The sequence below is a fragment of the Apostichopus japonicus genome, chromosome 13 (assembly GCF_037975245.1).
Source record: "Apostichopus japonicus isolate 1M-3 chromosome 13, ASM3797524v1, whole genome shotgun sequence".
NCBI lineage: Eukaryota > Metazoa > Echinodermata > Holothuroidea > Aspidochirotida > Stichopodidae > Apostichopus > Apostichopus japonicus.
In genome coordinates, this window is record NC_092573.1 from 25,711,734 (window position 1) to 25,948,883 (window position 237,150).

The following is a 237,150-nucleotide window of genomic DNA, read 5'->3' on the forward strand; positions in this document are numbered from 1 at the left end:
CAGAGCCCTATTGTCTTAGAACGAAGGAGTCTTTCGTTTTTAATGGCATTTTCAATAAAAATTTGTTGGCTCCCAGACACATGATTAATTTGACCACATTACGTTATTATCTACAAAATAAGAAACTCTTGAGGGGAATGATATGCATTGGGAATACATAATGTTGACCCTGTGTGAAGTATAGATATCCACATTACCTGTCTGTCCACCATTTAATTATAGGCCTAGGAATATGCATTGGCGTATTCAAAGCTACATTTAAATCATTATGTTACGTATACATTGTCATCGTATGTAAGTAATGCATCTTCTAATTATAGTTTATAATCTTGTAAAATCAGAGCATCATCGCATAGTACAACGTCGTATTGAGTACAATACAATTACAGGAGACTTTATCCGTCGTAGTACATCATCGTACTGTGTGACGCGTTTGGCGCTCCATAACTCAGTATACTCATCATATAGCCTTCGTGATGTGAACCACAGAAAGTGTGATGTGAACACCCAAAATAGTTGACTGAATGATTAACGAAGATTTTGCAGTTAAGCAGCTTAGTCAATTACATAACTCAGAAAAAGCCGTTTCAATGTAACTTCGTAACGTTAGTTCTTTTTTTTTCTTGTTCTTTTTGCGCTCTAGGCCCTAGCGCCAAAAGTAAAGTGTTGTTTTGATAGTAACTGTAAGTTAGGCCCATAGAAATTGAACTAGCCTAGGCCTACTTCAAGTTCTATTGATGAAAGTTGATACTTAGGTTAGGACCAAGGCTAGGCCTGTGATAGACATATGTTACTATACTTGTTTGTCCTAGCATTAATACATTTGGGAAGGATAACACGCTTGCCAGTCCAACTCCTCTGCAAAAGTTGTATGAGGTTTTCTACCAGGGATTGATTGTGCTGTCCAAAGAGCTAGATGCACCGCTAAGCTTAGGCCTTGTTAAACTTTCAGCTGCTGTATTGTTATTCATAATTCACTGGACCCTGGATATAGTTAGCCTAAGCCCCCAGACGGGCTATGGCTGTCATTTCAGATGCGATATGAGTAAAGCCTAACGACAGAAACTATTACCACCTCATTTTACTTAAAACTGTATCACTAATGATACATCCACATGCCAGAATAACATGGGATGACAGTTACATGTCCTGGGCTTATCATTAACAATTCAATACTAAGAAAATAGGCTAAGCCTAACTTAGGACTACGTATGTAGCCTTGCCCTTGGGCAAACTTACGTTAGCCTAGGTCATAACTTAAGCCTAGAATATTTCAGTCTATTAACATATCTAGAATTGTACAAATATTCAAACACATCCTCCAATGTTGCAACATATTCCCAACATTGTAAATGTGGCAAAAGGGCATTTAAGCAATATTGGCCTAGACAGTAGTCAGAGTTTTGAGGTAGGCCAAAGCCTTCTCAGCCTATCCATGTATGTTCTGGACAGTAGCTTTATAGGCTACAGTATTTTCCTAAATTTACTCAACTATGAATTAAAGGCTTAATGATATTCACTAACCATGTTCGGACAAAGCTTTGTAGGCAAAACGACACACTCTAGTCAGTACTCATGCTAGCATGTCTTCCTTTGATGACTGTGACTGAATGTAAACATGCACAAGCTTTATCACTCTCACTTCATAAGGTGAGATCTTTTACCCACTTTGCAACATTAACATTCTAACTGAGAACTGCATGCACAGACTAATATGGAAATATTACACAAAAGTAGGTGTGTGTGGGAAGGGGGTTGCTTGCTTTTTCATGTCATTGTTCAGGGACAATTATTACACTATCTGAGTGGAGCATATAAATAACTTTAGGCTCTATCTGGAGATATACTAACTAAGGGAATGTGTTAGCATGTCCACAAGAAATGCACATAGGTAAAAGATAGTTAAGGACAGCCTCAAACCTTGGAAATTAATAGCGAAAGTCAAATAATCTTTGGGTACAGTATTTCCAACAGGATTTCAAAGACACCTGGTCATGGAGGCCTTGAAATATTCCTATTAAGTAAAAAAAAATTGTGAAAGACCTGCAGTTGTTCCAATAATTCAATGTACAGTATGTAGTATGTTAATTTTGCACCGTATTTACCAAAAAAGAAAAAGATGATGAAAAATGATGAAACAGTAAACATTTCTGTTTATGTTGGTAAAGAAGCAAAGTCTATCACCTAATCCTCACCTGAGCAGTAATAGTCTGTAAAAATTGTTTAGCTTGGAAGCCAACCTTATCAGTGATCATGTGTTATATCAGTATCTGAACCTTCACTCAGGCTCAATTTTGACCATTTATCATGTTTAATTGCTTTCCTTATAACTATGGTTGCTTGTGCTAGTATGTTACATGAAGAAGGAAATAATTAATAGGGTTGTCTGCCATCAACAATACAGCAACATTTTACCAGGAGGCTATTATTTTATAAAACCAGAGCTGAAACAGTGTATCTGTGATTTAGACTAACTTTGCATTTGTCGTTCATAACAGTGTTATACATGTGTACAGTACGTAGCTGCAATGATAGACACAGTAGAAGTGTTCTTTGAGCAGTGAACATACAGTAGATGTCTAACTAGTGATCTTTTTAAAATTGTAATAAATCATTGTGTGGGGTCGAAAACCATTACAAGTTACATTCTTCTGGAAAGAAGGTTGAAAATTCATAAAATTGTCATAATTCACAAAGTACTGACATGAGCAAACATTTGTGAAATACTTATCAATCCAGCTAATCTTGTGATTTTATCACTCAATACCACTGGCTCTACTCCTAAACAGTGCATTGTGGTCAAGTGGTTAAGACAGTGGACTTGTGATCTACAGTAGGTTTGCAGGTTTGAGTCCTGACTAGCTAATTACATTGTGTCCCTGTGCAGGGCAGCTTATCTCCATTGCCTCTCTTCACCCAGGTGTATTAATGGGGACTTGCGAGGTAACTTGTAAATATAGTTGTACCCGCCGGTTCGTGGCTGCACCCTACGGGATGTCCCCCAGGGCACACGTAGATGGGTTGCACTGTGTTGCACTGTGAATTGTGTGGGTACGACAAGTTACCAATGACCAGGGGTTAAGTTGTAAAGTCCTGTGAGGACGCCTTGGCCTCAAACAAGACTGTTAATGCTCAACTTTAAACAGAAAGTAAAGAATATTAAAAGAATTCTCAGTGGATTATTGCATTTGATATAAAAGTAATTTAAACAATTTGTTTGGTTGAGATATTGGCCTCTTATTACAGTTTGACAACTACTAATTTTAGGCCAGGTTAGTGGACTTCCTATTCAAGCTCGCTTGCCCACATTCCAATTTTCTGAGTATTAAACAGTACAAAGTTACCATCCATGAATATGCTATTATGGTGGGGGAAAGCTGGTTCACAGGGAGGAGGTATTCCCTTCCCTTTTAGGAAATTTTTGATGCTTACTTGCAAAATGTTGTTATAGTTTGCAACCTCCTAAGTTATGGTCAACAGTTATTTTTCTTTCACAAATGTCGTCAATTGCTTCTTTTCCCGAATATTTTGGCGACCCTGCACACTTTTTGGTGACCCATGAAAGGGTCACAACCCCTCACTTTGAATACTTGGGACGTACAGTACAGTACAGCCATAGGTAGTGTACGTATAAGTCCAAGCAAAATGTTACAAATTCTGTTGAGAATTCCACAACATCTGTTTGGACTGATTTTGTTTGAAAGTGGTTTACTGCCTTGGCTGCTTCAGTTGCCATGCCATCGCAAACTGAAGATTTGATTTTTTTTGACAAAAATTTCAACGTACATTTAAAACTGCAGTATATTTAATACTGTATACATGTGAAAGTGAATATTGTGTGTGCTATGATTGCTCATTGCCCTAGTACCGACTGTACTATAGTTCAAAGGTATGCATAAAGGACATTCACCATGAAATATTTAAAAGTAATTATTTTCATCACGAAGGATTCAGGGGTATGAACTGCTTTCCAAGTAAAATCAACAATCTCTATTTTCCGTTTCAGTTGTCAAATGAGCAAATTAGGTTGATGGGCATGATTAGTCATGGAAGCTTGAAAGTACTGCAATGAATGTAAATCAGTAGACACAGTACACAGGTGGAAATCAACTGCTGAGCAACTTCGAGGTTATAGATACTGTAGGCTATAGATTTCACCCAAAAATTCGTAATGCAGATTATTGCTGATCTAGTTATTGGAAACATAATTAGCATACATGATGTATATCTTCTGATTGAACTGTCCGTAGTTAGATAAAATCTTCATAATTGTTATATCTGTAATGGACAGTAAATTTCATGATTACACGAGTATTACTCATATTTTTAGATATATTTGTAATTTTCTCCATGTTTTATTCTCCCTCTCATTTTCTTTATTTTTTTCTGTAGTGCTAACAAAGGGATAAGATAAGTCTGCACAAAAGAAATTACTTTTAAAGAGTCATTGTCCAGACGTCAGAAGGATGTGACCTGAAAATGCTCGACATCGGTAGCTATAGTATGCAATCCGTCGTAATGGAACCGTCCCGTAAGCCAGCCACCCATGATAAAGGTAAGATTACTGTATATTCAGTGATTTACTCATGAATATGTATTTATAAAGTTTGTACAATTGTGAGAAAGCGCAATCAAAGTTTATTTTGAAAGAAGACCCTTCAAGTGACAAACAAGTTATAATAGCTATAATATGCAATCCTGTGTAATGGAACAGTCCTATAAGCCAGCCACCCATGATTAAGGTAAGATAACTGTATATTCAGTGATTTACTCATGAATATGTATTCATATAGTTTGTACCATTTTGAGAAAGTGCAGTTATATATAGTTTATTTTTAAAGAAGACCCTTCAAGTGACAAACAATTTATAATAGCTATAGTATGCTAACTTCCGTAATGGAACCATCCCGTATGCCAGCCACCCATGATAAAGGTACGATTATATTCAGTGACTTACTCATGAATATGTATTTATATACAGTAGTTTGTACGGTCATTGTGAGAAAGCGCCGTCACAGTTTATTTTGAAAGAAGACCCTTCAAGTGACAAACAAGACTAATAAATTACGTTTAAGAAGGTCATCTATACATTGAAATGGATAATTTTTGTACTCATCAATACACACTTTCACTGTGTGATCTCATTTGTTTAAAACCTGGCTTTTAATATCTGCAGTTTCCTCTATGTTCAGGAGGTAAAACTATGAACAGGAATTTGCAGTACAGAATCTTGGTACAGAAACATATGTACATTGTCAGTTTTAATTTTAAGTTTATAGTATTGTTGTAGTTTGGGGTCCTTTCTTCATTGAGGCAGAGATATCTGTTCATTGCAAAAGACATTGCTCTGTGTTTGCATAAATACAGTAGAACCTAGCAGATGGTCTTCAATAGGACCCACGGTGTCTCCGCATGTTAGGCTGCAGTTTTGAGTTGTTGTCACTTTCCATCCCTCTGACCAAACCCTGTGAGATGGGGCTCTTTCCAAATGCTGTATCTAAATGGATGAAACTCTTAATATGACCTACTGCAGTGATGGAATTGGTTTCAATATTAACATTCTACCTTGAAAATATTTTTTTAAAAATAAAAGAGAAAGTCAAAGGTTTCAGCTTGTTGTGGCTTTGTAATATAACATCACATATTTAGCAAATGACTGCCCCCAGACAAGGCTATTAAGGAGGATATCTCCTGACCGAAGCAAAAATCTCTCTTGGCTGTTTTGGAGGATTGTTGATCACACCAATCTCTATCATATCAGCAGATCAAAACGTTGAGTTTGCGTCTCCTTTAAGCATGTCACTTTTGAAACCCAAGTATTTTTGGCGGTGATAGTTATTGGAATGTATCTCTCAAGGAAGCTGGAAGGGAAAGTGGGGCATATCAAAGGTAAAAAGCTTGTGCTATAATTAAAAAGCAGTTTCCATCATTCGGTTTGTGCGAGTTTGTTAAAAAATTGTACCAAACCATCCAAGCTTCACTCAAACGGAAATTTGAAGTAGGTCAAAGTGCGACACTCCTCTAGATTAGTTAGATAAAATTTTAAGTATCTAGTAATATATGGATCTGTTTCAGTCTAAAAACATTTCTTCTCTCTTTATTTGTAAATTTTCTGCAACTATTTGAAACAATTTTCTTTTTTGGTCCTCTTGTTTTCACAGATGGTCATGACCTGGAGTTGCATACAAAAGTAAAGAGAGGTATAAAAATTTCATAGCAATTTTAAAATTTGTTGTACTACTTTGGTGATGTTTTTAAAGGCACCACCTTAGGAACAACCTGCAAAGAGTGATATTGTAGCAAAATTGTATCAAAAGTTAATATTAATTAATTGCAACTTGGAAGTGAAAATGCGTGTGTCATCATCAGGGAATGGATTAAAACCATTTGGAAGTGGACTCTTGAGGTAATATTTCTTGGATGCTAAGAAACAGCAATGGCCCTGAGACAGATCTATGTGGACATCAGTGGAGACAATACATATTGGGGATGGGTGCTCCTGGGCTGAGGTGCAACCACCTTTACAGTATGGGGGGGGGGCTAAGATGTTAAGTCATTCAGTGGAAGGGTATCCTCTCCCCTTTGTTAAATTTTAGTAAAGTGGCTAAAGCCCCCCCCTCCCCCCTGAAGTACAAGTTGCTTTGCCCCTGGTCTCGGGATTAGCAAAACATCTCAATCTCTGTTTGTGGTATTCACACTGCTTTCTGTTTTAACGCAGACAAACATTACACTTAGCATTTATGTCATCGGGACAAAGGGTTTGTGATGTGACCCTGGCAGTAAAACTTATCAGTGTATGTACAAGAAGGCTTACTCTGGTAACCAAATGTTTAGCCATATGAGTGCTACAATAACTGTACCTTGTATCAAATATAAACACTAACTGAATATGCATATATTGAGGTCAACAGAATGTCATGTTGTTTTAGCATCAGCATTTTACTCCATGAAGAAACTATAAAGTAATCTAGTACTTCCCAACCTTTCAGAACAGAAATGATCTACTTTAAATACTTACATGTAACAAACTTGTCATGTTTAGTAATATTGTTTACCACATGCAGGGTTTGTTTGTTGCAGTGATAGCATTAATACCAGTGTATATTGAGGGGTGCATTAGGTAGCACTAATATATACTTGCTAATGAACGAATCACAGCATGCATTCCATGACAACTGCTGCAATGGGGATTTTCACATTATTCATTTTGGAGATTTAATATGCAGAATTTAATTTCGGGATAACTTTCTTCCATCTACCTACAGTGACAGATAAATTCTCGGAGTGTATTCACATCGTAGCCAACGAACCATCGTTGGGGCTCTTCAGAATTCAAGAGCATGTCCGCAAGACCCTTCCCCAGCTTGCTCACACAAAAGTAAGGTTTTTATCATGTATACACCCCAATGCTGTACATATAAAGTCTTCTGAACCATTGCTCAGTTTCATACATCTGATGCAGTGATTCTCACATGATCGAAGACACCCAATCATGTGATCATAATCAGTCACAAAGCCAATCAAGAGGACGGATAAATTAGGATAGGAAACGGTTGCTCTAGCTTCTAATCATTCCTTCACCTGTCAGCATACTTGCATTATCAGTCAGAGAAAGGGGGGGGGGGAAGACATTAAAGTTTACAATTACAACTGAAGGTTTTCAGAAAGCCTCCTTTGATTACCAGCACATAAGTTTTCACATCAATGTTGAGGCACAGAGTGAATTATTGATTAGGACGGTTGACAAGTTTCTGTTCGTTAAGAAATGCTCCGAGATGGAGGTGAATGCGGATGAACCTACGGTGGAGGAGGATCCTTCAAGCCTCGACTTTATAATAGTGTCCGACTCAAGTCAGCTAAAAGATGATAGGCATCCGCAGACAATTGAGAGAATGGAAGATCTCTTCCTTATGAGTGATAATTAAGGTCTGTTTTATTGATCGGAAGCTGCCAGAGACATGTAATTAATACTGCTTGATCTCCCAGCTTCATTGAGGGTTCTCGTTACAAATAATAAGTTAATTTGTCTCCGGCTGTACCGATAAAAGCAGCCCGAGGCCATGATCCAGGTGTCATGACATCGCAGACTACTCAGAAATTGTTTGTGTAAGATACATTCCCGCATTGTGTAGTGCTCCAAGGTACATGACCGATCAGCTGTGTTCAAGGGGTTAACCTGTCTATCTGGGTGTTGCAGATTAGAGAGTAGCAAATAATGAATTTGTTCCAGTTATGAAGAAGATTTTTCGATTAAAATGATTTCCTAATCTTTTGAGATGGCAAGAACATTTAAGGTAATATATTGATTACTTGGTGTATTATGAGGCTTTACCATCTTGAAAGAACCGACGGTGATGTATCAGAAATGGCTTTTTAAGTGGCACCTCAGACAGAAATACAAGTAACAAGCTTTGCTGAGGGGGTGGGGGGTAGGGGGAGGAACTATTACAAATGGGTAATTTAGGTTTGTTTCTGGATGAATAATGCAACCTTAAATTATAAACATGGACAGGATTGGACCTTGTAATCACCAAGTTTCTAGATTTCAGTATTTCTGTAGTCAGTAGCATAGCACTGGATCACACCTAATCTGAATAACGATTTGTTCGTGGAGAGGGTGACAAAAAACCACCTGATTCCATCAACAACAAAAATAATACAAAAGTAAAGTACATAAAAGAAAATATCTCAAAGGTATACTGTTAAATGACAAAAGAATGATAATAATGGAAAAAAAAGTGGAAAGAAGTAAATGGAACATAAATTGATTTAAGGTGCTTGAAGTTATAACCCTTGATTTAATATTTAATAGGTATCACTTTTGGACCATCTTGTTTATCTCTCTTTAGGTGGAGCTAGCCCAACTACAGCAGAAGGTTCAAGGGTCATGTTATGACGTAGACTATGCCATAAAGTAAGTATCTCACATAAAGTGCTTCACTCCAGTGGAATATTAAATTTGAACATGTTCAACGGAGATAAATTTGATAAAAATCTAACACAGATGTGCTAGACTATATTTTGTCCTTTAAAATCATAAAAATGTGTTTAATTTTTTACTCGTACTTGTCTTTTGATATCTCCTTGAAGATAGATACAGTTGGAATATTTGTAGATTGGCATTCAATGTATCATGAAGTCGAGTTCTCACAAAAATACTGTTTGTAATAAAGTTTCTCTGCATCAAAACATTTCTAGTCCATTTGCAACAAAACAAAAAAAGGGAGTTCTGCCATCATCTCAAATTTTGTTTTATATTTTGCTCTATTTGAAAAAGCAATTCTTTGACTTTTTGTGGTTTAAATGGACCTACATAGTGATGTGCGAAACTGACCACAAGGTTTCAAAAACTTAATTCCAATATTTAACCATCTTCTGTTTTTATACTTTACTCATCATATTTTAGCAACAATCTCATTTGCAAGTTTATGTAGTGGTACATACTGAGCCTGGCACAGCTCAATGAATCTACTTTACTGTCGAAAAATGAACTCTTAAAGGCATTGAAGATTCACTCCGAACCACGTGTTGCCCTCTGAAAAAGTTAACTTTCCGTTGCTTGCAAGTGAAGTTTTCTTCTTGTCGCTACAAAATGCAGACAGTAATGAAATGTGATACCTTGTTATCTTTATCTGGACCTGAGCTGTCCATCGCTGCTATGTACACCGTGTTGTGGGTATTCACTGTAGCTGTATGTATTGACGGTACACTAGTGTCTAATTACCGACGGTAGCAAGCTGTGTTTGTATTTTCTGGGATCGATGGTGGTGTCTGACACTTCTGTTACACCTCATTCGAAACTAGGTCAGATTAACGGCATGAGACCTTTCTTTGTGCGCGAGTCTTTACACCCTTTAAACTGATTTATTTGCAGTGCAATGGAATCTCTAAAAGAGAGTAAACGCCCTCTGTCAAACATGGAGACAATGTTGAAGAGCGCCATCATTACAAAGAAACATCTGAATGATAAGGTGACTGACAGGTGAGAATATTCGATGGATATCCAGAAATTAGTCGGTGATATGTGGAGCCAGATAAAAGTATGACAAGGTAACAAGTTGTTGTGAAAAAGTAAATAATAAATGGGGTTTTAAAGCTGCATTTGGCATTGTGTTCATGTAAATTTGGGTTCTGCTGGACCAAAGTGATGTGATGATATTCACACATACTAGAGTTACCCCCTCAGTTTAACTCTAAAGATATCTATCTGTGTGGCTAAAACTAGGTAGCTGTTCCTAATTGGTGAAATATTATTTGGTTCAGCCCAATCAATAAAAAAAATCAGCGTCACAAGTTTTACTATAAAGTCTTATTTTCTTATTTTCAAACCTTTGTGTTGTAAGCCTAAATTCATCATTCTTCATAACAGATTGTGTTTACAAGTAAATGCACTGCCCTCTAATGGTCAAATGTGCAAGTAAGTGCAATGCCCTTTAAAGGTCAAGCATGGTATGCTTTGGTGCTACCAAATTTGAAGCAAATACAATGCAAGATGTAACTTTAATTCTGTATCGTACCTTATGAAATACTGCCCGGTCCCGTTTGGAAACTCTTGTTCCATGATTTTCTTCCAACATTAATAGTAATAATAGGATGGGTTGAAAGCTTGGTCCAAGACAAAAATAGACATTATGAGCATTTACTTCTCTGAATATTTCTTGCTGGATTTGATCAGAAATTGCAGGGGAGTGACCCGAGGTGGAATTCAAACTTTTAGACTGAGATCATCCTCTGGGGGCAAAACTTCCCATCTGTCCCCCTCCCCCACACACTCTCAACCCCAAATATTCATTCCCTTTATCTGTAACAGTAGTTTACTTTTCCTATGAATTTCTTTTGTTCTTTCTATGATCATGATTTAGTGGTAAGTTTACCATCTTTCTTATCTTAGTATTGCTTCATCACATCTACCATACTCAATACTGCATACTTACATATTGAGCTTCCTTAGACCTCCTGGGCAAATTCTAGTGACATTTTATGACATGGTAATGTTAGATGGAACCATTTGCAAGTGTTACTTACCTCCCACAGTGTGAAAGCAGAAACAAGTTCTTTAGTAATTTTGTGCACTCTTGCACAAAATTGGTGTAGTGCATGCACTTTAAAGTAACATTCCCCTCAAATATTGTGAAATCATAAGCTTCTTCACTGATTTCTAGGAAGTGGATGAGAAGTACCCTTTAAACCAAGTTGTGGAATTACTGGAAGTCTCTGTCAAATCATACATTTGTCATCCATATTATTTGGGGGGGGTAGGGTTGAGGGGGAGGGTTGAGGGGGAGGGTTGAGGGGGAGGGTTGAGGGGGGAGGGGGAGGGGGTTTCCATTGGCCACCAATTTTAATGAGATAGAGTATTGATATTCTGCATCATTGCTGCTCCAGTCCTTGCATTGTCTCATATGCCAGCTGTTATTGATAGTATGAAAGGTAATACTCATGATTGAGAAGAAACAAAAAACAAACATCAAAAACTGAACATCAAAAACCTGTCAAATCAAAACATTTGGAAATTGGAAAGGTTTATCCAGTCCTAAAAAATGTTGATCAATAAGCCTAAAATTCTTAGTGAATTTGTTGTATATCCATCTCACTAACACATACCCTGCTAAAAGTAAGTCACTTACAAAGCAAATGAGTGCATGTTTTAACCCTTCTAAAATAATATGCTGATTTATTCTTAAGCTTTATACTCATGAAGAAAGTTTAGTTTCACAATTAGCAATATAATCTTAGAAAAGTGCCAGTATTATGTTATTGATGTATTGATAATGTATGAAGAAATATATAAAATATATTAAAAATATTTATAACAAAAATGTTTGGATCACAAAAAAAAGGAAAAATCCAAGAAGACTTATACCTGCATCCACTATCTCTCATTCTTATAAGAATAAATTCTGTTACATACTTCAGTGAAGATTTGAGACCTGGAAATGTTCGAGGATAGTGAATTTAATCCAACATTCTTGACACCACCCCCCACCCAAACCCACCCCAAGAATGGAGCTGTCAACTGCATCTGAACAGCATTACAATTTTTTATAGAGAGTGGCAACGTATTATAATTTGTAATGGCATTATTATTAAGTGCAGCGCAATTTGCAGTCTACCATTAAATTGGTCACACTGTATGGCGATGGTGTGCGGTTCCCATGGAACCAATGTTTATCACATGTAATATGTAAAATGTTTATCACACTTAAATTTGTTTATTGGAAAAATTGTCTCTGTGTGTTTTTTAATGATCAGGGAAGTATTTCTAGGAACTTCCAATTTCTTAGGAAGTATAACTCTATAATCCGTCACTTCAAATTCTGCTAGTTTTAGAGGTATCAGCTTTCATCGAATAAGACAAAGTGCTTGTTCAGCAAATTGTTTGAATACTGTTCATTATGATTGGATAGTAAGATATTTTGAAACTCAGTCAAGGAGACCATCAGTCAAGGAGACCATGCCCCTCTACTACTATTCAGCCGGGGGAGAATTAAATCAGTGCTACTTGTGTACATCCCCACCCCCCACCCCCCCTCATCCTACCATTTTTTTCAACCTCACACAAAGTACTTATTAACACAATGTGGCATATAGAGTAACTTATATAGAGTTGATTTATAGTCTAGATGTGCCTTAGAATGTACCATTGAACAGCTAAACTGTTTAGTCTGGTTGAGAATTCCCAGAGCCCTGTACACATATGGGAGTCATCTTCAACCATCCTCTCCTTTCTATAATCCTTACTGATTAGCTGACCCCTTCCAAAATGGTTCATGAACCTCCCTAAGTAGTAGTAGTAAGTTGAGTCTCGTCTATCCGACATGCTCAGTGATTAACCTCCGCCACGTATCACGATCTTGTGCAAGGTTTATTGCTTCCTCGAAATTGTTAATGTTAACTTCCTTAAATTGCGACTTTATTTTTCCAAGCAAGGTAGTCACGGGCCTTCCTACTGGTTTAGCAGTATGTCTCAATGCTTCTCTTAAAGCAACCTCCCTAAAGCAGTCTGAAAAATTTAAATTTCATTCTCCCCCCACTACAGAAATCAGTCAATCTGCCGCCAAGACTTCTTTAAGCAATGATCTATCAAAACATTCTGAAAATAGTAATAAGTTTGTAAAGTAAGTAAGGTTACAGGAAGTCCATGATTACCTGGGCCAATTCCCTGATTCTATGTACTGTCCCTGGATTAAGGGTACGCCCAGGAATGTGCTACAATTTTTATACTGTCCAGGGAATATCCTTGAATATTTATAGTAATAAAAGACCTAATTTATAATTAGCCTCAGAATGCTTTATTTTAGTCCCATGAATATGTACATGGCAGTCAGCATTAACAACCCCAGGGTTACACTCCCTCCTTTATAAATCCTTCATTCGCCTCTGTCTTTTCCATATATATGTTCAGTCCCGACCAACTTAAATCATTCGGAAACTTTTAGAATCCCCCCCCCCCGGAATCGTTTGACATTCTGTGCATGTCACTGCTTGCTTGTTACAACTATTCACCTCGTCCTGTCGACTTCAGCCTGTTTAAAGTTTGCAGTGATATATTAGTCTAAGCCTTTCATAATCAACCTCTGTACAGTACCAGTGAAACCTCCAATTACAGAGAGAGATTTTGTTTATAACAAAAAAGCCTTGAGATGACACAGGATGATGTGCTTGTTTGTTTCTCTTTGATATCTTCTCTAAATAATTCACAAGTTCTCTTTGAAAACTTCAAAAACCAGCAATAGGGGTCGGTGGCTGTGGTATACTGTGGGATCGGAGGTAACAAGTAGTTTTAGTAGCACCCTTGTCCTGTCTGTCATACTGACTCTCTCTTCCTTCCTCCTCATCTGTAGGTGGGTCATACTTGATCCTGCTCCTAACCTAGGGGTACTGGTGAGTGGATCTGAGCAAAGACTGCCCCCTCCCAGCAAGGATTCCGTCAAATAAGGTACCACTGTTTGTGCCCATGCAGCAAAGCCAACAATCTTAATACTATCAATACCCTTTTATAGTGTATATGAAACCTGCATGCAACATCCCGCCTTTGTTGTCTGTCTATCCTTGTAGAGTTATTCCTCTGTCGTCGAGAGTGGGTTTCTTTTCATCCTTCCTTTCTTTACTAACTTTCCTTTTATTTACCAAGTCTCAGTTTTGTTAAAAATTAACAAGACAAAGCTTTTAAACGCTGGACCATGCCCAGATACTGTACAAGACAATTTATGATTCATATTTTAAATTGAGACCTGCTTTTTTTTTCTTCTCTCTTTCCTCTTTCATTAATTCAACCTGCTACACACCTTTACATTTCAATGACAGGTATACTCACTGGAACATGGGAATTGTTTAGTCTGCAAAGTTTGTCTTGAAGGCTCTGTTTATTATCTGGTTTATTTGTGACGATGGTTTCTGTCTACAAAAGTTGCTATGTACATCTTTTCCGGCATTTTCCTTTCCTTTTATCATATTTCACAGATTTTTTTCCACAACAATATTACAAATAAACATATCACAAATAACGGATCACAAAGTAATACAACATAGTTATGGAGGGGAGTGTATTAGGAAGAACTCTCCCATAGAAAGAAAGATAGAATAGAAATAACGAGAAGAACTAAAAGACAAACTAACTGAGTATACCTTTGAATAACACACATAACAGACACAACACAAATAAAACAATGCACTTGTGTGTAAAGGAAGTTGCTCAATTTGGAGAGCATTTTTGGTATGCAATAAGGGATCAATTTTGTCCCTGATACTAATGTACATTTTAATAAATGATTGACACCCTTAAATAAAATAACCCATGTACTATATCAAACCATACAGTAAACATATATTATATACAATAAACTATATTATACAGGAAACAAATATTAATTTTTATCATAAGTGCATTGTAAGCCTCACCTGACAGTGCTGAAAACTTATTCCAAACGAGGGCAGTGTTCATACATTGGTGCTGAGCTGACCTCCTGATGTGGCTATATGCACTTTGTTAATTAAGCCGTGAGGATGTTCTCAATTGTGGATGGCTAAACTACAGTAACGTCAAACAGGGAGCGCTCCATAAAATAAGGAGATTGGGCGGTTTGGGCAGCAGATTGCTTTGAGCTGTAGTTGACAAAATTATCCTTATCCTGTCAGAAATGATCATGCTGAGTCATGATGTTATCCTCTGGTGTAGTTCACCTGTTGTACATCTACATATTAACACTGCAGTACTGTACATAAAGAGATTAGTATACAGTATATCTATGTATTAACACTGCTGTATTGGTCATTGTATAACACTGCTGTTTTGTACATACAAATATTAATATACAGTACATCTATGTATATACACTGCTGTATTGTAGATACAAAGATCAGTTTGCAGTACATCTAGATGTTTTAACACTGCTGAAAAAAAAGTTTGGATAAAAAAGAGAACATTGTCTACGTTTGTGGAAAAAAGTGGAAAAATCTTGAGCATAGAATACTTCAAAAGTTGAAAAAATATATATATATCGCAGTTATGCAACGTTAGTCATGATAAAATTTTCTCAGATGTGAACGGGGATACCTCCCTCCCCATGTGCCCCTTTCCCAGTCAACACACCACTGAAGGGTCACCAAGAGGATCAAGGTCAAAACTGAGGTTACCACTTAGCAACAAAAGTTTGAATACCAGGTGGTGTCTACTTGATGTAGAAAATTAATGTTGTGCCTGCAGACATCCGTTTGTTGTCGTATATACCTTTAATAATGTCAACATCTGGTACCTTTAATACTATATGTCAACATCTGGTACCTTTAATACTGTATGTAAACATCAACTAATTGTCCTTGTCTTTGTTGTGAGCATGCAGGCACCCTTATTGTGCAAACTCTAGTATCCATAGCTATTATATCTCTGTTCAGTACATGTCAGTGTCTGTCTTTGGGTAGGACATGAATGTGTCGTTAATGTTAAGGCCTGGGTAGGATAATCAATGGTAAACAGATTGCCAGAAGCCTGACAACAGTTTATATGTCACAGACTAGTGTACCCTCATACTGTATGGTGCAATGGTACAAGTGTACACATTGCTATATAAGAAGTACATATAAGCTGTGAATGGGCTGATAATAATTTGGTTGTAGACTACTAAAAATTAGAGAGGATAATTGAAATGTAATCAATTTTTATGTTGTCAACCTTGGCAATTTGGTAATGTATTTAGTTGTCTGGGTAAATAAATGGAGTCTGCTTTGAAAGGAAGAAATGGTTTATACTGAAGAAGAACATGAGTTTGTTGATGTAACCACCATGTTACATCTCTGTGTCTTGAACAGTCAATGAAGCCATTCTAGTCAATAGACTTTAATGCATAAAGGGGAAGGAAAGAGGTGTAAATATATAAATCTTCCTTAGTAAAGAACTTTCAAACAGTTTTCTACCTTTTCATACAGTGCATGTACAGTTGGTTGTTACAGCAGTAATGTCCTAAGAAAAGGCATTTCCCACCATCGGTTCATTCATTACGAGTTCAACCTGGTTAGCCCCCACTTGGTTTATACCCGGGAAAAACGGTGATTATTCAAGGTATGGTGTGATCTACGTAATAACCAGTGCTGTGTTCTTTATGTTAGCTAATGAAGCAGCTGCAGCAGGAATAAACTTCTACAAAAGAGCTTGCAGAGTTAGATAAGTAAGATAACTTTGGTTACTTCGTAGATCACGCGGTACCCAAGGAATCACTGGTATAAACCAAGCAAGGGCTAACCAGGTAGAACTCGTAATGTTCATGTTTGGTTTATGGTTCAAGTTTGCTACTAACGTTTGGTTATAAATGTCAAAACCTCACTTGTAGGGTTGGCAAGTAAAAACAGTACTTCACCATATATAAATGTGCTGTATATCAGACAAGACCCCCGCCCCCACCACCCCACCCCAGTGTTCTTTCATGTTGCTTGCTAATTTATTTTAACTTCTCAAAGGTTCAAGGGTCCTCTAAGGGTCATCAACATGGTAGTATGGTACACTGTTATACCAAATAATTTTACTTGTGAATATAAATCAGTGTATGTATGTATGTGTCTTGAGATGGAGGGATGAGTACTAGTTTACAAATGCAGTTTACAGTCATATAAGTCTGCCTGTGTTAAACTATTAAGGCATTTGATGAATTTCAAACTATAAATCTGGTTTTATATAACAGCTGTGTGACTTTTTGTTCTCCTCCCTTTACAACAGATCAGTTTCTTTGTCAACAAGCGAGTCTTCTCTGCCTCCCAGAGCTCCTAGAGGGGAGACCAGGCCTCTCAGAGCTCCTAGAGTGGAGACCAAGCCTCTGACAGGGATCATGAGATGAGGTGGGATGCAATGAATGATGCTACTGCCTTATAGAGGGTGTCTTGTCTCAAATTGAAGGAGTATTCTCTGCCTCTCAGAGCTCCTAGACGGGAGACCAGGCCTCTGACAGGGATCATGAGATGAGGTGGGATGCAACGAATGATGCTACTGCCTTATAGAGGGTGTCTTGTCTCAAATTGAAGGAGAGCTCATTGGATTCCCTGAGGATGTGAACTTGGCATCTTAGAGAGGCAAAGGTGGATTCTCCAAAGATGGAAGTGTGGCAATTCACAAGGAAAAAGTGTAAATCCCTATTGGATATCCACTCTGTATCAAAAGTAGTGATGTGGTTTTTCCAAGTTTGTCTGTATCGCTTTGAACAGATTCTCTTAGGATGTCTAATGCATGTTGAATGGGGAGAATCATTTACTCACTGAAGATGTCTGCTTGTTGAAGCTTGGATTCTCTGGAGGTAAAGGATTCTCATTGAAGAGATAGCATTGGCTCTCTGAGGACGCCTATTATACATAGAATTGATCAGTATATTGGCTCTCAGAGAGAAGTCTATTTCACATGGAAACTGGAACAGCATTCACTCTCAAATGGTATGTATTTTGCATCGCAGAGAGCAGAATTGTCTCTCTGAAAATGTGTGTATCACATCGGCAGGAACAGCGATGTCAGAGGTCACCAGAGTTACAAGTGTACAGGTCTTGTAAGAACTTACAAAGGAGAGTATGTATGGATTTGATTCTTTTTGTAGAATGACGTGAATTGTGAATTATTTTCATGTAATTGCCACTGATTAATTGGTGCTGTGAATAGATTCCAAAAGGAGTTAAATGTTGAATTGGAAGCTACCCAACATGAAGTTGTGATGAATAAGCCCTTGTAGGCTTCTCCCACATTCGTGGTCGCTTGAGCCTCATAAACATAACTGCCTCATTATCATCATCAGTTTCATATTGTCTCAGAAAAGTCCCCAAAATCCTCATAACTGATCCATTGACAGATCATCCTCGTCCACAATAGATTACAATGTTTGATTTCAATTAGATGTCAAAATTGAGGAAGAAATGTTATCAATCCACATGATTTGTCAAAGAACATTTCAATGTATGTCACAATTTGTTTCATTACAGTAAGACATTGGATAGCAGTGATGTAATTTGTTTGTCAGTTTGACATCTGAAGAGTAATGAATTTGTTACACCCACACAGCACAATTATTTTTTATTTTTTCGTTTCCCAATGCCACAGTGTCTTGGCTGTCTGAAGCAGTTGTTAATTGAACAGATCTATGGAGTACAGTATGACATATATAAAATGTAACTGCACAGGTATGTTCATTCATTGAACACTGCACAGGTGTGTGTGGGGATAGGAAGAAGGGACTTGTAGGTTATAAGCTAGGAGACCCCTTGAAAGGTCATGACATCTAGTTATGTGGCACCAGAAGAATGCCCTTTGAGCACATTATAGACATTATAGACAGGACAATGGTGTTATCGTTATTATCGTTCCATAGTGGAGTAACAAAGAGTATTGAGTCTGCCTTAGCTACCTAATGAAAAGTGAATACCAAGAACGAGATAGGAAACAGATAAATATTATGACCAGTTTAACTCCATAAAGTGGAATGTGCTGTAATGTGATATTAATGTGAAATATGTATAGACTGGGAACATTACAATTATTCACGATATATAAATGAATTTCGTAGGTTTTCGATGCATGAAATCATTTATTAGGTTTGTCTCTGTGTGTTTCTATGCGTTTCTATGTGTTTGTAGATATACCAGTTCACTACATTGTAAGGGTTGCCCAGTAGGATTTACTGTAGTGTACCAGCATTTATCTGATGCCGTATGTAGTGAGCATCCTTTTACCTTTTCGAGGTGATCAACATATTCGTGTTTGTTCTTACTGGTAGGATCAGACTAGTAGAACGTGTTTGTGCTTCAAGCGTGAAATTTAGACTATTGTATTTCAGAAAGTAAGGTCTTCGGACAAATTACTGTGTACAATAATATTTACGACTGAAGTCGGTTGGGGAAGGATTTCCCCTCTTTATCTGGGTTGTCTGGGTAATGATTGGATAAATTGTATCGTCGAATATCTCAAAGCTTTATTTATGTGTACTTAAGTTGCAGTTGATGTATGATAAATAAGTACATTTGGTTTTGTTGAAGAAGTGTGACAAAATGACAAAATTTAGTAGTGTGTAGTGTGACAAAATGACAAAATTGTGACAATGACAGAATTGTCAAAATGACAAAAAGTGACAAAATGGCAAAATTTATGTATGAGTCTGTGATGGCATGTAACTATGACAACGATACTCTCGTAACAAAGTTGTAACATTTTTAATTTTCCAATCTAACTTCCATGTGCAATATGTTTTAAGTTATTATCAACAAAAGAGAAGTTGTAAACATCGGAAACAGGAAACAGAAATGAACACAGGTTTTGCAAAGAGCATCGAAATTTAAATAGTAGAAATTTTGGATTCAAAACAAAGGATGATCTGAGAAAATGCAAGTTACCGCGTGCTCCACGGACTGACCTATCCAGTTCTAACTTGGTGGTTATCTCTCTTACTTTGCATACCGTGGTACAGGGATCACACAGCACTTTGATTTGATTTATCACCACAGTAGGCACTGAGGGAAGGAAATTCTCTGAAAATCACTTCCCCGTGGCATTCTGGGATATATCAAATAAAAATGGGTTGTGATCGCCAGATTTTATATTATCTGATTGAAGTAAAAGATAATGAGCTGTAAAGTTTCAAACCTGAATTAAAAAATATTGATGACAAATGTAATTATTCTCCTTTCATCATTTTTTCTTGTTTGGCTGTTTATTTGTTTATATTTGTTGTTATGTACTTGTTTATTTATTTGTTTGTCTTCTTCGATTTAATTTTTCGATTATGATCATTACAGTACCTACAATATTAATAATCAATTTTAAAATCCACTATTCCCAGGGGAGTAGTTTTCTTAACCCATCAACGGATTATTAGTTTATTGCAGAGAGGAAATGATCTGTTAATGTCATCTGTCATTTGCCAAGATAAAACATCGAGGGATTTTCCTTTTTCTCGACCACCGATGTTAGTATTGTGATTCGCATAAGGTATGTAAATGTACGTAGTCAGTTTTATGTGGACTGAATTGTCTTGCTATATAAGAAGGCATAATGGGAAGAAATGGTCTCTTAAAGTCAAAGAACAATTTCATCTTATTGTTCTTTCTTATTTATTCCTGAATTGCTGTGTATGAAGTAGATGGATTGAGTAACATTACTTGCTTCTTAGTAGAGTTTTTAGGACATCCCTCCATGTAAAGGTCAAGTGAAGTCATGACCAGTAATTGCTGTCTCAAACCGAATCATTAACTCGAGTTACTTAAAGTAGGAATGAGGATTCGACTCATTACTCCAAAGAGGAATTAACACAATGAAAATCAAACAGGAACATGTGCTTTAACATACAACAATGCCAGAATCAAACAGGAACATGTGCGGCTTTACCCACAACAATGACAGAGTCAATCAGGAACATGTGCTGTATTCAAAGATAAAAAAAAAATGACAAAACTTATTATGTTCAAAGTTGAACGTTCACGTTGTAGCCTACATCGCGGTACCTCGCTATACTGCTAATATTTGTCAGATCACTAAGAATTCAAAAAACGGGGGTTATATCCTACTTTTTATCCAAAAATGGTCTGAAGTCAAAATAAAGCTGCACCCTTCTTGTAAGTCTTAACACATCTTAGAATAGGCAAATTGCTGTAAAACTGTCATGTCACTTTGTGAAGCCAATTGCCAATTCTTTTTTTTTTTATAACTCCAGTAGACCCGAGTCAACAACAGATCCCAAGGGGGGGGGCGCTGGGCGTGCGTGCTCTGCACGGGGAAGGGGTGGACGCTGGGCGTGCGTGCTCTGCAATTATGTTATATTGAAGAATAATGCATACGGTCTTACCCCCACCCAAGACAGTAGGCTCCCTACGCCTTTGTGTTTAGATAGTTTCAATTATCAGTCAGTGAAGCTAAACAGCTACCAGTTTCCTTGTCTGAGCTGTACTTGAGGAGTTCCAACTGCCCTGCCACTCGTTCCTCAAGCTGGCCTCCCTCTCCTCTCCCAGCCCTCTCCCATTGTTCAATATCGACTCTCGAAGTGGGGCCTACGTGTTCGTGCATATTACAGGCAGTACCAATGCTCCAGGAAAACGCTAAGTGTTTTTTTCACTCTCAAGAAGTGGTTACCGTTACCACTTTAAATTTTGACGCAACTTAGGTGCTTTCATGCTGTCATGGAAAGTACTATAGTATGGACATTTTTCATGGATTAGCCAAGATTCCCGGAGGAAAGCGTCAGTAATTTAGGGCCTTGTTTTAACGACGCCAATCAACCCACATGGCATGTCACCGAGCTGCAGACCGTGAAAGTTGTCCTATATATTCAGATAGATCGATCTCGCTACTATCTGCATCCGTAAAATATCAAACTTACGGCAGCTTAAAAGTGCCATATAAATATGTAAGTTGATCAATTCATGCAACATAGTAAACTGCTAACTTCATTCGGCAATTTTCTGGAAAATGTTGAAGCGACAACTTATTACGATTAATCTCGTTATTCCAACAATTTATTTAACAAATATTAAATTTGTCGAGTTCTTTCCAAGCTTGTAGTTTACCAATTTTATTGAAAACATGGAAACGTAAAACCATTTCGTAATTTCAAGAACTTTATGAAAAGTGTCAACTAGCTTATTAGGGTTAGATGTTGTTATCTTGATGGCAATTTTATCATGCCGTAAAAACTTTTTCATCTAACTTTGATTATCTTTATAAATTAATTATCTTTCGTTGGACTTGAATACGCAAGGGGGGGGGGGGGGGATTCCTACAGTTAAATGTGATACGAAAATCCGACTTCGCTGCACATCTGTTTCCGTGTTTTGTAAGCATTCCGTAAGATACCCTTCCCTAAAACGCCTAAGTATCTATTGTTCTATACATAGACTGTAGTAAATGCATTCAATTTAAGTCTTATGAAACCGCTGATAATGTAGACATTGATCACGTGACAAACACCTGTCACAGTTTTGTAAGTGCTGAAACGCAAGGAAATTCCTATGCGGAAGTAGCTGACTTTTAATTTCCGTCAATGAAATTGCTTGAATAGTTTCGCTTAGATAAGAAAGCATAGCAGGGTAGCCTATACTAAGTGTATATGAATGGTGCTCTAAAGTTGAATCTCTCTCAAGGTATAGGTTTTATTCCTTTTTGAGAAGAAGCACAACTACCTGCTCGAAAAGATGCTAGATTTAGGACCTATCAATGATCACTTCGAATGAAAAGTAGAAACGTTGATGAGACTATAGGTCTTATCAGATATGGAGGAAGGCTATTAATCAGATATTTGGATTTGCGTATATAATATACTGCTCCTCGACCGTTTATCGACTACAATACGTCTGCCGAACCGTTCTACGCAAATGAAAACACAATTACACTCAAAGTATGATTTTTTATATGTTTTTTCTATCTTCTTCCTCAATGATATAATCATATTTAGGATGATCTCATCTATGATTCTCTTCTTTTCTTTAGCATTCTTTCCCTTTTGCCTCTTCTCCCCCACCAAACCTCTTCTTTCCTCCACCCCTCATGCATAATTGTCAGTAAGCCTTCTACTAGGTTGTTTGCGTTATTGCCGACATTCATTTTTATTTTCATATTCCTCATTATCCAGGCTCAGAAATTCGACTTTTATGTTCATTTTTTGTTAAAACGTCGAATTTCTACCAAGATTAAATAAAATCCGGCTTGGGCACAGACCCGGCGATCATGAATTTACCCGGCAGTACACATTTAGTATAATATCCCTCTCTATGCACTATCAGATTGGGATTAATCACTGACATTCTATCGATAAACAAAAAAATCAAATGTTGCAAACAAAGAACTTAAATGTGATCAATATAAATTGTACCGAATGTATACTAAAGACATATACGGCTAAACATATTACCCTGTACAAAATGAACCTTTTGGTGGCCCAGTACTTATTTTAATCATTTGGTTTGTTTATCGGCTCGCCTCCAGGTCTTGCCATAAAGTTATGAAACCTGCTTGCTACCGTAGGCTTCCTTATCGAATCGTTATGATAAAATGGTTCGTTCTGCGGTATGTCGTTAGAACTATCACCGTCGTCTTCACGACCTTCTCCACCGTCACCGACCTCCGATTCCCAGCTGTCGCTATATTGTGTCTGAATGTCCTCGTAATTTAGAGATCCGTTCTCCGACAGAGGAACTTCGTAAGATTGTGTTTGATTGACGACAGGGTGCGAACTAAGCCCTTCGTACTTTGACGAGGAGATACTTTGCGGTCGTAAAGGCAGGTAGCACTCCGGAGACGGGTTGTAAGTTGACGACGTGTTGACTACAGTATCATCTGTCGTATTGCCTTCATTCGATGACGACGAACCGGAAGTGATGTTATCGTTACGCAATAGAGATAGATCGTCAAATATGCTATTAATTTGCAGACATCTAGTGTCGAAAGTCCAGGCGCGGGAAATTGGCCTCGTGCGAAGTGAGTGTCGCTTGAATGAAAATTGTGGTCCAAGCGTCTGTGATTGGTCAGACTTAATGGAACTTTGTGTCACTATTATACTGTCGCCATGTTTTTGTGAACTAGTCTTCTTTTTAGCATTAATTGAAAGGGGTTTATCTCGTCTTCGACTACAGCAAGTAAAACAGAATAACACTATAGCAGCTCCCAATGATATACCAATGACAACCGCCACCGACGCAGCGATAATAACGGAGACGATGGAAGAAGTAACATCTTCCTGCTCTGTTTTAGTTTTGTCTTCCATTTCCGTGTAGTCAAAGTACTCACTAAATTCACTTTCAATGTAGACGTGAGAGTCTCCGCTGGTATTTTTGGTATAACTGCGTATTTTGGTACAGTTTGTAACAGATTCCTCAAGCAATGTCACTCTACAACAAATCAGAGAAACTCGGTCTGACGTCTCCGAGTTGATGACGTCAACAGTATCGGACATTCGTTTAGTGACTGTCTCACCAACTTTCATCCCATTCAAAAACCAATCAAATTTGACGACTTCAGATGTTTTACCATTTATCTGGCATTTTAATCTACTGTTACCGCTTTCTTTATCTGTGTCTTTGGTTACTTTTAACCAAAATGTGGTTTGTCTGGGTGTGACGGAGCATTCTCTAATGTCGGTCAAAGCATCATTCTCCTCTCGACATGTATACGATGTGTTGTAATCTTTAGCTGTAAATACCCTCGGTACTGTCAGAATGTTCTCCCCTACCTCTGAAATAGGTTCGTTTCCCAGATACCACTTCAGTCTCGATGCTGGTATACCGCCTTTAGAGGTACACTTAAGAGTAAACAAATTCCCCACCGAAAGCGGTGAGGATGTAATCGAGAGTATCCGACATTTCGGATACCCGTCATTTGGAGGCACCATCACCTGCAGGTTTACAGCAGATAAAACCGAAATATCGAGGTTTGGAAGTCTCAGAATGTAACACTGGTATATTCCACTGTCGTTAACCGAAACATTATTGATTATCAACATGAATCTGCCTACGTGTTTGTGATCGTTTACAATGGTCACCCTCTCTCCGATTTTAGCGGGAATTTGATCCGTGTTATTGCCATTGAATCTTAACTGCATTGTACCAAGCTTCCTCCATAGGGCCATATGCGCATTCATATTAGCCGTACTCGAATAATCGATATGGCAGGAGAGGGTTACTCGCTCTCCAACTAATGCTGAAATTGGTTGGACCTCGACCAGATCTGGCGTCGGAGCAGACGACACTGCTTCAACAAGTCCAAATATCAAAAGAACCGAAAGCAAGGTTGCCATGACAATACTACATATCATGTAACCTGAAATAATGGAAAATAATCAGTGACTAGCTACCAACATGTCCACTTGGCTGGAATCCGTTGTAGATAATAGTTTAAGAAAATGTTGCAGACGATTGGACACTTTTCATCCCTGATCAACCGTCTATAAGCAAAACTAAGGACATAATTGTGATCTTTGTGCTGGGATAATGTTCCCCGTTAGTAAATATCCACTACAAACACATCCACAGGGATCCACCGATGACGTCAGCAGAAAGTTAACACGTTATCACGGTTGTTTACTTGTACATATCTATGTCTGTACCACACAAGTCAATGTCACAAAATGGCGTCTTTTATTAGGTTTGCCAAATTCTTAAAAGAACACAGAAGATAGCGTCGAAAGTGAAACGAATTCACACTCGTTGTATCAAAGTTCTCCTTCTAGAGATAAAATTTGCCTGTACATAGATCCGTAATCCAAGGTAGCACTCCAAAATAATATAATTTCTAATAATTAAGCACGTTACAAGTCTTCTCGATGAAATGTCGCTAAGTAATCAGTACTGACCTCCATACACGGCATGTAGTGTCTTAAGCTTTATTCTAATCAGCTATAGATATACGCTTAATTGTTTCATGAAGTACAAGAACAATTTAAAAATAGCTTAATTAAATACTTTGATGACACATCCGTTTGACGCCGTCCTACGTGCGGTATCCAAATAACCTCCCACAGTTACTAAGCATTGATGTCGAAAGTTATTACAATAGTCTCTGTCGTCTGCTTCTGGGTGTATTCATTTGTTCCTCAAGAACACAGGCAGTTGTAACGTTAGGCTATTCAGCCTATACACGATATGAGAAACAGGGAAATCAAGGTTCTCTAGGAGTTGACCTAATAATCAAGTTTGACATAACAGCTTTGTGTCATCAGTTGAATGATTTCCTTGAAATAACCTAGGACTAAAAATGCTGAAATGTTAAGATTGAAGTTGAAGCGATGAGTGTAGGAAGCGTCATTAATCTACATCCTGAGCTAACCTTTTATGAGGCTATGACGGGGTTGGATGCTATCCATTTATAGCTTATTCTTGTAATCAATAAAAACACGTGTTTCCTATCATGGGAATACATTTTCTTAGATATGTGTATGGCGTGTCGCATGTACTGGAGAGAATATTGTAAATGTGTGTCATTATATTCATTATAATGATATATATATATATATATATATATACATATATATATATATATATATATATAAATGAAAATCGTAATGAGTTGGAAAATCAAGAACAGTGAAAAACTTTCAGCCTCCACCGGGATTCGAACCACGGGCCTCCCGCTCTGTACGCGGACACCCTAACCACTAGGCTATGGACGCTGATTGTAGGCCTATGTCCAGAGGTTCGAAACCGGTAAGGAAGATCGTAATTCCACTGTAGGCGTTTGTCACCTATATCGAACAATACTAGTTCTGTTTTTGGTGACATATTTTGCCTTACTCTAGAGATCAAACATGATGCTATCCAACTCGAAAATCATTTGTGATTCCTAAAGCCGGATCTCGAAAGAGACACTTTGAACAGACTATATATATATATATATATATACTTTATATATATATTACTTTGAAAAGTTTTGTTAAAATGGAGGGAACTTAGATGCAAGACGGTGCTACATTTGGCAAATATCGAAACATTATATTTTCAATGGTATAGGTTGTACTTGTTACCTATTTAGGCATAGGCCTATGTATTTTACACCATTCTATTTTTGTAATATTCTGTATGTGTGGTGGCGCCCCTGTCTGCCGTGATGACGTCATAATATCATTGTATATCAATCCCTTGTGGCAGAAATTATCCACATTGAAACCACCCACAATGTTACAGTTATCAGTTTGATCTATACTCATAGCTGATGTACGTAAAACACGTGGAGTAGACGTATACACTGAATTGTTATTGTGATACACTCACGTGATATGGAGTGTTTTACTTCAAGCAAAGCTAAAAAACACTCCTGATTTACCAACGTCTTATCCGGTAGCAAATCTCGACCAATTAGAATCATTGTAACATTTTCTGAAAGATAGCTTCTCCATCTCTCCAAGTCGGTTTCACGGGAATCGATAGTAACTCTGAAGTGGGTGACCGTAAGCATATATTATTGTGAACATTGAATAGGGAAGTCCAGTTATATGGATAAGATGAGTCTTTCTCGTTAACCCCATACCCCACCCCCACCCACCCCCAATTCTGGTCGTAAACAGTCTTTGAATGTGAGAAAAGTAAAATAATTGGAACGATAAACTCTTTAACAAATCATTTTCCGTTTCAAGCTAAGAAAAAAAAGGAAGTCCCAATCCAACCCGTGCAGCACACCTACGAACAACCACCGCTCCCCTACCCGTGGCCTTACCTTTGATCGAATCTCCGTGCCAATGAAATTATAACGGGAATTAAAGGTGCCAGTATATATGGAGTTATTAAATGTTATGTACATCCCCTCCTACACACATACAGAAACAGGCACTCATACACGCACATACACCTCACTTCGCACACGCCTCCATATTTTGCATAATTTTAATCAGCCGCCATGCATGCACTTAATACACTTTAAGAAAATTGTGTGAATTAATACACTGAATATTTTATATGCCGGGACAGATGTCTGCATTTTACTTGGCCAACCGCTGAGAAGGTCACGTGCCCTCTCTCTAGGACTACGCGCAAAGCCATATGTCTGCTTTCTACAAAGTGCACGGGTTAAAAGGATCGCAACCCTCGTTGTGACACCTGCGTTATGTAGTTGTATTGTTATTTGATTTCTGATCTCATGCAGATAATCTTATTTATTATACGGTGGCTTTCACATTTAATCTGTGACTCCTCCATTCACTGTGGACTCCTTGAAGATATATATATGCACTGCAGTATGTACGGCATTAGTAAATTAAAGCGTGTCATATACGTACACAATTGAATGACCGACTCCACATGTATAGAGCCTACGTTCACACTTCTACATATGCATTGGAAAGATCTAACCTCGTTATCAAGTTAACTTAATAATATGAGTTCCGTTAATTTAATTTTTATCTCTTAATTTTCTTTAGGGCAGGCTTCCATGGGGTTCATGTTTCACGGATCGTAAATTCTCCAGTTTTAAGTTCCTTTGTTTAAAGAGTTTTGTGTTGCTCAGTAGGCCCAGGCTATATATACATTTTCACAGTTGCAGACGACCGACGTTGCATTCCCCCCCCCCCTTTTTTTGTCCTCGTACGCATAGTATTTTATGTTGACTCGGTGTGAGTTCGACGTTTCAAATTTGGTTAACAAGCAATTAACGAGTTTCAATTAGTTTGCAGGGAACATATGAATTTGCACGAGCTAGTTAGAGATTGATTTCCTTACAGTAAATGCTCGGAATAGCGGCACAGGAAATGCTCAATATAGGCGCATTCAGCTGTTGTGTCGTCAAACGTGTTTAGTCAATTCATTTTGAGTAAGAATAAACTGAATATCCTCAACCAGATCACGTGATGTAAGCGTGCGTTGCAAAAGAGGGAAATGAGTGAGAAACGACTAGGAGCAAACAGGCAAAAGCCATATACACATTTCATGCAGACTGTATAGTCCTGTTAATACTCCACACTATGCTCATGCCCACTCCTCCACACCCTCCCCCACCCCTCCCATCCACACCCCTCCCCTCCCCTCTCCCATCCCATCACCACCTCCGCTTTCTGTTTACTACAACATATGCACTGATTGTTTTCGAAATAGAGTTCGGGTTGTGAAGGATATATACTATTAAAGAGACGTTTTGTCTTTCCATCAATGTATTGCGACCAATAAGTAGTATCATGAGAAAGCAATAATTGTTTAACAATAAGGGCTTAATCAACGGTCTAGCGTGCGTTACTCACAGGATTACTGCACGATCGGGGGATAATGCAAGCGATGCACGAGGGCGGAGCCCGAGTGCATCCAGCGATAGCATTAACACCCGGAGTGCATTAATCATGTGAGTAACGCACGCTAGACCGTTGATTAACCCCGTTCATTCATACACTACCATTTGTGTGGGGGAAAAATCATAAAACAAAACATTTTTGGTTACATATAACCAAAGATTTATTAAAGTGATGCCCCGTAATTTTACCGTGCGTTACTCACAGGATTAACCACGGTCAGCTGACCTGAATGGACCAATAGGATTTAGGAATCTTTACTAAGTATGAATGAATATAAACTTATCACCGTTTTTCAGTTCTGTTTACGCCTGTGCGTCAGTTCGTTTTATCAAAAAGAGAAACACACGTAGTAATCATTCTGGTTTTGTTCAGATATATATATATTTTTACAAAGTTCAAACCATCTTTCAATATCGTTATATGTACATGTGTTAAGAAAGTTGTCATATTAAAACACGTGCATTAATTTATGCAAGAATACATGTGATTACCCTTAAATTAATTAAGCTGTATCTATTGTTGAAAATAGTAAGTGGGAGTATACATTATACATTTGCTAATCTTTTGCATGAAAAAATATGTTTGGTGTAAAAACATTTATTGAGAACTTTCTTATTCAAAGCTTTTGCCATGCTTGCTTATAGCAAGAGGAACTTGGATTAATATGAAACAACCCCCCCCCCCACCCCAACTTCCCCACCCTACATTCCTCATACCCACACTAAAGTATATGCAATTTGAGAACCTGGTGTAATGCTCTTTGGTCCATGAAATCGATTAAACAAATAACGGGCAAAACAACAATCCACATTTAACATTTTTCTTTACCCATCCCTTTGTAAATACGTTTTACACAACTAATTATACCAGAAATTGAAGTACTTTGAAAGGAAACATTTTGAGGCAAATATTCTCCCAGTCAAAGGATTTTGGTGTGAATTTTGAAATTCTCTTTCTCTTGGTTAACATTTGGAAGCTTCAACAATGAATACGATCAAACTTACAATAAATTCGCGGTTAATTTAGCAAAGTTTTACAAAAGCAAAGAAAAAAGATTCGATCGTAAGGTATGCTGCACATTACTCTTTAAGACTTAATACACCCTAGTTTGGATGTGTGCAAACTATATGGTGCATTGGCGGATTTAGGGATTACTACGGTGGTCATGAAGGAACATGCGAGTTGTAGACTTGCTGTGTTGGTATAAAATGTCAAAATACGATATTGTCCAGTTTACGTGCAACGCAGCAACTCGACAATTTTCGTAAAGATGCGACGTCATATATTAGCGTATCTTGTCCACTCAACAAATATCATATTTTCTTGACGTGTCGGCACGTTGGTATTTCTCGTCGAGATGTATATAACGTTAACGTTAACGTCAACTCGACAAAGCAAAATGTACAAATGTGTCGACATAACGCGTTATACTAACACGATATAGTCTATAACTCGCATGTCTCTTCAGCAATACCGTATATTACGCATACACTAATACACACCGATTAATTTTGAATATACCTGCAAGATGGAAAGGAAATATTTTATAATATCATCTTAGACACAGGAATGCAAAAACATGAACTCATATCTACACAGAACAACGCTATGTGAGTTGAGCGAACAATTTTTAGAAAATCGTATGAGAATCTATATACCACGTATATGGTACGGTATAGTAAACGAAATAATACTTCTATGGATCACACTTAACACTGCCAGATCTTTACTACATGTACGTTTACTATGTGTTAAGGAATTAAAGATTCCGAAGCTATTGTTGACCGACACATTGATATTGCAGTGTTAAACTGTTAATCATATATAATGATTTAACTAGACAGACAGTTTAAATTTGAAGTTTTACTAACTCAATTCTTGTTTAAAATAAAAACATGGCAACTAGTACGTTAATAAATTAATTTCTTATGTGAGTTTAATATCGAAGATATTATCGACAAGTTTTGTCCATATTCAAGACACAAATCTGTCGTAATATATCAAAATAACTCAATACCAAGCAAACTCGATGAAATATATATATATGACAAAAACGGGAATCGTATATCATACTTTCCAGCAGTAACATTTCACTCAGATGTAAAAACTGCACTTTTTTCGTTTTATAAAGACATCTGATATACAGATATGCCTAGCTTGTCGGGATTACTGTTCCAGTGTACAGACAATTGCATGCTAAACGGATACCGTCACCTTTTGTCGCTGTCACGAAGGGAATCCCTTCTTAGAATTATCCAGCTGTACATTGCACAAAAATAATAATAAAAATGACATAAAACTGTTTTATTTTTGAAACACATGTTTCATCATATGTCTCTTGCAGGCTATATCTATGCATTTTTTCTTTGTAAACCTTGTGTGATATTGTACGCGGTATATATAGTATAGAGATATAGGCTTCTATATTTGCTAAAATCATCTGCTGTATATTGTATCGTTTGATGGAACCGGGGAATGTACGCCTACAATACAGTAAATCAATTATACTGAACGTTGATATTTGTAGGAACAAAGGAAACAAGGCCCAAGGTCGCCTGTATAATTTATTTCGAAATAAAGACAAAAAGATAATGAATTATGTTACAAATACCATTACTATGGTAAATTTGATAATTTGCTAATATTCTTTGTTTTTTGTTTCTTTGTTTGTCTCTTTCTTTATTCTAGTTGATCTGTCCCTTCTCGGTCTAACAATTGACAACGGGCAAATGTTTAAAGGTACTTTAAAAGGTAAACCCAAAACAAATTTACCGATACTTATCTTCAGTGTGTACCACCACTATAAAACTTGCTATATAGCCCACCACCTACATGAATATGGATCTGTGACTTTCATGGCAACCTTAATTTTAAAGAAAGTCTCTCCTGTCAAGAGCATACAACCCCTCTCCCCCCCATCCCCCGCCCTCATTTATTTATCGTTGGTATGTGCGTACATTCTCGTGTATGTGTTGTTTGTTCGTTCGTTGATTATAAGTATAAAGTGGTTTAAGCTATCTGCATGGCATGACATGGATATTCAATTTGTTATATACAGTAGAAATATCCTGTGGGGAACCCAGAGTCGCCTTTATTCAATAATTGGCTATTATTACTTATTGTCGGGTTCTATGAACGCATCCGTCTGTAGAGGGGTTTATGTAAATTAACAGGCCATGACCATCAGACTGTTGCGATGCCTGGATTGTTTATGTTATGGTTTCTGTCCTACACGAAGATATTCATTGAAAACTCCATTCAAACCATGTCAAGAGAAATATGAAACAATATTCTTGTAACAATCGAAGTATTAACCACGTAGGAAGAATCTGTCACTCCTATATACTAGCAATATTAACTGGTGGTATACACTGAGCTAAGCTAAGCTCAATCCAAGTATTTACCACGTATAGGAAGAATATGTCACTCCTATCCTATAGCAATAATAACTGGTTTATTTCCACTGAGCTAAGCTAAGCTCAGCTCGCAGTATTTTATTAACTCCCGGAAGTAGTTAGCCGGAATACCGATATTATTGAACGTTCCAGTTTCCAATTTTCGAGTTTTCGGTTAAGAGCATTCTCTACTCTCAAGAAAACGTTACCCCCTCCTCCCACCTTTACTCCCCGCCGATCCTAACACACACAAGCATAACCACACATATGGAATTAACAGGTAGTTGTTATGCATAACAACTCCCTAATATTAACACATATATAATGTAGTACAGTCTGTACGAGTAACAATGATTGCGTTACTTAATTGATTCCTTCCTCTGCCGAGACAGAATTTCCGATCCTAACTCTAATCCTTTGTTTTTCGTCCATAAAATGTCATTACTGCCGAAAATGACTGCTTCCCCCCCCCTCCCCCACCCCCACTCAAATAGGATGTCACTTTGGTTTTTAACACATTTTGGCAGGCGAAGGATTTATGTATAGTTACTGAACGTTATGTCAGTAGGATGCGACCTGTCACAAAGAATAATTCATAATCACGTGACGACAATGACAGAAACATAAGACTTGGCTTGAGATATGGATGTCTCGGAAACTTTATTTCCCTTTCAAGTCATTTTACCAAAGAATTTATGTGTCAGTATTCATTAATTTATTTATTATTTATGATAATATGAAACATTTGGAAGCAACTGGTTGTTTGAATTACTTAACAATGTACTATGTTTACACATCCCACTTTAACCAAACGTTTTGTCACTCCAACAATTGGTTCATGGTTTCCATATGAACCAGATGAGGTCAGTATTCATTGAATCGGAAAGAGACTTTTTATATGACAACGAGAAAGCATTCTGGTATATGATGCTTTATTTCTCCGCCCTTTTTGCTTTCATTTCTTTTGTATTATTCCATTGTGTATTCTGTTCTATCATTTTCTTTTATCTTCTGATTTCTTTTCCTTTGTTCTTTTTCTTTTCTTTCTTTTGTTCTTTTCTATTGTTCTTTCGTTTCTTTTCTTTTACAATAAAGAATTTTCTTCCGGTACATAACATCTAGCGTGGCATTATACGAACGCAGTAAACTATACGTTAGGATATATTTAATGTTTACTAATGTGTTAATATGAGAGTTTACCGGTGATTTGAGAACAGAGCATATAGAGCAGTTACGAGTTATATCCAACGAAGAGCACATTTGCTTAGGGAGGGAAGATTTTCAGCTTTGACAAATGTTGAATGATGGTCATCGACATCACTTATAAATTGTACACAACTTTCTGAAATGGAGGCATATATTTATTAAGGAGAAACTCTGAGATGCATTAGTCATTTTCCCTTCTTGGTAATTGGTTATTAATAAGGTCAATTAACTAATCCTCGTTCATTAGTCTGAGCTTGCAGGGTGAACCTATATGAGAAAGCAACTAAAATTACAAAGGATCTCGTGATCAGAGATAATTAGGTTCAACCTAACCCACCCTGGTTTCCCTCGGATACATCAAGATAAAAAAAAAATATACCTCCTAATCGGTTCATCAGCTACAACCCCTTACGATTATTCCACATATTTTGTTCTCATTTGGATCAGATTTGAATAATACTTCCATTAATTTGTACCATCCTGGCGTTCCATGTACTGTATACACGGCCACACTGACGCATCATACCGTTAGTCCGTCTTGGCATTTCTTGACACAAATTAGATATTGCCGTCTTTTGGTTTAGTCTTTTAAAATATTTCTGTTTCCCCAGCACTAGAGACGGAGTCCCTACTACTACTATCTTTATAGCTATCTTTATCTTGTTCAATCAATGGTTGGGCAGAGTATGGGATGACGGGTCTCTTTAAGCTAGTTGTTGGTGTAATTTGGGCGACTGGTTTTTCGTCACCTCTCAAACTTCCAAATCGAGGAGTGTAACCGCCTCTTCTGTCAATACTAGCATACAGTGAAGATAGGTAACCAGTAGAATTTTCATCGTGTAATGAATTTCTAAAGCTATCCCCTCCTCCCCTCCTAGGGAGAGTATCACAGTCGGGGAGGGTATTATAAACTATCTGCCCGGGGTAGGTCAAAGGTTCCAAACCCAATTCGTTACTTGATGGATTCACTTGATCTACCTGCAACCTCGTGTTGGGTCGACGTGGTTTCTTAGCTCGAGAGAATCCCCAACAAATTAAGATCGAAAACACAAAAATCAAAACCCCGACACAAGATCCAGCAACCATGATAACGATCACATGAAGCTGGGAATTCCAAGGAAAATTGTCAGCGTTTTGGAGGCGATCACCCGGGGATGCTGTGGCCGGGCGATTGGTTGCAATGATCGGTTTGCGTGTCACCAACATCTTCATAGTGTCACGTGACTGAAGTCCTGTAGAGATGCTGACGACACAGTCGATCGATGTTTGATCTTCATCAGCTCGTATGTCTATGATAGTGATAAATTGTTTATCTTCGCTGACGATAACTCTTTCCGATTCATTGAAACCAACCTCTCTCCCTGCGAAAGACCAACTAATTAATGATATTTTAGGTATTGCAGACGCTTCACAGTGATACGTGGCGTTGGACCCTTCTATTACCTCTCTAGTCATCAGCCGTATCTGAACTGAGGGTAAAAGCTTGAGGGGTACAACCTCACATTTCTTCGGTACTTTTAACGCTGGGCTAGAAGCCTCGCAGGTGAAGGCTACACCATTATCCGATGGGGTTAGAACCCTCTCATGAATACTTTCAGATGTCTTCGTGCTCGAAATCGTGGCATTTTTCCGTTTCCATACCAACGTTGCTGCTGGTTCACCTCCGACCGACACGCAACGAAGTCTCGCAGTCTGGCCCGGCCAGAAGGTATCCACTTGGCCAGTGGTTCGTAACGTTTGCGCCAATATGAAACACAGTGGGAACTCTTTACGTGGTGGAATCAACACCGTTAGGGAGGCAGCGCGAGAAGTTTGGCCTCCGCTGAGACCTATGTAGGAGCAAACGTAGCTTCCTACATCGGTTCTTCTGATATTTTCTATCTGTAGATTATATTCTCCGAGAGATTGATTTCCAACCACTGATAGTCTGGACTTCACGCCTCGGTCTAGACTTTCCACAAGTCTCTCGTTAACACTCAGATGATGTTTATCCTTGGACCAATACAAGAGAGTCGAATCTAGAGCCGTTCTATTCACGGAACACTTGAAGATCACAACCTCGCCAACTACAGATGTAGAATCCTCTGGCTGTATTAAAAAGTTCCCAAGACATGAAGTAAACAGTTGTGTTACCGTCACAGAGAGTAGAATCAAACACACCTCAGACATATTGTTAGACATATCCTCATATAAGCAATAAATTCCCTATGCAGACCTGACTGGCACTTCTGAACGTTTCAAACAATTAAACTCCTATATCCAATACTGTGAAATCACCCTTCATGAAACAGTTTGGAAGAAAAACAACAGCATTCGCAACGAGCTGTTTCCCCCTTTGAAGAATTATACCAAACTTTTGATTAGCAACAGCCGATCTGACTGAGTCAATAGTTGATTCACGGCGCGAGTACTTCTCCTAGTCCATCCGCATAGCTATCAACACAACACCCCCTTCCTTGCTACCGAATGATTAGGTTAATCAAAACCATCCGCTTCATCAAGTAAATGAGGAACTGGTTGTCAAGCCAAGTACAGATTAAATTCAAGTTCAAATGTCAACTTTGGAGTTGTTTTTTAAAAAGAAAAAAAATGGATTTCCATGAACTGAGGTTTGCTCGAAGCCAAAAATTTAAGCAAGTCATATAGTTTAATGACTAATGAAGTGGAATGGTTTCTGTAGTAGATGCGATTTGCATGAAATAAAGAAAAGTGTATGTAGGCCTAGGCGTTTACTGTTAGTCGATATTAATGTTATATACTTGTTTAAATTTTGGTTAATCAAATTTTAAAGATTTAAGTGGGAGAGAAAGAAAGTTTATCAATTCTAAAACAAAACAAAAAGGGTTTTTACCAGTTTTGAATACTGCATTATTTCTGTTCCAAATATAAAGTTGATATTTCGTCGCACATTTCAAAAGCGTGAAGACTTTTCCATTGGAATTTTGTCACTAAAATTAACGCTTCCAATTTTCTTCGTAAAGACACAAACACAAATGGAAACCGAGGCATACCAAAGAAGCTACATTTTTGGGTAAATTCTATACGCGATATCAAAAGATAACAGAATACATGGAAATTGCACGATAACGTCACTATGAAGAAATGTTGATTTTGTAAAGAATTGATATCTCCAGTTCCGAGAGATATCTTCAATAGCAAGAATAATGATAATCTGCAGCAAAGAAAGAATTCTATTATCAAAAGCTGTCAAATAACTGGCACCATAAAAACTATGTCATCGCATTTAACACAAATTATGCAAATTAAGGTCTTGTGACCATATAGCGGTCTATGTCATTGATTCGAAGATAAAAGCTAAATCCACTCCTCTCGCGTGTATGCTCGGAGATAAGAAAATCCAAAAACAAAATTGGCAGAAATATTTTCATTATTCGTTTTCTATATCCCACATGAATAAATGAACCAGAATATCAATGAAAAACGTAAATTGAAATAGCGCAGAATAATTAATTCCAGTAAATATTTCCATCTGACAAGGACCATCATTTAGATCTCAGCAAACAGCCATTGTTTCTCAGTTCTCTCTATGTCTCCTTTGTTATATTTGCAATTAGTCGTTATCTCCCTTCTCACCTTTACATGCAAACGAATCCCTACACAGACTAGTAATACCTAATAGGATGATACAGGCAGGTTTGAAAATGATTTACGGATACCAGCAAGTTATGCGCTTCGCTTGTATTTTTATTGGCATATAGGCCGACTTATTTTATTTTATTTTATTTTCGGCAAGATTTAAGTTACCGTTAAAGGTAGCGAGGCGATGAATTTGATACCATGTTCCCAATTCATTAGGGAATATCATTGTATATCCATCGAATGGATAATTGTGTACACTTGGCTAAGCATCATTTGCAGCAGCCAATGAAAACAGGCGGGAAGTCTTCACAGAGAATGTCACGTGATCTCATAATATCACGAGGAGGAGGTTTAATTCGGTATGTATGATGACTTTAGTTATTAGTCTTGTGGGTAAATTTTGTAACAAATGCAATTATATGAAAGAAGGCCATCGTTTTGTTTTTTCTCTTGTGACTGTGAAGACTATAGAAATTCTGAAGTTAATTGTTGTTTTCAGACGGCATATAGCTGATACTTTTATTATGTATCGCGTGTATATATGTTATTAAAAATAAATTTATATCTATATATTCCAAGGGGTTAAAGTCAATATCAATTTACTAAATAAATGATTGGAATTTTTCGTACTCAATTGTACATTAACGAATTTTCTACCCTCTTGTCAAACAATCGTGTCACGCTATTCTTTTAACCCCAAAGATGGTGCTAAAATGAACGCCAAAAATTCATTAATATAAAACCTCTTTTATTAGTGTAGCATGAACGTCATTGTAATCAGTTGGTCGTTTACATTTGATACGATATGTACTTGAAGCTGACAGGAAAAGGAAAATTGAAAACAGAAAAACATCAAATGCGGGTGGTGGGGTGTGTGAGGGGGGGGGAGGGGCTGAGGAATGGGGCGGTGACAGGTTTAATATATAATAAAGAAGAGATATTGAGAAGAAGATTAAACATGAATAATAAATGGTACATCGAATAATCCTGATTAAACACATGTCGAATCAATACGTCATTTGATCTGTCCTATTTGAGAAGTTCGATATTCTCTTTATGAAATTCACATACTGAGTTTCACCGAGGATGATAAAAGTCACGTGACATCGTGTGAAATGGCAAACGATAAGGACTTGCATGATATGATTGAAGAAGAAAAATGGAGACGCTAGATTATAATTGTGGTCTTTGATAAAAGAAGACGATCACAAATTACTTGGTACTTGTGTCATATATGCTCGTTATGACGTCATTAGGACCCAACATCATATATTGATAAAAATGACTCCGAGAGGCATGTTCACAAGGTTCACGTCCCCTCCCTTCCCCCCCCCCCCTCCCCCTTCAGACACACAATCCCGTTGTTCAGGTCACATCATAATGTACTTTGAGAAGTTACATCAGATGTAATATGCCTTGGCCTATAATTTTTTTTTTATATATTTCGGGCAATTTCGGGCAATTTAACCAATCCAATGGTTGTAGACTCAACGATACCATATCATATTTTTCGAACCTTCAGTCTAACCAATGGTCTCAAGATTTATGTTGACAAAGCGGTTTCTATTCAGCAGGCTAGAGTTGATAAATGCTGCGCCTTGACTTTAATGAGAAACAATCGATAGACTGTAATATACGGGAAAATTTTGTTGACAGATCGTGTTTACATCCTGTATAGGTTTCTAGGTTAAATTGGCAACGTCCATTATCAACAGGAAATTACCCGTCAATTCATTTTTCACCAAAGTTTGATCAGTCGTTGCTGAGCAGATCTAGAGCATTGCTAGAATGTTCTAAGATTATTTTCTGTGACTTATATCACAAGGTACAGATACTTTCAAACACAAAAAAAACATACTATTGTTATTTTAATATAATTATTCATCTAATAACTACTGTATTAGCACAGGTGGTAGTACTACACACAGGCATAGACTAAAGTTTATTGTAATGTAAGTATACCACGGAGGCTCTGTTAATACACACAGGCACCTAATAAGTTTATTTCTACTGTAAGCATACTACGAAGGCTTTGAGAGTAAATGCAATTTTCATTAATAGTGTTATCATGTGTTTAATCATGGTCATTGCAAAGATGAAAGGTCGCACAGAAATTATAACACATAATAACCTTTGTCCTAGTTGAACTAATTTGATATTGCCAAACCCATCTATTTCTAGTTCCGTTCAGTGTAAACCACATCTAACCTACCATTACCTTACATTTACAGTATACGTATGTGTTACGTCATCTATCCACCTTACCTTATCAGTGTTACCTTATCCATCTACCATTACCGTAGTTATTTCTGACTTACCCCATCAACTACCATTTAGTCCACCTTACCTTAACTTACAATGTACCCATTTGTTAGCTCATCAATCTACATAATCTCCTCTTTGGCCCTGTTGGTTTACCCATGGTTTACCACATCACCACATCATTGCCCAATTAGTCTACCGTTACATTACCTCATCAAAGTATCCCTATGGAAACCCAAATCAGTCTACCATTACGTTTGCAATACATCTTATATTCACAATATTCCTTTTCTTTACTTGATCAATGGACCATTACTTCTTGAATTCACCTTACCTGAACGATGTACCTTTGTAGTACATCATCAGTCTATCCATACCTGATTAGACTAATATCTGTAGAGCTCCACTCAACCACATTATCTTATGCAATGAGTACACTTTCTTCATTAATCCACCATACCCCAACAGTGTACCATTGTATTACATCATCAGCCTACAGTAACTCATTAGTTACCCTCGTGTGTAAACTTCATTAACCCACCATTATTTCCCCCTGTCCGTCATACATGAACAGTGTTCCCCTGTGTTACCTCATCAATCTGCATTATCCCATCAGTCTACCCGTAATTAGTCCACCCTTACCTTAAATAATTATATTCTTTTCTACTCTCGTCTACATTTAACGAGTCTACCCTTACCATACATTATCCCACCTTTACTTTTAGTGAGTCTACCTTATCTCTGATTAGTATACCCTGACCTCTGATGTGTCAACCCTTTCTCTACTCTTACCTATGATGAGTCTACTCTTACCTCCAATTAGTCAATTCTTACCTCTGATAAGTCCACCTTTACCTTTAATGAGTGTACCCTTACCTTTGATGAGGTCTACCTTTACCTTGAATTAGTCTACCCGTACCTTAACTTAGTCTACACTTACCTTTAATTAGTCAACCCCTACCTCTGATTAGTCTAACCTTACCCTAATGAGGCTACCCTTACCTTTAGTGAGTCTACCCTTACCTTTAATTAGTCTACCTTAAATTAGTTTACCCTAACCTCTGATTAGTCTACTCTTACCTCTGATTAGTCTACCCTTACATTTAGTTAGTCTACCCTACATCTGATCAGTCTACCCTTACCTTTGATGAGTCTACTCTTACCTTAAATTAGTCTACCTCGAATAAGTCTACCCTATAAACTTTGATTAGTCTACTCTTATACCTCTGATTAGTCTACCCCTACCATTAGTTAGTCTACCCTTACCTTAGTTAGTCTACCCTACCTCTGATCAGACTACCCTTACCTTTTAATGAGTTTACTCTTACCTTAAAATAGTCTACCTCGAATAATTCTACCCTAAACTTTGATTAGTCTACTCTTACCTCTAAATAGTCTACCCTTACCTTTAGTTAGCAAACCCTTACCTTGAGTCATTCTACCCTTACCTTTAGTTAGTCTACCCTACCTCTGATCAGTATACCCTTACATTTTAATGAGTCTACCCTTACCTTAAATTAGTCTACCTCGAATAAGTCTACCCTAATCTCTGATTAGTGTACCCTTACATCTGATTTGTCTACCTTTACCTTTAATGAGTCTACTCATACCTTAAATTAGTCTACCTCGAATTAGTCTACCCTTAACTCTGATTAATCTACTCTTACCTTTAATTAGTCTAACTTTCATTAGTCTACCCTTTCATCAATCTACAGTTTTTGTCTTCTCTTATTAATTAGTGCGCTTGTTCGAAATACCGGTAGTGGGTTGTCAAGTTGTGGTTGAGCAATGCGTTACGGTGCTGCTGTAATAGGACTTCCATACTTCATAGCTTGCAGAGTGTTGAAGTATGCCGCTAATTAACTCCATCCTTTTATACCGCTGGAACACACATACCGGCATATGCATGTTTACCAGGTTAATCCGTGATACTTTCCACATATAGCCTGCAGAATTTGTCGGCTAGTATGGGCACATGATCCCCCCCCCCCTCCACCCCAATTCAAAGGTTTTGTGAACCAGAGATACAAAACTCCCGTTGGTTACCTGCAATGCATTGTAGTCAACCAAAGTATAGCCTGGTCACGAAACCAAACAACTTGATCCTCCCTCAAACCCCCCTCACCCCCCTCCCAAGTCCCCTTACATCGAAACTGTAACCGTATGATCATGACGATGTAATCTCAAGTGATTATCACCATTCTCTTTGAAAGGGAATAGATACTACACTGGAGAGGAACATTAAAACTCTAGCAACCAAGCATCAAGATTTGATGGTGAAAATCTCAACACAACTTTTAAAAGTTTTCAATTGAAAATTGTCTTATGTTTACAATCAGTAACATCGACCAAAAGTGGCTATTTAGGAGTGGTGCCATCAGTTCACTTAAGGTGTCGTAGTACAATTATTTACTCCATTGACTTAAACACTAAATTCGCCAAGGACGATCATGAGAATAATATTTAGAAGTTTCAACTAACATGTCCTACCCACCATATGATAGCTGATAGCGTGGACTAAAGCACATTCAGATGTCACCATTATAATAGTTCAGATTTTGAAATAGAAGAGAATGAAATTTAGCATAGTACCCCACCGAACCATCTGTCAGCTCTCGCTGCGGCTCTTCTCCCGTGATTCACCAGGGTATGTCTAAGATGCCTTAAATCACCTTCAATCCTCCTTCAATTGTTAGACCATCAGTTCTCTTTTTCAACATCTTCAACATTCAAAAGAATGACGATTGCTGACAACAGGTCACTTCACACTCGACAATGGTTAACTTTTTCAGGCGCGTGTACATCACATAAATTGTGGTATGTGACCTGTTGTTGATTTTCAATTGACCTTCTCCATACTTTTCTATCCCTTTTCCCCAATCAGAAATCTATGTACGGTTAATAATGAGGCAAGTATTGCATCTGCTTCAATCCATAAGCAAATACAGCCGTGTGAAAGGAACCCGCATTTTCTTCTCAGCTTCCCCCATGTGAAATACCACTTCTCCATTAAACAGTGGGGTGTGAGCGGGGGAGGGGGGACATGGGTGGAGAACTGTTTTGACGAATGTCATATCTATAACCAAACATCAACAACTGTACATAAGAAACGACTATTTATCACATTTGCATCATCCTCAACCATCTTTATTAATATCCGTTCATTAATTAAACATATTAAGGGTGTGACCAATGAGTGTAGCGTGGAATAATTAACGAGTTGATTAAACAAGATACCCCCCAATCAAGAGCTTCACAAAACTGCATGCACTGTCACTGCATGCATGTATAACAAAGGATACACAATACAAGGAATACCACACATAATGCTTTTAAGAGGAATTTCTTTACCAAACAACTGTTGATATGGTAAATGATGTCACTGTTGCCAGATAGCATATCTTCGATATTCATCGACCAGTACCAGAAATTGTTTGATCAAAACACCCGGCAAATGCAGTGACGGCTTCATGTCTCTGTGAATTTTACTGTTACTTATGCTTCCTAACTTAGAAACCGGAGAAATAGATCACTATTATACGTATGGAATATCCAAAGTGAAAAGATAGGTGCGTGAACAAAGCATAGTTAACAAAGTTAACATATTGAACAAAGCATAGTTAACAAAGTTTACATAGTGAACAAAGCATAGTTAACAAAGTTAACATATTGAACAAAGCATAGTTAACAAAGTTAACATAGTGAACAAAGCATAGTTAACAAAGTTAACATAGTAAACAAAGCATAGTTTACAAAGTTAACACAGTGAACAAAGCATAGTTAACAAAGTTAACACAGTGAACAAAGCATAGTTAACAAAGTTAACATAGTGAACAAAGCATAGTTAACAAAGTTAACACAGTGAACAGAGCATAGTTAACAAAGTTAACATAGTGAACAAAGCATAGTTACCAGTTAACACAGTGAACAGAGCATAGTTAACAAAGTTAACATAGTGAACAAAGCATAGTTAACAAAGTTAACACAGTGAACAAAGCATAGTTAACAAAGTTAACACAGTGAACAAAGAATAGTTAACAAAGTTAACATAGTGAACAAAGCTTAGTTAACAAAGTTAACATAGTGAACAAAGCATAGTTAACAAAGTTAACAAAGTATAGTTAACAAAGTTAACATAGTGAACAAAGCATAGTTAACATAGTTAACAAAGCAAAGTTAACATAGTACACAAAGCATAGTTTCTGTACCTGAACACTGTTATACCACAGGATGACCTACGAACTCAACATTGTTTGGCAAGCAGTATGGAGAAAAAGCCTTTCTGGGGGGGGGGGGGGGGTGTTGCAATCTTAGTATTACAGTCAACAAATGGAAATACCAACAAATACAAATTAACACAGCTATTAAACACCTGTCTGCCAATCGATGTATATGCACTTATATTGTGAATACACTTAAAACATATCATGGTCTTATCCTTACCTAAACCTATCACATTTTGCAGCCATTTACACTAAATATTTTAAAATTCGCTGGAGTACTTCCACTCTTTGGTGCGGTATATCATTACACATTTAAAATTAGCTGCCTTGGACGCAACTCACAAATATCATATATTTTTTTATATATTTTTTTTACGTTTTGCTTTTAGGATTAATACATTTTAATACTAAAATCTTGCCTCAGAACATTCTTTCAAGGCATTCTTTATATTTGATAAATCATATTTAGTGAACGATAATAAGTGGAACACAATTTCAAGGGAAATAAACTACTGTACGTCCTCTGAAGGACTCCCTCTATCTGGAAAACCTCCTAGAAACTTATAAATATCACACAAGGTAACTTTTAAGGCAATATATGTCTCGATCAAAGGTTGTCTTTCCTCAGCATACAGCAATAGCGCCATCCTCACACCTCATTCTTAGTGCACACATATCCACAATACTTGCAAGAACTACGAAGACAAATTTACTTTATTCTGCACCTATCCAGCACCCCAGCCCCCGCAACCCTTTACAATTTCTGTGAAACATTTCAACTAACCCAGTCATCAACCAGGATAATGATCTAATTAAATATACAATCATAAACACAGCGGAGCACTATCGTAGGAACTAAACTTTTTCTTTGAGATCTACGAGCTACCACAGTCACATAACCCCATTAAAAGAATAGTTGATGTAGATTATGATACATTGAAATACCACACTGGACACACTTAAAGCACTGTTACCAATATACCAATATACAAAATAAACTTATCATTACCAACATTTGAAATTTGAAGAAAAAATTCATCTCCTCAATATATTTTAAAGCAACAATTCTTGTGAGATATCAGTAATTTTTGAAGCAATCTTATTAAATTATCAACATTAATCCAAACATGGTCGCAACTGATCAAAAGGAAGAGGTCGAGCCTCTTGGGTTGTTTTCACTCAAATATCTTTATATCAGACACCATAGCTAATCAGCCAGTAACTTACAAATCCATTCTATACACATCTGTCACCTACAAACAATTTCATTAAAAACCTTGCTATCTACATGCAGCCCAATTGAGGAGATAAAAAATAAAGATCCCTTCCCTTTATATTTTTTTTAAATAAAAAAAGAGTAAAGTTTTAACATATGACTGGTACTTTAAGCTAAAATAAATGGGGGGGGGGGAGAGGGGGTTTCCCCCTTTTAATTAAAAATATTAAAAAGGGATTGGATAACATTCAAAATACAGTTGCAATAGAAGATCATAAACCTTTGTTGCTATGGAAGCATTAGTGCAATCTTTATAAACAATACAATTACAATCTGCTCTTAAAAGTAATCATGAATAAATTAACAAAAATGTTACGGACCAATGAGTATTTGGTCATAGAATGCTGGCCAGCACTGTGTGACTTATATCATAATTAATGTATGCCTTAATTAACGTATGCCTTAATTAACGTATGTATTAATGTATGCCTAAATTTATGCCTTACTTTTTAAATAAACAATACATATTCTTATATATATTTTCAAGGTCAAACCTGGCCTATTGTATCACTTGTACTTGTGAATACAAAGTTTTGCAGGTTACTTATCTTTAAAGTCTATTTTCACCTATTTTTTGATTAGCACATCAATTTGATCTTGTTACCTCCTGAATTTTTTTCTCTGCAAAGATTAATTGCCATAATTTTTTGGCAATAATAAGTTTCAACCACAACTGTTGAAGCATAACGAAACACAGAAATAATAGTTTTCTCTATCTCTGATGTTACTAGAGAAGGTATTAAGGGTTATGATATTAGAACAAAGGTGCCACGCTGCTTGGGAAAAGACAGCATTTAACATGGGTAACTAATAACAAACAATAGGCCATTGTTATGTACTTCCTGAAAGGATGAATAGACAATTTGATAATATAAATAATAATAAATGAACAATAGTTCATACAAGAAAACACTGAATATTCATGAAGTATTAAGCACATCACATAATACTGTCCAATGCCCATTCCAAAAATGTATTGCAGTAAATTATTGTAAAAGTAAAATTCAAAGAAAGTTAAGGCTAGACTTGGCAAGTAAATTCATCAGCAGAAGCAACGAAACTGAGTCTAAAATATAACACAATTTAAAAGATTACAGATAGCTCTTTGCAGGGCCTACTTGGTAAGTTTGGACTTTGTCTGAATATTTAGAGGTTAATATGTTGCTGTCTGTCAGTGTTTAGTTCATAGCCATTTACTGGAACGAAATAAAGCTAGATTCCTTATATCACTTCTGGTCAGTATACATGACCTTAATGTTCATTACACACACACACACACACAATAAATCAGTCCAATAAGTCTGCAAAGTTCGACCACAGTTCAAGACAGTTTTGTTACTTACGACGGTTAGTAGTTTGTTATGACTATTTGTTCAATATAGCAAATTTCTGAAAGGTATCTATCGATAAATTTGGACAATAAATTTTTTCAATTATTATTTTCAGTACATATAAATCCCTAATTTCTAACAAAACAAAATTCTAAAATTTCAAATATGTGAGGTATTTTGAATGATTTGCCCTTAATGAAGATTAGGAGTGCAAGGTCAAACACCTTTAACAACGCACATAATGAACTCTCCTGGATGAGGTATTTGAACATCTTAGAGCAGCTATTGGGGATGGTTTTTATCAGTTTTTGTGAAAAGTGTCTTACACTAAATTTCCATATCAATGAACTTCATTTACTTGACAAGTCCACTTTCACTTTTAAATGACTCTGTAAACATTTTCAAATTGTCCATGTTGCTTTTATTCTAGTGTTTTGATATTACAAAAACAGAAAGAGCCTTCAAGACTGAATCAAATTGTTTAATGACCTATTCCTGAACATTCATTTTGTGTTAAAAACATCTAGCAAACTGTCTTGGTGTGATCAAATTGTAATCTTTATTTTGAGTTAATACTCGGTAGGTTTGGAAGAATTGCCCGTCAAAATAAAAAAGCTGCTTTAAGCATAATCTAAGATGGCCATGTATTTATTGTAAACACAATATACTTGTTGAGATGCTCTATGCGTTATCACAAGCATGATGGCCTACGTAACACAATCCTCTGGTTTAACAGAACATGCTTCCATCACGCGACTATTACATACTATCCCGTTCACATATAAAGCCCTGCATGGATTAGCACCAGAATACATGAGTAGCATGATCAGTCAGCAGACCACCACCCGCTGGATCATTTTCTAATGCCGCTCCAACTCTTTGAGACTCACTTCTACTGCACATCAAATCGGCACCCAACGTTAACATTTTCAAAACAGATTAAAAACTTATCTATTTTTGACTGCCTTCCCTGAGCACTAGCGACACTGAGCATTGATTTCCTCTGGATATTAGCGCCATATAAATTTGCATTATTATTATCATTATACCAAGCAGTTACTCTTTACAAACATTACAATTTGTAATGTTATATTTACTGAAAATACATCAGAGGTAATTAAAGCTCACATTAAATTTGTCACTTAAAATATTATTAATTAAAAAAAGAAAAGTAAAATGGCTCAATTGTTTCATTGATGAGATGATGTGGATTGTTTCACTTAAGACAAAGGACAAAACAACCACAACTTTGGCAGACTGGATGAGATCACTTTAGGTCAGGCATTGCTTAAATTAACCTGGTATACTACTGTTTATATGTCTGAAACCTATTCTTTCTACACGGAAAGAGTTATGTTAAACAGGAAATATGTTTACAAAAGTCAATAACGGTGATATTAATCACTCTTGTACTGAAACTGATATCCTACTACTAACGTGAGTATGCTAAGGAAAACTCACACCTTTTGACATTAAAGTTTTATGCAATCCACCCAACACAAACATAACACAGAAGAGACATACTGTAGTTAGTTTCACTACTATTAACTAATAGGACGGTATAAATCCACCTTGCGAACAGATTCAACGAAGTGACTAGGTAGGATAGCTTGTCCAAACAATGTCAGGTATTTCATATCTGACACGGTGCAAGTTACTTAAGCTCTAACATCTTAATAAAAGTCAAATGAGTTCTGTCGCACATCTAACCCGTTTTGAATTATAGTATACTTCCCCCCCCCCAAAAAAAATCCCTCTCTTCCCCACCACAAGATCTTAACAATGCTTATGAAGTTCATCCAAGAAACTGTAAGAAATATATTTGACCTCAGATGTATGAAAATACACGTTGGAGGACATATTATATTTCGCCAAGCCATCCTACTGTTTCACCGACGGTTGACTTGGAGCCAACATCGTAGGAGTAGTAGTAATAATAACAGTAATAAATGCTTTAAAGATCATCATGTGAATGATACAGTAAGACCTGGATTATCTGATCACATTGAGGCTGTTTAACTGTCAGTATATGAAACACAGTTTCCGGTTTATTTCAACTACAACTGTAGCTGATGAACCTGTTAATGTGTATGATTCAGGGAAAAAAGATGCCAATTAGAACCTGATTTTAGTCCGTAGATTTGTCTTTTTAACAATTGACTAAAATTGTTAAATTTCAGGCCTGACATGTAAATTAGTGGGGTGGGGGGAGGGAGAAACTGTCCAACAAGTGCAATGTACGATGTGATGACACAACACATTGTATTTGTTAATAGAATTCTGAAGCACTGGACCATAGGGGATCAACATGGCCAGTGTTATGTAGTTATAAACAAAGAGTAACTGTTGAAATATTTCAGGTCATCTTGGATCTAGTAAAATGCAGCTCAGGTAATCCAGGATTTCAATGTACTTCCAAGAACAAGAATCAAAAGAAAAAGTAAGTTATAACAAAATATTCAACTTCTAAAAGCCTCTTACAATGATGAATTTGTTAAACAATTTTATCTGCCTAGCCTCTAGTAGCACTTTCACCAAGCAATGACATAATTCAGTAGCAGTAATAGTACTTCCAGAAAGATGTAAGAGTCAACCCGCCCCCCCCCCCCCCCTTGGTGGGAGAGGGTGGAAACGTTGCTCACCGTAAACCTCTGTCATGTACGATAAAGATGTTTGGAAATTTATAGGAGGAAATATAATTTAAAAGTAAGATAACAAAATATTACTTGATTTAACACACATACACTGTCCTTCACTCTCTCTAAATATGAAGCAATTGCAGCCATTTTCACTAAACCTCTTGATTGTTGAGCAAACACCATTCCTATGGCCCTACCCTTACACTTCATCATTCTTCACAGAGCACACAAAGCTCACTTTGTCTAACTTTCCCTCTTAAGTTACTCAAACCCCCTCAGAAATGTCAAAACATGAAATTAATTGACTTTTTTATGTACTTTTAACACTTTCTGTAAGCTCCCATCCTTCATGTAAATAAGCCTTAATGTAAATAGTGCATGGGCCTATAGAACAGTGCTGCTGAATTGTGTGGAACCAAACCATACACAAAAGCTCTAAAAGTCCACATTTTGTTTGAAAATTTTGAGAGAAAAAAAGAAAAAGAAATAGACAAAGAAAAAAACTTATCCAAATCAAATACCGCACTCTTATGACAAATCCTCTTACTGTTACATTAAGAAAATTTCAGTGTAAAGAATATTTAATTTCATTTTGATAGACTAATGGCACGGTTCATTCAGTTGAGTAAATAGCATGTGTACAGCTGGATTTACTTATGTACTTGTCAACCAACAAGTGAATGAGAATATGGAAAAGTTCTGGAAAGTAAGGAGCTGAGGCATGAGGGACTATCAAAAAAGTTTCTGATCTGACTAATATCATATTAATATCTGAAGATCAATAATGTAATTATTACCTTGACTCCTTTACTTCCGTTTTGTATGAAAGCATGGACAGGTTTGCTTTTTCTCTTTTTTTTAAGAAGGTTTAAGGACATCGTAATCTTCTCAGAATCTGCATGATTCTTGTGTTCCATATTCTTGTGTTCCATTATTCTAAAATAAACTTCATTTAAACTGAAAGATATGGGGGTTGGGGAAAATCGCTAAAAATGTGAACAACTTTTTTTTGTACATTCGGGTACACTCTCAAGATACCTTGCACCTATTACCAGTTAATCGATGGACGACTTAAACGTACAACTCTTCACTCTTCTCTGAACTAGTTGTTATTTATAACAGACCTAAATAATTCAATTTAAAATAGTTTTGTAAACTCCTCCTTGAACACCACTTACAAATGGTAAATGTTAAAGCCTCTTAATAATAAACTTTCTTTAATAGCAAGCATCAGCTTCAGTATCTTTGGTTAAAAATACTTAGCAAAGTATGATATTATTATGATTATTATTTGGTTTTTGTACATTAAACGGTTACGACCCTACATGAATCAATGTTAGTGATCCATAAAAGTGTTGCTACTCTCCACACCAAAATACCAATAACTTATTTCTAACTTTATGGGTCTATATATCCACTCACAGACCCTAACAAGGTTTTGCTAAACATGTATGTAATACATACCTTAGACTTAGACAATCTATCTAAGATGTCTGCATATCCAAGTTTATATGGATGCTGAAGAGCTAAACAAATTCATGAGTTTCAATGGTTGTGAAAGACTTTTACCACAAACTGAAATAAACAAGCTGTACCCTGTAATAATTATTCCTTTTTTCAGGAATTAAGAGCACTATAACAAACATAAACAGGAACACGGCCGTTTGTTAAAAAGCGCACATTTTATCAAACTATACAGGGGACTCAATCAACAAGACGATACCGACGAGTCTCTCGCACCAAATAGGGCACTTCATTACAGGTACCGTGCCACTCAGCATCGCCCTCTGTGATATCACACATGATTTACCATGTCTCTAAAATGCTTGACTTTTTCAAACCATACAGGAACTCTAACACACCACATATGGCACTTCATTGCACCATTACATGGGTACCACATAACTCAGCTCATAACATTACGTTTTCCAAACCACACATCGGCCTTTGTGATATCACACACAATATTAGGCCATTTCACAGTACTGCTACTAAAATGTGTGCCTTTTGCAAACCATACAGAAATTCTAACACACCACATATGGGACTCCATTGCACCCTCACATGGGTACCACATACATAACTCAGCTAAAATTACTCAAGTTTGTCATCATCAAGTTACTCATATATATTGCTTCCTAAAACCATAAAAGTTCATAAAACCATTCGTAGGTACTCTTCGCCCCCATCACCAACTAACCACATCATACTTGTAGCATCACACTAATGTGTCTTCAACTCAAAAAACACTTGTAGCATCACACTAATGTGTCTCAAGCTAAAAACACTTGTAGCAGCACACTAACGTGTCTCAAACTCCAAACACTTGTAGCAACACACTAATTTGTTCAAACTAAAGATTTTTCTCGAATTGTGACTTGTTTCTATCTACAAGATATGCTTCTACATATCATCCATTTCCTACATATTATTCCCTGCAGATAAAGATGAACAAAATAAAAGAAAAATAAACATCCATTGAAATAGTAATTTCTTGCATGTAAAAGTACATTGTGCAACAATGATACACACATAGGGTTACAATGAAAAGCAACCTCAATATGTTTCATGAAATATGATCATAAAGGTCAGGCTCTGTAATATCAACAACTCTTTTTCAAGGAAAATTTGAAAATCATGCCTCTTAACTACTAAAGATTGAAAATACAAATAAATTAATCAATTGGCTTGATGCCGTAACTTTTTAAAGTCACGTACGGCACTCCAAAGTTTACCCAACTATCTTTGGGCCAATAGCGCAGCACAGGACCCATCTCTGGACACTCGTTCTGGGCATCGAAGTAGGAGAAGAGTACACAGGCAGTGTACGCCGATACAAACACCAGGATGTGCCACATGCAATGGAGGTACGGAAACGAGATATTCTGCCAAACCTCGCAGAGGAAATAGTCTCCAGCCCAACAACCTACAGAGACTACCCACAGGAGAGCGCAGGTGCGACCAAGACGGGTGATTCTACGACACTGCGTTCTGAAATGAGAGGAAAGAAATATTAGCACCAGCAATCTTAAAATGACAGATGGTGGCTCTATAAAGTATAGAGGAATGAATTACTTTATTAACCATTTCAAAGGTGGGAAGATGCACAAAACTTTATTCGTTTCAAAGCTTTATTCGTTTCGTCCCAGTCTGTTTGCTTCACTAGATGCCATTGAATATTAGAAGACATGGAGTACTTTGTATGTCTAAGGTAGAAGGTGATAATCTTCTCTTCTCATACTTTCTAGATCACACATGGTATGTTACTTCTCTACTCATACTTGATCATCACACATGATCTGTACTCATACTCATACATCCCTGGGTACTCTAGTACTTTTAATCATAGTACAAGTTCAATTCTGCATTCTGAGAATTACTTTGTGTCTACCTCATTATTAATTATCAAGCAAACTGTTGAAATTATTAATAATTTATGAATCCATCTACACTGCCCTGAGCATCTGTCATTATGTAAACATTACAGACACAATTTATAAATAATTCTCATCATCAAATTAAGAATATCAGTCAAGATCAATCTATATCATTTCCACAAGGATTTTCTATAACAAATGTGTACCTAATATGCATGAAGATGCTATTCATAGAAAAACTAGTCAAACATGCCCACAGTTTGGAATAATTTTTCCCCCATCTAAATCAACAATGTTGGGTACTTTCGAAGCAGTAATGAATAAATCATGACAGGAATTTTTAACCAAGAATCACCTCTAAAAGTATTCATTAAACTATTCATTTCCACTTTTATCACATCTTTTTCTTTTGGTTCAAATATAATACGAATGATATGAAAAGATGTCGTAAAAAGATCAAAGTCTGAACATTAATATTTTAAACGTCAGAAATATTTGTTAAATATCTGATACGAATAAGCCGCTATGCTTTTTGATATATATGGATATACAAATCATTTGCCCAGATTCTCTCACCGCATTTACATTACACACCGTGTAAACAAGTTTGCAAAACTATGAATGAATTGAACAAATATTTGCCTAACAGCTACTGCACCTGTGCACTAGCATGGTCAAGAGCTTCCAAAAAAATTACAATTATATATCTTTCAGAAGATTTTAACAGTTTTGGATGCATACATATACTTCCAAGGTATTCATCTTTTTGAGATTATCCTCATGTTCACATGTTTAGTATTGTTTGAATGGTTAATACTTAAACTACACAGCATTTCATGATTAATTAATTACTTAAAGCAGCATTTTGCGTTGGGTCGCTTTTTTCCACTTTTTTAACATGTGCATCGATTTTTTTACATGTATCAATCATAAAACAGCAATCTAAGATACCATCCAAGTTTCACCCTGCCAAGAGCGTTAATTAGCGAGTAATTAACGATTTATGTCGATAAATGAGAAGAGTGTCCTCGACAAATTTCACAGTTAAAATTAATCGCATACAATTCCGCCAAACCCACTAGTTTGAATTCAACCAATCAGAGATGCAGGTTTAGTTATGAGCCGTTGCTAAAAATAGATTCAAGACTTCGCGTTGGTTGTACCAGGGAGTTGTTATGCAACTCCCTGGTACAACTGCCATATAGACTGTACACAAATCAAGCGTGGTGTTATATTACGTATCTGTCCATGACGTTCGTAGTGTTTAAATATTCATATTATGGGCGAGGTTTATTGGGTTCCCAACGGAAAATATCTTGGAGAACAAAAAAGTTGAAAGTTGCAATTTTTTCGACTTTTATGCCACCATTTGAAATAAAATATAAATAGATTAGCTAGTTATGTATGTCGTTATGGCAAAGTGGAATCAGTGAGGTTGAGAAAAATCATAGAAAAGGACGCAAAATGCTGCTTTAAACCAAACAGAAATGATAATTTTTGCTTTGCTTTATGGTCCCGTTCAAGACAACAGATAATCGCTTACATGACAGTGTAGACTGAAGAAACAAGCCAATTAAATAATATTTTCTCAAAACTTCAAGACTTGCTGCATGTATTTGCTAAAATTCCCCACAATTATAATTCCCTTTCATGCCAGTTTCTAGAAAGTAAATCAACTTTAGTATTGCAAACTTCCCCAAACATCGAGACTGTAACAACATCACGTCACACTGAGTATCGCAAGTCCCTTGGGAACGGGGATAGATAGAACATGTCATGATCAGATGGGTGAACTATCTACTTTATACTGGTTCCACATTATCATTCAGTGACTTTTAAAACCAAATACATTATTTCCTGTGAATAAAGAGGGGAATAACAAAGTTTCTCTTGCCTTTTTTATTCTTGTTGTTGAATGTTACCATATGTGCTAATTATATAGTTAACAATGTTCCTGTTAGGGGTGAGGGGGAACATCATTTCTGTTAAAGTTTAGTGCACAATATATTTAAGTCCTTGAGGACTTAACATCAATAATTGCCCTTGTATTCTTAAATGTGAACAAGACCGAGGATGACCACTAAAAGATACAGTGTGTCCTGAGGTTGGAATAAAATACTCATATGTGGGTGTATGTAAATATCAAGTACCACATACATGCCTTATACTACAGTAGTTATTGCTTGACAGTGACAAAGATTAGTTTCAACTCTTCTCGATACAAAGAAATTGCTGAACCATCACAATATGCCACGGGGGGGGGGGGGGTGCTTTCTGATGGGTACATGCTATCACCTTTTGCTCTTCACTATTTTTATTTGACAAGTTCACAATGGTTCTAACTTTCTTCTTATTCTCAGGCTGATGTAAGACTACTGTTCACATTCCCAATTGCTTGACTGGCCAGCCCTCTACTGATCATACCAAATTTCTTTGCCCGCATTGCATTTGATCCTCATAGCAACTGAGGGGAGGGGAGGGGGGGATTAAGGTGCCGACGGGGAGTGTGATGGAAGTGGGTAAAGGAATGAGCATTAGTGTCAGTTCAGGGAAAGATCACTTTCAGGTCAATAAGTCCAAAGATATATGAGTGTAAATGATAAATATTTATAGATTTTTTATATAAACCATGATATCAGCAAGGAGGTGTCTGTTATAAAGTAGTGCTTTGCATATAGTGACACAGACATAGTATTGTAAAAGTTTGACATTGTTATCACTTCTGCCAAGTGCTGTTAAAAGTCTGCACACAAAGACACACACACATATGGAAGGACAGATATCACAGTCACCAAAAACGAAAAGAAAAACATCTTTATAATGTTTTCTTGCTGGGATTATGAAATACCTTTTCATTTCGAAGACCAGCATTCCCAAGCATGGTATGATGAATGGCATCATGAAGAAGTTATTGAGTGAGGGCTTCATACAGGCCAGGACGGTGCTGACCATGGTTATCAAGAACATCATCAACTTGAAATACTTCCTGCAAAGTGAAAATGACATTTATACTGTACAGTAGGTTAACAATCAAGCCAGATATGGGATACAGCACAGCAGACCATTGACCAACTTTGTTCGGAGGGGAAACCTTCAACAATTGGAGGAAGTTATAAAAGCAACAAGTACAAACAGGAATCAGTGTTCCTTTCCTGTTTTAAATTTTGCAGCTTGAAACATACATTGTATCAAATCATATGAAAACATCCCTCTCGTTTAAGAGAGGGCTATTATCTCTACCTTTCAGGCAAAGGGGTAAAGGAAACATCATCAGGTCACCACATCCTTCAAGCACTCTTCAGGGGGTTCATTTCCAATTTCACATGTTGTGCATTTGCAGTATGATTTGGAATAACAACATCACCGACAATGATTATCATATTTAATTAGTAACAATAATTTAATAATTAATTTAATAATTAATAATAATTTATTTTATAAAGAATAAAATCCACAAAAGTGCTCTAAAACCCTACGTAACAGTAACATTATATGTAGTAAAACTGCAGAATAAATACAATATAGATGAGTATGAAGAATAGTGTGAGTGTGTACTGCACATGACATCATAACAATAATTATAATAATTAACATAATTATAATCATAATAATGATAACAAATAATCATAATAATAATGATAAAATATAAATCATAATTAGGGCTCCTTCATTTGGCCTAATATATCTCATATGTGAGAAACTAATGAAAAAGAAAAGAAACTCCAATTCTAATCACTTACCTTACACAACTACGCAGTTTAGCAGAAATATCATACATCTTCTCAACGGGATTTTATTCAAATCTTCTCAAATTTCTCATGCAAAGTGTTAACCATTATAACTAAGAGTATCTTATTGTGTGCATACTCTGAAATTTGTGAATACAAGGTTATGCCTTTACATATGATAAGTGCTCAAAAGTTACTTGAAATGAGCCTTCAAAGGAGATATAAAACCCGATAATTGTCTTTACTGTACACGATACATTGTATGTTTCTGATTAATCTTTACCTGCTGCCATTGAAAAGAGATGGGTAGAGTCTCCTTGGGAACCAGAGTGCTACACCACAGAAAACCACCCAGATGATGGAAACTTCATCAAGCAGCTGGCCAACCAAACTGAGAGTAGCATGAAAATATATTGAGAAGGTGCCTACAATCATTAGCAGGATCCACATAACATTGATGGAGGAATTCACCCTTTCTGCATATGGTCTGTAAAGATACACCAGAAGAGGTGGTACCAGCAGGAACACTGCATTGCTGAGCTATAAAAGACAAAATGTAAGAAACCAGAATAGTAAAAATATATTGTCACATTTGGAATTCCTCAAAGGGCCAAATCAAGGAAGTAATGAATTTGGTTTGGGAAAGTTGTACAATTTAATATTGTGGGTGGGTGAAAACCAATTCAAAGATGGGAGATTAGATTGCTCAACTTAGTGTACTCAAAAAGTCTGGTTACACCCGTTTATTTCTACATTTGTCCTTAACATATTTTCCTGTACAAATCATAACTCATTATGAAACCCTATAGTGCCTTAGCTTTTGCTGTTATCATACGCTTGGCTAAATTTCAAAAGCTCTCATATGAGCAATGCTCATGCTTTGAAATGGTTTATTTGTACTCTATGGATAATCCTGTAAATGTGCAAGCATTGAGCAGTGACATATTTCAGTAACCATTGCACACTACCTACTACATAAAACCATGTGCTACAAGCTTGATACAGTACATCATAGCAATGATTAAATTGTTCAAGAAATAAGTATTAAAAGGATTGTCTGGTAGCCCTAAAAATTTACCTTAACGATAAATAATTTTCCAAACATATTTTCAAAGTATGAGAACACTAATTTTGCGTTTGACAGAGAAACGTTTTTTTAATTGTTAGGGATGGACATTTCAAATATAATTTGAACAGTAACGAACGTGACGTCATCTTCGCAAATGCAGATTGCGACATAACCCACGATCCGTACAGTACCTACAGTAATCACAACAAAAACCGTGTTTGTATACAGATTAATTTCTTCCTTAATTTTCGCTGAAATTTCTTATAAATTAGATATGTTTTAAAAACTCCTTAAGCCGCCATATATCTAGTAGATCGGTGGTTTCGTAGTCTTTGTGTAACACAAGGTAAGTTTGAACAGCAGACTCTTCGTTGTTAACATTGCGATGTTCAGCTCCAATGCAAAGAATGTTGGCATGTAGGCTACTCTAACATTTACAATCGGACAGTTCTGCGAAGCCTAAGCTTCTCGGTACTACATTCTGCCCGGACATCGATTCTGCCAAGTTTCATCTTTCGGTGTTCCGAATACTTTTCAAGTTTCCTTTTACTGAAAAGTTGATCCGTGAATTTTATTTCAGCGATTTCGAAGAACAGTTTATGAACTGTGGTCTGAGTGTGAGAGTGTATTATGTGCAACGCTATGTACACATACCAACTGGGCATGGTTTAGTGGTTTGAGTGTGAAAGTGTATTATGTGCAATGCACGTATACCGACTGGGCATGTTATAGTAGGCTGTATACATTCACAATATGTACGTAATATATAATAGGAAATCACCTGTGCGTGTACACACAAGAGTGTATTTGCTGCGGAAATAGGAGTGCTAACTTCAAGTTGCTTGTTTTGCCTATTTGCCTGCACTACGTCAATCACCAAATTGACGAAGAAATTGTCCAATGGGACAATTTTCTCATGGTTAGAAAGAGAAAAATCATAACTACATGGACCATGTATCAAAATCTTCCACCAGAAAATTCCTTTAAATTAAACTAACACTGATTTATTGTCTGACACTATTGAAATGACTCGCATTTGGCCAACAGTTTAATTAAAATGTCATCAAGATGTCTTATAATTTAAACTAGGCCTAATTGTCAAGCAGTAATAATAACTGAAGTCAACATAAACTAGAAACACCTCAGGTATACTTTCTTCTTGTTCTGTAGAGATATTTCTTTTAATCTTGTCCTTCCTTAGCCTAGGCCTAATTTCACTTTGATACATTTCAGGGCTTGCTTACACAGTTGAAGAACTCTGCAATTCCAGGAAAGATTGCATAATTGTTTTCACACCAGTCAATGGAGGAGCTCCCTCTCTCTAACTTCTTTAACACGGACTCCAGCTTGGCAATGATTAACCCTCAGTTTGTTCCCAAAACCTGGTTGTAAACAATAAAAGGTGAATGAATAACAGCAAATTTCACATAAAAGTAAGTTGCATACACAAACAGAACACCTCACTGCTTAAAACAAACTTGGCATCAACGCATCTTATTATTCATACACTATAACTCAATAAGTTTTACCCATTTTTCGAAATTGCTAGTGTTAAACTTACGGGCAGTGTACACACATGGCATACAACCATGAAAATTCCAGTCTGTTAAATTAACATTTGTAAGTTGTAAAAGAGAGTCTCAGTCTTAGCTATGGCCCAGTGTATTGAGGTAGAATGTTTGACGAAATTATTTATGAATTATTGAGCGAATTATCGGCAGAGGCTAGCTTAAGTTAGACGGTAGCCTAACTGTCAACACAATAACAGTTAGGCATAGGCTGGCCTAACCTTAGGGACTAAGCTTATTGTTTACCTGTCTTTCATCAACACTGGGTCGAGAGCCAAGTCGCCAACTTTTAATAATTGCCAAAAAAGTTCTTGAACTCGTTATTACCAGTTCCCTGTCTTTGTAATTTTTTTCTGACTTCTAACACGATGTTCCTGGGTCAATATGCTACTTAATTGAGAACGTCAACATTACGATTGCATTGTTGATCATATGATTAGACTGAGTCGATGTCGTCAACGTGCTACAAACTGGATACAGTTTTACTGCATTTTGTACCTACCCTAGGCGACAGACGTTCCACTTTTAAATTTATCCAAATACATCCTCTTAGTACATTAATATTAGCTCAAATGCTTCCGAAAAACTTTATCATCATGTAATAATTAGACGATTCAATAGCGAAAATTGTACTCAAAATTAATTGTATTTTATTCGATCTAAAATTGCACGCTGACATATAACATTCGTGAGGGTTAGAGTAATTAGTGCGTATTATACTATCCAAGTGTATATCTGTTCTTTGTTTACCTAACGGGATGGGTGCACTCATATACGAGCATAGCCTTACTTTCATGTTGGACATATCGTTCAAGAGTAATTTTGTGATGGAATAAACACGACTTTTTTTCCAGTAATGCAAGCCCATCGCTCGATCAATCAAAATGTGTAGAGTTGAAAGCCCTCGATAACATATTACCACAAAGAGCAAAATTACTGCTCTCTGTAAGTTTGGTTTGAATTCCGAGGGTGCAGTTGCATGGTGAATTTGCAAGTTCGAGCAGTTTGAATGGCATTGGCATTTATATTTATGTGTCCAAAAATACATGTACTGTAGTGAGGATAGAACATCGATAGATTATTTGCATGCATACAATACTATTCAGAACCGTCTCGTAGAAATATAGGTTTTGGGAATTTTGCCGACAGGCGAAGTAGTAATAGACAGTAAATATATTAGACGTCTGATACTTCTGACACTAAAATGTTAATTAACGTTTTTGAACGGTCCATTAACAGGCAAAACGATAAACGTTGCTTTGAAGTTGAATCCTTCCAGGCAAAATATGGGTGCATGCATAGCGCTACATTAGCTATTCAGAGACATTCATCTTTAAAATATGTACCTTCCTTTAAGGTTAAACCATTGAAGAATTGGGCTACTCAAGACGAAACTAATAAAAGTAACTAATTAATGTAATGGCCTAAAGTAGAAACCTTTTATTTGAAGTCATTGATTAGTAGAGAATGTTTTGATTTTCCAACATGAAGTTGGGTTACTTTTGTAGTTCTCATGAACAAATGAATCCATGGATGGATGGATGGATGGATGGATGGATGGATGGATGGATGGATGGATGGATGGATGGATGGATGGATGGATGGATGGATGGATGGATGGATGGATGGATGGATGGATGGATGGATGGATGGATGGATGGATGGATGGATGGATGGATGTGTTTGGTATGCATGACACCATACCAAGTATATATTGATTCAGATGAGTCACTGGTTTCAACTTGGGCAGAACTCGACTATGTTTAAGCAGGAGGCGCAGTGGCTTAACCACGAGACTGGGCTCTCGTTTAGTGTTGTTTCATGTAATTTATACGATTCGTGCAATTTTTATAAGGGGTTTCGTGAGTTAATTATTCGATCATATGCCACGGTTATTAACCATTTGTCAGTTACATTGCTGAATTGATTTGTTATTAATGTGACAAAGGAGACATCACGCAGGTCACGTTACTGTAATCAATACAATGAATAACTTTTTTTTAATTGCATTTCTATTCTTAATATATAACCAAAAAAAATCCTAATGCTCCGAAAGCAAGTTGTGTCAGTGGCGTGGCGCTGTGCATCAAAATGCATTCATCACTTCATGCATGAAAAGGATGAGCCACCTTATAAGAACATCAAACTAAGTAGGCAACTCATTGTGTTTTTGTGTTTCTGAAAAGGAAAATATAATTCTACAGATGTAGCCATTAAAACTACGGGGTTAACCATGTGGTTAGTTCGTGGTGCCTATAGATAACATTATAGGTTATATAATATGTATCTGATTTGCCGGCATAGAGAACGTGCATGTGACTGTCGCTATCATAATATGATATGTACAGTCTATGCAGAATATTTATTAACATACACAGACGATTTTAAAAAGACAAGCTGATACTATACGGCAGCTTAAAGTATTGCTATCCAGATAAATATGTCTTCCCCTAATAAGTTAACATTTTTCATTTCAGTTCGTTTGAAATGTGAAATATTTGAAATGTTTGCTTTGATAATGTTTTCTTCATATATAATTTTATTCCTTGCAACTTGTTTATGACAATATTATCTTGCTCGGATTATGATTTGTACAAAACAAATACTTTTTCAACAAACTTTGCAATATTGATATCACTAACACCGCGGTTGTCAGATGCATTCTTAAAATTTTACCAAAATTAAAAAAACAAAAAAAAAGAACAACTAAAAGAAATGGATGAGGTGTTGACCTATAAAAAGAGAGAAACTTTTCCAGCAATTCGTCAAGATATCTTCTTCAACCACCGGGACATTCCCATGAAGAACAATCCCACACCTTATAACGCTAACCATACCTAAAAACATTGTGCAAAGATTGTAGTTCGTCAGTTTAACTGGTCTCCGAGAATAAGAGGGGTCATGGGAGCAGGGGTGATTATAAGAAGCTCGTGATTTCGTTTCAAACATGGCCCTACTGTACATAAAGATATAGGACGTTGTAGCGAAAATGTAACAGTATTTGTCATTCTAGACATTGAATTAACCGATGCACGTGGTCACTATCTCCTATCTCTAACATTATCCGCTTTCACACATACACACGCACACACCCTTCCGACACTCGCCCCCCCCCCTCCCCTCCTCCCTCCAAACCAAAGGTGCACGGTCCATCAAAGGTGACATATAATCTACTCACATTGTAATTCTTCATACATCGTTTGGACACTGTGTTATATAACAGGAATAGATGATAGGTAACAGTGCCTCTGATAGGTAACAGTGCCTCTGATAGGTAACAGTGCCTCTGATAGGTAACAGTGCCTCTGATAGGTAACAGTGCCTCTGATAGGTAACAGTGCCTCTGATAGGTAACAGTGCCTCTGATAGGTAACAGTGCCTCTGATAGGTAACAGTGCCTCTGATAGGTAACAGTGCCTCTGTGTGTTTGTAAGTTCCCCTTTCTTTTCCTTTATATCTTTCCCAAAACTGATGAAAGACGGTTCATTTGAGTAGGTGACCCGAAAAACGGACACCATACAAACCTGATACAAAGAAAAGTTCATCAACCAAGACTGTCTATTGTTTGCGTCATGTAAATATAAAGCTTCAGTATAGATCTCTTGAACACTTTATTCAATTATGCTCTATTAACTAATAATAAAGTAAATAAAGTATGGGTATAGGTGTTTCTATGATTTACGGCCTCCCTTAAAGATATAAAGCTCGTTCTTGCTTTGAATCTGTTGTTATGAGTCAGGCCTGTTTCTTAATAAGACCTGGCCTATACTATTGTGCTTGTTTATACCATGTGTGTATATATACATACATAGGTGAAATATATATATATATATGTATATATATATATATATATATATATATATATATATATATATATATACATACATAAGTGATATATATATATATATATATATATATATATATATATATATATATACATCAAATCCCGGTGGAGGCTGGAAGTTTTTGCACTGTTCTGCATTTTCCAACTCACTACGATTTCAATTATATTCATTTGCCTTTGTCGCTTACCTCCATTTTATTAACAAAAGTCTGTCAAAGTATCTCTTTCGAGATCCGGCTTTAGGAATCACAAATTATTTCGAGTTGGTTAGCATCGTGTTTGATCTAGAGTAAGGCAAATATGTCACCAAAACAGAACTAGTATATTGTTCGATACAGGTGACAAACGCCTACAGTGGAATTACGACCTTCCTTACCGGTTTCGAACCGCTGGACATACAATCAGAGTCCATAGCCCAGTGGTTAGGGTGTCCGCATGCACGGGTTCGAATCCCGGTGGAGGCTAGAAGTTTTTGCACTGTTCTGGATTTTCCAACTCATTACGATTTTAATTATATATATATATTCATTTGCCTTTGTCGTTTACCTCCATATCATTAACAAAAGTCTGTTGAAAGTATATCTTTCGAGATCCGGCTTTAGGAATCACAAATGATTTCGAGTTGGTTAGCATTATGTTTGATCTCTAGAGCAAGGCAAATACGTCACCAAAACAGAACTAGTATTGTTCGATACAGGTGACAAACGCCTACAGTGGAATTACGACCTTCCTTACCGGTTTCGAACCTCTGGACATACAATCAGCGTCCATAGCCAAGTGGTTAGGGAAGTTTTTTCACTGTTCTGGATTTTCCAACTCATTACGATTTCACATATATATTTCACTTATATATATTTATATATATATATATATATATATATATATATATATATATATATATATATATATATATCACATATAACACAAGATATACAAATTACACCATATTGCTACCCTGGGTTTCACGCACGCATAGAGCGACGATCTTCAGGCCATTGGATGGTCAAAACAGACTACTTCTTTTTCAACCGTTTACGGTTCGATAGCTTGGGGTTCCCATGGCGACACAAAGAAATAAGCTCGGATCTCCTATTGTATATATATATATATATATATATATATATATATATATATATATATATATATATATATATATATATACATATATATATATATATATATATATATAGTATTTATATATATATATATATATAGTATTTATATATATATATATATATATATATATATATATATATATATACATATATATATATATATATATATATATATATATATATATATATATATATATATATATAGTTTGAGTGACTCATTGCATCCTCCAATGAGATGTATTAGGGTGTGTGTGCTTACATAAGGGATATTGACCCATTGATTTCATGTCAATCGCTATAACCGACCCACCATGCCAGACATTGTCTTATTAAAAACCAACGCCTAACTCTGTCATCAATTTCTGTGTATGTGTATGCTTACAGTTGAATCTATTGGCAATCTATAAAGACACGTAGTGGACGTGGTATTTAATAGTATTTATCTTGTTTCTTCAAGCATATCGGAGACGGCTTTTGTTTGCCTCTACGGGTAGATCTTACACGGTGAGTGTACGAAGAACAAGTCTGCGCATAATACAGAACCGACCTCATTGTTATTCCCATACTCAGTGAAATTAATTACATATACCAAGTGAAAAACCACTACAGTATTTATCAGTCAAACAGGAACAGTAGATGCTATTTGCTGTTACAGCATGTGGTAATTGGTTGGTCACTATATTGTGGAATGGAATTGTTATAGAAAACATTTATCGTAATATCATATAATTATATTCATATGATATATTTTACTGACGGAAAATCGTTGAGAAACAAGGAACTTTTCATTCAAGCTGACCATGGCTGGCCTATTTCAAGTGATTCTTACCGTGATCATTTCTACCGTTGGATATTGTCAAGTTCTGGATTTTTCTTGCCCTTTGCTTCGTCCTTCTTCCATAACGACGAGTCCACAAGCTCCTCCACTTCCCTATGTTATTGAAGTTTCTCGTGATGGGTCCGCTGCGACAACCTACGCGCCAGGAGATACATTAACCGGTTTGTGGCTATCTTCATTCTATTAGGGAAAGGGGAGGGGAGAGAGAAGGTGGCGGTGCACGGGGTTTCAAAGGCATAGAATGGGACAAATTCAAAATTGTCCCGACTGATTAAGGTTGTGGCCTGAACATTGATGGGAGGGCCGGTAGCGAATGGAAGTTTTTATAAGGAAGATGCATGGTGCTAGGTTAAGGTCACTGAAGTCGTCTCCTATTTGTAGGGTGGGTGGGGGGGGGGTCCTCCCCAGAAGAAAAATAAAATTTAGACTTCAAACAGTGCATTCTGTGGCATCTTTAGACTATAAATTAGGTCTATAAGATTTTGCTAATAACCACTTTGTGTGTGGTTGAAAAAAAGGCCCTGTAGTAGTCGTCTTATTCTTCCCCTACTGAATGCAAAAATCCCCCGACTAAACAACTTACCCCCTATTGTCGATCGGAAGTGAATGGGAGCAATGCCCCTGCCCCTTTGCGCACGCCACTGGAGGGAGCGTGGACGGAGGGGAAAGACTTACTATATATATCTATGTTGATATTATGCATGTTTAAGAAAACAGTATAGTTAGTTTATTTGAAAATAGTTACAGTAGGCTACTCGAGCTAGTCATTGCATTCAGCACTTGGGCACGGCTATACAGATGGAGTGAAAGCATGTACGTAAGGATCCCCCCCCCCCCCTCATGCATGTATATGTATATGGGGGAAACATCGGAGAGCTACAATGCAAAAAGGTCAGAAGTTACGAGACACCATGCAGGATCGCGCCTTTCCTTAAATTGTTGGTGCCTTTCCAAGTTAAATTGTTGGTGCCCCTCCTTAAATTGTTGGTGCCCCTCCAACTCAGAAAACCTGGTTAAGGACCTGCATGTAGGTTACAGTTTATGTCCCTTTAAAACCATAAAACGTGCATCAGGAATGATGGACGTAGGCAAGCAACAACATCAGATAATTTAGAACGGGAAAAAATAAGACGTCAAATCAAAGTTTTGAAAAGTATAGGACTGCACTGTAATGAGATTTTTTTGGGTGACTTTTGACACTGGTTCGCGAATATGTTCCATCAGGTGATTTAAGAATTTTCTTTGTTACAGCAAATTTCCACCAAAGTGTTCCCGTTTCTATGATAGTTTCTAATTCCACAATTATTAAGTGAAGCATAAAATCAATCATTGTATAGCATTCCACACAGACAGTGTTGTCCTTTGTGTCTATCACTTCCTTGTTTGCGTGCGTGGGAGACATGTGTGCTAAAATCAAGTCATTGGCCACTGTTAAATTTGCAATGTAACGGTTGACGAAGTTCTTTAAAAGCCTCAACAAAGTTCATTGAGAAAGAAAATGATTCTCATTAGCACTGCCCACCAGAGGTAATCAAATTATGAAATGTATATTGGCAGCGTACATCGGATTTCAACAGTGGGGAGGGGGGGGGGGGTGATTCAAACTATTCCCTGACTGATTCAGGATTTCACGTATGGGTCGAGACCTTTCGGGGTCCTCCCCAAGAAAACAAAGGGAAAACTCGTCCAATGGTTCAGTTTGATGCATATGTATAGAAATATAAATGAGGTCTATAAACGGTTACTCCAAACGAATTATTGTGCTAATCAATTCAAAATTCCCCCGAATGATTGGGCCTGAAGAATGGAAGGGCCAGAGGTGGATCAAGGATTTATAGAGGAGTGGGTGCTGCTGTGGGGTCATTGAAGCCGGAGGAGGAGGGGGGGGGGGTTGTGGGTCATAGTCCAGGAAGAAAACAACAAATATGCGTAAAAACGGTTCAATCTGATATATACATAGTATATAAATTAGGTCTATAAAGTAGCTCTGAACGCTAGCCGTGCCATGGGTACGCCACTTGACAAATTAAAAGGAAAACAAAAATTTGCATAATAATGCGGGAAAATATGGTGCGGGTCCGCGAAAATATGGGATAAAGAAATGTATCTTCTCATTAATCATAACTTAAAACATGAACAGTGCATGCAAAAGGTACCTGGTGACAAAACTGTTCTCGTTATCCGACCTGGCTCACGAGGCCCCCGGGTATACCTATTTAAAATACGGTTCCCTAGTGTATGTGCGAGTTGCTTTTCATAGGTTCACAATTTGTTCCTATCTCTAAGGGATGGTATCGTTACGTTTCTGAAATACTTTAAATTACTGGAGCATATATAACGTGTTGACTATTATATGTAGGCCTACATTTGCTTGAAAGCTACTGTACCTGCAGGCGCCAACTTAGACAGCTAAAAATCATGACGTCACTATATTATACGCGACACATTTGTTTTTGAAGGTCGATTGGACTTTTGTGTGTCAAGAGTAATGCAATGCTCCTACGGTATGCAGAAATTGACCACGAGCGCATTACAGGGTGGGAAGACTCGCGCACAAAGAAACGTCTCGTGCCGGTAATCTGACCTAGTTTCGAATGAGCTGTAACAGAAGTGTTAGACACCACCATCGATCCCAGAAAATACACACACAGCTTGCTACCGTCGGTAATTAGACACTAGTGTATACAGTCAGTACATACAGCTGCGGTCAATACCCACAGCACAGTATACATAGCAGCGATGCACATCTCAGGTCCAGCTAAAGATAACAAGGTATCACGTTTCATTACTGTCTGCATTTTGTAGCCACGAGAAGAAAACTTCACTTGCAAGCAACGGAAAGTTAACTTCATCAGAGCGCGGCACGCGGTTTGGGGCGAGTCTTCAATGCCTTTAAGGAGTCGCTACATTTGACAGAGTAACATTGAGAAGACAAATACCCCATCAAATACCCCATCAAATACCCCAGACAAATACCCCATCCTTAACAGGAAGTAGAGAAAGCATGTTACAAATTTCAAACAAGAGTTTATGTGTTTCAAGACAATTTCCGCCGATGGCACAGCAGATGGTTCAACATAATTTCGTAAGAGCTATATACTGTGTGTATACGTTATATATTTGAATAATATAGCCCTGTTACGTGCGATAATATTTTATTTTACATGTACTTCTAACAGTTACCGTGAGTTCTTCAACTCCTGACCCGACACCAATTGCACAGATATACATTACAGCGTCGAGTGCTTTAGTTAGCGAGACATCGACTAGTTTTTTGGAAGGATGGTCTCCCACAGCAACGACGCAAACCTGCAACGAAGCTCCGACAGTACAGGAATATATACCAGATGTATCGGTTTTCCAAGCAATTTTTACTTGGACATCGCCAAGCGGACAGGTCTTACCCGTAGACGGATTCGTATTCCGGTATTTTCTTCTTCATTGTTCAAATTCTATACTATAAGCTCTTCAATTGTTGATTGTGAAAGTATTCTAATATTTCTCGATACCAAATTTCCATCCCATTGAAATAATCAAGAAAAAGTTCAAACTTTTGAAGACGCAAAAAAAAGTTTCCAATTAAGGGTGACGTAAGTTTAAGTTTCGACCTGTCACAAGGAATATTCGTTTTCTGATAAGAGCTATGGTACCACATAACTATGTTAGTTTGATCAATGTTTCTTTGAGTAACACTCTGATTTAGCGAATTGTGACAGTTGCTTCAATGCAAGACAGTGTACTGATATAGGCTATATGTTTACATTTATCGAAAGTTTACGTTAGAATCCAGTTTAATTCAATCCATAAGCTATTCGATGAGAGTTTAGTTTACAGTGGCGTAGTTAGATGGGGGAGGGGGATGGGGGAAGGGGGACCAAAGTGCTACCCTCCATTGACATTTTAGAGGGCGAAACAGGGACTTTAATAAACTTGCAAGCACGTTAAGTCGTATACTTTGGCAAGGTTCAAAGTTGCACCTGACAAATGTAAACTGTATAATGATAGCACAATTTGTAATTTAAACCCCTTTACCGAAAAAATTGCCCACTCCCTAGAACGGATGTTAGCCAAATCCCCCCCCCCCCCCAACAAAATTCCTGGAGAATTTAACACCTTACCCTCCCTAATACAGTTGTATTTGTAGTTGCCGAATCATTATTGAAGTCGAATGAATTATTGATACAATTGATTGATTTAATTTCTTTACAGGGCAACAATAGTTTTAGACTCCGGTGGCTTAACCTACTGGGAAAATATACAGTCGAATGTGATCACTCCCGGTGAGTTAACTACATCGTTAACACATCAATTAAACCACATGTTTGGCTTTCTTAGTGCACATTCAACCCGCTAGAAGGATTTCTAAACATTAAAGTTTGTTGGATTGCGCGTACGGTGGCTTACAAGTTTATTTGTATCCGGGTGGTTCTGTGATACAAAGCTCACTTATACGGTAACGCTAAATGTGTCATTCATTTTTTGCTAATATTATGTTATATTTTTCTATTTATTTATTCTGAAATTGAACTAAAGTGTAAGGTGAATAACAGAAAACACAAATCACGCAAGTAGGTCTATTATCCTGAGAGATATACTTCCCTACATAGACAACTATTGTCTGAATTAGTCGCCAATGACGTCACGGATTGTTGCGCAATGCACAGACTGACGTCACAGATTGTTGCGCTATGCACATACTTTTCTTCCATGATTAATCGATTACGGTTAACGAATAGCCTACGCCGCGCTGATGCATGAATAACGCATACGATCCTAACAATATCGTAACTATTTGCTGTCCAAGGCTAGTGTTAAATGACGAGCCATACATACCTGGCATGACTGGTTTGCATTATTACTAGCACTGAGGCTACTACAGTCTGTCCGTCGGTAACAAAACGGCGTGTTTGACTTGTCAAGAATTTAACATTAGGCAAATTCATGAAAACCAAGCAAGTCAATTAACATAGCAGTTTGTGGTAGCCTAAACACCAAAGGTAGTCTAATGTTATATTGCTACAACATGTAACCTAACAATCTGAATTTGGTAGGTAAAAAATTGAGCTGATCCTACAAAACAAACGAAACGGATTCCTAAGTAGACCTAGTTGCCAATGCATATCCTAATCTACCCAACAAGTGTCAGTCTTAAAGAGCTGACATTTGCCAGAAATTCTTACATGCGCACCCCCTCCCCTCTCTGTTTTAACTTGAATTGTACTATATTGTCATAAGTATCTTAAAGAGACATTATGACTCAGAATCTTTTATGAGAACTCGCAAGTGTTCCAATGAGTTTTTCACAAAAAGAAGCCAAAAGATGATTCAAATTAACAAAACTACAGTATGTCCAAATCATCTCCGTCAAAATAACTTCTTTTCTGTTACCTTACTTACTTCTGCTAGACCAATCATTCTTTCCAGAACTTCTTCTAGTTGTACTTGTTTATATTAAAATTACAACAATGGATAGCATTATAACTCATCTAAGATCATCCTAATGAATTTTGGATGCATTCCACTCTTTTTTTTCTTAAAGTAGACTGCATTGTCACATATTCCAGTATGGCACCATCTTTTGTGAAAGATATTTTCAACGACATTGCCTGTAGTTTCGTCTAGCTCCCCCAAAAATGTAGATGAGAGAAATTTCAACGTCTTAAAAGTATGCATGATAGGACCCACCATGCTAAATGAATTATGCAGACTAAATTTTTAATGATCATGGTGTTTAGTTTAGAGACCCAAGGATCAGGAAGCCTCACAGTAGCTTATTTGAGACCCGATCCGTGTTAGATCGTGGATGAAGACCGGCTTATTTCAAGCCTTCTCTTTACGATATAGTGTTCAGAGGATAACGAGGCAGGTGTGTGAATTTGCTCCCCTTCCTGCTCCCGCCACTTAACGTCCCCATCCGACGGACGAGAGTGTATGCCCCAGCATTTGACCACTTTCTCAAATACTGAGGTAGGCAAAGGCACCCCATTCGACATCACTTTAGTGCCACGTGTCCACGTATTACAAGTGGTATCCAAATTTAGCGGCGAATTGATTGCTACAGTTATCTTGAAAAAAAAATCTTGTAGATGAAAATCGTTCAGTATTATCGGATCACTGTAGGTACTAGGTCTTTTCCTGACCAGACAATCATATCATTCCAAGATTAATCACATTTCTTAACATTTTGATCAAAATTTCAGAAAGGACAGAGTTTCCAATACTTCAGTTAGTGTTTTAATGCCAGATATGTTTGTTACTGAAGTAGCTGTACTCAATTAGTGTTTTGATGCCTAATATATGTTTGTTACTGAAATACCTGTACTCAAATAAATGTTTAAATAGGTAATATGTTTGTTACTGAAGGTTTGTTTCTGAAGTACCTGTACCCAATGAGTGTTTAAATGCCAAATATGTTTGTTACTGAAATACCTGTACTTCAATTAGTGTTTATATACGAAATATGTTTGTTACTGAAGTACCTGTACTCAATTAGTGGTTTAATGCCAATTACGTTTTTTACTGAAGTACCTGTACTCAGGATGTCCAACTTTTGTCACATGTATTAATATCACTATACTTGCTAGTTGATCATGTGAAACAAAAGAATTCTAAAATGAACATTACCTTGATGACTAATACAGACATGGTAAAAAATCGATAATAACATTTACTATAAATGGTTATTGTAAATTTATTATCCAATGGTAAAAACAAAACTGTGAAAGTTACTAAAGCATGTTTATGATTTTGCCTTCTCTTCCCAGATAATACAGGTCTAATGTGTCCTAGTAACCAAACAGGAGAAGTTGAGCTTGGTACAAGTGCAGTAGCTGTCACATGGGAAATTGCCCCGGCTGGGTCCTCGCTTGGCTGTAACCCGGCGTCTGGGGCTAACTTCTCTGTGGGTACAACAGAAGTATTTTGTGTATTACTTCTCAGCGGAAATTTCGAATTATGTCAATTCTTTGTAACAGTCTTAGAAGGTATGTAAAAGGTAGACTATTCCAATAAAATAACATCTGAGTAGAGAGTGTACAGCATGCCATATATATATATATATATATATATATATATATATATATATATATATATATATATATATATACACACACATATATATATACACACACATATATATATATATATATATATATATAACTTACTACATTGTAGTTATCACGTTGCAACTTTGTGGGCCAATTTCATTAGTAACTAAATGTAATTAAGTAGTAATAAACTGCAAATATTGAGAAAGTTTCTCTTTCATAGATGGAGTGCAATAGATGATATTGTGTATCCCTTTAATACATTTACAGTGGTTGTATAACATTTATTACAATAGGTTGCTTTAATTTATTTCCAGTGGACACTACTCCACCAACAATATCAGATTGTCCCAGTGACCAGATGGTTACGACTGATTTTATCAGCTTTAAGGCAGTCGTGGAGTGGACTGTCCCATCTGCCACTGATTTGTCTGGAGTAGCCTTTCCTATTTCACAACCTCTTGTGTCCTCTGGTGATGAGTTTGAAGTTGGTGAAACCTCTGCAAGTTACAGCTTTTCAGATTCAAGTGGAAACATTGCACATTGTAACTTCTTGATTACTGTTATAGCAGGTAATATTTCTCTCCAGTAAGGAATGTACTTTACTTCTTATACATATGTTTTTCCTACGGTATGAAAACTCGCGCAAAAAGAAACGTCTAATGCCGGTAATCTGACCTAGTTTCGAATGAGGTGTAACAGAAGTGTTAGACACCACCATCGATCCCAGAAGATACACACACAGCTTGCTAACGTCGGTAATTATACACTAGTGTACAGTCAGTAAATACAGCTGCGGTCAATACCCACAGCACAGTGTATAAACGATACAGCGATGGACATCTCAGGTCCAGCTAAAGATAACAAGGTATCACGTTTCCATTACTGTCTGCATTTTGTAGCGACACGAACAAAACGTCACTTGCAAGCAACAGAAAGTTAACTTTTTCAGATGGCCGCACGCGGTTTGGGGCGAGCCTTCAATGCCTTTAAATGTCTTGGTAACGTCATATCTCAAAACTGTGAACAGGAGTTGCAAGACCTTTGCAATAGGGCCAGGAAAATATTGTCCATATGTTTGATGAATAAGCTGAAAGAGCTTCTAATGGAAAATGGCTCTTTATGTATGCATGATTCTGCTGTTCAACTGAGTACATAACAGCTCACTCTAATGTAACAAGGACTATTCCTGTTATAAGTCTGACAAACGATTGGTTCCTATTTTAGACCGATAACTTAAGTAGTGTTCTGTAATTTTTAAGTTTTATAATATCTGATGTAGTTCAATCTCTGCAGTACACTACATATTTCCTGAATACGTTGTTATAGTCAAAATGTTTCTTCACTTATTAAAAGTAACCTAATTTACAAACCTGAGACCTTCAAATGGTGAAGCATGAGGTGAATAAACTTACAAATCTTCTTTGTTTTTTATCAGTCTGCAAAATCAATAAGTCTATCACATAATTTGCTAGTGTTTACCTCACTTTGATGATTTTACAAACTCTTAACTTTTGTTTTTCATATAGTTGGTCCTCTACCCTCTAGCGTTATTGATGTTTGCCCTGTCGACATCGCTACAACTCTTGAATTAGGCACTCCAAATGTTCAAGTCAGTTGGATAGAACCCGTTCCCACCGGTGTACCAGTCGCTGTGACACTGATGGAAAATACACATTCACCAGGGGATTTATTTATGTCAGGAATGACAACTGTTAGCTATCTCTTCCAAGATGCCCAGGGAAATTCACTAGCTTGTGAGTTTGTGGTCACTGTGGTAACAGGTAAGAAATATAACATGGTAACATAGGCATGTTTTTGTACAGGTTTATTTGTGACTTTAGTCCTCTAGTTATATTGTTATGGCTATGAGGTCAATCCTACAAGGGTCCTTATACACTATAGGCACAAAACTGTTACACCACTGACCTTATGTTAATCACATATATTTATATTCAGGAGAAATTTAAAAATTGCATTCCTTCAAATGCTGAAATTTAATTAAAAAACCCCATTTCCAACCAATTTGGAGCATAGTTAACATTCCTTGTCATACTTTCTTTTGGGTAAGCATGTTAGCTCTTTGGTTAGGTATGGTTTGAGAGAGTCGGAAGTTTTGACACTATTGTTGCTAGTTTAAAACAAAATCAAACACTTTGCATGTAGTCTGAGCTATATTCACAGCCAAACAGAAAAATTCTCATTAATATACTCCTCCTAAAAGTGTTTTGTCAGGAAGAGTATGCTTTACTTCTGAAAACCTCTTTTGCTATACCATTTTGTTTAAATGATAAAGCATGTTTAAGATCATTTCATAAGCTTGTTCTTCATAACAAAGCTTGATACATTGAGTAGTTTAGCGAATTCTAATGGAGGGTTTGAAATGTATGAATGAATTCTCCAAGGTTGTCGTAAAAAAAAAGGCCGGAGCCTAACACAGTCGATAAATGTCTTCTGTATTATTTACATGGTAGGTCGCACTAGCAAACAATCTTTCTACAATGTGTTGTCTTTTTGTATTCTTTCTTATTTCTTGGATGAATTTATAGTAATGAGGGACTAAACAGCATGTGAAAAGAATTAATTATTCAAGTACAAACAGTGTTAACAATGACTTCTACTTCTGCCTGAGATGAATTATGAAATAACACTGTACATCGGACACTATTTGTAGGATGATGACCTATTATTCGCTGTCTCACATTTTAGAGCAAAACTAAATGACTCGGCAATAACAAACCACAATAACATATATTTGAAAATTATCGCTTTAAAGCAAATTGCCCTTCAAGAAATATATTTTTCAGGTTTGGAAATTAAATTGGTGTTATAAGTGCTCGAATTTATTATTTATTTCGTTTTTTCTCTTATTCTCGTTATTCTCCTAAACAGAGGACACTACCCCTCCAGAAATTTCTGATTGTCCTATGAACCGAACAGTTACCATTCCCTTTGGAGAACAAAGCGGTGAAGTTACTTGGATAGAACCAACAGCCACCGATTTATCAGGAGTGGCAGTGCCAGTGCAATCTCATTCTCCTGGTAACACTTTCACCATTGGTCTAACCCGAGTGGAATACATCTTCTCTGACAACGATGGCAATCAAGCCCTGTGTGACTTTTTCATATTGGTTGAAATGGGTAAGTTTTGACGATTAACATGTTTTGTCTCCATCATGAGAACATCAAAGAGATACACAGTCCTCAAACCTATTTAGTTCAAGTATACTTCAGATATGAACCCTTTACTTCTCTTTAAATGATGTCTATGAAGCAAATTTGGTCGGTTGAAAGTGCTCCTCGTGATACCTTGGTGATGTTTTACTAGTGTTATATGTTGATAGTACTGAGGAAGTGGAGATTGTGTAATAATAGTATTATACAAATTCGATAGTTGCATAATAATGCCAGCATTGCATCATATAAAGATAAGTTATTAAGTTACTATGAATCTACATTCAGCTTTAAACCCGACACTCTTGCGGGCACATGGTTTCTTTCTTTTGATATCAAATAATTGTTTAGGTTTTAATGGGAAATTTTACATCATACATTGCATATATATATATATATAAATATTGATAGATAGACAGACAGCTGACAGACAGATAGACTGGAATCATCTTACTGAGGGGGACTTGAGAATCGTTTTCATAGAAATTTGAAGAAAAAAAACTTGAACAGTTAACATTACAGGACCTGCTACTCAACCATCTGCACAACACATGCCATCCGCATATTAATAAGTTCCCGAAGCCATTGATGTATCAAGCTGATAACGATATTATTGATAACGTCTTAAATCTTTCGGACAATCTCCTGTCCCAAAAAGAACAAGACTTCTGCAAAATGGTCTGTCTGTTCCTCTGGTGAACCTGATCCAGTGGTACATGAATTGATTTAAATGACTTTGTTCGCCGTATGAGAATTTTCAAAGGGAACACTTCTGACCTGGTTACAGAAACCAGCTACAGAAAGCAAGGAAACACACACATTACTGAATGGTTCCAACAAAAAGCAAATTGGACACCTGCAGGAGGGTGCAACAACATATATTTGTTCATTTGCCCTCAAAGTTAAAGCACATCTGAACAAATGCGTTTTTCAAAATGCCAATCGTCCACCCAACTCTAACACCCCCGTGCTCAATCTTAGTAATTAAGAACCTTGGTAACAACCCTGATATTGTTACACGGCAACCGGATGAAGTAGGTGAAACCACTATTCTGAATACTTCAGACTACATCGCTGAAGCAGAGGAACAACTAAGTAATGTAGATTTCTACGATTTATTACCGGAGAACCCTTTCAGACTCTTCCCCACCAAAATTGCCAGTTAATTATGCCAAGCAGAAGGCCTAACCAAACATGTGACTAGCAGAAGGTCGTATAATTAACACACACCAAAGCACCTATTTCTTAGGAAAAACCTTAAAATGTATTTTAATTGCTTCCAACTTGAATCCTTAACTGAACGTAAACGGTAAAAACTAGTTTGGATTTTCTTATTTCTCATATCACCTGTCTTAGCAAAGACTTGGACCCCTAAACGACTACCAGTTCCACAAACATATGTAATCTGTTCCTTTACTTCTTTGTTCCTCAATCCGTTTCCTGTATAGTATGAAGCGGGAGTCCCAGGTTTGAATCCCAGTGGAGGCTGGAAGTTTCACTGTTCTGGATTTTCTAATACATTACCCTTCAACTGACTAGGTCACATGTTATGTTATTGTAGTTCCTATCCTTGACGACAGTTACCTTCACATTGATGGTTTTCCACAGACTTCAGTTTAGACCAACTCTTAACACTGCTTTTCATGGTCCTGATTTTAAAACTGAAATTTAATGAACTAAATTAATGAATGTTTCTTTTTGTAGCACCTCCAAATGCACCTCCTAATGTAACCTGCCCTTTCTTGGAGTCTAAAATACCTATTGAAGAGGTAATGTCAATGTCATCATGTGAAGATAGAGAGTCGCCTGCTGGCGATCTTACTACAATGTGCACATACTCAACGTCCTCACCATCCTTGGTCGTGCTAAGGTGTACGTGCACTGACGGTGATGGGGCCGAGACATACTGCGAAGTAGATATACCAGGTGAGATGCACCTATAGTAACTGTCTTTCTCGACCAGAAAATATTAGTTCTGCAAAAATGAGTATGAAGTACGTAAACGATCTTGATGAGCAGGCTGCAGGCCTGGACAAAAGGAAATATATGTGGTGAGATCTTGCAAGTTAACCTACAGCAGGAAATGCTACACCATTTATTCCTCGGACTTTAGATATAACTGTCCTGATAAGTTATGACAAGAATCAAACAAAAAGTGACCTGTTCCCATATTTGCACCCTTTTGTTTCTTTTTAACTATGGCACATCCACATTTGATATAAGTCATACCAACTTGAAGGAGAGTAAACCCCCTGACATTATTAATGGTTAATAAATTCGTTCTTGGTTTGTATTGAGTATTCCAGCATAGGTGCTCTACTTAGCTTTAAATGATGATACATAAGGTCAGTATAGTTAGGTGAAATAGGTTAGGCCTGTGTAATATAAATAGGCCGTGGCTATTCTTACGACTAGTCGTAACAATTATTTATAAACTATTCTTACGACAAAGGCGAATTCAAGCGCAGTAAAGTAAATAAAGCAACTGAGCATGTAGTAGGGGTAACCCTAACCCTAACTTTAACCCAAAACCCCAATCCTAACCCTAACACTAACCCTAACCGGAAAATATTGTTACTCCTGGTCGTAAAAAATAGTTCTCCTGTCATAAAAATAGCAACTGCGCATGCGTAGTCGGAAATTATTCTTACGAACAGTCGTAAGAATAGCCACTTTGATATAAATATGCTACTTTCCTTGGAGACATGCTCAGATTTAACATACATACATATCCAGACAGGCAGAATTTCTCTCGGGGATAATTTGGGATCTATTCTCTATTTAAACAGGTGGCTTTTCTTACTAACACTGATTTTTAGTAACAGTTCTAGAAGAGGGCAAATATGATGATCGGAATTTTATCTTGGTGTATCTATATTGTGTTACATTATATAATATAATCTTTATAACTCTTTAACTGTTTTTCATATCCTATTTATAAATATGTACTTTCATATAGTTATACTGGATTTAAATAAATTTGAAACTTGAGTTTATTTGCATTAATTTAAATAAGTCACTTAACATTAAACCTTTCGTACCTGAGATTGGATTAATATGGTATATCTATAGTGTTTAACATAATCAATTAGAAACAACAAATACTTCTTGTAATATATCTTAATTATTTCTTTTCTTGTTCTTCTAAACCGCTGTCAACAGTTATACCTACAACTGTTACTACACCTAGGGTTAGTACCACACCAGTTCCTTATGTCAGTACAGAACCATCCAGTAAAAACCAGTCAGATCGGGTACTGGTAACTAAGGAATCTACAACAATGGCTGTTGTTTTGCCTGGTAAGAGACAATTTAATATGAAGACGTATTTACAAGAGTGTTCTTAATGCAGTTTTATGGTTGTATGTGTTTTATTCTAATGACCATATCTTCCAATCACCAATTTGTAATAGTGAGGTCATTTCAAAATTATATAGTTATATGACAGAACTAGTTTTTATATATTGCAGGTATTATAATGTGTGAAGATAGCCAAACAAAGTGAATTTTGGATGCAATTATAGGCTGTCAGTATTGTTTGCATCTATGCTAGAATCAAAATCACCTGATCTCCAATAATCAATTTGCTGCTGTTACTGCCATTTTCTAAGCACTTTTTACTCGATGGAGCATTTTCACCATGTTATTTATATTAATCATGCTTCGAATCGATATAGAGGGATTTTTTGGCGGGTTGGAAATTCAAATTCAAGTATGTTGGAAATTCAATTTCAATATATATATATATATATATATCTATATATATATATATATATATATATATATATATATATATATATATATATATATATATATATATATATATATACATACATGTCTGGGTTCGAATGCCAGTGAAGGCTGGAAGTTTTTCACTCTTCTGGATTTTCCAACTTATTGCAATTTCAAATGTTTATTAGTATATATTTGAATTGAATTTTCTGTTTGTTATTATTATTAAAAAATATGATGTTTATGGATATATTACAGCAGATGTTTTTTTTTTCACTGTTAAAGTTCTGTGTTTAGGGTAAAGAGCTATAGGTTTGTAATTATTGTGAATCCTTAATCAATCCCTGCAGCTCATGAAAATAGTGATCATCTGACTTTGCATGGAAATTGAAAATGAGATGTCCACTTTTCCTCTAGAAGAGGAACAAGTTTGGTTTCTTAGCCTTCATTGCTCTTAGCGTGCAGGGCTAATTAATGTATTTGTAAGAACATGAGTTATATGACGCACACAGTATTTTCTTTTTCTTCTTTTCTTCTTCGTTCCTTGTTGTTATACAGAGTTTTGCAGTCCGTTGAATATTGACAACACTGACATCGTTTGTGTCGGTCCTAAAAGAGGGATGTGTACAATCGCATGTACTGGTGGTACACTCAACAGTATTCCAAGCCGCGAGGTATTCAACTGTAAGGAAACAGAGGACACCGCATTCTGGAGTCCACGTCCTATCCAGTTGTGTCAAAGTACGTTCCAAACAAACTTATGCCTGCTGCAGTAGGCTGCTGTTCCCACCTATTAAACCAAATTCCCTCTATGCCTGATTTTTACCACTGCAATATATCATTTGGTTGCTATGGAGATCTTTTGCTTAAAGACCATTCATTGATATGATTGTAATGTGGATGTTAGTAATGTGAGTTGACTTAAAATAAAAAAATTTCTCATTTTTAAATGAAAAAGGGGTTTTCTGACTTGCGAAGCGGGGGGGGGGGGGGGGGCGGAATGATACTTCCGCCCCTCCATATTTTTCAGCCCCCCCGGTTCCTACGCCCTTGTGAACCCTGATAGGTCAAAGTATGAAGCACATTTATATATCCACCCAGGAACAATCCATGGTGTTTCTATCTGAGATGAACTTCCTTCCACTTTGCAAAATAATTCCAAATTGAAGTCTGAAGGGTGTGAAGACTCGCGCAAAAAGGAATGTCGAATGCCGGTAATCTGACCTAGTTTCGAATGAGGTGTAACAGAAGTGTTAGACACCACCATCGATTCCAGAAAATACACACACAGCTTGCTACCGCCGGTAATTAGACATTAGTGTATACAGTCAGTACATACAGCTGCGGTCAATACCCACAGCACAGTATACATAGCAGCGATGCACATCTCAGGTCCAGCTAAAGATAACAAGGTATCACGTTTCATTACTGTCTGCATTTTGTAGCGACAAGAGATAAACTTCGATGTGCAAGCAACGGAAAGTTAACTTTTTGAAGATGGCGGCACTATGGCAAGCCGTTTTAACATTTACCTCTCTATTCTACTTAAGTAGAATTAATTCCACTTAAGTAGAATACAATTAAGCTTAAGTGAAATTAATTGCACTTAAGTAGAATTGCATTTTACTTAAGCTTAATTGTATTCCACTTAAGTGGAATTCATATTAGCTTAAGTTCAAACGGTTTTTGTCTACATCGTATTTTACTTAAGTAAAATACAATTCTACTTAAGTAAAATACAATTCTGCTTAAGTAAAATTCAATTCTACTTAAGTAAAATGCAATTCTGCTTAAGTAAAATTCAATTCTACTTAAGTAAAATGCTATTCTACTTAAGCAAAATGGCTTTTCAATTTCACTTAAGCTAAATTGCATTTTACTTAAGTGAAATAGAATTACGCTTAAGTGAAATGTGATTGGTCAATCTATTTCACTTAAGTAAAATGCAATTTAGCTTAAGTAAAATGTGATAAGTCAATCAGTATATGCTACTCATTGCGTCACTGTACTTGCCGCGAAGTCCGACTCTGTATACTATTTTAGGTACCTCACCACGTGTTCATCCGCTCAATAGGTTTACCATTGTCAGAAAAGAGGTAAAAGTACCTACCGTAAAGCTTCCTTAAGCATGTTATCATTTACTGTCATCGTTTTTTCTGCCTTTATATGAAAGAGCATAATTTTAAGTACAGATGGTGTGAAAATATGGAGGATCGAAGGTGATATAAACCATTTTAAAAATCTTTGGTTAAATGTTGATATTACTCCGAACGAGCATGTGGAAGGGTTCAGTGTGATAAACTTGCTCCTCTTCTAGCTCATAATCTAAACGGTCATGAGATGGAAGTTTGCAAGTGCCATGATAGGCCACTAGAACACAGCTATCATGTGGTGGGTATGATATACCAGATGAAAACTTCTATCTATGCTTTGGCAGGTCTTGAAAGTGATGAGTTTAGTGTGTAAGTCAATGGAACAATTAATTGTGATGCGAGACCTATAGAGTTACGTTCAAGACGTACTAGTTACGTAACCATTTGCGGCCATTCCCCCATTCTGCGATACTTATCCAGCTTTCGTTGTGTATTACGAACATAACACCATACTTAGCAAATGAAGCAAAGCTTTGTTTATCACTGAATCTGAACGTTAGACATTTGGTAAATGCAGCCAGCCAATAAATCGTTGCAAACTGTTGCTGATGCAGTTGGAAAAGCACTTTTGAGGGCAAGGGAACGACTACAACACGACATACCACCAATCAGTGGTACTAGTAGTAGAAGTATCACAAGGCATGGTACCATGCATGTAAACATTGCCCCCAGACCAACCACTTCTCCGCACGAGGTAAATGTTATAACGGCTTGCCATATCCTTCAATTCCACTTAAGCTAAATTGTATTTTACTTAAGCAAAATTCAATTTTACTTAAGTAAAATGCAATTGTATTCTACTTAAGTAAAATACAATTCTACTTAAGTAGAATACAATTTAGCTTAAGTTAAATTCAATTTCACTTAAGCTTAATTGTATTCTACTTAAGTAAAATACAATTTTACTTAAGTAAAATGCATTTAGCTTAAGTGAAAAAGAATGACACTTTTACTTAAGCTAAATTAAATTTTACTTAAGTAGAATTGTATTTTACTTAAGTAGAATACAATTAAGCTTAAGTGAAATTGAATTTAACTTAAGCTTAAAAGAAAGTGGTAATTTTACTTAAGTGGAATACAATTAAACTTAAGTAAAATGCAATTCTACTTAAGTGCAATTCATTTTACTTAAGCTTAATTGTATTCTACTTAAGTGCAATTCATTTCACTTAAGCTTAATTGTATTCTACTTAAGTGGAATTAATTCTACTTAAGTAGAATAGAGAGGTAAATGTTAAAACGGCTTGCCATACGGCACGCTGTTTGTGGCGAGTCTTCAATGCCTTTCAGCATCAAGTCATATGGTATCCCCTCAAACGCTTTCTTGGCTGCTCGATGGAAAGATACGACTGCCTTCCATTGGACTAATGTATTGTTGTTGTTTTTTTTTAAATCGGATGGTCCATTAATCAGTGATAAAGATATGCTGCAAGAGCAGTTAATTCTCAGAAAGCAGGATCATTTTATCCAAGGACCGATGTCATTAATATGTCTTTGTTGTGTCACTCGTGTACAGGTCCAAGTAAACCGCTTTACGTATCCAACCAGATGGTGATCCCACTCGACACGAACGCTGAAGACTGTGTGGGAGCAAGGAGGCCTGATGAAGATATTAGCAAGTTCTTCTCCGACTTCACGACTGTGAGCTTCGCAGTGTTTTGCAGTGAAACCAACATCCCGTACTGTGAGGCAAGCCTACGCGGTACTGACGTGACCCAGAATTGCTCTACATTTGTGGGATCAGTGAGACGAAGGAGGCAGACCAACTCAGAGGTGGAGATAGCCATTACCCTGGAGATCAGAACCAATCTGACAAAGGAAGATTTTCAAAGTTTTCTTGAGTCCATGCGGATGCAGATTCTGAATAGCGGTGCGAGACGAGTACCAGTGTCCGGTTCGTACACGGCTCAGCTAACAGATGATAACATAGCTGGCATTGTCGTCGGGCAGAAGTTCACCTTTGCTTGTAACCAAGGATACAGCAAGTTTCATGAAGATGTTTGTGGTGAGTACTTTGATCAAGGTAGCTCACTTCAATTATTACAAATGTTTTACTTTTCATATTCGTATCTAATGTTCACGGTTCTTTGGTTGATGGGTGCAGGGGTATTGTTATGAAGTGAATAAATATATAGGCTATCATTTGTGTTCTACCTCGACTTATCACTTTAGCTGGCACATCGTACATGCAGGGCTTAATCATCTAGCATTAAATTTCATTAAGTACACATGTTGGCCATACTGTTTTGCTTACTCGTGTACATGTGCATGAAAAGTATATATATATATATATATATATATATATATATATATATATATATATATATATATATATATATATATATATATATATATATATATATATATATATATATATATATAGAAATAAGTATATACATATAGAAAAAAGTATATATATATATACAGTATATATATATATATATATATATATATATATATATAGAAATAAGTATATATATATATAGAAAAAAGTATATATATATACAGTATATATATATATATATATATATATATATATAAATATATATATATATATATATATATATAAATAAGTATACTATTCATGCACAAACCCCCATAGTTAATTCGGCCAAATGCACATTGTTTTTTTACTTGCTAGAGGTTTACTGCTACACGGGGTGGGGGAGGCTGATGGGGGTTTGCATGACAAGAATTGTAACAACTGAACACCTTGTTTCCTTCAGTGATATGTCCCCCGGGTACCAAAGAGGAGAATGGTGTTTGCAAGATTTGCCAACGTGGATCTTACCAGAATCTAGCCGGTCAGACTTTCTGTAGACAATGCAACCAGAAGGAGGGTGTTTTAGCTGGCTCTAGTAGCATCACAGACTGTAAGTATAACAAGGTGCATTTATTTGCAACTGGTGAACCAGGGGCTAGGAGATGTGGGAATTGGGGGCACGTGCCCCCCCCCCCACTTTTGTCCAAAATAGTAAAAGTGCCTTACTGGCAAATAAAATGAGCCCCTTTGATGAAGAACTGTCTTTTGGATATCTTAAGCCTTGGTTAATTTTAATATTTTATTTTAATTATTCACGTGCACCATAATAGTATTGATAGCATACTAACACATCATATATATTTAAGTGATATGGCCGGTGTGTATCGGATTATATCATAACGAGTGGTGGTTGTGGAATGAGAACAGGCCCCTCTGATGTTGTGCCCCCCCCCCACAATTTTTGGAAGCTTCCTACCCCCCTGGATAGAGCCAGCACTCTGGCCTAACATCGTTGTTGATGTAGTATATGGTGGTTCAATAAGCCAGATCAGAGTATACTTATGACTGTCTATTGTGCACTACAGGTACAGTATAACAAATATATGTAGTATTATTGCTGTAAAGTTTTGTTGTAACTAATAGTACTAGTAGACAAGGGTTTGACATCAGGCATAGTTCTAACTCAGCAAAAACTACTACAGATGCACAACAGAAATTCTGAACTATTATAATACACTAACACTCTGAACTGGAAAATTTCACCTATTGTCAATTTTTGTCAAAAGTTTTAGATAAGTTAGCCTTTGCAATCGTGCTCAGTAACATGCACATCTATATCTTATTTATTTTGACAAAAATGTTGATGAAATTGCAAGCAATGTTCGTAGAAGTGTCTTTGCTTATCCTAACAGGTTTTCAATACTGTATATGGTGCAGTCAACTTTAAAAAATAAAATACACTTTAAATTTAATTGCATAACCTCATTTACAAATATTATTCTTTGCTTTAATAAAAATGTAAGAAGTAAAATAACAAAGGTGTAGAATTAAATTTGGGACATTTCTTTCATTCTTTTTGTTAAACAAAAAGTAAATCACAATGGTGGAAGCTAACATGTAAAGTAATAATGGATAGCGAAATTTACATCACCAATTCAACTGACTTCTGTGCAAAGCACAATGCAAGACAAGTTAGCACTTTCCGTTGCTATGGTGAAATCGTGAAATTTCCCAAAAGTGTGTGATGCAACAGGTGCCACACCATATATAGTTCCTTTGCCTTTATACAATCCTCGAGACATTTTCATCCGTGTTGTTTATTTTGAAGGAGCAGCATTGCCGCCGCATAGTAGAAACTGTTGATTTATCTCACCTGGTAGGCTGTCTAGTATTTTATTCTCTGTGATTTCTTCCAGAGTTATAACAAGTCGCTACATATCAAAGGTTGAGTCATGGTCTCATTGACTCGCATCACTGTGTGATATCTCTAAGCAGGGAGCTGCTACTCTAACGAGAAACTTGTTTTATTAGGTCCCTTTCACTCGAAGATTTCAGTAACTTGAGTCATCACTGCTCATTACAACATTGGAATCTCCTCATTGTTTACAAAGCACAATCCTCAATGAGATTGTGTTTCTACGTACTAAACAATGAACAGTTCGTAAGATTTTTTTTTATTTTTTCGTTTTTCGTTTTTTTTTTTTTTGTGGTTTGTAGTTATAGTGTTTGTAGTTGCTGCGCATGCATCCTCATAGCGTAATTTTGAGTTCAAGAAAGATCGGAGCGATCCACTAGTGTTAATAAGCTTTGACACTGCTGAATTGACTAACCTGATTGTATATCTCAGAGAATGAACATGCTTTGATTTTTGGTATTGTGAGTAACCGACATATCAAGATGTCAAACGTGAGTGATCAGGTTTCTGGTATGCACACCTTGTGGGTGTGAGGTGGGACAACAAGAGGGAGTTATGAAAGATATCTAGGTACAAACATCACATTTCTATGCAGTGCATTTTTCCACAGCTGGTAAAAGAGGTACAAAAGTTTAGGACAAACTAAAACGAATGACAGCGAATGACCGAATGACAATTGACTTTGTACAGGGTTAATTATCATTCGCGAATGACAGCGAATGACAGCGAATGACAGCGAATGACAACGAATGACAACGAAGGATCACGAAGGACGGTGGTTAGTGGAGATAGAATGATTAACGGAGTGGAGTAAATGCGGTTATTGGTTTTCTGCGCAAAAATGATTCGAGGAAAATCGCATGTTACGTGGTTGCAGGGTTTAGGTGTAATTTACGGATAGAAACCACGCACTTCGCGTTTTTAACAATTAATATCGAATAAATGACGTTAAATTCACTTTTTAAAATCAGACTTACAATTTCGCTTACTATAAGGTGCGTTTGTATCTTGTCCGTACTTTACTAGATATGTTAGCCACGCACATCGCGTCCACTCGGTTTGCGTGGCTTTAATATACCCACGAAGTCTGAACTGTGATATCCGGTTGAAGCAAATGTCTGTGCTGTCATTCACTGTCATTCGTTTTAGTCAACGCAAATTTTTAGTGTGTACAACATATTGTCATTCGTTATGTGTAACGCAATTGTCATTCGTTTTAGTAACACCCCAAAAGTTTTGGCTACTTCAGTTACATAAAGTGTAACAAGAGTGGCAAAGGTTAAGAAACACTGAATTGAATTATTTTTTCTTTATTGTCACAAGTATTAATGTATTATACTTTGGTTACAGGTCAACAGACAGATACCGAGGACGAACCAAGCCTAAGCATTTTGGTGATATCTTTCATGATTCTTGCATGCATCCTTGGGTTCTTGTTGCTCTGCCTATTGGCTGTGATGTGTGCAATAGTTTGCTGCGGTAGAGGAGGGGACAATGAGTCTCATAAACACGATAAGGCAGGAAACTTCATCGATATGCGTAGCGATGGACTGTCCCACTCATCGCCCTCGCAGGAGGACGCTCCCTTCAAGGATTCCGACGATGAAGATTCGGCGTTAGGGGCTAGTGAGCCACGGTACCAGACAGCTGATGGGACAGATATGTTTATAGCCATTGAAGATGAGAGTGTTGATGCAGACTTTGAAATTGGTGAACCAACCTATGATGAGGCCCCTGTTACTATCGGGGCGCCATACGAAGAAGAAATGTCAGCTCTTTAAGAAAGCTGGTCAGCCAGTTACCTATCGGCTTGCAGTTTATTTATTGTTCCGTTCCCTCAACAGCACAACGGACCTATATGTTCTGTATTGGCTGAAACCAGGGGCTTTGATTAATATAGGAAACAATGATATCTAATAACACCAGACAACTCATTAGGTGTTAATTGAGACTTTTAAACAAAGTGTACAGTATATACGATAAAACAACCAAAATGCTACTTTGCATTACAAACTAGGAGCAGCTATGTTGGTATAATGGATTGTTGTGAATGATCACACACACAGACTCCTTATCATGTTGATTAACACACATTTATGGGTGGAGGAGATTTACTTTTGGGTACAAAACGAAAATTCTGGGAATTGTGAATGCTGTTATTACATTACAACTGTTGGTTTTACCTCCTTAAATAGTTTATATTTTACACTATACAATTGATTGTCCATGTTCTGTTCTTATTTGATTTTCTGATTCATGTAACGTTTGTGTGTGGGTGGGTGGGGGGGGGGGATGGCGTGAGGCGATTTGAAGTTTTGTACTAACAATAATTATAATACAAATTTAAGCCTATTGGGTGAGCTGAATGGTTGGTAAATCACACTGTCAGTAGCCGTGTAAGCATATTGGGTATCAAGCTGAATGGCTGGTAGCTCATATTTTATGTAGCCTTGTAGACATTTCTTGAAAGATTAGTTGCTGGTGGCAATTGTGTATACCACTTTATTTTTAATTTCAAGGTAGCCTTGCACAAATAACTTTGACCTTGTTAGTTTTTTGCAGTACTTGTAGCAGTTCTTGCCAGCTTGAAGCAGATCAGTGCTATGTTTAAGTACTTGTAACTTGAAGTATTTGCAAGGATATACATATTTTCCCATCGCCCTTGTTATTCAAACACAGAAGGGAAAAAAAAAAAAAGTGTACTTGACGAGGTGACATGAGGCAGTATTTTACTGTCAATAGAATAGATTGTTTTGGAATACTTCATCTTTCTATACTTATTTTATATATTAGGAAGTTGACATTGAAAATGCCAATTGTATCATGTCATATCAGGTCCTCAGTAAACAAAGCGTTAAGTTAATACCATGTTTTATAACACCTAAACTTTCTGTCAGTAAGATGTGAACATCCATGGTTCAAAGGCTAACTTTAAGGCACTTCTAGAAATGATAGTTCAGCAAACTTTGAGGAACCTTTGGTGCTTAAAGGGTAATTACAAGCTAAAATTTACTTGTATAGAAATATAACCTAAATAGCTGGGACAATGGATTTTATTCATTAGCAGCACGTCATTCAGAAGTTATTCATCCGTTAAGTAATAATCGTTCCAGAACTAAGCATATGTCAGTTGCATAGAGTCACCTTGGACAACAATTTCACTTTGTGCCTCAAGACCTTCTTTTACCGTAGTAACTGCTTTCACAGAGATATATATAAATAAACATATAAATTGACATATGCCATCTTACTAGATATGTAGGTGGCAAAAGCAAATGCTTCTTTCTTTTATAAAATAAATCATATTTCTATAAAAGCTTAACAATATTTGTGATAGTATCACTTTTGCCAATATGAGTTGTTTTTTTTGTCCTTCATAAGATCATAGTTATTTCCTTGCTTGTAGTGTTTAATGGCTTCTATGCGTTAAAATTTGCTTCACTTTTTATACTTTTTTATCTTAAACCGAGTCTTTCAAATAAACTGTAATATTATCTTTTGTACATATATTTTTAGTAAATGAATAGATTGTCTTTTTATAAATATTTCTTGCATTTCGTTCTTCCTTTGTGTTTAATCTACATTCCCAATTTTATAAAGTTAAATGGAGGAAGGCTGGGGATTGCTGCAGAAAAAAACTGACATGGCCATATGGACAACAAACAATGATATAGTAATGTTATCAGCTAACAAGGCCTAGGTTTGCCCACAATGTCAGCAAAATTTTATCTAGATTATCTCAAACTAGAAAGCCTAACACCAAGACCGCAAAGGACAAAACTGATGAGGGTTATTGTTCTGTCATTGTTACCCTTCTGTGGTCCTCAAGCAAAGGAAAGGGTCACCCTGTAATTAGAAGTGCGATATGATGGGAGGGAAAAAGGAGGTAGACAGTTTGGTTATCTCTTAATGTTCTCTTCCATGGTAACATGCTAATTTTTTCTTCTTGGTTACAGTTCTGTAAAGAAAGGGCCTTGAACGCCAGGGTTTGTTACGACAAAGGTGTGGGATTAATCTCAAGGTCCGCCACTCCAACTTCAGGGATCAGAGAGGTTATGCTGATTACAATAAAGTACTTTTTATCTGAGTTGAAAACCCCAACTCAAGTGTCTTGTTTCTAAGATAAGTTTGTTTGACTAAATGTTTTGATATTTGACTAGTTAAACCCTTGGATTCTTCTAGAAAGTGGATGCCAGTTCTTGAAAAGCTTTACATTTCTGGTATGATCTTGTTGATAGATCCCTGAAGTGATATTCCTTTGGCATGTTTGCGAAACTGTCAACATCCTCTGTATTGAAAATTTCATTAAATTGCAACTGGTAAAGTCGTACTTTCTTGTCAATAAGCATGAATAAATATTAAGAGAAACAAACCCATTTCCAGCTAAATTGTGATGACATTCACTTTTTTGTTGCCAGATTCATTCAACAAACTATCCCCAAATTTGAAATATTCATCAACTTTGCCATACAAAATGCTATGAGTATGCTGTTTTGACCTAAAGATGCAGAAAATTTCCATCAATTTTGATAAGGAATCAAATCAAGGAATTCAACTCTCAGGAACATCACCAACGTTTAAACACCAGCCACAATTCATACTGCACCTCGCTGGTAAAACATCCCGATAAAAGTAGCTGTTTTACTTCAAACGATCACCATTAAGCTAATCCAACAGACAAAAAGACAACAGAACAAATCAAGTCTTGAAGCAAAAATTAAAGTTTTAATATCAAACATAGGGCATGAGAAATCTAGCAAAGTCTGTAAGAATTACCGTGAAAGTCAGACATACTGAATTATAGACTATTTACAAGGTGCAAGTTATTAAAGAACATGGATTTTACTTTCACCAAAAATTATCACTGCGTAAAATTAATGCAAAATAACTTCTCTTCTTTAAGGATAAAATGGTGATGTGAAAGTTATTATTTCCAAACATGCATTGTAGATCAAAAGGGTACTTGCAAGCAACTTGTTCATAAAAGTCAGCATATAGTTTGCAATCTTAAACCAGTGGTACAGTAATAATAGTGTATCATACAAAAAATGAGCATTTCAACAACTGAACAACTTTAGAAATCCTGTAACCTTTTTTCCATCTACACAGTATAAGATAGGATGTTAAACAAATGTTTCCAGTGTTCCAGGAATTTTCAGATCCAATGGTTATGCTATATGGTTTCTGATAGCTACAAATAAACACTATTGATTAACATAATAGCCCAAACTAGCAATGCTATATTACAAAAACAAAAAAAACAAACTAATGAAAATGTTCAGTATCAAACTATGTGACATTATAACTACTCATTAACAGCAACCAAACAACAGACACAAGTAACTGAATGTAGAGTTCAAAGGTCACACTAGACTCTCATGAGAGAGTACCTAACCAACTTGATGTGACATAGATAAGCAGGTAAAATGATATAAAATATAAAGATGCACTATCAGAACTGACGTTAGGACCTGATTCTTCATCAAACCAAGTGAATCAATTCATGCAGGATAAAAGCTATGAATAGTCCCATAGTATTGTTTAAGTATTTGTAAACTAACTTATGATAATTACTTCCACAAAAGGGACATACCCCCCACCATACCCCCTGCCTTCCCTCCCACTCATTAGCCTCGAAAAACAGTTCATCTCAACGAATCTATACACAATGAATAAAACACTAGTCAATTCCCTGAGTCTGAAGACGCCCTCTCCTCAACCTATGGTGCCCCGCTCCCCCCCCCCCTCACACCCTACCCCCACTTGTAATATGTTACAATACAATCAACATCCCCTTACATCTCCCTACCGCTTGGAAATACACAAAAATGACACACAAAGAGAAAGCCATTTGATCCAAAATGGAATTATTTGCCATAAGGATGATACCCATGGGTGTTGTTGCCCACCCTCTGTCCATATCCTGAGCCCCGCATTGGTCCTCCAGAGCTGTTGGGGTCCGGCACAGCGGTTTGTTGCTGCTGGGTCTGTTGTCCATAGTTGTTAGAAGTGTTTGCATATCCAGCACCATAACTACCTGTTTTCAACATACAATAAATCCAAATAACCAATAATTGTTGTTTACCAGTACTTCAAGCCTCAGGTTCGGTACAGATAAGAAACCACTGCAGAGCGTCCCCCAATCAACTTTTACACCTGGTTAGCATACGTCTTACAAAGAACAAACTGTTTTTGTTGCTAAAATGATTACTGGTGCCATGTTTTGTATGTTTAGTGAGGTTGCCATTCCTTTTCGTCACATATCATTTACCTTGTCACTTCAGGATTGTTGTACTAAAAAATTAATGTAAAACATGCACCAAGAGAACATTAGTCATATAATTTTGTCATTTTGAATCAAACATGCTTTTTCTAATAAATCTTTCATATTTGTGAGACAACTTCAAGTTTGTAGAACCTGTCAATACAGTCAGAATGAGGCAAATCTGAACTTGAGCTGTTTGAGAAAACAAGCTAAATGCATTGGTACTGGTACTACTGGTGTCTAGATGTGAAACCACTCATCCACAAAGCTAACCATCATTGGTACAGGTGTCTAGATGTGGAACAACTCATCCACAACGCTAACCACCATTGGTACAGGTGTCTAGATGTGGAACAACTCATCCACAAAGCTAACCATCTTTTGATCAGGTGCCTAGATGTGGAACAACTCATCCACAAAGCTAACCATCATTGGTACAGGTGGAGGTAGTTGAAAGTATTGAGGTATTCAACACACAAAATATGGAAAGAGAATGCAAAGAAATTGAGATGTTCTCCAATTCAACAGAATAGGTCAACACATATTAGACAAAAGTGACAACCACTTGCAATGGATTAGAGCATGGAAATCTCCAACTATGAATTCAAAGTTTCAGAAATTTAACTAGTTCTTCATTACCAGCAGATGATCGTTGGTGTTACTTTCCATAAAGTTCCATCCCCTCCCCCCCTCCCCCCACCACCTCATTCACTTGTCTAATTTGACACTCCTAACTTATCTGGAAATAAGGTGAATGACTAGACACTACAGTAAAGCAGTAACATTGGAGCAGTCTTTGGCACGCTTAACTTAATAGACAATACAGAAATTCTATAAAGACTGTATGTACCTACCTTGGGCGCTGTACCCAGTTGCAGCTTGGCTTCCATACTGACTTTGCTGGGGTTGTGTAGTTCCATAGGCTCCACTGTAATTTGCACTGTACCCTTGGTTGGCATCTAAGAGGCAAGTGAACAAAAAGAATACATTAAAATCTACATGACAAAGGAGAACACAATGCATTGGTAGAATCAATGACGAATCAATTGTCATATACTACAAGTCTACGGTTTCGTTGTACACGACAATTCCAACAGCCACATTACTTAGGCTGGTTTGTTGAACCCACCCCCCTCCCCCATCCCACATGCAGATTGATCAAATATTCCATGCTGATCTACTGGTGCAGTCCAGGGAATAATTGATCCTAACATGCAATTTCAAAACAGTATAATAGCAGTTATGCACACAGACTGAATTCAGAGACTTCAAAGCTGCCAATCAAAATCTCAACTCTTAATTAGTCCCTGTTCTCCTGATAGTTTAAGTAATACGAAGCTTATTTTTGTATACAAAATGACGTTAATGGGCTAGGGTAATTAGTCTACTTCCTCTGACAACAATCACCATACTTAATGGTCAAAATACCAATGACATTGGCTCCATCACCATCCTCTCTCCTCCCCTCAGCACCTCCCCCCCCCACCCACCCACCATTACCTCCTGGTTGATATTCTACAACTATGATTTCTGCTCATTAACTATGTATTGATAATAATTGCAAATGTTACGCTAAGCATTGTTCACATGCTCTTAAAACATACCAATTTGTAAAGACTTTTGTCAACTTGACTGGTCACTATTAATCCATCATGATGATGGGGAAAACCTACTCTCTCTCTCTCTCTCTCTCTCTCTCTAATAAGCGGAATTTTCCAAAACAGAAAAACTGGTATGAAAAATGTTGGCTTTTGTGAATGGTAGTTGTCTCATGATCTGTTACAACTGCATGATATCAATTAATTGACTTACTGTAGCCAGACTGAATGATATTAATCGACTCAAACTGTAGCCAAACTGCATGATATTAATGAATTGACTTACTGTAGGCAGCTCCTTGGCTATACTGGTCTCCATATCCTTGGGTTTGTGCACTGGTGTAACCGCCACCATACTGGCTGCTTGGCTGCTGTTGCTGCTGCTGTTGGCTGCTCCCATAACCTCCTCCGTAGCTTTGGTTCCACTGGCCACCACTGCTTTGGCCTCGACCATAACCGGCTTGGTTATAGTTACCTAAAATGAAACAATTTCCTCAGCAATTATTCTTCAAGACTGTAAAAGTTTTACAATGCTAGCTTATCTGTAAACCTTGACAACACATGCAAAGATGTTTAACAGCAAAAACTTAACTCAATTCAGAAATAAAAAATTCTGATTAATGAGTACAAAAGCTGCAAAGTTGAACCACTGCTAGGGGAAAATTCAATATAACAACAATTATGTTCTGAAGCAATATTAAATATCACAAAACTTTTCAAATCCTAGCCATATCAAACTTCACAAACTAGGGTCATGAGAGAAATGCATTTAAATTTCAGCCTCATCAAAGTTACACAAGCTAGGTCAATCAAGCATTCACATCATAGCCATATCAAAACTTGAGAAGCTAGATAAATCCAGGAAGCGTTCAAAACCTTATCAAAGACTTGGCAACCTCTAAAGGTCAATCGTGAAAAGAATCAAATTTCGGCCTATCCAAAGACTTGAAAACTAAGGTTAGTCGAGAAAAATATGCAAATTACAACCTTTTCAAAGACTTGACAACTTTATAAGAGGGAGAAGCATTTCAACCATAGACTTGTCACAACTTGACAATCCTGTTCAATTAAGAAAAACATTCAAGTCATTGAGCATTATCAAAGACTTGATTACCTAACTCAATCAAGACACACATTCAAGGTACAGCCTTGTCACACTCTTGACAACCTATGTCAATGCAAACATACCTTTAAGGTCACAGCATTATCAAAGACTTGATTACCTAACTCAATCAAGACATACATTCAAGGTACAGCCTTGTCACACTCTTGACAACCTATGTCAATGCAAACATGCCTTTAAGGTCACAGCATTATCAAAGACTTGACATTGTTTTCTATTCCTGACAGAGACTGGTAGATCCTATAAACCAAGTTAGTTCTTATCATTTGCTTCCTGTCTTCCTAGTAAATGCCTGTTGTATACATTTGGAAGAACTTGCAAGCATCTCAGTGTTTACTTTGTCAATATTTCTAACAGGTACTTCAAGAATAAACAGCGACTTGATTTACGTAAAACAAATCAATCCATCTGCTGTATGTGATTAATTTTGTTACCTTGTTCAAGTAGTGAGAGTGTGTGAGACCAGACCAAACTCACTCGATAAAACAAAGCTTAACTTTATAAGCACTACGGGTCAATGGGTCATGCATAGTGGTGATAGAATGTGCATGAATTTGTTTTCAGACTAATAAATATAAGACACTATTAAGATAAAAGATGTTTTTGCAAGTGTGTTCTTCATGATTTTGTGAAATATAAAGATTAGTGCATCAAGAATGAGAAGCCAATATAAACAACAAAATTCAAATATCCTCACTCCCCTCTCCCTCCCTTCTCACCTTAAAGCAAACACATTCACAAAATGGAAACAAGGTAACATGTCAGCTCAAAGAGAAAACTACTTCCTCCACCTCTCCTGACCCGACCACCTCTCCCTCGCACCCCCCCTCCCCTACCCTCCCTCCTTCAACCCATTCCAATCTTTCCCTTTTAATCTTACCATCAATGCTCATGCAAAAACAATGGAATCCAATCATTTAGATGTGATGCCATTTATGCCAATTCATTACAAGCAATTATCAGGTGGTGAAAAACATTTTCTCTGTGCCAAAGTCTTTAAAATAATGTTATCCCAAAATGAAAGATATTATACGGTGATAATGATGATGATTGTGCTTAGCGTATTGCAGCGATAAGACTTCTCATGATTACAACTGCACACACTCGTGAGAGTTGAGAAAGAACCCGACCTTTACTTATGTTTACAAGTTGACTAAGTGTCTCTCAGTTACATTAAAAAAAAAAACTAATGCTTCAAGGTGGAACTTAGATTTACAAGATGAAACTCACCGATACAGAGAATGTTAATGGAACTTATTGTATTATGTCGTTGTGACACATTTTTGGTATTTACCTGGAGCCAGATGAAAAAGCTTTCCACAACCATATGAAAACATCTACAGAGATGAGTGCTACGAGTTTGCAGACTAGACGGTTAACGACCACCACAATTGGCACCTCTGTTATTTGTTTGGCTAATTAGATGTTCTAAGTTGATGTTAATTAATCATTACATTACTGTTGTTACATGAAGCGAGAGAAGAGAATCAAGCCTCTTCATACCTCCTCAACAGATGAGATTTTATAATAAAGATCGGCCCCTTAAGGATCCCATACACAATACCATGATGATAGCAGAGGCACTCTTAGTGTAAAACATGATAAAAATGCAGATGTGACAAGAGAAATGCAAAAGTCAGTTCAATTTTTCACCAAGATGGAATTGAAGAATATGGTTGTTAAACCTTCCAGACAAAGGCAAATAAATATTCTTATTATAAAATATTAAGTGCCGGGTCACTGATGAATGCCAGGGAGACCCCTGCTTGTTGTTGATGAGGAAGGAGGGAGTACAGTGTATTTGAAGACAAGAGCTTTGGTGTGGTGATGATAACAACTACTCCCATAGTTTAGTTTAACACAGGAACAGAACAAAAGGGGAAGAAGTGTGACACCAAGCAATATTGCTCATGTGACATTACTGTAACGAGAGAGATCAAATTGTTACATTTAAGGCTAAACGTGAGAAATTGCAATTTTGTCCTGAAAGGCATCTCCCAACTTGGGTTGCAAGAAAAATTTGGTGAAGGCAAAAAAAATAAAAAATGAAGCAAACAGATCCAATGTACAGTTATGCTCCCTTTCATGCAGTAGTAGTAGCAGCAGCTGAAGACCAGCAGAGAAGGGAATAACTCACCCATTGGTGTCTGCTGCCCCCATACTCCACCTACAACAACCATGAAGACATGTTAAATTGACTTTGTACATTGACACAGAGATGAATCCCTACCAATAGTGTATACTGACTACATGCATGGACTTAAAAAGTAAAAACCATTTGTATAGTTTAGTGTGCAGGAGTCAACAACTGTACTACTTCTCCTATGTTAACGAACCATATTGATTCCTCAACCTGCATGTTACATGTTAAAGACTATTGTCTTTAACATATCTGGCAATGACCCATTGGAATCACCATTCTACAGTTATCAACAAAAAAACCCACAGTGAACGATGTAGGATAAGACAGAACAGAGATGTACATTTGTCTCTTTCCCGATAAAATGTGAACTTACTCATCGGCTGCTGTTGACCACCCCATGCTCCAGCTGAAAAAGATGGAAGCAAGGCACATATACTGTGAACATTTCTAACAAACAGGAAAGTAAAGGCAAGTAGGCAGAAGTCAAACTAGTTTCCTCATTACTTTCAGAGTTTCGCTTTAGCTGATAACTTCCTTCAAACTTCTTTGCCATACCTTCCTTCCCCCCCCCCCCCCGGCGTTTTTTGTTGTTTTCGTAACGTGTTAGCAATGTGTGACCATACTTGTTCAAACCAATACACCATCACAAACCAGGGATACATCTACCAGCTACTCTCAGAATGTCAGTTTGATTACTGGCAGTGTCTTCATTCACCTGAAATGCAATCTCCAGATGGATGAAGACACAATCTTCACATGTATCCTAATAATGACCTAATTAAAGCAGGATTCCTGAAATGCAATCTCCAGATGGATGAAGACACAATCTTCACATGTATCCTAATAATGACCTAATTAAAGCAGGACTCTCGGTTTGACTTCCAGTGACATGGCAGTTTCTTCATATTGTACTGTATTGTGATCTCTCACCTGAACTTTCGCAATTTGTCGTTATTTTACTCACTTTCTGTCCACAAACAGAAGTAAAAGAACAATTTGTCCCTTTCTGTTATTCTAATGTTTGTGTGTGTTTCTTAGTGTGAATCTTCCTGCAGCAGATGATTCCTGATCTGAATCTCAATATCTGTTACAGCAAGCATTCATCTTCTACTACAATGAGCCGCCACTCATCTCCTCCTCACCCAGGTGTTCCTTACCATTGTTGTATTGGTATCCATCTCCCTGTCCTCCCTGAGCCTGCCAGTTACCCCCTCCTTGGCCACCAAAACCACCTCCTTGTCCACCTCCTCCTCCATAGCCAAATCCATTGCCTCTTCCTCCATCTGGGCCCTGGAACCTGTACCGGTGTTCAGCTGCCTTACACTCAACCTATACAAACCAAGTTCAAAACAGGAGGTCATGTTAGTCTAATAGCCTTGCCTTTTTCTATTTTACTGATAGAGATTGCTAATAACTTAACATGACATTAGCTTTAACACCCTAACTAAATGAATGAATAATCACTCCTCATTGAAATAGTTCTCACTATCTGAAAAACCCTCCATGAAAAGGTTTTTTTACCTTTTCCTTTTTCTAATTGCATTTTGGAAGCGAAGGGAGAACCTTGATTGGACTTTCTTTGGTTTGATACTGATCTATTTATATTTCCAAACACAGATCAGAATCTATGCAGCATCACCCTTCTCATTGGTAAGACCTTCTTCTCTCATTACCACTATATCAACTAACTTATTAAACAACACTATTATGAAATTGTTGAAGAGGTACATCAGAAATGAGGAGGTGGCTATTCATTACCATCATTTACACTTAAACTAATCAGGAATTACATATGGTAGATGGATTAACCAATGTTGATGCGTAAATTAATACACCAATAGTTTGTTTAGCTTAGTTATTATTGTGAAGGCAGCACACATAGCATAATAAATAGGCAGTGCATGTATGAACAGGCAGTAATGTTGCCATTGACTTTCTAGAGAGTGGTATCATGTACTGTAATATCCACCATAGGCAACTGTATGAGGATCATTATTCACACAATAACAAATTTACATTTCCTGGGCAAAAAACCCCAACTAGATTATCCACACTCGATACAAACTGCATAATTATTTCCAGGAGGGTTATTATTGTTTGTATGTTTGTTTCATCCTGGGAGGCATATTTGGTACACTATGTGTGCTCTTCACATAACTAGGACACATATGATATGTTTTATCCTGGGAGGCATATTTGGTACACTATGTGTGCTCTTCACATAACTAAGACACATATGATTAGAAAAATATCTCTAACTTCAATACATTTCCCGTACATTCTTAAATAAGTCTAAGCTTCCTGTAATTCCTCCAGCCTTATTATTGTGACTGGCGGAGAGTACCAGAATGTGCTCACAATGTATGTTACTTAACAATGCTTAATCTTTATCATTAGGCTAACTTAATTTATATTCTGAGAAATTATTACTTGTGTACCTTAAATGTAATCATCAGTTTGTTTTGCAGAGATATTCCCTGAGACTGCTCCATGTTAGTGTGACGACATGAAGATGTCTCCCTCCCCCAACCCCCCCCCCCACCCCCCAACAGATAGTCAACAATGTGTCATTGAAGAAGATCCAGGCAAAGTAGTTGATATCAAAAGCTAACGATGGAATCCATCTATTTAATACAACTTATTCACTAATTACCAAATCAACTGAAATATACCAAGATTAAAGATATAGATTTATATGTATATATATATGGAAGGTAGTCGACTCATCATCTAAAATGGAAGTTATATCAAATAATATTACTTTATAAAACCAACATTCCAACTTCTAACCTACAATTTTAAAAGCCTGCACTTGGCACTTTGAAAAGACGTTTTTTTCTCCTGTTTTAAGTACTGACACCTAATATAATATAAACTTAAACAATAGACGTATCTGGTAAATTACAGGCAACAGTACAGCTACAACGAGAAGGGGAAAGGTAAATAATAAAAAAAGTAATAACCAAAGGTTCCTTGGAGCATTCTGATAGTTTCATGCAAAAACTTAAAAACCTTTAATGTCTGTGCTTTACGTTACATATTACAAGCACTTACCATGTCAAAACTACATGCAAATGTTAAGACCATTATCCCCAAACTAACTTTTAACTGTTAACTTAAAAAGTTAAACACTTTTTGTTTATAACAGTAAGAAACAACATCGTTCTTTGATAGTGGACATAATGAGGTAACTTTTCCTTTACTTGAATAGTTTTCATGTTTTTAAAACTTTGTTCTTGCTTTTTTAATCAATGTTTACATTAAGAAAGGAAAGTACTAGTAAATAAAATATAAAAATTAAAAAAAAAACAGATTTTGTTTGGTTCTTAGAGAGATATTACATCTGACCTCAGTATGCTCCAAGCCCTTATGAATGAACAGTACTTTAAAACGTATACTTAGTCTTTTAAACTTAGTCCATTTACACTTTTGCCATCGCATTGCACAAAGCGTTCATCAATGAGCTTCTGGACAGGTTCGGCCGTGGCGAAGGTGACGAAAGCAAATCCTAAGCAGGAAGGTATAGTGTCGTTTACTTAATACATCAAATAAAATGGCATCCAAAAAAGACACATCAAGGATGAAAGTCCACCTCCACTTTGATTTTCATTACATCTCCAGTGCACTTTAGCATTTGCTCATTTTAACCCCCTCTTTTTCCCCATTTTTACATTCCTCTGTCTTCTCCCAACCACAAACAGAAGTTTCACTAGAACATCCTTACTCCCAGAATTTGTCATGAAGAAGATGTTTTACAAGAAATTTTAAAACCGGTATTTTTCTAACCAGCTATTTTAGTTTTCAACAATTGCATACAGTTTGTTTTTTTGAACAACCGTACGGTTCATTTGCTTTCCTTCTTTATTTATTTATGTTTTTACTAGAATTCTACCTCCACTTTATCTCGTTCAAATACTGAATGCAGCAGGGCTTTTGTACAGGTCAACAGAGCAAAACAGACTATTTGACAGTAGTGTGCAGAAATACTTTTACAATCGAAAATCTATGCCAAACCAAAATGTGGTGGTTCCAACCCAGTGACTTTTAATTCATAAGAATTACGAAACTTCATTACCTATGGAAAACAAAACTGAGAAATAGTACTCATTTAAATAATTGGTAAATTAAAACAATACTTTAAAAAGAAAAACACATATCACATGACACTTAAAAAATTGGTTATACGTAACATGTTGTTTTTTAAAGTAAATTGAGACAACCCAAGTTTCCACAAATCATCACTCCAAAAACAACCTTCCATTCTCTCATACCATTGTACAAAACATTAAGAAAAATTGCTTCAGATTAAACTTTTGGTGGATAGCAATCATGGAATTATTTACATTTTTCAAAGCAGCGTTGATTTGATATCCACTTTTATTCATTTGTTTATCAAAATATAGTGAAATGCACCGTTTCTGTGTACTAAAACCGTAAACAATTCTGCACAGTCCCTCGTGATATCTGCCAACTTTTGGACACGTTCATGTAAACTTGTTTTAGTACTACATGCTGTATTTTCAAAATGGTCTTATATGTTATATCTTTGTGTAATAATTCATTAAGATAGTGAGGGAAACTAAATAATGCAATAAAAGTACTTTCATATTCAAAAGATATATATGAGAAAACAAAAGTCACAAATTTATGTACAAAACTGGTCCTTACAGCTGCAGTTTGCATGAAGGTGTAACTTTTTATGTTATTGACCAATCCATGCATATAATATTCAGTCATAAATAAGATACTATACCCTCCAACCTGACTTTAAATATGTAAATGGGGCCATATCCATTTGATTACTCTCAGTATTCAAGACTTCAATCATAATTTACAGAAATAATAATTCACTTCCTAAATTATGGCACTTCCAGGCACCAGAATGTAGTAACTTCAACACAAAAATTGCAGATTCAAAAGGCCTTGTCATACTTCCTGGGACTAAGAATACAAAACATCTTCCCTTGTAGGAAAATGAATTGATGGTGAATATGAGGAAGTGTGGGGGGGGGAGAGATTTGGTAATTAAATGGAGTCTATATGTGTAATTCAAAATGCTTACATGCTACTTGTGGTGTGCTGTGTTCTTCATTTTATGTTGTTCAAAACTAGAACCATCATTTTGTTCCTTTCTTTCAATTTCATATTAGACTTTAATCTTTTAATAATGCTAAACTAACATCCCCTTAACACCATCTATTATCATTTCAATTATTCACTTCCTAAGCTTTTTACTAGCACCTTTTGCTTAAAATTATCAAGTTTTTTTAAAAACAAGTTGATTAAGTTTAAAGATTTTTTTTAATAGGTATAGCTTTTAATAGTTTAAAGACAATCTTTCCTACAAAAAGAAATGAAAAATTTGTTCATTCTGAAACTTAATGATATTTTTTTTACACTAACATTAATTATTTAACCTTGGACCTAAAAGCACAAAAGGACAACTGCTAAATTGTCAAAGAAAGGACATTAAGATCTACAAACAAATAATACTGTGTAACACATTGAAACACGTCACTAAAATACCAGCACAATCTCTAACCATACACGGTAAGTTCAAGTGAGTTTCATTACCTAACACCCCAAACTCAAATAAAGAAAAACAAAAAAATTCTATTTTAAGTATTTTGTACCATTCTTCTACCAAAATAGAAGTGTATGCAGACTAAAACAAAAGGGCTCCCTTCCCTGCTAAGATTTAACAAAAGAAACCCCACAATCCATGACCTAAGCTACCTCTGTACATTAAGAAATTTGTTTAAAAGTTCAAGGAATCAAAATGAGATAGTCAATACTAACATAAATGACATAAATATGTAAAAAAAAAACATATTTAAACTTTTATGGACGATTTGGAATACTCAATGAAACGTTTTAATTTTTAAAATTATGATGAAATATTACTGACTCTGTCCTCCAGGAGCTAACAGACTAAAAAGTTGTTTGCCATCTTTAAATTGCATGGAAGTATAACTTGAATTCTGAGATATGACATTATCAGTGCAAAAAACAAAAGAAATTTAGTTTACCTTTAATCAGAGCAATATCATACAACAACTCCCTTACCTCTCAAGTTGCCAGTATTTCTGTCCTTCATAATCTTCACATGCTGGACCTGGTAGGGTTAAAGCATAGAGTTCATAGTATCATCATGTGTTATGCATACTAATCCACTAGAAAGGAAAACAACTTGAAATGGTCAATCATCACTTCTGACACAAACAACTTTTGTGCATGCTACAAATTGCTGAAAGGTTTCAAAAAAAGTTTTGACAACTTTAAGTGGCCATTATCTGACTTTCTAGCATATTTAGGGCAAGTACTGATGACCTTTGACATGAAGACTACTCACATTGAGTAGGCAGTCCTTAACTTAACAGTGATAAGTTTGTAAACATTTTAATGTATCTGGTGCCAAAGATGGACATTTTTACCAAAACTACTGGATGTTGCTCAAAATGAGATTACAAACTAAGACATATTCCTAGACTTCTGCCAAAACAGACAAATTTGAGAATATCTGAATATTCAACAGTCTTCTGAAAGTTAGTCACACAATCTTATTGTTTATTAGCATGGCCAAGGTTAAACAAAAGCTAATCTGAAACTAACAAGTTTAACCTTCCCAGTATGTGATATAAAACTTAATAAATCCAAGAACCCTTTATTTTATAGGATGCTAATATCAGCAGTTTTGAATATTTGTTTAATAAAAAATGCCATAAAGATACTTAATATTTATCACAGTGTTAATCTATTCAAGCTTTCCACATCATAGGATCAGGATGTTTACAACAAATGGCACACGAATGCGTGTCAATAAGTCACAGATTAATTTATACGAGGAAATCAGGCATAGTAGATGAAATGTTACTCACTTCTCCGTAGGCACTGAAACTGTTCTTCAGTGTTTCCTCACTACATGTCTGTGGCAAACCTCCTACAAAGATCTTATTTGGAGAATCAGGCTGACCTGCCCCATCCTGCTTCTGCTGGGAATCCCTCTGACGACATGCTTTTACATCCAGCTACAATAAAAACAGAATATTATCAAATGAATTTAAATAAATATTAAAAAAAATATATATATATACATTATTTAACATTAATTTTTGGAATTTAGTGTGTGATATCGATAAAACTATCTGGTTTATTCTGTGAGAATCCATACAACTTGATGGTATCTTTCTATTACAAACTTGCTGCATTGTACAAAACATATGAGAGGTACACAATGGGGCCATTGCCCACCTGCTTCATGATAGATAAGATACCTGAAGCATGATCTTTAAAAATTGCCCTAGAAACAATATGAGTCACCACATGAGAATAAAGCAAATGATGTAATAAAATGCAAACACCATTGAACACTCACCGTTTTACCATTAAGAACAAGAGGTTCTGGATCGTTGAGGAGTTCTTCAGCACTTGATGGATCCCTGAATTTGACAAATCCAAAGCCTCTGTTACGATCCGGCATGGTAGCATCTTTCATGAGAACAATATCGTCGATTTGTCCTTTGTTTTCAAACAAACTGCGGAATTCCTCTGGGTGAACAAAAAGAGTGGAGTCCTGATTTTAGAGTCTCAAAACGTAAACAAAAGATGCCAATTTATACAAAAAAAAAAAAAAAAAAAAATCTCAATTATTTACCAAGGAGAAAGATCTCTTGAAATACGCTAGCATTTGTGGTCAAAACTACAATACAGTTCAATTAACACATTTTCTGTCTGGACAATGTATTACTAATAAAGTGGAAATCAGCATAGTGAGTGGACTACTCCCAAGACACACAAGGCCTAAAACTGTAGAATAAATTGAAACTGATCAGTCGCAACAATTTTCTGAGTTGTCCTGTACATATATTATAGCAGAGTCTAAGTCAATAATTCATCCATTATTAATGCAATGTTCCATTTTAAAGGCATTTTGATCAAACACATTGACCGGTTAATAATGCACCCAGTGAATAATTTAGTACTCAAAGTTTGTGAAGCAGTTTTGAGGCCTCTGAATTCCAAAGTTATACAAAACACAATAGATCCAATCCTGTGAACAAAAACACAGCTACACATATATCTTTGTATTTGTACAGCAATTTGCCCTAATGCGATACTGGATAAATTATACCCTAGTACCCATCACACTTAATCCAACCACCCCAATCATCTGTAACCACTGTGAGTACCATAGTATGACAAACTTGATCTACAGTATAGGTCTACATAGGCTAAATAAATGTCAATTACAATATCAAAACACCTGAAATTAACAACTGTACAAGGAAGTAACTTTACCTGGCCTTGTATTTTTATCAACACCTCCAATAAACAATTTTCTGAAATACAAAAAAGAAAAGAAGATTCATTGAATAAATTAAGAAACTGCTTATCTAGCTGTAAAAATCCTGTGCACGCAAATGACTTGGCCCGAATGTTTAAAGGTAATCAGCCAGATGTTTCCAATATAGCAGAAACTTCTTTACGAAGAGACTAAATTAGCAACAACAACAAAGCAGGCCTAGCCTAGCATTAGACAGATAGGGCAAGGCACAGACTAATGTGTTGGGCCAAAGTCTACAACTTTGAAGACAAAAAAAATTAAAAGCATTGAAGTAGCCTACTGACAGAGCAGTTAGAAGAGAGGAAGTAAGAAGATGAGAGAACTGCATTCTTTGGTTATTTTTAGGGAGTAAGATCTCTAAATCCCCCAAAAAAGGGCAATACTGGGGGGAGGGTGTTAAAAGCTTAAATAAAAAACACAATTTGATCACACATAGCTGAATGGATTCAAACTCATGAAATATGTAACTCTGCTTCGCTGCAAAAGGTTTAGGTTGCTTGCTGTATCGTTGCTTGTAATATCTGAAGATGCGTCAATTACGGAGGTACGTCAATTATGAAGCCTTTACTATACTACTCTTACGGACCTGAGAATGAAAGTAATTTCATATGTGAAGCATTGTTTTCAGTATAGCCTAATATAAGAAATGACCTGACTAGGCAACTGTAATTATGTAAAAAAACTCTACATAAGGGTAGAGAGATGTGAAGGGTAATTCTCAAAGAAGGCTAGGCCTAGGTGCTGTGGCCAAGTGGATATATGCGGTGGCATTTGAAGCAATGAGGCTTAGCAATCCGGAGGTTCCGGGTTGATACCTTACACAGTAAGGTAGGTTTTTCATCCAAGGGCAATCTACGATACTTCAATATGAAGTTCGAGTTAAAATGTTGAATTGGAAGCCAAATGACTTGTAAGTTGTAATCCATAACATAGGTCTAAGCCCTTGCGGGTTTTCCCACATGTGGTCACTTAAGGATCATAAAACTAACTACTGATTATTTTTACTATAGAGCCTAAACATAATTTGAGGAAAATAAAACATTAATTGTCCGACTCGTGAAGAATTGGACTTGCTAGCAGATTCTTAATCCGATTAATGGTATAATATAACTTACACTACAGTTACAGGAATATACTAGGCCTAGCCTAATCGATACTGTGTTGTACACATTGGCTTACACTACTACAAAGAATGGCTTAGATTTTATAGCCTAACGTTCATCAAGTGTACCTTAGTCAAAAGCCTAACCAAGAGACCAAAACGAGGAAGAGTCTATTAAAATTGCAATTATTAAAGGCATAAGCCATACTAAATTTGGCAAACACACTCAAAGAGCATGCTCCAGGGAAATTTGGAACGTACCCGAGTTCTTCATCACCCATTGTTGCGATTTATTTGTAAAATGCTGGTAAATGTTCTTGAACCACACGGCTGTAAAATGGTTGAAGCTTTGAATGCGTCCGACGCATGTGAGTGACGTCAGAAAATCTTAATAATTTATTGAGCGCCGTTTGTTGTAATAGAAGTTTCACGCGTTACCGCGATAAAGCAGGATATAAGAACTTCCTGCTTTATGGTACCCCCTTAGTACCGTTCGACATAATATGAGAACTGTATCCCTAGTCAAAAAAAGTCTAGGCAGGGCTGAAGTCGAGTCCTGAAATTGAGGCTCCGAGCCCGAGTTAGACAATGCGATTCTTCAACATAAACTGTCTCATTAGGTAGGTACTGCACTTCATCAATTATAATTCATTTTCTCTCGAAAACCAAATGTTGAGTACTACTGGATTCAGATTCTTGGTCCTCCCCTCTTAATTATTTGTATGAAAGAAATCAATATTGTATCTACAAACAGTAACAATCGTCTCTTGAAAGTGTCCCTGTTGTAAACAAGTCCAAATTTCAACTGGTTTGCAACCAATATGCACTGGGAAAGGGGTTTGTGATACTTAAGTGTAATCCTCACCTCTTTTGAACCTTTCTATCTCATCTCTATCGACGATTTGTGCAAATTGGTTATAAAATCGATGTCCACATTGAGGTACAAACTGGGTGGGCTGGTGTGACTAAGTGTATTATCATTGGGTGGCATAATAACATGGGTTGACTTAACCTTCAAAACAAGTAGGATATCACAGCCTATTTACAGTGCATTAATTAATGTAAAAAGCTAAAGGTCACATGATCAATGGAGGTAAAAGGTCAAGGATATTCCGGTGGCTAAGCAAGGTTATGGTAGCTAAGGTTGACTGCTCAGCAAGATTGCTAAAAAATTAAATTTAGTACAAAGATGTTACTGGTCTTTTGGCTGTTATGCACATGCCAAATGGCAAAATAGCTAATAGCATTATACCCATGGGGATGTTTTGATTGTCTGAATGCATTGTTTGAATGAATGTTTAGAGCGAATTTAAAGAAAATATCAAAGGTCATTACTTCAAATTTGGTGAGTCAAAGTGATGACATCAAAGTGGTGTAACTGTTAAGCCAAACTGAGATCTGTAACACCATCGGTTGACTACTTGTTTGTTCCTCTTCTTTCCACCTGTTACATCATGTTTCTTTTCTTCATTTGTTCTTCAGGGAGTGTCACGTCAAGCCCACCATGGTTTTCAGCATAATTACGCTTCATAAGCTACATCTTCATCACCATCATACACTTTTAAACTTGAACTAACATCGTCAGGATCATACGGTTAACGTCTCGATGTAAGAGGACAGATTGAGAGTGGATATAAAGTTATTTCATTGGCGTTCCAATTGTCTTCTATCTAAGGTGACTTTCCTCGACAGTATCATTGTTTTATAAGATCGCACGACGTTGACATTTTGGCGTACCATACTTTTTAGCTTCGCTCGATATAATAGCGTTACCAAATGCTCCACACAGCGCGATGCCGCGCCGGTACACATATGTACGTGTACGTAATTAAGTACGTAGATGCTTACGGCATATATAGAGAGATCCAAGCACACGCGTTTCTTTGTCAACCCAACCTTTTGACGTTGTTGAGCTTGACTTCTACAGATAAATACCCCACATTTCATTTACCATGAGTGATGAAGAACTTGGGTAAGCCTTTGCAGTTTGAAATATCAACTAGCAGCATGAGTTCAATTCAAAAATATGTTTTTTAAGCAGTAAAGGCAATAATATTCAACATGCCGCTGACCGAGCCTACGCCCATGCAAATACTTGTAGATCCTATCGTTAGAACTCATATGTATAAATGGGCCTAGCCTATTCATCACTATGTATAATTTTACGTACTAGCTTGACTTGAGGCTTTGAAGTTGAATTTGGCCAGCCTAGCATGAACTATGTCATGCAAATAGGTAACTAAGTTGGTTTAAGTGCGACATAGTCAGCCTAACATTAGGTTATACTTCAGCTGCACAAGCCTGGCTAAACAATTTTCGTAAATAATTATCTTAGGCAAGGCTATAGTAGTAGCCTAGGCCTAGGCCTAGTATCATATCAATCATGAAGTTGTACTGGCTAGGCCTATTTACTTTGTTGTTACAAAGTGGCAATTCTTACGACTATTCGTTAGAATAATTTCCGATTACGCATGCGCAGTTGCTATTTTTATGACAGGGGTACTATTTTTACAACCAGGAGTAACAATAATTTCCGGTTAGGATTGGGGTTTAGGGTTAAAGTTAGGGTTAGGGTTACCCCTACTACATGCGCAGTTGCTTTATTTTACTGCGCTTGAATTCGCCTTTGTCGTAAGAATAGTTTATAAATAATTGTTACGACTAGTCGTAAGAATAGTTTATAAATAATTGTTACGACTAGTCGTAAGAATAGCCACGGCCTTGTTGTTAACTTTATTGTTTATTGTTTTTTATCATTACAGGAAGCTCTTCATTGGAGGAGTTGATAAAGATACAACAGAAGGTGAGTTCCTACAACACCCCAGAATGGCACTTGTGAACCCCAAATAGCTCTCATGTCATGAAAGTACAATTGATTGGGCTAGGCTAGGCCTACATACTTGATCGAATAAAGCCCTTGTTTTTGGAGGGAATAAAATTACCTTTGCTGTTGGCAGATATGTGTAAAGGACATCATTGAATGAATAACTAATGAATACAGCTGAATAGCAGAATTTACTTCCTACTTCAATACTTTATTGAAATACCACTTACCAGGCTTACTAGCTGCCTTCCTAGTAAGTAGTATGATCTTTTTTTCTTTTCAATCGATTGAGATACAAGATTACTGAACAAAAAAACAGTTAATCATTGTTTTGGTGGTAGAAGATAATAATATTAGAACTGGGAACTTACCATGGGGATGGACAGAAATTGGCAAATTGTTTCCATCACTAAGTTATCTTAAAACTTGTTGGGAGGTGTTGAAACAGCAGCTCCTTTGGATTAATTAGGTAATTAATAATGACTTGTCTTTCTTTACTAATAAATCCAGAAAAAAATTGTTTCCCATCTGTCTTTTGGTTAGATAATGTTACAGTTTATTCTTCCTTTCCTTTCCAAATATACGGGAACTGTCGGAAGTGAGGTTTACAACAGTCTAAGCTGCCTGCATTTGAAGAGTTATGATTAAATTTTTGAAAAAGCATTGATTTTCCATTCTGTTTACAACAGAAATGGAGTTCCATCCATTTTACTTTATCATTCATTTGATTGCTACTTTGATTAGTATCCTTGGTATTTTTACATGTAGTGTAATATTTTATTAGGTTTGCCCCGAATGTAGCTGTACAGCATTTTATTTATTTCCCCCCCCCCCCCATGGTCAGTCATGAAATAACAGTTCTTAAATAACATGTGAGCTATCAAAAAGAGACCACAGTTGCACTTGCCATTGAGGTACTAATTTAGAATCAGTGACCGGAAGTATAGAGGTATTTATTGACCCTTATCTTGTTACCCTATCCTTGTCACTGTCAAATCTTAACAATGTAGGAGGTGTACTTGACATACTTCCGGGCGCTGATTCTAAACTAGAACCGCCATGTTTCTAACCTATGACTTGATTGGGGTGCTGAATGTTGAATGTGATGAATGTTTCAAGTGCTATGTGAGTATCTACTGCTGGAAAATTACTTTATACATCTTTTCCACTTCTTAATTCAGACGAATTCAAATCCCATTTTGCAAAATATGGAGAGCTGATCGATTGTGTGCTCATGAAAGACTCAGAATCTGAACGTAATAGAGGATTTGGATTTGTCAAATATAAGGATCCTGAAAATGCTGAAGATGTACTTAACAGTGGGGATGTAGTCCTTAATGGCAAGAAGGTAAGTATTTAAAGTGGAGATTATCAGAAGTGTCACTATCTTATATCCAACAATTTTTTTTTTTTCTCTTCATTTTTTATTGATTTCGGTTTTCATAACCCTAGTCGGATTCAGTCATTTTTGAAGTTTGATACGGACCCTAAATTATTGAAAGTGATTATTGTGATATTTTTAAATGTAAAGAAATATTTGCAAGTCCAAGAAAGCTCTTGTTTTCATCATGTTGGCAACCATTCTAAATGCATTTTTGTCTTGTGAAGACATCCCATTAAGTCTTTGATCCAAAATCAACAACAAAGGGTGGATGTCAACAAAATATGGATATATTGATATCGATATTGGCCCTCCAGCATGTAGACAGAGCTTATGGCCCCCCTTATACAGACATTATACCACTCACTCAGCCTAGTGACATGAGTTATCCCATTTATTGCATTGAAGTAAAGGGAATCGTCCCAAAAATTGGTACTTGGTCATTACACAGAGATGAGAGCCCAACTTTGCTGGTGTATAGAGACGTAATGCTAGGCTATGAAGTGTGCTGCATAGATTGACGTTAGTACCTTGAAAAGTTGTTCTTCATTTCTGGTGTTCTAAGTGGGGTGTGCAATGGGTATATATATCTGTTTAAATTATGAATGCCCTCTAAATGTCTTCTTCCCCCAGTGTTGTCAGTGTGGTGGGTTGGAAGAGTTTGCAAATGAACATGTTGGTGCACAGAGATATCAAGACCATCATAAGCAACAACAGAATATATCCATTCAGTGCTCTCATTCTATAATTGGCAGGCTATTCTTGGTTTTCTAATTTCTATGAAACATTGCCTTGATAATTTCATGTTGCATTGTCGTCTTTTGTTATTTAGCTTGACCCCAAAAAATGTACCCCACGTGGTAGTAACCAGAGAGTAGAGAGGAAACCTAATGTACAACTGGCAGATGCTGACACTCCACATAAAATCTTCATTGGGGGAGTCCCTCAGGGTATCAACGAGAGGGATATAACCTTACTCTTCTCAAGGTTTGGATCGGTAAGTTATCCCTATTGTTCTCAGTCATGGATTGTATTTAAATTTACACATTTACACAAATATGAACCAGTTTTTTTCCTTGGTATTGGTAATTAGATTTCCAGGGATGCTTTGTAGAAGACATTTCCAATCTGTTCAAAGTTGACATTGTATTCTTGTATTCAGTGTTGTTGGTCTTCTTTAACATGCACTAGTAGAGGATGTTAATTTTCATATCTTTTAAATTGCCTTACAGATTCAGTATTTCATTATTATCACACCATATATCTTTCATTTCGTCTTAAAACCTTAAATTCAGCTATGCAGCCTACAGTTACATTGTAATGTTGATAAATTCTCTTAATTTATTACTTTGCATTTTTTGTTTCTTGAATTTACATAATGGAATTTGGAGATCTTGTCTAGAATTCATTGCAATATTTCTCTTCATTCCATTTCTACAAACAGCAACTGATTTCAAATTGGCCACTTGCTTAGTTTTGTTGATTGCTTCAATCTTTAGGAATATTTTTTTAAGCATTTCTTTGTTGGTGTTTTTGGTTTTGATTTTGTTGTAAACACCTGCCTTTTTTATTCTCAGGTATCTGCTGTCAAATTAGCTCAAGATCCAGATACAAAGAGAAACAAAGGTCAGTGGTACCATTTCATACTCATTAAGTCTAAATAGTTTACATTAGCATTTCAGCTCTCCTGTAATACATGTATTAGAATTTAGCAGAACATCCTAAATGGTGGTGTGGTTGAATTATTGTCCAAAATAATCGTTGATTGTTCGAAAATTAACAGTGTAATTGTGGTTACCCAAGAAAGTCTACCAAACCAGACAAACCTTGAGGAGTAAATGACAATGACAGAGGAGAGGAAAATGACCAACCCCAAAAGAGAGGATGGGGAGGGGGGGGGGGTTGGCAGGGGCGGGGGATATTTATATTGTTTCAGTGCACACAAATATGCGGCTGGTAGGTTCAATAAATATGGACTGACAAACGTGATAAACTATTGCATTTTGCTTGATCATAGATCTTGTAATGTAAAATGTAGGATTTTACTTGAATACTTTGGAAACAGGGGTGTGCTGTTTTGGCAATTTCCGATTTTCAGTCATAGTGGGAATTAGATAAGATTAGTGGATGGGCCTGCCCTCGGCCAACCACGTGGGCTAGAACTCAATCTCCCTAGCCCTGCCTCCCCCTCAACCCTCTCCAACCCAGGTATGTAAAATTAGTAACCCCCCTACCCTGAAGAGAGAGATAATGCGGTTTTGTTTTATACAGTAGGCCTGTCACCATCATTGTGGCTCTACCCGTGAAGTGTATCAGAAACACGTCTTCCTTTGTTGAGAATGGATAACAATAGCACACCATCAAAATGTGAAAAAGCTCAATACATTTTACCCTTTCCCAAATACTTTGGAAGGCATATCTGTGCCTTAAGATTTAAGCAAACAAGTCAGTTTGACCAAACACTATACCATAACTATGTATCAATAAAAATGTATGTTTTGTTACACATATTTCACCTTTTTTGAACTGTGAGCGTCATTACACGATATTTTAATATTCTATTCACACTATTTCTCCTGTGAAGGAATACAACAGTAGTTACATACGAAGCACTGAGGTGTGCATGTTACTTGTACTTCAGAGTGAAATACTTAAGCTATTGTACTTTTAAGCTTGAGACCTCTAGTTTCATGCTATTATCACTACCATTTATTTATGTATTATTTCTTTTAACTACTTTAACTACAAGAAGTATTTTTCAGTTTTATCTTTCCTAGGTTTTTCAAGCTACATAATTCCTAAGGGGTATGGTACCACCTCTCTTAAACTCGCATAACTCACATTAGAAGTCTGATTATCTTGGTTCGTTCGCTCACAAAGTCTGTTCTTGTTCGTTATTTGACATGACATGACAAACTGTTAGCTTTGCAAAATCCCTTGGACTGTACACAGATATTTCCAAACGCAGTACCGGAACTTGAGCACAGCTACATATTTATTCCACCTTTAACTTGGATTGGAATGATTGCAACTCAGAAATGGATGCATTTGATAACTGACTATAGTCAGAGACATGGACCACATTTATCCTGATTTTGATTGGTATGGACGACCATCAGTGCAATACTTTGCTAGATGGATTTGGCTCCAATCCTTCTTTTTTTTTCGCAATTGTAATTTGAAAGAGTTGTGACCTTACACTCCCGAGAGACACTTCACTGACATACGTAAGACTGAACTTTAGACCAGCAATGGCCAAAGTTACTGTACCTTGCTATACTTGATGGAAATGACCTTTGCCCTTAGATCATACTGGCTTGAAACTGCTTCTTTGAACTGCAATAATTGTATTTAGTGACCTTTCTCTCAAAGTTAGTGAGTTATGTGTGTTTAAGTGCAGGTGTGTATGGTGTAGCTAAGCTAAGTTTATCTACGCTACCTACCTACCTTCCTGTTTAGGCTTTGGATTCGTGTCCTTCATGCAAGAGAGAAGTGCCCTGGAAGCATGCAAAGAACACTTTGTGGATTGCGGTGGCAAACAAGTACATACTTAAGTCACTAGTTTCTAAGTATAATTTTTATTCTTTATCATTATTACTTATCGTAAAGGACTTGGAGCATCCTATAGTGACAGCAATGTATTGAAATAGTAAGTAATTTACGGTACAATGTTTTAAGTTTCCTGATTCAAGTAAAGTACAAAAATACCAGCAACTTTACCCTGGAATTTAAATAACGGCGTAACGCCCTCTGTCCACAATTTACTGTGTGCACTCCCTTTGTTTAGTACGGGAGTTGTATAATACTAAGTATTGACTTAAGTACAGATACAGTAGATCACAAATAAGCTAGATCATAAATTACTCAGACTTAAGTACCAACTTAAGTATTTAAGTAAGATGTTAATTCTGCTATTCATCCACACTATTCTGAGTTAAGCATTAAAACTATCAGTATGCTCCAAGGTGTCTTTATTTTTCTTGTTTTGTAATGTCTTGTGTACTTAATCACATTATTGTATTCATATACTAACATCATATATATATGTGTGTATTCAGCCTGCAAGTGACAGTTCTGAAGGGAGAGTGAAATTTTTGTTCAATTTGGTGATCTTAACCAATCTGTACGTCAACATGAAAAGATAGACTTACTGTTTTTCTCTTTGTCTTCAAACTTGGCGAGACCTTTCACTCTTATTTATTTCTGCCCACTGTTTTGGGGGGTCCTATTGAATGAACTGGCCTTTGTTTGTAGTTTCCAGATATCTGCATATGACCCTTCATGCTAAAATGTTTCGTTGTTCAAGTTATCTGTTATGAGCAAATATTCTGTGTGTTTTGATTGTTTGTTTAGTTTTGTTCTTTATAACAATTTGTGCATACATATCAGGATCTTTCCCAGTTGATAGCAGAGAACTGAAGCTTTACTGTATCCATTTAATTGAAAACTGTGTTGCCATTGACATCAAAAAACTGTTTGACAAACTTGTTTTCCAGGAATTTCTTAACAAGTTTGCTGTAGACTAAGTACAAAATGTCAGTATGTAAGGCGTTCTAGGGGATTTTCAGAACTTTAAATGAAATTTTAAAACCTACTAATGTACTACTTGGTGTGCTTATCGTCAAATTGGACAAAGTTCTAGAGGTATGTAAAGTTTTACATTCACAGTGAACTGGAAGTTCAGAAGCATCAGTTAAAAGGAAATCGACACATTAGTGGCAAATTTATCTGAAGGGCCTAAATTATTGGACTTTGCCCAGAATAATTGATGTAAATATGTACCAAACAGCAATTTTCAGAACCTTAAGATGGATCAGTATTAATGTATGAGATGACAATGAATGTTAGCCTATATAGAGTGTTAACACTTGGCCCGGTCATTTACAGGTTACCTCTGAAATATTAGCATAGTAAGCATCTCTGCTTCTGCTCACTATCTCTAATTCACATGACAATACCTTGCACTCAGCAGACTCCATTTGATATCCCCTTTCTCTTAGGTGGAGTGTAAGCCAGCTCGTAAGGCCCAGAAATCTGGAATGAAAGATGGCGGGGGCTTCTATGGCGGTGACTTTAACGGAGGCAACAACTGGCAAGGAGGACCAGGGGGTGGCCCAGGCAATGGACCGTATGGCTATATGCAAGGTCTGTGCTTGAAGAGTAATTAATTAAAAAGAGTAATTAATTCAGGGCAGTGAGTGAGAAACATATATGTACAGTTGCTGTCTATTCTTGTCATCAGATGGTGATTTCTATTCCTTATTGAGTGTTTAATTGTAATATTTGATGACGGTTGCGTTGCTATCAAAGCCTAAGAAAGTTGAAAGAATGCATTGTTGACCTAGATCTGTCTAGTATGTAGATGACACACTTAGTTGAATGGTTGCAACCAGATACTACAGAAACTCTTGACACTGGAGAGCACCCAAGCAAGGTGTGGTTAATGGTTTATTACACAGTAGACATTACCATTTAATTATAATGGGTGTCTGATGTAGACTAGATGTAGACTACTTTAGCAATGAATCCAAACATAGACAGTCAGGGTTGGCTCCTTGAAACACTGTTGAGAGTAGCATAGTGGTGAGAGAACATGATGCCAGATAAAAATATGGATATGCCTGCTACCAAAACAAAAACTTTGAATTCTGAGTATACTGTAAATCATTCCTGTGTTGTGTTTTTTTTTTTTTAATGTTCTACCAATGTACCCAATCATATGCTGTAAAGAATTCTGAAGAAAACAAAGATTATTTTCACAAGTAGTTTGTTCATTGGAGCTTTCACTGACATTCACTAACTTAAATGTACTGTCTTGCAGTAAAAAGTAGTAAACAGGTAAGACAACAAGTTGTTCTTAATGTGACTATACACATAACTGTTCCAATGGCCTAACATTAGGCTTGCAGATACACACGCATAATGAAAATGGGTTTAAGTTCAATGCATAATGAAAGGGTACCTGAGGGACCAAAATTTCTTTGCATTTGGAGTTTTTCAGGAAAATTTATGTTTATACCTTTGTTTTCTTTCTCGTCAGGTGGAGGTGGCCAAGGTTGGGGTGGTGGTCCACAACAACAAATGGGTGAGTTATTACTTCTTGTCTTAGGTAGTAGGCTATGATTTTCTTCTTCCTTTTTGTCCTATTTCTTGTGAATGTTAATGTTAGAATTCATGTTAAAACCATGTCCATGTGTGTGGAATTTGAAGTAAGTAAATTACTACAGAATATTAGATTTTAAATTTATGTTAAGTTTGAAACAAGGTAGTGAGAATTGTCAAGAATCTTACTGGTAGAAGATAAGAAGAATGCTATTTATTTCTTTTACATGGAATAGGGAATTTTGGAGGTCATGGCAACTTTGGCAGTCCGGGAGGCTTTGGTAACCAGGGTGGCTACGGTGGTAACCAAGGAGGTTTTGGCGGAGGGTACGGAGGAGGAGGAGGAAACCGGGGTGCCAACCAAGGAGGAGGTTTCGGTGGTGGATATGGTGGTCTTCAGAATGGTGGTGGATTTGGAAGTGGCGGCCAAGGAGGAGGTGGAGGCGGTGGTTTTGGCAATCAATATAACCAGGGCGGTTTTGGTAAGTGTCGTTGTGGATTTCTAACAGACAGTTTCTGCACCATAAATGTGCAACACAATGAGCATGTTTATCTACATAAGATATGTGTAGGCGAATATGTAGTCAGGTACAACTTATCAAGAAGGAAGTTTATCGATATATATATGTGGTTGGTTGGCTACAACACTTCTATCGTTTATTTAGCGAGGATGGTTTGCATCAGTAAAAGTTATTTTCAGTGATCTTTGTGGATGGTGGGTTGTATGATTCCTGATAAAAGACAGAATAAGTAACACCATTCTATTGCTCATCTGTCATCTTGCAAATATGTCTTAGATAATGCCAGCATTTGACCATGGTTGGCCCACATAGTCATACCCCCTCTCTCTGTCAAAGTTGTATTTAAATACTTACTACAGGCCTATCCTCTGGAGGAGGGGATGCAGCCCCTACAGGTAAAGGCCCTGGACAGACCGCAGGTAACAATCACTCAGCCAGTTGAAACCTTACTTTTCTTTCACCTTGTTTAAAGTTGCAGTTTGCAATCTTTGCATTTGATAAATCTTCTTCTGTTAATGGAATTAAACGTTGCAGCAGCAAAAGAAAATAATTTTCGTACCAGAAGAGCAATGATGCTGTCATATATTGACCTGTCCATTTACTTGGAAATGCCCTTCATAACAAAGTCAGTGAAAGATTATCCCCAATTTGGACAAGCATATACAGGATTCATATTTTATTACTTGTCGGAGGCAAAAGGAATCTATTTGATGATGTCGTTTGTCTGTGTGTTTCTGTGTTTGAGTGTGTGTATGATGCCTTGACTTGTAAACAGGATAACTCAAAAACTAAATGGTGGGGGAACCTCATATTTGGTACGTAGATGCACCTGGAGGTCAAACGTCAAAAGAGGTCAAAGTCCATAATCCTTGTAAACATGTTAACTCTCAAAGTAGAGGTTGTTTGAACTCCATATGTAGTACATGGTTGCATGTTATTGAGTAGAAGAACCAACTGTTTCTGTTTTGATTCCATATATAATTGAGGAAGCTCTCCATGATTTGGGCAGCTGAGTGTTATTTGAGAGAGGAGAACCCTCTGCCGTAGCTATTAGTTGATTTTGTCTGACTTGGTTGACATCATGTAGTCGTTTTTGGTTCCAAGAAGGTCCTCATCAGGGAACACGGTTAACCCCTTCTGTCTGAAAGGTTCCTTAATTGCCAAGGGATGGGAAAGCAACCCAAGTATCATCAATTCAATGTAGCTGCAGTAACTAGGTTAAATATGAAAAAAAACATAGATACCCAATTGGTTGAGAACAAGCCATGGGTGTTTCCTCACCCCCAGCCGTTTCCTCACCCCCAGCAGTTTCCTCACCCCCAGCCACATTAGTGTTTACTGTAATTACTCTCTCACAATGCATGTAACATTCTGACTTCTATTACCACAAGTGGTGCTTTCAAGACTTTGCATGTATTCATTCGGGTGATTCACAAGCCAGTGAAAGAGACTAAATATTATTGGAATCAGTTTTTCAGTGTCTGACTTTTGATACTATTGAATTACTGAGTGTTTCGTCTTGTTTTGCTCCAGAGGCAAACTTTTCTTTGGTTTATGAATTCTATTTTAACTTATTGTTAACAAGTTCCTGTTCTTGTTGTCTTTGAGCATTATTTTTAATAATTTTTGAAAGCAAATGTATGGTGCTTTTGTGTAACTATCCATACAAAATGTGAAATGTAAGTTATTCCCTAGAAGCTACTTCATTTGGTTTACCTGAGATGAATAAAAAACATTGTTTCCTACCAGTAATGAGTACAGTATGCCTGTTATATCTGCTGGATGTCAAAGGTCACAGTAAAGGTCAAATGTGAAAAGCCCTATATATGCCTGGAGAGACAGAGTGACCTTATGACATTCAACAAGTCAACAGGGTTTTTGCAAAGGTCATGGGTCATTTGAGTTGAAACTCTGACAACCTAGTAACAAATATCTCAAGATGGGGGAGTTAGGAAATGGTAGAACATGTGCCAATGTTGGAAATAACTGAAGATTTCCAATTTCTTGTGAACAATATGAACCTCCTGAATAATATTAGATTTGGTTTGGTAAAATTGCTACAAATTGGCAACCATGTGCAAATAGGTGCTTTTAATGGTAAAAGTTTTCAATTATTTTTCATTGGAGCTTCTATTAAATGAAGCCAGTGTTGTGTCTCATGTTTAAGTAACTCTTTTTCTGTGTTCATATCATCAGGTGGTGGCAATCAGGGGTACGGTGGTGGTTACGGAGGTGTTTATGGCAGTAACCAAGGAGGAGATCCATACAGTGGAAACAGTGGAGGAGGAGGAGGAGGAGGAGGTGGTGGGAGCAACTATGGAGGTGAGATTTAACAAGATTCATTAAGAACACATTTCCTTGTCCTTACAATTGAGAGAAACAAGAAATGACAAGAATTATAACAAATATGATGAGAAAATTATCAAGAACATTAACAAATTGTTGCCTGAATTGGTGGGTTACAAATGCTTCTTCGCTACGACCAAATGAAAGGGAGTTTGTACGGTTACAAAATGTTCCATTATTATTTAAGCCTGAGAGAGTAGTTTGTTCCTAATAAAGATGCCTAGGTTATCAAAGCCTTGTAACATTTAGGCTTTACAGTGTCCAGTTAGACTAACTGTATCATCAGAGAGATAGATATATATATATATGTAATAGTACTGATTTGGATTTGGCCGTAGTTACTAAGCAATACTAAGATCAATTAAATGTTAAGGTTAGATCACCTCTGTGTCTTTGGGGTCCGTCTCTCCGAAACAGGGCCAATGGGTGGCTACCATCATGAAGCATCGCGTTATGGGCCACAGAGAGGGAACTTCGGCATTGGTCCTGGACCCGGGCCCATGTCCCAAAATGGTAATGAGGGTTGAAATGATCACCTTCTTGTCGTGTGCAGTGTACGGAGAGAATTAGAATGGAGGAGATTGAATGTCTGACTCTTGACAGTTATATTATATGTGTGTGTGTGGTTTCATTTTTCCTGTTCATCTTTTTTCCCTCTTCATTTGTGTAGTTGTTTAACCCATATTTTGCCTGCTAACTTTCATTGCATGGCTGGAAACTGAAAGATAAAAAAAAAAAAAAAACGGTCATGTGCACAGATTTCACATTAAAGAACACCTTGGCCTGAATGTTGTCTTTCCAAAGGTTGGGGTTATCAAATGCTGACATTTGAGGATGGCCACGGACATATTTACAACTTCACTGTCGATTGGGCGATACCAAAAACTGGTCAAAATTGCATTGTGCGCTTGATATCATTGCTTGGCCACTACCATTTCCACCTTCCACTCATTCCACCATCCTTCAACTGCGCCTGTCGTGTTGTAGCACTGTTTTGTCAAGCATGATTTTCATCTGCTTTGTAGAGTTTATTTTAAATTCATAAAACTGCTTCATTTGTGCAAAATTGTGTTGATAATGGTCATGGTCCTCTTTTTATAAGTCTATAGTTTGCACTTTATCATTGGCTAGTGGTGTCAGGTTCTCATTGGCAATGTGGGTGTCTAGTTAGCACTGTATCATTGGTGTCAGGTGTTCTCATATTGTTATGGTGGTGTATGCTCTGCTAGTCTCTCTGTGTAATAGGCATAGGCCTCGAAATCTAGGCTTCTTGCCAGTGAATTGTACCATTGGCCAGTGGAAATTAAAGGCACTGGCAATTTTCTGACAATAGACATTAAGAACTTAAAACGAATGGTAAGTCTGTTAACAATCGCCAGTCGAAGAATCGATAAGATGAGCTCTTTGTCATTGCCTGTTATCATCAGATATTATTTGATGACTCTCAAAGACCTACCCAGTAACTGATGTGTGTTTTAACTCATAAAAAATGCCAGTGAAACCTTGATTTTAGCCAGTAGATATTTTAGCAGTGATATTTTTAGCAAGTGAACTTATAATTGTGAAATTTTAGGCCTTAGGGTTACAAGATATTTCATTTCATTAGGTCCAGCAAATGCTTGTTGGACGGCACCATCAATCTCTCCTTTATTCTTTCTCTTTTATTTAAATAGGAACAAATCACTGGTCTTGATTTACATCTCATTTTCTTTTCAGAATCAGAGCTTTCTCTTATTTTTACAGCTTAACAAATGATTCTTATTTTCTTGCTAAGATATATTTATGCTATAATTGCATTGTCTCACTATTGACCCCTGTTGGGTAACCTTGCATTGTTTCCCATGTCCCTCCCCATTTTCCACACTTTCACCTCTCTCCCAGATGCTGATAGCTTTATTAGCATTTATTTCATTTGAAAATTCTATATCTCTCATCAAGAAAATTATTTTTGGTTAAATGTCACCAATGATACTGTCAATCTAGATTTTTGTTTTTAGTCGTATACGTAAAAATAAAAGTTACTTGCAACGATTTAAACGTTAAAAAAATTTGTTAGAAAAGTTTCTTTTGTTTATAGGAAAGTTGACAGGGAAAGTATCCCCTCTCTTTTAACCAGGTGGTTATGGCGGTGACATGGGAGGCGGAGGCTATGGAGGAGGAGGAAGTAGTGGTGGCTCAGGAGGTGGATATGGGGGCGGACCAGGTGTTGGTGGAGGAGGTGGAGGCGTTGGAGGAGGGCAGGATATGTATGGCAGCGGCGGTCCTATGTCGGGCAATTATGGCCAGCAGAGGATGAGCAACACTCAACAATACCATCCCTACCGCCGGTGATCAGGGAGACTCTTTTTTATATAAGTTTGTAAATAACTTCATTTTAACCAACTTTTGTCATTTTCAAAAGTCCTTTGTCTTGTCATGTGACGTCATGCAGGTTTAGGTTCCTTGTATAGATCCCTTTTCTCGTCCCTCATGACCCATTTCTAGTGCACCTTACTTTGTATCAATGTAGTGTGCATGTGTGATGTATGTGGTTGGGCCGTAATTGAAAGTTCCTCATAAAAGTCTGGTCGATCACGACGGAAGATTAAATGTGACAGAAGTTGAAGTGTTTCTTCTCGTGTTATTCATCTCAACGAAACCCTAGAGTCCAGGGCAAGGTAATCTACCTTTCCTCAGACACATCAATGCTAAATCTGTTAAAAATGCTTCAGTTGGCCAGACGGTGTCAAAACATCTCGGCCAATTGTTCAGAGATGTACACCTACCCTTACGATGGTGACAACAGAGGACAATGCTGATTAAGTTTTCTGAAGGTGCGAACTGATTATAGAGCTGGTTTAAATTTAAAGTTTTATATTGTGCGGATTGAAAAACTGCTCACCACCTTCACAATCATCATCATCGCATGATGATGTTTACATCATTCTCAAAGCCGAATTATCCAAGGTTGGAAACTACCCGGCTACCCCGGCTTCTCAAACTTCTATTACATTATAAAGTTTTGTCAAACTTCCAACCTCTCACATCTTGAACTCACTTTTGCAGCTGTTGTAAAAATAGGCAAGTTGCCTCATTTTTTGAAAAGTCTTTTAAGTAAATAAAAATTTGTCAGTCCATGAAATGAATGATTTTCCTTAAATTTTAACTCCTTTTTAGAGAGACAGAAAGTTTTCACTTTGGCTGTTGAACTAACCATAAATCAAGCACTCCTAAAAAGGTGTTAAAAATGTGTGGAATTGTTTGACACACACAGGAATTGTAAATGAAAATTTGTCTATCTTTTGTTTTAGAGCGAGTTTAAGTTGAGAGGAAAATTGAGTACAAGGTCATTGGTGGAAAATGATACATATTAAAAACCCACTGCCATTGTAGAATCTGAATTCCCCTTTTTTGTAATATGATTGATTTATAGTCATATTTAGCCCTGGACAGGCTTCTTGTTTTTATGTTAGCATTTTTTGTACGGTGATAATGGTCAGTCTGCTTTGTACTATATTGATGATTTTTCCAGGGGAAGGGGACGAGTAGGGTTGAAAGGAACCGTACCCCAGGGGGGCAAACGGCTTCATGTGATTACCAATGTTATGGTTATATTCCTGGAAGAGACAGGCCCGGGGGGAGGGATTGGATTGCTGGATCTTTGAAGGAAGAAGTATACAATGGTTACAGGGCACAAGAATTAAGTTAATTTGGTTGTAAAAGTGGGTAAAATTATGCTGAAATGTCAGTTTGTAAATTGCAGGTCCGAGAGCTTTTGTTTAATTGTGCACTTTTTTCCATTTCAAATTATCTGAAGTCGGTTGAGAATTGAAAAACGGGACTCTTCACTCTGTAAGCATACTAAGGCCAAAAGATGAGACGATCATTTGTTGTGCACTTTGTTTCAAATAAGTTTGACCATACTTGCCTGAAGTTTGTCAATTCTTTACACACCACATGACTTTTCCTTTGGAGGAAGAGTTTCCTTTTTTGTGGTGATTTCGTTTAATGACCATGACTGGATGAACCCCACCAATTGCATTTGTGTATGTCTATGTTAACTCTCTTTTTTTTGTAGGATATTGTTATTTTAAACATTGCAAAATAAATTTTTGTTGTAATTAGAAAATTGGCTCTTTGTTTTACTTGTATCTAGATGTAAGGTATACACCCAGATCATTTCATAAATTACAACAATTATTTGTAGAAGTTAGAAATGATAAATATGTAAATGATTGTGAAGCTAGCCAGTTCAGCAATCAACAGACATCTTGGTTGAAGAAGAACGCTACTGACTAAGCCCGGAAGAGGGGTAAAGCAAACTTTGACCCCTTCTACTGCCTAAGCCCGGAGGAGGGGTAAGGCAAACTTTGACCCCTTCTGCTGCCTAAGCCCGGAGGGGGTAAGGCAAACTTTGACCCCTTCTACTGCCTAAGCCCAGAGGAGGGAGAGGGCAAACTGTGGCCCCTTCTACAAGATGTAGTGACAATGATGTTTTAACATTGGTTTATTTTATATACTGAACTCCCTCATGTTTAAATTGAAATAGGCCTATGCTTAGCAGACTGGATACTCTTAAGAAAAGTCACCCAGGAGTGAACGTGGGCACGAAAAACCTAACTACCAATCGACTGATCCGCTCTCAACCCCAGTCCCCTTGCATCGGGACTGTGACTGTGTGTTCATCGCAAGGGCGTAGGAACGGGGGGGCGCCAGCCCCCCCAGTGAAAAATATGGGGGGCGGAAGTTTCATTCCGCTCCGCAAGTCAGAAAACCCCTTTTTCATTTCCAAATGAGAAAACAATCTCATTTGGAGCACCAAATTGCATTTAAGGCCAGGTAAAAATGCAAAATTCTTTACAAAATGGAGTGGGAGTTGAAGTGTGCTATATTGCACCAAATTGCATCTGAGGCCACCTGGAAATGCAAAAAAATTCCAAAGGGGAGGGGGACACCCCCTCCCCTTAGACCCCTCCCCCAGGCCAGCCATCAGTCTTCAGCCCCCCCTCCCCCACTCAAAAGTACCTTCCTACGCCACTGGTTCATCGTCAGATGTGTATCACGATTTCCCTAGAAGGAGACTAGATGCCTCAAATGATCTTAGCCGAAAGGCCAAGAAGCGATTAGTACTGAGTACTTCTGGTTTAACTAACTGTGTTGTGAAAGTTACTTTAACATGTGAGCTAGACTTGAGACAAATCATTGTTGCATACTGGCGGTACTGCGCAGGTAATGCAAGGCTATAGGAATCCTACTGCATACAAAGTGGTGTAATATCTATGAACGGGAATACACACAATACCGACTCTCTTCATATAATTCTCTCTCACTCTGATTATTGAAATAATTCGAGAAGCATGAATAAAGCGAGCATGACCTTTGTATTATAGTTAACTAAGTTGGATGCTGTTGAATACTCACTAATTACCATTCATCAATTAAGAGCATGGGTTGAAACGTCCATTGACGTACAGTAGCTAGGGTCCCCAGCTGGGCCCAGGTTCAAGAGAGAGAAAGAGAGATGTTGCCTTTCACGGCCACTTGACACAAACCATTTATGTAATCAACTACAAAGTTATGCTCGACTGTCCTACTCTGAATGGCAGTTGGCTAATCAACTCTTGGGCCCGCTGCAGGACCATTGGGACCCCCCCCCCCACCGGTTCAATGAAACCCAGATTTCTGATTACTACGCCTCTGGAAACGACTGTTGATTAAATAGCCATTGGATTGTGACAGCACTGGTAATTGATTTGGTGCTGTAAAGATTTGCCCGCAAAAATGCCAACCAATATGGATGGGCGTACTGGTGAGATCCCATTCAACTTTGAGAATTTTCACCAAATTAAGGGCACTGTACTTAAATGCATAATGCTGCTACCATTGGAAGTTAATTTATATCCAAGGATCATCACATTTTAGGTTAGTCTACCAAAATATTTCTGTATAATATTGCTAATATCAATGTCAGATAAGTCGGGCAAGCTTAGAACGTTAGTCTAATTACCTGAGTTTTGGTGCGGAACTACTCATCAACATGGGCGGCGATCCGTACTTCCGAGTGGGGGGGATATGACCTTGTTGACTATCTAAGCGTAGCGCCACCATGGCGCGAAGTGTACAAGAAAATTTTGGGATTTACAAACCCTCTAGATGGCCGGAAACGGCACTTGCCGAGGTTTCCAAGCGGCATATACCCAACTTTAAAATAGGGATTTCATGTCCGAAATATCTCATAATCAGGATCCAAAATACTTTTTTTTTAATTTCGGGTGTTATTTTGGGAAAATTGCCCCTGTCAATCTTGTTTCAGGCGCTACGTTAGAATGTTCGAGAGCTCTTTATATTATTCGATGAAGAAAATGGCCTCATGCAGGCTATTATAGGCCTATACACATGCAATACACAATTACACATAGTTACATTCCTAGGTACCGATTGCTAGGGCATCCAGGTGAAACGTACGTGTATTAACAGGGGCGTCGGAAGCTATTTGGGATTGGTATGGAAGATCAGAGTGTGGCCATCTACCATAATTATCGGGGGGTGGGGGGACGTTTGGAAGGTCAAACTACGCTACGCGCCACCATTGGTTGGCGCGTAGCGTAATGGAGAAAATTTTGAAAAAATGCCTCCCAGATTGCAGGAAATGGCACTTCCCGAGCTTTTCTTCTGTGCATTCTCCCTTGTCTGTTTTTGTACCCGATTAATCTTCTGAAACACATTTTGAAGTATGTTTTCATTTTGGTTCTTTATTTTTTGCCTTTTTTTTCTTCTTAGTGCTACTTTTTTCTCCTTTTTTTTGCGCCGTGAATATTGGTCCGGCGAACCGCTCCGACGCCCCTAATTAAGCATTACCCTGGTAACATGAGATTCTCAGCTGTTCGAGGGAACATGTACGTGTGTAGGCCTACTATAGGGCCTATATGAATACTATGAGGGTGCATATATGTACTATATCAATACCGTGGGCGCAATAATACATTTTGTTGTTATAGGGCCAATGAAGCCTACAGTCAACTATTCTTGCTTTATAAAGACGGTTTATTTGAAAAGATCGCACTGCGTTTATGGTATAGGCGAGAAATGAAGCTAAAAAGAGCCGTACATTCACGATGATGCATAAATGAAGGCATGAAAATATTCTTATTCCTGGCATTTGGTGGGGGGGATATGGTGTATTACATCCCCTCCACCCATTTTCATGGGGGGATATATCCCCCCATCCCCCCCCAGGATCGCCGCCCATGCTCATCAAACAAGATCATTGCTGCTTAGTTTTTTTTTTTTGCAGTGCCCGAAACAATATCAGCATATCGCCTGAATTTTCACGGATATATCTTGTTGTCAGGGGCTGCAACCACCACCACCCCACCGCTTTCGCCTCATACGCCTATGATCCCCGTATTTAACCGGTCGAACTAGACGCTGGACTAGATGTTTGGTTGACTGAAATTGACTGGCACATTCCAACAACCGCTTGCATATGTCGGTCTTTGTTCGATCGAGGGTCTGGTCACAATAGAACATCAATGATTGCCTCGCCTTCGATATCACAAGCCATTGGACCACGAACGCCAACTACAACCATCACGTGATAGCCAAACACATTGTAACCCGACGTATTGTTTATAAAATTTTACATATTTAGCTAACATATCCAAAGTTTAGATGAGTTTTATTTATGTTATTTATTTTGAGTATCAGGGAAGAGCGAAAGGAATGCATTGATATTTTACATTGATTATTAAGAAGCTATATAGTAAAGCCACCCTCTTTATTGATCGCGTAGAGTACCAGATTTGCCTATAACGGGACCTCTCCAGATCTTTCAATGCATTTATTGATTGCAATAAATCGACCAGCATTTGGAACAAAAGTTCTGGGAAGTATTGTCTAAAATAATGGGCTGAATTAATGATAAAGGTGTAGGGTTATAGGACATCCACCTTCAACAGGTACAATAGTTCGTGTTGTGGTTGCCAGGGGTATACATTGTGTGCGTGTATTGTGAGCAAGTATCTTGGACTATGTAGGTTAAATACCGGTACCGTATGTCACAAAAAATAATGTTTGACATGAGACGTTTCCACTATAAGGTAAGTTTTAGTTAACATAATTTTATAAATTATTTGATTGTTTGGTACCAAAGAATTGAAAACTAGTGACACACTGACAACTTATTTAGCGGGGAGTTGCTTAGAAGAATTCATTCCAGGGAATCAGCAGCTGCCGCAGAATTTGTATAGTAGGCATATATATAATTCAGGTTTAAAAAATTAAAACTACTGGACAATACTAATATATGAATTTTGATATGCAGATTAAGTGAACATAATTCGATCTGTGTGTGTTTTATTTGGTGGTCAGTCTTACTACTATGCAGTGAAATAATATAAATGTATAAACCCACGCAAACCATATACTCCCTCTCCCGTCTGTCCATCTTCAGATGAACAGTGAAGCTAGCAAGTAACATAGGCTATATGTTACATTATAAGTTATCGTATTTCTGATTACATTATTGGTAATCGCACTCATTATTATATTACCCTGTTAATAGAAATCTCAGTAATGATTATTATTGGCAATCGCACTCATGATAGAAATCGCAGTAATAATTACATTATTAGTAATCACAGTACAAGGATTACGTTATTGGTAATTGCACGTTGTTAATGGTTACATAGGCCTATACTAACAGTACACCTTCATCAATACATTTGGCGCAGTTCAAGTTTTGATTGATTTGTTGTTGAGAAGACGATAGCTATACTTGAATCATTCAAGCTCAATTTCAGAACGAATATCAAACCTATTATTAGCAAATAATAAACAGCGTTTTTCTTGGGTCAGGGTGAAATGTAACCTTGGGTGAGATTTACCGTTAAAGTATGAAGGTGGATTGTCATTAGTTGATTAGATACTGTATAGGCCTCCAAAGTTTTCTGCTTAAATAGAATACATTCTATCTCCTTGTTTCTCTCTCTTTGCAGTATCTGAACATGAAACCAATCTGACTCTTTGGAGATTATTGTATTTATAAGTGATAGTAAAATGGCACTAAGAGGCCAAATCAAGCCCAAGCATAACGCTGACCAGTTTCTGAATGAGCGAAATGTCCAGCAAAAATCCCTAGAGCGTGCAATGCGAGGACTGACGGTGGAACGCAACTACATTATGAAACATATGGATATGGATAAAAAGTTCTTTAAAACCCGTTGCGATAAATTCCAAGCTGACGTTGCTAAGATCAAAAGTAATTTAACCCCTAAACAAATCGATGAGATCGAAAGATCTTCACTACGAATAAAAGGACAATTTTTAGAAGAAAATGATAACATATTCATGACTGAGGAAGATATGGTAATATTGGACATTGTTGAGGAGGCTAACGAAGGCGCAGAGGAGCAAGAGGAGGCGAAAAATGAAAAGAAAGACCAAAATGAAAACACTTCTAAAAACACGTCACAGAAAACTGGAGGAATTTTACCGGATAACATTAAAAAATCAAGTGACGTCACTGATACAGAAAGGCGACCAGCGACCCAACGGTCACCAAAGCATAGTGCCAGTCAGGAACCGGAAACAAACATCCGAGAGGTCAAAGTTAAAATCATTGAACCGACGGAGGAGAACCAACAACTGCAAAGTTCTGTGCCTAAGTTACCGTCTGCTAGTAAACCAAAGGAACTCAAACCGGCCATCAAGTTATCTCGGAGTCAAAGTGTAGCAGATTTGGACGGGCTTAGCAGCACTTTACCAGCCATACGAGGCAAAAGCCAACCGGCCGTTACGGCGCTTGGTGCGCGAAGAAACACGATAGCGGTTCGAAGTACGACTGCAGATCCTCTTAACTGGTCCTACTCTAGCGGTATGTTCTCTTGTCATAATTTACGGACGAGTAGAATCGATTTCGGTTTTTTGGACAAGGCTGCTTCCGTAGCGGCAAAGAAAGAGAAAACACGTGACTATGAAAGAGAGGAGCTTCAGAGGATGCTTAAAGATGAGACAGAACTAAATAAAGTCATGATCAAAAGAAGAAAACAATCGTTGTTTCAAAAAGTAGACGAAACAATCGCTCTGACAAAACCGACACCGGCAAGATTGACACCGTGTAAATCGCCGGTTGGCAGCGAAGGTGACAATGAGGAGTTTCTTACCGTCCAACAATCGGAGCGTCCAGAATCAACCGCCGATTCATTCTCAGAGGATTTAGAACAACTAAGAGACACAATAAGGTTCCAGAAGATGCAGCGATGGAAAAACAGAGATAGGAGGCGCTCTTCAGTGGTGACGAATTTAGGAAAGAAAGACGATGAAACTGATGAACAATATGAGGACAGATTATCAAACTTGAAAAAAGAAATGAAAAACTGTCGATACTTGAGGAGGCGAGATAGCCAAAACGTAGGTTTAGGAACAGAAACACTCGTAGCCAATCAGAGGAAAGCTGAACAAATTTGGCGCCAAAGCCTGGCTCATAACTTATTTTAGGTGCCGTGGCATTGACACTATATATACAGTCGTTAACAGTTTGGTATTTATTTTATACCACTGCAGGTTTTAGCAGCGAGTCAATTTTTATCAGACAACAGGTCAATTGAGTATGTGTGTGAGTGTGGGGGGGGGGGTGGGCGCAGTCAATGATTGGTTAACTGGAGAAAGCAATAACCAGAATAGTGATATATTGAGCTACATTCTCACGTGATGTAACGATTCCACACATTATCCTAGAATTGCAGGCTCTGTTACCATTTTAGTTATTTCAAATCCTACCGTGCAGCAGGGACGTAGCCAGGGGGGGAGCAGGGGAGCGACCGCTCCCCCCTTTCAGTTTCGAAAAAAATGTTTAAAAACTGTCGTTTTTTAGCATGGTATTTTGTCAGTGCTCTTTTGATCTTGAATACTCGTCAGCTCCGTTAACTCGATTGTAATCGTAGTAACATTCACGCCTACTGATTCAACTACTTACTTTGTTTGGCAGATGCAATTAGCTAAATTTAGCCTATAGCCTATTACAAGCCTACAGTTGGCCACAGCGTAATAACATACATATTGCCTTATGTCACGAACCGTATGCACAACAACGTCGACAACGTTCGTTCTCATCCTTTCTTTGATTCGTCCTAAGTTGTTGCACGAACAGCATGTTATGAAGCTAAGCTAGCAATTGTGATACGCACTTCCTATAAATAATTATTACACTGCTAATACACTGCGATAATAATATTTTTTTAGACCACTGCATATCTGGCTATATTTCAAAATATGAAAGTTTATATTGTCCATCAGTTAAGTTCGTCAAATGTATTAAAGTCCAGACATTGGACAATAAACAAGAATCATCCTACTTGAAAAATTGTAAAAGGTGTTTGTCTTTCTGATATATTACTGACGTATAAGAACATGTAAAAGAATTCAAACAGGAAACAAAATCTGTTGATAATAAGATATCATATGATTAGGGGCGTAGCCAGTATGTAGCACTGCAGGCCCGGGCCTACAAATTTTTGGACAAGTTACCTTTTTTTTAATATACACCCATAATTCAAATCCATAAGCTTGCTGGACGAGTTTAAGATTCTAGACAGGAAAAACTATTGAAATGAACGTAGCAAGAATATGGCCAAATTATTGGTGACCTATTCTTCTGTCATCTAGGCTGTCATTTCTATCGCGTGTCGTTTCAATCAACACTCTACCCGCCGAAAAAGACTAGATTCCGATCTTGTCAGTAGTAACATCTAGATAAGAACCCGTTTACGCAAATAATATTTCAGTTGAGAAAACAGTTGAGAAATTTGCATCAGATGGCAATCGTCGGATAGCTCTCGCCTTCTCTTATTAGGCTAACTTAAACATTTACTAGCTACAGTTGTATCAAAGACAAGTACTGGCTGTAGTTGTATCAAAGACATTTCTGGCCTATCTTTGTATATACAATTATCAGAAGTTGGAAAGTAAGACTACTCTGTACATGTACCTTGCTAATTTTAAATATATACATTATGTAGTATTGAATTACGTACTATTTTAACTCGTTTGTTTTGTTGGGTTTAAAAGTGATATTGAATGAGGTGTCTCAAGTTAGCAAGAGGCCATGGAACCAGAATGAACACTCGGGAAGGGCCGTTTCCGGCCATCTGGGGGGGGGGGGGTTGTAAAACCAAAAATTTTCTTGTACGCTCCGCGCCAACCGATGGTGGCGCTCCGCTCAGATAGTCGTGCCTACAACTTTGAAAATCCATATCAATCGCAAAAAGTGCTCCCCCCCTTTCAAATTCCTGGCTACGTCGCTGCCGTGCAGTAGCACATGAACTCAAATCATACCAATATGAAATCAAATTCGAAAGTGAGATAGGCAAGAGAGACATAGGAAAAAAGGAAATATTGAGCATAATTAACTTTAATGAATGCGGTACTATCTTCAGACTAACATTGTCATCAGAAGTAAATATATGACAGTTGAGAACCTTAACATATGCAGGTGACGGTTTTACTGTATTTTACGATCAACTCTGTAACCAGTGGAAATTTCTGACATGTTTCATGTTGGCCGAAGAGCTATTAAGATGTAACTATCGAGTACTGATTGATGGAGAAGGTGTTTTACATCGTATCCTGACGTAACGTATGGAAGAACGTAGAGCATGAGTATACACACCATGCCTGACAATTATTATAATTATATAACGTGCACCCCTCATTACATAAGATCGTAACATTAATATAGATCCGGCTTGCACCCCCCCCCCCTTCCCCACTTACACACGCACATAACATACACATCTCCTTGAATCGCTAGGTTTTGTCCGTAATATGACTATATAATGGAGTTACACGATATAACTATATGTTTTACACGCATAGCTTGAATTGGACTAATTCAAAACTAGAAAGCACTCATCACTCGTCGATGAGAACATACCCGCCCACGCCCCTACCCCCAACCCCCACCTCCAGAGCTCGCCCTGCACAATTCTTCTGTTCCAAAGTTAAATAACCTTTCATTCACTCAAAAAGCGCGATGAATTAAAGAATCATTAATTTGCTCCTCTTTTCTTTTCTTTTTTGCGTGGCTCCATAAATGCAGCCCATGAAGTCTAAGGACTTGCGCCTGGTGTTGTTTATCATGGAACGCCATTCATGTCACATGATGACCAACGATAAAACTGTTTCGAACCTTGATGTAAAATACAACCTTGTAGCTGCTAAATGGGTAAACACTTAGTGTTGGTACAAACAAAATACCAGTGAGGAAATAAATACATGGCACAGATGAAATTAATTTGATTTATTTCCTTTCTTTGGATGAAATTATTTCGTTTTCTCTCTTCCTTTGTACCCCGCCATATACCCTTCGATCCGGAAGAAGGATGTCATTGCCCTTATAGATGGCTCCGGTAGAAACCTGGTGAATCAAACAAACGATGGTGATTTTAGTCAAAATCAGGAATTTATTTTGCAACTAAGAACATTCATGACGACCAGCATCATTTCGATTCGTTGCAATGTTCGTCGTTAGTAAAGTCAATACATTAATATGTGAATACATATAATATATAGTGATGTGAATACATTAATATGTGAATACATATAATATATAGTGATGTGAATACACTAATATATACATGAATACATCGTTAATGAAGTGAATACATTAATATGTGAATACATATAATATATAGTGATGTGAATACATTAATATATACATGAATACATCGTTAATGAAGTCAATACATTAATATGTGAATACATATAATATATAGTGATGTGAATACATTAATATATATACATGAATACATCGTTAGTGAAGTGAATACATTAATATGTGAATACATATAATATATAGTGATGTGAATACATTAATATGTGAATACATATAATATATAGTGATGTGAATACACTAATATATACATGAATACATCGTTAATGAAGTGAATACATTAATATGTGAATACATATAATATATAGTGATGTGAATACATTAATATATACATGAATACATCGTTAATGAAGTCAATACATTAATATGTGAATACATATAATATATAGTGATGTGAATACATTAATATATACATGAATACATCGTTAGTGAAGTCAATACATTAATATGTGAATACATATAATATATAGTGATGTGAATACATTAATATATACATGAATACATCGTTAATGAAGTGAATACATTAAGCACATATTGTGACGGTTTAAGTTTTCTTACAAAACGTGGAAACAAAATTGTTTTCGTTCTGAGAATAGCTAAGATATTCCTATTCATGTCCTTACTTTATAGATTTGTTCTTCTTAGTGAGGTCCCGGGGGTGTTGGGGAGGGGGTTGGCATTAGAGACTTTCAAACAGGTTCTGGATTCTCTGTTACGAACTCATGTATAGTCTAAAAGGGCGACTTATGTGGAGGGAAAGTATATATGATCCCAGCTTGGATTACAGGCCACTGGGGATATGTCCCGACAACATAAACTAGAAATGGAGAAGTACTCTGAGACGGGAAAAGTTTCATGTGGTAACTTATACTTTCTACTATACCTTATACTACTGTATTAAATAAATATGTCATGTCCTGTATGTGTGTGTATAAGTTTATACTTACGACCGGAGGAAAAGGTAAAGTTTCGTCAATGGCGGTAGAAACACATAGCGGGTATTGGTAAGAATTGCATTCATACTGACATGCATGACGTAGTCTGGGGTCAAGATCGGTAGAAGCCCAGCACTGTAAGACAAGGACATTGAAGGGAACGTTAGTGTGACAATAATGATATTTGGTATAACATTATTTATTTTGTTTATTTATTTATTGATTTTATTTCAACTTTCAAGGGTAAAAACTCATTTAGCGATACAAAACCCTAATCCTACATGAGGCCCTGAAATATAATTTACAATTAAAGAAATCAGAAATTAAAACATATAAACATTTATAAACATTAAGTGTTATTGCTCGAAGTCTCTGCTAGCTTCAACTCGAATCGGAGCAATGTATTATTTCAAGAATATTCCTTTAAAATTCACGGTTGTACTGTGACAAATCAAAAGGTAATATCATACGCTTATTCAGTAGAACAACAACCATATTAAAATATATTCAGAAATAGTTTGTGTGTGTGTATACGTGTGTATGATGCTTGTTAGAAAATCAACATGCATTTGGGGTTCCATGATATATACGCCTATACGGAGTGTAAAAATGGCCGTCTTCTGGTCAACACAATTGGTCATGATTTTCTATTATAACAATCAGTATTGATGCTTGTAATTGTTGATTCATACTTACGTCTTTTCTATACCATCAAACATCCCGGTACTAGTATAAAATGGGCTGATGATGGTTGAAAAAACGCCACTTCTTTTGTAAAGCTCGAATTCACAAAACATGGAATCTTCGAATCCTACCACGGCATGTTTGCTGGCGCTATACTCTGTTATTTGTGTGCCTCCATAGTGACCTGCCATACTAGCAATAGTCACAAAATGGCCGTGGTTATTGTCCAAGATACTTCGAGCAAAGGCCTTGACAGTCTGTGGATATATGTACAAAATAAATGTAATTACTCTAAAAGCATATAAACCATATAGCTTATACAATTTAGATTACTTCAGTGATGTACAGATAATGTAATGTAAACTGAAGTCTCGTGGAAAAAGCCGTCGGATCACTTGATCACAGTTTACTCGTCTGCGTTGCTGGAGAAAGCCTCGCAATTAGTGTTTCAAATTCAATTTTTGTATTTTTCGAAACGTAGTATTAAACATTTTTGACAAGTTCTTACTGATTATTTTGCACTTTTATCGGAATAATTGCTGCTGCTTCTTTATTTAGTCATTTTCGTCTCTTTGTTGGCTGGTTTCAAAAAAAAGGAGATGCTATGATAGGCCTATAAGACTGGATAATTTATTAATTATTTAACACTTTGGATCTGACAGCACCAAATGTATTGCAAAAGAAAGATCGCGGTCTTTGTCAAGTTTGTATTATGGCGACCATAGCAACGGCGCTCACGTGACGTCCATAGTATCGAAGTACAAAGACTTCAGATTTTAACCTGTTACCTTGAAGGCCCGCGTCCCATACACTAGAATATCTTCTGTAGTACATATGTAAAATGTACTGCTGGGATAGTTAGCATTAACATTGGCATGCTCAAAGTATACTTCGGGTTTATCTATAACATACATGAATACATATTGGCAGTCATTCTGGAATTAGACTACGATATTAGCAAAATTTGTAATTCAGCGACCGCAACATTTTTCAAAATCAAATAAATACCGAAATGTTAGAACATCTTAGAATAAGGAATTGTGTTGCAAACCTTCATACGCCTCCGAAAGCTGGAAATGTCCCTAACAAACACTTACCCAGAAATGCGATTTTATGTTGATATCAAGTGTTTTGTGAATCAGGTGATCAGGAGCATCCAAAAGATATCTACCAGCAACTACTCCCGCATTGTTGATGAGTATTGTGACGTCACCGACGTCCTTTCTCACGTCATCTGCTGTTTTGTAAACATTTTCGCTATTTGAGACATCTACTTTGTATGCAAATGCTTTCCCGCCAAGTTCCTTACATTCCTTGACTACGTTTTCAGCTCCTGTAAGGTTGATGTCCCATATGACAACAGTGGAACCAAGTTTAGTGAACTCGAGGGCGAACAGACGACCGAAGCCACTGCCGCCACCTGTAACTAGCACTATGTCATTACTAACGTCTTTCTTGGGCAGAAGAGCATATGGAATGAATGCAAATATCAATCCTATGAGCGCGTGCCATAGAATCAGAAACAAGTACCAAAGGAAACTAAAAGGAATAAAAACATATCTGAAAGAGAATAAGGACGATATTTCACATATTAATCAATCAGACAGCCAGTGTGAATAACATCACAGATATAATTAAAACACATGACCTATAGTGACTTTCAGCATGATGTTCAGCACGATGCAGACTGCCCGACTGACCACGACCCACTCAACCAGACCGTCGTGAGCTAGTTTTCGATTGCTCGGGAAGACCCGCGAACTTACAACTGACCCGCTACAAATAACGACCATTTGCTGATATCGCTTGTAGTTCGTTTAGGCCACATTCAAATTTACTAACATATGTTAAAACTGCATGTTTAGTCATGAACCACACTGCACGACTCTCCGGCCGGGAAACACTACATTTTCAGTTTTCCCGACTGATGTCGACGCAACAGCCAAACAGCTTGATCTTTGGCTTATTGTACACTATTGTAACGCTAACTCAGTCTAAGATTCTGGGGCGTCCAAATATTCCCTGCTGAGGACTGGTGGTGGTATGGAAACAAATGCGGCTTGGATGGTTGTATGTTAGTAAACGACGAGCCTTAAATCTCGCTATTACATGCAAAAGATATAACACATAGATAAACGAGTAAAGAACAAGCGCTGTGTAGATTTCGCAATCTATTACTATAAACAGCCACGGTACAAACAATACATCGGCACGAAGCCCTCAAATATAGGTAGAAAAACATGCACTTAACGATAATGGTCACAAACGAGGTCTCAATACCGAAGTAGAGTCCTATAACGATACGTACAAAAGTGTATAAAAGACGAATACAAGACAGATACAAGTACGACCACAATGGTCGGAGCCAGGGCTACTACCGAACCGAACGATTCAGATCGGGAGCGAAGACTGGTCACAAGTCTTGAGATCTGCTTCAGCTGAGCTGGTGAGCAGACATCACGTGACCTCTAATTATTACGTAATGTAGCCTACGACAAATAGAGGGCGACATATAAGATGACCAACGGCATCACACTATTAAAGGTGCACAACTGCAAAGTTACAGTAGTTCGTGAACTTAGACAGCAGCACAGCCGAATCAAGAAAAGACAAATTTATAATTACTGTACTTGTTGCATGCATGGATAGTATGTTCCTCTCAAGCAAGTTTGACCATTACATCACTTTGCTATTGTGCCAGTAAAGTCTGCTAGTACATTGTAGGAGGTAAATAATTCGATTTTCTGACTCGAGTCAAAAGTCCGCTGACACCCGAGATTAGGGCAAAAGACTCGAGACCACTCGAATCCTTTCCGCGTAAAGACTCGAGTTGATTCTACAGTCCATAAAACCGGGACTCGCGTCTGAGACATAAGACGAATCACAGCCAGTTCAGTCATTACAGCAATGCACGTCGTACATCATTGGGTTACATCTAACGTGTCCTCATGGAAGTTTGATTGTCGCTATCCACAATAAGGCTGTTTGCCACATGAGAAGGGCTTACTTACCCCACCCCCTCCTCTTGAGATGTAGATTGTAATGTGTTCATTGTGTAAATATAATGAGTACTGTAAAATTTGATCTCTTGAAGCTGCGTGATCATTTTCAACAAAATTAAAAATACTTTTTGCAGGTCTTTTGACGTATTGAAATTTCTTGAAAAGGAAGCATTTCTTTTATGTTGCAAGTTGCACAATTCATTTAAGCCCTCTAAAAGTATACAAACAAAAAAAGTCAAAGGGGAAAAAGAGACTACCTCCGGACTAAGACCCTTCTACCAGGCGCGGCGGAACGGAAAAATTATTGGGGGGGCTAATGTGCGGAGACTACCTAAGCGGAGCGCCACCATCGGTTGGCGCGGAGCGTACAAGAAAATTTTGGGTTATTTCAAACCCCCAGATGGCCGGAAACAGCACTTCCCGTGTGTTTTATGCTGCGAATACCTAGCCCTAAAATATGGGTCTCAAGTCTGCAATATCTCAGATTGCACGTAAAAGTCTGTAAAAACATTGTAATTTGTATATTCGATGGTGTAGCTATTATACTCGTAGTGTACTCGCAAAGACGTTTTTGAGTGTAGTATAAGGGCAGTGGCGGAGCTAGGGGTATTGGTCGGGGGGGGCAAGAATGGTCTGTAGGGGTGCTTTCGACACTATCTAAGCGGAGCGCCATTGGCGCGGAGCGTACAGAAAAATTTTGAGTAAAGATACTCCCTAGATTGCAGGAAATGACCCTTTCCGGGCCTTGCTAATTTGCAGATAAACGGAGAATAAATAGGTGTCGTCGCCATTTTGTCGGAAAATTACACCAACAGAATATGACAAATGTCAATAGGTATATGAGAGCGCAATAAAATAGTCAATAATCGCGAATAAGTAAAAAGTATAGTGAAAAGCTGAAAAGGGCGCCAGCAGTCCATTTGAATCTGTCAGGGGGGGGGGGACATCCGCCCCTGACTGTATATATGGACGCTCCGCCACTAAGTAAGGGGATGTTGGAGAACTGGCTGAAATGAGGCAAGTCATTGGCCTAAGACGAAGTTGTGTTACGCTTACTGGTACTCACACTCACCGCTTCCACTTTTCACGGGGCGTGAAGACGCGGTTGGGGTGACAATGTGGTCTATAGCCAGGGGACGGGCCGAGGGTCCCCCAGCAATTACTAAAATTATTACACCTATATAGTATACGTGTGAATCGGACAGATTGACAAGTATGCATTGAAAAATGGGCAGATGCACGTTTCGGAGCCTTGGTAAATATTGGGGGGCTTATCATGCATTTGCCCCCTCAACTTTTTCATTGGGGGGGCTGAGCCCCCCCCCCCCAAGCCCCCCCGGTTCCGCCGCCACTGCCTTCTACAGGCTGGCAGTCCATAACTTCAACAATGGCGGAACCACTACTGAAAACCTTACACGGGCATGACGTATCCTTAATCTAACCACGTGACTAGCATCAGGCAATGTTTTAACAATAGAGAGCATCCACAACTCACCCTTCCAGCATGATGTAGATTAAGTTTCTTGTGTCAATAATGATGTGTGTATCAATTTCAACAAAATTAAAAAAACGATCCCCCTGTAATAAAAAGATGTACCCCCCCCCCCCCATAAAAGTAATTGGGTACGGGAATGGTGCGTATATTCCACGTAGCCTAAATAGTGCCTATGTACTACTTTTACACAACGAGTACATGTATATTTTGATCCACGATACACTTACTCTATAGGCTGCATTGTGTCTTCCTGTTATAGAACTCACTGTTGAAGATGAAAAAACAAAATAACCTGTTTAAGCGGAAGCTATACATTAGTGCAGAAACTGAATTTTGCCTAATCATTTATTTCAGCATACAGTTCTAGTTTAAAGTGAAGGTCAACTTTCATTTTCTGTCGCGTGCACTGTTCAATGTAATGTAATGTAATATATAAATATATACATATATATATATATATATATATATATATATATATATATATATATATATATATATATATATATATATATATACGCTATGCACTTGATTCATAATTAAACTGCGAACAACACTATTAATTTGGAACATAACTTGGTTATGTATATAGGCCTAGCTGTATAGTAGCTTATACATCGTCTGCGACAAGCATCGATGTTAAATGAGGTGAACATGTGTAATGACCTGTTTTACCTCCATGCTATAACTATTAACGAGGATTTCACGTAGAGAAGCTAAACAAGTTAACAATATATAAATTCGGTGTCAAACTAATACAGTACTTTACATAAACAGATGTATATATCTTACCGTGTCTCCTGCAATTATCTCTGATCGTGTTGGCTTTAGTGTAAGTTCAACAACTCCAAAGACATTACTAAGACAGTGTTTTTATCTCTCCATGTATCTACAGACTACATGCATGCTGCTGTAAACACAGACAAACAGTAACCTTTGATCGCGGCGGGTTTTCCTTATCAAGTTATCGACGTTCTTCGTTAATTATGTAGTGATAAAGACAATGGCAATGTTCACCATATGCGAAGAGTTCAATTACATTGTTACGCTAGCATTGTCCATAGTACGTAATCGTCCACTAATGTCGATCATTCCTGGTTATCATTGGTGAGGGATAGAGGGCTTGGTAAGGCATAAACGGTAATAGGTGGGAATGCTATATCAGCGGTGTCAGCAAGCTGAGGTAATGCCGAACAGACACAGTTGCGTGGTGCCAATGCAAAACGGCAAGGGTTAGATAGGGTGCAAAAGCAGAGTCATCATGGAATTTATATTAAATCTGTGGTGCTCATTGGTTCGAGTGCATATTGCAGCAGCTTACGCAAGGGGAGGGGGGGGGGAGAGTATGAACCACACCTTCACCTTAAGTTCGTTGTCTGTGAAGAGTAAGACCCCTTCTCCAGGCCCTGGGGCGCCCCGTAGGCGGAGATCCGGGCAGTGTGGGACAGCACACCCCACACCCTTTTCAATCGAACACAACATTTAAAAAAGTAATTTATAACCACAATCTTGCATTTAGACCTAAATATCGACCTAATTTATTGTATAACTGCCTCAGAATGCAATACTCGACGTCGAAACTGTCATGGTTTGCTGGAGTAGGACACCCAATTCCCCTATATTCAACTCATCGACCCCAGGGCCACACACCCCTCCTTTGTAAATCCTGGATCTACCTGTGACCCATTGATAAATGTTTATGCCCCCTACCTGAATCAATCTTAGGAAATCAGAATTCCCCACCTCTAATGTAATCTTCTGTACACCACTGTCATGACTTGAGAGCGTTATGGACCAATCATATTAAACCTGTGCAGAAAATGGGCGTCTCAGAAATGTAACGCAGACCTTTCATTTTGTTTTATTTCGCAAACATATAATTTTTATAATTTTGGTTTTAAAGAAATAGCCAGTAGATGTTTTTGAGGTATACCTTGTATACCAGAATGTAGCAAAAATTAACAGAAAATGCAGTCTTATATAAATAATAGTAGAATATGACCGTCATGAATATGCATATGTTGTATTTGCGGCAATTCCATGTGTACAAAACCAACCGATACATGACATAGGTATATTCTTCACTCTGTCTGGGATATGAGCTTTATATATAGACTTATAAGCTAAAGCAAAATACTTCGGCTTAAGATGGCGTCGTAGTAAATGAATTTTGATTCACCTGGAAGGTGCAATTACCCATATATGTATAAACTAGTGACTTCAATCGAATTCCACAATACATAGTAGTAACGGGCACATGTAGGAAATACTCAGTCCCATGCAGGATATAGTAAATTTAATGAAGGTTTGCAAAAGTATATACCCTCCCTGGTCGGAGTTGCATGTATAAAGATTGAAAGTCGTTTTTTTTTCTGTGGTTCGCAATGTTCCCCTTTTAGGAGTATGCGCAGTGAAGTTTGACCAAGTAGCGTGCACAAAACGGGGGGGGGGGGGGGGATGCTTCACCCAACATCGTCAGCCGGATGAGGAAGGGGGTGATTGGTTCAGTCGGGGAAGTGGTTCAGTCAGGGGATTTTGCATTCAGCCAGGGAAGAATTGGACCGCTACTACGGACGTACCCTCCCCGCCTCCTCTTATTCAACCTCACACAAAGTATTTGTTAGAGAAACCTTGCGTTCAGAGTCATTGTAAAGATATAATTTATAGTCTAAAAATGCCTCAGTATGCACCCATCAATATTTTTGTAGTTTGTCGGGGGACCCTCCCCCCCCCCCCATTCATGGGGGTCGGTTGAATGGACACAAGACAGCACCTTACTTTATAAAATACTTCATTCTTATATTTGGCTTTACATAAAGTTTCCGGTCAGGGTATCTAAATCAGTCGGGGAATTTTGGTGTTTATTTTTATTATTTATTAGCAAAATCTTGTGTTTAAAGCTCTTTATATAAACCTTACTTATAATATCTAAATTACCCTCAGAATGCATCATTTCTTAAGGGAGGGGTATACCAGACCCCCTCAATCACCCCACTGCAGTCCCCTTCTATATAAAATTCTTCTTTCACCTCTGGCTCTTTCACAAAAGTTCAGTACCCTTCCTTAATCAGTCGAGCAAAATTTTGAATTTGCCCCCCCCCCAATTCCCCTCCCCACGCTATGAAATCCACGTGCACATCAATGTCCTGATCCCGTAGACCATTTACTGCTGTTTATTTCTCCCAATGAATCCCTTCATATAATCGTCTATTTTTAAGAAGTTATTGCTCAGTCTGAGCACATCCGGTGGCATGAATCTGCAAGAAGAGACAGAAGTATATAGCAAAGGTTAGTTAATAAAGTGGAACCTGCTTTATAATTCACAGTCTTAAATAACTTATATAGCACCTGATTTGACTTTTTTATTTATTTTATATTTCAGTATTACCTATTAATCTTTACCCAATTTTACGTGTATAGTTTGTTCATGTAATTATGTTATTTTCTTACTTTCTTCTTATTCGTACTTTTCAATCACGTGTTTTATATTTTTCAAGTGTTTTATTTCTGTTCAATGTACGATGTTTACATTCTTTTACATGTGTCGCATGTTTTGTCTGATACGTTATACAATTGCTTTCCTTCAGATATATACTCACGATTTCAGATATATATTGAGTCTAGCGGTACCGGGGATAAACACGTATCGCTGGTTTGTAAGGATGGCCGCCATACACTTATCCATAACTTGGTTCGGGTCCAGAACAGGCAAAAGACCTTTTCTACACGTAGTGAGATTTAATAAGACAAAGAAAAGATAAAATAAGAATGCTTGAAAGTTTTACCATTTATCATGAAGTAAATTGGGGACGCTGAAAGAGCGTTGAGTCTGTTTATAAATGGACGGCGCAGTGAATGTTATAGCGCCCTCTACTATCAATTATACAAAAACGAGAACTGCATTTGCTTGCAAATACGCAGTATTGTAGTGCGCGTGGAGTGATTTCAGTATTAGGAGGAACTTTTGGTTGTTCGTGGTTTTTAATACTTTTGGGCGGACAACACACCAGGTAGTATAGTCATGTAGGTAGGCCTACCTACAAAGTGAGGGCGCTTGTGAACGCCATGGCAGGCTCAGAATAAGTTGGCTACGCAGCTAGCCTCTGAAACTGCAAGTGTTCAGAGACTATATGGAACTTTAAGTTTCAACGACAAGTCATTTAGGTATCGTTCACGTGGCCAGAAATGCCAATATTGCAGGGCGCACGCGCACTACAATAATATACGCACAGGCGATGCTGATCGTATCATTGCCCATATCATCACGTAACCGTAGTAACACAGAGGGAAATAATTGAATCAAACTGTGTTACCATAGTAGATTAATTAATAGCTTGTGACTTCTTCAAAATCAGATGTAAATATTGATGATAATCAGGTAGACATGATAACGACTTGTAAAGTGTGAAGATAAAGTTGGTTACAATTTAACGTGACTTGTGTGCGCCAACAATACACAATGATTGCGAACGAGCTAATGTATAACTGTTCTCGTTAAATGAAATACCTACCACGTATACAGTGTTGGCCAAGGGCGTAGGAACCGGGGGGCTGGGGGGCGCCAGCCCCCAGTGAAAAATATGGGGGGCGGAAGTATCATTCCGCCCCCCCCCCCCGCTCCGCAAGTCAGAAAACCCTTTTTTAATTTCCAAATGAGAAAAAAATCTCATTTGGAGCACCAAATTGCATTTAAGGCCAGGTGAAAATGCAAAATTCTTTACAAAATGGAGTGGGAGTTGAAGTGTGCTATATTGCACCAAATTGCATCTGAGGCCACCTGGAAATGCAAAAAAATTCCAAAGGGGAGGGGGACACCCCCTCCCCTTAGACCCCTCCCCCAGGCCGGCCATCAGTCTTCAGCCCCCCCCCCCCCCCACTCAAAAGTACCTTCCTACGCCACTGGTGTTGGCATGCAGAGTGTATGCGCCGAAGAATGAATGAGCGAAAAAAGGAGGGTAGGAAGAGAGGAAAGGAGGAAAGGAAGGAAAGGAGGAGGGGAGGATGGGACGGGAGGGGAGGGGAGGAGGGGTGTAGCCCATGATCTGGAGATCAATTCAGTTGATCGCATAATTTTAACTGGTTCATCCGTCGGATTGTAACTTACGTGGACTCGACACCTTTGAACATTCCCGTATTCATGTAGAATGGATGTATAATGGTTGAGTGCACCCCACTGTTCTTGTGTAACTCAAACTCCATGAACATGGACTCTTCGAAGCCAACGACAGCAAATTTGCTAGCCGAGTATTCTGTTTGGCGAACGCCCCCAAAATAACCCGCTAGACTCGCTACAGACACAAAATGGCCGTGGTTGTTCTCGAGAATAGATGGAGCAAATGCTTTAATTGTCTAGAAAATCAAAACGAGAAAGAAAGGAAATATGATCAAAGGAGCAAAAACGCATGGAAAATTCTGAGCCATCGGGGAGCTACTCTTTAACACTGTCCCCCAAAGCTGCATAGCCAATGGGTTATGGTTTCAACCTTTTAAAGATGTCAATAATATAGTTTTTTCGGCCCAATTTATAGAACCGAATGAAAATTAGGCTAGGGTTAGGTATAGCACACCGACATATATAACTTTGATAGGGCTAGGCAAGTTGTTGATGTTCGTGTTGAAAAGCCGACTAGTGACTTTCTCAAAATTGCCAACACCTGTTGTGACCTTAATACAATACGATGCAAAAAAAAAAATTATATACTTGATGACGAGAAAAATTAAATTTTAAACCCAACCATGGCAGATCATATCCCTTTGTCAAGTATAATCGTGCCCACCGCGTAGATTTTTCATGGTATTAGCATAGATATACGAAATAATCCACCCCTTATAGACGTGGGTTAATTGATATGATGTTTCCCTCTGCTTATTATTCTAATAGGCCTCAAATCGTTGATGTAGAACTCATGCAACCAGCAACTTTGAAATAGATCTGAGATATGATTTCACAGAATTTTGTCAGCATATTCCATATCACGGCTTTTGAAGTTTTGAATTTAGCAAGGCACAACGTTATATATGGTGCAATATTGATAGGTTATTTCCCAGTACTAGTTGTTTATTTGAAATGCTATTATGCTATCTGCATAAAAGTGTTGCCAGGCTTATGGAGCGACATAAAAAGTAACAAATGGATTTAAATAAGAATCGACACAACGGGCCGATGATCTTTTTGATAGGCTGTGTAATGACATAAATAAGTATGAAAGTATCGCAGAATGTCAGTATCGCTGTGGCATAACCAACCAAATTACCAACCGAATATAATTTAAATGAAAGCCAACTCAAGGTCTGGGGAAAAGTTTGGGGGGGGGGGAGTCACCCCTTGCATTTCTTTTCTGCAGCCGTGGTCCACGGACTTACCCAAAAGAACGACTTCACGTTAATATCGAACGTCCTGTGAATAAGATGATCGGGCATTTCCAGGAGTGTCGTTCCAGCTACTACGCCTGCGTTGTTTATTAGTATTGTGACGTCGCCTACTTGCTTCTTGACGTCATCAGCGACTTTGTAGACTTCCTCACTTTTTGATACGTCAACTTTAAAGGCGAACGCTCTCCCTCCGAGTGACTTACACTCCTTTGCGACATCCTTGGCGCTATTCAGGTTAACATCCCAAATCACAACTGTAGAGCCAAGTTTGGAAAATTCCAAAGCGAACAGACGACCGAAGCCACACCCACCACCTGTGACGAGGACTACGTCATTACTGACGTCTTTCCTTGGCCAGAGGAATGTAGGAATGAGGAAAATGATCAGCCCTTTGATGGCATAGAGTAACATTAAGAACAGGGTCAGTACTAACCCGAACGGAGCTAGGAGGATGCTGAGGAGGAAGAGAGACAGAGACAACTTATAACTATACTTAACGGGCCTATGATGTAAACCGAGAAGAAGCATCGCTTTATGAAACCAAAATTCAAAACTTACTATATATATTCATCCTGTCATTTTCTAACTTCCACGGCTAGCTTAGATATAACATATTCTTACAGTTTTAGGGTCACTACATTGTGCATAGTCCCTTTAAGACACCGAGCCAGATGGTAGGAGAGACAGGATTTTCTCCACCGGAAGTACCAATGGAAACGTAATCAGCTCAGGGTCAACTCAGGACTGGAGTTGAATGTCAAAATACCAGCTGTATGCGTTTCAGGAAATCCGAGAGCCTATGATAGCAACATTACCATGACCCTGATTAACATATGACCCTGTTCAGCAACATCTGTGCATGATAAAGAGTTTCTGTGTTGAACTTTGTACAAGTATGCCTATATAGTTCTTCAACAAACAATACCTTAATCCATCTTTATGGTTCCCTTAAATCGCATTTGCAAAGAAAAATAAAAAATAAACTTCTGGTATATGACTAGGATTATATCGGCACATACACTCCAGTGATACTGGCTGGGTGGATGATTGGGGGTGTAAATCGCGTGTTAAAGAGGTCAGGTGGTAAACGAAAACTAGGACCTGGTGACAAGAGGGAACCCAAGGAGTCAGTTAGGGTGCCCGCTGAAAATATGGGGTAAAGAGATTAATGTTTTCTCGTTTTCAGAATATACGTAAAGTAAACTGAAGATTTAAGCAACAATTATGGGGCCCAGTAAAAATGACTTTCCCTGTGCCCGAATTGGCTCTCGTCGCCACTGATGTTATTCCACATTTCTCTCACTATAATTGGGTTATGTTCTATACCGCTATATAAAACACTGTAATATCTCTGTAACTTTTTTAAATGGCCGCTGTATTAGAAGCCCTTTATGCAACATGTAATATGTTATGCACATATTGCAATAGAAGTAACAATCAGTAAATATACAATAAAGAATTTTGGATTCAACATCTAATGAACGGATCTAGCTGTCTGGATCTTATAGAATGATTAACTTCTTGCGTTATCATAGAGATAGTAGTCAATACAAAACATGCGCTACGAGCTATTCTAACAAGACAAACTTTTATGATAATTCAATGTAGACGTAAGTCCTGTTATCGAATATTTGGTTAGGCAATTAAAATGTAAACTTATGCACGTTTCAATGACTACAAATGAACTGTAAATAAACAGCAGAGTTTGTTCATTTTGCGGTGCTGGGAGGGGGGGGTGAAGGTGTTCGCTTTGGTCCAGTGGATACCAGGGGCGTAGCGAAGGGGTTTTTGTTGGGGGGTGTGGAGAATTTGATTTGCCGACGGATCTGGAAGTGGTGACTGAAATGGGGGAGGGGTCTAAGGGGAGGGGGTGTCCCCCTCCCCTTTGGCAATTTTTTAGTTTTGAAACGTCCTTAGATGCAATCTGGTGCATATTTTAAGTCAAATTTGATTTGCCGACGGATCTGGAAGTGGTGACTGAAATGGGGGAGGGGTCTAATTTTTAGTTTTGAAACGCCCTTAGATGCAATCTGATGTATATTTTAAGTCAAATTTGATTTGCCGACGGATCTGGAAGTGGTGACTGAAATGGGGGAGGGGTCTAATTTTTAAGTTTTGAAACGCCCTTAGATGCAATCTGATGTATATTTTAAGTCAAATTTGATTTGCCGACGGATCTGGAAGTGGTGACTGAAATGGGGGAGGGGTCTAAGGGGAGGGGGTGTCCCCCTCCCCTTTGGCAATTTTTTAGTTTTGAAACGTCCTTAGATGCAATCTGGTGCATATTTTAAGTCAAATTTGATTTGCCGACGGATCTGGAAGTGGTGACTGAAATGGGGGAGGGGTCTAATTTTTAGTTTTGAAACGCCCTTAGATGCAATCTGATGTATATTTTAAGTCAAATTTGATTTGCCGACGGATCTGGAAGTGGTGACTGAAATGGGGGAGGGGTCTAATTTTTAAGTTTTGAAACGCCCTTAGATGCAATCTGATGTATATTTTAAGTCAAATTTGATTTGCCGACGGATCTGGAAGTGGTGACTGAAATGGGGGAGGGGTCTAAGGGGAGGGGGTGTCCCCCTCCCCTTTGGCAATTTTTTAGTTTTGAAACGTCCTTAGATGCAATCTGGTGCATATTTTAAGTCAAATTTGATTTGCCGACGGATCTGGAAGTGGTGACTGAAATGGGGGAGGGGTCTAATTTTTAGTTTTGAAACGCCCTTAGATGCAATCTGATGTATATTTTAAGTCAAATTTGATTTGCCGACGGATCTGGAAATGGTGACTGAAATGGGGGAGGGGTCTAATTTTTAAGTTTTGAAACGCCCTTAGATGCAATCTGATGTATATTTTAAGTCAAATTTGATTTGCCGACGGATCTGGAAGTGGTGACTGAAATGGGGGAGGGGTCTAATTTTTAGTTTTGAAACGCCCTTAGATGCAATCTGATGTATATTTTAAGTCAAATTTGATTTGCCGACGGATCTGGAAGTGGTGACTGAAATGGGGGAGGGGTCTAGTTTTTAAGTTTTGAAACGCCCTTGGATGCAATCTGATGTATATTTTAAGTCAAATTTGATTTGCCGACGGATCTGGAAGTGGTGACTGAAATGGGGGAGGGGTCTAATTTTTAGTTTTGAAACGCCCTTAGATGCAATCTGATGTATATTTTAAGTCAAATTTGATTTGCCGACGGATCTGGAAGTGGTGACTGAAATGGGGGAGGGGTCTAAGGGTAGGGGGTCTACCCCTCCCCTTTGGAAAAATTAGTTTGAACGTCCTTAGATGCAATCTGGTGCATATTTTAAGTCAAATTTGGCACGGAAGAAGCTCCCGTTCTCCTTTTTCTATTCAGCTTTCCTTCTTTCTTCCCCTTCCGCTCTCTTCACCTTTTCTCCTTTTGCCGACAGACCCAAAATTTGCCGACAGCGACCAAATTATTGGGGGGGTGTGACACCCCCCCACACCCCCCCCCCGCTCGCTACGCCCCTGGTGGATACATTGTTTTCACATGCAACACAAATAAAAAATTGAGCAATTAAATACAGAATTAATACTTACTCAGTTATATCCATTGTTTACTTGTAATTCTTCCTGTTAAAAAAGTGAAAGAATTAACTGAATTTAACTACCTTTCTATAGCTTGGGTGAGGGGGGGGGGGAGGGAGGAGGCTGAAGGGATGAGAGGGGTGTTTTCACAAACATATAGGCTATATTATTTAAAATAAACATGACAAGTCATTTACGTTAACGTTAGGCAATGCAAGCCTACATCATGCCATTTGAAATCTCTGGTGCCGTGCTAAATCTTGCCTGGATTTGATATATGGGTTGGTATGTTTATACAGTACTTATGTACCAAACAACTCAACAACATCACATGTTGATGTGACCTCTGACCATGGAATCGCAACTGTCGTCTTGGCAACTGTCTGTGGCCTTTGCATAACGAGTAATCAGACGTCCTATACCCGGGGTTGCCAAGAACTCGCTCCTGCGTCAGGGTGTTACTAAAACGAATGACAATTGCGTTACACATAACGAATGACAATATGTTGTACACACTAACAAATTGCGTTGACTAAAACGAATGACAGTAATGACAGCACAGACATTTGCTTCAACCGGATATCACAGTTCAGACTTCGTGGGTATCTAGATCTAGTAAAGTACGGACAAGATAAAAACGCACCTTATAGTAAGCGAAATTGTAAGTGATTTTAAAAAGTAAATTTAACGTCACTTTTTCGATATTAATTGTTAGAAACTAACAATACCATAATCTTGAAATGGCTTCAGTTATCTTTCTATATAAATCTACAGAGGTAAAAAGCACAGCACGCAAGCGCAATCTCACACAAAAACTTTCCCTGTGGTTTCTATCCGTAAATTACACCAACACCCTGCAACCACGTGATGCGATTTTCCCCAAATCATTTTTGCGCAGAAAACCAATAACCGCATTTACTCCACTCCGTTAATCATTCCAGCACTTCTCAACACTGTCATTCGTTGTCATTCGTTGTCCAAGTTGTTGTCATTCGTTGTCATTCGCTGTCATTCGTTGTCATTCGCTGTCATTCGCGAATGATAATTAACACTGTACAAAGTCAATTGTCATTCGGTCATTCGCTGTCACTCGTTTTAGTTTGTCCCCTGCGTCATGCTTGGGTTATACTCAGACTGGTATTAGTCAGTAAGGCCCTTATATCTTACTTGGATAGGTCACGAATAATGAAAATACCATATACAGGACCCTTTTTGCTACGAGTTGGTACCGTTTAACAGTGTAAAAGGTGAGCGGGGGAGCCGGGGAACTAGGGCGATAACCCATGCACGTTCTAATCTTGTAAGAAAATCCTGTATCAGTGTCACAATACACGAAATTTGGCATAATTCGCGCCTTCCTAAACCGCATGGAGAAGCTAGAGAAAACCAGATGAGGGACAAGAAATTCAAAGGACAGACTCAATGGGTGAAAGGATGGGGAGGGAGGGGGGGGGGGTGCCGTGTCAAATGGAGGGTTATGAGTATATCAAACAATATATTTACTGCTCGTGAGTCATATGGTATATATTCACCAAATCAAACCCCTACCAAACCATAACCTATACCTAAAGGCCTATATAACCGGTCCCATTGTCAATGGATCAATCGATAGTTGACGCCACTCTTGACCAAAGTGAAAGCATAACAAACTCAGCGAACGTTGAAGGTATACAGTATCGTGGGTACACAATGTTACATACGGTACTAATCCCATAATAAACTGGCTGGTCATACACACACACGATATAGGGTAAATATAAATATATATATACCCTCGTCACGTTCAACAGGCATACATAAAGTACAGCAATTAGTTATATCCTACTACAACTAATTAGCGATGACTATCAATTGTTAAATCTGACCCTGAAGATAATACTATACATATCTGATATTAGTCGCTATATACTAAGTACATGTATAGTAACAGGTGCGTATATATTGTGAAAGAAGTACGTCCTACCTTAATCCTTGTGGCTTGTAAATAGCAAATGCGAGTTAGATCACTTGCCTGTAGAAGTTAAAACAGACCCGCCAAAGAAAGGAATGATAGCGTCCTTTTTGAGAGCAAACTGTGTACAATAATTGTCTCGTAACAACGTCTGTCTCACTGATCTGATTGCTTAAGTACATATGTTGTAATTCAAGGCATAATATCAGATGTATTGTTATCTGATACTGTCAGATGTAATGACGTGTGACCTTTGAGTTTATTCGACCCGAAACAGACTATTTCTATATATGATTCCCATTTGACTGAGTCGCTGTTTATCAGTTATTTGTAGTTGCTATAGTCGAACTCCTGTTCTGTTTTTTCCTGCTCTTTTCAAGTTTTGCATAGAAGGCCGTTTATTTTAAGTAGAGAGCGCTCTTTCGCTCTTCCGTTTAGTCAATAGAACATAATGTTAAACGCGCATTTTCAGTGGCGTGCCAAAGGGGAGGGGGACCCACCTGCATCTTCATGACACATTTTTTTCCTTCCTTTTTTTCTTTTGTTTTGACTTTGCTGACATATTTCAGACCATCCAGTACTTAACTCTACACTAAAACTAACAAAGCATTTCATTACCTTCATAAGCATCCTTCTTTATCAAATTGTGAAACACTGCCCTCTGACTATAACTTTCGCTTCAAATTATATGTAGCTTAGCTCTAATTAAAAAGTCGAAATAGGATAATATTTAATATAATATTGTACGTTTCTTCATTGTAGTACATTTACTTGAAGAACGGACAATTTCAATTCGATGATAACATGAGATATGAGCTAAATTTAAAATCTTCATCTTAATGGTGTTTTTGAAGTAAAGGTTTGTCTTAAGTATTGTTATTGGTTTCATTTTGATATAAGGCTTGAAATTTTCCAATCTTGAAATTCTCTTATTAACTTCACTTTGTTTTTATTTTCATTAAGTAAACTTATATTATTTCCTCCCTTCCAGCGTTTAACCTATCTAACCATAATATTAATCTCTGCTTTTATTGGGCTAGCTATCAAAGGTAACCACACTTTGTATATTAATTAGAGAATTGTTATTATTATTATTATTATCACTAACCGTCGGTAAAACCATGAGTTATCCGAACTCGTTGGGACCAGAGGTTGGTCAAAGACATAATTCTAACTTGTAATGTTACTTGCGAATTCAGTTCTCATGCATAGTGTTTATTATAATGTAATTTACATGAGAAACGAAGCCTCAATCTCAGATGCTGATATTGAAATTCTTTGGTCCAATGTGGATCCGAGCGAGCGTTCGGAAGGGTCGGGGTTCACTATAATATAATTACTCCTCTTCTATCTCAAAATCTTAGCGGTCATGATACGGTAACTTCCAGGTGTCGTGATAGTGATTAGCTATCATGTTGGGTATAAGATATACCAGTTGAAAACTGCTGTATATGCTTTTGTGGGGGGGGGGGGGAGCTCGGAAAGTGACGAATTTATTGTGTAAATAATGGAACGACTGTGATTCGACACCTACTCAGGCCTATAAGTACACTTTTCATCTTGGTCTTGCTCCTGTTGAGATCGAGGCACGATTTACAATGTGTAGGACTTAAGACCTTTAGTCTCAGAAGTTTGATATTGTTCCCTAGTAAAGTATCTTCGTTAATTAAAGATTAATTTATTTGCAATGTTTCAAATAATATGGTCCTCATATTTTCAGTTTCCATCATTGGGCAAAGTTGGGAGTTCGCGTGGATCAGTGATACTGCTATGCCATACCGAGTTGGAGTTAGCGGTGAAATCCATGCTAATATCGGTGTTCTCATTGGTATGCGAAGTGTAAATAAGTTCATTTTAAAATTTGGTTTAAGTCACGTGACATGTCCCGTGATTTGTTAAAAAATGATGATCACCACTTTCATATATTTTCGAAACTGTATAATATCTATTCGATAATAAAACGTCATAAAAATACAAAATTCATCATTTTTGGCTTCACTGGAGACACGTTTCAGAATATTCATATTACTATATATGTATAATATATATTTTTGTTATGTTGTTCATATGCTAAACTTGATGCCTTGTTATCATTGGATTAATACAGTAGTCTATATTGTTACTAAAGCAATGCAAAGCGAAAACTCATGCAGTGCCCCAGTAATCTGCGTTCGGCACCTTGACGTATTTTAGTTTCAATTATCCCGTGCTTATTGAAAGTTTTAACACGTTCCGTTTACTCATTGAAAGCTCAAGTTAAAACACTCATTTTGGTTTGAACACGAACAGATGTTCCTGAAAAGCCAGAGGACGTACCAGCTAAAGGACAGCGAATCAACTATAATGAAAGGTTTCATTTCATTCTTTTTTATTACAGGTTAAAATTAAATATCTACTTGTGTTATTGCCGTTTAGGTTAAATTTCATGTTTTCATGTGTTATTAACCTACGAGTTAACTTTCATAATTATGTGAATTATTACAGGTAAAATGAATTTGTATTTGTATTATTACAAATCAATTTTACATTTACTTGTGTTATTACATATTTAATTTACATACTGTTACTACCATTACCCGCAACCACGGATACCAGCTCCCACAGAATAAAATTAGGGAATCAACCCCCCCCCCCCCCCCGCCCGCGAATATTTTTTTCCCAAACTGAACTGACGCTGAAATTATTTGCTCGATTCTGATTGGCTCTCAGCGAGCACGTGATATACTTTAGTACTCAACATGGATCCCTCCATACTCTGTCGATATCAGTATGATCAACACGAACAAATTCAAGATATTCACATTAGCAACTTTCCAGAACTTTTGTAGGTATATATGAACGAAAGTATATAGTGTTCTTAATACAATGAAGCAACTATTCCAAACTACTGCGCCCATTATAGGCAGTCCTCGATCGTTTGTTTACTCGCATGACTCCGCTCTACACAACACATTTATGTAGCCTATTGTACTGTGTAAAGAATACAACACAATAAAACACAGTGCATTTGTAATTGTTTACATGTAGCCGATGTACATATGTACGAGGTGTTTGTGTACATTCGGAGTTGCGATACTTTTAGTTTTATAATCATAAATTCAAAATGTATTCAGTCAATGAATCATGATAGGCCTAGTCGAATATGCAGTGGCCATGAAGACTTGCGAGCGAGTGTGTGCCAGCCAGTGAGTGTACACAAGAAAGGCATTTGACGATATGTCTGTGTCTTTTGACTTGTTAACTAGTTTTATATAGCCTTATAACCTATACGTCCAGAAACGTGCTCGCTGAAAGCCAATCAGCATCGAGGAAATAATTTCAATGTCAGTTCAGTTTGGGAAACAAATATTCGCCCCGCCCTCCCCCCGGGCCAACTGGCAGACAGAATATTACCGAAAGTCCTAGTACACAGTATATCAATATGTAACAGGTATGTGTCGTACAACCTGAACAGTCGAAAGGTATTCCGGGGGGGGGGGGGGTAGGAGCAACCATTATACTTATTTTATACCCAAAAGAACATCGTTGTGTGATTTTTCAGTGCGTATGTTTTGCTACTTAGCGCCCTCTTTTCTGTCAAGTTTTATCTAGAGCCTTCATATGGTTTTATCCTTTGGAGACGTGCTGGTTGCTTGTATTTTAGTTTCACGTGTTATCATATTTATACGAAAGGGTCTGACAGTGCGTGGCATGTATGTTCTCTTGGGTACGAATTGTTATCAAACTTATAACATAAAAAGAGCAAATTGTATTTAATTTGTAGCGGGTGGTGTGCCTTAAGGTGTCAACATGTATAGTCTTGTCATGTTATAGTCCGAGAAAAGGAAGCATTTGAGCAAGTATCGTTTCTATGGATATTCCGGTTTTGGGGACATTCCGCTCGAATAATATATTAAATCTCTAGAATGCACCTTTAAGGCTAAATTGTTGATGACGTTGGATCCTTAGTGCATGCCTAAGTGTTAATGTTAAACCATCGTTTTATAGATTCTAATAATTCAGCAAAATATATTTTTTTTTAACTTCATATATAAGCAACAGAGCACCCTTGGATGGCAATCAACACCAAATTTTCGATGCAGTGTAAACATGTCTTTTGACGTTACAAAGAAAAATGAAGTTTTCCAATCGAATTTTGTGTTGCTTCTGAGGGACCACAACTTGACCAACTCTCAATCTCAGTACACTTATATCGAGATATATCGATCGATCGATATAACGATCGATATATCGATCCACTCTCATTCTCAGTAACATTATGATATATTACGTAATTTTCAGCTCTCTCCTTATTATTGCATTTTCGTTTTGAATTCAATCCACACACTTGTGTAAAGAGGGAATGTTTGGCATCGCACATGTACAATCCAACATCCAATTTATCTTCTGTATTCTATGGAATGGTCGGTTCTTTTTGTCATTGATTTTTTATCATTGATTTTTATTATTGATTACACAAAGGATCTTATGCCATGGTTTATGCATTTTTATTATTTTCTCTCTTTTATTTTTCATTTTTATGAAATGGAAAATAGCAAATGTAGCTGGATTTTCATATATTTTTTTTCTTTTTCGTTACCATCACAGCTGATGACTATACTGTTTGATTATGTAGCTGTGGTTACAACAGCCAAATCACTTGAAATGGATCACCTATTGAGCTAATGAAGTTACAGAAGGGTAGAATGTGTCACAGTTAATGGAAGCGTCCAACCATGACGTCACATGTGACATGTGATGATGTGACTGAAAGGAATATCACTGAAAGAACTAGGATATATGACGACCATCACTCAGATGGGGGAGAGGGTGGGCGGGAGTGGGGGTGGGGGGCTGGTACATTTCAAGAACTTAGAGGAATATATATCTGCTTAAATATGAAGAAGTTGTTTTTACTTAGTTTATTAAATATCAAATATTTGGAAGACAGACGGTTCTCCTTTTTCTGTTAACTAGTTTTTTTTTTCAATGATTTATACATTGTTTTAGTGATTACTATTCAAATGAAAGCATTTCAACACTTCTATAAAGACCTTAATATATCTCCATCCTCATCTAGGTATGGGGGGGGGGGGTGGGAAGTGGTGGAAGAATGAACGTTATCATTCATTTACAGACACGGCTAACGTGTAAAGATGGCGAATGTGCAATAAACGTGAACAATGCATATATCTTACAGCTCTGGTGGTACAATGTGAGGGGAATCTTCGCACATGCCCACATGGAAAACTCAACTGTAACTAATATCCTCTATCCTGGCAGTTTAGTATGTTCAGATTTGAAATATCGTTGCAAACGTTCCTAGATCATTCAATTATAACATCTATAATCACGTGACTGGGACTATTTTTTCAATAATACTGCCCTCATTTTGGAAAATAATCACAAACTGATTTTCCCTCCTTTGCGGGAAGTGGAAGGGGCGAAGAAGGGTGATCCACAGGTTTGGAAATTATTTAATAAACAAATAAACAAAGGGAAGGGGTTGGGGTAAAGATGCGGTGGCGCAAAACGCCGTTTTACACCACATTAAAAGTCGAACATATATTACGGCCTTTGATCGATTAACAGACTGTGTGTGTTTTTTTTCTACCCTTTTAACTCACGTGATGAATTCTATCATTCACAGTCACCTTGTAACTGAAAGGATTGGTCGATACTTTCTTTAATAAATTCCATTCACTGAAGCTTTTCACAATTTCGAAGCTAAATGAGGCGCTCGTGAATATATTAATTTTATTATAATAACAATAATGGTAAACAACTACAATGCCAGAAAGATATAGGAAGTAGAGTTCATGACATAACACGTTTAAAACTTCGTCAATAAAAACAAAAACTGATAGTGATATAAAATTGTTATTGTTTTGGTGAATTACTCGTCCAAATGGAATGATGTATCTAATACGCACGCGTGCCACACCCTTTGTACATAATCGTACTGTACAATAACACGCATGGTTATAATGTACGTAAGACAAACTTTCATCAGCTTCTCTAGCAAATTTTAGCATGTAGAGTAAATGAAGGCTTCACTTATTGACCTTGAGTGTGTCAGTTCCTAATATACGTTAAGTTGTATAGGCCTGTATAATCAATTTGGTTTTCTATGGCCGGTGAGATAATAGATTTTCAATGGCAGTCGTATTGTGGTTCTTAATTAAAATATATAGTACGGAAGGCTTTTCGTGCTGAAAAAAAGGGGTGGTGGTGGTGGTAGTGGTGGGGTTCGCAGTACAAAACCATACAAAACCATAGAAATACAAAAAGGTAGTAAATGAAGTTTAAAATGAATAAATCAGTAGGCTAACTATAACCAGGGAGTTGTTCCATAACAACTCCCTGCTATAATCGTGCGGTATAGTGCCGCAGTGTTGCAGTACTCGAACAGTACTCAAGTAGTAGTCCAGTATAATGTATCTTTTGTATGTACTCGGTTCTCGTCATTAATGTATACAGTACTCGGGGTTAAAGGAACTCGTACTCGTAAATTCAGTCCTCGTACTTTGGGGTCAAAATGTTCGTTCTCGGTCTTGAAATGAAAACACTATATCCATTATACTGGTGACTTTCACTGTCTGGTGGTTACGTTTAAACAGGGCCGGATCCAGGACTTTGCAAAGCCGGAAGGTGTGTGACCGTGGGTTGTTGAAGATGACTCCCCCATGTATATGGGAACTTGGGGGAGGGGGGTTAGGAAACACCCTCCCCACCAAAAATTGTTAATAACACATTTTATACGCGTTTGAAAGGGGGAGGTGTATGTATCCCCACATACCGCATCTGGACCCGCCCCTGTCGCGCGACCACTAAGAGATCTTACTTGAAACTGTATCTGTTACCTCAGGTGAAAAACATAAACAATAAACCATCGTTAAGTAGCTAATAATTCATTAACCCATTCGATTATAAAATAAACGGTGGTAGACACTTAGTCCTACTAACCGAACAGTAGTAGTGTTTAAATGATGCACGTTGGGCATACTAAAAGTTAATACTTTTCCTTCCTTAGTTTAATATAAGAATAGTGCGAAGAAGCCTATTACACTCTAAAAAAGATGGGTAATATTTTCTGGGCAAATGCTCGGTTGGGGAGTTCTTTAACAATATTGGGCAAAATCCCTGCTCTATGTGTTGACCAACTTATATTAAAACAGAATTGAGTAAACCGCTGTGCAAAGTGAATGAAATATACCCAACATTTGGTAAGCGTCCCGCCAAATCGAAAGTCACTGGTACTGACTGGGGCGACGCGCACATCTGCGACGAAAAAATGAACGTTTTGCCTATACATTTGTGTGTGTTTGCATGGACAAACACCGTACGTTACGTATCATCGCATAGCTCATACATACAGTGTAGATGACGAGTGTAGATGAAAATATAGAAGATTGGCAGGCCTATCGAAGAAATCCTACAAAAATGGGGGGTTGAAGAGCTGATAGACAAGTTACAAGGTAAGAATGTGCTATTGAAGAGCAGGCTAACAAAATTACAAACCTATATTATGTTGATATGAAAATGATGTAAATATTGGTATACAAAGAGATAGCGTCAGGTAAGGTCGAAAAGCATAATGAGTAACGTTACTCGATAGGTCAAACGTAACTTAACTAGTGTAGCCTAGGTCCAGATTAGGCCTAGCTTTTGGCTATATTGTTATACTACTACTAGTAGCTGCAACGATCGAATTGGAATTATATTGATGTTAATATTGACGAAAGACATTGGGACCTAACTTGACACCAGATAATCGTGCATGAAATTCATTAATGTACAAGTTCCAAGGGTACGTAGATAGTAGGAGTAGTGTACGTAGTACTTTTCTAGCCTACGTACTTAGCCTATGCTACTGGCCAACTAGCACAGGTTTAACGTTAGGCTATGCCAAATTTGCTCAATCGAATTTGTACAAATTAAGCTACCAAGCAAACCCTACCGTCTGACGTTAGGTCTAGTAACCTAGGGTTGTGCCCAGGAATTTTTAAATTTAGAATTAGCGAACTGGTTGTTATTCTAGTGACAGATTGGGGAAGGGTCAAAACGAGGGGAAATGTCAACTCGAGTCAAACTCAATGTGAGAGTAGGGGGATGGAAGTCAAATTAAATTTGCTCAGTATCAGATACCAGATTATGCTACTTTTGGAGCCCTTAAAACTGACGATGTCTTTGAATATTTACTTCAAACATAACCACTTAACGTAGTTTAAGCCTGTATTACCCTAGCCAATACATTGTAACTTAAAAAAAAATGGTAAGATTGAGAACAAATCCTGTAGGCCTAGGCTATGGGCATATGAATAGGGCCAAGTTAGTTTAGTGATCACTATATGTGCACCAGTTAACTGCTTACTTGCTTGAAGCTAGCAGCCATTAAGACTAAGAGCAGCCACTAACACTGTAACAGCATTCATCATTTCATCATTGATATTGAGCTATATATGCATCAGAGTACTGTCTGCGCTTGAACTTAGTGGCCGCTAGCTTCAATGAGGCAAATCACTTGCATATAATGACAAATGCAGTATTCAGATCCAGTAACTAACGGTACGTACAGTAGGTCACATGCAAAGCTCGCCAACGATAATAAGCTAAGCCTATGTAGGTTAACTATATATGAACTGATGCTTTAACGATGCAAACTACCACAATAATTTAGAACGTAAGATTGATTTAATACTATACACAACATTTTAAGTGTAGAATTTCTATCAGTAATTGAGTAATATAGGTTAGATATTTGAAGTTTTCCTTGCACCAGATGGATATAGTGAACAGCGTAATTGGCGATTTTTGATATAGTGCTGGGTGAAAATGTTCAGTGCTGGGCGGAGCCAACAGACTTAGGCACCGTACTTTATAGTGCAACTAAGTGTAATACAAGTTTACAATGTACAACACTGTAAGATGGGGCACTAATGGCAAAATATAAAGGGCATGATGGCGCAGCTTCTTTCAGCTGTGGGTTATGTCAAGCCATGCATCAGATATACCTTGATGGCAATGAATTTAATTGTTGTCACAATTGTGCATGGTTGTATTTATTAATGTTGCAACCACTGTCATAAAAGGGGGGGGGGGTTAGGGCACTGTTCAGTCAGTCGTAATAATGAATATATACAATATAAATTAATTTTAAGGGATGTTCCTGCAAATAAATTAAAGCTGCAAACTGTGACAAGTGTTATCACTGAGGATGCTTTGCAGGTTAGACCAGAAAAATAAATTGCCCAATACCACAAACAAATTAACATGTGCTAATAGTATATGGAACTTCCTTCAAAACTGACTTCAAAGTTAAAATTTGAAAGCAAAAGCTTCCAATAGGGCAGCATCCATCAAAATCCAGTCCTATTACAGTCAAATGATTATGACTCCCGAAGCTTTCAAACTCTGCTGCCAATGCTAAGTTGTGGTTCATTGTTTTTCTTCTTTTTTTTCTCAACAGAAAATGGAATTGATGTGACTGCATTCACCTTGTTGGATGAATTAAGTATAAAAGAATTGATTCCTAAAGTCGGACTGAGACTGACATTTTTAAAGGGTTGGCGAGAAGAGGTAAGCTCTAAAGATGTCATGCACCTGTTTCAAATGCCTTAGGACTATAGAAGGAGGCAACAAGAAACTTTTTTTCCACCTCAAGCATGTACATGGCATTGCCAATAAAAGCAGGGTGAAAGTTGTTTGCAGTCAAGGTAAATGTGTGCTAACATTTAATACATTATGTGGCTACAAAAGCTTGTAAAGACTATATCTCTATAACAATTATAATGGATTGATTACAACAGATGCCTTGTGGTGAGTAAAGTCTGCCTGTTTCTTGGGGTAGCTATAACAAGAATAGTAACAATGAGGCATGACTTAAATTATCCTTTCTCAGTTTTAGTAGGATAGATTTCTATCATCTTTTGCAGGATAGTGGTACTGTAGGTACATATTACATATTGAGTAACATCATCCAGATGAACACCTAAAGTTGTATATAACAGCATTAACAAGCCTATCCAGTTCATGCAGTCAGCATACAAGAGTAAGTGCAATAAGCCCGCACAAAGCAAAAACAATTACATAGAAGTTACTTTACAATTCATTTCTCAGCACCAGTAGCACCTGAAAATGAAGAAGAACTTGTTATGATGAATCAATGGCTTAAATAAAACAAGGAACCTGAAGACCAAGTTACTGTTTTCATGGGGAAAACAGCTTTCTACCGCCAAAAGAGAATAAAAGAAAGTCTGGGGAGTGTTAACACCACCATTGCTGAGTTTCCGTGATTGTTGGACCCAGGAATGGTAAAATTCTATTAAATACTTTGCTTTTTTTTTTAATGATTAATATGATTGCACCTGACACTCATTCCAGCCAAGTTAGGCATTTTCATATATTTTTTTATCTTTAAAGACAGCTGGCTATAGACAAATTTGATTTGTTTTTGTAAGGCTTAAATGAAAATTGTGTATGTAAAATCTGCAGGTAATCTATGTTCTTACACATTGAGGGGGAATAGTAAAGCAGAATGCCAAACAGTGTTCACTGATAGTTTGTTCTCATGAAACCATCGTTACCCTGGGTTACTTTATGTATGTTGTTTGGCTGTAAAAGGTCTGAAATAATTATCATTAGTTATCATTTAATCCACAAATAATTGGGTTCCACAGTAACTATTTTCTAAGCTTTTTAATGTGTGAGTCTTTCCATGTATAGCATGCAGCTGTTCCCAAAAAGAGTCATGTTCCACTGGTGACTTAAAAAAACTATTTCATTTTCATTTTAGATTGAGCAAGACTTTGCATTGCTGTATCCATCAAGATCAAACAAACTCTATCAAAGATTGGAGAAGGTGGCAAGAAAAGTTATTTTATACAGCCAACAGCTAAATTGGAGGGAGGTCCTAGGTATGCAGAATACAAAAATTGATGACCTCACAAAGGGTAAGCCTAAATATACAAAACAAACAGACATATGTTGACTTGTTGGTCCATCAAATTAGATTCTCATGAGCTGTAGGTACATGAATGGTGATATTGACAGTAAAGTATGCTCACTGCTTTGTACTTAAAATACGGTTCCTGCAATTAATAGTATGCTGCCTCTCATTGGTGATTGCTGTTCAAAAATCAAGGAATAGAGCCTTTTAATTGTTGGACAATTGGAAAAACCTTTTAAATGGTTAATAATGAAGTCTAACATTGGGTTAAGTTTTAGGGGGACTCCAAGTCTGTGGTACTCTCACATCGGCAAGGCAATATTTCCATCTTTACATCAATCAGGCAATGTAAATGGCACATGCATGTCAGTGACAACCTTTTATCAGACTGTGTCTCTGTGAATCTGTCCATGCACATGCACCATTGTGTGTTGATATATGATCATATCTTGTGAGGTTGTTATCCTTAATTTATTCTTGTTAATAGAAATAGGTCACCAGCCAGAGGTCAAAATCTGCAAAGTGCCTCTTCTAGAGACTATACAAAAATGTTCACGTAATGAATATTTGGAAACTTGGTTGTTTAACGTTACCAAGGGTTAGAATGTATACTGCTTCTCTCATTACTACAATGAAAGTTAAACAATGAAAGTGATTCTCATAAACAGAAAGTTTTTTCATGAAGATGACAAGAGTCATTTAAGAAATTTTAAAGGGTGCCTAAATATTATATTTTGTATTCTGCAGAAATTTAACTAGCCAGTTTTAAGGGGTGAATACTTAACTGTTTTTATCTTCACAGAAGAAACAAAGAATCTGGCCTTTTCCCTGTTAGCTATCATATTCAGAAGTGGAAGGAGTGGAAAGGGTAGAAAGGGTCACAACTCAAATGATTCAGTAAACTGCTTCATTGATGTGCAACCAGTAAGTTTTTCTACATCCCCATTTGAATGCAGGTTTGAAATAGTGACTCAAATAACTCAGACTGGGAAGCTCAGATCTCATATTTGATGTGTATATCAACCATATTCAGTGAAAGAAGTCTATCTCTCTTTTTTTTTTTTTGGGGGGGGGGGGGTCAGACGTTATTTGAGGTCACTGGGTAAAACTTTTGAAAGTTTTCTTGACAGCTCCAGTAAAATGGGGAGCTTAGAGGGATCTCAAAATTGTTGAAGACTGCTCATTTATATTTACATTTATATTTTATATATATATGTATATGTGTATATACATATATATATATATATATATATTCATAGCTACATGGTTTTTTACATTTGTGTCATTTCATGAAATTGTGGATAACTACACTTCTTAAAATATTGCATTTTTCTTTCTTTTCATAGGAAGTGTTTGACATAGACCAATATGTAAAGACCCTCAAAGCAACAGAAACCCCACAGCTATTTGTTATGTGCAGGGGAAGTCGGATAACTCCATCACAAACTTATATCATCATAGAAGGGAACGCACTACCTCAGCAGTCACTCATGAAAGCTATTGACGTATGCTTTAAGGCCATGTACATATTTGACATTGAATATCAACCAATGTGTAAGATTGCATGGCAGTTTTTGCAGGTTGTGATCTATGACTTCACTGAGGCAAGCATCACAAGTTCCATTCGAAATCTGCGTGCATTCATCGCATCAGATTCAAAGTAGTTCTTTATTCCTAACTATTCATTGTATTTATATCATACATTACATCTTGATAGAACAAATTTAAAGTGTAAATACTGTGTAAAATTACAGATGATTTTTCTTAACTTCCATTGTTCTATTACTTAGCTTTCATGGCTTGGCGTTCAAGGAATTTGGTGAAGTACAGTATCAGTTAACTTGGTTTCATCATTCATGGTTAAGTGTTTGCCATGTTATTTCATACTGAATCAGCCAAAAATAATTTGTTTTAATAGATTATATTCATTAACACCATCACAGTAATGTCTTACAAAATCAGTTAATATTTCGGAAAACCTGTGCATAGAGTACTAACATGACATGATGGTGATGGAAATCAGCTTTTTGTCATCTTTTAAAGCTTATCTAGACTTGTGCCAATGAGTGGACGAGAGTAGCATGCTACAATAGCAATGGGTGAACGAGAGAAGTATGCTACAATAGCAATGAGTGGACGAGAGTAGCATGCTACAGTAGCAATGGGTGGATGAGAGTAGCATGCTACAATAGCAGTGGGTGGAAGAGATTAGCATGCTACAATAGCAATGGGTAGACGAAAATAGCATGCTACAGTAGCAATGGGTGGATGAGAGTAGCATGCTACAATATTGCAGTGGGTGGAAGAGATTAGCATGCTACAATAGCAATGGGTAGACGAAAATAGCATGCTACAGTAGCAATGGGTGGAAGAGAGTAGCATGTTACAATAGCAATGGGTAGACGAAAATAGCATGCTACAGTAGCAATGGGTGGATGAGAGTAGCATGCTACAATAGCAATGGGTGGATGAGAGTAGCATGCTACAATAGCAATGGGTGGATGAGAGTAGCATGCTACAATAGCAATGGGTTGACGTGAGTAGCATGCTACAATAGCAATGGGTGGATGAGAGTAGTATGCTACAATAGCAATGGGTGGATGAGAGTAGCATGCTACAATAGCAATGGGTGGATGAGAGTAGCATGCTACAATAGCAATGGGTGGATGAGAGTAGCATGCTACAATAGCAATGGGTTGACGTGAGTAGCATGCTACAATAGCAATGGGTGGATGACAGTTACATGTTACTATGACAATTGATTGACAGTAGTAGCATGCTACAATAGCAGTGGGATGTGATAAGTGTATTTTTTCTTTATGATTTCATCTGTTTTATCTGCTTTAAATTTGTTTTGATATGCTGCTTCAAGAAAGTAGATGTTCAATAAATCATTCTACAATACACTGTGTTGTTAGATCTGTCTTTTTGGTTTGGTGTATGCTGTACTTGTTCACAATCATCCAACCTTCCATGTTCATCCCACCTATTTTAAGTTATATCATTCAACATTTTTGTGTATAGTCAGTAAAAAACGGTGAAATAGTGAAATACCTGTATTGATCATTATGAATATATTGATTAACTATCCATTACCCAATAAAGGGAGAAAAACTGCTTAAATAATGTCGAAATATCGACCAATAAATAGCCCTATGTTGCCCAGTTAGTAGTAAAGGATACCCAACCATATGATATGCGTATTCAACATTTCGCCAACAAATGATAAACATTGCCCAACAGGCCAGTTGGGTAATTTCTTAATTACTATTTATGGGTAAAATAATATGCCCAACTATGAGTAAAAACATTACCCAGCGGCAATTGGGCAAAAAATGCTCAACAGTTGGTTGGATACATACTTCCCCAGCGTTGGTTAAAAATTGGGCAAAAAAATTGACCAACTTTTTTAGAGTGTATAGTTGCTAAAAATGTACAATTTCTGAAAGAAAATCAAATATATTTCAAGGTCTTGTTGCATCCTTAGGATGAGTTTAACTGATAGTCAAACAAAATATTTGAACCCAAAACACATATTACTTTGTAGGACAGTTAAATCAAAGGGTGGCTTGTGATGTCATCTACTAATCATGTCATGTGTAGCGGCTTTAGCCTACTGTGTATTCCCTTTATGAACGTTGTCCTTGAGATGATAATTCATTTCAAATGCTTACTTGCAGTGCATATAGGCTATATATACTTTCATGAAAATGTACATCTAGCGAGACAATGGATATATTCTTACAAATATTGTAAGTTATTAAAAGGAAACTTAACACCCACTAACTCTCATTAATATTTGTAAAAAAAAAACACATATTTCGAAACTTCCTGAGTGGTAATGATATGCTCTTTCACTGCTAATTAATGCATACAAAATAAACATTGTTTTAAACTTAATCGCCTAAGCTGTCTGCACTTAATTCTAGTATGCTACCAGTCTTTGTATGACGACACCAATAATATCCTTCCGGAATGAGCATATATAGTTGAGCAGACGACACCTCAAAGCTGATAGAGCTATCATTGTAACCAACAACAACTGCTTTCAATCGTGATCTTTAAACTTTGGCGCCAAAGTAATTTGGCATGAAGAAAAATCAATTTTTCAGTAGCCACGCGTTGACGACTCTGTAGTTAGGTTTCTATTTTATTTGAGTAGCGGGGTAAGATATTTTAGTTGCGTATAATTACAAGCACATTTTTTCTTATCTAATTCTTTATACATGTGTAGCTGTTTTGTGTTACTGTGTATATTAGGATAAGATGTACAGAGAGTAGTCGATAATCATTTCGAATGGGTGTAATGTAAATTATTGACGCATGCATTCCTAGCCTTGAATATATAGGCATGAAGGGGTCGCAAAGAAAGTAATACCATATGCCCTAATAACTCGTTTACATAGAGATAGCGAAGAGCCTTGAACGTCACGTGGGCGCGTTTGCCTCTGCAGTGTGATAGACCTGTGTGGGAGGGGATTCAGGCGGTACGTGGCTTAGCTGAACAACGGCCCGGTTTGTATCCGCAATGCGCCAATTTAATTATCAGCTTTGAAAGTGATATGGTGCTTATAATAAAAAGAAAGGGTTATATTTTAATCTATAGGCCAATATACAGTCTATATATCAGTTTGAAGTTTCAGATCCATCTGTTTTGAAGAGTTGACGACAAATCTTGGATAATTCATTCTTGTGACTTATTATATTTCCACATTCTCGCAGAAATAGTAAGTCACTGTGTAAATGATAACAGTCCGCATGTCCGTCAACAAAGTTATCTACCCCCATTCTTGATGGGAAGGGGTTTCCCTTCGGTGAGGGACAAAAGCTAATAATGTCGTGGGCAACTTCTCTTCGGCTCTTATTGTTTTGGTGTCTCCACTTCCCGTCACGTGCTAACTATCGTTTCACGGACACGTGTCTCAGTGATCAGAGCAGATAACTCCCCGCGGGCCCGATAGATAGATAGATAGCCTAGATAACGGAGCTCGAGAGAGAACGGTGAGTGGAGGTGGAGACAGAGAGATACGGTGGAGAAAACAGATGCAATTTAAAGGTCTACGGACACCTATGAACAACATATTGTCCTTATCACTCTAATAAGCATTATCAATCATGAACATAGCTGCAACTCCCATCAAAATCCATCAAAGATTGACCATTTTACTAGTCTTTTCTTAATTCTAGTTAAGTTATGAATAAACATTAACTAATTATGCACATTGACGATGGAAAGGGAGAGACCGCCAAATTTTCTGTTATGTTATTCCTTTTATTTTACAGCCTTCGTTTCCAGGAAACTGAATACAGGTTTGTGGCCTATGGCGATTTTTGGAAAATATTTTTTATTGTCTTCTCTGAAAGAGGAACATCACATTATTATAATGATATATGTGGGCAATTAATTAGGGGTTAACTTATTAAGGCCTACAATAATACAATTTGATGAGCGCAACACTCCCAGCGGTTTGCACATATTTTAATGAGTTCCTCATATTTATAATAACTTCAATGTGTATATCTTGGAAACGTAAAGAGCTTTCGAATGATGAGATTATCCCACACAACCAATGCACTGAATATGGGGCAAACTGGCTCGGTGTCCGCAGTTGAGAAAGAATACTAACAACAAACATATAGGCCTATATATGTCTATACGCGTCGAGGCCATTTATCATGGAATGGCTGCACCTAGAGTTTATATAATTGCGTAACAGTGCGCAATAGTGCATGAGAAAATAGGAATGATCGAAAGTTTAGGCGGTGAAAAACGCGAGAGGGAGGGTGCATAAAACGTTATTTAAAAGCTTCATCTTTTGTTTTGATAATGTTATTTGTGGTGTAATAAATATGTCACGAAAACGTTTTCAGGCTATTATTAACATTAATATTAATTATATGGCTTTCAGGCTATTATTATTAACATTAATATAACATTAATATCTCATAAAAACGTCATTCCGACGTTTTTTCATACCACATTTAACGTTATAAAACATATTTTAGAGGCTCTTTTAAAAATGTTATGATAACGGTTTGTGTTTGCATATGACAGCCGGGCCGAGGGTGGTACAAGAATGTAAGTGTAGGCCTATAGCCTATACTTTTTCCCATCAGTGCAAATCGGCAGTTATAGTGTCGCGATGATGAAATGCCATATCGGTTTTCAGATGAATTTAGGAAGGATTGTTTAGACTGTATTGGAATTGATGGTAAATACCGTAGAGGAATTAGGGATGAACTGAAGGCTATAGTCTTGTTCTCTGCTTTTGCAGGGAGAGACACGGTTGTGGATTTCAACATTGACGCGCTTAACATAGGCTATGTTTATAAGATTCGGGTAAGGAAGAGAGAAACGAAAATATTTCTGTAACAATATAATGGAAGTGTAGTTTACGTCAAGTAAAGCAATATATTTCAAGGCGGCTAAATTATACACTGTCACAGTTTATCTGCTGCCAACACCATGGTGTAAGCTTTCATGCAGTGTGTTATTTTATCTGGGTAATAAGAAAAAATATTTTCTTTAGGCGAACTAGGCTAAAAGTTGCTTTTAACGATCTCCACATGTCGAACGATTCAATGTTATCGCTTGAATGGGTTATTAACATGCAATTGGTGTTGAATAATCATTTGGAAAGTGTACCGTAATCAATAGCATTCATGAGTTATGCAAGAAATCGAAGAAAATAATATAATTATACAATTTCAAAATGAACTTTAGGGAGCTTTTGTAACATTTCGGTGTTCGATTGGTTAGATTAAAACGCTTTCTCGGTTTAAATTTAACCATAAGTGTGATAGTAAATGAAATGCGGAAGTAAAATTTACCTTTTGTTTGATGGATAAACATTTGAAGTCGCTCGACTCGTGTGTGTATTGTAGCCTTACAGTACGTACACACGTACAATACGCGTTCAACATTGCCTTACTACTTCATCACAGTTACATATGCGTTGATCGTAATCAACGTTGATGAACATACCAGGCACTATGGTAAGGTCCTTGGTGTCAGTTTACGGAACTTTTTGTTGTTGAACTTTTGCATGCCAGAGAGTATTGTTTCTACATACCAGTTCGTAAATGGAGAGTCAGTGAATGATTTGTTTTTTTAAGTTTCAGTTGAATGTGAAAAATACACACGGAACAATATCATCCAACCACCTTGCCATCGATTACCAACAGACACACATATCGTTTGGGATTGCATTCTTGAAGGAGTACATATGGTGTTGATTTGGCCGGTGCAGGAATAGGCTACCTTTCATGGTGTAACGTTTTAGGCAATTGTGGTGTTGGAAATCATGACAAGTAAGTGGAGAGTTTTCTGGTTAAAACGTATATGACAGGTCTCACGAGAAAGGATGGTAATACGTGTCTTGATCTTCAGGGGAATTTGCCCGAGTAATTCGAGGGAGGTTTACCTAGGCCTAGGACTCTGAGTAGCCTATGTCAATTTAGGCTTACTCGCACTTAATCTAGGCGAGGCGTACCTATGCCTAGTACTACTACTAGGTAGGTCATACTAAGCCTAGCGACAGTTGAGCTAGTATAAGCTACGATTTTAATCACCGAACACAATTGAAACGTTAGGTGTATGTCTTTTATGTAGCCCTGTTCAGATAAATGTTGGGTTTCTAGTAGAATCTAACTAAAAGTAACTGCTGATTATGTTTTTAAATGTGGCAACCATGGACACCACTGTTTTGAATGCAGGGCTCACAATGGTGCATCCCTTAGGTGGGTTAGTGAGAATGAATTTGCAGATGACCAGTGCATTAGGGCAAATCTGTACTTTTTGGAAGGATGGTAGGAGGGAAGGGAAGGTTGCACACTTTTGGGTAATAAAAACTGGTGCAAGTGTTTCAAGAGTTAGCAAGTCTGGTGAGAATAGTGGATGCACTTTTCTTCCTTTGTTTTGGTACTTGTTATGCATTGTTTATATATGTTGCTTTATAGTATTCTGGGCCTGGATGGACACTTGAAAACTAATTAGCATATCAATGTATGCTTATAGTGAAGACCTTCAGTATCTAGATCTGGTGTCCATCAGGACTCTTTCAAACAGGGATAGGTAAATCCTTCATAAGTTTTGCATATTATGAATAAAGTACTCCTAATTCACTACAAGTTGAAGGGTCAGTAGATCATTTTCTTGTACATAGGGGAAAATGATACTGACCCCAGTCTAGATAAATTAATAATACCATCAATACTAAGTCATGTGAGAAAACTAAGTTACAGTTGTTGTTGTTTTGCATCCCAATTTTGAAGGAGAAAATTAGATGAATATATTTTCTGAAGAAAGACATAATGCATAGTGCATTGTGCACCTATGAAAAACCTGTTAGCTTCTACAGTAGCTCACGTTTGGTACAAACCATGTGAACTTCAAACGTTTTTACCTCGAAAACTATGTTTAGGAATTTCAAATTTCAGCTGGATGCATAGAATACCGTATTTCTCTTTCATCAGGTATAATAAGGACTTGTTAGTTTCTGTGGCTGTTTTGCACCCCTTGGAAGGTCATAAGTCATGACATCAAACTTCTGAGCCAATGAAAATGTCTGCACAAGCCATTGGTCAACTAAACTTGTGTCACAAATAGTTCTGCTAAAATTATTCAACTTGAACAATCTTGTTTTGCGATGTGACAATCACTTCCCAGCATTGGAAAACCTTCTAGGCTACTGTACTGTAGCTAGATATGTGAAGTACTGCTATTTATCACATCAAGGTTAATGATAATAAAACACTTTGTTACAGTTCATAACTCCATTATGACATTTTAAGATTCCAGCTCTAAATGCAAGCTCTTTTGATGTGTCCACAGAATGTTAGCTTGTTAAAGTTGTTCATTTTGGTTTAGGACCCTCACAATTTATCTAGACTATATTTATAGTGAACCTGCATAGAGGATCAGGGTGTTGAATCTGGACAAGAAAACAGGTTGCATACATGTCTTGCAAAATCACGTGTGTTATGATATTGGCACCTCAATCTTGCTCGTTTGAATTTTTAACTTTAAAAAAGTATGCAAAGCACTCTCTACGTAAAGTATCCTCATCTAGAGTGCATGGACAATGAATGGATAACAGGAAATCAAGTGCGTGTTTTATTGTGCATGCTACTTCGTACAATGTGGAGTGCTTGCTTGCTTGATCTTAAAACATACTCTATGTCTGCCCTCGGGGCTAATCGAAATTAACGTTAGTAAATTAGTTAAGATATCTTGGAAGGAAGTTATTTATTGGTATTATATCATGTAGGAAAAGTTACTGATTGATCGAGCGCTCTCAGCTGTTCCACATCTTCTCAGCTTTAATTGCTTGATGACTTTGTAATTTGGTACCAAAGGCTTTTATCCTGTGATTAATAGCCATTGGGATGTTTGTGACTGTGTTTGTACTGTTTGATGATGCTCTTGCTAATTGTTATGCACTTTGAACACTCTCACAAAGGGTACAGTAAAAGTTCATGTCTCACCACAATTTATTGGAAATTCCATTCATAGTATTGTAACTATGCTCTGTGTAAAATCTTTGTTCAGATTTAGAAAAAGCTTTATTTATATACTTATTTTTCGGTTGAATACCCTTCCAGTTAAAATAGTCAATGCAGAAGTGGGTACTGCATGGAATTGATCTTGTGAGCCACCGTGAAATTTTATTTGTATACAGTACTGTACATATAATCCACAGCCAGCAACTGCAGTTAATGATTCTGGAAATATTCAGTATATTGGGAAATAAAACCTTACAAAGTTTATACTGTATATTCTCCATTGAGAATGTTAAAATATCTTCTCAGTGTGTACCAACTCCCCAAGTTCTACCCCCATATTTTATGGGTACAGTATTTGATTCCTTGCTGGAGCCAGAAGGAATCTATGCAATGGTAATAGCATGTGTGTGTGTGTGTGTGTGTGTGGATTGTGTGTGTGAACGAGTCCAAAATAAAATACATCTTGAGTAATCTTCAACTATACATAATATAGTCATTCAGGACACAAAATTTGCTTTAAATAGTTGATACATTTTTGGGGGTGCTTAAACCCACTCAAGGGCCCTTATCAGTTTTCACACTCTGAACTTCCAGGGGTCAATGTGGTAATCTCAAGTGGTCTCAAAATTGACTCAAGGGAGTTTGAAATTGTCTCAAAATTAGCCTTATCCTCTGTGATTAATGCTAGATAACTCTAGCTTTGGCAGGAAGTGTGCTAACACAGGGAATCACCCCCACCCCAAACAAAGATGATTTAACATTTGAACTGGAACTACAGTACATCATGCTAACACTGGGACATCTCCCCCACTGTACAAAGATGATGTAACATTTTAATTGGAATTATAGTATGTGCATACTAACACATGTACTCCTCCCCCACCCCCCCACCCTCCACTGTGCAAAGATGATTTATCATTTTAATCAGAATTATAGTACAGCATGCTAACACAGGGACTCGTCCCCCCCCCCCCACTGTACAAAGATGATGTAACATTTTAATTGTAATTATATTATAACATATATATGCTAACACTGGGACCTCCCCCCCCCCTCCCCACTGTACAAAGATGATGAAACATTTTAATTGGAATGATAGTACAGCATGCTAAGCTCTTGAGTGTCACGCTCTTGTTAGTAATTACAGAACATCCCTTTCATCTATCATTATATTGCAGCTGGGAGTACAGTAAGTGAGACCTTTCACTTACATTGTCTCTAGAAATGCTAAGGAGTATTAGAATTCAACAATGAGGTATCATTTTCGTTTTTTACTGTAATTGAAGGAATATTATTTGTATATGTATTGTAAGTACCACAGTATGTAAAAGTATTATGCAAAGATGAGAAAAGGTAGGTCATTGTTTGTGAATATTAGTATTACTGTACATACCTTAATTCCTAGCCTAGCTTACTTCATGTAGGAATGGAGGTTGAAGTTGTTTTTGTTTTAATAGTATTAACTGTTGTGGCTATGTATAATATTAGTAACTTGCTAATCTTGCTAACAGCTTTTTTAAAATTCATAGTTGTTACACTGTAATTGAGCTAAAAATCATTTGTCAAGACACTTTCAAAGTATGAATCTAATGAAAAGTGGAATATTTTGAAGGTCAACCAGTATTTGTTCAAGATTATATACAGTATTCAACTAACAAAATAGCTGCCAACGACTGTCCCTTTAAAAAAACCTCTTCACTCAGAAGTAAACAATTTTCACAGCTGCTCCAGCTGGGAGGCCTATTAGGGGTCTAAAATTGCCTCAGTTGACCCAATTTATGCACCACATGTACAGTACTTCCATTCATGCTCTTCAACATGCAATCCACAAAAACCAGATCCTGATTGATTTAAAAAGATGTTCTCCTACTGCTTTTAAATCGGCACTTTTTTTCTGAAGAAGAGCACTTGGGTGGATTAATATAGACTCTAATAGGAGTATGCCACCTTAATGTTTCTATATTAAGTGTAGAATACAGTATACTTCCTCTGAAAATCACACTCATCCTTCATTTCTTGATGTACTCTAAGTGGGAAAATAAAAAAAACTGACCTGGTTGTTGGTTATTTTACTAGACCTGTATAATCTCTTTAATTCTGCTCATTTTATAATGCCTCTGTACTTTGTGTCAGGGTCAAGATGTGTGGGCACGTATTTACATTCATGTATGGACACCCCGAAATGCAAAATTGTACCTTTTGGTAGAAGCTGAGCTGAAAAATGAAAGTTTTAAGAGAAGCAAACAACTTCAGAAAATGAAGCCAAGGGGTGATTTATTGGGATTTAGCAAATTAATGCTGACATCAATTTTGAGGTTAAATGACTTAAATTTGCACTGTATTTAGAAAATCTTTCTGTCAGGTCATATGTGTTTTATGGTTAAAGGAGATTTTTCGATCAAATGCTAATGCAAAACTTCCTCAAGGAGAGCTGTCTGATTTTACAAGGAAGTGTTTTATACTGAAATCCCATAGCATTTGTTTAATTACCAATAAATTGCTAATAAAGAGTGATTTATCTTATTAATTACAGATATGAAAAAAGCTATATATCGTAAATTGTATAATAGGATGAAAAAGTTCAATGCATTATAAGCAGCTCAGCCTTCCTATATGTGTGAGGCTAATATTGTCAAACTTGACAGATGCGTTCCCTTCAGAATCTGGCTAGTTTTATTCATTTCTAGACTTTGAGGTTTAATTTTCCAAACATTTGCGGCTAACATAACCACTGGGATGGTGGACATTCTGGTTGTAAAAACAGACCTATATTCGTAGGGTAGTATTCTGCCAGTTAAATTTCATCACTCTAGTAAATGTGCAGGTTAGACTACATGTACGGTAGGAAACCACTGAAGATTACTCTTAGTGTTCATGTCAGGTTAGACTACAATTATGCTAATAAGTCAAATAATGGTCGTTCATTTCAAACTTCAAAACACAGATTTAATTAACTACCCCCTTGCCCTTCCCCCTCCCCTCCCCCCAAGTAATGCATGTTCACTCACTGAGACAATTCATCGTCTCCTTCATAGCCTGGAAATAACTTTGAGGGTGTAACAGCATCCAGAAAATCGCCATTTTGTGAACTAATTATTAAGCAGACTACAGGTGGGAGCTACAGTAGTTATCACTGACGACCTCTTATATTTTAAAGCATAGTTTTTACTACAACGCTATTCATGATAGACTCTCTGAAATGATACTATTCAGAGCTTCACTTTTTTCCCTTCAAGTCATTCTCATGTCAATTTTTCTCAATGTTCTAACACAGCTGTTGTTATAGTGTATATTCCATCAATTAAAGTCGGTACAAGTAGACCATGTATAATATTACCATCGTTGTAAGTAAACCGAAACACCTTTATAACAACCGATCAAACAGAAAAAGAAACCGAATTCTTACGAGCAAGAAAGGGAAACATTTCCAAGGCTGGAAGTCACACGTTTGATTTGATACATCAGCATAAAATGTAGAGTATTGACTAACTATGAACATTTGTAATTGAGCATGTACACATTGGTTACTAGTGCAGTTGTAACAGAATGTTTGATTATAACTACAGTTTCACATCAATTGAATACAAAGTGTAATTGTTGTACACCATTGTTCAGAACAAAGTATTCGAGGGCGCTGCACTGTACTTTATCACCGTTGTCCACGGTCACACACAGAACATTAAAGGAATATTTACTGCGCCAGTTTGCTTCGGGTGTGCGGTGTATACCGTCAAACTTGTAACAGCAGCGCAGATGTAGTAACAAATATTTTACATTCGGTGTACGGATTTTGCTGTGCAAGTTTGAGCCTTACAATGGCCAAATCTTTTGATGAATTATTTAACAGACCTTGGAATTTAAGTTTGATGAGTTAGACAATAGAAATCCAAAGGTATCTCTTTAAAATATGTTGATTCTGTCTCTTCTGTAGACTCTACAATCCTAACCAGATCAGTCAAAGTTGATTTCATCTGTCAGAGAGCATGAATGTAGGTTGGGGCTGGTTTGTGTTTTGCAGCTTTGTACAACAATACTGCATTTTGTACTTTTAACATTAGAACAGTGCAATTAGACATGTCCTTGTCACTAGATCTACATGTCATCTAGATGCATATTCTGCAACAATTCTGCAGGCCAAAGAGGTGTATATTATTAAGGGCAGCTGCAATCTGTCTACCTTTCTAACTTACCTTTTGCATAATTTACTAGGTGAAGGTGAAAGTGAAGATGAACTACTAGTTTTTATACAAAATTAAGCCCTTAATGGAATGGAGGATGAAAGCTGCCTTTTATTGGTTTCCTGAAAGGGAAAAATATTGTGTCACTTTTACCGACCTTGCAAAATTGTGCTGGGGACCACGGATTGCAAAGTCGGCAATGACTACGACGTGGATGGCAAAGTCGGTAATTACTAATTTCGGTTAGATTCCTCCAACATGGCAGCATACAGAAACCGAAACGTTGTACTCGAAGCCCAAGCAAATTAATCAGGTCACACATCCGGAATCAATGCATGCCGAGTTCTTCAATATCGCACTCAATCCTTTTCGGGGAACATTTCATGCAGTACAGTAGTTTTGAGTAATAGAATTTGTCAATGCATTCAATTAAATAGGACATCTTTTCCCGATTTCTGAAAAATAATTCTGTTGCAGTCAGGAATGTTTGATATGGTATTTGTGGTGGATCTGGAAGGATATCGTGATGGGGGATGACCCGCAGGAGGGTCAAGGGGGTTGAAGGGGGTGCAGTGTTAACACAATACTTCAGTTATTAGGCTAGGTACAGGTAGATGGGAAGGTGCAGGAGAGTCAAGGGGGTGCAGTGTTAAAACAATGCTTCAGTAAATCAGGCTAGGTAGATGGGGGGGGGGGCAGTGTTGAAACAATACTTCAGTTATCAGGCTCAAGTAGAGGTAGATGGGAAGGTGTAATAATGGAGACCAGACAGGTGAAGTATCTTCGCTTATAGATACCCAAAATCAGGGAGTTTTGGAGTAATTCAATGTACAGTAATCAGTTTAAAAGTTAGTAAGTTTTTTTCATTCTATACAACACAAACAGTATATACTGTAACTGCATTGTTTTTTAAAGTTTATACTAAAATGAATACAAATTTGATAAATATTCTGTCACTTAGTATACAAAAAACCCTCTAATTCAAAGTAGTTAATATTTAACAGTCTACATCCTTCCTTTTTCAAATCCTGTAGACTAGCCAACCCAAATGCTCTTCCATGAGAGACAAATGTTGCTGAACAGACACGGAAAGAAGTTTGCATCTACAGTAGTTTCCTGTATTTTTTTTTACCCTTCGAAAGGAAGTGGAAAATGTAGATCATCATCGAAGGTTTGACGCATTCTAGTCAGTGGCGGAGATTTCTTGTCAGAGGTGGGGGGTTGCTGGCCATTGATGAAATAAAAAGTCATAACTGCTGGCTCACTATCTAAGTGGAGCGCCACCATAAGTTGGCGCGAAGTGCACAAGAATTTTTTGGCAAATATTGCCTCCCAGATTGCAGTAAATGGCACTGCCCAGGCCTTGAAAAGCTGCATTTAACCAGTGGCGTATGCAGGATTTTCTAACCCAGGGGGGGGGCATATTACTATCTAAGCGGAGCGCCACCATTGGTTGGCGCGCAGCGTACAAGCAAATTTGTGGTTTTGGTACCCCCAGATCACTGGAAATGGCACTTCTCGGGCTTGAAACTGACCAACCATATACACTTTTGCCTGAGAACCAAGTTTTTTCCAAATACTTTTTTTCTCATCTATAACTTCGTCACCAGTCACACATCATGTTCGACTTCATCACATATCCTGTGGATTGTTGCTTTTGTAGGTGATTCTTCATCGCGGCCCACAATATCCGTCAGCCCCACTGTTCAGAATTTGAAAATTCACAATTCTCGTGAATAAATTCACTTCAAAACATACCCATAATGTTGCACAAAATATCATCTATGGACAACCGATATAGAAAAACCTCCTTCAAACCCTAACAGACGGGTCAAAATTGCACGAGTATGATGAAGAATGATGGTTAGGGAATTTTCGAAAATTCAGACGACTACTAAAAAATTTCTTTGAAGGAAATAAAAATATACCAGATATTTCCGAAACCGAACACTACACACATCGACAGTTTTGAGCATGGGCGCAGATCAGTCTTGGATAATGGTGGGGACGCGTGTCTGTTCTATGACACTATCTATGCGGAGCGCGACCATGGGTTCGCGCGTAGCGCACGATTTTTTTGGGCAAATATACCTCCCAGATCGCCGGAAATAACACTTCCCAGACCTACTGATGCTCCTACTGTAAACCTCCTTAAGTTTTAGATCTCATGGCTTAGAAATTTAGTTTGGTGAAATACATGGGCGTCTGCAGAAAGAAAATCAGGGGACAAATAATCCAAGTAGACTTTTGTATATACGATGGGTGTGGGGTCCTCTCCCAGAAAACAAATATAGACTGCCGCAAATGCGATTTCCGTCCTATATTTAACAACTGTGGATAAAATACAATAAAATGAGAACTGCTGCATGTCATTTACACAATGCTGGATCAAACTGCGCCAAAGTTCAATACAGGGGAACTTGAAATGCAGCTATTGGTCAAGACAAATTGGTGGGGACACAGTATATCATGTCCCCACTACTGAAAAAGTTGGTGGGGACGCGTCCCGCTGTCCTCACCAGGATCTGCGCCCATGGTTTGGAGGCTGTTTATCGCGGAACACCATTTTCATGCTCACTGATATGATGTGATATCTGCTGTTTGCTTTACAAATTCGAATAATTTTGTCACTGTTCCTCTTTCTCTTCCCGTTTTCTTGCCGTATTTTCTACTCCATCCTTTTCTCCTTTTCTCTCTTTCTTCTTTTTCTTTTCCTTCCTTCACCTCGTTGAAGTTGGCAAGTGTATACAGTGCCAAAGCTATTCAACAGCAACAAAACGTTATTTTGTGTATGTCTGTTGTGGGCTGAAGTTAGCGCTATGAGCTACAAGTTCCAATGCGCAAGGTGGGGGAAAGGGGCTAGAAATGTGTGGATCAATTCTAACTCGGTTTTCGGTCGTTAATTGTTGATGTAGCCTACCAGGTAAAAGGTTGAAATGACTTTAACAATTTCAAGTTTAATAATTTGATTTATTACGCCATTTGGAGCACATAACATAGGCTATAACAGAACATTACTGGCAAAAACTAGGGGGGGTTGATTGTGTGGGCCAACCCCCCTCTTCAAAAAGTGGGGGGGTTAAAACCCCCCAACCCCCCCTGTTTCTCCGCCACTGATTCTAGTACTGACTCTGAGTGATCTGACATGTATGATAGACCAGTCAAATTATGGTTTGAAGAAATATGATTTCAAACGCTTCTAGCAATGACACAACCACATCTAAAGTATTCACTTCTGTAATAAGAGAAAATGCATACATGACACCTGACATTATTAACAACTAATGGCTTGACTAGCGACCTGTGCTCATTACCTATGTACAGCCTTCTTCTGCCTTTTGTGTAATATTATCACACGGCAAGGAAATTGATGAAAAGATGTCCTCTGAGGTAAGATCTCATCTCCATGCCTCCTACAACAATGACATTTGATTCTCGGTGGAATAAAATCAATAGTTGCAAATTCTTCTTGTTAATTTTAATGAGGGAAAAATGAAGCTGCATCTTGTCTTACTAGATGTTTTGTAATATAATCCTGCCTTATGTAACTGTTGTACAATCAAGTATGGACAGAGTTCAACTAAGGCAATAATTTACAGAGGTGTCCATAGTTTATTCCTTGCCAGGGGGGGGGGGGGCTGGGGGGTTGGGCATGGGCACAAAAGGAATCTATGTGATGGTGATGTCGATTTATGTGACATCTGCAAAAGTACACCGTGGACTCACTTCATACTTGGTACAGTATGTGGATCTGTCTTATTGAGTACAATGATCCTATTCTTTTCTGTGAACTTCAAAGGTTTATTGAGGTCAGCATTGGTCAAAGTCAGAAAACTTTGTTAACACGATAACTCAAAAAGTACATGTTTGTTGTACTTCGTATTTGGTGTATAGATCCAGCTTGGTGCGTATAAGAACCATACTGAAATTGATAGGGGTCAAAGGTCCCTTGAGGTCAACATGTGTTTATGTCTGAAATCCTAAATTTAAAGCTACAATTAATCTGTGAGTTCTCCAATGCTATAAGTTTCTTTAATGAACATAGTTTGATCAACTTCAGTTCAGTTTAGTTTGTGAAGGGGAAATGAAATCTTTTATAGTCGGTGATTTACAGTAGGCACACTCAAGTGGCTCTGATCAATTTTCACACTCTGATTGTCAAGTGGTCAACAGGTTTTCAAGTTTTGGTTATCTCAAATGGTCTCAAATTGGCCTGTGGCAATAAGTTGTGAAAATATTTCACAGTGAATAAACAATGTCATGTATTAACTCTCATTCATTAGTAACAATTAAGACAGGGATGGTTGGTGGCAGAGCTGATTTGCTAGCTCAGAAATAAAATGTCCAAATTGCTCATATATGTAGAACATCTTTATGTCTATATGTCACATAGGAAGACTTTTCTTTCTGGATATTGAAACATTTTTGGAATATAAAATTCTATATATTGTAAAATCCTTACCAGTGAATGAAATGGTTGATGACCACTTGTAAGTGAGTGCTACAAATAAGAGCTGGAAATCTCTGATCTTTTCTGGTTCTCACTTAATTCTTGGACAAATTTGACTGATTTTGCTTTAATTTAGCCAGATAGTTAAAAGTGAAAATTTTGAGAAAATTATATGTTAAGGAATTACAAATCCTTCAGGCTTTCTGGTTATTAAACATACTCTACAGTAGCCGTACTGGTTCTTATACTGTACATGTACAAACACTGCTGTACAACAGTTGTACTTATATAGAAATTTTGACTATTTTGCAGTGTAAGCACTTTCTTGTGCTATACGGAATGAATTATTCTCTGCAACTGTATATGGTATGCATCTGTTATAATAATAATAATACAGTTCTGATATAGCGCATAAATATTAAAACAACTCAATGTGCTGAAAATGTAAGAGAAAAAGAAAAAGTAACTACAGTTGAAAAGCAGGTCATATTGTTAGATCCAAAGGCGGGAAGCGTTGAAGACACGTGTCAGAGTTCTAGGAGAATAATAATATAAAGATATCATGTTTCATTGAAGGAAATCTTCCATCAAAGGTATTCTCAGGAAAGATGCTTTCTTATGGTAGGTTTTAATGACATTCAATGTAGATCTTAGGTTTTGCCCACTGTTACTTCATTGTCTCATCAGACGAGTAAAATAAGCATTATTCCATTTGCATTGTGTGCAAAATAACTTGTACATAAAATTATATAAATTAATTAACAAAAAACTGTGCTGCAGATCATGTATTGATCTGTTTTTTGTATTCAGGTTTAGGAAGCATTAGATATCATTACTCCATCGTACAGTACTTATAATAATCAGCAGTTACTTTTACGATGCTTAAGCGACTACAAATGTGCAGAGAAACCCGTAAGGGCTTATGGATTACAAGATTTACTTCGTTCCCCGCTTACCTGTCTCCCCACAACATTAGCACCGCATTCTACCGTGTCTAGTATGCCCTGGTAATCGAACAAGTAACGAAAGTACATGAAAACAATCATAACATCTTAGAAGAAGTATAACAGATAAAAACATGTACACAAAGATGAGGAACCGCCTATTCGCGATACTGTGAAATAGGCGGTTCGAACGAAGTAGTTTCGCGGAACTACTACCTGAGAAAATAACGTTACGCTATTAAAAAACGAACACATGGGCGTGAGTTGCACACTAAAAACAGCCCCCAAACTCCCTTCCCTATAAGAAAGGATACTTATCAGGCTGTAATAGGCTGTTGAAATGCTTAGAAATCCAATAGGATGTAAAGAAGGTAATAATCCAATGTAATCCGGGCAGTTTTCGAAAGATTTGAATCCACTACGAAAACGCATGAGTAAACACTTTGGATGGTAGAATGAGAAGGGAGGGCATTGACCGGATAGGGCCGGTCACTGAGGGTGCACAGTGTTAAAAGATTACCAGGGCATACTAGACACGGTAGAATGCGGTGCTAATGTTGTGGGGAGACAGGTAAGGGGGTCACTCGTAAATATATAAACCAGTAAGTTTTATAATTTACATGTCAGGTGGCTTCTAATTCAACATTTTAACTCAAACTTGGAATCTTTCGATTTAGAAAGTCATTTCAGATGGGAAATCCGTAGATTGCTCTTGGATGAAAAACCCACCTTCCTATGACTCGGCTGGGTATCGAACCTGGAACCTCCCAATTGCTAAGCCTCATTGCTTCAAATGCCACTGACTTTATCCACTCAGCCACAGCACCCGGTGTATTGATAATATCACAAAGAAAAATGAGCAACAAGGGGCTAATTTATAAACCAAAACTGTTAAATAGATATATGAAAACTTAAACATCTTGCATCATGGACAAAGTTTGGAGGACATAATTAAATGTGTGTTGTTTATACTGCTTGTTGTATTTACTCCAAACACTCCCTTTACCTGTCTCCAGTTTACTGCTAACATTGTTGCACTGCGCCCTCATTACTAGTACATCCAAGACTCTGTCCACTCACTCCTCCCTTTCATAAGTATCCTGAAAGTAAATATAAGAATGCCTTACAGGTAAAAGAGGAACAATTATTGTTGCAGTGTGATGACATTAGTGACCAACTATCTAGCATATTTGGGGCAACATTGATGACTGGATATATTCTTCATTGGTTGGGAGATCATTTATGCAAATAGGAACATGTGCCAAAACATACTCAAAACATGCCGTCATGCTCATGATTATAACAAATAAGCTTGCACATGTTAACGTTACTGTAGCCTCGCTTAGTTGGTGAAAGTTTCTGAACATATGGTGGATTATACTGAATGCCTAGTGCATGATTACTTTGCCTACGAAAAAGAATCTTTATGGAAGAGAACAATAGGAAAGATGTGAATACAACTTTCAATACAAGCTTTGTCATTTCGTCATGCATTGGCGAGTTCTAGTATACATGTAGTCAATGCAAGTTCAGTATATATAGTACAGTATATTGTATAGGCTCAGCGTATGCATGATTCAGCTACATCTAGTAGTATAGTACCAATGTACGTATTACAAGAGAAAAGGAGGCTTTGTTATTGTCCGATATCTAGAGATGATTTCATTGGTCGAGTTTAAAATATGAATGAGAAAGGTGTGCTTTGCATGCATAATTGTTTGGGTGACCAAAACTGTCAATTTTTATGACAAGGCTAATTACTCTTTAATTAGGGTTTGGCAAGTAAAAATTCTATCACAGTAATTTCTCTTTCATCATTCACACGTTGCTTATATGTACTGTAAGTGACAAAAGCATGCTAAAAATTCCAGACAAATGCAATCAATATTGACATTTAAAAGACAAAAGTTATTGACTGAACCATGCATAACCCAATATCTGTATAGCCCCACCACTATATGTTGAACTCTTTTTACATTGACCAATATCTTTCAGAGTGCCCTTGATTGTATGAATGTAACTTATACAAATAATGACCAGTTTTGTACTTGATAACACCTACACTTCCTGCAACGTTCGGTATTTCAAAAGTATCTCATTTTTTTATTAGATTATAGATTAGGCATTATTTTTTTTCTTTCTATTGATGAAGTTGTCTAGAAAGATTACTAAGGCAACCAAGAAACATGAATTCCTACAGAGCTGATTTATCTTGAAAACTGTCCTCAAATGGAAATCCAACAGGTTTTAATTTACATCTGTGCAAAGTTAATAAACATAACATAATTTACCAATATTCTTTATCATTTGCTTTCTCGAAGATAGTCACATGACTCATGGAATGGATATACTGAACTTAAAATATATTTTAAATTAATTTTAATAACATATAGCAGAAAATCTCTTTTAACATAGCACAAGTAAAAGTTAACTTACTAAATATCCTGGGAGTTACCTCTGACTATATTTTAAGTTTGCCCACTCCAGCACAACAAGTTTTATTGTCAAGTAAAACTGATCCAACAGTATGATTGATTTGGTAAGTGTACAACAGGTAGCAGTTTGATGGCCAAACAAAGTAAATAGTACTTATTTAATCAGTAATCACAGAGTAGCACAAATGACCACATTTTATGAATAACGTACAGAGTACCTCATGACAATATCTAACTAGTAAAAGTGTCCATTTGAGGTATCATAGCAATGTATAGTACTTTCTCTATTTCTTGCTTGACTTGAAATTCACACATTGGAATTAGGACAACCCCTTCCCCCCCCCAAAAAAAAAAATTAAATAAAGAAAGAATGCTCTCAAAATCCCACTGGTCTGAAGAAGGAAATAAAAAAAAGTATCCCTTCAGTAGCCTCTCCACTGATAACTTTACTGGCCCGATGTGACACCTTGAGCTTGAGACCTGGAGACAGTACAAACCTGTAATCTACCCCCTTCAGTAGCCCCTCTGCCGATACTTTTACCACTAATGTGACACCTTGAGCTTGAGACCTGGAGAAAGAACAAACCTGTAATCTATACTCCCATCCCCCCCCCCCCCCAATTTCCATGACAAGGTACTATCCACTGAGGTGGTGTTTTTCTGTCCAATTGTCTCCAGTTAATTCCAGGAATAGTCAGTACAGTAGTCAATGTAAGATTAATTGAATTAACGATGCCAACAACAGGAATCATGAAGTCATGACCCTACTACATCCTGCACTGCATCCCACTCCTGCCCAGTTATAATCCCTTCAGGTAGGCAGGCATTGCCATGTACTGTTCCACTGTACACCTCAATGATATCATACACTGCTATTAATGGTAATCCTGTTTAATAGCTGTGCACAGTGGTTGACCAAATTGGATTACCTGAGAGACACAAAATGTCTTTCCTGTTAGAGGAGAGGTCAAAAAATGTCATTGGTGATCTCGAGTTGGAAGGGAAGCAGGCAGGCTTTTAGTGGGCGTGCACAATTGGTTTGTTGCAGACAGCAGTAATATCAACAGTTTACTTGCTGTTTGGTATATAGTGAGTCAGTTATGTACTAGTTTCTGTCCTGTATATAATACATGCATGGAGTCACTCTCTACAAGTTAAACATTTGTGTGTAGTAGTAGCAGTATAAGCACAGAATCCCACAAGGGTAGGGTGTGAAAAGCTATCCAGGTAATGTCAGTTATTTATATATTTATTTATCTGTCCCTACTGTGATTTTTGAGACTATTTCACAATACAAGAGAACAACCTGTGACTTCTGGAGTGTTTCACTATTAAGGAACAAAAGGTTTTCTGGAATGTGAAGCTATTTTGCTGGATTTCTACGTGAAAGCTAGCACTGAAAGGCTATTGTTATTAATCACAATGGAGAATTCACAGAGCAGTGATGAAGACGGTAAGTTTGGTTCCACACTGTTGCATGCTTTCAGTTGAATTTAAGTTGAGTGAATTTTTTCTCTCAGAAATTCTGAAATTTTGACGGTTTTCACAGGGTATCTTAACACAGTTCAAATCACACTCGAATGGACACAGGATGTTGGAACTTTATAGAAAGTTAATATTCTCAGTGCATGTGGTACACCGTTACAGCTCTGGGTTTTATTGGAGTTAATTATTGTTACGTGCAGTATTGCTCATACACGGCATGCTTCTTGGGACTTCTTGTAATATTGCTGTTAGAGCTATATACTTTAAGCATTGTAAGTGCTGTGTTTCTACCCTGTCCATGCTTGACATGGGGGGCTTGAATTATTTTATAAGTGAGCCTCTCTCCACTACTCATCCTCTGTAGCCTTAGGACTAGTTAATTCAGAACTGGCAGGTATTGATTTATTACAGTTTGGCCTTGTGTTCAATGGAGTTCCTCAGCAGCGATGAAGATGGTGAGTCTTATCTATTTAATTACTGCGCTAATGGAACTACTCGTTAACTTGTACGCTTTTATAACATCTGTCTCTGCATCGAATGATGGAATGATGTTATTGATTCCGGTCAGAGGAATCCGTGGTTTGAGTCATAAACAGAAGATTATATCTATCCATCTGTGAAAAACAACTTGAGCATATAGCTGTACCTACTGTAGCTACCCATGCGTGTAAAGTTTGATATGTAATCGTTACATCGATATATACTTAGTAAGCCTGAGTGATAAATATATAGTGTAGTTGACCAGTATTACAGGGAAGGCAGGCATATACTCAATATGCCTACATGAATATAATTCTTTGCATGACAATATCAAGTAAAACATTTTCTGTACATAGTAAATAAATATTACAGTTTAATGCATGATACAGTGCTATGGGTAACCAGTGTTAGCCAAATGGGCTGCTATGTAATATCATGTAATGCTGTTATTGTAGTAGGAGTTCCTGACCCATATGCACATGTTAGATTTAAGTTAAGCCTACAATTAAAGTTGTTAAATTAATTCAAGGTAGTTTTGCCTTTCTCATCCCTTCCTGCTCCTACTGTATAACATCAAATAAGAACATGGTTTAACAAAATGCTTTTCAATAAATATTAATTAAAGTGTTGGGCAAGTATTATGGATAAAGTTGTTGAATTGTGTAGCTGTGAGTGAGGAACAGGGGTGTGGGGATGGGTGGGGGGGGGTGTGGGGAGATGATGGGTTGACCAAATCACTTGCCAGATGGGCTCTTGTCTTTGGTTTTTGCTGAAAAGGTTTGTAGCTCTTGAATAATTAATTTTGTGGATGTTGCTAATTAGTGTAATACTATGCAATATACAGTATTTGTTAGGTTTGTAATAGAAAATGGTAGAGAAAGATATACTGGCACTGTGGCATAGTAGATACAGTATGAGAACAGAACATAGTAAACTATGGAGGCTGTATGGGGGGGGAGCTGTATGGGGGCTATACTATGGGGGCTGTATGGGGGCTATACTATGGGAGATATACTATGGGGGGCCTGGGGGCTGTACTTTTAATGATGTTGAACATTGTTAGACATTTTACTCTGTGGAAAAATTGTTAGATATGTTAAGTACTTTACAAAAGATGTGCAGAAGCATACAATAAAATTGAGTCAGGCCTAAGTAAGTGATAGTCAAATTATGCAATTATGGTTGGATTGAGAGAACAAGGTGCGTGGGAGGGAGGGGGGGGGAGTTGCTGGGGGTGAGGGTGAGAGTGAGGGAGAAGCATAGTCTTACAGTGTATTGTTTAATGAATGGGTTGAGTTTCTTAATATATTACATGATGCATTTATTTTACATGTTGGTGTACTGTAAGAGCTTGGAAATATATATGATGACAGCTGTCATATCGTGTGTGTTAAGCAATTTGTCAAAACAGTCTAGAATTTATTCTGACAAATATTTTGTTTCGAAAAATAGACAATATTTGTTTTATTTAGGTTTGCTAAAATTCAGATTCAGATTCCTCAACTATCAATCATGGAAGCCATACTACCATGCCACAAGAAACCACATAGGAAACATGCTGTGCCCTAGAAACTAATAAAGATCCCCAATCGGATTACTCAGATATTGAAATGATTTCACTAAACTGATGAATGATGACAGTAAAGAGACGAAGCAATGTAACGTATCAGTCATCTGGCATCCTAAAGTTACAACAAATTTGTGTAATTCTCTTTGTTTATCTCTTTTAAAAGTAAAAACAAGGAAACTGAAATGACATCTTAATTATTCTGATTCACCATTTGTGCATTTTAAACATGAAATGCATTCCCATAATGCAAAGAGGTTGTTCTGAACAGCATCTGAGACTCAGAGGCTTGGAGTACAGTTTAAAGTAAGTCTTACATTCCAAACTTCATCGATGATGACGGTATGTGAGAATTCAGTTCTATTCTATGGGTGTTATGTTCTCTAGAGGTTTAGAGTATGCAAATGAATGTATACACATTCATGTGGTTAGAATTTCTGCTGAAAAATGATTTCTTATAATTTACTTAACTATGTCCTCTTACATACTCCTTCCATATGTATACACTGTATGTATACTATACAGTACATGTATAGGTATTGGGATGACATAGAAAATGGTTGCATATATATTGAAAAATGGTTGCTATTTATATGTTTAGTTTAGTTTAAAGACCAATGATCAGGAAGCCTTACAGTAGCTTATTTGAGATCCTATCAGTGTTAAATCGTATCTAACGATACATGATATGTATACAGTATTTACATGCATCACACACAGTCTATAAATGGGCCGGCCCCAACATGAGCAGCTGTAAATCCCTAGTAGATACATAATATAAGGATGCCTCCTGCGTGAAGGAAGACTATAAAGATCACCACAATCATAAAGAATTATTCAAATACCAAATGGTGGAAATTAATTCTCTGGTTTTCACTCCCAAGAGAGAATTGTGAGTACATTTTGTTGAGCCAGCCAAAGGTTGACTGAGAGAACTGTCATTTCTTGCAGCTCTGGTTGATGTTATTTATACTGTACTTTATATAGTTGAATACCTATAGGACCGGTGAGTAATAAATTCCATACCTACAGCAGAGGCTTGTTTTATAGTATGATGCCTGTTTTTTTCTTTGTTTGTTGCTTTTGGTTTATCAAAACAGAATGCTGTCCTGCTTTAAGTTTTGAAAACAAACATTAAAAGAGTAATTGCATTGGCCCTCATGTTTACTATAGATGCCAATAATTTGCAAAAATTTCCTAATCTTGTTTGTAGGTTAATTAGTTTTCTCATCAAAGGATATATACTGTAAATAAGATGTCAAAGTACAAAATCAAATATGAAGTGTTTTCTTATTCTGTGTAACCAATTTCAGCCCTTTTATCTTCTGGGGGTCAATAATTTCTCATTTAAAAAATGAAAAAAAAAAAAAAGTTATAATATGTAGTTCAGTTAACTCTGTGTTGCTACTGTACTGTAGGATTCTACATGTGTGTAAGATAACAGTCTGTCCATTTACTGACCAGTGCTCAAGTGGATAAATCTCCCCCCTTCGCACCCCCTCCGCACCCCCTCTGCACCCTCTCTGCAGCCCCTCCGCACCTCCTCCGCACCCCTCCGCACCCCCTCCGCACCCTCTCCTCTTTCATATGTACACTGTCTTCCCCGTAGGAAATAAAGCTGTTAACTAGATACAGGCAACAGTGATCAGACATGTATGCTAAGAATGCATCCTTCCTTCACACCTACTCACTGTCTTTCCTTCAGTGAGACATGATTTGTTGACTACATGGCCAATGTTTTAGATAAACCTATTTATCTGTAGAACTGTTCACATCTGGCCGGCCTAGACCATCCATACTGTTCTTACTTTAATAATTATAAAGGCATTCTTCACTTTCTGGTGCTCTGTTGGACAAGTTTGGATAAATATACAATGCCTAAGAAAAGCTAAACTTCTGCCTTTCCCACAACACCTGTTCTGTCTTCCTCTGAAGAGCCTGGATTAGCCATATGCTTACTTGTTCAGTTGTACAACGTACAGTAAACTTTAGTTATTTGTACATGTACTACAGTATGTTGACTCTATAAAGGCTCTGTAATGGAATAGTTGAACATGTCCTGTACATGTCCTGTTATTGAAGTGAGGAAGCTAGGCTACAGTGTGGACAACATTGATTGCAATAGAGTCCATTTACAATGTTATTGTACATTAACCCAGACACTTGTTATTGCAATTATCTGGTAAATGGGATTCAGATGTTTGCTTAAGTTACCCATCAACTAGAGCTAAAATTAAATATTTTTGCTAAATATTTGCTAAATATATTTGATTGTTATAGTCTGTTTCTGTTCAGGAATTTCATGTTAGAACTTTATCCAAAAACAAGAAAGTGGGGAGGGAGTGGAGAGATTGGGAAGGTAAAATCTGTTTAAAGCATACTGTAAAAGGAATTGATACATCTTTCTTGAGATATGTAATAAGTGGTTAGGCTGATAAGCTTCCCTTGAGATTTCCATTTCCCTCTATTGTGTCATTCATCAAACTCAATTTGCTGCATGAATTCATTCATTAAAAAAGACAATTAGACGCACAAAGGCAATGCACTTTTCAAATCGTAAGTGGATAAAATTACAGTATTAGCCAATCACACATATGAGATGAATAATTGTAACCTGCTGCAGGAAATCTAATCTATAGTCCGTATCCTTCCCAACCATGTAACTGGATAGACTTGCATCTTGAAAGTGTCTACGCATGGGTAACCATGAACATGGATAATGAAATATTTATTTACAGTAGATAAGCAGTTGACAGATTGTGTTTTCCTCTCAAATATTTCTTGTAATCATATTTTTTAAGTATCCAGTGAAATGTTTTATTTTGTCTAATTGGCTTAATTATTTGCTAACCCTTACAGAGTTGGGGGAGGGAGGGGGTAGGGGTTATTTATAGGGTTCTTAAATTGTCTTGTGAATTGAATTGGTCAACACAGAAGAACAAAACTGTTTCAGAAAAGAGACTTGAAAGAACTTGAAAGAAAACAATGCCATGGCATGTTTGCATGTGAGACCTGTCGCAAATAATATAGCTACCTTGTGGGATAAAAGTATTTTCCTTTGTTCAAACTATTGTTTTTTTATGTCCTAAATTACAGTCATTGGCTACGTTTAACCACATTTAGATGTCACAATATTCAAATTGAGATGTATTCAAAATTAATATACATGTGTGAATATAACATGAATTTTATCACCTAGTGAGGCATTGAAGTTCACCCAGTACAAAATACCCGTTCCATTGACACAATTAGATTTTACTACAGTATAGGCTGTTCGTTAATTATACCCAGCCAGCTGTGATATTTTTTGAGCAGTCTAGATATTTCTAAGAAATGTTCTAATTTTGTTAGTTTTGTGCGATAGTATTATTATTGGTACAGCTGTAATGTTCAATACAATAGAAGGATTAATAATAGTGGTACCATTCAAATATCACCCTCTTCAGTCTTGCCAGTAAAGTTTTTCATTTTTTTTTTTTTTTTTCATTCTTGTGTTTATTCCAAGAATCCATACTTGACAAAAGTCTTCCATCAGCCCAGCTGTTACATTGTGCATTGTCTGCAATCATTCTGTGTGGGCTCATACTTACTGTAGTAATTATTACTTGTACAAGTATTAAGTACATGAACTCTTGATGCAGACGCTTGAGTTTGTTATCAGACTTTTGGTCAAAGCACTATCTCGGGCGTCCTCGTTGACAAAGCGGAAGGATTGTTCAGTTGTTATAAGAATGAGTTGTTTATTTTTCTGCATGGTTGTACAAACCCTGATCTGCACAGTGATACAGTATGTCCTCTTCTTCAATAACAAAATGCACTCAATTGTGAATAATATGGAATTAAAGGCATTGAAGACTCGGCCCAAACCGCGTGCCGCGTTCTGAAAAAGTTAACTTTCCGTAGCTTGCAAATGATGTTTTCTTCTTGTAGCTACAAAATGCAGACAGTAATGAAACGTGATACCTTGTTATCTTTTATCTAGACCTAAAAAATGTCCATCGCTGCTATATACACTGTGTTGTGGGTATTGACCGTAGCTGTGTGTTTTGCCTGTACACTAGTGTCTAATTACCGATGGTAGCAAGCTGTGTGTGTATTTTCTGGGATCGATGGTGGTGTCTAACACTTCTGTTACACCTCATTCGAGACTAGGTCAGATTACCGGCATGAGATGTTTCTTTGTGCGCGAGTCTTCACACCCTTTAAGCAATTATCTATGTATTTCAAGAGTACTATTCCTACTAAATACTTTTAGACACTGGGTGGTAGAGGGTAAACTGAGGGGTCAGTGACCTAGAGTGACCCAGTCCCGTAAGGGTGCATAAAGGATACCAGATAACAGACAAAAACACTTGTATGTAGAGCAATGTTGTACAGACAAGTTTTACTTCCACAGAGATGTTAAACCAGGAAAGGTTGCTGGATACTTCCATACATACATGTATGTATTTACCCATTATTTAGGAGAATGCATGTGGAGGAAGTGCAAATATTTAGTTAATCGATCCCTCGTAGTCTCACCTGAAACTGAAAGTATCATGAGTATGATAAATATTTTTCATAGCAAATAAATGTTTTCCCCCCACTTTCACATCCCAAAGTTCTAGCATTGTTTTTCAAACCTGTGACAGTAGGCCATGTGTTGTCAGTTATACTATGTGATGTGTGCTCAGATGGATGGATGGTTGCAAAGCGTAAATATTTCCTCATTTGTAAATAGCATGGGTGAGGGCTACTTTACCTGTTGCCCTTTTCAGTTTTTCCTAGGCCCATATTATAAAACGCCTACCGAGGACACATTAGTTTTAATCCATAAAATGCACTCGATATCCTTACATTTGCATGGAAGCATATGGATCATGAATAGATAGATAATTTGTAAAGGTTTGTGAGTCTGATCCTTGGATGCAATATTATGGTAATGCATCACACACACACACACATCAAATTTTTAAGAAATATCCAGATGTCGAGCATGGCTTTGCTCTCCTAAGCTTACTGTCCTTTATTACAACACGTAATGAATACTGAAGTGGAAACTTGAGTGGACTTTGGCCATTTCTCTGATGGTATAAGTAGAACTCTTATGATCCCCAACTCAAGGCTTCACCACTACCCCTTGCAACATTTATTCAAAAAGATTCATTTTCTTCCCAACTGTGCAATTAAACTTGTGATGCTGATGCTAACACCAGGGGTGTAGCTCTAGACTATATATTTAGAATGGCCCCAAATTTCTGAGAGAAACAGAACCTTCTTCTGAAAGAAAAGAAAATCTGAACTTTTCTTGGGGGGGGGGAGGATGGAGGTGGAGGGATGGGTCCGATGGGAGAGGGGGAGAGGCTATGCTTCCCTTGCTGTCTCCCTGGCTGTACCACTGGCTTACCCTCTCCTGTATGACCAAGGTTTATATTTGCATATATACTGCGAATTACCTGTGTACTTGGTTGACCTGGGAAGTGTTAATTATCATACTGTATGTCTCCCATGCCTGCAAGCTGTGATAACCTAGTGAGTGGACTTGTTGTGCAATCATTATTGATGTGAATTAAGTTACATTATAAACTTCATTTGGAAAACAGAATTAATAATTTGGCATCTGATAAACAGATCTGTACCATTCTCTTTTTTAAGTGGATTATAAACCGTATGTCAATGAGGCCTGCACATATAATAATAATATCCCATATATTTAATTATTAAAAAGTAAATCTCTTTAGTCTTTTGCTACCATTTTTATGTATTTTTCTATAAACAAGCTATTCCTGTGAGCAGTGATTGTAGGTCATCTGTGCGTGAATGTCATCATTATTTTGACAAACAGCTCTGTGCCTTTAAGGAAATCCGTTTGTTTGATTTGAATTAACTTTTCGTCGATTGTATTAACCTTTTATTGCATGGATTGCTTTAGCTTTCATCGATTGTATGAACTATTCATCGATTCTATGAACCTTTTTTGTGGATTGTATTAGCATCTCGTTGATTGTATTAACTATTTGTCGATAACTAGTATTAGCATTTCGTTGAATTTATAAACTATTCGTCGATTATATTAACTTTGCATAGATTGTATTAACCTTTTTTGTGAATTGAATTAGCTTTTCGTCGACTGTATGTACTGTTCATCGATTCTATGATTGTATTAACTATTCATAGCTTGTATTAGCATTTCGTCGATAGTATTAACTATTCGTCGATTGTATTAACTTTTCGTCATTTCCTTCCATCTATCTGTATGACTCAGCAGCAGTCATAAGAATTTGTGGAAGAACTTTTTAGCAGCTTCCCTAAGCTAACAGGCTGTCATAGCTTTATGCATCGCACATTATCCAGTTGAAACCTTTGATTGAACATTTTGTCATAAGTTGCGTATCAACATACTATAACATGCATGTAAAACGTTACCTATTTGAACAAGCGTACAATAGTTAATGTCATGTAACTGTCTCAAAGTGCCTTTGGGCAACATTTTGTTGATATTGGAGGCTCTATATAAATGTTTCTGATTGATTGATTGATGCATGCATAAAATAGGAAAGTTTAAGTGTTGGCTGCTACCATGTATGAAAACCACTAGTCTCTGCCTGCACACAATAGTAATATTGTGCAACTGCTTACAGTTTTAATAACCCACTCATACATATAGGAGTTTACCAAGCAAACAGCCGTCCGTTGGATCATGGAGCTATAACCAAAACCCTGTTGGTGTATGTAGCTACCGATGCATGTCTAAAGCTTTCCTGCTGCAGGAAACGGTCGAAACCAATTTTTGATACAGCTTGGCTAGACAAGTCCCCAGTGACATTTTCCTGTATGGTTCAGTTTCGTCATGTCGTGTATCCAGTTGTTGTAGGGAATAGGGATTGTTGTATCTATATATATGGTATGTAATTTATGGATGTTTCAATTCCTGTTTAATTGGATGCAGTCTTGTGACTCTTGCCAAGGGTAATTGAAGGATTTTGCCAGATGTGCATTTCTCAGCCTTTCGGTTTCACAAAGACAAATGGGAATTGATTCAACTAGATTTGTGTATCATGTCAGAAAGATCATGTTTGCCAGATGCAAAATAGAACACCGGTCCGAACCTTGAAAATGAGTATAAAGAAAACTTGTGTCCACATTGTCCAAAAGTATTTGACTGAAGCAGAAGCACAGTGGATTGATTACAAATTGCAGCTTGGACCTTTCTTGTCCAAAGTTTCTTTGAAGATATCCAGCTTATATGCTATCGTTGAGTTACCCACATGTAAATGTAATGTAAATTAATCACTTAATTATGCGCATGTTGTGGTACTGTATGTAGTGTGGTATACGTACCCTTCAGTGAAAGAATCATTCAGGCCAGAAAATGAATTTTGATTATGTCATAGTCCAAAAAGAAAAAGAAAAAAAAGAAGATGTTTCTGCAGCTGTTCCTGTTTTCAAGTTATATTTAAACCTTTCTTGGTAGAGGTATGTGTGTATCCATCTGAGAGGCACAGACAGGTGTAAGGTTTCTGTTGTAGATAAGTTACTGTGGAGGTCAATGTTTAAGCGATCTACTGGGACTTAGCAGTTGGGTAAAGTATATTATTATTATGATCTGTTTTAGGCTAGTAAACTAGTGCTCTTGGTGGTGGAGATTGTAAAGGTGAACTTGAGGTAAGGTGAGGGGGTAGATGTCTGTAAAGTTATACTGTTTCATCCATTTGAATAACTCAGATAAAACAAGTTTGCTATTACACTTCATATAAATAACAAAGCATCCTACCATGGAATTCGATACCATTTGTCTAAGTTGTCAAATTTGTAATGCATGTCATATAAAAGCCTTGTGTTTTCCTGTCGAGTTTGGTGAATGCACATTTGAGGAACTCATTTAATGGTCAATGTGTTAGACTTCAATCCAGTCGTTTTAATCAGTGAGCCTCAGATGTTTGAAGAGTCATTTCTCAAATATTCAAAGTAAAATAAAAATACAACTTGGGGAGGATAGCAAAGTTTTGAAGCAGTAGACCTACAATGCCATCTAAAGTAATTGTGTGCCTAATGTCATCCTTGTCAGCTTGAGCTTGCTTTCATTTGCTTCAGGTTTTAATGCTGTGCAGATGCAATAATGCAAGCCATTTGCAGATAATTAGAAAACCCTCAATCTAGCCAGGATATGCCAATGTGGTAACAACATGAACATTTTGTGTTTCAAGTAATTTAATTTTAATGTCATTTTTCAATTTCTTTCCTTTGATAAGCTTTGAAAACTTTTGAGCTTGGTATCTGACTGAAGATACAGATTATGCTCCTTTAAGTACCACCATACTGTATGTCTTTCCTTTAGCAATTGTCACAAATTCATCACAAACTGCTGATTTAAACTGGTATTTGTTCTCCCTCATCAGTCACCTGTTAATGGAGAGAGTAACCATGCATGCAAGCACTGAAATCCTTATTATAATGATGAATGGTTCAAAGTACTTTCAACTTCATAGCAAAGAGGTCAAGAAAGCCAAATGGAGCATCCATCACCAAACGGTTTACTCTTCAAATGGACAGTTTTGGAGAAAATTACATGTGTAATTAACCCCCCCTTATCCCCCTTAACCCCCCTACCCCCGGAAAAAAATGAAAAATTCAAATGGCCCTTTGATATTGTAATTTCAATCAGTTTGCTTCTGTTCCATTCATTTTCTTCTAATAAGAGGGTTAAGGACTTAACCCTTAAAACTGGATGAGTGAAACATAATAAGAGGGCTGTGAAAGTTGTAATGTATCATCTATGTTCCTACTATGAAGTGAACAATTTTGAGCTGAAGTATTAGTCTTGAAAAATCTGTCATTATTCAAATTAGTTTAAATTACCTACATTATTATACTGACCAATAGTTGGCAGCACTCTTTTTGTCAGTGGTTAATGCTAAACGTCCAAAATGTTAAATCTATAAAATTTGATAAAAAAAGGCACGTTCTCTGATTATCTGCACTTCTCCCGATTTCCAGCTTTGTTCATATCCTGTGGTACTCCCTTAAACCCCAGTTGAGGATTGTAAGACACCATTAAAATGCATTCAGTAACATAGTGTTTATATCTCCTAGGAAACAATTTAACTTTCCCCACTGATCAGAGGTAGATTTATCTATCTGACCTGGGGGTGAGGGTGATCACCCTTGTTTTTATCAGACCATGTTATAGGAGATCAAGTGATCCATATCTGTGTGTGGTTGGCTAACCCTATGGTACAGTAAAATTAACTAAACACAAAACTTTACAGTGATACACACTGAGTTATAAACTAACACTGGAACCTGTTGTACTTTTCATGTAATGTATCCATGGTGATGGGCTCTATCCTCCTAGTGACTAGTGGAGTGTGAATGCATTCCAGGTCATCTGTGGCAGTAAAGTGTGACCTTTCCCTACATGGTTGTAGGAATTCCATTTCTATTCTGATGGAGGAGTCAATGTCTGTCTCTATTCATTCTTCCTGTTTCTGAGTTTAGTGGGAATTTACTACTAAAATGCATTCAGCTCAAAGGAACAGCTTTTGCAACAATTAAATGGGATGGCCCATCATTGCACAAATGATGGTTTAGATCTAGTCCCCTAGTAGAAAGCAGACAGTTTGTAGTTGATGCCCAAAAAGACTTACAGGTGCATTGGTGTTGAAATTAACTGTCAACATTTGGTGGTACCATATTGGACCCAGGTATGGTACCATGAAGACATAATCCCCAGTATTAATCAAACATAATCCCCAGCAATAATCAGACATAATCCCCAATATTTATCAGACATAATCCCCATTATTAACTTCTTTAATCCATCCAAAACAGAAAAAGTGAAATTAGAAATTCTTAACAGGTTTGCATGAAAAGAAAAAAAAATCAATTTGAGAGAGAATAATACATAATTCCAATTTCTGGATTGTTGAATAAACACCTAATGTGGAACCTGCAGTCAAAACAGTTGCCACAGTAACATAAATTGTAAGTTCTTTACTTTACATTGAAGGCTATTGCTGCATATTTGTGACTTTTAAGTCAATTTACCACCGGACCCCAAGATCCACCTCCAAGCATGCAACCTCGAGTATCCATCTAGCGTAGATGAAAGAAAAGAAAATGAAGACAACCAGAGACAAACTCCTGGAACGTAACTAGCCATTATAAATTTGATTAGATTCGTCAAAGTAATTCTATTTGAGGGTAAATAGCAAGAACTGATCAGAAATTGTGTCTTGATTAATTCTTCAAGTGTCAACTGGGAGGTAAATTGAATACAGATTTGTTTTCCTTAATGGACGGAACGAGTTATTGATTATGTATCATGGTACACATCAATTACTGCTTTTGTGCTATTAGCAAAGCATCAATCAAAATGTATGTGCGTGTGCATGTGTGTGTGTTTGTGTTACAGAGCAAGCCTTACAAGACATTCATTGAGTTCAGGTAAAGTCAACTGCATAAACAGAAACTCAATTTAGAGTTTGATCGTCCCTCGGAATAGATGCTTTTGGTTTCGGTTAGTATTTTGTATTGAAGATCCATATCTAGTCTGAGCTTCATTTTTAGATGAGTATTGTGTCCCAGTTTCCGGTTGTAGAACTCCCACAAGCTTCGTGAAAATGAAAATTTGTTGTGTTAATTGATTCACGGTCGATTTGAAGTTGTAATAGTTTCCTTGTTAAATTAGTGACATGATGTTAATGGTCTGTGTTGGTTTGTAGAGCATTACACAGAGCATCAACCTAAACGTTGGAGTCCACTTGACATCAACTCTCTGCATGAAGAAACAGTACTACTAAAGTATATGAACACGTAGCCAATTTACCCCATATTTAGTACAATTTATTGTGTGTGATAATCTCATTCAAAATCTTGAAATTTTTCGATATACACACATGAAGTTTTGATATATCTGGAAAAGCTCATTAAATATCAGCAAACTATGATGTAGAGTGTTGTGCTCATTAAAATTTTATATTTTTAGCCCTTAATAAGTTAACCCCTAATTACAAGCCCACATATATCATTTGAGTAAAGTGATACACTCAGAGAAGACAACAATACATTAAAAAAATATCACCTTAGGCCACAAACCTGTGTTCAGAGTGTCCTTGAAACAAAGGAATAACATAAATGAAAATTAGGCAGTCACTCCCTTAATACTCCATCAATGTGCATAATTAGCTAATGTTTATTCATAAATGAAACTAGACTTAAGAAAAAACTTGTAAAATGGTCAATCTTTGATGGGAGTTGCAGCTATATTCATGTTCTATAATGCCCATTAGAGTGATTAGGATGATGTTGTTCCTAGTTTTCCATATACCTTTAAACATTTTTCAGTATTCATGACCCATTTTTGATATTCAAAAAAGAAGTTTCCTGGTACTTAAGTCAAAATTATAGTTAGTGTTGTGCTATATCGCCAATATCGGTTATGGCCGATACCCGATATTCAATCCCGATTTCCGCACGATACTGATACCGATATTAGGGTTTGCACAACTCACAGACACTAACCACTCGCATAACTCTCATTTGCGGAATCCTGTTAGTAAATAAGTTATTAAAAGGATATGTGCGTATTCTGTCACACTAGTCCAGTCCTAACCTCTTTAAATTGATATTCCAGTGAAATTCATCAGAATATCAATCATTCCGGATACGAGAAATGTTTTCCCCTGGTAGGCTACAGTAGGCTACTTGACATGATTGTATGCAGGCATATCAGATATTACCCGTTTGGAAAGGCCTAGCCGACGGTATCCATGTCAGACTCGAAAACAACTGTGCCTGCTTCATCTGAAAATAGTTGAAATCTAATCTACTTTCACATACACATGTTTCCCCTTTCGTGCAAAACACAAGGCTTTAAGTAGAGATAGCAAGTTGAAGCAGTCAGATTTCATTGCAAAACCAAGCATGGCTTTGGAATTAAAGAGGAAGGCCCAGGTTCGAATCCCGGTGGAGGCTGGAAGATTTTACACTGTTCTGGATTTTCCTTCTCATTACGTTTTCAATAATATGTGTATATGAAGATTTTAGCTGATACTGTCTAAAGGTATTAATAACTTTACAAAATTAAAAGTCCATAGATATGTAAATAACCATTTTATCTCAGTGGCTCATTAAGGACCAGTTTGTATCATATTGAATCAATTAAATATAATTAATTAAGTAGCTTTGATATTATTCGCATACAGTTTCAAACTGACTTTGACTGGCAGTTGTTAAGTTTTACAGAGCTACAAAATTTGGAGTAGTTACACTGAGTCCAAATTCTGTACAAAGTTCAAACCTGATCAAATATGAATTTTATATTTGAACAAATATATGTAAAGAAATGGTTTTTATACAAGTTTCCAAATCAGGTTGCCGTAATCTTCGACCGGGGAATAGTCAATGAAAATGAAGTTAAACCAGGCAATTAATACAGTGTGGCCTCTTAAAACACGATTTCAACACTCATTTCGAAAGGGAAATCAGGAAATACACACTGAAGAGGCCATTTAGCATATCAAAGAAAATAAATCTCCAGTATACAATTAATTCCTCAAGTTTCTATATTTTAGAGCAGTCTATGATTTCAATACGTACACTTCAGAATAACATTCTAATATGAACTCTTCCCCTAAAAGGAGAGCCTTCCATGAAGTGGTTGTTTTTAAAACTTTGAGGAAATGCTTGGCAAATATCAGCAGTTGATGTTATCATGGGATTTACAGTATTTACTGAAGGCCACATGGGTTCTACTGGTCCCCTCAGAATGTACCATCCATCCAGTTTAAACTTGTTAGGTTTAAAGAAATTGACAAATGTAACCAGTGTGTAGGCTAGCTAGATCAGAGTGCTCATATGTATAGGAGACAGGCAAGTATTGGGGGTGTTTAATGAGATTTGAATAGTTCAATGATGAGGAGGAGGACAACCATGAAACCAACAGAGCTCTGTTTTCCCAATTCACTGGAGCTCATGTCGTCATGGCAATGGTGTCTAAATGTCTGTCTATCTGTCAAAGTCAGTTGACAGATCAGTTTTCTTACCATTTGTCGAATGTTTAGCTATATCTAAAGCTGTTTGTTGCATGTTAGCAGGGTGATTATTAAAGCTGAACTAAACACTCACAGCAGTAGTAGTACTGTGATGACATTCTCTGTTATTTTATACGGTCTCAAGATTCAAAGTTCTTATGTTTCTTGATCAAATCTCAATAAGTACTTCCGTTTGCTCCTCTGCTACATCTAAACTCTGCTTAAATTTTCTTACTGTAGCTCTCAAAAGTAAGTTAGTTGGGTTTATTTGTCTTAATAGGTACTAATTAACAGTCAGTTGATCTGCTTCTGCTAATTTAGAGTATCTCTCTCATCATTTCCATTTCCCTCATTCTTCCAGGGCTGCTATTTATTATGCAAGTGATGTTTGTTATTATTCTGGACCCTCTAGCAGTACTTATTAGAAAACTCATAATGCAGCCTTTGTCCTTGTCCTGTAATTACAAGGTGATTAATAATCATCATCTCCCTTCTTTCTTCCCTCTGCTGTTCTCCTTCCCTTTCCCTCTCCTCTGTCTTTCTCCCCCTACCCCCCCCCCCCTGGGCTGTTTATACACAGGCAATAGTAAAATAAAGAGGATTTTTTCCTTATTAGCATCTATCCTTTTAAAGTAGAAAAATGACTAATAACCTAGGGAGCATACAGTAGATGATTTTCACTAAATATTTTGCATGCTTAGGTACTAATTTAATGTGAATTGTAAAAAGGTGGAGAATTATTGTATAAAATCAGTCACACAACTCTCATTTGTAAGTTCAGTCCTACATTTCAACTCAGCATTATCATCCTACATAGCCTAAAGGTGAGTACTAATCTGGTGATTGAAAATAATCATGAATGAATGGCTGAATGCCAGCTTTAAGGGTGAACAATTAGATAATATTTTGCTTATATCTTCAGTTTATAACACATTTTCTCTACCCTGATCAAATTTGAGCAATATTCTACAGAACATGCAAGGAATATCTGACTGTCGACTGCTTAAGAAAAAAAAGAAGAAAAAAAATATATAATTTTGAGGTTACAGTTGAAGCTGGCTGAAAGCTATGTGTTGCATAGCTCAAACCATGTACTGCTACTACTACTTACTACTACTGTAATTCTGTAGGTGCTCAATACTACATTAATTGTGCAAATGTAAAAAGCCTGTGGGCAAACCTGTCATGTCTCCAACTCGTCAATTGTAACCGAGTGAATTTTCAGTCTAAGAATACATGGGACCCATGACAATGGGGAAAACTCAGTGCGGGGGCAGTTTTAACCAGGGAACCCAAGTTGAGCCTCTAGGATTGTTAACGCTGCCTGCTGTATCAGACGCACTTGTACAGTATGTGCTGAACAGCCATCCTCTTCTCATCTTCTGAGAGAAAAACACTAACTTGGTTAATTGTAGTCATATGTAAAGCTGCATTTTGCATTGGGTTGCACTGTTTTATCACTCTTGACTGGCGGACATGCACCCTTGATTGTAGGAAGAGATACAGTATATACTGTACAGTTTGCAACAGGACAGAGTCTGCTCCAAATTACCGTCTGATTGAAAATAAGATTATGATAAAAAAGAACTTGAAATTCATCCAAGATTTCAAACTGAACAAAAAGTGTTCTGTTGTCGGCGTGTCAACAACAGAGCAGGCCATAGATGATGTCCAACACTATATGCAGTCCTTGACAATTATATATGTGTGTATAAATCATGGTTCAAATGTTCTTGTTTCTCATTGAGTTTTGTATTTGCATCAAGGAGGGTGACCTAGTGGTCTGTATGCTAGACTACAAGTACCTCAACCACTCTGCTCGACGACGAGCCTCTGATAATTAAAGGACGTTTTATCCTCAAAAACTAGAAACGGTAGAAAAAGGACAAGCTGAACTGCCCTTATAACGGTCAACAACATAATTGGAATCATTATAGTGTCTTCAGTCATCCTTTAAAGGCTCCACAAACATTGAGACAAAAATAGTCAGTGGCTCTTCCGGTTCTTACAACACTCGAGACAAGAAAAGACAAAACAAGACGAAGATGCCTATTTGCATGTACTTCTGCGCTAACATATAAAGATACACATCGTACCTGTAGAAGCACTGAAGGGAAACGTCGATTTCTGCCTTCGGATGCTGCAAAGTCACTCCATGATCGATCGAAGAAGTAACCCTATACTTTAGAAGAGCCCCGGCTTGTTTGCAACTTTTGCCATTTTCAGTGTACAGTAGATGTCACGTCGTATTAGGACAAGACACTCCATCTGTAGCGCACACGTTCATGTGATTAAATCAGCCGAATGTCTGCATCATTTTCCAACCCAGTCGGAATTATTCGATAATGTTTTTCGCTCTCTCTCCTCGGGTTCTGCATTAGGTCTGATTTCTCTAGATGGGAAGTTTTGAGGTTGAAAGTGAGTGATTGAACGGCCTTTTTCGGCTGTAGATAAATCTTTATTCCTGTCGAATAATGTCTTCTTCTGCAGTATAGTGCTTTTGATGTTGACAGTATAAACCCAGGTAGATGTTTTTCATTTCATCTGAGGCAGATCTGTGACTCGGTGATGGTTCTACAGACCTAGAAAGCAAAGTGCTAGCTTTTATCCCATCGGTTCCTAGATTTGTTGATAGTGAAATCACAGGTAGAGAATGTCTCTCTCTCCTACAGATTTTTAAGGAAATAAAAGGTGCATAAACAGTAATGAAATTTATACTCGTTTGGACAAGTTTCTACTTGCCAAGTGTTTGAATCATACCAAATAAATTCCTACTAACTAGTTGTTCATTCATTTGATGTAACTTATTCCCATTATAGTTAAATCAGTTCGACCAATAATTTTAAATAATGCTACAGCAGCTCGTTTGGACAAAATTTACTGGACATCTGAAACCAGATGCAAGCCATTGTTCTATGTCCATCCAATCATTCTCTGTTCCTTGCAATTTACCTTCTAAAAGGATTGTTTTTCGTAGATCTAAAACTGTAACTGTACATGACAAAGAGATTTATAAGAACCTTGGTCAACCAGTTGTGTAACAAATATTTTTGCATTGTTAGTATCTATGACACTGTTCAATGTCACACTGTTTGAGATATGTAAATATGGGTTGTTCATGGTTGGTAGATTGTGTGTACATATATGAAGATGACCAGTACATGTACTACTGACTGTAGTATAGTATAGGATGACCAGTACATGTACTACTGACTGTAGTATAGTATAGTATAGTATAGTATAGTATAGTATAGTATAGTATAGTATAGTATAGTATAGTACAGTACAGTATAGTGTAGTATAGTATAGTATAGTATAGGATGTGATTTAGTGAAAATAAATGCATGTTAATGTAACAGTCTGATCATGCAGTGTCCAACTATTCAAGTACTATAGCATGTACTGTACTGTACTCTAGTTACATTTAGTGTACAGTTATTAAAGTAGCTAATTCTAGATGCTGGGTTCTAGTTCCATTAGGGGCAGTGCTTTAATGAAGCTCAGAGTGTGAGTCAAGTTAATTCATAATGAAACCTGGGCTTAAAATCCCTATCTTTAAACAGCTCAAGATGAGCGGCAGTGAATGCATTGTGGGCTTGTGGGAGGGGGGGGGGGGTGGAGAAGATGAGATGCTGCGTACTGTAGCATCTTATGCATACTATACATGCAAGGTTACAAGTAATCATAAAATCCCAATCATCCCTTTTCCCATCTCTTCCAATCACCCCTCTTCCGATCACCCATCTCCCAATCACCCATCTTCCCATCCCCCTCTTCCAATCCACCCTTCTCCCAATCACCCCTCTCCCAATCACCCCTCTCCCAATCACCCCTCTCTCAATCACTCCCCTTCCAATCACCCCTCTTCCAATCACCCCTCTTCCAATCACCCCTCTCCCAATCACCCCTCTCTCAATCACTCCCCTTCCAATCACCCCTCTTCCAATCACCCCTCCCCCAATCACCCTCTCCCAATCACCCATCTTCTCATCACCCTCTTCCAATCACCCCTCCTTCAATTACCCCTCTTCCAATCCACCCCTCTTCCGATCACCCATCTCCCAATCACTCCTCTTCCAATCACCCATCCTTCAATCCACCCCTCTTCTGAAAGGTAACAGAGTAAGGAACAGTGTGTGCTGTGTACGATTAGATATGTATCACTATTCAACATGTACAGTATCGCAGTGTTTAGTACTTTGTCATAGTGTACATCTTGCACATATATATGCAATGCCTGCTGTATCAGGTTATCACGGCCTTCCTTATCAAACACATTAATCCTGTTTTTGTAGGCAGAACGGTAGGATTCTATGATGTCATGTTCAGAGTAGATGAAGTCTTTATCCATCATCAGGGGAACATATTTCCATGATTCAATGGAACGAAGATCATATCAGTGGAACCTCTTGAGGCTCTCAAATCTATTCAGATTTCCGTTGATTGTTTGGGCCATTTGGTTGTGGTCATTAAAGTGCAGCGTATGATGATACAGGTTATGGTAATTATGGGGCTCACTCCTTTAGCAATGTCAGTATATGAGATTCACTCATGTTAGAAAGTCTTTCATTTCTCTTTCATTTCCTCCCTGGAAGGAAATATGATATTTAGTGGAGTGGTTTTATGTTGAGCTCTACTTGGTCAGTTTCCTGCTTCGTTGCGGAAAATGCCTATTCCTAATTTTTTTTGGATAGCAAAACAGAAAGATGGGATGGTTGAAAAAACAAATTTGATATGATGAAGTACCTAGTGATAAGTTGTATAAAGGTCATGGTTATTGCTTTAAAAAAAGAAAAATTGGGCACATTCTTTTATCTGCTACTGTTCTATATTTTACTGCCACCAGTTATTTTTTTGCTTCTCATTACCTGTCTAAATAAACACTCCTAATATGTGATGTTCAGGCAAAAAGTTTTGAAGGTTAGAATATGGAAAAAATTTCTTTTGATACACATTTTTAACAATATTTAGCATTGATGACCTTCCAGTGTTGAAACAACATCCCTAGGCTACTAATATGATTTTGAAATGAACCAGTCAAATTTTGTGACTTCCTCATGGTTACGTCCAGTGGCCGACAATGTGATAGTTATATCAAATGGAGATACAATTATTCCACACTGTTAGTTGAAAACCCATCTCAATATTCTGTCCTCCTTAACTCCAGATATGGTTGAGTGAATTTAGACTGTTTTGACTGGCTAAACACCCTTGATTTACCCCTGGAATGGATCACAGAGGGTGTGGTCTGTGACGTCAGAACAGAAAATGTTCATCAATTTTTGCGTCTAGTTTCTTATTTTAATCTTCAAGTTTTACTTATCCTTAAAACCTGATACATTTGGAATGTATGCTTAGCTTCATTGAAGATTTCATCAAAATGCAAGTTTTTATCTAAGAAGTAGAAAAACAAAATTGAAGGAAAACAAAAGCATTTGCTACAGAAATTCTGTGAGGATCATTCATTTGCCAGATGCATTCACAAAATATCATTAAATTAAAAAAAAAAAAATCATATCTTCACCGTACGAAATGATATGAGGATGTAGTTTTTGACCTATAGGTGCAGAAAATTGCCTGCAGTTTCATTCAGCAAACAATTTCAGCCAATGGAATATACGCTGAAGTAAAGTGTAGATCTCTTGTTCTAAGCTCTTGTGTCATAATCAGAGGGTAAGGTAACATTGTGTTATCTGTAGGTATTTTATTGTTAAGCTGGGATGTGGATTAACTCGAGGTGAGGTAACATTGTGTTATTTGTAGGTATTTACTATTTAGGGAGGGGAGGGGGGTGAGGTTGGGGGGAGGAGAGGATGAGCAATATTAATACCTCTCTAAGTGTGAGTTGCAAGAGGTTATTCCTTGACTCATGATATTTGTGACAGAAATCAGTTCCACGTCACATCTCCGTTATGTACGGTTAAAGTCTGCATGCCCCTTTAATTATGGTATTTATAGCTCAAACGTATATAAAGAAAATAAGATAGATTCTTAGAATAATATTATTTATATAACTTAAAATAAACAAAGCTCCAAAGAACACAGACATCAAATGACCTCTTTAATAATGGCATTTATTGCTCAACGAAAATAAACAAAAAATAAGATAGAATCTTAGAATAATATTATTTATTACTTAAAATAAACAAAGCTATGTACAATGAACTGACAGACACCAATTCACCAGGATAATTTAAAACAACAAGGAAAAGAATGGTTTCATGTATATAGCATTAGCATACAAGTTAACAATGAATGGAGTTTAACTTGAGGAAACATTTAAGTGAAAAGAGATAGAGAGAGAGCACACGAAAAAAGAAACTAAAAAAAAAGAACCTGTGAAATTGCAAATAACTAAGTACTGGAAAAAGACTGTGTTGTAAATGTATGCCTAGCAGGATCATCTTCATAGGCAAACTGGGATCATCTGGAGATTAGACAGAGATTGGACATGGACAGACATGCAGTCAGTTCGATACACTGAAAACTAAAGGAAGAATTAAACATGAAATAGAGGGTCTCATGTACATGTACCATGATTGCTGTGTTGAAAATCCACGACTATGAACCGATTAAATGCTGCAGTGGATATTGCAGAATTATAAAGCAAAAGACCTTATATTTGATTTATTTTCCCTGAAGGAAAATGAAGCATTTGAAGCATAAAATAAGCTTACAAGAAGACAGATTAAAGGAACTTCTCTCTCTCTTAATAATGTTCTTAAACTTGATGAATGACGATGTCAGAAGACATCCAAGTTTCTAATCAATTACAATTTTCGGCAGAGGCTTGCAAAGTGCTGCAAGTTTGTTGGTAGTATAAACTAGTCATTGCGTTTTCATTGGATTCAAGTCATTAACCAATATTATGTGGAAGAAAGGTCTGTTTAGAGGTTGGGGTTACCTCACTACCTGTAACTCAAACCAACTCCATTCCTTAGAAGCTTTCTAGCACCCCAACTCAGGGGGCCTGGGGACTTAGGTCCCTCAATTTGATACCGGTGTGATGCTGCCACAGGTTTCTATTCAATTGGAATACCAGGGATAATTTCTCTCCCTGCCTCCAACCCAACCCCCCCTCCCCTCCACCAAGTCTCATGTGTATGTCAGGTTACTTGCTTTCTATAGCCACAGCATACAAGACATGCTATCCACCAGTGGTAATTTTTTCTCTGATTTTTTCAGAGCTTTCCTATAAATAGATGCCTTCATATAGAAACTTACCTCAGTTGCAGATGTTGAGGAATTGCCATCTAATTATGAAATGATGAAATGTGTCAGTCAATCTAGTGGTTATAAGTCTGCGGTATCTAGTACTTCCCTATCTCTGTCCATCTAGAGTACGTTAAGAGAGACAAACCCTGAGAAACACTTGAAACTCTCCAAGGGTTATTGTATCTCTCTGAGTATTTATCTTTAGGGCATCTTTTAGGAGGATCAGCAGAGTAATATTGAAGTTCATTAAAAAAAAATCTGTCAGAAAATATTGATATAAACAGTAATAGTCAAAATTAAAAAAAAGTATAATAACATATATCTGAAGCATGTTGGGATTACATGAATGGTTAATTTAATGGGCTGCTTAAGGGGTACAGCAAGTTTGGTGTAAACAGAGATTAAATTTACTACATTCCAAGTTGATTTGAAAGCATCGAGTATGTTGAGAAACAGATGGATTGCTTTTACACTGATTACAACAAACCTGTGAAAGCGTCAAATTTAATAACAGCGGACTTAGAGGACTTTGTAAAAGGTTACAATTTTATGGTGGTAATTATCCTTTAGGTCATAAACAGCTATTAGTAATAAAGATCCCCCCCCCCCACCCTCTCATGATGAAGCTGCATTATAAACCTTCTGGTACTTTGTCCAAAATAGATTTCTGAATCAAACAGATACAATAGTCCATTTTGCTATGTACAATAGTCAGCATATGCGTATACTGCCATGCAGTCCTGTGTATGTCACATATAACATGTATGCCCCATCTATCTACTTTAATGAACATTTTAGGATATGAAGAGTTTAACATTTCTCGGCACATTTGAATGATCGTTGTTAAAAGATTACCTGTGATTACAGTTAGTAAGAGAACTTTTAAGTTGTGATATTTTGGATCTGTCATGTCTTTAAAAGCTCAATTGTGACAAGATTGATCCATTTGTCAAATTTTTATTTCTCTAATTTAAGCAGTTTGCATGTTTGAGGTTTGAATTTTCAGTAAGCTTCAGTAGCTGGAACTGTTCCAGATCACATTTGGGCTTTTACTTTAATGACTATTTGTGTGTAGATCTGAAGATTATTCTATCATTATTACATTATTCAGGTGACATTTCAAGGTTGTTTATCATGATCTGATTTCTGACCTTAGAATGGGTAGCCAAACCATGACATTTAATGGGCAGCTCACGAAATATGTTGGCAGAATCTGCAAACTAATGCTACTTTCGAAACAATGTTTAAGAATTTTAATTGTTCATTTTGTACCACATAAACATGTTCTATATAAAATTTATTTTACACTAGGCATTTTGAAATGTTCAGACTGCCAGTGGGGGAGGTGGATGAGAGGGGGTGAGAGGAAGATGCTTGATGCTTGGGGGCTCAAATCTCCCCCTCTCCCAGAAGTGTACATGGTTGCACCCCTGATGTAGCTAGATAATGCTATGCTTGTTTGGTCAGCCCTGATGTAGCTTGATAATGTTACGCTTCCAGTCATCCCTGATGTAGCTAGATAATTTATGTTTGTTTGGCCATGCACCCCTGATGTAGTAACTAGTAACCAGATGATGATTGGCCAATCAGATGTAGCTACTGTACTGTAGATAATGCTATGCTTTTTTGGCCACCCCTGATATAGTAGTATAATAGTTATTGTTATGTTTGTAATCTATTTTATACTGCTTTGTTGTCATGGAAATCATTCTTCATATGAACTCTTAAGAAATGTTGATGGAGGTCCATGTCAACAACAGGAAATTGGATATAATTAAATACATCCAAGTTATGCAATAATAATAGATATATGCTATCTGCTGTCCTAAACTTAATAATTTTCATCTTTACGAAAAACTGGTTTTCTGTCAAAGAAATGTACATTTAACAAGCCCAAGGTTTGAAGTTTTTGTAAAAATTTATGTAGCTTGAAATTGTTGTAAGTGTTCTGTCTAACCACAGCTGTGTGTGCTTCGAAAATTCCAACTGATTGTTCTACAAGAGTTTAAAACTCAACCAACACAGGAACAGGATGTTGATGATTCTGATCCCAAAGTTGATGGCAAACCCGATATTTTTGCCCTTCAAACACCAAGGATGCCGTTGGCAGTTTCACGGTGTCGGCGAGCTTATGGTAATTTTGATGGTAAAGGATGGAGCATAATTGATGTAATTGAATAATGCCAGAGGCAATTTTTAATCAGGGTTCCATATCACAAGAAAAAAAGATAGAAATTTAAAAAAAAATGTATATATATTTCCTGAAAACTGGAAATTCCAGTTGTGGAAAAGATCCTCTGGACGTTGGCAGTCTGGTGCACTTTAAGAGAGAGGAGACGGAAAGAGGAAATGGAAAGAAATGAGATAAAAACAAGGATTTGGGAGAGAAAGATGAAATGGAAAAAGGATGTGTGTGTTTGAGGAAGTGACAGAAAAACAAGGATTGGATTCACAAATATTGTAAAACACCAGCAATATGGTAGAGGAAATGCAATCAGTACTTTACACTAGAACCTGAAATGGAATGAGGGGAGCGAGATCAACTGGTCCCTCTCAATCAAAGATGCTGGGAAGAGAAAGGGGAGTTGAAAAAGGACATAATGAACCCTAATAAAATGCAACATTTGGCTGTAAACAATTGTCTAAGGTACAGCATAACCTATATTTACAGAGGAAAAGTTGAAATATATTCCAGTGATCACCTGACAGATACAATATTGCATTCATTGAATAGGTTTAGCCTTGGTTTCACTATAGAAAACTGCAGTTTAAACTATGAAGTCTTTGAAAACTTGCAAGCAGTTGGCAAGATACATACCTTTAAATAATGCGGTTACTTGTAGGAGAATTCCAACTCCCAAGAAGCAGCAGGTGCATTGATTGACAGATACTACTTCACATCGTTCCACTCATACCAAGCAAGGGAACATCCTGTTGTATACAGTCTATGCAGATGTATTCTTCTCGTAGGTATGTGCAAATGTCAACATTGAATATATCTTCTAAAAACATGAATATTCAACATGCCAGCAGGTCAAAGGTTTCTTCAATAGGGAGGTTGTTAGTTGTTTCAGCAGCTTGCGTTTCTTGAATCCGACTGTGTTATGAGCCCCTGCAAGCACAGAATGTTAATTCACAAGCTTGCCAACAATTTGATTACCTGTACATACATCTCCTCCCACAGGTAGATCGTACAAAATCATTATTTTCTTCTCAAAGTCTCCGCCGTGTTCTCAATGATATTCTCGCCTGCGGTTGCGTTAGCAGGTTCTTCTTTACTTCGAATTGTACAGAATAACATTCTACTTTTGGGCATGATCAGCTCACCAAACTCATTTATATTCCAAATCAGCCTGCGAGTTTGAAGTTGTCAGAGACCTTTTGAAATGTACAGAAGTTCTTTAGCAGGATTAAGGAAATAAATTTGTGTCCATGTGTACATTATTGATAGTCATTGGTAAGTTATTGCTGATACCAGTAGTACATTATTGATAGTCATTGGTACATTAGTGCTGATTACAATATTACATTATTGATAGTCATTGGTACCTTAGTGCTGATTACAGTAGTACATTATTGATAGTCATTGGTACATTAGTGCTGATTACAGTAGTACATGATTCATAGTCATTGGTACATTATTGCTGATAACAGTAAATTATTGATAGTCATTGGTGGTACATTATTGTTAGTCAATGCTGATTACAGTAGTATATTGTTGATAGATCTCTCTTTTATACCTATATTTATTTCTCCATGCTTTCAAGATCCTTTCCCTTGTAGTTACCTATTCTCCTTCTGGGTTGGATTTTGTCTTTTCCAATATAACTGACAAACCTCTTGCGATCCCTACAACCACCCCCCCCCTTCCCCCCGCATGGTTTACTAATGACATTAATGATCCACCTGGTGGATAAGTGTCTATTTTACTTGATGCAAATCTCTGCAGTTTCCAGTTAGCAGAATCTTTCCGCAATCAGCTTATCATATATCGGTCAACCTAGATTCTTGTAAAGTTCAATAGGTTAAACCTCCTGTTTATTTTACAAGACAAATTACATAACTGTTCATCTCTTGGCACCCAGTGAGAATATTACTAATAATACACTATAGGGATTTAAAGAGATTTATTTTAAAATTACCAGTGAATACATATTCCTACATTCACTTTCTCATTTGACCCTGTGATCTATTGTCTGTGTGGCTTGTAGTGAAAGGAGATGCTACATGTTTCAAGTTTGTTTATCTGTATGTGTCAGATATTTTAAGTGGTTCCTGCTTTTGATTATGTTAGTCATTAAAACTAGGGTCCATTTCCAGGGTTTGTATATATTTCAGTCTTTCCAGGCCGCACTTTGAACTCAGAGTGAAGAATTGTTAAAGGAAAAGAAAGAGTATGAAGTGTTTGTCCTTAAAACTGGTTTTTCTTCTTATATAAAGTTATAATGAGGAAGAGTATGTAAATGTGTACATTCCCTGATCAATTACTGAATGTATATACACCATCTCTGTGCAATTTATGGTAAAATTCCTGCTAATTCGTTGAAACGATAATACAATTCATAATAACCCAGAGGAGGATGAAATCATTTCACCAATTTTGACAACCTGCCATTTTTAGGGAGAATAGATTCATGATTCTAATCATTCTTTACATCTTTAAATCAGTTTAATCAGCCTAGATTTTATGCCAGTACTGGATAATTTGCTCCAACTGAGATCGCAGTTGATGAGTTAAAACTCCTACTTTCTAGAGCTTGTCACCAAATTCACAATAATTGTGATTGGTCAGCGAGTCCCTTTGGTTCTTAACATTTCATCACCCAGATGCCTACCCTTATTAGTATTAATACTAAATATCAGATTTGGAATGTTTAAAGAGGACACACACTGAATTATTATCTCCCCCCTCCCCCCCCCCCAATAAATAAAGAAGAACAAAAAAGAAGTAGGAAACATCTTGTACTGTTTGGTCTTTGAGGTCATAGTGTCACTAGCAACTGAAACATTTCAGTTTCTGTTTTACTTTACATATTTTTCAAGGAGAAATGTTAACAAATCAACGAAACCAGCTTCAGTATTTTAGATCCATCAATTTGCAAAGCCCATCTCTATTATAGAAATTAAACATTGCAAAAAGATTTAAAAAAAAAAAAAAAAAAACATGTAACAATGTTAGCGCATGTGGTTGATGATGTCAATATTTAGACTTGATCAAGTCTTCCCTTGTGTGTGATAGTAAAACTAAATCTGTGATATCTCCCAAATGGAATAATATTTTCCTTATCTGTCTGGGAAAGTTATTCATGACAGTTTATCTCTATTTTATAGATCAATAATTATGTTTGCTTTTGTGTCTTCTTTTAACAAATTGAAATTTTGTCTTCAATAATTAAATTGCAATGTGATAAGTTCAAGTTAAGTTCATTGTAATGTAGAGTTTAGCGCTTTATTGGGTTCAAATGTGTCTTGCACATGTCTGCAACTTGAACTCTTTTTGGACTTTAATATTTAAGGTCGTTGGCCATCATCATGTACGAATTGAACTTTTTATCGGTGTGGTTCTCAGAAATCTTGATTTAATTGCCAACGACAAAATCAGCTTTGTGCAGAATGTATCATTTAGATGTTTGTGTATCTGTATGTATACAGTACATGCTGGTATGTTTCTATGATCCTGTGGTTCTGTAAACAGGAAATAAACTCAAGTAACACAGCCAACACTGGAAGGAACCAACTATAATTAGCATGTCTACTGCCTTTGCTGAGTAGGTAGTACACAAACAATGTCTCTATTGTATGTAGTGGAGGTCAAGGGTGCAGTGAACTCACCATGAATGATCACAAGAGGGTGTAGTTTACTATGAAGGTCCACTTGGTGCAACTTGATATCCTGTCAATTATAAAAAAAATCTTTTGGGAATATGGAGGGGAAAATGTACCTCACTTGAAATCAAATGTAATGCAGACTAAATCTACCTTCCTATTACAAACAAGATGTTCATCTGAAGTAGGTCAGGCAAAGGTTGATCACATATATAACTAACTTCTAGCTTTCTTTCGCTCATCTGCTTTCCCCATGTCAGACAAAATTAAGACTAACTAAAAGGCAGATGTTCCCTTTCTATCTGTGGAAATTAGAGCTGTTAATATTTGTTATAACTTAGACTACCTTGGCCCTGGGTCAATCCCTTGGTCATGTCAGCAGTGTGTTGATTAAAGGTTTTAATCTACAGGAAACCTCTAAAGCTTTTTGGTCCTGTCACTACAGGGCATAAATGGTTTTTGTCTCTGATTCAACAGCTAGTTTGGAGATGTGTTGCTATAAATCAGAACAAATCCACTATCTTTTCATAGGTATAGTTGTACTACACATGTCTACCAGGGAGCAAGTAGATCGAAGGAGATTACGATAAGAAATGGCTGATCAGAGATTGAGCAATTGAGTCATTCTCAATCTCAAATCTCAGCACACAACCCTCGCAATGAAATTATTTTATGATTTTATCAGACGTGTGCTATATGTGTACTCCACACATATGTACACCCCCCCCCCCCCCCCACTGACCTGATAGTATTACTCTCACTCGATCCTAAGAGCTTTCCCACAGAGAGACACTATACTTAAAACATACCTAAGTTTGGTTTTGAACAATGTACCTTCAATTACATTTTTTTGCACTCATGTTATCAGATAATTATTTACAACATAATATAGCTATTTTATCATTGTAAAGCTTTATGTGTATATATACAATGATTCATGGTTTCAACTCATGTCTAACCCAGGATGAAAAGTAATTCAATTTTCATTTGAGTTCAAAGGCTTGTAACTTACTGTATTTGTGTCCAGGAGTTTGAAATATGCTTCCATCAAAAATTAGATGTTGCTTTTAGTAATTATGTACTTAAAATGTCAGCTGCCAGTGATTTATTACACTAATCGACCATCGAATAATAATTCTAACTCAAACATTTAACCAGTTAATTACTTAACCATATGACAAGCTGGTATCCTTCACTGCAGAATCATTGAATAATCATTTAGGTACCCTCCCAACAAAAAGAATCAGAAAGGTAGGATTTGACACCAATCCTGTGAGTGGATGTCTTTGGTCGTTATCCTAGTTGGTGATTGTTAAGCTCTATATCTGTGATTTCATTAATAGCATATGTTATGCTCTCATCATTAATATGAAACTGGATTAGCCAGCCGGGCTGCCAGACAACCACTTATCAAGTTAGAATTCAGCCGCCTATGATCCGAGCGGCAAAGCGTGATTACTTTTCAACTAAGAGGAAGCAATTGGTCTTTTTTTTTGTGTACTTGTCTTGTTGGTAATAGTTATAACCAGCAGTTGGAGTCGAATGGCTGGTAGATTTAGGAAAGGACGTTGTCAGTATTGACCACTTAATATTCGTTCCATGCATTGTAGAGATATCGCTAGAGCCCAGAGTGGTTAAATTGTGACAAAGATAAATGTATACATGTGTAAAAGTAAGTTGGCCTGACGTTTCCATCCTAGCAGGATCTTCTTCAAAGGCTACATGACAAGTAACAGTAACAGAAGGGACAAAAACACGCACAGAATGCAGACAGGTTAATGAGCATGGTGAACACAAAGAGATGGATGTAAGGGGATTAGATAAAGAAAAATGTCATGTAATTTGCAATCAAGAAACAAGGACCAGGAGAAAACAGAAATGTGGTAATTGTGTTGTCTTGCTCTGAAAGTGTTAATTGATAAGTCCTATTAATTAATTCAGTTTATTATCAATTTGGCATAAAACTAGTTATCAAATGAATTTAAGAGCTAATGGATTATACTTTCTTCCCCACTTCTGTGTTTTTATCAAACCAATTACCCATAATGCAGCACATCTGAGTTTGATACTGTAACCACGGATATATGCCTGAGACATAGTTCTGTGTTTGAGCATATGGCGCACATGTAAGGTACCTTGAGAAATGTTCAGACTAAGTATTAATTCAAGAGTCTGTATGTGTACTGGGAATCGCTCTCTTTATAATACTATCTAGGCTGCGTCTAATTTGCATACATGTAAGAATCGGGTGAACAGGTCAGAAATTGTCATCATGGTACGACCTGAACTACTAGTTGAGTTTATATTAAGTACTACCAGAGATTTGTCTGTTGATATGTATGGAGCTTTGTACTATTGGTTTACTTAAATGCATATTGTGTGTGGTACAGGGAAATAATGGTCATGGTTATAGTATGATCTTAGTGATATAGCCAGATACTTCAGGTTTGTAGTCAGGACTATAGTCACCTGAATAAAACATCTGCTTAGGTTTTTCTAATACTAAGAGCTATTGATTACTTGATTTTAGTAGAATCTGATAATAGTCAACCCCAGCTGCTGGTGTGGCCTACAGAAGCTAAAACCATTGAAATCAATTGATGTTAATATATTTTCTACATTTTCATATTAAAAACAAGGACAACTGATGTATACCTTACAGTACCTTATAAAAAGAAAGTTTCCTTTGTGTTTCATCGATTGTAGACTATCTAACAAGTTTCTGTTTCTTTGATATGTGCACTGTATTGTACAGATGTACTATTACTATCAATGAATCATAAGTGCTGTATATGAACCAGATCCATTGTGAGACATGTAGTACATGTAAGTTTTATCAGACTGCATGTGAAATAATTGAAGTGCTTTGGGGTGGGGCGGGGGTGGGGCAGGGGTGGGGGGGACAAGTGAGGGAAGGGAGATAATTCCTTGCTGTTATCCTATTCCATAAAGTGCATTTTTTAAGTTTATCATTATTTCTTTTTCAACTATTAATTTTGATATTATTTTGCTTGACTGTCTTTTAATGAAGTTTTCACATCTGTCCTTTCTTCTTTCACTAGTGGCCGAGGGGAATGCCCAAATAGACAGTAAGAGCTTCGGGCTGAAAGCTCAGAAGAAGATACTCGGGAAGATGGCATCCTCCAAGAAGGTGACGAAGGCGTTTATCGACGACGAGATGGCTGCTCTGCTGGATAATGTCTACCGATTATGTAAGGTGTACTCAGGAAATAAGAAGGATGCGGACAAGATCATGAAGAGCATCATCAAAACCACCATAAAGATCGGCATCCTCTACCGGAACAACCAGTTCTCGCAGGAGGAAATGGCACTGGCAGAGAGGTTCAAGTCCAAATTTAGATCAACTATATTAACATTTATAAGCTTCCATGAAGTGCCCTTTACTTTCGATAAGAACCATATGGTTAGCATGCTGACAGACTGTCAGGATATACTGGTGTTACTAGTCAAACGGCATCTAACGGAAAAGTCGCTCAACCGAATCAAATCGGTGTTTCATTACTTTAGCGACGGCCAGTTGCAAGACATGGTGTTTGAGCCGGACACGCCATTACAACCACAGATTGTGAAAATTATCAATCAACTAAACAAGCTGATAGACGATAAAGTTATTTAGAAAAAGAAAATCGCTGTGGTGTACCTCGAGTCCGGGACAAGATGTGATAATGATCCAGTCTTCGTTTTGCTGTTGCCTTAAAACAAAAAACACCATTTTATATTTGCTATCTGCCAGAGATAGTACTGCGTGGAGGAGTAAACGAAAGTTACACACTATGGCGTGCCATGTCTACCATACATAGAGTATTAATTCAGTTCTTCAAACTTCCAGATAGGCTTTTAACAGGGTTTTTTCATGCAGAAGTAATTAAGTCATTTTTTTTTTTTAAATTCCTTTTAATAATACAAATCTCTTTATTTTTTTTTAGATCAAGTCATGTCTTACCCAAAAGTTGCTTCTATTTTCCTTTTCAAATTGATGAAGACTTTGTTTGGAAATTTAGTTATAAAATCTATCTATGCTTGATGAGGGCACATCTTTGGTGAGGGCACATCTTTGGTGAGGGCACATCATTGATGCGGGCACATCTTTGATGAGGGCACATCTTTGGTATGGCTTGAAGGCCCAGGTTTATAGATTCCAGTACTCTCCCATCCTCTCTGCTATTGGAAGCAAAACAGTGTAGTCTTTGGTGGAAATTACAATTTGATTGCATGTATTGTAATTCATGGCTCCTCTGATAAATTTCTGCAAGCTGCATTACACTATGGCTCTACATTTTTTTTTTAAATATGTTTTTCTGACATGTTTTAGCTATTCCAAAAAGCAGATTCACAAATGCACAAAAGCAGAATTACTTCTTTGGGGAGAACTCTCGATTTCTGTTGAAAGATAATTAGTCATTTTTCACATTTACTGGCAGTTTCTTTAATGTAAACAAATTTGGCAATTGTGTCTGCACAACCCACCCCCATGTGCCCCACACCCTGCAAAAAGGTGAAAAAATGTACTTTTCTCTCTGTTGACACTTTAATAAAGGTTGTAGAGGTGCGGGCGGATATCGGAAACTCAACTTATGATGTTTGAAACTGTTCTCCAAAATTGGGTCAGATCCCAAATAAAATTGAGTAGTTTGTGGGCAAACAGCTCAAACCTTCTTTAGGGTGGGTGAGGAGTGTTGGGCAGTGTATATGTCCCATCCCTCCCACCTTTTCAACCTCACACATAACTCCAAAAGCAGTTAATACTGCAACATTGCATTTAGACCTAATTTATAGCCTAATAATACCTGAAATTTGATTTCCTTCTGTGAGAAGATGCTCGCAAACAACCTACAGGATAGTGGACCTCAATGACTCCAGAGCCCCACCCTCCCCTGGATCCATCCCCTGGTTATGATTCTGTTTTCTAAGCCTGCATGAATTACATCTTTGCGTTTGTGCAGCAATTATGTCCATGATGTAGAGCATTTGCTATGCAAATGGCAGAAATGATCCCCTGAGAAGAAGCACTCTGTTTTTTGATCACTTTAACTGATTTACAAAACTTAATGCACAAACAAGAATTAGATAGCAAAGTACATCTACAGTATAGCTTTTATTAATCACATATAGATCACAGTTTGTTGTGGTCACACATCTGCTATACAGCTTTGAGATTAACTGCCTTTGATTATCAGACCTGCTGTGTATTTGACTGGATGTCTTTACTTATCAAATGAATTATGGGAGAGTTAGGGGCTGGCTGGCTTGAAGGAGGAGGAGGGGGGCTGGTGGCTGGTGGTGGTTGGGATCAAGGTTATAGTAATTTTGAATGTTGAAATATACAACTCCTGAATTCTTTAAGGTACGACCATATATACTAGCATTACTTTAATAGACAAAGGGGACGTTGCACTGGGAAGTAACATTAAGTTTCGTTTTGCTGGCTAGGCAATTTTGTTTCTGGATTTTACATACACGAGGCATAAATGATTCCTCACTTTCCGTAGTTTTGTGCATCATTATCCACTGGTCTTCGATAGAGGTCAGAATGCTTATAAGGATTGCCACGTGGAATCTTCCAGTATATATCTCTCACGCTCTGATTTCTCCTGGCAACGAATGAAGTGCAAATTGAAATTTGGATGTATGAGTCATGTGTTACTTGAAGAGTTGGCTCACAAGAAAAAGATGACCGTGCAATGAATAATAATGGCAGGTAGTTTGGGATTGATGGATGTGTGTACATAATTTGTTGGATTTTATCATTATTGACTTGCATACGAGCTTGTAGTTATTGATAAAACTACTCTTTCGACAAGAGTAATTGTATAAATTTGTAACTGACAAGAAGAATTCTAAAGCCTTGTTCACATTTGAGAACCCGTAAGAACATTATGCAATGAAGAACTTGTCACGATGAATGTTTACATAGTCAAGACCTGTGTGAATCACTCGAGGTGATCCAGAACTGAATAAACCAGTCTACATAGTAAACACTGTATGAAACACTCTAGGTGGTTCAGAACTGTGTGAACCAGTTTAGTTGATCAATACTGTTTGAACCAGTCTAGATGGTTCATAACTGTTTGAACCAGTCTAGATGGTTCAGAACTATGTGAATCAGTCTAGAGGGTTCAAAACTGTGAATCGGTTACATTAGATGGTTCAAAATTGTGTGAATCAGTCTAGATGGTCTAGAACCGAACCAGTCTAAATGGATCAGAACTGTATAAATCGGTCTAGATGGTTCAGAACTGTGTGAATCAGTCTAGATGGTGCAAAACTGTGTGAACCGCTCTAGATGGTTCAGAACTGTATAAATCGGTTTAGATGGTCCAAAACTGTGTGAATCAGTCTAGATGGTCTAGAACTGAAGCAGTCTAATGGTTCAGAACTGTATAAATCGGTCTAGATGGTTCAGAACTGTGTGAATCAGTCTAGATGGTGCAAAACTGTGTGAACCGCTCTAGATGGTTCAGAACTGTATAAATCGGTTTAGATGGTCCAAAACTGTGTGAATCAGTCTAGATGGTCTAGAATTGAAGCAGTCTAATGGTTCAGAACTGTATAAATCGGTCTAGATGGTTCAGAACTGTGTGAATCAGTCTAGAAGGTTCAGAACTGGGTGTATCAGTCTAGATGGTTCAGAACTGGGTGAATCACTCCACCTGGAAAGTACTCATATAACAGATGTTCTCTGTAGAATCATATGCTACCCTCTAATAACTTCTTTCCCTTAAATGCACACCTAAGCTTATCATATCAAGATTTTTTTTCTGAAGTCTTTCAAACTTGGTTTCTATGATTGTTATGATTTCTGTTTCTTTTTTTTTCTGCATTTTTTGAAGCAGTCAGCATTGCCGTAATTGCAACAAGCCATTCACTGGTATTGGATAGGTTGATTGCATTCCTAGAAATGTTAATATACCTGGTTGAGTCATAACTATTAGTAGATTCAGTGTTTCTCAGTATAATAAAACCACTGTCTACTGTACACTGACAATTCACCTGTGTGTGGTCTGTGCATGTACTCTGCATTTGGCTAAAACCCTCATACATGAATGTGGGTTAAAAGGTTATCCCCAAAATAGGATTATAAAACAGATGAATACAATATTATTATCATACTGACAAATGATATTATTGATATAAGGCAGAGCAACAGCATGTTAAAAGGTAATCATATATATATACAGGAAAGTTTCAAAGCCACAGGTATTAATATAGGTAAAAAAGAAACAGCTGAATAGACTTCCATAGCATAATGGATGTGCCCTTAAAGGTAGTCAGCATTGGCCCCAAATTATAGCATGCTATAATTGCTAGAAGTTTTCAAAAAGTACTTTCCTGGAGATCTTTACTCTCCAAATTATTCTCAGACATTTCTAAGGAACACACAAGATGACTGAATGTCTAAGTGAGGAAAATGTCTTCGAAGGTTGTAATAAAACAGTTTAAGAATTTTGACCAATGGTGACCATATTTGAATATCTAGCATATTTGGGGCCAATACAGCATACCTTTAAAGGGTACAATAATACTAAATGAGTAAGTTAAGAAATGCCCATCCTGATGTCCATAGAAATATATGCCTATAGCCAACAGCAATGAGAATATCAAGTATGACATAAGAGGCAGCCATGAAACCAGTAAGAAAGGTCCAATTGTCCAGTGTTGTAAGATTGCTTGAAATAAAGCATGTACATGATATAGATATAGGGAGAATAAAGTTAAAGGTAAAAGCATAAAAGTAAAGTAATGTAAAAGCATAAAAATGAAGGCATATGGTATGTAATATAACAAAATGAGAGAAAAACAATGCCCTACAGGTGATAAATTGGTTCTATTAGTTATAAAGTCATATGTCTTGAAGCATGCCATAATATACTCTTCCTTTCTTTGAAGCGATTCCATTGCTGTATTTTCTTTGCATGTTTGAAAGCTGATTAGCAATCGTGGTGTTGCCAACAGTCTTTTCCTTAAAGGTTTCTATATTTATGTGCAGATCATCACACCTGGCCATTTGTGAAGTTATAAATAATGCCTCGTAAAACAAAACAAAAAATAGCACCTAATCCAATGTACCTTACAATGGTGAAAGATAAGATTGTCTTTTCTGTGAGGTCAAGAAAGGGGAACATTGCAGGGGAAAGTGGAATATGTGATAAGTATCGCTTGGAAGAATGAAGGAATTTTAGACAGATTTAAAAGTATCACTATTTACATAATGAAAGTTTCGCTCGGCAGTCGAGAGCGTCTTTTAACTCGTGCGGCGGTCGGTTGAGTGTTTTGCAATTTTTAAGGTCATTAATTCTGGAGGTTTCACAAGGAAATTGTATCTAAACTTAACACTTTTGTTTTGCTTTTGTTGACAAAACTTATTAAGTACCACCTTTTGCTTTGGGTCAACAGGGGGGGCCACTTTAAGTTCTGACTTTTTAGACCTTTCTTTTAATTGACTCTAGGGTGACCTCGATTATCCAAAGTGCCATCATGTCTTACTGACAATGGAGACAACAGCAAACCAAACAGAATACTGTTAAAAAGAGGTGCTGTTTTTAAGATATATTTTATAAAATATAGGATGGACGAATTTCGCTGCTGCATTGTTCATGACGTAGCAATCCATATTTGAAAAATGATCAAGAATCTATTGGCAATATTCATAGTGCAGTAAATAACTTAGTATTATAAGTTTCCAGTTTTATATTTGTCACAGTTTATATCGACCGATAGTTGCACTGCTGGTTTGCATCATGAGGAGTCTGGATAAGTTTCTTTATTTTTCCACCATGTAACTTCAAAAGGAGATTTTTAGACACCCTGTAAAGCCTTTACTTGGTAATTGTTTGAGACTATCATGTTTATGTGTGTTTGTGATCAGGTGTGTATCTGTGCATGATTAATTGATCATGTGTGTGTGATCAGGTGTTGCATATATGATCATAGGTATATGTGATCACATATAAATGTATATGTGATCATATATATATCTATACCTATTGTTTATGTGTGCTTGTTTGTGATCAGGTGTGTATCTGTGCATGATTAATTGATCATGTGTATGTGTGATCAGGTGTATATGATCATAGGTATATGTGATCACATATAAATGTATATGTGATCATATATATATATATGCATATTGTTTATGTGTGTATGTGATCAGGTATCATGTATATGATCATGGGTATATGTGATCACATATAATTGTAAATGTGATCAAACATATATGTTTATGTGTATATGTGATCATACATATATGCGTATTGTGCTTGTGATCTGGAATTGTGTTGGGCTCATGGGTGGGTATATGTGTCTATTTCGCCGCTCTTTACCTCCTATTTACTTATGTAATTCCCTAATTGCCAGCAATTATTATCTGGCAAAGCTGTTGGCACAGAGGGCGCTATACCCCTATTGATCTTCCTCCCTTCTTTGCCAGCCTACTAGTTGTTTGTGGGACACATGTGTCTAGTACTACTAAAGTTTTCTAGTTGTTGGACACAATCTGGTTTCTAAGTATTGTGCATATGATCATAGGTACATGTGATTACATATAAGTGTATATGTGATCATTAATCATGGGTGTATGTGATCATATATGTATTTTTATATTGTATATGTGCATATGTGATCGGGTAAATAACATGTGTATATGCACTACAGTGAAAGAAAAGCAAATGCAAATACAAAACATTTAGAAATGAAAACTAACGCATGAAATGAAAAACAAACGGGCGTTAGTGATCTTACTCAAGGCCCCCCCCCCTTTCCAAGTTACTTGTAGTTGAGATATGCCTTATGCTTCTCAGTCTGTCACTCTAGGATCAGAAACTAGAGACTATGGTGACAGATTTTTAGTGTTTTATATTTCCTCAATTGATCAGTTACAATTAATGTGCGAGGTAAAGACAACAAAGTTAGTTTGCGGTGTTTTATCAGGGAAGTTTTGTAAGACTATTAGCAGGCATTAAGTTTCCTGTTGACATATCATCACGAGGGTGAAGAAACCTTATATCTTGTTTAAAGCTTATCCAAATAATCAAAGTGGATTTTAGAATGTATTAAAAAATGTTAATCGTTATTTTAGTTAGACATGTGGAGCGTGAGAACTTCATATCGTGGGTTTCAGTTAAAACATTCATTTATGGATAGACAGACAGACAGAGGGAGAGGTAAATACATATTGACTCAGTCGCTAAGTTTTATTCACACATCCGATGTGTTGGAATTGAAAAACAATAATCAGGAAGAAGAGATTTCAAGGACACAGTCCTCAGTGTAAGACAACAAAAACTGCAGGAAAACTAAAGCTCCCTAATGCTATCTCGGCAGTATTCCCTCAAGCCATCACCATTATTATGATGTCATGTTGTTGTACATTGTCTATATATGGTTGTACATTGTCTATATATGGGTACAAGGAAGAACAACAAAAGGCTAATGCTGGGTGTATGTCTTTGTTATGTTTACCATTCCACAACAGTGGGAGTGTAAGTAATGCATCTAATCAGTATATGTCAGTGAGAGCTGATTTTTGTGAATGTGGTAAATCTTTGTCTTTAGTTCTTTCCAAGGCCTAAACATTAATTACTAGGACTATGTCAGTGATAACCACCCCCCCTGATAAATGAACTGGTCTGATGTATGCTGTGTTAGACTGAGCTGTCCAGCCACTTCGATTCATGAGCCACAGATGTTTTAAGAACCATATCTAAAATAAAAATAAGAAAGAAAGAAAAGTGGGTAAAAAATGCAACCTGTACTGATGAAAATGTTTATAACAGTCTACAAGATATCAAGGTTAACTTTGTGCCTAAAGACATCCTTTTAATTTGATTTGTAGGTTCTTTCCAATTTGCTGGTATTTCAATGGTGGTGCAAAGCAGAACACCTGGTTAAGATAGTACAACCTGCTCAGAGCAAATGTCAGGCGTGACTCTATCACAGTGACAATTAATTATACTTGCGCTGTAGATAGTGCCCGAGTACTTCGTTAAGGCTTTCAGAAAAGTTTGTTTTTAATTTAGAGAAGAGCCAAAAGTATGACAAGAAAGTGAATAATATTCTCTTCATAAATGGTTGGATGAAGTCATATTAAGATGATGATGATGATGATGATCTGAAGTAAAATTAGCCATAATATCCCTGTTGCTGACATTATTAAAATGTACTTTACAAGATGATGGGAGGGTGGGGTGGGGTTCTGCGAGGGGCTGAAATTCAGGTGAAGGACAATAGAGTATGCATATAAACATACAACAAAGTGAAGGACATCTGTTATGGTGGAAATATAATAACAATAAAGTTCATGTCTTTTTAGGTAAATTGTTACATAGATTTTGTGGGGAGTGAGGGTGGCGGGGGGCAGGGGGGTAGGGCGCTGCCTAGCAGGATGATCAGAGGTACCCTCTTTTCTTTACCAGTCTAGGAGGCTCTTTTACCTGTCCACTAAGACTAGCACTGTCACACTTTGTGGTACAACGGTGGAAATTGTTCTGTTAGTTGGAGCAAGTGGTACAGTCATTATTTTCAACTAATTTGGAGAATTCACCCCTTCCTTCCCATCTCTCCTTCCCCTCCATACCCCTCTCTCCTCCCTACCCTCCCTGTCCCCCTCTCCATGCCCCTCCGATTCATGACCCTCCATTCCCTGTCCCTCCCATCCCTCTCACTTCCCCTTCTTACCCCTCCTCTCCCCTTCTTACCCCTCCTCTCCCTGGCCTGGCCCTCCCCTCCATGGTCCTTCCTTCCCTGCATGGTCCTTCCCTCCATCAACCACCCTTCAATTCCTTAGTGCACTACATGATGTTCTCTACATATCAATTACCATGCAGTTGCTTATATCTATGAGACTGTTTAGCTTTCCAGGTGCCTGCAGTACATGTGTGAGACTGTTTATAATGAGTTGCTTGCATGGTACCGTTGCTATGCAGTTGTAATAGATGGGGTGCTAAATGTTTAAATTATGGCATTAGTAATAAGGTAATGTAACTGTAAATTGGATTCAGCTTTCCCTTTGATATAATGTGCATAGGTCTAAAATCTTACTCTTGCTTTCACAAATTAAGTCAAGTGATCTTCTTCCTATGTTATTGTCTTCGTCAAGCTGATCTCTAATGAATTCACAATTAGTGTGTAGGCCATGTATCTGCAACCAATGCATTGCATATTTAATCCCCTACAGTATTATGCCTCTGACAAGGTCACCCACAGAAGAATGTGCACAGATTGCTTAAAACTACATGAGAGCTGAATCCCTAATCCTTGTATAGTTTGCCATATTTTCTGATACGCTCACTGTCATAAAACAAAAAATCACTTTGGCAAACTAATATCCTTGACAATATTGTACTACTCTGTCACTATTTTTGCGGTAACTTCTTTCCTATTCAGGATGAATTTAAAACCTCAAAAAATGATAGATAACCATATTGAAATAATACGTCTCAAAGATGGCTTTTGTGCCTGAACATATTTTATACTCGGGGCTTATCGATGAAGTATGATACTGTATTTTAAAACAATGAATGCCAACAATAAAATCTTATGATTAAGCTAAGAGTTGTTCGATACCACATGATTCATAACGAGCTTAACTCATTACTCAGCATTAATATCAAAGCTATTAATATCAAAGCTAATATTTCATTTATGGGATTTAGCTGGTAGGTATGAATCCATCAATGTGTGTATTATAGTAAGATTGCTTTCACTGCTTATTAGTTTGGCTCTATCTCCATAACAGGCTTGATGATTTTATTTGCTGGAATTGTGTATGTTGAAGTTGATACTACAGATGGAGACTCACTTACATAGGAGTCTGCCATAGACCTCCATTGGTTAGGTTACAGAAATGGTTTTTCGGTTTTTCCCTTGCACGGTTGTGTATCTCTTGATGGTTTTATCCATCGTTTTACGCCATGACCAAAGATGAGACCATCTCCAAACATAAGTTATTTGTTTATTTATTAATACCAATCATGAAAAAAATTCCACTTAAAGGTCATTTAAGGCAGTTATTGCCCAATTTTAGTATCAGTTCAAAATGCAAATAATGATTTGAATATTCATATTGTGCCAATTGACTTTGAGAGACAGCCTCTACTAGAGTTCAGTGTTCCAGCTTGTCGTACACCATTTGATGTGTACTTTGTTTCTTATGTTAGATCTGCTCGTAGAGTCAGACTCGGTGACTTCCTATTCGTGGGTCAAATTGAATACTTATGAATATGCATTTCGCATTATTTCTCAAATTATAGATAGATAACTTGATTCTTTGTCTTTCCTCTGAGATGACAAACTTTTTTGACTAAAACCCTGTCAAGTAGGGCTTAAAGAAGCAGAAATATAGCTTCGGTTGATTCAGATTGCTAGATATGTTTTGCAATAACAGTAAATCAGACAAGTTAAAGGTTTCATTATAGGCTATGGTTCTACAATGATCTGGTCTGTTACTTATGTGGGTTGTAAGTCAAATGGAGGTAAAAGCCTCTAGGGTATCCCACAAGACAAGTTAAATGTTCTTATCTAGAGTAGAAGCACATGCCCTGAAAGGATTTCATTATTTCCCAAACATGTTTTCATCATCCATAAGGCTCGCTTTCAATGTCACATTTGAGACGGAAATGTTTTAATTGGAAAAAATGTCATCTGTAACTGCAGGGGTTGATAATGGCTCAGCTACGGTGTAACTGAAGGGGGAACTTAAGAAGTAAGACAACAGTCACATCATGGTGGATGTAACCATCACATCATTAGGAATATCTGCCAAGATAATCTGGATGACAGGAAGTAGTGTTTATTGTAAATGAGAGGGTCTCATATTAAATGAGGATTAAACCTTTCTCTTATTCCAGGCTTTTTAAGGAGGTTGTTAAACCTTTTTACACATGCTGGGTTAGGTTTTATGTTACCACAGGAGCACTTTTCATCAGTGTCTGAATCAATGTAATGTATTCTCTCTAACAAAAAATGCCCATGAAACAGCTTTTGCATGAAAACAGTGGGTATTACATGATAGCAATGGGGTTTAAATGATAACAGTGGGTTTTGTATGATAGCAGTGGGTTTTACATGATAGCACTGGGTTTTACATGACAGCACTGGGTTTTACATGATAGCACTGGGTTTTACATGATAACACTGGGTTTTACATGATAGCACTAGGTTTTACATGATAGCAGTGGGTTTTACATGATAGCACTGGGTTTCACATGATAGCACTGGGTTTACATGACAGCACTAGGTTTTACATGATAGCACTGGGTTTAACATCATAGCACTGGGTTTTACATGATAGCACTGGGTTTTAAATGATAGCACTAGGTTTTACATGACAGCACTAGGTTTTACATGATAGCATTGGGTTTTACATGATAGCAGTGGGTTTTACATGATAGCACTGGGTTTTACATGACAGCACTAGGTTTTACAAGATAGCACTGGGTTTTACATGGCAGCACTAGGTTTTACATGATAGCACTGGGTTTTAAATGATAGCACTAGGTTTTACATGACAGCACTAGGTTTTACATGATAACACTGGGTTTTACATGATAGCACTAGGTTTTACATGATAGCAGTGGGTTTTACATGATAGCACTGGGTTTCACATGATAGCACTGGGTTTACATGACAGCACTAGGTTTTACAAGATAGCACTGGGTTTTACATGGCAGCACTAGGTTTTACATGATAGCAGTGGGTTTTACATGATACCAGGGGTTATTACATGAAAACAGTGGGTTTTACATGCTAACTGTGGGTTATTACATGAAAACAGTGTGTTTTACATGATAGCACTGGGTTTTACATGATACCAGGGGTTATGACATGAAAACAGTGGGTTTTGAGTATAGCTTATTATTCTTTTGTTACTATTTCTGGAAGGTGGTAATCATGTATATGATTTAATGTTGAAATTATGGGAGAGATTTTGTGAATGTATAAGAATGCAACATCTTGATCATGAAATCACATGGGTACGTTAACAATAATTAAGCTAATTAATGCTTGCTGTTATTTTGAGTTCACTACCACTAACCTAAGATCCCCACACAGAGATAAGTGAACCACCAGGGAAAGGTTTCTATACCCTTTCAAATTCAATCCAACCAATGAAATAGGTTGGTTGAATAGAAAATGAAGTGTTTAGCCTCATTTTTTCAGACGATACCTAACAATAGATGCTAGTGACATCAAAAGGATCCAACTTCATCATTTAGAGGTATTATCTAACATATCAATGGTTTAATACATAACAAACATAAATAAGAATTCCACTTGATTGCTTGAAGCAACGCCCTAACCCATGCAAGGCTTGGGCACAAACCATGTACAAAATTAAGTTGTTATCTGAGAGATTTTGAAACTCTTTACTTCTGATTCTAGCTTAACATAATTCCTTGTAGACTTCTGAGAAAGTAATAGTCAAATGCAACCGTGGAAAAATTTGGGAAACTCCCTGCGTGGAATTTGTAAGGAAGTAATACAAGGTTGACAAATTAGATTAGTTCTATGTAAATGTTAAAAATTCATGTTTTGTAATATAATATAAGAGAAATCCAAAATATCCACACACTGAAACACAAACACATTCTTTATATTGTTAATTAGCTTGGTAATGGAAATTTGTTAGAGTCATACATTTAACATTGTTGCTTTATTAACTTTCTGTAAAACTGAAGAGTATTTTTAAATTGATGGTAGTTGCAAGAGATAGTTGAATTGTGATTCAATTTTAAGAGGATCTGCCCAGAGAAGTGTATATCTGACAGGTCAGACCAATCTTATTATTTTTAGCAACATGTTTGACTATTAAGACTAGTAACAATAACAAGGGGGGGGGGCGGGGGAAGGAAAAAAATGTTACAGTGACATGAACTCTCCATTTTGACACTTCAAAGTCAGCTTTGTCAGTTTTCAGGAAGGAGAGAGCTCATCTAGATCCAGAACTGAATCAGTTCTTATATTTCTTTGAAATGAGACGGTAGTGAAACATGTTTGTGCAGGAGTTGGTAATCCTGCTCGGAGGCACTCCCTGTAAATGCCTATGAATTCAACCACCACTGACTGCTGTTGTTGAGTTCACTTGTCACAGTCACACCAAAAAGTCTTGACATTTTTCGCCTGCATCTGATTACTTTCAAGGTAGGCATTTTGATAAATTGAAAGTCCTAAAGGGTGCAGAGCAGTAAATGAAATTAGTATCGGAGATTACTTTAGGTCACTTGACTCCTCGGTGTTGGAATAATTAAAATGACTTTTTTCTGATTTACGAAGTTGGCTTTTCCTTATTTTGAGATCTGGCCGTGGAAATATCTTTGCAGAATCCCACAAGGATTTGATACAAGCAATGACCTTGTTTAAAAAGAGGAAAGATAAATAATTGGTTTTCTTAGTAGAGTTTATCTAAAACACAGATGAAATATAGAAGCAACTTGTGAAGATTCATTTAGGAGTTACAGCTGCATGGGTTAAAAATTGATGAGTTTGTAAAATCGTTGAGAATTGCAACATGTGTTTATTAAGTGTAACATGAAGACAGAGCAGTCACGTTACACCAGTTGTCTTAACACAGCATTGTTTTCCCTGGGGGGTCATATGTAGTGGCTGTTACATTATTAACGATTATTCAAAGTGTAACAAAGTCGATATGTGAAGCTGTGAGTTTGTCATTTTTACCCACGTATACTTGTTACGGTTTACCTCAGGAGAGGGAAGGGGGAGGGAAGGGGGGTGTGACCGTCTTAGTGCAGTTGACACTTTGCTATAAACAAACTGTTAATGCTATATGACTGAGTGGTTATATGTAGCAGTATGTGTTGTAGAAGTGTGTGACATAAGCTAACAGCTTTGTCTTGGGTTTTACTAAGATACCAGTCACCGATTTTCCAATTAATGATACAACTATAGAAGCTAATCCATGTAGAGCCAAACCTCAGGTCCATAACACTTTCAATAATATCCAAAAAGCATTCTTAACAACTATGATGTCAGTTCTGTTGTGTTATGTAGTAGCTTTTGGTGGTTGAGTCTGTTTCTATGGGAACAGACAGTAAAGGTAAAATGCTACATATAGCAAGGCGTTTGCCTCATAATGGAAGAAATTATATACAATGTGTGTGGTTTATTTTTCTTGAGAATAAGTTTTACGTTTGTATTTGTCTACTCTCATCAAGTATGTATTGTTTTAATAGCCCTGATTTATAATTGACTTAATATTGGAATTATGATAAATTTCTTTCATTAAACATCATGTCATGTCAGAGTGTTGACTTAAATATCCCGTTCAGCTGTTACTTACCTTTCATGTTGGAATTAGTTAATTAACTCTCATGGTGTAGTTAATGATCTGTCTTAATTAAGTTAATCAATTAACTCATGTCAAATGAACATAAATATTAAAGGTCAATACGTAATTTGCTTTCATAACTAAGGAGTCGTTATTAATGTAACTATAATATGGAGTTAGTTAATTAACTAGAATTAACCACCATGTTGCTTTTACTTAATTAAATACGGTGTTGGATGTAAATTATATCGTCAGAGTTATTTACTTATGGAATTGCGAAATTGGTGCTTTTATTTTTTACTTTTGCATATTAAATTTGTTTTACTATTAGACATCATTTTTGTACTTATGTTTTAACTATATTTTGGTCAATCGGAGAGTGGAAGTGTCAGGTTTTATTCTGCAACTACCTGAAACAAATACATTTAACTATAAAAGTACATTACCAAAGACTTCATGTGAAATGGCAGGTAGCTGTTGTTGAAAGGCTTTGTTCAATCCACTTTGTTTGTATTTTGTTTATATTAGTGATACAAGTGTTGAAGGAAGGGTGTAGTAAGTCCAATGGTGTTACAGTGTGTTTCGGTAACCATACATTGAGGTATGTTTCTTCAGTGGCAGGTTTGAGAGTATATTGCAAGTGAGGTATCCTAGCGAGGTATATCCTAAGGAGGTATATCCTAGTGAGGTGTCCTAGTGAGGTATCCCAGTGGGGTATCCCAGTGGGGTATCCCAATGGGGCATCCCAGTGGGGCATCCCAGTGGGCATCCCAGTGGGGTATCCCAGTGGGGTATCCCAGTGGGGTGTCCCAGTGGGGTGTCCCAGTGGGGTATCCCAGTGAGGTATCCTAGTGAGGTATCCTAGTGAGGTATCCTAGTGAGGTATTACATCAATAAGCATACATTGGCTTTATGCACATATATCTCATCCTTCAATTTACATGGAAGAAACCCTGGGGGAGGGGGAGGGGGGAGGGGGAGGGAGGTTTTGCAAACAAACAACCGATTGGGTCTGCCAAATATCTGTGGTAGCTAGCAATACATCAATGTGTATTTATTGATAGGTAAACAGACCTTGTGATGTCAATAGTTGTATAGAATGTAACAAAGATAGCAGACATATCACCCATTAGTACTCATTTATTTCAGCATCTACTTTAAAATGAGTTAATTGTTAAAGGTTAGTGAGTAAATAAAGATTCCACTTGGTTGTCAAATTGTCATATTATTATTAGTCACACGAACAAAAAAAAGAAAAATCTAAAGTTTTTTTTTATATTTTATTAATTTCATTATTGAAATGAAACTAGGCTAGTGAAGGTAAAAAGATATGTTATTATGGAATTGTATCCAATAGCACTTAACATTTACTCCTCCAGCACGTTGTATGCTTCAGTAGTTATATCGTTAAGCAAGTATGGTAAGTTTGAAAGTTATGTAACCCCTGGGTTCTTGAATCCCAGTTAATGCTGTGTGGAGCACAGAAACGCCGTCCACAAGCAAATCCATACGGTTTGAAACAACTCATTACATTACAGGGGGCTGTGTAGTGATTTAAACTGCTGCTGGCCGATGTGCCAAACTTGCCAATAACTGACAGACTCGCAACACAATTTTCAGCGTTTCTCGGTATAGTTTGTGAACATCGATTTGCACAATGTCTACAATTTTGTGACAATATTCTGGTTTGTAAATTCTCTCTTTTTTTTGGTGACTTTGAACGAGGCAGTCTTCACCGAATTTTGTACCATGAAGTGATGCTTCCTTTGGGCTTGGTAGCCCCAATTTTAAGAATAGAAGATATATGTATGGCAGTGTATGATTTTGATGGTTTTTGGATGTAAATAAAGGGTCAGGGGTCAAGTAGTAATGAATAATTTCATTTTTATAATTATGTCATGTGGATAGATTTTTGTAATGGGTTTTTCTGTTTTTCTTGTTTTTTAAGAAGGACCAAAGTGGTTGAGGTAATTTAATCTGATGGACCATCAAGTCATGTAGGGGGGTGCATACCTATAAATAACTAACCTGTAACAACTGCCAATTCACATTAATCTATGTTACTATCATCATTTTTATTTTTTACATTTATGTTGTAAGAATGGAAAGTCCTGAATAGATTTATTGAAATATCAATGAAAAGAACTCATTTTCTCTTTTCAATTATTTTGATTTTGGGTTGAGGTAAGAATCTGGAGTTACGTTTGGTTAGTTGAGTTTTTGGAACAACCTCAAAAACAATTCCCACCATCTAACCCTTCCTCACCCCTTGGTTACCCCTCCCTTACCCCACCTCATTGTTGCTTTTATATCAGTGTTCCTCCTTAACTTACCAGTTGCATGTTAAAGGTGATGGGTTTGCTCTAGTTGGTACATTGGCACTAAGAAAATCATAAACCTTCACTTCAGCTACACAACAATTGAACTGCAACCTTGTGTTTGTGCTACATCCAGTGAATGGCCATTATTTGACTTCGTAGCACATTGGAAGGTTCAACAATGGACGTTAAATGTTAAACCTTTATTTATGTATTTTGCTGAACCACAGAGACATGTATCATAGGTTGGTAAGACAGAAAAGAATATTTTAACAAAACTATAGATATTTTTGGATCTTAAATATATTCATCATTTAATTATTCAATGCAGATATTATTATCTCTGAGATAAGTGAGTAAGTTAGTGAGTAAGATGTATTTGAAGCTATGATTAAACGATCAGTTTAAATCAAGGCAATGCTTATACGAAATTAGGCCAATATCTTAATCACTATTTCCTAACGACGTATTTACGACCTCATCGTCCTGTCTTAGAATCCACATTCCACCTTTAATTCATTGCTTCTTTTTCCGTTCAAGTCTGGCTTAATTTACTTATTATTTGTTGAGAAGTAATGGATCATTTCTATAAAGTATTACAACTTATGGCGACCAAGTTTAATTAACCTCTTCTTTTGGGATGTTGTTAATATCTTTTTATGAGATAATAAAGGGACACGACCGTCAACAAGTGAGTTGAACGTTTTCATTTAACAGACAACATTTGGTAGAAGCATGGAGCTCGTTTATAGCTCCATGGTAGAAGTTATCAGCAACTGCAGTAACAGGCCTGCAGTCATTGTCTCTAACTATTGATTGACCTCTAAATTATATCCGTGCCAGTCTTATTTTTAGATCGGAAGGTCACTTTTGTATCTGAGGAAAAAAGAACGTAGTTGATTGATGTATCCCTATAGAACTGTATAGTGCAAGGTATTGATGTTATGTTCTTAATCAAATCGGTATGAGATTAGAATGCTAAGTCAGGGGAATAGATTAGATGCCAAGTATCAAACGGAAATTATGGCAGCCATTACATCGAGAACCATCCACAGGGATAAACCTTCGGGGATAGCAAGACGTAGTGGTGTGTGCGGAGGGGGGGGGGGGGGGAAGTCGGAGATAAACGTTCAGTCATTCACAATTAGGTGCACTACGAGGACAGTTCAGTGCAACTTATATTTTTGACTGATGATAAATAAAAATATTCTCGCATTCTAGTGAAATTTGCAAGCAATTCCTACTTAGCATTACTGAGATATTGGTCATCGAAATTGTCACTGCTTATATCATAAGCGAACTTGACACTAACAAGTGTGATGTCATAATTGCACACTTATAGCTACATGTTCTGTTTTTCTCTATTTTCCCTTTACTGTTTTGACGACCTTGGATTGGATAGGGTTCCAGTTTTGTGATGGGAAAATAATATCAATGGCTATAGTGTATTCATATTGAGATACAACCTGATTTTGAAGAAGGAAAAATGGAATTAAATTTGAAAGAAGAACACAAAAGAAATTTGTTAGTGTGCCTGCTTCTACGACATCACATGTTTTTGCTTTTGGGTACAAAACGTGTCAAATTCAGACGAGGCTGTTATTTCGAAAACACCATACGCAGGAACTGAACGCAGATTTTAACAAGATGCTTAGAATATACATTGAACTTCCTCTTTCATCTGTTAAAACAAAAAATAAATTTTCCTCTGGATGTATCCTGAAAGTAATACATTGCACACACTATTCAACACTACCTCCAAATAGACCAGTCACATTAAACAGCTCACATGACCGATACTTATTAAAGGACATCGTACAAACGAACTATATCCATATTGGACTTATCAAGAATCTGTTCTACTTAGACTGATTGGTCCAGTCACTTTAACTGACGAGTCTCAGATGTTTAACAGGTCATATCTCAAAAACATCACACGCGGTATACAAATACAACTTTGACTTATATCGAACATATCGCAATCAATTTTGTGCCTACAGATTCATGACTATATCTTCAACATAAGATGACCTGTAATGGCTTCTCACTAGTTCCTGGAGGCTCGATTACGCGCTTATTTATTTCCAGGTGGCGATGAGGGTTCATTTATAATTATTGAATAGGTCATTCAGGTACTATACCCAGAAAGATGCAAGAGTCGAAAGCTGACCATTTTCCTTCTGTTTAGCATATTTTTGACCTTCGGATTTATCTTTCGATGTCGAAATTGACTTACTAGGGGCTTATTACTGTAGAGTTTCTTGCAGGTAGGCCTTTAGTGGCTTAGATAAGGATCTTTTAGCTTCCTAATAGACTTGGTTTTTGTAGAATAAACTATTATCAAGTTAATTCTGCTCTTTTTAATTTCTTTTCTTAATTGGTATGAAAGTGAAAGTTTTTAGGGAGTTGGGAGGAATTTAATATTTATTTGCTATTTTGGTAACTTTGCCGATTATTTTCACTTTTACATTCCAGCTGAGCTGTAAATAGATTTAGCTACTGTTTAATCAGGTTAAACATTGTTTCAAAATATATACATATATATTATTGAGGTACAACTTGTTGCTATGGAAACAACCCTTTCGCTTTCTCGCAATATGATCGTAATACCAGTTAAAATAACAAATTAAAATCTCTAATGGACAGGAAAACAAAAACACACTGAAATAGTGTTCAGTTTCAATTACTAAGCTAAGTAAAAAGAAAGGTTTAATATGAAGAACGAACAAGCTGTAATTCTTTTGTAAAGATATGTGTCAGTGATTTGCTCTTAGAAAGAGTTTCGGTTGTAGTTTTAATTAAATTGTTGTTCTGTGACTTGAATGATTTCATTAAAAGAAAATGGGTTGTAAACTTGTAATTAGTGAATATGTCCTCTGATTACATATCCATAAAATGAGATTATAGGTAATTAACCGACTCGTTAAAGTAAACACGGTGCTTGTTTCAATAAACAGTTTCTGAAAGCTGTCGTATGATCGCAAAGAAGAGAATTTGATACGTTATTTGAGTATCTAATGTTCCATTGCCAAAAAGTTATAGTTGTGGCCATTTATATATATATAGTATTTGGGTGTCACACGCTGAAAGCGTAACGTAAGACAATAGATACTACTATAGAAGGTTGCGGAATTATTTTAATGTGAAGATTTTTATGTTCGACCCTATGACCTCATTAATATTTATAAGGTCAGCACCCAAAATGGTAAGCCACACGTACCTTCTCACGATAATACATCTACATAGCCTGGTATGACAAATATTCATCATACAATATTCATCATACAATATTCCATATGACCTTTGATCTCCACCAAAAATAATAAGGGTCTTTGAACTCAACGTGTCACAGCTACATACTAAATATGAGATAAGTCCAAGCTTTCCTTCATGAGATATCGTGTTTTACATGTTTTCACAATTTGAACTCTGGTGACCCCAAATGACGTTTGACCTCCCAGAAAACAATAGGGCTCTTCTACTCAATGTGGTATTCTTACACACCAAATATGAAATTGGTCCAATTTTCCCTTCTTGAGATAGCGCGTGTTTACAAGCAATGCGTCACACACACACAGACTCATCCGCCTGTATGACTACAAAAGTTACGATTATCATCGAAACCAAAAAGCAGGATCAATAACATTTCTCGTCCTGAGAAACTCCTGGTGTGATAAAGTCTTCCTGGTTCTCCTCACAAATCGTATCCAGAGTTTCCAATATCTCTCACAACTTTTTCGCTTGAAAAAATTCCCTCACTTATTTGAAATTTTGAGCAAAGTATAATGGCAAGGAATCACAAAGCCAACTGGCTTTTTATCGTTTTTTTTTTTTTTAAGTCTCCTTACGTTGTTAGGTTCAAATATTAGAAACGAGCATTATTTCTCAACAGATACAGTGGCACAGTGGTTAGTGCCTGTACCTCAAGAGCAAGACAAACTCCTTGACTAGGGTTCAAAACCCAGTGAAGGCAGTTTTGCTTTTGCTATTCTTATTTATCTCTTTCCTCCCATTATTAACCTTAAATATTAGAAACGAGAAATATTTCTCAACAGTTACAGTGGTGCAGTGGTTAGTGCTCTGTAGCCTACCTGAAGAGCAAGACAAACTCCATGTCTATGGTTCAAACCCCAGTGTAGGCAGTTTGCTTTTGCTGTTCTTATACCTCTTTCCTTCCATCATGAACCTTAAGTATTAAAAACGAGCATTATTTCTCAACTGATACAGTGGCGCAGTGGTTAGTGCTCTGTGTCTGAAGAACAAGACAAACTCCTTGTCTAGGGTTCAATTCCCACAGAATGCATGTCTATGGTTCAAGTCCAGCCAGAGCCTTTTAATTTTCTGTTCTTTGGAGGATGTGGAAGTATAAAGATAAGAAATGAAGTTTTTTCATTGGGAACCAAAATGGTGTAATTGGTTGTTCCATATGCGATTAGACATTTCTCATCGGCTCGGTTCAAGTCCAGGGTGAGTGATTGCTGGTAAAAGGGAATTCGCCGGCACCGCTCCCCCTGACAAGGTTCCCAAGCGGCCAAGGGAATTCGCCGGCACCGCTCCCCCTGACAAGGTTCCCAAGCGGCCAAGGGAATTCGCCGGCACCCCTCCCCCTGACAAGGTTCCCAAGTGGCCAAGGGAATTCGCCGGACAAGGATCAGTGGAGAAAATGTTTTATGAAAACACTAAGTCCAAACAACTGGATCTTTAAATATTTGAAAAGCCAGCTAGAGCTTTCTCCCACCTAATGGTCTAGTGGTTGAGAAAAAGTTTTGACAGCAGAAGGTCCCTGGTTCAATCCCAACTACTGCTTTCTTTTCATCAAAATATATCCTACCTTATTTAGCAGCTTGCAGAAAACTCATCAAACAAAACGTTTTTAATAAATTCAATACATGTATCAAAAAATACATCCACTTTATTTATTTACTTATTTAGAACAAACCATTCCATAGCAGGTGAATTAAGTACTTCTAACCATTCCTTAGATGCAGATAGTTGTTAGAGAAGGATTACATTTGCTTTTTACATATTTAAGGTTAATAAAGGATATTTTGAACATGAACTTGGATCTTTTTCATGCCAAATCTGTTCAGTGACAGGAATTTCCTCTAGTTCAACCACCACCCTTATCCTGTCCCAAAACAAAATTTTTCAATAAAA

General features: G+C 37.2%; 11 protein-coding genes and 1 long non-coding RNA gene across 40 annotated transcripts; 7 read left to right on the forward strand and 5 right to left on the reverse strand.

The window, feature by feature from the left end:
- Positions 1-414: 414 nt before the first annotated feature.
- On the forward strand, positions 415-20,758 carry LOC139978745 (BLOC-1-related complex subunit 8-like). Of its 6 annotated transcripts, none has more exons than XR_011797003.1 (8): positions 415-545; positions 4,393-4,555; positions 6,162-6,200; positions 7,266-7,378; positions 8,850-8,914; positions 9,875-10,050; positions 13,845-13,939; positions 17,210-17,253. XR_011797003.1 is itself a non-coding variant. In XM_071989208.1 (8 exons), exons 2-7 carry the CDS (start codon positions 4,480-4,482, stop codon positions 13,936-13,938), a joined length of 495 nt encoding a protein of 164 aa, XP_071845309.1. In that variant the 5' UTR covers positions 415-545; positions 4,393-4,479; the 3' UTR covers position 13,939; positions 17,210-20,758. The 6 variants fall into 6 exon arrangements, 4 of the variants coding, with proteins under 4 accessions (XP_071845309.1, XP_071845305.1, XP_071845308.1 ...); XM_071989208.1 differs by having other exon boundaries at positions 9,875-9,982; positions 17,210-20,758; XR_011797004.1 differs by lacking the exon at positions 13,845-13,939 and having other exon boundaries at positions 17,210-17,338.
- Positions 20,759-32,163: 11,405 nt separating this feature from the next.
- Positions 32,164-36,947, reverse strand: LOC139978230 (kin of IRRE-like protein 2). The gene has a single exon (XM_071988208.1). The coding sequence runs from the start codon at positions 35,993-35,995 to the stop codon at positions 34,403-34,405; it is 1,593 nt and encodes a 530-aa protein (XP_071844309.1). The 5' UTR covers positions 35,996-36,947; the 3' UTR covers positions 32,164-34,402.
- Positions 36,948-42,807: 5,860 nt separating this feature from the next.
- On the reverse strand, positions 42,808-59,341 carry LOC139978231 (alkaline ceramidase 2-like). Of its 2 annotated transcripts, none has more exons than XM_071988209.1 (5): positions 59,134-59,341; positions 58,564-58,701; positions 56,534-56,790; positions 55,371-55,508; positions 42,808-52,136 (listed from the first exon to the last, which is right to left on the reverse strand). In XM_071988209.1, the coding sequence occupies exons 3-5, from the start codon at positions 56,698-56,700 to the stop codon at positions 51,821-51,823; spliced, it is 621 nt and encodes a 206-aa protein (XP_071844310.1). In that variant the 5' UTR covers positions 56,701-56,790; positions 58,564-58,701; positions 59,134-59,341; the 3' UTR covers positions 42,808-51,820. The 2 variants fall into 2 exon arrangements, with proteins under 2 accessions (XP_071844310.1, XP_071844311.1); XM_071988210.1 differs by having other exon boundaries at positions 59,215-59,235.
- Positions 59,342-64,264: 4,923 nt separating this feature from the next.
- LOC139978885 (uncharacterized) lies at positions 64,265-88,512 on the forward strand. 3 transcript variants are annotated; one of them, XM_071989423.1, is made up of 13 exons: positions 64,267-64,845; positions 67,864-68,110; positions 68,894-68,964; positions 71,449-71,667; positions 72,048-72,302; positions 73,260-73,514; positions 74,623-74,871; positions 76,609-76,830; positions 78,067-78,204; positions 79,195-79,377; positions 82,306-82,794; positions 83,516-83,662; positions 86,318-88,512. In XM_071989423.1, exons 1-13 carry the CDS (start codon positions 64,647-64,649, stop codon positions 86,746-86,748), a joined length of 3,105 nt encoding a protein of 1,034 aa, XP_071845524.1. In that variant the 5' UTR covers positions 64,267-64,646; the 3' UTR covers positions 86,749-88,512. The 3 variants fall into 3 exon arrangements, with proteins under 3 accessions (XP_071845525.1, XP_071845524.1, XP_071845526.1); XM_071989424.1 differs by lacking the exon at positions 74,623-74,871 and having other exon boundaries at positions 64,265-64,845; XM_071989425.1 differs by lacking the exon at positions 72,048-72,302 and having other exon boundaries at positions 64,268-64,845.
- A 1,158-nt stretch (positions 88,513-89,670) lies between these two features.
- Positions 89,671-105,936, reverse strand: LOC139978889 (DAZ-associated protein 1-like). 7 transcript variants are annotated; one of them, XM_071989435.1, is made up of 12 exons: positions 105,804-105,934; positions 104,395-104,435; positions 103,472-103,644; positions 102,975-103,124; positions 102,163-102,211; positions 99,522-99,604; positions 97,254-97,425; positions 96,470-96,502; positions 96,091-96,120; positions 93,117-93,305; positions 92,083-92,191; positions 89,671-91,000 (listed from the first exon to the last, which is right to left on the reverse strand). In XM_071989435.1, exons 1-12 carry the CDS (start codon positions 105,821-105,823, stop codon positions 90,835-90,837), a joined length of 1,215 nt encoding a protein of 404 aa, XP_071845536.1. In that variant the 5' UTR covers positions 105,824-105,934; the 3' UTR covers positions 89,671-90,834. The 7 variants fall into 7 exon arrangements, with proteins under 7 accessions (XP_071845536.1, XP_071845538.1, XP_071845537.1 ...); XM_071989439.1 differs by having other exon boundaries at positions 90,918-91,261; positions 92,087-92,191; positions 105,804-105,936; XM_071989440.1 differs by having other exon boundaries at positions 90,918-91,004; positions 105,804-105,936.
- A 1,408-nt stretch (positions 105,937-107,344) lies between these two features.
- On the forward strand, positions 107,345-122,824 carry LOC139978886 (DAZ-associated protein 1-like). 7 transcript variants are annotated; one of them, XM_071989426.1, is made up of 13 exons: positions 107,345-107,514; positions 108,305-108,345; positions 109,548-109,714; positions 110,580-110,744; positions 111,325-111,373; positions 113,207-113,289; positions 114,748-114,892; positions 115,788-115,832; positions 116,086-116,331; positions 116,730-116,789; positions 118,567-118,692; positions 119,134-119,229; positions 120,833-122,824. In XM_071989426.1, exons 1-13 carry the CDS (start codon positions 107,495-107,497, stop codon positions 121,045-121,047), a joined length of 1,458 nt encoding a protein of 485 aa, XP_071845527.1. In that variant the 5' UTR covers positions 107,345-107,494; the 3' UTR covers positions 121,048-122,824. The 7 variants fall into 7 exon arrangements, with proteins under 7 accessions (XP_071845527.1, XP_071845531.1, XP_071845529.1 ...); XM_071989430.1 differs by having other exon boundaries at positions 107,347-107,514; positions 120,794-120,950; XM_071989428.1 differs by lacking the exon at positions 119,134-119,229 and having other exon boundaries at positions 107,348-107,514.
- A 3,182-nt stretch (positions 122,825-126,006) lies between these two features.
- On the forward strand, positions 126,007-129,311 carry LOC139978888 (uncharacterized). Its single transcript, XM_071989434.1, has 2 exons — positions 126,007-126,794; positions 127,692-129,311. Exon 2 carries the CDS (start codon positions 127,753-127,755, stop codon positions 129,190-129,192), a length of 1,440 nt encoding a protein of 479 aa, XP_071845535.1. The 5' UTR covers positions 126,007-126,794; positions 127,692-127,752; the 3' UTR covers positions 129,193-129,311.
- Positions 129,312-131,086: 1,775 nt separating this feature from the next.
- Positions 131,087-139,480, reverse strand: LOC139978891 (epidermal retinol dehydrogenase 2-like). The gene is made up of 6 exons (XM_071989442.1): positions 139,270-139,480; positions 138,708-138,745; positions 135,081-135,543; positions 133,996-134,240; positions 133,312-133,434; positions 131,087-132,109 (listed from the first exon to the last, which is right to left on the reverse strand). Exons 2-6 carry the CDS (start codon positions 138,719-138,721, stop codon positions 132,016-132,018), a joined length of 939 nt encoding a protein of 312 aa, XP_071845543.1. The 5' UTR covers positions 138,722-138,745; positions 139,270-139,480; the 3' UTR covers positions 131,087-132,015.
- A 1,001-nt stretch (positions 139,481-140,481) lies between these two features.
- Positions 140,482-150,678, reverse strand: LOC139978757 (epidermal retinol dehydrogenase 2-like). Of its 2 annotated transcripts, none has more exons than XM_071989233.1 (6): positions 150,410-150,678; positions 148,411-148,443; positions 144,841-145,303; positions 143,582-143,826; positions 142,077-142,199; positions 140,482-141,734 (listed from the first exon to the last, which is right to left on the reverse strand). In XM_071989233.1, exons 2-6 carry the CDS (start codon positions 148,422-148,424, stop codon positions 141,641-141,643), a joined length of 939 nt encoding a protein of 312 aa, XP_071845334.1. In that variant the 5' UTR covers positions 148,425-148,443; positions 150,410-150,678; the 3' UTR covers positions 140,482-141,640. The 2 variants fall into 2 exon arrangements, with proteins under 2 accessions (XP_071845334.1, XP_071845333.1); XM_071989232.1 differs by having other exon boundaries at positions 150,362-150,677.
- A 6,723-nt stretch (positions 150,679-157,401) lies between these two features.
- On the forward strand, positions 157,402-164,180 carry LOC139979158 (uncharacterized). Of its 4 annotated transcripts, none has more exons than XM_071989867.1 (6): positions 157,402-157,806; positions 159,798-160,044; positions 160,448-160,641; positions 161,124-161,280; positions 162,079-162,200; positions 162,623-164,180. In XM_071989867.1, exons 3-6 carry the CDS (start codon positions 160,639-160,641, stop codon positions 162,938-162,940), a joined length of 600 nt encoding a protein of 199 aa, XP_071845968.1. In that variant the 5' UTR covers positions 157,402-157,806; positions 159,798-160,044; positions 160,448-160,638; the 3' UTR covers positions 162,941-164,180. The 4 variants fall into 4 exon arrangements, with proteins under 4 accessions (XP_071845968.1, XP_071845967.1, XP_071845970.1 ...); XM_071989866.1 differs by having other exon boundaries at positions 159,798-159,907; XM_071989869.1 differs by lacking the exon at positions 157,402-157,806 and adding an exon at positions 157,816-159,011 and having other exon boundaries at positions 159,798-159,907.
- A 4,037-nt stretch (positions 164,181-168,217) lies between these two features.
- Positions 168,218-231,820, forward strand: LOC139979159 (tumor necrosis factor alpha-induced protein 8-like protein 2). 5 transcript variants are annotated; one of them, XR_011797095.1, is made up of 3 exons: positions 183,683-184,240; positions 215,436-226,907; positions 227,027-231,820. XR_011797095.1 is itself a non-coding variant. In XM_071989873.1 (2 exons), exons 1-2 carry the CDS (start codon positions 168,581-168,583, stop codon positions 216,008-216,010), a joined length of 582 nt encoding a protein of 193 aa, XP_071845974.1. In that variant the 5' UTR covers positions 168,218-168,580; the 3' UTR covers positions 216,011-231,820. The 5 variants fall into 5 exon arrangements, 3 of the variants coding, with proteins under 3 accessions (XP_071845974.1, XP_071845972.1, XP_071845973.1); XR_011797096.1 differs by having other exon boundaries at positions 215,436-226,807; XM_071989873.1 differs by lacking the exon at positions 183,683-184,240 and adding an exon at positions 168,218-168,587 and having other exon boundaries at positions 215,436-231,820.
- On the forward strand, positions 194,897-201,998 carry LOC139978933 (uncharacterized). The gene is made up of 2 exons (XR_011797054.1): positions 194,897-196,448; positions 197,934-201,998. It is a non-coding gene; the product is annotated as an uncharacterized lncRNA (long non-coding RNA).
- Positions 231,821-237,150: the final 5,330 nt, after the last annotated feature.

Excerpts from the sequence above, each read along its gene's own strand:
- LOC139978745 (XM_071989204.1), top strand. The coding sequence starts at position 4,480 with ATGCTCGACATCGGTAGCTATAGTATGCAATCCGTCGTAATGGAACCG. Across the intron at positions 7,379-8,849 it reads CCCAGCTTGCTCACACAAAA|GTGGAGCTAGCCCAACTACA; the intron begins GTAAGGTTTTTA and ends ATCTCTCTTTAG. Across the intron at positions 8,915-9,874 it reads GACGTAGACTATGCCATAAA|TGCAATGGAATCTCTAAAAG; the intron begins GTAAGTATCTCA and ends ATTTATTTGCAG.
- LOC139978230 (XM_071988208.1), bottom strand. The coding sequence starts at position 35,995 with ATGTCTAACAATATGTCTGAGGTGTGTTTGATTCTACTCTCTGTGACG.
- LOC139978231 (XM_071988209.1), bottom strand. The coding sequence starts at position 56,700 with ATGTGGATCCTGCTAATGATTGTAGGCACCTTCTCAATATATTTTCAT. Across the intron at positions 55,509-56,533 it reads TCTCTTTTCAATGGCAGCAG|GAAGTATTTCAAGTTGATGA; the intron begins GTAAAGATTAAT and ends TTCACTTTGCAG. Across the intron at positions 52,137-55,370 it reads CTGGTCTTCGAAATGAAAAG|AACGCAGTGTCGTAGAATCA; the intron begins GTATTTCATAAT and ends CTCTCATTTCAG.
- LOC139978885 (XM_071989423.1), top strand. The coding sequence starts at position 64,647 with ATGGCTGGCCTATTTCAAGTGATTCTTACCGTGATCATTTCTACCGTT. Across the intron at positions 76,831-78,066 it reads CTGCGAAGTAGATATACCAG|TTATACCTACAACTGTTACT; the intron begins GTGAGATGCACC and ends CGCTGTCAACAG. Across the intron at positions 78,205-79,194 it reads AATGGCTGTTGTTTTGCCTG|AGTTTTGCAGTCCGTTGAAT; the intron begins GTAAGAGACAAT and ends GTTGTTATACAG.
- LOC139978889 (XM_071989435.1), bottom strand. The coding sequence starts at position 105,823 with ATGGGTGATGAAGAACTCGG. Across the intron at positions 96,121-96,469 it reads TGGTCAACAGCAGCCGATGA|GTGGAGTATGGGGGCAGCAG; the intron begins GTAAGTTCACAT and ends TGGTTGTTGTAG. Across the intron at positions 91,001-92,082 it reads GGGTACAGCGCCCAAGGTAG|TTATGGTGCTGGATATGCAA; the intron begins GTACATACAGTC and ends GAAAACAGGTAG.
- LOC139978886 (XM_071989426.1), top strand. The coding sequence starts at position 107,495 with ATGAGTGATGAAGAACTTGG. Across the intron at positions 109,715-110,579 it reads TAGTCCTTAATGGCAAGAAG|CTTGACCCCAAAAAATGTAC; the intron begins GTAAGTATTTAA and ends TTTGTTATTTAG. Across the intron at positions 110,745-111,324 it reads TCTTCTCAAGGTTTGGATCG|GTATCTGCTGTCAAATTAGC; the intron begins GTAAGTTATCCC and ends TTTTATTCTCAG.
- LOC139978888 (XM_071989434.1), top strand. The coding sequence starts at position 127,753 with ATGGCACTAAGAGGCCAAATCAAGCCCAAGCATAACGCTGACCAGTTT.
- LOC139978891 (XM_071989442.1), bottom strand. Across the intron at positions 133,435-133,995 it reads TTTGATGGTATAGAAAAGAC|TGCTGGGCTTCTACCGATCT; the intron begins GTAAGTATGAAT and ends CTTGTCTTACAG. Across the intron at positions 132,110-133,311 it reads CTTTACCTTTTCCTCCGGTC|GTTTCTACCGGAGCCATCTA; the intron begins GTAAGTATAAAC and ends TTGATTCACCAG.
- LOC139978757 (XM_071989233.1), bottom strand. Across the intron at positions 143,827-144,840 it reads ACGTGAAGTCGTTCTTTTGG|ACAATTAAAGCATTTGCTCC; the intron begins GTAAGTCCGTGG and ends TTGATTTTCTAG. Across the intron at positions 142,200-143,581 it reads TTCAAAGGTGTCGAGTCCAC|AAAAGGTCTTTTGCCTGTTC; the intron begins GTAAGTTACAAT and ends CACTACGTGTAG.
- LOC139979158 (XM_071989867.1), top strand. Across the intron at positions 161,281-162,078 it reads AATTGATGACCTCACAAAGG|AAGAAACAAAGAATCTGGCC; the intron begins GTAAGCCTAAAT and ends TTATCTTCACAG. Across the intron at positions 162,201-162,622 it reads GCTTCATTGATGTGCAACCA|GAAGTGTTTGACATAGACCA; the intron begins GTAAGTTTTTCT and ends TTCTTTTCATAG.
- LOC139979159 (XM_071989871.1), top strand. The coding sequence starts at position 184,210 with ATGGAGAATTCACAGAGCAGTGATGAAGACG. Across the intron at positions 184,241-215,435 it reads ACAGAGCAGTGATGAAGACG|TGGCCGAGGGGAATGCCCAA; the intron begins GTAAGTTTGGTT and ends TTCTTTCACTAG.